Raw genomic sequence first — 214,717 nt, 5'->3', positions numbered from 1 at the left:
GATTAACATATATTTATTAAGCACCTACTATGTGGTGTCCACTGTTGTAGATGGTGAGGATACAGCACTGGATAAACATTTTTAGTAGAGATGGGGTTTCACAACATTGGTCAGGCTGGTCTCGAACTCCTAACCTCAGGTGATCTGCCCTCCTCGGCCTCCCAAAGTGCTGGGATTACAGGCATGAGCCACCATGTCTGGCCAGTTTTTTAAAATTTTTTATTTGTAGAAGCAGAGTATCTCTGTGTTGCCCAAGTTGGTCTTGAACTCCTGGGCTCAAGTGATCCTCCTGCCTCCAACTCCCAAAGTGCTGGGATTACAGAAGTGAGCCACCTGGCTGGGTCTACTTCTTTTGTTTCATCAGGTCTCCGCTGAATTGTCACCTCTTCAGACATAACACATCCTCCTCCCCAAAGCTGCACATCTCTTGGCTCACTGCAACCTCTATCTCCTGGATTCAAGCAATTCCTACCTCAGCCTACCGAGTAGCTGGGATTACAGGTGCCTTGCCACCATGCCTGGCTAATTTTTCTTTTTTTTAATAGAGACGAGGGTTTCACCATGTTGGCTAGGTTGGTCTCGAACTCCTGACCTCGAGTGATCCACCCGCCTGGGCCTCTCAAAGTGTTGGGAATTACAGGTGTGAGCCACTGCGCCCGGCCTGCTTTTTTCTTTTCCTTTGCATTTACCTGCTCCTAAGGTACTAGATAATTTGTGTGTTTTTTTGTTTTGAAAGTAGCCGGGCGTGGTGGCAGGCGCCTGTAGTCCCAGCTACTCGGGAGGCTGAGATGGAATTGCTTGAACCCAGGAGGCGGAGGCTGCAGTGAGCCGAGATTGTGCCACTGCCGTCTCAAAAAAAAAAAAAAAAAAATTAGTCGGTCGTGCCTGTAGTTCCAGCTACTAGGAAGGCTGAAGTAGGAGAATCACTTGAACCTGGAGTTTGAAGCTGCAGTGAGCTATGATCGCCCCACTGTACTCCAGCCTGGGCGACAGAGAACGACTCTGTCTCAAAAAATCAACAAACCAAAACACAAATGAGAGAGGTAGGAAAACTAGAGGAAGAGCATTCCAGATAGAGGGGAGAGCCACTGCAAATGCTCTGAGGTGCTGTCTGTCAGGAGGCAAGGCCAGGGCAGCTGGACTGGGATGGACTGGGAGCTACCGGGAAGGAGGTCCGAGAAGCGAGTGAGGCCTTTTAGCCTACTCTGTGGACCTTTGTTTTTTATTCCGAGTGGGATGAGAAGACCCTGGAAGATGAAACGATGAGAAAAATTATTTCCCTTTCTGTTCAGTGACTTGAAGAAAACAAAATAAGACGGGATAATCGCCTGTAACCAGGGTGGTCCTGGAGAGAGATTGTTCGAGGCGTTGACATTGGAGCTGGGAGGAGAAAATGGAGACAGAGCCAGGAATTCAAAGGCTGGGGGAAGGGAGAAGAAGAGAGGCCGGGCCTGGGGAAATGAAACCATCAGCTAAGCCACCGGGCCCGGCAGGCCTGGAGAGAAGCCTCCGCCCGCTGGGGCAGGAGGGAGGGGGGTCGGGAGGCGCGGCCCGCCCCGTCCGGCCTCTGGGGAGGAAGGAGGCGCCAGGCCGGCTCCGGGCCGCGGCCGCCTCCCGGGTACCCGGGCCGGCCCAGAGCGCAGGGTGGGCAGCGGGGAGGGACCAGACCTTCCCGCCACGCCCAGGGCGGGTCGCGGGCCCATCCCCCGCCGCGGAGGAGGGCAGGTTGGGGAACGTGGACACTGCCCTCGGGGACTCGGTTCCTTCTGCAGGGCCAGCCTTTCCACTTCTGTGGCCAGTTCTTTTTAACAACTGCGGTGTTAAGGAAGGCGCTGGGCCTCTCGGAGCCTCAGTTTTCTCATCTGGAAAGGGGGTGCTCCTCTTACTGGCCTCATCGCGGTGCTAAGGAACTATGCGTTTTCCCTCCCCTTCAGGGCAGGCAGAGAGCTGCAGGGAAAGGGGGAGGGCGGGACACGGTGGCTCACTTTTTTGTTGTTGTTTGTTTCCAGACGAAGTCTTGCTCTGTCGCCCAGGCCAGAGTGCAGTGGCGCCATCTCGGCTCACTGTAACCTCCGACTCCCGGATTCAAGCAATTCTCCTGCTTCAGCCTCCCAACTAGCTGGGATTACAGGCGTCCGCCACCACACCTGGCTAATTTCCAGTAGAGACGGGGTTTCACCATGTTGGCCAGGCTGGTCTCGAACTCCTGACTTCGTGATTTGCCTGCCTCGGCCTCCCAAAGTGCTGGGATTACAGGCGTGAGCCACCGCGCCCGGCCTGTTCATTTTTGAAATAGAGTTTTGCCCTTGTTGCCCAGGCTGGAGTGCAGTGGCCCCATCTCAGCTCACTGCAATCCCCGCCTCTTGGGTTCAAGCGATTCTCCTGCCTCAGCCTCAGGAGTAGCTGGGATTACAGGCACCCACCACCTTGCCCAACTAATTTTTGTATTTTTAGTAGAAATGGGGTTTCACCATGTTGGCCAGGCTGGTATTGAATTCCTGACGTGAAGTAATCTGCCTGCCTCAGCCTCCCAAAGTGCTAGGATTGCAGGAGTGAGTCAGGGCGCCCTACCTGTTTTTGTTTTTGAGAAGGGGTCTCGCTCTGTAGCCCTGACTGAAGTGCAGCTGCCGGATCTCCTCTCACTGCAACCTCTGCCCATCCTGGGCTCAAGCGATCCTTCTACCTCAGCCTCATGGGCAGCTGGGACTACAGGCGAGCACCACCACACCCAGTTTTGTTTGTGTGTTTGTTTGCTTTTTTGTTCTTGTTTGTTTGTTTTAGTAGCGACAGGACCTCAGGGCCTCCTCATGTTGCCCCAGGCTGGTCTCAAACTCCTGGGCTCAAGCAGTCTGACTGCCTTGGCCTCCCAAAGTGCTGGGATTACAGGGGTGAGCCAATTTGCCTGGCCCTTCTTCAGGTCTTTACCCAAATGTCACCTTGTCTCTGAAGCCCTATCTGGCCATCCTATGTGAATAGCAACACTCCCCTTACTCCCTGACTCCCCCTGCCCCCACAGCATTTATCACCACCGGGCCGACTTATACATTTTCACTTCTTTTTTTTTTTTTTCTTTGAGACAGTCTTGCTCTGTCGCCCAGGCTGGAGTGCAGTGGTGTGATCTCGGCTCACTGCAACCTCCGCCTTCCAGGTTCAAGTGATTGTCCTGCTTCAGCCTCCGGAGTAGCTGGGACTACAAGTGTGCATCACAATGCCCAGCTAATTTTTGCATTTTTAGTAGAGATGGGGTTTTACTATGTTGGCCAGGCTGGTCTCGGACTCCTGACCTCAAATTATCCACCCACCTTGGTTGGCCTCCCAAAGTGTTGGGATTACAGGTGTGAGCCCCCACATCCGGCCTTATTTTTCTTTTTATTTACTTAATTATTTTTGAGACAGAATTTTGCTCTTGTTGCCCAGGCTGGAGTGTAGTGGCCTGATCTCAATTCACTGCAACCTCCACCTCTCGGGTTCAAGCGATTCTCCTACCTCAGCCTCTGGAATAGCTGGGATTATAGGTGCCCACCACCAAGCCCAGCTAATTTTTTGTATTTTTAGTAGAGAGGGGATTTCACTGTGTTGGTCAGTCTGCTCTTGAACTCCTGACCTCAGGTAGCCCACCCACCTTGGCCTCCCAAAATGTTGGGATTACAGGTGTGAGCCACGGCGCCCGGCCCTATTTATTTATTTATTTATTTATTTAGAGTGGGAGTCTCACTCTGTTGCTCAGGCTGGAGTGCAGTGCTGTGATCACAGCTCACTGTAACCTCCAACTCCTGGGCTGAAGGGATCCTCCCACCCAAATCTTCTGAATAGCTGGGACTAGCGTGCCCAGGTAAGTTTTCTTTTTTTTCGTTGTTTTAGAGATGTGATCTTGCTATGTTGCCCAAAGTGGTCTTGAATTCTTGGCCTCCAATAATCCTCCTGCCTCAGCCTCCTGAGTTACTGGGATTATAGGCACATGCTGCTGTGCCTGGCATTATTTTTCGTGTGTATTTCACTCTTCCCCCACTGTTACACTTCATGAGAGCAGGAATTGTCTATTTTATTCATGTTCCTGCTGAAGAGTGCCAGGCCCACAGCAGGCACTCAATAAATTTAAGCCATTATTGGAATCCTTGGTGTGCCTCAGGCTCCCTGACACTTTGCTGTGTGAGGCAGGTATTACTCCAGATCCTTCAGTTTGGAATACAGTGTATTTGAGGAACAGCAGGGAATGGTGTGGTGGGAGTGTAAGAGTGAGGGTGTGTATGGGAGATGAGTTCAGAAAGGTGGGAGGGAAGGTTAGTCATTGCTAGGTCTGGAGTTCATTTTTTTTTTTTTTTTTTTTTGAGACGAAGTCTCGCTCTATCGCCCAAGCTGGAGTGCAGTGGCACGATCTCGGCTCACTGCAAGTTCTGCCTCCCAGGTTAACGCCATGCTCCTGCCTCAGCCTCCAGAGCAACTGGGATTACAGGCGCTCGCCACCACACCTGGCTAATGTTTTGTATTTTTTTTTTTTAGTAGAGATGGGGTTTCACCATGTTAGCCAGGATGGTCTCGATCTCCTGACCTCATGATCTTCCCGCCTCAGCCTCCCAAAGTGTAGGGATTACAGGAGTGAGCCACCAGGCCCGGCCTTTTTTTTTTTTTGAGACAGGATCTCGCTCTGTTGCTCTGTCCAAGATGGAGTGTTGGAGTGCAGTGGTGCTATCTCTGCTCACCGCAGCCTCCTTTTCCTGAGCTCAAGGGATCCTCCTACCTCAGCCTCCTGAGTAGGTGGGACTACAAGGGCATGCCACCAGCCCAGCTCATTTTATTTTAGTTTTTTGTAGAGATGGGGTCTCCCTATGTTGCCCAGGCTGGTCTTGAACTGGAGACAAGCCATCTTCCTGCCTCAGCCTCCCAAAAGTTCTGAGATTACAGGCGTGAGCCACTGCATCTGGACTATTTTTTCAACAACAAATATTTTTTTTTTTTTGAGATGGAGTTTCGCTCTTGTTGCCCAGGCTGGAGTGCAGTGGCACGATCTCAGCTCACCACAACCTCTGTCTCCTGGGTTCAAGCGATTCTCCTGCCTTAGCCTCCCAAGTAGCTGGGATTATAGCCATGCGCCACCACGCCTGGCTAATTTTGTATTTTTAGTAGAGACAGGGTTTTTCCATGATGGTCAGGCTGGTCTCGAACTCCCAACCTCAGGTGATCCGCCTGCCTCAGCCTCCCAAAAAAAGTTCTGGGATTACAGGCGTGAGCCACCGCACCCAGCCCTTCAACAACAAATAATTTTTGAGAGTGCATTTGCGCCAAGCATAGTTCTAAGCACAGACCGACACAACCCTCAGAGTTCCCAGGAGAGTAGGAGGTTACCTATAGATGGGAAATAAGTAACTCAAGATTGGGTAGGCGCTACTAAAACAAAATCAGGCCGGGTGCGGTGGCTCATGCCTCTAATCCCAGCACTTTAGGATGCCGAGGTGGGCGGATCACCTGAGGTCAAGAGTTCAAGACCAGCCTGACCAACATGGAGAAACAACGTCTCTACTAAAAATACAAAATCAGCTGGGTGTGGTGGCGCATGCCTGTAATCCCAACTGCTCGAGAGGCTGAGGCAGGAGAAACGCTTGAACCCAGGAGGCGGAGGTTGTGGTGAGTCGAGATCACACCATTGCACTCCAGCCTGGGTAACAAGAGTAAAACTCCGTGTCAGAAAAAAAAAAATTAGCCAGGTGTGGTGGTGTGTGCCTGTAATCCCAGCTACTCGGAAGGCTAAGGCAGAAGAATTGCTGGAACTGGGAGGTAGAGGCTGCAGTGAGCCAAGATCATGCCACTACACTCCATTCTAGGAGACAGAGCAAGACTCCATCTCAAAGAAAAAAAAAAAATCAAACAGGTTGTGGTGGGGTGGTGACCCACCTGGATGTGTTGAGCTAGGAAGGGCAGGGAAGACCTGTCTGAGAAGGGGATATTAGGATTAGTGAAGCTATTGGGGAAAATGTCCACTGGGCAGATTTAACAGTAAGGGCAAAGGCCCTGGGGTGAGAAGGAGCCAGGGTCAAGGGATCCCAGTTGAGTGAAGGAGAGAGTGGGAGATGGAGCTGAGAAAGTTGTCCGCAGTGAGAATAAGTCAGTCCTTGCAGGTCTTGGTGGAGTTGGGGTTTTATTCTGAGTGTGTCAAGAAGTCACTGGAGGCTGGGCGTGGTGGCTCACACCTGTAATCCCAGCGCTTTGGGAGGCTGAGATGGGAGGATCGCTTGATTCCAGGAGTTCAGGACCAGCCTGGGCTACATGGCACAACCCCGTCTCTACAAAAAACACAAAAATTAGGTGTGGTAGCATGTGCCTGTAGTCCCAGCTACTTGGGAGGCTGAGGCTGAGGTGGGAGAATTGCTTGAGCCCATGAGGTGGAGGTTGCAGTGAGCTGTGATTGTACCACTGCATTCCAGCCTGGGCGCCAGAGCTGGAGACCCTGTCTCAAAAAAAAAAAAAAAAAAAAAGAAAAGAAAAGGCACTGGAGGTTTCAAGGAGGAAGACATGATTCAATTGCCATCATATTGGGATGCAGACCTGGTTGCTTAGCTTTTATTTTTATTTTTTACAAGTCCACAGCAAATATCATACCTGGTTGCTTTTTTTTTTTTTGAGATGGAGTCTCCCTGTGTCACTCAGGCTGGAGTGCAGTGGCATGATCTCAGCTCACTGCAACCTGTGCCTCCTGCATTCAAGTGATTCTCCTGCCTCAGCCTCCCAAGTAGCTGGGAATACAGGTGTGTGCCACCATGCCACCCAAAATACAGAACAGTAATTTTTTGTATTTTTAGTAGAGACAGGGTTTCACCGTGTTGGCCAGGCTGGTCTCAAACTCCTCGCCTCAGGCAATCCGCCCGCCTCAGCCTCCCAAAGTACTAGAATTACAGGCCTGAGCCACCGTGTTCAGCCTGTACCTGGTTGCTTTTAGATTCTCTGGGCCACCTCCTTCCTCTTTCTCTGGATTGGCACCCACTTGTTCAGGTTATCCCTCCACTTTCTGACAATGACACCTTCAGGTTGAGAAATCTGGCTTTGACCCAGAAACCACAAGCAAAATCCCCATCCTTTCTCCGCCCGTGGACTATACCCAGGTGTGGTTCCTCCTCACAACCCTTCCAGAAAAGTCCCTAATGCTGTGTAAGCTCACTTGCTTCATCTTTTCAAAGACCATTGTAAAGGCACAGCCAGTACACAGAGGTATCACATTACGGCTTCCTTCACCTCCTTTCTCCTCTCCCATATCTCAGCAGGCTGGGCTTGCACCTCCCTAATAAAGCATCAGCACAGGTCAGGCACAATAGCTCATGCCTTTAATCCCAGCACTTTGGGAGGCTGAGGCAGGCAGGTCACTTGAGGTCAGGAGTTCGAGAACAGCCTGGCCAACATGGTTCAACTGTCTCTATTTAAAAAAAAAAATACAAAAATTAGCTGGGCATGGTGGCGAGCCCCTGCAGTCACTGCTATTTGGGAGGCTGAGGCAGAACTGCCTGAACCCGGGAGTGGAGGTTGCAGTGAGCCAAGATCCTGTCATTGCACTCCAGCCTGGGTGACAGAGTGAGACTCCATCTCAAAACAAAAACAAAAAAAGCATTACCAACGTAACTCTAATCTGGGCTCTGCTTCCTAGCCAACTCTCCTAAAGAGGTCTTTTAGTACTGGGGAGTCTTTGGGCATTTTCTTGCCCCTCTGGACTCAGGAGCACAGTGACACCTACTCCATGTGACTCAGTTTCTCCCTCCTCTGCCCACCCATGTGGCTGGTGAGTCTAACAAGCAACATTTGTAATAGTGAAGGATAAGGCTCTAGAAGCCATTTCAGCCTAGCTCCCTGGTCCTTGCTTTTCCTAGCTGTGTGGCTCTGAATTAAGCAACTTGGCCTCTCTGAACTTCAGGTTCCTCCTGTATAAAAAGTGGTAATAGTACTTACTTCTATATAATTATGAGGATTAAAGGACTTAATTCAAATAAAGTGGCTAGAACTTAACACTCTATTTTTTTCTGAGGCTGGAGTGCAGTGGGTGCAATCATGGCTTACTGAAGCCTCAACTTCCCAGACTCAGGCGATGCTCCCAACTCAGCCTCCCCAGTAACTGGGACTACAGCTGCATGCCACCATGCCTAGCTCCTTTTTGTATTTTTTGTAGAGGTAGTATTTCGCCACATTTCTCAGGCTGGCCTTTAATTCCTGGCCTCAAGTGGATCCTCCCAAAGTGCTAGGATTACAAGTGGGAGCTAGAGTACTTGGCCAACAAGCACTGAATAAATGTCATGTACAATGACACATCTACCCCAACTAAAGTGGTGCTGGTGTTTAGGAACTTACCAGGTCCCTCCCACTGACCCAGTGAAGTTTAGAAACATAAGACAACATCACTCCTTCCAAAATACTTTTATTAAAAAAAATTACAAACAATCCCAAAAAAAGAAAAGTCACCACAAACTCTGCCTTTCTTTTAAATAACGTGGCATGGAGCAGTTTGGTTTCCACCCTATTGCACGTGGTCCGGCCTGGTTATGAAATCAGGAGGCTGCTGACACTGGGGTCCTGCCAAGGAAGTGGGGTTCAGCCTGGAGGGAGGAGACCAGCCCCTCCCACCCCCTCAAGGTGCAAGAGGCAGAGCCTGGGTTTCTGTAGCAACCTGGCAGCACATCCCTGTCATCCTTTGACAGGCCCAGTTTTCTTTTATCTTCCCTGAGGCCCCAGTGGTCACAGGGGAGTGGGAACTAGCGGGAAAGGTGGAAGAAATGTTAAAGTGGAAAATCAGACTCCCAGAAACAGAGTCTCGTTAAGGCATTTGGAATAGATAAATTAATTCAGGAAGACCCACCTTCACAGAAGGTTGGGGTAACCAGACACACACACACATGCAAGACAGTTTGTGGAACCCTGAAATGGGAACAAAGGAGGCCATAGTCGCTGCTTAGAGCCCCCACAAAAACACACACCCAGAGTTGCATTCAGGGATCCAGGCCACAGAAGATGACACAAGAAAGGATCCCCTCCATCACAGTTTTAGGACCCCAGAATTATTTCCATGATGTGATCCAGTTCATTCCACTCCCAGGAACCTGGGGCACAGAAGAGGTTGTGAGGAGGCTCTGGTGGGGCCCGTGCGGGCTCCTTTTCTACCGCAGATGTGTCAATGTCCAGAAAGAAGTCATCCAGGCCAGAGTCCCCCAAGTACCGGGAGCTCAGCGCTTCTAAGAAGACTGGATCAGGCTGGGGTGGCACTTCATTCTGGAGGCCGAGGGGAGCCACTGGATTCTGAGGGGGCTCAGTCTCATCCATGGAGGTGTCCAGCTCCCTGAGGATAGAGCCAATGGTGGCTGACAAGGAGAAATCCTCCTCACCCAGGAAGAGGGGCTCGGGGGGCAGGGCAGGGGCTGGAGCCAGGCGAAGTGCAGCCTGCAGCTGCTGGAGGGTGTTATGGATGAGGACATGCCTGCGGAGGCTGGGTGCTCGGGGGCCCAGGCTGCGCTGGACTTTGTCTAGGGAGATGCGGAGCAGGGCTTGCTGGTAGCTCTGAAGGCCTGCTGGACTCCACTCCCACCTCTCCTCTTCCTCTTCCAAATCAGAGTGTTTTCTCTTCAAGCCTCCCACCATGATGCCCTGCAGAGAGAAGAGGGGCATAGGGGCATGTCAGACACCAGACACCATAGTGCTGGCTCAAATCCCACTTTCTCAGGCCTATTGAGTTGGTGATTTTTAATCATCTGAATCTCAGTTTACTCATCTATAAAATGAAGGCTGTCTGAATCCCACAAAATTAAGGAGGTGCGTACATATATGATTAAGAAAATATCTGGACTTAAGTACAGCTAGATTTAAATCCTACTTACTTGCCTACTGTGGCCTCAAACAGTGAATTTACATCCATGAGAATCAATTTCCTCATCTGCCAAATACGGATCCTAACTCAAGTCCCTCTGAGCCTTAAAACTGTTCTTCCACAATATTAATTTCTTCAAACGTGGGGCACGAAAGACAAGTGTCGAGCACAGAGACCTGGATTGGAAGTAGGGAACCCCAAATTTGAATTCTGTATTGGAACTGCTCAGCTGCGTGATCGTGGGAAGTGACCTGAGTCAATTCTCAGGCCTCAGTTTCCTCATCTGTAAAATGGGGACTGAAAAAACAGTTCTCACCACCTCTGTCAAGGAGATGTAGCTATAGGGCCCACCACACAGGAAGTGCTTAATGAACAAGAGTTGTGTTTTTTTTGTTAGATACAGGGTCTCGCTCTGTCGCCCGGGGCTTAGTGCAGCCGCGCTACCACAGCTCACTGACGTCTCGAAGTCCCGGGCTCGAGCGATCCTCCCGCCTCAGCTCCTGAGTAGCTGGGATTACTACCACACCCGGCCTCGATTAAGAGTTAATTGCCAGTTATACGCTCAACAGATTTACTGAGTGCCTACTATATTCGAACCTCCTGGAGCCCTGCTGGGCACCTATGTTAAGATTCTTCTTTCACAGTCAGGATATTTCTATATCCTCTTCCTTAACCAACTGGGAGCGCTCCCAAGAGTAGGAAAGGAGCCTGTCTCATTCCCTCTGCCCGCGCTTTCGGATTCCCCCAAAGCGCGCCCCATAGAAAAACTCGCTAGAACTCAGCTCAGACCAAGCCCCGCCCCCTAGGGGTCCCACCCAATCAGAACTCGGTACTGCAAGGCCCCGCCCCTCCATGGGTCCTTACAGAGCATCCAGGAACGCCCCAATTTGGCCCAGGGGCTTCTGGGAAACGGGGGCCAACAGCCGCCAGGTACACGAACCGACGTTGAGCACGCACTACAATCCCCAGAGGGCTCCGCCCGTCCAGGGGACGAGCCCCCTCCCCCGACCCCGCTCTCCCTCAGGGCATGCGCACAGGGGCACAAGCCGGTGGGGGAAGGGAACCCGGACGTCCAGCTGCCGGCGCCCGCCGAGCCCCGCCCTCCGTTGCCTCCGGGGCGGCGAGTCTGAGCTCCATGCCCGGAACACCCCTCCCCCACCCCTGACTCCGGCTCTAAATCTGCTTTCTCCCTGTCCCTCCGTGCCTTAAAAGTCCGGGATTCTCCTCCCAAACTGCCCTTGGATCCAGAGACCCAGATCCGAACACATCGCTTAAAGACGACAATGCTGCGATCTAGTTCGCGAGACTACGTATCCTAATTTTGATACTTCCTCCCACTTCCCCTATTCTCCTGACTTTCAAACGCCCCTGGACTACACCTCCAAACTCGCTGCCCGGCTCCAAGACCCGAACATTGAACTCTTCCCGGCATCCTCCCTTCCCCCGCCAGTGCGTCTTGGAGTCCAAGAATCCTTGACCCTAGTTCTCTCGCTTCTCCAAATACTCGGGATCTCAGCCCCAAACCTCTCACACCTTTTCCAGAACACGATAAAGCCCCCAATTCAACCCGTCCGGAAGACCCAAGTGGAATCGAATCTCCAGGTTCCCTGTCTCAAAAGTTCCTTCCCTCTGTTCTCTCGCTTCTCTAAACGCCCCACGCCCCACATCCCAGCTTCAAACTCCCTCCACTTGAAAATACTGCCCCAACAACCTCGCATCCCCTCCTGGGTCTCGAACTCAGTCTCGGGCCCCCAGCCCCTCCCTATTATCACCCTGAATCTGAGGCCCCCTCCCCCTGTCTCACCCAGACCCCGCCTCCGCAAGTCTCCGGGGCGCGCCTCTCCCTCCCCCAGCCTAAGGTAAATTCCCAAGCCAGGCGACCACTCCTCACCCCAGCTGCCAGGTTCGCCACGACCACCTTCTGGAACGCCCACAGCGTCGCGACCCGTCAGTGCCGGGACCCACCAGTGACCGGCCGCGGCCTCGCTCACCTCGGTAGGGCCTCTCCGTCTGGCCTCGGGCCCACCCAGCCCCGCCCCGGAGCCGAGCTGCGAGCCGCGATTGGCTGGAGTCCCGCCTGCCGCGGGGCGCCGATTGGCTGGGCGGAGCTATCCGCCCGGGGCCGGAGACGCCGGACCCGCCCACCCCTCCCTAGCGCCCCGGGCCATTTAAAGGAGTGCAACTGGCAGGGGGCGGGGCAGCGCCTCCAGGGGTGGAGGGCGGCGGGTCCAACAGAACCGCTTCCTTCCACTCGGCTACGGTCCTCGCTCCAAGATCGTCATCACTACTCCCTGCGGTCCCTTTATGTCAGGCCTGGACCCCACCGCGGAGCCAGAGGGACTGGCATACCCTCTGGCTCCGGGAGGTCCAGGCAGGCGGGGCCGAACAACCGGAGAAGGCCGCGCCCCCGGGGTTCCGAGGGCGGACGCTGGGGCGGGGGATGACGTACCGAAAGACCAGCCAATAGTGTGACGCGGCCCGCGTTGCCTAGGCGATCGTAGCCTCGCCCCCTTGCTGCCCTTCTCCCGTCCCCCGCACGTTACCCCGCGGCCCCTTCTTAATCCTCGGTTTTTCTCAACGCGTCCTCTGGTGGTCCCACCTGGGTCTCCTGACACCTCCTTCCCCCCTCCATCAGGATGACTCCTCCGCTGCTGTTCATGGCTTGCTACCCCTCCCCGCCGAAGACAAACTTCAAACCCCTTCCTTTTGCCACAAAGCCCCTCACGACCTTGCCTGATGCGCTCTCCTGGTGCTTTCCGATCCTGCCCCACTGAGTCACTTACAGTTTTTCTAAAATGGCTTCAAGCTCCCATTCCCCCCATCACGAAAACGAAAGGATTTTGTCTGTTTTCTTCCCTGCCTTACCCCAGTGTCTACAATGCCAGGTACATAAGTTCTCAAACATGACAATAAAAAGCCTCTGGATCTTTATTTTATTATTATTATTTTTTTTTTTGAGACAGAGTCTCGCTCTGTCACCCAGGCTGGAGTGCAGTGGCGCAACCTCGGCTCACTGCAAGCTCCGCCTCCCGGGTTCACGCCATTCTCCTGCCTCAGCCTCCCGAGTAGCTGGGACTACAGGCGCCCGCCACCTCGCCCGGCTAATTTTTTGTATTTTTAGTAGAGACGGGGTTTCACTGTGTTAGCCAGGATGGTCTCTATCTCTTCACTTCGTGATCCGCCCGCCTTGGCCTCCCAAAGTGCTGCCACCGCGCACGGCAAAAAATAATATTATTAATAATAAAGATCCAGGCCGGGCGCGGTGGCTCATGCCTGTAATCCCAGCACTTTGGGAGGCCGAGGCGGGCAGATCACGTGATGTCAGGAGTTTGAGACCAGCCTGGCCCACAATGGTGAAACCTTGTCTCTACTAAAATACAAAAAGTAGCCGGGCGTGGTGGCGCACCCTTGTAATCTCAGCCACTCGCGGGGCTGAGGCAGGAGAATCGCTTGAACCTGGGAGGTGGAGGTTTCAGTGGAGCCGAGATCGTGCCACTACACTCCAGCCTGGGCAACAGAGCTAGACTCCATCTCAAAAAAAAAAAAAAAAAAAAAAGCCGGGCGCGGTGGCTCAAGCCTGTAATCCCAGCACTTTGGGAGGCCGAGACGGGCGGATCACGAGGTCAGGAGATCCAGACCATCCTGGCTAACACGGTGAAACCCCATCTCTACTAAAAAAATATTTTAAAAAAACTAGCCGAGCGAGGTGGCGGGCGCCTGTAGTCCCAGCTACTCGGGAGGCTGAGGCAGGAGAATGGCGTGAACCCGGGAGGCGGAGCTTGCAGTGAGCTGAGATCCGGCCACTGCACTCCAGCCTGGGCGACAGAGCAAGACTCTGTCTCAATATATATATATATATATTTATATATATATTTATATATTTTATATATATTTATATATATATTTATATATTTTTTGTATATATATTTATATATATATTATATATATATTTATATATAGTTTATATATATTTATAGTTTATATATATATATATATTGTTTATATATATTTATATATAGTTTATATATATATTTATAGTTTATATATATTTATATATATTATATATATATTTATATATATTATATATATATATTTATACACACACACACTCACTTTATTTAATAGAGATGGGGGAGGCAGTGGGGGGTTTCCTTGTGTTGCCCAGGTTGGTTTTGAACTCCTAGCCTCAAGCAATCCTCTCGCCTCTGGATATTTAAACTTGTTTCCTCATCCTGAAAATATACCCTCAATTCCCAGGCTGCTTCTCAGAACTTATTTCGAAGGTTTCCTCCTCTCAGAAGCCCTCCCTGGCAGTCCAGGTTGAGTTAGGATCTATTCTAGGATTCCATGGCCTCCTGTGCCACCATCCCAGTCCTGGACTGTCAGTTACTGAGGAACCCCCCACCAAGGGCAGGTACTAAGGATATATCTGTCAACCACCGCTTGGTCTGCAGGATCATGTAGCACAGGGCTGAACACGTAGCAGGTCCCATTGAAAGTTTGCTAAATGCTCAGGAATGTGACAGAAAAATAAGGCAGAAAGAAGACACTGCTAGTGTCCTGAAAGCCCACACCCGTAATGCCCCACCCTACAATGAGTTTCCCTAAGGGGAGGAGGCAGTTTTCTCCAGGCCACCTCTGGGAAGGGAGGTTTAAGCCTCCTCAGACCAGTTCTTGCCGGTTGGAGTTTGTCAACCAAGTCATCCTGCTGTTTGCAATGTAAGACGAAAGGATTTCACGGGGTCGGGGGAGGAAGGGGATAAAGGGGAGGGGAATAGGTAGGTGGGTGGTGTGGGTTGGAGGTAGGGAGAGAGAAGCGTCTCAGCTCACTCAGGCCTGGGGAAGGTGTCCCTGGGAACGAAAGAAAGGGACAGTTGATTCCAAAAAAGGACATAATTAGGAAGGAGCAATTATTCCCCTTCCTCCTCCAAAACCTGCTCCTCCTATAGGGTCCCCAACTCAGGAAAGCCCTACTGCATTTGGGTTTTTGTTTTAGAGACGGAGTCCCACTCTGTCATGGATGCTGGAGTGCAGTGACGTACCTCGGCTCACTGCAGCCTCAGCTTCCCTCCTGAAGCACTACTGTAACACTGTCCCCAGGTTACAGCCCTGTGCTTCTTCCTGATGTCTCCCCTCCACCCCTCACCAACTGTCCACACAGGGTCCCAGGCATTCCTCCCACCCTCTCTCTCCTCCCCTCCTTACAGCTCCTCCTCCAACTCCAACTCCCTCTGGGCTATCAGCCTCCATTCCTGTGCCCTTCCTATCCACCTTCACAGAGTAGCCAAAGGAAGCTTCATAAGACACACACCCAACTGTCCCCCTGCCTTACCTCTCTGATGCTCCACTCCTTGCATAAATCCTCAAAATAAAACATAAACTTTTTTTATTTTCGGAGACAGGGTCTCGATCTGTCCTATAGGCTGGAGTGCAGTGGCCAGGCCTTGACCTCCTGGCCTCAAGCCATCCTCCTGCCTCAGTCTCCTGAGTATCTGGGACTACAGGTACATACCACCATACCCAGCTAAATTTTTAAAAATAATTTTGTAGAGATGGGGTCTTACTATGCTGCCCAACCTGGACTCCTGGCTTCAAGTCATCCTCCCACCTCAGCCTCCTGAATATCTGGGACTACAGGTGCACATGACCCTGCCCAGCTAAGTTATTATTATTATTATTATTACTGAGATGGAGTCTTGTTCTGTCACCCAGGCTGGAGTGCAGTGGCGCGATCTCGGCTCACTGCAACCTCCACCTCCCGGGTTCAAGCAGTTCTCCTGCCTCCGCCTCCCAAGTAGCTGGGATTACAGGTGTGCATCACCATGCCCGGGTAATTTTTGTATTTTTAGTAGAGAAAGGGTTTCACCATGTTGGCCAGGCTGGTCTTGAACTCCTGACCTCAAGTGACCCACCCACCTCGGCCTCCCAATGTGCTGGGATTCCAAGCGTGAGCCACCATGCCCGGCCAGACTCAATAAGCTGTTACTGAACAAATGAATGAATGCATACTAAGCATATCTTACACAGAGGCAGGCAGACACACCAAAATACTCAGACAGAGGCAGAGAGAGGAGTCACAGAGTCGGTTTCTCTAGAATAATTTGAAGCTCTTGGCTCAACATTTATTGCCCCCTTCCTCTGTTCCTCATGTCCCAGAATGCCACCCTCCCAGATGGGGACAGAGTGCTACTGGTACTGGTGGGAGGGGTAGGTGCTGTGGCCGTCGTACTCATCCGTGGTGAGGCAGTGCAGCATGAAGTGGCCCAGGTCATGTTTGGAGATGACCCTCGAAGGCCCTCGTCCATCCAGGGTTACTGTGTACGCCCCAGTTAGCGGCTGGTCTCCTGTGAAGTAAAGACAGAGGGGCTGGGTGAAGCAGTCACCTTTCCCCTCCCCCAAAATTTGACCCCCAGAAAGACCTTCCCAGGGTGCCTACTGTGTGCCCAGCCTGGGTGGTGTCACAGCCAAGAATGGACTTCCCATATGCAGGTGCTCATCTATATCCTTTGCTTCATTCATTCGAGAAATCCTTATTGATTACCTATTATGTGGCCAGGTGCTGGGCACCCAAGCAAAGGACAAAGCTGACAGGAATCCCCTGCCCTGGCCAGTGGCGGTGGCTCATGCCTATCATCCCGGCACTTTGGGAGGCTGAGACGGGAGGATCACTCAAGCCCAGGAGTTTGAAACTAGCCTGGGCAACACAGGGAGACCCTGAGTCCACTAAAAATACAAAAATCAGCCAGGTGCAGTGGCGTGCCCCTGTAGTCCCAACTACTCAGGAGGCTGAGGCTGGAGAATTTCTTGAGTCATGGAAGCTGAAGCTGCAGAGAGCCATGATCGTGACACTGCACTCCAGCCTGGGCGACAGAGCAAGACCTTGTCTCTAACAACAACAACAACAACAACAACAACAACAAATTGTCTGACAGTAACCAACTAAACTTAGGGATAAAATGTACCATCACCCAAGCAGAGACAGGCTGGAATTATGCACAGTATGGAACACACACCCTTGGCTATGTGTTTGCTTGGGACAAAGCGGACGGGAATCGCCTGCCCTGGCTGGGCACGGTGGCTCACGTCTATAATCTCAGCACTTTGGGAGGCCAAGGTGGGAGGATCACTTGAGCTCAGGAGTTTGAGACCAGCCAACATGGCAAAACTGCATCTCTACAAAAAATGCAAAAATTAGCTGGGTGTGGTGGCTTATGCCTGTAGTCCCAGCTACGTGGGCAACTGAGGCAGGAGAATCACTTGAGCCCAGGAGGTGGAGGTTGCAGTGAGCCAAGATTGTGCCACTGCACTCCAGCCTGGGCAACAGAGGGAGTCCCTGTCTCAAAAAAAAAAAAAAAAAAAGAACACACACCCTAACCCATGCAGCATTCCTGCCCAACATGTTTAATCTGAATCTGTGGCAAAACAGCTAGAAAATTCCAGAATGTGGGCCTTTTAAAGTTACCTGGCCTGGTTAATGTTATGAGAAACTTAAAGAAAAAGGGCAGGGTAGGTTGAAAAAAAAATTTCTTTTTTTTTGATACAGAGTCTTTCTCTGTCATCCAGGCTGGAATGCAGTGGCACAATCTCGGCTCACTGCAACCTCCACCTCCCAGGTTCAAGCAATTCTTGTGCCTCAGTCTCCTGAGTATCTGGGATTACAGGTGTCTGCCACCACACCTGGCTAATTTTTGTATTTTTAGTAGAGACAGGGGTCTCACCACGTTGGCCAGGCTGGTCTCAAACTCCTAACCTCAACTGATCTACCCACCTTGGCCTCCCAAAGTGCTAGGATTACATATGTGAGCCACTGTGCCGGCCTGACAGTTGGGGAAATTTTACTATGGAGTGGATACTAAATGATATGACAGTAAATGTCACTTTCCTTAGGTGTGATCATGTTTTACGTGCAAATATCTTTCTTTTAGGAGATAGCTGTCTAGGTATTTAGGAGTGAAGTGAGACAATGTTGTAATTCCTCTCAAATGATTTAGCCAAATATATATATACATATATTTTTTCACAATATATTCAGCAAAATCTATCCATATATTCATGGAGAGAGAGAGAGGAGCAGAGAGGGAGAGAGAACAGGACAAAATGCTAAGCACTGAACCTAAACAAAGAGTTTATGTGTATTCATAAACCTTTAATGCGTTCAGGTAGGGAAGTTTGAAAGTTTTCACACACTTGGCCGGGTGCGGTGGCTCATGCCAGTAATCCCAGCACTTTGGGAGGCCAAGGTGGGCAGATCACAAGGTCAAGAGATCGGGAACAACCTGGCCAACATGGTGAAACCTCGTCTCTACTAAAAATACAAAAATTAGCTGGTCATGGTGGCACATGCCTGTAGTCCCAGCTATTCTGGGGACTGAGGCAGGAGAATCACTTGAACCCAGGAGGCAAAAGGTTGCACTGAGCCAAGATCGCGCCACTGCACTCCAGCCCGGCAATAGAGTGAGACTCTATCTCCAAAAAAAAAAAAAAAAAAAAAAAAGCCCAGGCATGGTGGCTCAGACCTGTAATCCCAGCACTTTGGGAGGCCGAGGTGGGTGGATCACGAGGTCAGGAGGTTGAGACCATCCTGACTAACACGGTGAAACCCTGTCTCTACTAAAAAATACAAAAAATTAGCCGGGCGTGGTGGCGGGTGCCTGTAGTCCCAGCTACTCGGGAGGTTGAGGCAGGAGAATGGACTACAGGCATTGAGATGGGGTTTCACCATGTTAGCCAGGATGGTCTTGATCTCCTGACCTCGTGATCCGCCCGCCTTGGCCTCCCAAAGTGCTGGGATTATAGGCGTGAGCCACCGTGCCCAGCCATTAGTATCTGTCTTTTCTTGTCTTTTTCTTTTTTCTTTTTTTTTAGACAGGGTCTCACACTGTTGCCTAGGCTGGAGTGCAGTGGCTCTATCACACTCATTGCAGCCTTGATCTCCTGGGCTCAAGCCATCCTCAAGCCACAGCCTCCAAGTAGCTGGGACCACAGGTGTGTGCCACCATGCCCAGCTAATTTTTTTTTTTTTTTTTTGTATTTTTTTTTTTTTTGAGACGGAGTCTCGCTCTGTTGCCCAGGCTGGAGTGCAGTGGCCGGATCTCAGCTCACTGCAAGCTCCGCCTCCCGGGTTTACACCATTCTCCAGCCTTAGCCTCCCAAGTAGCTGTAGCTGGGACTATAGGTGCCCGCCACCTCGCCCGGCTAGTTTTTTTTTTTTGTATTTTTTAGTAGAGATGGGGTTTCACCGTGTTAGCCAGGATGGTCTCCATCTCCTGACCTCGTGATCCGCCCGTCTCGGCCTCCCAAAGTGCTGGGATTACAGGTGTGAGCCACCACGCCTGGCCCTTTTTTTTTGTATTTTTGTAGAGATAAATCTTTGTTGCCCAGGCTGGTCTCAAACTCCTGGGCTGAAGCAATCCTTCGTCTTCGCTTCCCAAAGTGATGGAATTACAGGTGTGAACCACCATGCTTGGCCTGCATGTCTGTCTGTCTGTCTATCTATCTATCTATCTATCTATCTATCTATCTATCTATCTATCTATCTATCTGTCTAATCTCTATCTCCCATACTAGAAATGTAAGCCATGGCCAGGCATGGTGATACAGGCATGTAATCCCAGCTACTCAGGAGGCTGAGGCCCCAGAATCCATAGATATAATGGATTAAACCATTAGCCAGTGGTAATCCCCTCAACCCTCACCACTCCTCAGAAGGGAAAGTCCCAAGCCTCTAATCCAGCCTTAGTCTTTCTGGTGACCAGACCTGAAGCTGCCTAGGGGATGCCAGCTCTCAGTGAACTCATTAGCATAGAAAAAGACATTTATCATTTTGGAGATTCCAAGGATTTTAGGAGTTGTATGCCAGGAAACAGGGACAAAGGCCAAATATATATGTCACAATATCACAGGAAGGTTTGCAATTTTAGGGTGATCAGGGAAGGCCTTGCAGATCTCCCCAGAGGGCAGGAGGGAACAGGCAGATGGCATTGGTGCCACCAGGTCCCTGCCCTGCTTACCTATGTGTGGCGGCATCACAGCCACGTACTTCAGGCCCGATTCCTGCAGCACCTTGTGCATCCGGATGTGGTCATCGGTCACGGCCTGCAGTCGTGGGGGCACCTTGGTGGGGTCCCAGAGCAGGAAAGCTGGAGGGAGGACACAGGGTAGGATCAGCCTGGGCTCTCTCTCTCTCTTTTTTTTTTATTTGAGACAGAGTTTCGCTCTGTCACCCAGGCTGAGTGCAGTGGTGCCATCTCGGCTCACTGCAACCTCTGCCTCCTGGGTTCAAGCAATTTGGCCTCAGCCTCCCCAGTAGCTGGGATTACAGGTGCACATCACCAGCCTGGCTAATTTTTGTATTTTTAGTACAGACAGGGTTTCGCCATGTTGGCCAGGCTGGTCTCAAACTCCTGACCTCAGGTGATCCGCCCTCCTCCACCTCCCAAAGTGCTGGAATTATAGGCACGAGCCACTGCGCCCGGCCAAGGGCCCACTTGTCTTGATGCCAGGACAAAACCCTGCCATGGCTCACCATTGCCTTCCAGTTGCAAAAACAGGGGGAGTCCTCTGGGCCTCCTCTTTCCCTCACAGGCCCGGTAAGAGCTGTCTGCTGATCACAATAATTCCAAATCTGACCTCTTCTCACTCTGCCTGGTCCTGTCCACTGTTTCCTCTTGCCTGGACCAGCCCAGCAGCCTCCTCCCTGGTCTCTCAGCCCCTCCTTCCCTCCTCCCAAGGAGCCCATGAACACCCCTATCAGTTCACATCCAGAGCTCCATCTCACTCAGAGTAGAAGCAAAGTCCTCATGGCCAGCCCTCAAGGCCCCATCTGATATGGCCCCATCAGCTCTCTGATGTCCCTGCCTACCCTGCCTACCACTCTCCCTTACACGCCTCTGCTCCAGCCAGGTTCTGCCTCCCAGCTTTGGCAATGTCTGATCCCTCTGCCTCTGATGCATTTCCCTCTCTTTTTTATTTTCTTGGAGACAGGGTCTCATTCTGTTGTCCAGGCTGGAGGGCAGTGGCGTGAGCACAGCTCATTGCAGCCTTGACCTTCTGGGCTGAAGTGATCCTCCTGCCTTAGCCTCCTGAGGAGCTGGGACCACAGGGGTTAGCCACCAAACCCCACTTTTTTTTTCTTTTTTTTTTTTTTGAGACAGAGTTTCCCTCTGGTCACCCAGGCTGCAGTGCAATGGTGCTATCCCGGCCAAGCCTGGCTAATTAAAAAAAAATTTTTTAGGCCAGGTGCAGTGGCTCACCCCTGTAATCCCAGCACTTTGGGAGACTGAGGAGGACGGATCGCCTGAGGTTAGGAGTTTGAGACCAGCCTGGCCAACATGGTGAAACCCCGTCTCTACTAAAAATACAAAAATTAGCTGGGTGTGGTGGTGCATGCCTGTAGTCCTAGTTACTCAGGAGGCTGAGGCTGGAGAATCGCTTGAACCCAGGAGGCGGAGGTTGCAGTGAGCCGAGATCACGCCACTGCACTCCAGCTTGGAAGACAGAGCAAGACTCTATCTCAAAAACAAAGCAGAACAAAACAAAAGAACAAAAATTAGCTGGTTGACTTGGCACAAGCCTGTAATCCCAGCTATTTTCAGGAAGCTGAGGCAGGAGAATCCCTCGAACCTGGGAGGCAGAGGTTGCAGTGAGCCGAGATCGCGCCATTGCACTCCAGCCTGGGCGACAGAGCAAAACTCCGTCTCTAAAGAAAAAGAAAAAAAAAGTTTTTGTAGTGATGGAGGTCTTACCAAGTTGCCCAGGCTAGTTTTGAACTCCTGGGCTTAAGAGATCCTCCCACCTCGACCTCCTAAAGTGCGGAGATTACGGGTGTGACCCAGGACCCTTTGCCATTTCCCTCTCATAGCCACGTGGCTCCCTGTTTTCTTTGCAGACTTTGCTCAAAGGTCACCTTTCCGTGCAGCTTTTCTTGACTGTCCTGCTTAAAATAGCAAAATCCCATCTCCCCCAGCCCAGTTTACCAATTCCTTTTCTTGGGGCCTTGTTTTCTCCCTAGGACCCTTCCCCTGTCACCACACCCTAGAGTTATTCTGTGACTCTTTCTATCACATTTCCTGCTTCAATCCCAGCCCTTAGAAGTATCTGGAACATTGTAGGTACTCACTAAATATTTGTTCAGGAATTAGCTTTCAACAAGCTATAACTTGGCCAAGCTATACTGGCTGACATTTGTAGAACTTTTACCTCAAGCCAAGAACTATGCTAAACACTTTTAGGAGCAGTTTGGTGAATAGTTAAGAGCTTGGGTTCTGCCTAAAGTCAAGTCCTGGATCGACCACTGGCCAGCTTCCTGTTTCCTCATGTGCAAACTGGGATGATATAAATTGTTCAAAGGCTGGGCACAGTGGCTCACACCTATAATCCCAGCACTTTGGGAGGCTGAGGTAGGAGGATCAGTTGAGTCCAGCATTTCTAGACTCGCCTGGGCAAGATGGTGAGATCCGTCTCTACAAAAAATTAAAAAATTAGTCAGTCGTGATGACCCACACCTGTGGTCTTAGCTGCTCGAAGACTGAGGTGAGAGGATCACTTGAGCTCAGGAGTTCGAGGCTGCAGTGAGCTGTGATTGCACCACTGCACTCCAGCCTGGACAACAGAGCAAGACCTTGTCTAGAAAAAAAATAAATAGTTTGAGTAATGTTAGTGGTTATAAAAAGGTGTGTCACAGAGACCAGCCTGGGCAACATAGCCAGACCCTGTCGCAACAAAAACATTTTTAAAATTAGATGGGCATGGTGGCACATGCCTGTGGTCTCAGCTACTCAGGAGGATCCCTTGAGCCTAGGAGTTGAAGGCTGTAGTAAGTTATGATCACATCATGCTCCCTGCAACCTCCACCTCCAAGTTTCAAGTGATTCTCCTGCCTCAGCCTCCTGAGTAGCTGGGATTACAGGTACGCGCCAAACATGCCCAGCTGATTTTTGTATTTTTGGTAGAGATGGGGCTTCACCATGTTGGCCAGGCTGGTCTCGAACTCCTGACCTCAAGTGATCCACCCGCCTCAGCCTCCCAAAGTGCTGGGATGACAGGTGTGAGCCACCGCACCTGGCCTAGGGTTTCCTCTTTTCAGATGAGAAAACTGCGGTGCAGAGTGTGAAGTGGTGGCCCAAGGCCACACAGCAAGGATCTCAGGGCCCTAGTCCCCTCCTCCTCATTCCATGTTTTTATCTGCAGCCTCCAGCCTCCAGTTCACAATCTCAAATCCAGTCTCTAATTCACCCTGGGTTTCTTTCTTTTTTGTTTTGTTTTGTTGTGTTTTGAGACAGGGTCTCGCTCTGTAGCCCAGGCTGGAGTGCAGCGGTGCAATCACAGCTCACTGCAACCTCTGCCTTCTAGGCTCAAAGGATCTTCCCACCTAAGCTTCCCAAGTAGTGGGGACCGCAGGTGCGTACCACCACACCCAGCTAATTTTTTGTATTTTTTTTGGAGAGATGGAGTTTTGCTGTGTTGCCCAGACCGGTCCTGTACTCCTGGAGTCAAGCAATCCGCCCACCTTGGCCTCTCAAAGTGCATGGATTACAGGCGTGAACCACTGTGCCTGGTCTTACTCTGGATTTCTTTCTAATCCTCTCAGTTCCCTCCGTAAAAAACAATCCTCCTCAAGCCCTAATGGATAAACTCCAAGCTCCTTAGATGACAAAAATCTTTCTAATCTTTTACCTTGACATTTGAATATGGAGGGAATATTAAACTCTAACAATTAGAGGGTGGAAGGTAATTAAAGGGTGACCATTGCACTGTGGTGCTGGAAGAGAAAGGTCCTTTTCTTGGGACCTGCTGAAGGCATCTTTGGGTGTGCAGCTCCATTTCAAATAGTTTAGGAAGTCCGGGTGCAGTGGCTCACACCTGTAATCCAGCACTTTGGGAGGCCAGATCACTTGAAGTGAGGAGTTCCAGACCAGCCTGGCCAATATGGTGAAACCCCATCTATACTAAAAATACACACACACAAAATTCACCAGACGTGGTGGCGGGCATCTGTAATCCCAGCTACTCAGGAGGCTGAGGCAGGAGAATCCCTTGAACCCGGGAGGCGGATGCTGCAGTGAGCCGAGATCATGCCACTGTGCTCTAGTCTGGGTGACACAGTGAAACTCCATCTCAAAGAAAGCGAAAACAAACAAAAAACCCAAATAGTTTAGGAGAACAAAAACAAAAACTATTTGTGTATGTGTATGTGCATAAACCAATTACAAAACACAATCACAATTTTAAAATCAGGAATATGGCTGTTGGCCAGGTGCGGTGGCTCACGTATAATCCCAGGACTTTGGGAGGCTGAGGCTGGTGGATTGCTTGAGTCCAGGAGTTTGAAACCAGCCTGGGCAACATGGTGAAACCCTATCTCTACCAAAAATACAAAAATTAGCCAGCCTCATAACCTGGTCTCAAAATAAATAAATAAATCCAAAATTAAAAATTAAAAAAAAAAAAAAGGAATATGGTTGTTCACATGACTATTCTTTTAACTTTTCTGTTTATAACTTTTTTTTTTTTTTTGAGGCAGAGTCTCTCTCTATCGCCCAGGCTGGAGTGCTGTGGCGCGATCTCGGCTCCCTGCAAGCTCCGCCTCCCGGGTTCATGCCATTCTCCTGCCTCAGCTTCCCGAGTATAGCTGGGACTACAGGCCCCTGCCACCACGACCGGCTAATTTTTTGTATTTTTAGTAGAGATGGGGTTTCACCGTGTTAGCCAGGATGGTCTTGATCTCCTGACCTCGTGATCCTCCCACCTCGGCCTCCCAAAGTGCCAGGGTTACAGGCGTGAGCCACCGCGCCCGGCCTGTTTATAACTTTTTATAACAAAAAGTTAAAAAGTATATTGAGGACCTACACACTGAAGTAAGCAGCCATGAGGTATGTAAGCTAACTTCACATGGGTCAGAAAAGAAAACATTGTGTGTCTGTGAACAGAGGGTGGTGGGTATACCGGTGTCCTTTCAATTTTTCTGGAAGTTTGAGATCATTTCCAAAGAAAAAGTTAAGCTGGACTCAATGGCTCATACCTGTTATCCTAGCTATTTGAGGGGCTAAACTGAGCGGATTCCTTGAGCCCAGGAGTTCAAGGGTACAATGAACTATGATCATGCCACTGCACTCCAGCCTGGGTGACAGAGTGAGATCTCGTCTCAAAAAAAAATTTTTTTTTTTTAATTAAAAAAAAATCCTGCGGCCGGGCGCGGTGGCTCAAGCCTGTAATCCCAGCACTTTGGGAGGCCGAGACGGGCGGATCATGAGGTCAGGAGATCGAGACCATCCTGGCTAACACGGTGAAACCCCGTCTCTACCAAAAACTACAAAAATCTAGCCGGGCGAGGTGGTGGGCGCCTGTAGTCCCAGCTACTCGGGAGGCTGAGGCAGGAGAATGGCGTGAACCCGGGAGGCGGAGCTTGCAGTGAGCTGAGATCCGGCCACTGCACTCCAGCCTGGGCGACAGAGCGAGACTCCGTCTCAAAAAAAAAAAAAAAAAAAAAAAAAATCCTGGCACACGTAAGACTTTAATATTTAGAAAACAATCTAAACAAAAAACAAAAAAAAATTGAAAAAAGAAAGCATATTAAATCAATTTTACAGGTTCGTCTTTTTCATGGAAGCAAAACTTAACCACTTAAATTGATTTTTAAGACATGGGAGAGGCCGGGCGCGGTGACTCAAGCCTGTAATCCCAGCACTTTGGGAGGCTGAGACGGGTGGATCACAAGGTCAGGAGATCGAGACCATCCTGGCTAACATGGTGAAACCCCGTCTCTACTAAAAATCACAAAAAAACTAGCCGGGCATGGTGGCGGGCGCCTGTAGTCCCAGCTACCCGGGGAGCCTGAGGCAGGAGAATGGCGTGAACCCAGGAGGCGGAGCCTGCAGTGAGCTGAGATCCGGCCACTGCGCTCCAGCCTGGGTGACAGAGCGAGACTCCGTCTCAAAAAAAAAAGAAAAAAAGAAAGAAAAAGACATGGGAGAATCTGGACGTGGTGGCTTACACCTATAATCCTAGCACTTTGGGAGGCCGAGGCAGGAGGACTGCTTGAGGCCAGGAGTTCAACATCAGCCTGGCCAACATGGCGAAACCTTGTTTCTACCAAAAATACAAAAATTAGCAGGGCATGGTGGCAGGCGCCTGTAATCCCAGCTACTCAGGAGGCCGAGGCAGAAGAATCGCTGCAGGCCAAGATCTTAGTCCCAGGCACCACGAACCCAGGAGGTGGAGCGGAGGTTGCCGTGAGCTGATATCGCGCCACTGCACTCCAGCCTAGGCAATGGAGTGAGACTTCATCTCAAAGAAAAAAAGACATGGGAGAAAAAAACTCAAAAATTAACAGCAGACCATTCCAATCTGGGAACAAAAGTAAGGCCTTGTCTCTACAAAAATATCAAAAAATTAGCCAGGTGTGGTGGTGCATGCCTACCGTCCCAGCCACTTGGGAGGCTGCAGTGGGGAGGATCACTTGAACCCAGGTTGAGGCTACAGTGAGCCATGGTCGCACCACTGCACTCCAGCCTGGGTGACAGAGCAAGACCAAGTGAACCATTCTGAAATCGCAAGGTTACTTGTGTATTACTTTTCCATTTCAAAGCTTGAGGAAAAAAGCCATAAATGATTTCGCTTCCTACCCTCCAGCTAGGTCTGGCCTCCAGGCCTCTTTGCTTGCTTTGTCCTCTGCCTAGAGTGTAATTACAATCATCAGGCAGCCCTCTTTCATGTCACTTCCCTTTCCAGGGAGGCAATTTGTGTGATGAAACACACTTGAGGTCAGGAGTTCGAGACCAGCCTGGCCAACATGGTGAACCCCTGTCTCTACTAAGAATACAAAAATTAGCCAGGCGTGGTGGCAGGTGTCTGTAATCTCAGCTACTTGGGAGGCTGAGGCAGGAGAATTGCTTGAACCTGGGAGGCGGAGGTTGCAGTGAGCCGAGATCGCACCACTGCACTCCAGCCTGGGCAACAAGAGTGAAACTCCATCTCAAAAAAAAAAAAAAGAAAGAAAGAAACACAGAGATGGGGAGTGAAGACAGATAGCTGGGTACACATCCTAGCTCTACCAGCCACAAGCTATGTAAACCGAGGCAAGCCAACTGGTCTTGTTGTGCCTTGGCTCCCTGAGCTATACTAGGGACAAATAATAACAACAGCTGGTATCTTCTGAGCACCTACTGTGCACCTACAAATAGTAGGTGCTTAGAAGATACCAGCTGTTGTTATTATTGTATAAATATTCAAAGGAGTTTTGGGAGGATTCAGTGACATTCATCCCTAAGGTGCTCAGATAGCACCCAGTACACAGTAAGCGCTCAGTAGCTGGGCATGGTGGTGCACACCTGTAGTCCCAGCTACTTGGGAGGCTGAGGCAGGAGAATCACTTGAACCTGGGAGGCGGAGGTTGCAGTAAGCCAAGATCATGCCACGGCACTCCAGCCTGGGCATCAGAGGGAGACTCCATCTCAAACAAACCTCAAAATAACTAAAAATACATACATACATACATAAATAGATTATACAGGACAACTATTTGCTTAATGTCCTTGTCCCCATAATCAGGAGCTCTGTGAGGGCGGAGACCTAGTATATATCCACAGCTCTATCACTTCCTCTGGCGGGCCCACCCTGACCTCTCTCAGCCTGGGTCAGACACCTTCTCTTGGCTCCCATAGTCCTGTAGTTTCTCCCATTGTGGCCCTATCCCCTCTGCCTGCCTCGCCCATCCCAGCTTTGATGATCTGGATGTTAGTTTGATCCTGGATCTGTTTACCACCTCTCTCCCACCTGTGAGTCTTGTGTGTGCAGGGCCCAGGGCTGCACAGGTCACCACTGTGTCCCCACCATCACCCAGTAAGGTTCAGGCACACAGCTGGTGCTCAGCAAATGCACAGGAACATGGAATGGCTTCAGTGTCACCTTTCAGAGGCCCCTGGGCTGCCTTCCCAGTACCCCCCAGTTCAGCCCCACCTCCATGATCCCACCACCCACCCGAGGTGCAGGCCACGACCTTGTCCACACCATGAGCCTTCATGGCTGCCACAATGTTCCGGGCGCCCTCGGACATCACTGTAGTGGGACCTTAGAGGGGACAGAGAGTGGCTGTCACTGGTGGGCGGCGGCGGCGGCAGGGGTGGCAAGGGTGGGGCTGGGGGCGGGGGTGGCGCTGGGGGCCGAGGTGTAGGGGAGGGCCGTGGGCAGAGGGGGGGCTCAGTACTGAGGTCATTGCGGGTGCCCAGCAGCACGATGACAGCATCCTGCCCAGCCACGGTCTTGTCCACATCGGCTGCCTGCAGAACATCACCCACTACCACGTGGGCCGGCTGGGGCCCCTCTGATGGCAGCCTGGAGGAGTCCCGCACCAGCACTGTCACTTCGTAACCTGTGGGCAAAGAGGAGGAGAGAGGCTGGTCAGTGGGCTTGTGGGCTGGCACTATTGGGCTCCAGGGGCTGGGTCTTAGAAGCCACTATGAACTCTCAAATCCATCCCCTCCTCTGTTCTGGGGAAGTGGTCTTCAAACATTTTTTATTTTTTGAGACGGAGTCTCGCTCTGTCACCCAGGCTGGAGTACAGTGGCCGGATCTCAACTCACTGCAAGCTCTGCCTCTGGGGTTTACGCCATTCTTCTGCCTCAGCCTCCCAAGTAGCTGGGATTACAGGCGCCCGCCACCTCGCCCAGCTAGTTTTTTGTATTTTTTAGTAGAGACGGGGTTTCACCATGTTAGCCAGGATGGTCTCGATCTCCTGACCTCGTGATCCGCCCGTCTCGGCCTCCCAAAGTGCTGGGATTACAGGCTTGAGCCACTGCGCCCGGCCAAGTCTTCAAACATTTTTTGTTTTTGTTTGTTTTGTTTTTGAGACACGGTCTTGCTCTCTTGCCCAGGCTGCTGTGCAGTGGTGCAATCACAGCTCACTGCAGCCTCAACCTCCCGGGTTCAACTGATCCTCCCATCTCAGCACCCCAAGTAGCTGGCACTACAGTGCGCACCACCACACCCAGCTAATTTTGCAATTTTTTTGTAGAGAAGGGGTTTTGCCATGTTGCCCAGGCTGGTCTTGAACTCCTGGGCTCAGGTGATCTGCCTGCCTCAGGTTCCCCATGAGCCACTGCACTGTGGCCTTCAAACATTTTTGCTGGCATACCTACAACTGATGCTTAGTATTGGGCTGGTTATTAAAATAGACCATACCTTGGCCAGGCATGGTGGCTCACGCCTGTAATCCCAGCACTTTGGGAGGCTGAGCCGGGCAGATCACCTGAGGTCAGGAGTTTTTGAGACCAGCCTGGACAACATGATGAAACCTCATCACTACTAAAAAATACAAAATTAGCCGGGCATGGCGGTACATACCTGTAATCCTAAGTACTTGGGAGGTTGAGGCAAAAGAATCACTTGAACCTAAGAGGCGGAGGTTGCAGTGAGCAGAGATTGCGCCAGTGCACTCCAGCCTAGGTGACAGAGCGAGACTCCATCTCAAAAAAAAAAAAAAAAAAAAAAGACCATAACTTCATACCTTCATAATTCATAAATAATCTGAACTGAAGCCTCCAAGCACCACACCCTGTAACTTCCCTTCCCTCTATTTATTATTATTATTTTTTGAGATGGAGTCTCACTCTGTAACCTGGGCTAGAGTGCAGTGGCATGATCTCGGCTCACTGCAACTTCTGCCTCCCGGGTTCAAGTGATTTTTCTGCTTCAACCTCCTGAGTAGCTAGGACTACAGGCACGTGCCATCATGCCTGGCTATTATTATTAATTTTTTTGAGATGGAGTCTCACTCTATTGCCCAGGCTGGAGCACAGTGGCGTGATCTCAGCTCACTGCAACCTCTGCCTCCCAGGTTCAAGCGATTCTTCTGCCTCAGCCTCCCAAGTAGCTGGGACTATAGGTGCATGCCACCACATTGGGCTAATTTTTGTGTTTTTAGTAGAGATGGGGTTTCACCATGTTGGCCAGGCTGGTCTTGAACTCCTAACCTCAGGTGATCCATCTACCTTGGCTTCCCAAAGTGCTGGGATTACAGGCGTAAGCCACTGTACCCAGCCAGCAACTTCCCTACCCTCTAACAACTAAAGGGTTAATGCTGGCACTGCACTGGTCTCTGCCGCCCATCCATGGTCCTGGAGGAAACTGAGGTCCTGAGGAGGACATGGGTGACCTACAGACTGACAAGTGCTTGGATTGGTCCTAGCCGCTGCTGCCTGGCCTTACTTCTGGGAAGCCCAGCCCTCCTTTAGTGGTCATTAAAGATTTTTAATATTGTATTAGTATGTTCCTTCCCAAAATAATTTTGGATAATTTTGTTCCTCTCCAACACACACACACATACACACACATTTTAAAGTTCACAACTAACATATTTCTTCCTTTGTTTTAAACACTGGCAAAGGATGTTAACATTTGGGTATACTGTAATAGCTATATATATCCATATATATATATATATCCATATATACATATTTAGAGACAGGGTCTTGCTCTGTTGCCCAGACTGGAGTGCAGGGGCACCAATCATAGCTCACTGTAACCTCAAATTCCTGGGCTCATGCCTATTATAATCCCAGAGCTTTGGGAGGCCAAGACAGGAAGATTGTTTGAGGCCAGGAGTTTGAGACCAGACTGGGCAACACAGTGAAACCCTGTCTCTGCAAAAAATTAAAAAATCTAGCCAGGTGTGCTGGCACAACCTGTAGTCTCAGCTATTCAGGTGGCTGAGGCTGTAGTGAGGTATGATTGCACCACTGCACTCCAGCCTGGGCTACAGAACGAGACTCTGTCTCAAAAATAAATACATAAAATTAAATTAACAAAAAGTTTAGGCTAGTACCTGGCACAGAAATAAGAGCTACCTGGTGCTGGGCACGATGGCTCACACCTGTAATCCCAGCACTTTGGGATGCCAAGGCAGGTGGATCACCTGAGGCCGGAAGTTTGAGACCAGCCTGACCAACATGGGGAAACCCCACCTCTACTAAAAATACAAAATTAGCCAGGCATGGTGGCTAATAATCCCAGCTACTTGGGACGCTGAGGCAGGAGAATTGCTTGAACCTGGGAGGCGGAGGTTGTCGTTAGCTGAGCTCATGACATTGCACTCCAGCCTGGGTAAAAAGAGCGAAACTCCATCTCAAAAAAAAAAGAGCTACCTAGTTGTCTGCTATTATCATGCCTTTTTAAAAAAATTTTTTTATTTTGTACAGCCAGGGTTTCATTCTACTGAGCAGTCTAGGGAAACATAAAGATAAAATAAGGCCAGCTGTGGTTGCTCACGTTTGTAATCCCAGCACTTTTGGAGGCCAAGGCAGGTGGATCACTTGAGGTCAGGAGTTTGAGACCAGCCTGGCCAACGTAGTGAAACCCCGTCTCTCCTAAAAATATGACAAATTAGGCCGGGCACGGTGGCTCACGCCTGTAATCCCAGCACTTTGGGAGGCCGAGGCGGGCGGATCACGAGGTCAGGAGATCGAGACTAACATAGTGAAACCCCGTCTCCATTAAAAATAAAAAAAATTAGCCAGGCGCAGTGGTGGGTGCCTGTAGTCCCAGCTACTCAGGAGGCTGAGGCAGGAGAATGGCGTGAACCCGGGAGATGGATCTGCAGTGAGCCGAGATTGCGCCACTGCACTCCAGCCTGAGCGACAGAGCGAGACTCTGTCCCCCCCAAAAAATATGAAAAATTAGCCAGGCGTGGTGGCAGGCATCTGTAATCCCAGCTACTTGGGAGGCTGAGGCAGGAGAATCACTTGAACCCAGGAGGCAGAGGTTGCAATGAGCTGAGATTGTGCCATTACGTGCCAGCCAGGGCAACAAGAGCGAAACTCCGTCTCAAAAAAAAAACAACAAAACAAACAACAATAAAAAACCCAGAAAGATACAATAAAAAAATTAAAAAGAGAGATGGGGTTTTGCATGTTGACCAGGCTGGTCTTGAACTCCTGGGCTCAAGCAATCTGCCTGGTATGGCCTCCCAAAGTGCCGGGATTACAGGCGTGAACCACCCAGCCTGGCCTATTACACCTTTTAACCATTTTGCGACTTCATCTCCTAGCCTGGACCAGGCCTGCGTCTCCTTCCTGGTCCCTTTCCTGGGTCCTCCCTGGGCTCCTGGACCCAGTCCTGCCCTCTCCAATCCATATTCCACACAGCAGTCAGACAGAGCTTTCCACAGAAATATTTAAGTGCCTCCCTGCTCAGTTGCCTCCCACAAGCCTGAAATGCCCTGTGATAAAACCCATGCTCCTCATGCCAGCCTTCCAGGCCCCTTGGGATCTGGCTTCTCCTCTCCAGCCTCTGCTGAAGGCTCTGCCCTCTTCACCCACAGTACTTTTTTTTGAGACGGAGACTCGCTCTGTCGCCCAGGCTGGAGTGCAGTGGTGCGATCTCAGCTCACAGCAAGCTCCGCCTCCCAGGCTCATGCCATTCTCCTGCCTCAGCCTCCCGAGTAGCTGGGACTACAGGCGCCCACCACCTCGCCCGGCTAGTTTTTTGTATTTTTTAGTAGAGACGGGGTTCCACTGTGTTAGCCAGGATGGTCTCGATCTCCTGACCTCGTGATCCGCCCGTCTCAGCCTCCCAAAGTGCTGAGATTACAGGCTTGAGCCACCGCGCCCGGCCCTTTTTGTATCTTTAGTACAGATGGGGGTTTCACCATGTTGACCAGGCTGGTCTCGAACTCTTGACCTCGTGATCCACCTGCCTCGGCCTCCCATAGTGCTGGGATTACAGGTGTGAGCCACTACACCTGGCCTTAACTGCTCTTCCTTCAGTTCCTCAAATGCATGGTGCTGCTTCCTGCCTTCTGGCCTTTGCACGTGCTGTGCCCTCTGCCTGGAACACCCTTTACTCTCTTTCCCCAGTCCCCCCAGTCACTTGTACTTCCTCTGTCACAGCCCTCTGTATGCTGACCTGCAGCAAACCAAGCACTCTGTGGGTCCAGGGACTGTGTCATATTTCCCGCCATCTCCCTGGCCCTTTATAAACACAAAAGCACAGGCATTACTGCCCCAGGGACCTTGGTCCAAACTCCAGCTCTGCCACTTACCAACTGAGGAACCTCATGCAACCTCTTCCGTGATTGGACCTCAGCTTCCTCATCTCTGAAGTGAAGATCACAGTACCAGCATCCCCATGCTATGTGACCACCTTTCATAGGGGAATGACACAAGATCTGTGCTGCCCTCACACGTGGGGGAGCAGCAGGGGCTTGCATGGGGCCAATATGGGCATTCTTTTTTTATTTTTTTTTTGAGACGAAGTCTCACTCTCTTGCCCAGGTTGGAGTGCAGTGGCACAATCTCGGCTCACTGCAACCTTCGCCTCCCAGGTTCAAGTGATTCTCCCACCTCAGCCTCCAGAGTAGCTGGGATTACAGGTGTGCGCCACAATGCCCGGCTAATTTTGTATTTTTAGTAGAGATGGGGTTTCACCATGTTGGCCAGGCTGGTCTCAAACTTAAATGACCTGCCTGCCTTAGCCTCCCGAAATGCTGGGATTACAGGCGTGAGCCACTGCACCAGGCTTAATGTGGGAATTCTTTTTTTTTTTTTTTGAGATGGGGTCTTGCTCTGTAGCCCAGGCTGGAGTGCAGTGGCGCAGTCTTGGCTCACTGCAAGCTCCGCCTCCTGGGTTCATGCCATTCTCCTTCCTCAGCCTCCCGAGTAGCTGGGAATACAGGTGCCCGCCACCACGCCTGGCTAATTCTTTGTATTTTTGGTAGAGATGGGGCTTCATTGTGTTAGGCAGGATGGTCTCAATCTACTGACCTCATGATCCACCTGCCTCAGCCTCCCAAAGTGCTGGGATTACAGGTGTGAGCCACTGCACCTGGCCACGGTGGGCATTCTTTAACTGCCACTGTATTGGTTAAAATGAACCCTAGTACATTGTAGGTATTATTATTATCATCATTGTATTATTATTTTATTTTATTTTTGAGACGGAGTCTCACTCTGTCACCCAGGCTGGAGTGCAATGGCATGGTCTCGGCTCACTGCAACCTCCGCCTCCTGGGTTCAAGCGATTCTCCTGCCTCAGCCTCCCGAGTAGCTGGGACTACAGATGCATGCCACCACACCAGGCTAATTTTTGTATTTTTAGTAGAGACGGGGTTTCATTATGTTGGCTGGATTGGTCTAGAACTCCTGACCTCGTGATCTGCCCGCTTCAGCCTCCCAAAGTGCTGAGATTACAGGCGTGAGCCAGCACGCCCAGCCCATTGTATTATTAATAGAGATGGGGTTTCACCATGTTGACCAGGTGGTCTCAAAACTTCTGACCTCAAGTGATCCACCTCCCTCAGCCTCCCAAAGTGCCAGGATTACAGGCCCAGCTATCATTATTATTTAAGAGACAGAGTCTCGCTCTGTTGCCAAGGCCAGAGTGTGCAGTAGTGGGATCATAGCTCCCTTCAGCCTTAACCTCCAAGGCTCCCACCTCCCACCTCAGCCTCCCAAGTAGCTGCGACTATAGGCATGCACTACCACAACTAGTTTGTATATACATACTTAGAAACAGGTTGCTGCAGTCTGAATGTTTGTGACTCTTCAAAATTCACATGCTGAAACCTAATCTCCAAAGTGATTGTATTACTTCTTTTTTTTTCTTTCTTTTTTGAGATGGAGTCTCACTCTGTCTCCCAGGCTAGAGTGCAGTGGCGTGATCTCGGTTCACTGCAAGCTCCACCTCCCGGGTGCACACCATTCTCCTGCCTCACCCTCCTGAGTAGCTAGGACTACAGGCGCCTGCCACCACTCCCCGCTAATTTTTTCTATTTTTAGTACAGATGGTGTTTCACCGTGTTAGTCAGGATAGTCTCGATCTCCTGACCTCGTGATCCGCCCGCCTCGGCCTCCCAAAGTGCTGGGATTACAGGCGTGAGCCACCGCGCCCGGCCGTGATTGTATTACTTCTAATAGGGCTTTTGGGAAGTGATTTGGTCATGAGGGCTCTGTCTTGATGAATAGGATTATTGCTTTATAAAAGAGGTCCCTGAGATTGGGAATGGTAGTAAAAGGAGTTAAAAAAGAAAAGAAAAAAAAAAAAAAAGAAAAAAAAAGTCGGGCGTGGTAGCTCACACCTGTAATCCCAGCACTGTGGGAGGCTGAGGCAGGCGGATTCCTTGAGCCCAGGAGTTCAAGACCAGCCTGGGCAACACAGAGAAACCCCATCTTGACTAAAAATACAAAAATTTGCTGGGCATGGGGCATGTGCCTGTAGTTCCAGCTACTCAGGAGGCTAAGGCATGAGAATCACTTGAACCCGGAAGCAGAGGTTGCAGTGAGCCGAGATCGTGCCACTGCACTCCAGCCTGGGCAACAGAGTGACATTCTGTCTCAAAAACAAAAAAATTAATACAACTTACATTAAATTTAGAGAACCACACATGGCTTATGGTTACCATATCAAAAAGCACTGTTTTAGAACTCACAGATTTTGGCTGGGCGCGGTGGTTCACAGCCTGTAATCCCAACACTTTGGGAGGTCGAGTGGGTGCATCACCTGAGGTCAGGAGTTTGAGGCCAGCCTGGCCAACATGGTGAAAACCCATCTCTACTAAAAATACAAAAAGAAAATTAGCCAGGCATAGTGGCATGTGCCTGTAGTCCCAGCTACTTGGGAGGCTGAGGCAGGAGAATCACTTGAACCTGGGAGGTGGAGGTTGTGGTGAGCCGAGATGGTGCCACTGCACTCCAGCCTGGGCAACAGGGCAAGACTCCGTCTCAAAAACATAAATAAATAAGTAGAATTCATAGATTTTACTCTTTAAAGAAAACAAGGGCATTTGTGAGACATTTTGAAACTTTTTTTTAATAACAAATTCATTACTTTATTTATATTTTTCTGTTAATTTTTTATTTTGAAATAAAAACAGACTTTAGAGAAGTGGCAAGGCCCAGATTTTTCTTTTTCTTTCTTTCTTTCTTTCTTTTTTCTTTTTTTTTTAATGAGAGAAGTCTCCCTCTTGTCCCCCAGGCTGGAGTGCAATAGTGCGATCTCAGCTCACTGCAACCTCTGCCTCCAGGGTTCAAACAATTCTCCTGCCTCAGCCTCCCAGGTAGCTGGGATTACAGGCGCCTGCCGCCAGGTCCGGCTAACTTTTTTGTATTTTTAGTAGAGACGGGGTTTCACCATGTTGGCCAGACTGGTCTCAAACTCCTGAGATCAGGAGATCTGCCTACCCCAGCCTCCCAAAGTGCCGGGATTACAGGCGTGAGCCACTGCGCCCGGCATGATTTTTCATATTTTCCTTTGCTCTATCCTTCTCTACCTATGTGTATATATATATGTGTCTATATAAACATTAAATATAGTATATATTACATACGATAAGTATATACATATGTCTATAAACACATGTATACGTACACACACATATATACTTTTTTCCTATTTTAGAGTAAGTTGCAGAAGTCGTGCCCTTTTTAGTCTTTTTAATTTCTATTTATATTTTTTATAGAGATGTGGATCTTCCTGTGTTACCTGTTACCCAGGCTAGTCTCGAACTGCTGGACTCAAGTAGTCGACTCACCTCAGCTTCCCAAAGTGCTGGGATTACAGGTGTGAGCCATGGTGCCTGGCCTCTTTTTAAGCTTTTTAAAAATCTCAGCCATCGGCCACGCATGGTGGCTCACGCCTGTAATCCCAGCACTTTGGGAGGCCAAGGCGGGCGGATCACGAAGTCAGGAGATGGAGACCATCCTGGTTAACATGGTGAAACCCCGTCTCTACTAAAAAGACAAAAAAAAATTAGCTGGGCGTGGTGGCGGGCACCTGTAGTCCCAGCTATTTGGGTGGCTGAGGCAGGATAATGGCATGAACTTGGGAGGCGAAGCTTGCAGTGAGCCGAGATTGGGCCACTGCACTCCAGCCTGGGTGACAGAGTGGGACTCTGTCTCAAAAAAAAAAAAAAAAAAAAAAAACTCAGCCATCAATACAAAAGATTTCATTGCCTAACCTGGTGTACACAAACCCATACATATATAATTGAAATGAGTTTCATAAAACTAATACTTAAAGTGATACATTTTGATACTATGTCATCATTTGTCACCCTATATTGTTGATATACATTGTGACCATATGTTTCAGATCTCACTATAACTCACAGTTTGAGAAGCATCAGGTTGCAACAACCCTGCAAGGTAGGTATCATTATCCTGTCCACATTGATGGGGAAACTGAGGCAATTTTAGGCAACTGGGCCAGGATCACACAGCTAGTAGGTAGAGAAGGTTGAATTTTTACGTGAGTCTGATCCAGAGACTGCAAAATTCAATGCTAGTCTAAGTACTTCCTATATAAGATCTCATTTAATTATCCCAAGAGCCCTAGGGCAAGTACTACCAGTTTCACCATGACCTTACACATATCCAGGTACACAGATGACAAGGCATTTGGCCACACAGGCTGTAAGCCGCAGAGCTGGTGACTTGAATGTGGGCAGGCTGGCACCAGAGTTCATGCCTGTCAAGACTCTTGGTCCTACAGAACCATTGTGAACTCCAGTTAATCCAAGCACTTTCCCTCCCTCCCTCCCTCCCTCCCTCCCTCTCTCCCTTCCTTCCTTCCCTCCTTTCTTCCTTCCTTCCTTCCCTCCTTCCTTCCTTCCCTTCTTTCTTCCTTCCTTCCTTCCCTCCTTCCTTCCTTCCCTTCTTTCTTCCTTCCTTCCTTCCCTTCCTCCCTCCCTCCCTCCCTCCCTTCCTTCTTTCCTTTCGTCTTGCTGTGTCACCCAGACTGGAGTGCAGTGGTGCAGTGATGCAATCTTAGCTCGCTGCAACTTCCGCCTCCCAGGTTCAAGTGATTCTTGTGCCTCAGCCTCCCGAGTACCTGGGATTACAGGCAAGTACTACTGTGCCCAGCTAATTTTTTTTTTTTTTTTTTTTTTGAGATGGAGTTTCGCGCTTGTCGCCCAGGCTGGAGTGCAGTGGTGCAATCTCGGCTCACCACAACCTCTGCCTCTTGGGTTCAAGCTATTCTCCTGCCTCAGTCTCCCGAGTAGCTGCGATTATAGGCGCCTGCCACCACGCCCGGCTAATTTTTCATATTTTCAGTAGAGAAGGGGTTTCACTATGTTGGCCAGGCCTCCTGACCTCGTGATCCACCTGCCTCAGCGTCCCAAAGTGCTGAGATTACAGGCGTGAGCCACCGCACCTGGCCTCTTTTTCTTTCTTTTTCTTTTTTTTTTTTTTTGAGACGGAGTCTCGCTCTGTTGCCCGGGCTGGAGTGCAGTGGCTGGATCTCAGCTCACTGCAAGCTCCGCCTCCCGGGTTTACGCCATTCTCCTGCCTCAGCCTCCCGAGTAACTGGGACTACAGGCGCCCACCACCTCGCCCAGCTAGCTTTTTGTATTTTTTAGTAGAGATGGGGTTTCACCATGTTAGCCAGGATGGTCTCGATCTCCTGACCTCGTGATCCGCCCGTCTCAGCCTCCCAAAGTGCTGGGATTACAGGCTTGAGCCACCGCGCCCGGCCTCTTTTTCTTTCTTTTTCTTTTTATTTTTTTAATTTTGGAGACAGGGTCTCACCCTGTCACCCAGGCTGGAGTGCAGTGGTGCAAACACAGCTCACTGTAGCCTTGAACTCCCGAGCTCAAGCAATCCTCCCACCTCAGCCTTCTGAGTAGCTGGGACTAGAGGCATGCATCACCATACCCAGCTAATTTATTTTTATTTTTTATATTTTTGTAGAGATGGGGTCTTGCTATGTTGCCCAGGCTAGTCTCAAACTCCTGGCCTCAAGACATCCTCCCGCCTTGCCCCCCCAAAGTGCTGGGATTACAGGCATGAGCCACTGTGCCTGGCCAGCCCTTCCCTTTGCTGATGGGGACATCAAAGCTGAGAGCTGGGAAGAGATTGTTCAGAGCCACAGCTCTGAAGCTCCCCAGGCTCCAGTTCTTAATCCCCCTGAGTGCAGTCCCAGCTATGACCAGCAGGGGTGGGCGAGTGGAATTAGTGGATTTCCACGTGACTCAGCACCTTTCAACTTCTCTCACTTCCTTCTTCCTTACTCCCCAGTAAGTGCTTATCAGCAAATTGGTTTTTACTGAGAGGCCCACAGCCCCCCACTCTCCATAAGTCAAGATAGTCACGGGGTCTCCCTGGGGAAGGGAAGAGTTTCGAACCTAGTGAAGAACTTTCAGAGTCCCTCCAAGGGAGACAGCAGAGTGGGGTCCTGGTGGCCTCCACCCTTTTGGGGCACGCAGATAGTCAATATCTTCAGCATCACCAAGGCTTGTAAGGGTGGGGCCCCATATCTGGAAGTCCCAGGCCCAGCTGGGAGTTGGTCAAGTCTGGGCTGTGGGGGCAGGGAGTGCTGGGGGATGGTTATCCCCTTTCCTGCCCTGTCTCCTGGGGGAACTCCACATTTTCAGCCCTCATTGACTTTCCCAGGACTGCTGTCCCCAAGTCTTCACTCATGTCTCTCTGTGACTCCTTCCCATTAGGTACTCACAGCAAACTGATCCCCCAGCTTTTTCAATTGCCAGCCTGGGGACTTGTGGTGGTTAAGAGCATGAGCTGGGTTCAAATCCCAGCCCTGTTAGTTACCAGCTGTGTCATGTTGGGCAAATCACTCTCTGGGCCTCAGTTTTCTCATCTGTCAAGTAGGGTAATACTAGTTCCCACTCCATTTTGAGAACTCTCATGTGAAGAGATGACAGAGCAAGCTTGGCTTAGTAAATCCTCTCTGGGTGTGCGAACAACCACTACCACAACCACAATAATGACAACTGCATTGCATAAGAGCTCTGGACTTACACATGACTGTGCCACGGGAGTCCCCCCGGGGCTCCCGGGGCCAATTCCTCTCTGGCTTGGACTCACATAAACTTGGATCTCACATCTTTTCCCATTTCTGCCCCCGTGGCCACTTGCTTTGGCCCCTGAGTCCTCATACACCTGGCTGGGGCGCTCATGGCCCCAGTCAGCCTCGGCCCTGCCCCATGGTGCCCCTTCCTAAAACTCTGCCCGTCTGTCCCGTGACACGCCCCACCCGCCCCGGCTCATGCCTGCTTGCACCGCCTGCGCCAGGGTGGTGAGCCCGGTCTGGCCAGTGGCGCCGAAGATCGCGATCTTCTTGACGGCCATCCTGCGGGGTCGTGGGGGTGCAAGGCCTCAGAGTCTCGGCACGCGCGGGAACCTACTGGCTGCTGGGCGGCGCTCTTTGCCCTATTCAAGCAGGAACAACTGGGCGGAACTGGTTCGAAGGGCCACGCCTCAGCGCGGCTCCGCCCGCGGCTCAGGTCAAGGGACGGGGCCTAACGCGGGTGGGCGGGGCAGGAGTCAGCTCGCATTCGCTCACCGCCCAGCACCGCCCTCTCTGCCCGCCACTTAGGTCGGAAGGCGGGGCCACAGAAGGCCACGCCTCCATATAGCAACAACTCGAGTGGGCGGAGCCGAGATAATTTGTCACTCAGCGTCCTGCCTCCGCGCTCTACCTCCCGGAGAGGGGCGGGGCCAGGCGAGCCACGCCCACGGCCTCTCGTAGCTCACGCCCCCTCTCGCAGCGCCTGGAGCGATCTGGGGCGCACTCTAAGCCCCAGGGCCTCCCAGAACCAGCAAGGAGAGAAAGTGAGGGAGGACAGAGTGTGTGTGTGCACTTGAGTGTTAAGACACTGTGTCACAGCATATCTATGCACTTATATGACCCTGTGTGACTCAGTGACCGGAAGGGCAAGCATGACTGTGGGTGACACCTTGTGTCATCCTCCGTGTGTGATCCCGTGTTACAGTGTGACTACACGTGCGTGACACCACGTGTGCCAGGCATTGATTCTGTTCTTTTGTGACCTTGTGGTGACACCGTGGGTGACACTGCGTCAGCCTGTACGATAGGGTGTGGGACGTGTGAGGTGTGCTACATGGAAGCGTGAGATTATTAGACTGTGACAGTGTGTGCCACCACATGTCTCGTGTAAGGATGTGTGACACCGGGACCCCTTTCGAGTGTGTGACTGTGGGTGTCTCTGTTGTGCTGCTGTTTGTGACCCCCTGTGATTATGATGTGCGAGGTGAGGGGGTGCAGCATGTGCGGGGCGACTGCTGTGAAGGTTCGAGTGTGCAGAGTGTGTGACACTGTGGCTGTGAAGCTGTGCGCGATGTGTGGGCCTATGACACTGTTTGTGACTGCCGGGGAGTGTGCGACTGTGTGTGACAGGTGCGTTTGTGTGTGACGCCGCGTGGGCGGTGGTGACCCTATTGGATTTGTGTGGTGCTGGGTGACACTGTTCCAGTGTGGACGCCGCCTGTGACGGCGTGAGGGTGTGACCCCGTGGGACCTCACAGGAGGGAGTGACGGCGCGCGAGCGCATGGATGCGGGGATGAGTTTGTGTGTCGAGGCCCCCGCGAGTATGGCATAGCAGCGTGGCGGGCGTAACCCCGTGGGAGTGTGCAGCGCGTGACGCCGCCGTGCCCGCGCGAGTGCAGCCGTGCACCCCACGCCACGGCCGGGTGTGACTGTGCGTGGGCCTCGGGCGGCGGGGCGCGGGGACCGCGGGCGGGAGGGGGCCCCGGGGGCGCGCGGAGCGCGGCGGCGGCGCGAGCAAGGGAGGCGCGGCGGCGCATGCGGATCTGGCTGAGCCGTGAGCCCGCGGGGCCGAGCTGAGCCGGGCTGGGCCGGGCCGGGCCGGGCCGGGCAGCGGACGCCGACAGGGAGGTCGGTCGGTCGCAGTGAGCAGTGGGGACAGCGGCGCCGGAGGCCGCGGGCCCAGGTGAGCGGCTAGGGGGCCGACAGCCCCTCCCCCAAGCATGTCCCCACCTGGCGAGCATCCCTCCTCCGCGCGCACGGGGCATAGCTGGAGCCCCTGGTCTCCCCGGCTGGAGGGAGGCAAAGGGTCGAGGGCAGGACTAGTCCCCAACCCCTCACCCGGTCTAGCCTCCGCGCCACGCGTGGGTCTTACCCCCAGGCCTTGTCCTTCCCAGGCCCCCTCCTTGGGTGCGGTGTCTGAACCGCAGGGAGAGAGGCGCGGCCTGGGAAGGGTTAAAGCCTCTGATGCCACCGCAGCCCAGCGCCCCGCCTGCTTTTGCAGGAGGGAGTGGGGGGGCGGCTCGCAGGACACCCCTTCTCGGCTCCCCTATTACCTTCTCCCTTCCTTCCCGTTCAATCGCGTTATGGCTAGAGCTGATCCTCGGCCTGGCCAGAGAGCTAACAGGAGTGCTAACGGCCTCCCCATGTTTAAGTGTTCTCCACTGAAGAAAACAGTTGTAAACACCGTTTAACAGGGAGGGAAACTGAGTCACAGAAAGGCCAAGTTAAAGATACTCGATTAAATAAACAGCAAGGATAAAGCGGAACTTGAACTCATTTCTGTCTGACTCCGCAACAGGCACATTGATTTGCTGAGATATGTGAGGAAAAGATGTAGCAAGTAACGTATATCGAGGGCTTGCAGTGTACCAGATACCATGATCCCTGCATTATTAACTTAACTTCTTCAAACACCGCTAAGAAACGGGTAGGATTATCGTTACTTTTTTTTTTTTTGAGACGGAGTTTCGCTCTTGTCACCCAAGTTGGAGTGCAATGGTACAATCTCGGCTCAGTGCAACCTCTGCCTCCCGGCTTCAAGCAATTCTCCTGCCTCAGCCTCCCAAGTAGCTGGGATTACAGGCATGAGCCACCACGCCTGGCTAATTTTGAATTTTTTTTTTTTTTTTTTTTGAGACGGAGTCTCGCTCTGTTGCCCAGGCTGGAGTGCTGTGGCCGGATCTCAGCTCACTGCAAGCTCCGCCTCCCGGGTTTATGCCATTCTCCTGCCTCAGCCTCCTGAGTAGCTGGGACTACAGGCGCCCGCCAACTCGCCTGGCTAGTTTTTTTGCATTTTTTAGTAGAGACGGGGTTTCACTGTGTTAGCCAGGATGGTCTCGATCTCCTGACCTTGTGATCCGCCCGTCTCGGCCTCCCAAAGTGCTGGGATTACAGGCTTGAGCCACCGCGCCCGGCAATTTTGAATTTTTAGTAGAGATGGGGTTTCACTATGTTGGTAAGGCTGGTCTCCAACTCCTGACCTCAGGTGATCCACTCACCTCCTTGGCCTCCCAAAGTGCTGGGATTATAGGCGTGAGCCACCTCCTGGCCTACCCTTTTGTGTGTGTGTGACAGAGTCTCACTCTTTCATTCAGTCTGGAGTGCAGTGGGTCGATCCAGGCTCACTGCAACCTCCATCCCCCAGGATCAAGCGATTCTCCTGTCTCAACCTCCTGAGCAGCTGGGACTACAGACACGTGCCACCATGCCTGGATAATTTTTGTACTTTGTTAGTAAAGACGAGGTTTCACCACGCTGACCAGGCTGGTCTTGAATTCCTGGCCTCAAGCGATCCACCTACCTGGACCTCCCAAAGTGGTGATATTGCAAGCGTGAGCCACTGTGTTGGGCCATCACGATTTTGCAGATGAACAAACTAAGGCCCAAAGAGTAGAAATATCTCAGCCAAAGTCACACAGGTGGTAGGTAGCTGTGTGCTCACTTTCACTTTTCCATGGAAGGAGGGAAGAACAAAAATGGATTTGGGACTGAGCACAGTGGCTCACACGTGTAACCCCAGCACTTTGGGAGGTTGAAGTGGGCAAATAGCTTGAGCCCAGATGTTCAAGACCAGCCTGAGCAACATAGCGAGACCCCATCTCTACCAAAAATACAAAAATTACCTGGTCATGGTGGAGCTTACTTCTAGTCCCAGCTACTCAGGAGGCTGAGGTGGGAGGATCGCTTGAGCACAGGAGTTGGAGGTTACGGGGAGCTATGATTTTGTCACTGCACTCTAGCCTGGGTGATAGAGCAATACCTTGTCTCAGGAGAAAAAAAGGGGGGGGATTACAGTGTGTCCCCCAAGGGACAATTTCCACTCTACTCACTCTGCTGACCAAGACTCAGACCCTACCTTCCTAGAATTCAGTGAGTTGGCAATTGTCTGGGTCTTTTGAGGACATTGATCTCCTAACTTCCTCCTTTGTTGGTCTTAGAATCAGGCCTGGGGGCTCAGAAGGTAGAGGAGATACATCTAATGTCATTCAACCCTTTACATTTCTTCTCTCTTTTTTTTTTTTTTTTGAGATGGAGTCTCGCTTTGTCGCCCAGGCTGGAGGGCAGTGGCGCAATCTCGGCTCACTGCAGCCTCTGCCTCCCAGATTCAAGCAATTATCCTGCCTCAGCCTCCCGAGTAGCTGGGATTACAGGCATGCACCACCATACCCGGCTAATTTTTATATTTTTATTAGAGACGGGGTTTTACCATGTTAGAGTCTGGAACTCCCGACCTCAGGTGATTTACCCACCTCGGCCTCCCAAAGTGCTGGGATTATAAGTGTGAGCCACCACGCCTGGCTAATTTCTTCTTTTTTAAAATTTTTTTTTGTTTTCTATTTTTAAATTTTAATTTAATTTAATTTAATTTAATTTTTTCTGAGATGGAGTCTCACTCTGTTGCCCAGGCTGGAGTGCCCTGGTGCCATCTCAGCTCACTGCAACCTCCGCCTCCCAGGTTCAAGCAATTCTACTGTCTCAGTCTCCTGAGTAGCTGGGATTACAGGTGCACGACGCCACGCTCGGCTAATTTTTGTAGTTTTAGTAGAGACAGGGTTCCACCATGTTAGCCAGGCTGGTCTGGAACTCCTGACCTCAGGTAATTCTCCCACCTCGGCTCCCAAAGTGCTGGGATTACAGACGTGAGCCACTGCGCCCAGCCAAATCACTTGAGGCCAAGAGTCAGAGACCAGCCTAGCTGACATGGCGAAAACTTGTCTCTACTAAAAGTACAAGTTAGCTGGGCATGGTGCTGTGTGCCTGTAGTCCCAGCTATTTTGGAGGCTGAGGCACAAGAATCACTTGAACTTGGGTGGCAGGGGTTGAAGTGAGCAAAGATTGCACCATTGCACTCCAGCCTGGGCAACAGAGCGAGACTGTCTCAAAAATCAAAAAACGGCTGGGCGCAGTGGCTCATGCCTGTAATCCCAGCACTTTGGGAGGCCGACGCAGGCGGATCACGAGGTCAGGAGATCGAGACCATCCTGGCTGACACAGTGAAACCCCGTCTCTACTAAAAAATACAAAAAATTAGCCGGGTGTGGTGGTGGGCGCCTATAGTCCCAGCTACTTGGCAGGCTGAGGTAGGAGAATGGCGTAAACCCAGGAGGCAGAGCTTGCAGTGAGCGGAGATCACACCACTGCACTCCAGCCTGGGCGACAGAGGAGACTCCGTCTCAAACAAACAAACAAAACAACCAACCAACCAAACAAACGAAAAAACACAGAACCTTTACTAAGCCATTGAGTCTGAGCTCAGCAATTTAGGCTGGAATCAGGTGGCCGTTCTTCTGGTCTCTGCTGTGGTCAGAGTTGAGGGTAGTGTTGGCAACCTTAGCTGGCCTTGGCTAGAATGACTAGGGCCTTGGACCTGGTCTGGCCCGGGTGTGTTTTTCTTATAGGCACAGTAGAGCACAAGCAGAAACATGCAAAGTCTCCCTCCCGAGTCCTAGGCTCAGAACTGGCACAGCAGCACTTTCACCTAATTCCGCTGGCCAAAGCAAATAACAGGGCTGGAGTCAATGGGTAGGGCATGCGGCCACTCTATCCTACCTTAGCAGTAGGAGGACACTGAAGAGTTATATGGCAAAGGCTGTGGCTACAAGGGTGAAGAATTAGGGCCGTTAATGCAAACATTCTTTTTTTTTTTTTTTCTTTGAGATGGAGTCTCTCCCTGTCACCTAGGCTGGAGTACAACGGCCCGATCTCAGCTCATTTCTACGTCCGCCTCCCAGGTTCAAACGATTCTCCTGCCTCAGCCTCCTGAGTAGCTGGGATTACAGTAGCCCACCACCACGCCCAGCTAATTTTTGTATTTTCAGTAGAGATTGGATTCCACCATGTTGACCAGGCTGGTCTCGAACTCCTGACCTCGTGATCCGCCTGCCTTGGCCTCCCAAAATGCTGGGATTACAGGCAGGAGCCACTGTGCCTGGCCCCATTAATGCAAACATTCTATCACCTATTTTTTTTTTTTTTTTCTAGAGACAGAGTCTTGCTTTGTCTCCCAGGCTGGAGTGCATTGGCATGATCTCCACTCACTGCAGCCTCCACCTCCCAGGTTCAAGCGATTCTCCTGCCTCAGCCTCCTGAGTACGTGGGATTACAGGTACGTGACACCACGCCCAGCTAATTTTTGTATTTTTAGTAGAGACAGGGTTTCACCATGTTGGCCAGGCTGGTCTTGAACTCCTGACCTCAAGTGATCCACCCATCTCAGAAAGTGCTGGGATTATATGTGTGAGCCACTGTGCCTGGCCCTATCACCTATGTTTGAATTCTAGCTACTTACCAGCTGTGTAACCTTGGAAAAATAGATCAACTCCTCTGTGCTTCAGTTTCCTCCTCTGTAATATAGGTGTAATAATAGCCAACTGTTAGGGAATTAAATTTGTGGAAATAATAAGAGAATGTACATGAAGTACTGACCACAGGGCAAGTGTTCAATATGTTCATTATTGTTATTACTGCATTACAGAACTCTATTGTTCTAATAATAACAGTGACAGTTTGCTGAGCCCTTAATATGTGCCAGGGTCTAAGCCATGTGTTTTACCACATCCTGTGAAGTGGTGAGGGTAAACATTATTATTATTGTTATTTAGAAATAGGGTCTCACCATATTGCCCAGTTTGGAGTGCAGTGTCACTATTATAGATCACTGTAGCCTTGACTTCTTGGGCTCAAGCCATCCTCCTGCCTTAGCCTCCTAAACAGCTGGGACTATGGGTGGCAGCCACCACATTTGGCTAATTTTTAAATTTTTTTTTAAGACAATTTTTGGCTCTGCTGTCCAGACTGGAGTGCAGTGGGAGCTATCTTGGCTCACTGCAACCTCTACTTCCTGGGCTCAAGCCATCCTCACACCTCAGCCTCCTGAGTAGCTGGGATTACAGGCACGTTGCCACCATATCTGGCTAATTTTTTTTTTTTTTTTTTTTTTTTTTTTGAGGTGGAGTCTCGCTCTGTCGCCCAGGCTGGAGTGCAGTGGCCGGATCTCAGCTCACTGCAAGCTCCGCCTCCCGGGTTTATGCCATTCTCCCGCCTCAGCCTCCCAAGTAGCTGGGACCACAGGCGCCCGCCACCTCGCCCGGCTAGTTTTTATATTTTTTAGTAGAGACGGGGTTTCACCGTGTTCGCCAGGATGGTCTCGATCTCCTGACCTCGTGATCCGCCCGTCTCGGCCTCCCAAAGTGCTGGGATTACAGGCTTGAGCCACCGCGCCCGGCCTTTTTTTTTTTTTTAAACAGAGTTTCGCTCTTGTTGCCCCAGGCTGGAGTGCAATGGCACAATCTTGGCTTACTGCAACCTCCACCTCCCGGATTCAAGCGATTCTCCTGCCTCAGCCTCCCAAGTAGCTGGAATTACAGGCATACTCCACCTCGCCGGGCAAATTGTGTATTTTTATTAGAGACGGGGTTTCTCCATGTTGGTCAGGCTGGTCTCGAACTCCCGATCTCAGGTGATCCGCCTGCCTTGGCCTCCCGAAGTGCTGGGATTATAGGCGTGAGCCACCGTGCCTGGCCAATTTTTGTATTTTTTGTAGAGATAGGTTTCACCATGTTGCCCAGGCTTGTCTCGAACTCCTGGGCTCAAGCTATCTGCCCTCCTCAGCCTCCCAAAGTGTTGGGATTATAGGCCTGAGCCACTGCACCCGGCTTATTTTTATTTTTATAGATGTGAAATCTTGCTATGTTGCCCAGGCTGGTCTCCAACCCCTGGGCTCAAACGATTCTCCTGCCTCTGCCTCCCAAAGTGCTGGGATTACAGGTATGAGCCGCTGTGCCCAGGCCTTATCATTATTATTATGTCCGCATTAAAGACAGAGAAATTGAGGACAAGAGAGGGGACAGGACTCAAAGCCAGTCACTGTTAGAAATGGGACTTGATCCTAGACCTAACGTATCTCTCCCCATGTCCAGGCCTCACTTTCCCCGATGGCGCAGATACCAGAGGAAGTGGACAACATGGAGGGCCTGCCTGCCCCTAACAACAACAACCTTGCCACCCGCTGGGAGAGTCCGGATCGGGGCTGGGAGCGGGAGCAGCCAGCCGCCTCCACCGCAGCGGCCTCGCTCTTTGAGTGCTCCCGGATCAAGGCCTTGGCAGGTACCTGGAGGAGGGCTGGGGTGGGATGAGGAGGACGAGGAAGGGGGAAGGGTACCCGAGAACCTTGGTGGTTGGGAGGGTGGGAAGAGAGACCAGCACTGTCCAATAGAACTTTCCATGATGGTGGAAATAGTCTATATCCGTGATGTCCAATGTAATAATCACTAGTCCATGTGGCTTTTGAGTGCTTGAAATGTGGCCAGTGCTATGTGACAGACTGAGTTTTAAATTTTATTTAGTTTTAATTAAATTTATTTATATATATATTTTTTGAGATGGAGTCTTATTCTGTTGCCCCGGCTGGGGTGCAGTGGCGAGATCTTGGTTCACTGCAATCCCTTCCTCACGGGCTCAAGCCATCCTCCTATCTCAGCCCCCTGAATAGCTGGGGCTACAGATGCATGCCCCCACACCTGGCTAATTGTTTTTCTTTTTTTTTGCATTTTTAGTAGAGATGGAGTTTCACTCTGTTTGCCAGGCTGGTCTTGAACTTCTGACCTTAACTGATCCACTTGCTTTGGCCTCCCAAAGTGCTGGGATTACAGGCATGAGCCACTGCACCCCGCCCAGTTTTAATTAAATTTAAATAACCGCATGTGGCTTGTGACTGCTGTATGGAGCAGCGCAGCCTTAGAGCCTTAGAAATGTACAGTCCCAGAATGGTGGGACTTTGTAAGCATATTCCCTTAGAATCCCGAAATGCAGAGCCATCAGATCCTTGGAACTTGAAATGTCTAAGAGATTCTTAGACCTCTCGAAATGAAGATCTTTGACCGGACGTGGTGGCTCATGCCTGTAATCCCAGCACTTTGGGAGGCTGAGGTGGACAGATCTCTTGAGTGTGTGAGTTGGAGACCAGGTTGGCCAACATAATGAAACCCTGTCTCTACTAAAAATTAAAATAAAATAAAAAAAAATTAGCCGGGCATGGTGGCATGCATCTGTGGTCCCAGCTATTTGGGAGGCTGAGGTGGGAGGATGGCCTGAGCCCGTGAGTTGGAGATTGCAGTGAGCCAAGATCACACCACTGCACTCCAGCCCCAGCAATAAAGCAAGAACCTGTCTCAAAAAAATAAAAATGCCTGGCTAATTAAAAGTAATTTTTTTTTTGGCCGAGCATGGTGGCTCATGCCTGTAATCCCAACACTTTGGGAGGCTGAGGCGGATGGATCACTTGAGGTCAGGAGTTCAAGACCAGCCTGGCCAACATGGTGAAATCTTGTCTCTAGTGAAAAATACAAAAATTAGCCAGGCATGGTGGCTGGCACCTGTAATCCCAGCTACTCAGGAAGTGGGAGGCAGGAGAATCACTTGAACCCGGGAGATGGAGGTTTCAGTGAGCTGAGATCACACCATTTCACTCCAGCCTAAGTGACAAGAGTGAAACTCCAACTCAAAACAAAAAAAAATTTTTTTTGTAAGATGGGGTCTTGCTGTGTTGTCCAGGCTGGTCTGGAACTCCTGGGCTCACACAGTCCTCCCACCTCGGCCTCCCAAAGTGCTTTGATTACAGGGGTAAGCCAGAGTGCCTAGTAGTCACCCTACTTTGATGTATCAAAACAATATTAGCAAAGACCAGAGAACTTTATAATTATAGAAAGACTTTAGACCTTTAGAATTGTAGACCCTCGAACCTTAGTACTTAGTATTCACAGAGGTTTGGAACCTTAGAAGTGTTTAATCATCAGCATTAAAACTGGCAAATGGCCAGGTGCGGTGGCTCAAGCCTGTAATCCCAGCATTTTGGGAGGTCAAAACGGGCGGATCACGAGGTCAGGAGATCGAGACCATCCTGGCTAACACGGTGAAACCCTGTCTCCACTAAAAAATACAAAAAAACTAGCCGGGCGAGGTGGCTGGCGCCTGTAGTCCCAGCTACTTGGGAGGCTGAGGCAGGAGAATGGCGTAAACCCAGGAGGCGGAGCTTGCAGTGAGCTGAGATCCGGCCACTGCACTCCAGCCCTGGGCGACAGAGTGAGACTTGGTCTCAAAGAAAAAACCAAAAAAAAACAAAAAAATAAAACTGGCAAAGACCCTGAGGAGCCTCAGAGATATGGAACTTCATAATCATAAGCCTTTAAAACATGACACCCTAGCACCTTTGACCCTTGGGACCTTAACATCTTAGAAACACGGAGTGCTAGAATCGTAAAATATAGATGATCATAATCATGAATTCTTAAAACCCAAAGATCAGAATCAGTTCCCTCCAAATCTTAGAACTTTAGTAACTCAGCAGTTTGTAATCAAAGGATGGCTCTCTGATACTAAGATTTTTGGAACTTTTATTTATTTATTTATTTATTTATTTGAGCTGGAGTCTCACTCTGTTGCCCAGGCTGGAGTGCAGTGGCGCAATTATCAGCCCACTGAAACCTCCACCTCCCAGGTTCACGCGGTTCTCCCACCTCAGCCTCCTGAGTAGCTGGGACTACAGGCCCGCACCACCACGCCTGGCTAATTTTTGTATTTTTAGTTGAGGCAGGGTTTCACCATGTTGGCCAGGCTGGCCTTGAACTCCTGGGCTCGAATGATCCACCCGCCTCGGCCTCCCAAAGTGCTAGAATTACAGGCGTGAGCCATCGCGCTGGCTCAAGAAACCTGGCTGATCTAGCAACCTGTAGTCCCAGCACTTTGAGAGGCTGAGGCGGGCGGATTGCTCGAGCCCAGGAGTTTGAGACTAGCCTGGCCAACATGGTGAAACCCCGCCTCAACTAAAAATATAAGAATTAGCCAGGTGTGGTGGCGCATGCCTGTAGTTCCACCTACTCGGGAGGATGAGGTGGGAGAATCTCCTGAGCCCGGGGAAGTGGAGGCTGCAGTGAGACAAGATTGAGCCACTGCACTCCAGCCTTAGGCAACTGAGTGAGACCCTGTCTCAAAAAAATAAGAAACCTGGCCAGGCGCAGTAGTTCACGCCTGTAATCTCAGCACTTTGGGAGGCCAAGGTGGGCAGATCACTGGAGGTCGGGAGTTTGAGACCAGCCTGGCCAGCATGGCAAAACCCTGTCTCTATTAAAAATACAAAAAATAGCTGGGTCTGGTGGTGCGTGCCTGTAATCTCAGCTACTCAGGAGGCTGAGGCAGGAGAATTGCTTGAACCTGGGAGGCGGAGGTTGCAGTGAGCCAAGATCATGCCATTGTATTCCAGCTTGGGCGACAAGAGCAAAACTCCATCTCAAAAACAAACAATAACAACAAAATAATAAAAATAGAGAGAGAGAGAGAGAGAGAGAGAGAGAGAAATCTGTATGTGCCACAAAGTATGAACCAGATTCAGCTGATGGATTGCCAGCTTCGTCTGATCTAGAAACCTAGACTGATGAAAACATACACTCATGGAAACTTATAGTTATACCTTTAGAGTCTTAGAACTTTAAAAAGGTAGGAACATATCAACTTAGAATTCTAGAATTTACTAATTTAGTGTAAGTGAGTTTGTTTGTGTTTTGAGGGGAGGGGATCTCTCCACGTTGCCTAGACAGGTCTCAAACTCCTGGTCTCAACTCAGCCTTCTGAGTAGCTGGGATTACAGATGTGTGCCACCACTCCCAGTTGTAGAATTTATTATTATTATTATTATTATTATTATTATTATTATTACTATTATTTGGACTGCTGCCCAGGCTGGAGTGTGGTGATACAATCATAGCTCACTGCAACCTCCAACTCCTAGGCTCAAGCCATCCTCCCACCTTAGCCTTCCAAGTAGCTGGGACTAAGGCATGCACCACCATGCCCGGATAATTTTCTTCTTAATTTTTTGTAGAGACAGGGTCTCCCTACGTTGCCCAGGCTGATCTTGAATTCCTGGACTCAAGCGATCCTCCCACCTTGGCCTCCCAAAGTGTTGGGATTACAGGTGTGAACCACTGGAATTTATTTTATCTAGAAAATATGAATTCAGTGCCTGCTGTGTGCCTGGCCCATGCTGGACAACATGAGGGGAATAGTGGTGACTGAGGCAGCCCGGGTCCTGCCCCCATAGGGCTCATAGGTCAGTGGGAGAGAGAGATTCGGCTAGACAGTGTTGACTCAGAGGGGTCAGAGACAGGGTAGGGGAGGCACAGGCAGAGAGGTCGGGGCTGTTGACAGAGAGGCACAAGCATCAGGCTGTGATGAGGAAGCCCAAGGACTGCAGGAGCCCATAGGATGTACTTGATCCAGCCTGGAGAATCAAGGAGGACTTCTTGGAGAAGGAGAGGCCTAAGTTCAGGCCTAAAGGGTGAATTGGCATGAACACCAGAGTGAAGGGTGGAAGAGTGTTCTAGGTAGAGGGAACTGCATATGCAAGGCCTCCAAAAGTTGGGAGTGGCTTAACTGAGAAGGATACAGGTGAGGAGTAAGTGATGATGGGGGAGGAGCCAGTGGAAGCCAGATCCTTCTTTCTTTTCTTTTCTTTTCTTTTCTTTTCTTTTCTTTTCTTTTCTTTTCTTTTCTTTTCTTTTCTTTTCTTTTCTTTTCTTTTCCCTCCCTCCCTCGCGCGCTCTCTCTCTCTCTCTTTCTTTCTTTCTTTTTCCTTCTTTCCTTCTTTCTTTTTTTTCTTTCTTTTCTTTCCTCTTTCTTGACGGAGTTTCGCTCTTGTTGCCCAGGCTGGAGTGCAATGCCACAGTCTCGGCTCACTGCAACCTCTGCCTCCTGGGTTCAAGCAATTCTCCTGTCTCAGCCTCCCAAATAGCTGGGATTACAGGCACCTGTCACCTTGCCCGGCTGATTTTTATATTTTTAGTAGAGATGGGGATTTCACCATGTTGGCCAGGCTGGTCTCGAACTCCTGATTTCAGGTGACCCACCCGCCTCAGCCTTCCAAAGTGCTGGGATTACAGGCATAAGCCACTGAGCCTGGCAGAAGCCAGATCTTAAAGGGCCTTGCGGGGTACCAGGGAGCTATGGAAAGATTTTTAAGCAGAGGTGGGATATGGTAAGATGAGAATTAAGGACTCTCCAAATCTTAGAACTATGCTTCTGAGAGCATCTTGCCCAGGGAAATGTAGAAATCCCCTTTGAGATAAAAAAAAAAAAAATTCTCGGCGGGGCGTGGTGGCTCAAGCCTGTAATCCCAGCACTTTGGGAGGCCGAGACGGGCGGATCACGAGGTCAGGAGATCGAGACCATCCTGGCTAACACAGTGAAACCCCGTCTCTACTAAAAATACAAAAAAACTAGCCTGGCGAGGTGGCGGGCGCCTGTAGTCCCAGCTACTCGGGAGGCTGAGGCGGGAGAATGGCGCAAACCCAGGAGGCGGAGCTTGCAGTGAGCTGAGATCCAGCCACTGCACTCCAGTCCGGGCGACAGAGCGAGACTCCGCCTCAAAAAAAAAAAAAAAAAAAAAAATTCTCTCCAACTTGGGCAACAAAGAAAGATCCTGTATGTACAAAAATTTAAAAATTAACTGGCCACACTGGCATGTGCCTCTATCACTCTGGGGGCTGAGGCAGGAGGATCGCTTGAGCCCAGGAATTGAAGGCGGTGATCTATGATGGCACCACTGCATTCCAACCTTCCAGCTTGGGTAACAGAGTGAGATCCCACCTTAAGAAACTGTATTTTATTTTCTCTCTTTTTTTTTTTTTTCAGACGGAGTCTCGCTCTGTCGCCCAGGCTGGAGTGCAGTGGCACAATCTCGGCTCACTGCAAGCTCCACCTCCCAGGTTCACACCATTCTCCTGCCTCAGCCTCCTGAGTTGCTGGGACTACAGGCGCCCGCCACCACACCCAGCTAATTTTTTATATTTTTAGTAGAGAGGGGGTTTCACAGTGTTAGCCAGGATGGTCTCGATCTCCTTACCTCGTGATCGGCCCGCCTCGGCCTCCCAAAGTGCTGGGATTACAGGCGTGAGCCACCGCACCCGGCCACTCTTTTTTTTTGAGACAGAGTCTCGCTCTGTTGCCCAGGCTGGAGTGCAGTGGCACGATCTTGGCTCACTACAACCTCTGCCTCCTGGGTTCAAGCTGTTCTCCTTCCTCTGCCTCCTGAGTAGCTGGCATTACAGGTGCATGCCACCACGCCCGGCTAATATTTTGTATTTTTAGTAGAGATGGGTTTCACCATGTTGGCCAGGCTGGTCTTGAACTCCTGACCTCAAGTGGTCCACCTGCCTTGGCCTCTCAAAGTGCTGGGATTATAGGCGTGAGCCACGTCCGGCCTGTGCAATTTTCATAAATGCTCGCAAATGCACAACTCTGCTTAAATCTCCCATGCTTAGGGTTCACATATAGCTCTACAAGTAAAACACATTTGTAGAGGAACTCGAGACCCCAAACTAGTAACATTCAGCTTAATGGTAACTTCATGATGCTGCTCTCCTGCTGAAACCACCTGGCCGCTCAAAGTGCAAATATGATGTGGACCACTATGCTGCATTTCTTTTGCATCCCTTTGCCCAGCTCTCTCATGGTTTTTCTCCCTCTTTTATTTTGAGGCAGAGTCTCGCTCTGTCACCCAGGCTGGAGTGCAGTGGTGCGATCACGGCTCACTGCAGCCTCGACCTCCCAGGTCGCCTGTAATCCTAGCACTGAGGCTGAGATGGGAGCATCACTTGAGCCCAGGAGTGAGCAACATGGTGAGACCCTGTCTCTGTCAATTTTTTCGAAATTAAGGAAAATTGTTTGGATCCCACATTCAGTGTGTTCTCTACTCACCCTCCACAGTTTGTGGCTCACTACTGTCACTGACCTGTGTGAGGCTTCTCTCCAATTCTCTTTTATTTCCAAATCTCAAATCAATTTCTTCTTCCCTGTGGGCAACCACTGACATTATTTTGTTTTGTTTTTTAAATAAAGATGGAGTCTTGCTCTGTTGCCCAGGCTGGTCTTGAACTCCTGGGCCCAAGCACTCCTCCTACCTTGACCTCCCAAAGTGTTGGGAAGCCACTGCTTCTGACCTCATTCAGATAGTTTTTAATGTGGATCTTTTTCTTTGCATGAGGATAATTTTGCAAAATGTGCATTGCTAATGAGTAAGCATATATCATATATATATTTTTAACTTTTTATTATTAAAGTAGTTCATGCACACAGAATGGCAGAAAAATCATGCCAGTATTTCCACAAATGAGTAGTCTCTCTTTTTTTTTTTTTTTTTTTTTGAGACGGAGTCTCGCTCTGTCGCCCAGGCTGGAGTGCAGTGGCGCAATCTCGGCTCACTGCAAGCTCTGCCTCCCGGGTTCACGCCATTCTCCTGCCTCAGCCTCCCGAGTAGCTGGGACTACAGGCGCCCGCCACTGCGCCAGGCTAATTTTTTGTATTTTTAGTAGAGACGGGGTTTCACCATGGTCTCGATCTCCTGACCTTGTGATCCGCCCGTCTTGGCCTCCCAAAGTGCTGGGATTACAGGCGTGAGCCCCCGCGCCCGGCCCACAAATGAGTACTCTCTTGTAACCAGCGCCCATGTTAAAAAACAGAATATACAACGGGGTGTGGGGACTCATGCCTGTAATCCAAGTGCGTTGGGACACCAAGGCACGATGATCACTTGAGACCAGGAGTTCAAGACCAGTCTGGGCAACATAGAGAGACCCCATATCTAAAAAAAAAAAAAAAAAAAAAAAAAAAAAAAAATTTTTAAATTATCTAGGCGGGGCTAAGTGCAGTGGCTCACGCCTGTAATCCCAGAACTTTAGGAGGCTGAGGTGGGTGGATCATGAGGTCAGGAGATCGAGACCATCCTGGCTAACACGGTGAAACCCTGTCTCTATTAAAAATACAAAAAATTAGCCGGGTGTGGTGGTGGGTGCTTGTAGTCCCAGCTACACGGGAGGCTAAGGCAAGAGAATGGCATGAACCTGAGAGGTGGAGCTTGCAGTGAGCAGAGATCAAGCCACCGCACTCCAGCCCAGGTGGGAGAGGGAGACTCCGTCTCAAAAAAAAAAAAAAATTAGCTGGGTGTGGTGGCATGAGCCTGTAGTCCTAGCTACCCAAAAGACTGAGGTGAGAAGATTGCTTGAGCCCAGGAGTTCCAGGCTGCAGTGACCTAAGAAGGTGCCACTGCCCTCCAGCCTGGGCAACAGAATGAGATACCATCTTTAAAAAACAAACAGAATGTGACATATGACAGACCCAGAAAAGCATCCTCATGCCACCTCCCTATCACTATAGTCCAAGGGCATACTCTTTTAACTTCTAACAGCTCAGCTTCATTTTGCTGGTGTTTTAACTTTATGTAAATCAAATAATGCATTGTGTGCTGTTTTGTGTCTGGCTTTATTCACTCAACATTATGCCTGTGGGAGATGCATCCATGTCTCCCTGTGATTGTGGGTTGGTCCTTCTCCTTGCTGTATAGTGTGCCACGGTGTGAATGTACCACAGTTTGTTTATGGATTCACCTGTCCATGAGCATTTGGATTGCTGCTAGTTTGGGGCTACTATAAATGGTGGTGTTGGGCCAGACATGGTGGCTCACGCCCGTAATCCTAGCACTTTGGGGGGCCAAGGCGGGCGGATGACTTGAGGCCAGGAGTTCAAGACCATCCTGAGCAATACAGTGAGAACCTATCTCTACTAAAAATACAAAAAAAATGTGCTGGGTATGGTGGTGCATGCCTGTAATCCCAGCGACTCAAGACGCTGAGGCAGGAGAAGTGCTTTGACCCAGGAGGCGGAGGTTGCAGGGAGCCAAGATAGTGCCACTGGACTCTAGCCTGGATGACAGAGTGAGACTCTGTCTTAAATAAATAAATACATAAAATAAATGGTGGTGTTCTCAAGTTTCTAGTACCCATTTTTGGTGGGCATAAGCGCTTGTTTCTGGTGGTTTACACCCACCCAAGAGTGAAGATGTCCAATCACAGAGTAAGGGTATGTATTTTGTTTTATATGTATATGTATTTGTTGTTGTTAATTGAGACGAAGTCTCGCTATGTTGCTCAGGCTGGTCTCCAACTCCTGGGCTCAAGCAGTCCTCCTGCCTTGGCCGCCCAAAGTGTTTGGATTATAGGCGTGAGCCATGCGCCCCGCCAAGTGACTGTATATCTAACTTTAGTAGAGACTGCCAGTTTGTATCATTTTATATTCCCACTAGCAGTGTACCAGAGATTCAGTTGCTGTGCACCCCACCCTTGTGATGGTCGGTCTTTTTTTTTCTTTTCTTTTCTTTTTTTTTTTTTTTTGAGACAGAGTCTCACTCTGTCACCCAGGCTGGAGTGTAGTGGCGCGATCTTGGCTCACTGCAAGCTCCGCCTCCTGAGTTCAAGCAATTCTCCTGTCTCAGCCTCCCATGTAGCTGGGATTACAGGCACCCACCACCACACCCAGCTAATTTTTGTATGTTTAGTAGAGACGGGGTTTCGCCATGTCGGCCAGGCTGGTCTCGAACTCCTGACCTCAGGTGATCCGCCTGCCTCGGCCTCCCAAAGTGCTGGGATTACAGGCATGAGCCACCGTGCCTGGCTGATGGCCAGTCTTTTTAGTTTTAGCCATTCCAGTGGCTGTGCATTCTGCTGTGGTTTTACTTAGCATTTTCCTGATGACTAAGAACAACGAAGAAGGTGAAGCATATTTTCATACATTTATTGCCCATTCAGATATCCTTTTGCGAGATGCCCATTCAGGTCTTTTTTTTTTCTTTTGAGATGGAGTCTTGCTCTGTTGCCCAGGCTGGAGTGCCACGGCATGATCTTGGCTCACTGCAACCTCCACCTTCCGGGTTCAAGTGTTTCTCCTGCCTCAGCCTCCTGAGTAGCTGGGATTACAGGTGTGCGCTACCACACCAGGCTAATTTTCGTATTTTCAGTAGAGACAGGGTTTCACCATGTTGGTCAGTCTGGTCTCAAACCTCCCAAAGTGCTGGGATTACAGGCATGAGCCACCGAGCCTGGCCCCATTCAAATCTTTTGCCCATTTTCTTATTAATTTGTCTGCCTCTTTCTGATGTGTTTGGAGGAATGCAAGTACGTAAGCAGATGTATGTGTTGTCAATGTTTTCACCCACTCTGTGGCTTATCTTTTCACTGGCTTAACAGGGTCTTTGATAAACAGATTTTTTTTCTTTCTTTCTTTTTTTTTTTTTTTTGAGACAGGATCTCACTCTGTTTCCCAGGCTAGAGTGCAGTGGCTCAGTTTCTGCTCACTGCAGCCTCAACCCTCAACCTAACCTCCCAGGCTTAAGAGATCCTCCCACCTCAGTCCCCTGAGTAGCTGGGATTACAGGTACGGGCCACCATGCCTGGCTAATTTTTGCATTTTTAGTAGAGACGGGGTTTCGCCATCTTGCCCAGAATTGTCTGAAACTCTTGACTTCAAGTGATCAGCCCGCCTCGGCCTCCCAAAGTGCTGGGATTAGAAGTGTGTGCGACAGTGCCCAGCCTGATGAACAAGATATCTTAATTTGAATGTGGTATAATTTAATAATTATTTAGCAATCATTTCCTGTATGGCTAACATTATTTGTGTCTTGTTTAAGAAATCTTTGTCTATTCCAAGGCTATGGAAATGTCCTTGATGTTTTCTTCTGAAAACCTAATTTTTCTTTTCTTTTTTTTTTTTTTGAGACGGAGTCTCGCTTTGTCACCCTGGCTAGAGTGAGGTGGCATGATCTCGGCTCACTGCAACCTCCACCTTCCGGGTTCAAGCGATTCTCCTGCTTCAGCCTCCCCAGTAGCTGGGACTACAGGCGCATGCCACCACGCTCGGCTAATTGTTGTATTTTTAGTAGAGACAGGGTTTTGCCGTGTTGGCCAGGCTCATCTTAAACTCCTGATCTCAAGTGATTCTGCCACCTCAGCCTCCCAAAGTGCTGGAATTACAGGCGTGAGCCACTGCACCTGGCCTAAAAGCCTTATTTTAGTCCTTTCACATTTGGATTTGTAAGCGGAATGAAATTTATTTGTATATATTATTGTGTACAGTGCAGGTCAGTTTGTTTTCGTCCCCCATATGGATATCAGTTGACTCAGGTCCATTTATTTATCCTTTCCCTACTGAACTGCAATGTTGCTTTGTCATAAATCTGAGAGCCACTTATCTATGGGTTTCTGCATGCAGGTATTGCTATAACTGATACAAGTTTTATCATGTTCCAGATTGCATTCTTTGCTTTTTTTCTTTTTTTTTTGAGACAGAGTCTCGCTGTGTCTCCCAGGCTGGCATGCAGCGGCACAATCTCGGCTCACTGCAACCTCCGCCTCCTGGGTTCAAGTGATTCTCCTGCCTCAGACTCCGGAGTATCTGGGATTACAGGCGCACACCACCATACCTGGCTAATTTTTGTATTTTTAGTAGAGACGGGGTTTCACCATGTTGGCCAGGCTGGTCTCGAACTTCTGACCTCAGGTGATCCATCTGCCTCGGCCTCCCAAATTGCTGGGATTATGGCTGTGAGCCACCACGCCTGGCCACATTATTATTATTTTTTTTTTTTCAGAACTCTGCCGTAAGACTCATCCATGTGTCTCTGAGTGCATTTGTTTATTTATTGATTTTTAAGACAGGGTCTTGCTTTGTCACCCAGGCTGGAGTGCAGTGGTGTGATCTCGGCTCACTGCAACCTCTAACTCCTGGCCTCAAGCGATCCTCCCACGTCATCCTCTCCAGTACTACAGGTACTGCAGAACTGCAGGTGCACTCCACCATGCCTGGATAATTTCTATATTTTTGTAGATAGAGACAAAACCCAGGTTCTCCCCTGGGTTCGAATTCTTGGGCTCAAGCAATCCTTCCACCTTGGCCTCCCAACGTGCTGAGATTACAGGACCATAATGAACCAGTGCACCCGGCCAAATTAAAGTCTTATCCTAAGGAAATGTGTTTCACTTGTGATTGTTATTGGAGAATAAGTTATTGGAGAAGAATGTATAAATGGTAAAAAGCTGGGCGTAATAGTACTTGCCTATAGTCCTAGCTACTTGGGAGGCTAAGGGTGGGAGGATCATTTGAGCCCAGGAGTTTGAGACCAGCCTGGACAACATAACAAGACCCCCATCTCTCCAAAAAGTAAAAATGAAAAACATAGCCAGCTGTGGTGGTGCACGCCTGTAGTCCCCTCAGGAGGCTGAGTTGGGAGTGTCCCTTGAGCCTAGGAGGTCAAGGCTGCAGTAAGCCATGATCATGCCTCTGAACTACCGCCTGAGTGACAGAGTGGGACTGTCTCAAAAAATAAATAAATAAATAAAATAAATAAATAAATAAATAAAAGAACTCAATATAAGCACAATAGCAGACAGAGGAAACTTGTCATTTGGCCTGGAGTATTTTCGTTTGTTTGTTTGTTTGTTTTGAGACAGGTTCTCCTTCTCTTGCCCAGGCTAGAATGCAGTGGTGCGATCATGGCTCACTGCAGCCCCAAACTCCCAGGCTCAAGCGATCCTCCCACCTCAGCCTTCTGAGCAGCTGGCACCACAGGTGCACACTCACCATGCCTAGCTATTACTTTTTTTTTTTTTTAAGAGATGGGAGCCTCACTATATTGCCCAGTCTGGTCTCAAACTCCTGGGCTCAAGTGATCCTTCCACCTTGGCCTTCCAAAGTGTTTAGATTACAGGTGTGAGTCACCTCGCCCAACCTGGCCAGGAGTCTTGAAACCCCAAAGGTATCTGTGTCAGTTACGGTCCTGGCAGGAAGTAGATGGCATCCCACAAAGGGGTAAAGTTGGGGCAAGTTTAATGAAGGGACTATTGACATAGGGGTGGGCAGGATTGAGGGAACCTACAAGGGCAGCGGGGACCCGCAGCGTGCAGAGAAGGGAGCAGTGAGAGAGGAGAGAGACGTCACCAGCAGGAGCTGGGGATGTACGGAAAGAAACCAGGCACTGCCAGGAGCAAGTCAGGCAGGGAGGGAGGGAGCAGGAAGGAACAAAGCCCTTGACTCCTCTGATCTCCTGCTGGCCAAACCCAGTTGGAAGTCTGAGGGGCTCTGAGGGTTGGGGAGTCCATTCATACAGTCCACACTGGCCAGCCTCCCTGGACCCACCACAGCACGGGGAAGAGGAGTGGAGGGTGGCACCAGAGGGGGAAACAGAAGACCCCTACACAGTAAACACACCAACATGGTCAACATTCAACGTCATCTCAGGTCAGCGCAACACTCTGAGATTTTTTTTTTTGAGAGTCTTGCTGTTACCTAGGTTGGAGTGCAATGGCGCAATCTCGGCTCACTGCAGCCTCCACCTCCCAGGCTCAAGTGATTCTCCTGTCTCAGCCTCGAGTAGCCAGGATTACAGGCACGCATCACCACGCATGGCTAATTTTTGTATTTTTTGGTAGAGAGAGGATTTCATCATGTTGGCCAGCTGGTCTCAAACTCCTGACCTCAAGTGATCCGCCCACCTAGGCCTCCCAAAGTGCTGGGATTACAGGCATGAGCCACCATGCCCAGCCCCATGACAATGCTTTTTGTTTTGTGATTTCATTTTGATGATACCCAAAGAAAGTGAATAGAAACTGATCCTGGGCTGGGTGCAGTGGCTCACACCTGTAAGCCCAGCACTTTGGGAGGCTGAGGCAGGAGGATTGCTTGAGCCCAGGAGTTTGAGACCAGCCTGGGCAACATGGCAAGATCCTGTCTCTATAAAAAATACAAAAATTAGTCAAGTGTGGTGACGTGCGCCTGTAGTCCCAGCTACTGGGGAGGCTGAGGTGGGAGGATTACCTAACCCAGGGAGGTTGAGGCTTCACTGAGCCATGATCATGCCACTGCTCTCCAGAGCCTGGGTGACAGAGTGAGGCATAGAAAGAAAGAACGAAATTGAGAAAGAATGAAAGAATGAACAAAAGAAAGAAAGAGAGAAAGAGAAAGGGAGAAAGTTAGAAAGAGAGAGAAAAAGAGAGAAAGAGAGGGAGGGAGGGAAGGAAGGAAGAAAGGAAGGAGAAAGAAAGAAAGAGAGAGAGAGAAAGAAAGAAAAGAAAAGAAAGGAAGGAAGGAAGGAAGGAAGGAAGGAAGGAAGGAAGGAAGGAAGGAAGGAAGGAAGGAAGGAAGGAAGGAAGGAAGGAAGGAAGGAAGGAAGGAAGGGCCGGGCACGGTGGCTCAAGCCTGTAATCCCAGCACTTTGGGAGGCCGAGATGGGTGGATCATGAGGTCAGGAGATCGAGACCATCCTGGCTAATACGGTGAAACCCCCGTCTCTACTAAAAAAATACAAAAAACTAGCCGGGCGAGGTGGCGGGCGCCTGTAGTCCCAGCTACTCTGGTGGCTGAGGCAGGAGAATGGCGTGAACCCAGGAGGCGGAGCTTGCAGTGAGCTGAGATCTGGCCACTGCACTCCAGCCTGGGCGGCAGAGCGAGACTCCGTCTCAAAAAAAAAAAAAAAAAGAAAGAAAGAAAGAAAAAAGAAATTGATCCTGGACCATCTTAATGGCAACTTCACAAAGGATGATACCCCTGTGTGTGTGTGTGTGTGTGTGTATGTGTGTGTGTGTATATATATATATATATATATATATATATATATAATTATTTTTTGAAACAGGGTTTCACTCTGTTGCCCAGGTTGAAGTGTAGTGTTGCAACAATGGCTCACTGAAGTCTCAGCCTCCTGGGCACAAGGCATTCTGCCATCTCAGCCTCCTGAGTCGCTAGGACTATAGGCACAGGCCACCATGCCTGGCTAAGTTTTAATTAATTAATTATTATTATTATTATTTTTTTTTTGAGACGGAGTCTTGCTCTGCCACCCAGGCTGGAGTGCAGTGGCCGGATCTCAGCTCACTGCAAGCTCCGCCTCCTGGGTTTACGCCATTCTCCTGCCTCAGCCTCCCAAGTAGCTGGGACTACAGGCGCCCGCCTCGTCGCCCGGCTAGTTTTTTGTATTTTTTAGTAGAGACAGAGTTTCACCGTATTAGCCAGGATGGTCTCGATCTCCTGACCTCGTGATCCGCCCGTCTCGGCCTCCCAAAGTGCTGGGATTACAGGCTTGAGCCACCGCGCCCGGCCAATTTTTTTTTTTTGAGACAAAGTTTTACTCTTGTTTCCCGGGCTGGAATACAATGCGTGATCTCAGCTCACTGCGACCTCCGCCACCCAGGTGCAAGTAATTCTCCTGCCTCAGCCTCCTGAGTAGCTGGGATTACAGGCGCCTGCCACCACGCCTGGCTAATTTTTATGTTTTTAGTAGAGACGGGGTTTTACCATGTTAGCCAGGCTGGTCTCGAACTCCTGACCTCAGGTGATCCACCCACCTTGGCTTCCTGAAGTGCTCTGATTACAGGCGTGAGCCACCACACCTGGCCTGATTTTTAATTTTTTACATAAATGGGGTCTTGCTTATGTTGCTGAGGCTGGTGTGAAACTCCTGGCCTCAAGCAATCCTCCTGCCTTGGCCTCCCAAAGTGCTGGGATTATGGGCATGAGCCACCATGCCTGGCCTGATTTTTCTATTCCTGATTACAGTCTTGTCAGCATGGAGCAAGAGTTGAGAACTGAAATGCCCACCAAGACCAGATGGGCTGCATATGCTGAGAGAACTGGGACCTCCTGTAAGAGGGCAGCACCCACACAGCCCCCGCAATGGCAGCCTGGCAGGAATGGAGGTCCAGGGTTGCCCTATCGTGTGATATTTCATGAGAAGCCAAAAATCTAAATTTTTTAAAGACAAAATCTTCCTATTTTAAAATGTTGGCAACCGATTTACATTTTTATAAAACGCAGTAGGGGTGCAACCAAATATATCTCCGAGGCTGGGCACAATGGCCCATGCCTGTATCCCAGCACTTTGGGAGGCTGAGGCGGGCAGATCACCTGAGGTCAGGAGTTCGAGACCAACCTGACCAACATGGAGAAACCCTGTCTCTACTAAATATACAAAATTAGCTGGGCGTAGTGGCACATGCCTGTAATCCCAGCTACTCAGAGGCTGAGGGAGGATAATTGCTTGAACCTGGGAGGTGGAGGTTGCAGTGAGCCAAGATTACACCACTGCACTCCAGCCTGGAAGACAGAGGGAGACTCCATCTCAAAAAAAATTTATATATATATATGTGTGTATGTGTATATATATATGTGTGTATGTATATATACACACACACACACAGACACACACACACATGCACACACATACATACCCACCCCTACCTCTCTCAAGTATAAGATCCCAAAATCAATGATTCCCCAGAATCCATTGAAGAAAGCCAAATCTAGCCCAAATCCTTCTTTTTGCAAATGTGAAAACTGGGGTCCAAAGAGGGGAGATGACCTTGAGAAGTCACCTGGCCAGTTATTAATAGAGACAAGGCGGAACCCAGTTGTCCTCATTCTGGTACCACCCTGGGGATGCACTAAAATTCCACTTTCGCTGTAGTACTAGCCAAAATCTGCTATTTGGTGTGGGCATCATTTGTTAGAAGGCAGAGGAATAAATACTCAATTTAGCATCTTTTCTGCCATCACTTCCTCAGGTATGATTGATGATCGTATTAACGTAGGGTACCATCTTATCTAAACAGCACAAAACCCACATTGACACAAACAAGATACTTCCTTTGCATTTACTGTTAATATTTGCATATTCATTTTCAAACTAGAGGTAAACATTCAAGGTGCAATTTAAAGTTAAAAAATACAGATAAGTAAATGTATATTTTCTACTGCTAGAGTAAAAAGCAATACTTTTTAAAAAATTTGTATTTTTAATTTTAGTAGGTACATAGTAGTTATATATATTTATGGGATAGATGCTTTTGTGTTGCAGACAATCCAATTATACTCTTTTAATTATTTTAAAATGTGCAATCAGGCCAGGTGCAGTAGCTCATACCTGTAATCCCAGCACTTTGGGAGGCGGAGGCGGGTGGATCACTTGAGTCCCAGAGTTTGAGACAAGCCTGGGCAACATGGCTAAACCCTGACTCTTCTAAAAATACAAAAATTAGCCGGGTGTGGTGGTGCATGCCTGTAGTCCCAGCTATTCACAAAGCTGAGGTGGAAGGATGGCTTGAGCCCGGGAGGCAGAGATTGCAGTGAGCCATGATCTCACACCACTGCACTCCAGCCTGGATTTGATACAGGGCAGACCCTGTATCAAAAAAAAAAAAGAGAAAGACAAGTACAATTAAATTATTATTGAATGTAATCACCCTTTTGTACTGATATCAAATGCTAGACCTTATTCATTCTTTCCATATTTTGTACCCATTAACCATCACCCCTTCCCTTCACCCCACTATTGATAATATTACCAAGGTAAATTTTATGAAAAAGGAAATTATTGAGAGATTTCAAATGGTTAAAGGGGAAATAGACTGGAAATACACATCTTTATTCCTGAATTAATAGAAAACTTAATATTAATAGGAAACAATATTATTTAGTAATGGGATTTTAACAGTAACCGTACAGGCTAAGCGGCCAAAAATCGACTTAACAGTACAGTGGCTTAATGGAGAAGCTATTTCTCCCTCCCAGATAACCTCGAGATGAGCAACCCAGTTAGCAGGAAGACTTAGCTCAGAGAGGTCAGTGTAGATTCCTGGTTAATTTCTTTTTTTTTTTTTTTTTTTTTTTTTTTTTTGAGGCGGAGTCTCGCTCTGTCGCCCGGACTGGAGTGCAATGGCCAGATCTCAGCTCACTGCAAGCTCCGCCTCCCGGGTTTACGCCATTCTCCTGCCTCAGCCTCCCGAGTCGCTGGGACTACAGGCGCCCGCCACCTCGCCCGGCTAGTTTTTGTATTTTTAGTAGAGACGGGGTTTCACCGTGTTAGCCAGGATGGTCTCGATCTCCTGACCTCGTGATCCGCCCGTCTCGGCCTCCCAAAGTGCTGGGATTACAGGCTTGAGCCACCGCGCCCGGCCTAATTTCATCTTATGTTCTGCAGACCTTGACCTTGATTTTCCAGTTTATGGGAGTCAGGGGAAGAAAGAGGAAGGCCAGGCAGCAATTTTCTTTTTCTCTTTTAAGCTTTTATTTATTTATTTTTTGAGACAGAGTCTTGCTCTGTCACCCAGGCTGGAGTGCAATGGCGTGATCGCCGCTCACTGCAACCTCCGCCTCCCGGGTTCAAGCAGTTCTGCCTCAGCCTCCCGAGTACCTGGGATTAGAGGCGCCCGCCATCACACCCGGCTAATTTTTGTTTTTCTGGTAGAGATGGGGTTTCACCATGTCAGCCAGGCTGGTCTCAAACTCCTGACCTCAGGTGATCCACCTGCCTCAGCCTCCCAAAGTGCTGGGATTACAGGCATGAGCCACCGTGCCTGGCCTAAACTTTATTATTTATTTATTTAGTTATTGGAGGCAGAGTCTCACTCTGTAGCCCAGGCTGGAGTGCAGTGTCACGATCTCAGCTCACTGCAACCTCCACCTCCCTGGTTCAAGCGATTCTTGTGCCTCAGACTCCTGAGTAGCTGAGATTACAGGCGTGTGCCACTAAGTCCTGCTAGTTTTTTCTATTTTTAGTAGAGACAGGGTTTCGCCAAGTTGCCCAGGCTGGTCTCAAACTCCTGAGCTCAGTCTATCCACCTGCCTTGGCCTCCCAAAGTGCTAGGATTACATGTGTGAGTCACTGTGCCCGGCCTTTTAAAAACTTTAAATGATGAAATAATTACAGATTCATAGGAAGTCGCAAAGATAGTACAGATGACAAAAGGCATGTAACTGGCTGGGTATGGTGGCTTGAGCCTGTAATCTCAGCACTTTGGGAAGCCTAGGTGGGAAGACTGCTTGAGCACAGAAGGTTGAGACCAGCCTGGGCAACATTGCAAGACCCTCGTCTCCACAAAAATAAAACAAAAAAATCAGCCGGGCATAGTGGCATCTGCCTGTAACCCCAGCTACTCAGGAGGCTGAGGTGGGAGGATTGCATAAGCCTGAGAGGTTGAGGCTGCAGTGAGCCATGATTGTGGCACTGCACTCCAGCCTGGGTGACAGAGAGGGATTATGACTCCAAAAAAAAAGTAATTCTACTAAAAAATGTCCAAAAGATTTGAATAGATATTTCTCCAAAGATATACAACTGTCTGATAAGAGCATGAAAAGATACACAATTTCACTTGTCATTAGGGAAGTGCAAAAGAAAACCACAATGAGGTACCACTTCACACTGACTAGGATGGCCATAGTAAAAAAAAAAAAAAAAAAAAAAGGGAGGGGAAATGACTAAGCACAGTGGGGCTAACATCTGTAATCCCAGCACTTTGGGAGGCCAAGTTGGGTGGATTGCTTGAGCCCTGGAGTTTGAGACCAGCCTGGGCAACATAGTGAGACCCCTGTCTCTACACCAATACAAAAATTAGCCAGGCCTGATGGCATGCCTCTGTCGTCCCAGCTACTTGGGAGGCTGGGATGGGAGGATCACCTGAGGCTGGGAGGCAGAGGTTGCAATGAGCCAAGATCGCACCATTGCACTCCAACCTGGGCAATGAAGTGAGACCCCCATCTCAAGGGGAAAAAAAAGGAGGGGTTGGGAAATAGCAAGTGTTGGCAAGGATTTGGAGCCTTCACACATTGCTGGTATAGCAACTTTTTAAAAAAAATTTTTTACTTTTTCTGAGACAGGGACTGGCTCTGTCACCCTTGCTGGAGTGCAGTGGCATGAGCACAGGTCACTGCAGCCTTGACCTCCTCAGCTTAAGCGATCCTCCTGCCTCAGCCACTCAAGGAGCTGGGACTACAGGGGCATGCCACCCTGCCTGGCTAATTTTTTGTATTTTTTTTGTAGAGACAGAGTCCTCACCATGTTGTACAGGCAGGTCTCAAACTCCTGAACTCCAGCAATCCACCCACCTTGGCCTCCCAAAGTGCTGGGATTACAGGCATGAGCCACCATGCCTGGCCTATGGTGCAGCTACTTTGGAAAACAGTTTGACAGTTCCTTAAGGCTGGGCACGATGGCTCATGCCTGTAATCCCAGCACTTTGGGAGGCTGAGGCCATGGCTGTATTTATCCGTGTCCCCACTGAACTGAGCTCTGTGAGGGCCCTGTCTGTATTCACAGAGTCTTTAACAGGCACAGAGTGTGTGTTTGAATATTTATTAAATGAATGAATGACTACAGCCAACTGGGGTCACAAGTGGGGAAGGCTTCCTGTACAAGTGACATCTCAGGAAAACTTCAAGGGACAGGAAGGTTGTCACCAGGTGGGTGGCAGAGGGTAGGGGAAGGCATCTCAAGTAGGAGGAGACATGGCTGCTGAGGATGGACTCTCTTTTCTTTTTTTTTTTTTTTGAGACGGAGTCTTGCTCTGTCGCCCAGGCTGGAGTGCAGTGGTGTGATCTCGACTCACTGCAACCTCTGTCTCCCTGGTTCAAGCAATTCTCCTGCCTCAGTCTCCCGAATGGCTGGAATTACAGGCGTGCACCACCACGCCCGGCTAAGTTTTTTTTGTATTTTTAGTAGAGGCAGGGTTTCACCATATTGGCCAGGCTGGTCTTGAACCCCTGACTTTGTGATCTGCCCCTCTCGGCCTTCCAAAGTGCTGGGATTACAGACGTGAGCCACCGCGCCCGGCCGACTCACTCTTTTTTTTTTTTGTTCGTTTTTGAGGTGCAGTCTTGCTCTGTCGCCCAGGCCTGAGTGCAGTGAGGCGATCTTGGCTCACTGCAGCCTCCACCTCCCAGGTTCAAGCAATTCTCCTGCCTCAGCCTCTCCAGTAGCTGGGATTATGGGGGCGCCCGCCACCATGTCCGGCTGCTTTTTGTATTTTTAGTAGAGACAGGGTTTCACCATGTTGGCCGGGCTGGTCTTGAACTCTTACCTCAAGTGATCCGCCTGTGAGGGGGGACTCTTGCAGGGAGCTGGGCCTGAGCAGGCTTGGCTTGCGGAGGGCTGGGGTGAAGATGGAAGCGCCTGGGAGGCTCATCAGGGCCTGTCCTCCAGATGAAAGGGAAGCCGTGCAGAAGAAAACCTTCACCAAGTGGGTGAACTCGCATCTCGCCCGCGTGGGCTGCCACATCGGGGACCTCTATGTGGACCTCCGGGACGGCTTCGTGCTCACGCGGCTCCTGGAAGTGCTCTCTGGGGAGCAGCTGGTGAGGGGGCCTGAAGGGCTGGGGCAGGGGTCCTCCCTGGGGTCTCAGGCTGGGGTTGGGCTTCTGTGGAAGGGCTGAACTGCAAGCAGGGGCCTGGCTCATGGGCGGGTGGAGCGTGCTAGAAGGGCCCTGTGGGTAAGAGGTCCCTCTACACGGGTGTGTGGGGCTGTGGCGCTGGGGCGGAGCTTGGTTGTGAGAAACCTGGAGGGGTGGCTGGAACCGAAGCTACAGTAGCCCCGCTAGCTACAGTTGCGAGGCGGGGCTTCGGTGGAAGGGGAGGCGCTCTGTTGCAAAGGGCAGGGCTATTAGATAAGGGAGGAGTTTTGTTAGAAGGGACTGGCCTGGGTTATGAGCTAGCAGGGGCATGGCTATAAAACAGTGGCAGAACTGTGTTGTGGGTTGGGGGAGTCGGTAGTGGATGAAGGTGTGGGGCTCTAGGCTAAGGGGCAGTGTTCCTTAGTAGGGTGACACCTAGGTCCTGGGTGTCTAGGGACGCAGACGGTGTCCTGGGATGTGGCTTGTTGTATTAGTTGGGGCTGTGTCTCTGGGCTTGAATGGGGTTTCATCTAAAAGCATGGAATTCTGGAGCCTTCAGGGACTTGTGAGGGGCATGGCGATAGAATAGGAACAAACAGCCAGGTGTGGTGGCTCATGCCTGTAATCCTAGCACTTTGAGGGGCCAAGGCGGGAGGAACACTTGAGCCCAGGAGTTTCAGACCAGCCTGGACAACATAATGAGACCCCCGTCTCTACTGTTTCTTTCTTTCTTTCTTTCTTTCTTTCTTTCTTTCTTTCTTTCTTTCTTTCTTTCTTTCTTTCTTTCTTTCTTTCTTTCTTTCTTTCTTTCTTTCTTTCTTTCTTCTTTCCTTCCTTCCTTCCTTCCTTCCTTCCTTCCTTCCTTCCTTCCTTCCTTCCTTCCTTCCTTCCTTCCTTCCTTCCTTCTTTTTTGTTTTGTTTTGTTTTGTTTTTAAATTAGCCAGGCGTGGTAGCGTGAGCCTGTAGTCCCAAGTACCCAAGAGATTGAGGTGAGAGGATTGCTTGAGCCTGGGAGGTCGGTAGGCTGCCGTGGGCCATGATTGCACCATAGCTCTCCACTCTGGGCGAGAAGGCGAGACTCTGTTTCTCTCTCTTTTTTCTTAATTGTTTTTTTTTTTTTTTTTTTTTTTTAATGGATACGAGGTCTCACTATGCTTCCCAGGCTGGTCTAGAACTCCCGGACTCATGCGATCCTCCAGTCTTGGCCTCCCAAAGTGCTGGGATTTCAGGCGTGAGCCACCGCACCTGGCACAGACCCTCTCTCATAAATAAATAAATAAATAAATAAATATCCAAGCGCTGTGGCGAGACCCCGTCTCTACAAAAAGAATTTTAAAAACTCAAAGAGCATTAGCCGGGCATAGTGGCGGGCACCTGTAGTCCCACTTACTCAGGAGGCTGAGGCAGGAGAATCCCTTGAACCCAGGAGGCGGAGGTTGCAGTAAGCCAAGATCGCACGACTGCACTCCAGCCTGGGCGACAGAGCGAGACTCCGTCTCAAAAACAACAACAACAAAAGCAAAAAAAAAAAAAAAAAAAAAAAAAAAGAGTAGGAACCAACGCTGTTGGAAGTGAGCTATAAACATGGGGAAGATCACTGGGGCAGGGCGGAGCTTAATTGGAATGGGCGTGGCTCTGGGTAGGGACCATAAAGGGAAGCAGTGAGGCAGAGGCAGCGAGGGGTGTGACACAGGATTTTTTTTTTTAGACGAAGTCTCGCTCCCTCACCCAGACTGGAGTGCAGTGGCACGATCTCGGCTCACTGCAGCCTCCGCCTCCCGGGTTCAAATGATTCTCCTGCCTCAGCCTCCCGAGTAGCTGGACTCGCCGGAGCGCGCTGCCACGCCTGGCTAATTTTTGTATTTTTAGTAGAGAGAGTGTTTTGCCTTGCTGGCCAGGCTGGTCTCGAACTCCTCGCCTCAAGTGAACCACCCACCTCGGCCTCCCAAAGTGCTGGGATTACAGGCGTGAGCCACCGTGCTCGGGCGGCCATGGGATTAGCGGCAAAACATTGGTGGACGAGAGAGGAGGGATCCAATGCTAGGGCCAGGGCTGTGGCTATGGGCTAGGAGGGCGGGGCTTCATGATGAGGGGGCGTAGTTGTCAGGTTGGAAGTGGGGCGCCTGTGGAAGGGGCAGAGCCAGGGACGTGAATGAGCCTTGAAGGGATGTGACTGTTGAAAGGGTCTGGCTGTGGGACGGGGCAGAGCTTCTTTAGAAGGACTGAGTCCTGCGTCTTAGTTGAAATGAGAAGAGGATAGCCTGATCCTGGACACGTAGGGGGCGTGGTCATGGGAGGCGGCTTCTTTGGAAGGGGCGGGGCCGAGGGAGCCATGCTCCTGTCTGTCCAGACCCCCGATCGCCCACCGCCCCTGTTGTCCTAGCCCAGGCCCACGCGCGGCCGCATGCGGATCCACTCACTGGAGAACGTGGACAAGGCGCTGCAGTTTCTGAAGGAGCAGCGTGTGCACCTGGAGAACGTGGGTTCGCATGACATCGTGGATGGGAATCACCGGCTGACGCTGGGGCTGGTCTGGACCATCATCCTGCGCTTCCAGGTGACCCTCGAGTGGCCCCTGCCAAGCCTTGCAACAGTAGGATTTAGGAAGGCGTTCCCCCACCATTTACCTATTCATTCATTCTTTCCAATAATATCCTTTTTTTTTTTTTTTGAGATGGAATCTCTCTCTGTGGCCCAGGCTGGAGTGCTGTGGCGTGATCTCTGCTCACTGCAAGCCCCATCTACCGGGTTCACGCGATTCTCCTGCCTCAACCTCCTGAGTAGCTGGGACTACAGGCGCCCACCACCAGGCCCGGCTAATTTTTTGTAGTTTTAGTAGAGACGGGGTTTCACCGTGTTAGCCAGGATGATCTCGATCTCCTGACCTTGTGATCCGCCTGTCTCAGCCTCCCAAAGTGCTGGGATTACAGGCTTGAGCCACCGTGCCCGGCCAGTAATATCCTAATATGCTGGAATCCTATTCCAGGTGGTAGGGATGAAAATAATGATGAAAGTAATTGTCATATCACCACCATCACGATAATCATGTTGTATCCACCCTGTTCCAAACACTGTTCTAAGCACTTGACATTTAATACACATAGCAACCCCATAAATTAGACACTATTTATTAGCCCATTTTGCCAGTGAGGAAATGGAAGCCCAGATAGGAGGTGTCATCTGCCCAGGATCACACATAGCTGGGTGTTGGAGTTGAAATTAGAATCCAGGCAATCTTAATCCAGTATAGAGACAAATAGACAAAGATGTGCCTTTTAGGAGCTTACATTGTGGTGAGAAGAACAATGAATAATAGTAGAGACAGTGTTTTGCCATGTTGGCCAGGCTGGTCTCGAACTCCTCGCCTCAAGTGATCCACCCGCCTCAGCCTCCCAAAGTGCTGGGATTATAGGCATGAGCCACTGTGCCTGGGCAGCCACAGGCTTAATGGCAAAACACTGGTGGACGAGAGAGGGATCCAATGCATAATGATGCATAATAAATACATAAATATTTAAAGAAGACATGTATGGAAAAAGGACCAGTTCTAGTTAGAGAAGAAGTGTAAAAAGCTATGCAGGGCCAGGTGAAGTGGCCTGTAATCCCAGCACTTTGGGAGGCTGAGGTGGGAGGAACACTGAGGCCAGGAGTGTGAGACCAGCCTGGCCAACTTAATGAGACCTTTAAAATTTTTAAAAAATTAGCTGGGTATGGTGGTGGTGCGTGCCTGTGGTCCCAGCTACTCAGGAGGCTGAGGCAGGAGAATCGCTTGAACCTGGGAGGCAGAGGTTGCAGTGAGCTGAGATCGCACCATTGCGCTGTAGCCTGGGCAACAAAAGCGAAACCCCATCTCAAAAAGAAAAGAAAGAAAGGAAGAAAGGAAAGAAAAGAAAGAAAAGAGCCAGGCGCGGTGGCTCACGCCTGTAATCCCAGCACTCTGGGAGGCTGAGGCGGGTGGATCAGGAAGTCAGGAGATCAAGACCATTCTAGCTAACACGGTGAAATCCCGTCTCTACTAAAAATACAAAAAATTAGCTGGGCATGGTGGTGGGCGCCTGTAGTCCCAGCTACTCGGGAGGCTGAGGCAGGAGAATGGCATGAATCCGGGAGGTGGAGCTTGCAGTGAGCCTAGATTGCGCCACTGCACTCCAGCCTAGGCGACAGAGCGAGACTCCGTCTCAAAAAAAAAAAGAAAGAAAAGAAAGAAAAAGTAAAGAGAAAGAAAGAAAGAGAGAGAGAGTGAAGGAGGGAGGGAGGGAGGGAAGGGAGGAAGGAAGGAAGGAAGGAAGGAAGGAAGGAAGGAAGGAAGGAAGGGAGGGAGGGAGGGAGGGAGGGAGGGAGGGAGGGAGGGAGGGAGGAAGAAGGAAGGAAAGAAAGATCCCTCTGGGTTGGAGCTGTTCACCAACATTGGGAGCCAGGAGCCCAGGGAGGAGGATGAAGTTGGATCAGGGTGGGACTATGTGGAGGCAAAAGGGGGCAGGGGCTGGGGAGACACTCAGGGAGTGGAGTACACAGGCCTTATGGGAGGGGAGAGGGAGAGGGTGTCCAGGGGAAGACTCAGAGCTCTGACCTGGGGACTAGAGGATGATGGGGCTGCCCTGAGACAGGGACAGGTAGAAGGAGCAGGTTTGAGGAACACCCTGAGGGCCAGTTTGAAATGGGTCCACTGGTTATGGGTCCAGGACATTGGAGAGCTGGGGGACATCTGGGAGTCCACTGGGTCCTGGGCATGGAGCTCAGGGGACAAAGAGACACTGGAGACAGGTACGGACACTGTCAGTACAAAATTGAGGAATGAGATCATGAGAGTGGGAGATCACTGCTGGCAGCTGGAGCCTTGCAGTACAGGCTGGGACCTCCTTGGAAGGGTCTTGGTTCTTTCCCTTGAAACCCACATCCCAAACCTAGTTCCTAAATCCAGGACCCAAGTCTCAGATATCCACCTTAGGCTCTAGAATCCACTCTAGATTCTAGGCCATTCAGAGCTTTATCAAACACTACTAAGTGAGATACAACAGTGCACAAAACAGGTAAACATCCCTGTGGTCCTGGAGCTTTTCCATTTTAGTGGGGAAAGCAGTAAATCTGATGAAAAGATAAAATGTATAGGCTGTGGTAAATGCTAAGAAGATAATAAAACAGTGAAGGGGATATGAAATTTGGGTGTGTGATGAGATTTAAAATCAAATGGTCAGTGAAGGCCTTACGGAGAAGGTCACATTTGAGTAAAGACCTGAAGGAGGTTGGAGCCATGTAGGACTTGGGGAAAGGATGTTCCAGTTAGAGGGAACAGCCAGTGCTAAAGGACCAAGGAGGGAGAATGCTCGTGATTCAGGGAAGAGGCCAGCAGGTATGGAGTGGAGTGAGCTGTTGAAGATGAGGTCATCAATTTACTGAAGGGTGATCATGGGAACTTCCAATTTTACCTTGAATGAAACAGAGATACGGAGGGTGTTGATAAGAGGAGCAAGGATCTGATTTGAGTGTTCGCAGGGTCCCTCTCTCTGCCATGTGGGTAACAGATTGTGGATGCAGGAGTGGGGAGATCAGCATGAAGGCCACCACACTAGCCTGGGCAGGAGACAGCAGTGACTTAGACCAAGAAAGTGGCCCAGATGCTCAGTTTGGAGGCTTCCTTGGAAACTGAGACCTGAGTCCTAACTGCTCCCATAATTGTGGATGTCCTGGCCCACTCCAGAACTTATCCTCACACTCCTGAACCCCGACTCCAAGCTAGAAGCTGCCTCCCCCATCTCATCTGTCACCTGCCACCCTCTCTGGTAGCAGATGGTGAGTGGGGGGTGTCTCCAAGCCTCAAGCTCTCCAGGCCCTGGTAGCCATTTTTTGTATCTTCACAGATTCAAGTCATCAAAATTGAGACTGAGGACAACAGAGAGACACGCTCAGCCAAGGATGCTCTGCTCTTGTGGTGTCAGATGAAGACAGCTGGGTAAGCACCCCCACCACCTTCCTTAGGAGGTTAGGCAAGTGGTCCCCTAACCTCTACAGTTCCTTCCCAGACAAGAGCTCAAGAGGCAGCCCATGTCTTCAGAGTCAAAAAGTTACATCTGAAGCTAATCAACTGGTAAATAAAATATATCCACTTTTCCAGCCTTGACTAATAATCCTTCCTAACATGCTGGAAGGACAGGTTCAAATGTATTTATTTACTTAGAGACAGGGTCTTGCTCTGTCACCCGGGCTGGAGTGCAGTGGCATGATCATAGCTCACTGAAGCCTTGACCTCCTAGGTTCCAGTGATCCTCCCTTCTCAGCCTCCTAAGTAGCTGGGACCACTGCACCCCACCCAGTTTCAAATGTAGAACTCTTGGCCTCACTGGGCACAGTGTCTCATGCCTATCACTTTGGGAGAATGAGGTGGAAGGATTACTTGAGGCTAGGGCTTTGAGACCAGCCTAGGCAACGTAGCAAGACCCCATCTCTACAAAAAGTTGGTTTGTTGTTGTTGTTGTTGTTGGACACATGTCTATAGTCATAGCTTCTCAGGTTCTCAGGAGGCTGAGATGGGAGGATTATTTGAGTCCAGGAGTTCAAGGGTACAGTGAGCTACAATCATGCTACTGCACTCCAGCCTAGGCTACAGAGCAAGACCCTGTCTGGAAAATAAATAACAAACAAATAAATAAATAAAAATAAAATAGAGCTCTTGGACTCCTCAGAGACCAGTGCTGGAAAGAGGTGAACTGTCCCCAGCCTGCTCTCTTCTCTCTGTCCCCCATCCCATTTCATCCTACATTTCAAGAGATCTCACATTCACCTATGTGGACCTTCAGTGCTATGTCTAAGCTCAGGCCACCCTCTCCCGCTATGAGCATCACCCTTCTGCCTCACAGGGCATACACAGGAAAGTTCAAAGTCCTGGGTCCCTTCAGTGTGGCTGAGCTGGTGGCGGGGTGGAGTGCAGGCTCTACTGGGCAGGTTCCCTTGGGCCCCCAGCTCTCTGCCCTGTAGGGAGCAGTAAGACCTGAAACTCAATTGTCCTCTGTAGAGCAGCCCCTAGGAGGATGGAGGGAGGGGCAGGTATGGGATGGAGGTGGGCTTCTCTGACTCTCATCCTTCTGGGCTGTCTGTCTTGCAAGGGAGATCATGGGGACTTTTGCCATCTGTTTCTCCATGTGTCTGTCTATCTCTATGTCTGCTTTTCCTTGTGCTTATCTCTTTTCTCCTCCCTCCTTCTCTCCTTTCCTCCTTCCCTTTTCTCTTCCTTCATGTCTCCTTTCTCTCTCCTCTCCTTTCTCTCCCCATCTCTGTCTATATCTTGCTCTCTCCCTGTCTTGTTATCTCTCTGCTTCCTCCTTCTCTCCTTCCCTCTCTTCTCTCTTCTTTCTTTTGCTTCTTTTTCTCTCTTCTCCTGCCATCTATCTATCTATCTATCTATCTATCTATCTATCTATCTATCTATCTATCTATCTATCTATCTATCTGTCTATCTTCTATCAATCTATATATCTATCATCTATCAACCTCTATCTATCTATCTATCTATCTATCTATCTATCTATCTATCTATCTATCTATCTCCTATCTATCATCTATCTATGTATCTACCTATCTCTCTCTCTAACCACCCAACACCCACCCACCCATATATCTTTTGATGTTCTACCCCCTCTCTCTCACCTTCCTTCCCTATCATTCGGTCTCCCTCTTTTTCCCTCTTTCTTCCCTCCTAACTCTCCCCATCTCTGCCTCCATTTCTCCCTTCACACTTCCAGTTACCCTGAGGTAAACATCCAGAATTTCACCACCAGCTGGCGGGACGGCTTGGCCTTCAATGCCCTCATTCACCGGCACAGGTACCGCTTGGCATGGGGCAGCCCAGCCCTGCCCTGCACCCTCCCATATCCCCGCAGCTGCACACCTGTACGTGTACGTGTGTAGATGGCACACACAGACATAAAGACCTATCCCTTCACCTCTACACGCACATACACTTTTCTTTCCCTTCACACACATGTCCTGCACATTTACACACAGGGACACCCACATAGGCTCCTGCCCAGGCCACGTACCCTGTGCACACATGGGCACACACAAGCCCTCGCACAGATGTGTGCACACACACAGATACCCACACACGTGCACAGCCTGCCTGCAGGATAGGAAGCTCAGTCCCCTGTCACTGTCCATGTTGCTATGTACCCAGCACCTCCTCCTATCAGAAAATGCTTTCTCGGGCCGGGCACGGTGGCTCACGCTTGTAATCCCTGCACTTTGGGAGGCTGAGGCGGGCGGATCACCTGATGTCAGGAGTTCAAGACCAGCCTGGCCAACATGGCAAAACCCCATTTCTACTAAAAAAAAAAAAAAAAAGGCCGGGCGCGGTGGCTCAACCCTGTAATCCCAGCTACCGGGGAGGCTGAGGCAGGAGAATCGCTTGAACCTAAGAGGTGGAGGTTGCAATGAGCCAAGATTGTGCCACTGCACTCCAGCATGGACAACAGTCAGACTCCACCCCTACCCCCACCCAAAAGAAAAGAAAAGAAAAGAAAAGAAAAGAAAAGAAAAGAAAAGAAAAGAAAAGAAAAGAAAAGAAAAGAAAAGAAAAGAAAATGCTTCCTCAAAGTGAGCCCTTAGAGTCCCCGTCCCTGTACACCCACGGATTGATAACTTGGGGCCTGCCATTGAAATGGCTGAGGATCAGACACCCACACAAATTATACACACATCATCATCGTCCACATGACATATCGGGGAAACTGAGTCTCAGGTGCAGGAAGGGGCTTGTGGTGGTGTAGCAGAAGCCAGAATCCAGCTTTTTCTGCTGCGGACACCTGTCCACTCACAATCCCTGCCTCTTACACCTACACACACTCGTACACACATGGGGAAGCCCAGACCCACCTCCATACACAGATACTCAGAAGCTGCACCAGGGTCATCCTCACACTAGGTGACATTTGCTCAGTATTTTCTATGCACAGGAACTGTTCTAAGTGCTTCCCACTAAAGCATTCAATAGTCAATGTATCCATTCAATGTGTCCGATCCACCTGTGGGCAGGTACTATTTTATTTATTTATTTATTTTGAGGGTGAGTCTCACTCTGTTGCCCAGGCTGGAGTGCTGTGGCACGATCTCAGCTCACTGCAACTTCTGCTTCCCAGATTCAAGCGATTCTCCTGCCTCAGCCTCCTGAGTAGCTAGGATTACAGGCGCCCACCACCACACCCAGATAATTGTTTTATTTTTAGTAGAGATGAGGTTTCACCATGTTGGCCAGGCTGGTCTTGAATTCCTGACCTCAGGTGATCCACCCACCTCGGCCTCCAAAGTAGCTGGGATTACAGGCGTGTGCCACCATGCCTGGCTAATTTTGTATGTTTACTGGAGATGGAGTTTCATCATTTGGGCCAGGCTGGTTTCAAACTCCTGACCTCAAGTGATCTGCCTGACTTAGCCTTCCAAAGTGCTGGGATTACAGGCATGAGCCACTATGCCTGGCCGGCAGGTACTATTATTATCTCCATTTTAGAAGAAACCAAAGCACAGAGAAACGCAGTAGCTCACCCAGAGTGACACAACCAGGATGTGATCAAGCTGGGGCTCAAGCTCTGATGAACTGGCTCTGGTCCCCACACTTCTAACCACTGCATAACACCACGTAAGAACCCCCAAAGTAAGCATATATATGTCCACTGGTACATGTGTCCTGGCCAGGCACAGTGGCTCACACCTGTAATCCCGGCACTTTGGGAAGCCTAGGCACGTGGATCACTTGGGTTCAGGAGTTCGAGACCAGCCTGGCCAACATGGTGAAACCCTGTCTCTACTAAAAATATAAAAATTAGCGGAATTAGCAGGGCGTGGTGGTGCACATCTGTAATCCCAGCTACTTGGGAGGCCGAGGCAGGAGAATTGCTTGAACCCTGGAGACGGAGGTTGCAGTGAGCTGAGATCGCACTCCTGCACTCCAGCCTGGGTGACAGAGTGAGACTGCATCTCAAAAAAAAAAAAAAAGAAAAAGAAAAAAGAAAAGAAGTACATGTGTCCTTACACAACACACATAAGGGCTGTACACACTCGTATTGTCATAGGACTTCACAGAGACATACACAGGCATGCACCATGTGAGCTCATCTCTTCCAAGCACACTCAGGCTGGCCTACCCATTCGTCTGTGTGCACAGGCCGGCCCAACTACAAATGCACATGCACACACACATTCCTGGGAACCCACAGAGACATGCCTGCGTCCATCACATTCACATCATGGCTAAATGCTGCACAGCACACACAGTGTGCCTGTTGGCTAGACTGTGCCCTTGTGCCCCTTACCCTGGGTGGTGCTCAGACAAGGGTGACTTCCTCCCTGCTTGCCCGCCGGCTCTGGAGCCTGCCTGCTGCCTGCCTGCTCTGTGTCCCTGCCCAGGCCCGATCTCGTGGACTTCAGCAAACTCACCAAGTCCAACGCCAACTACAACCTGCAGAGAGCCTTCCGCACAGCTGAGCAGCACCTGGGGCTGGCGAGGCTGCTGGATCCTGAAGGTGAGTCTCGCGCGGGCCCAGCCCGGACTTCCTCTTGAGGGACTCCCAACCCCAATGCCATGTCAAACTCAACTCCATGCCACCCCAGCACCATCCCAAATCCTGAGGTCTCTCCAAATCCCAACTCTCTCCTCAGCCTCCTCCCCTTCTGCCTCCCCTTCCTCCTGTGCGATCTCTCCCACGTTCCATCCTCACACCTCTTCCTCTCTCATCCTCAACCCTGTCCCAAAGTAACCCCTCCTCTTCCCCATTAGCAATTTCCTCCCATCCCCAACACCCTCCCCAACCCCGCTTTCAACCATCTCCCCCAAAACCAACTCCCAGTCCCCTACCCCAGCCCCAAACCCAATGGCACCTCCAACGCCATCGCCACCCCTAATGCCACCCCATCTTCAAGTGTCTCCATCCCCACATCTTCAGCTCCAGCTCCATTCCTATCCCTGCGCTAATCCATTTCCAACCTCATTTCGCCCTAGCCCATCCCCATGTCTACCTCTCCTACAACTCCATCCTCATCCTCAGCTGCTTTTCCTTTTCCAGTCTATCCCTAACCCCATCCCTGACTTCAGCCTCAGCCCCAATCCAGGATCAGCCCTGACACCCATCTCCCATTCCGAATCAAACTGCTCCCTTCCTCTGAGCTCTACTGTCTGCCAAATACCTGGCTGGGAACTTTATCAGAGCTATTCACTTTCATCTTCACACTGACCTGGTTAGAGAGAATTTATCAACCCTGTTTTATTTTATTTTATTTATGTATTTATGTATGTATGTATGTATGTATGTATGTATGTATTGGGACAGAGTCTGGCTCTGTTGCCCAGGCTGGAGTGCAGTGGCATGATCTCGGCTCATTGCAACCTCAGCCTCCCAGGCTCAAGTGATTCTCCCATCTCAGCCTCCCAAGTAGCTGGGACTACAAGCGTGTGCCATCACACCTGGCTAATTTTTGTATTTTTAGTAGAGATGGAGTTTCACCATGTTGCCCAGGCTGGTCTCAAACTTCTGACCTCAGGTGATCTGCCCACTTCAGCCTCCTAAACTGTTGGAATTATAGGTGTGAGTCACTGCACCTGGCCATTTTATTTTACTTATTTGTTTTTATTCACTTATTTATTATTCTTATATTTATTTATTTATTTTTTGAGACAGTCTTGTTCTGTCACAGACTGGCGTGCAGTGGCGGCGATCCCAGCTCACTGCAACCTCCACCTCCCAGGTTCAAGTGATTCTCCTGCCTCAGCCTCCCAAGTAACTGGGACTACAGGTGCATGCCACCAAGCCTGGCTATTTTTTTTTGTATTTTTAGCAGAGATGGGGTTTCACCATTGTTGGCCAGGCTAGTCTCAAACTCCTGACCTCAAGTGATCTGCTCGCCTCGTCCTCCCAAAGAGCTGGGATTACAGGCATGAGCTACCACACCTGGCCTACTTATTTATTTTTTTATCCAACTGAATTTAATATTTAAACCCTGTTTAATTATTATTATTATTTTTGAAACAGGGTCTCACTGTGTTGCCCAGACTGGAGTGCAGTGGTCTGATCTTGGCTCACTGAAGCTTCAACCTTCTGTGCTCAAGCGATCCTTCCACCTCAGCCTCCTGAGTAGCTGGGGCTATAGGTGTGCACCACCATGCTCAGCTAATTTTTGATTTTTTTTTTTTTTTTTTTAGAGATGGGGTCTCACTATGTTGCCCAGGCTGGTCTCAAACTCCTGGACTCAAGCGATCCTCCCACCTTGACCTCCCAAAGTGCCTGGGATTACAGGCCTGAGTCACATTCCTGGCTTAACCTGTCTTCTAAAGTGATGAGAATGACAGCTCAGGGATGTGACGTCACTTGCCCAGCATCACACTGAAAATCAGGAAACCAGACCTTATGGCTCCAGAATTCATGGTTTTAATCAGTCCTCTACCCTGCCTCTTATGGCTGTATCCTATGCTCAGTGCCTGGTACATAGTAGGTGCTAATGGATGTCAGTTGGACAACACAGTGAAGAGTAAAGGCCAGGTATACTGTTGTGCATCCAATGGGTAAATTAAAATGATATCAATCGGGCATGGTGATGGCTCATGCCTGTAATCCCAGCACTTTGGGAGGTTAAGGCAAGAGGATCGCTTGAGGCCAGAAGTTCAGGACCAGCCTGGGCAACATAGCGAAATCCCATTTCTACGGAAAAAAAAAAAAAAAAAAAAAAGAGAAAGAAAAAAAAGAAAAAAAAAGAAAGAAATGAAAAATCTTAGCTGGAGCATGGTGGCACACACCTGTAGTCCCAGCTACACAGGAGGCCAGGGCAGGAGGATCACTTTAGCCCAGGAGTTTAAGCTGCAGTGAGCTCTGATTGCAACACTGCACTCCAGATCCCGACTCAAAAAGCAAAAACAACAACCAATTAAAATGATGTTAGAATTTGTTGAGCTTCCCCTCTGTGCCAGGCTGGTCTTTCTAATACTTACATTGTTCCCAGGAGGCAGGAACCATGATCATCTTTATTATAACAATGGGGAAACTGAGGCTCAGAGAAGCCAGATTATTTTCTAAGGACATGCAGTAAGTGTTGAACTGGGATTCAGGTGGATGCTGCCCCCAAAGCCTGTTTCTTGACATCAAGCCTCGTGCACCATTTGTAAGCTAACCAAATTTTTATTTAGCATCTACTGTGTGCCGGGGAAGGCAGAACAGTGGTAACTAAGACAGGCATATGGCCGGGCATAGTGGCCCATGCCTATAGTCCCAGCACTATGGGAGGCTGAGGCAGGAGGATTGTTTCAGCCCAAGAGTTCAAGATCAGCCTGGGCAACACAGTGAGACCCTGTCTCTATTTTATAAAAAAGAAAAAGTCTATTAAAAAAAAATTACAAAAACTTAGCTGGGCGTGGTGGTGCGTGCCTGTAATCTCAGCTACTTGGGAGGCTGAGGCATGAGAATCGCTTGAACCTGGGAGGCAGAGGTTGCAGTAGGTCAAGATCACGCCATTGTGCTCCAGCCTGGGCGACAGCTTGAGACTCTGCCTCAAAAAAAGAAAAGAAAAGAAAAGAATAGAATAAAAGAAAATAAAATAGGCATAGTTTTGTCCTCATGAAGCTCGAGCTCTAGATAATGACATAATCACGTAAGTGAGTAGGTAATTACAAATTGTGATACATTCTGGGAAGGACATCATAAGATGCTAAGAGGAGAATAACATGAGGATTACCAACTATAGACACAGTGAACACGGAAGCTTGTCTAAGGACATTTGAGGTGAGCCAGGCATGGTGGTGCACACCTTTAGTTCTGACTACTCAGGAGGCTGAGGTGGGAGGATTGCTTGAACCTAGGAGTTTGAGGCTGCAGTGACCTATGATTGCACCACTGTGCTTCAGCCTGGACAACAGAGCCAGAGCCAGACTCCATCTCTTGAAAAAAAAAAAAGTAAAAAGTTGAGTTGAGTTCTGAAGCATAAGCGGGAATTAGGAACACAGAAGAGGAACAGTGCTCCAGACAGTGAGAACAGCACATGCAAAGGCCCTGAGGTGGAAGGTAGAATGGTGTGTTCAAGAAACAAGTGTAGGCTGGGCACCGTGGCTCACATCTGTAATGCCAGCACTTTGGGAGGCCGAGGTGGGCGGATCGCCTGAGGTCAGGAGTTCGAGACCAGCCTGACCAACAGGGTGAAGCCCTGTCTCTGCTAAAAATACAAAATTAGCCAGGCATGGTGGCGCATGCCTGTAACCCCAGCTACTTGGGAGACTGAGACAGGAGAATCGCTTGAACCTGGGAGGTGGAGGTTACAGTGAGGCAAGATCATGCCATTGCACTCCAGCCTGGGCAACAAGAGCAAAACTCCATCTTAAAAAAAGAGAAAAGAAAAGTATAGCTATTTCTCTATGATGGTTTATATGTGTCAGGCACTATTTAATCCCAGGAGGTAGATTTCTATTTGACAAAACCTGAGGAACAGAGAGGCTAATTATCTTGCCCAAGGTCACACAGCTAGTGAGAGTGGCTTCTCCATCCCTCCACCCAATACCTTCAAGCACTCTGTCAAAGTGCCTACTGTCTTGTTTCCCACTCCCTCTTCCCTCCAGATGTGAACATGGAGGCTCCAGATGAGAAGTCCATCATCACCTACGTAGTCTCTTTCTACCACTATTTCTCCAAGATGAAGGCTCTGGCTGTGGAGGGGAAGCGTATCGGGAAGGTATAAGGAGCCAAGGAGTGGGTGAGTGGGAAGCTGGGAGCTGGCGGCAGGCATGGGTGGGATGAGGCTGACCCCCGCTTCCTCTGCTGTGTCAGGTCTTGGACCAGGTGTTGGAGGTGGGTAAGATCATAGAACGCTACGAGGAGCTGGCGGCCGAGCTGCTGGCCTGGATTCACCGCACCGTGGGCCTCATCAGCAACCAGAAATTTGCCAACTCCTTAAGTGGGGTGCAGCAGCAACTCCAGGCTTTCACGGCCTATTGCACGCTGGAGAAGCCTGTCAAGTGAGGCCCAGCTCTGGAGGGAGGGTGGGAAGGGGTGGCATGACGGCAGGGCTCCTGAGCTCATGCCCCTTCAGGTTCCAGGAGAAGGGGAACCTAGAGGTGCTGCTCTTCAGCATCCAGAGCAAACTGCGTGCCTGCAACCGTCGCCTCTTTGTGCCTCGGGAGGGCTGTGGCATCTGGGATATTGACAAGGTAAGGCCACGGATGCAGGGGAGAGGTGGAGTTGCACTGTGGAGTTGTATAGGTTGCACACTGCTCAAGGGAGTCATTCACATTGTAGGCATGATGGATTAGATACTCATTCTGACAGTTTTTCAGTAGTAAAGTGTCATAAAGAAGCAACATGTTTTCCGATTTGCATGAAGTTGCCATAATGCTATGAGTGGCCTCGGACTAAGTCAAGACCATTAAACTGTGGGGAGCTGTCAGAGTCTGACTGCCTCCTCCCATCTCCTGCAGGCATGGGGTGAGCTGGAGAAGGCTGAGCATGAGCGGGAGGCTGCCCTACGGGCTGAGCTGATTCGGCAGGAGAAGCTGGAACTACTGGCACAGAGGTTTGACCACAAGGTGGCTATGAGAGAGAGCTGGCTGAATGAGAACCAGCGTCTGGTCTCCCAGGTACAAGGTGTAGGGCTTGGCTCCGGGGGAAAGGGAGGGAGAGCGGGGCTGATGGTCCTGGGACCAAAGAGGGAGACTTGATCTCCTAGGCAACAGGGAAGAGTTAGATTAGTTTCCTGGTGATAAATGAGGACGGGAAGGGAGACTTGGTCTTCTAAGTCATTGTTGGGTGAGGGGAATGGGCCAGATCTCCAGGGTAATGGGAGAGTGAGGCTGGTCTTCAGGGTAACTAGAAAGGGCAGAATTAGTCTTTTCAGCAATAGGGGGAGTGTTTTAAATGACAAGAGAGGTTGTATCTTGTGTCTAGGGTAACTCTAGAGGATAGAATTGGTTTCCTAAGTAACAGAGTCAGGTAAACCTGGTCCCTAATCTCCAGGACAGGGGAAGCATGGGCCTGTTTCCTGAGTAACAAGTTTAAGGTTAGAGATGTAACAGGAGGGTGGGACTTGTTTCCAGGGTAACTGGAGAGAGTGGGGCTGGTCTCCAGGGAAACGGGAAAGTGGGGTTGGTCTCTAGGGCAACAGAGGAGGTGGGTCTGTTCTCCAGGGTAACTGGGGAAGATTGGATTGGTCTCCAGGACAACAGGGGAGGGTGGGGTTGATCTCCAGGGTAACTGGAGAGGGTGGCACTGGTCTCCAGGGCTACAAGGGAGGATGGGGCTGGTCTCCAAGGTAACTGTGGAAGATGGGCTGATCTCCAGGGCAACAGGGGAGGGGAGTTGGTCTTTAGAGTAACTGTGGAGGGTGGCGCTGGTCTCCAGGGTAACAAGGGAGGGTGGGGTTGGTCTCCAAGGTAACAGTGGAGGGTGGGGCTGGTCTCCAGGTTACCTGGGTAACAGGGGAGGGCGGGGCTGGTCTCCAGGATAACTAGGGAGGGCAGGGCCGGTCTCCAAGGTAATGGAGGGGGAGTCCCCAGGGTCACACAGGGTCAAGGTAACAGGTGGACTGCTGAGGCAGCATGGGTGAGTGTCTGGCTCACTGCCCCAGGACAACTTTGGGTATGAGTTGCCCGCAGTGGAGGCAGCCATGAAGAAACACGAAGCGATCGAGGCAGACATTGCAGCCTACGAGGAGCGGGTACAGGGTGTGGCGGAGCTGGCCCAGGCATTGGCGGCCGAAGGCTACTACGATATCCGGCGGGTGGCAGCCCAGCGTGACAGCGTCCTGCGCCAGTGGGCCCTGCTAACTGGGCTTGTGGGTGCCCGGCGGACACGGCTCGAGCAGAACCTGGCCCTGCAGAAGGTCTTCCAGGAGATGGTGTACATGGTGGACTGGATGGAGGAGATGCAGGTGCCAGGCGGGGGCCGCGGATGCGGGTGGAGTGCCAGGAGGGAGGGGAGGATACAGACGCTGAAAGCGTTGACAGACAGCTGGAGCTGGAGAGGGAAGGGCAGAGATAGAAGAAGATAAAGAGAAAGCCAGGAAGACAAAAAGAGAGAACGAGAGAGAGAGTGAGAGAAAGATACAGAGATGGACAAGAGAGGCAGACAAAGAAACAGAATGGGAAAGAGACAGAGATGAATAGAGAAATAGAAAAATGTTGGACACGGTGGCTCACACCTGTAATCCCAGCACTCTGGGAGGCCGAGGTGGGCAGATCACTTGAGGTCAGGAGTTTTAGACCAGCCTGGCCAACATGGTGAAACCCCCCGTCTACTAAAAATACAGAACAATTAGCTGGGTGTGGTGGCATGTGCCTGTAGTCCCAGCTATTTGGGAGGCTGAGGTTCAAGAATCGCTTGAATCTAGGAGGCAGAGGCTGCAGTGAGCCAAGATGGTGCCACTGCACTCCAGCCTGGATGACAGAATGTGATTCTGTCTAAAAAAAAAAAAAAGAAAGAAAAAAAGAGAGAAATGAAAAAAGACATGGAGATATAGAGACAGAGTAAGCCAGGGATGCAGACAGAGAGAGTGACAGTTTGAGAGAGAGGGAGAGAAATCAGAGAGACAGAGGGGGAGGCAGACACAAAGGTGACAATGAAAATCTACATGGCTACAGGAAGATGGGAATCAGTTTGAGAGAGAGAAAGACCTACCAGATCTAGAGAGAGATGAGACAATAAAGATAGAAGCCAGCTGGGCATGGGGGCTTACACCTGCGGTACCAGCACTTTGGGAGGCCGAGGTAGGCAGATTGCTTGAGCCCCAGAGTTTGAGACCAGCCTGGTCAACATAGTGAGATCCTGTCAAAAAAACAAACACAAGGCCGGGCGCGGTGGCTCAAGCCTGTAATCCCAGCACTTTGGGAGGCCGAGGCGGGTGGATCACGAGGTCAGGAGATCGAGACCATCCTGGCTAACACGGTGAAACCCCGTCTCTACTAAAAAATACAAAAAAAAAAAAAAAAAAAAAAAAAAAAAAACTAGCCGGGCGAGGTGGCGGGCGCCTACAGTCCCAGCTACTCGGGAGGCTGAGGCAGGAGAATGGCGTAAACCCGGGAGGCAGAGCTTGCAGTGAGCCGAGATCCGGCCGCCGCACTCCAGCCTGGGCGACAGAGCAAGACTCCGTCTCAAAAAAAACAAAAACAAAAACAAAACAAACACAAAAACAAAAACGACCTAGGTGTGGTGGCGTGCCCTTGTAGTCCCAGCTACTCTGAAGTGGGAGGATCGCTTGAGCCCAGGAGGTTGAGGCTGTGTGAGCCATGATTGCACCACTACACTCCAGCCTGGGTGACAGAGCGAGATCCTGTCTCAAAAAAAAAAAAAAAAAAAAGAAGCCGGGTGCGGTGGCTTACACCTGTAATCCCAGCACTTTGGGAGGCCAAGGCAGGTGGATCATCTGAGGTCAGGAGTTCGAGACCAGCCTGACCAACATGGCAAAACCCCATCTCTACTAAAACATCCAAAAATTAGCCGGGCAAGGTACATCCACTCGGGAGGCAGGAGAATCGCTTGAACCCGGGAGGCGGAGCTTGCAGTGAGCCGAGATTGTGCCACTGCGCTCCAGCCTGGGCGACAGAGCTAGACTCTGTCTCAAAAAAAGAAGAAGAGAAAAAAAAAAAAGAATGAAAAGAAGGAAGGAAGGAAGGAAGATACAGACAGAGAGAAAGAGAAAGGGGTAGAAATGTAGAAAGAGAGATGCAGAGAGAGATGGAGACAAAGATGTATGGACAAGAAAGACATGGAAGCAGAGACTGAGCTACTGTGACAGAGACAGAGCCCAGAAATGTAGAGTCCACGAGAGATGGAAACATTCAGAGAGAGACAGGTAGAGAAAGAGGGAGACAGAGACAGAACACCATTGCTAGCTGTGACAGCCAACAACAGCCGGGGCTCGGCTTTTTTCTTTCTGATGAGGAAACTGAGGCCCAGGCCACAGAGCTGGTAAGAGGGTCTTGAGGCTGGTCCATATCTCTCCAAGACGGGTCAGAGTCGAGAGTGACAGTGCAGAGCAGCAGGGGCTGGCACAGGCGATGGGGGAGAGGCGAGTGGCCAGGGCAGTGCCAGAGGTGTGCTCAGTGCTGTCCCCGCTTGTAGGCTCAGCTGCTGTCCCCGGAGTGTGGGCAGCACCTGGTGGAGGCAGACGACCTGTTGCAGAAGCATGGACTGCTGGAGGGAGACATTGTGGCCCAGAGCGAGCGGGTGGAGGCACTCAATGCCGCTGCCCTGCGCTTCTCCCAGCTGCAGGGTGAGTCTTGGGGCTGGGGCTGGGGCTGGGGTTGGAGACTCTTGGGACTGTTGCCGATAGAGGCAAGAGTGACTCCTGAGAAAAGAGTGAGCTCCTTGTCCTTGGAGGCATTTAAGCAGAGCCTAAGATCACATTCCATTAAGGAAGTCATGGGGAGAATCAATGCCCTGAGTGGCAGGATGGACCACCTGACCTCTTCCTGCTTTAGATTCTGCAGTAATAACCCACATTTATTGAGCACTTGTTATGTGCCAAGCCCTTCACAGATTGCTCTCAACGAATACCATTTAAAAAGACCTGTGTGTTGGCTGGGTGTGGTGGCTCACAGCTGTAATCCTAGCAGTCTGGGAGGCCTAGGCGGGTGGATCACCTGAGGTCAGGAGTTCGAGACCAGCCTGACCAACATGGTGAAACCCCATCTCTACTAAAAATACAAAAAACAATTAGCCAGGCATGGTGGCATGTGCCTGTAATCCCAGCTACCTGGAAGCCTGAGGCAGGAGAATCGCTGGATCCCCAGAAAGTGGAGGCTGCAGTGAGCTGAGATCCCGCCACTGGCACTCCAGCCTGGGCAACAGAGCAAGACTTCCTCTCAAAAAATAAATAAATAAAATGAAATAAAATAAAAAGACCTGTGCAGGCTGGGCATGGTGGCTCATGCCTATAATTCCAACACTTTGGGAGGCCAAAGCAGGAGGATCACTTGAGCCCAGGAATTCAAGACCAGCCTGGCCAACATAGAAAGAACTCATCTCTACCAAAATAAATAAATAAATAAATAAATAAATAAATAAATAAATAAGCCAGCCAGGCACGGTGATACATGCCTGTGGTTGTGGTGCCAGCTACTTGGAGGCTGAGGGAGGAGGCTCACTTGAGGCCAAGAATTGGAGGCTTCAGTGAGCCATGATCATGCCAGTGCACTCCAGCCTGGGTGACACAGTGAGATCCTGTCTCTTAAAAAACAAACAAGAAAACCTGTGCTAAGTAATGTTAATCAGGGCCTGTTTAACTGCAAGTAATAGAAACTCAGTTCAAATGGCTTAAGGTGAAAAGAGGAGTGGACTGGCTAACGTAACCAAAATGTTCAGGGAAGCCTAGGCAACATGGCGAAACTCCGTCTCTACCAAAAATACAAAAAATTAGCTAGGCATGGTGATGCATGCCTGTAGTCCCAGCTACTCCAGAGGCTGAGGTGGGAGAATCACCTGAACCTGGGAAGTCGAGGCTGCAGTAAGCCAAGACTGCCACTACACTCCAGCCTGGGCAACTGGACTGAGACCCTGTCACCAAAAAAAAAAAAAAAAAGTCTGGGGAAGGGTGGGTTTTACTTCAGGCATGGCTGGATCCAGGTGTGGCTCAAGGGTGCTTTTAGGACTCCATCTGAGACCAGGCATGGTGTCTCATGCTTGTAATTCCAGAGCTTTGGGACGCCAAGATGGGAGGATTGCTTAAGGCCAGGAGTTTTGGGCAACGTAGCGAGACCCCATCTCTATATCAAAAAAGAAAAAGACTCAGGCTAGGCTTGGTGGCTCATGCCTGTAATCCTAACACTTATGTGTTAGGTGTTAGGAAGGCCGAGACAGGTGGATCACTTGAGGTTAGGCTTTGGCCAACATGGTGAAACCCCATCTCTTCTACAAATACAAAAAAAATTAGCCAGGCATAGTGGTGCACACCTGTAATCCTAGCTACTCGGGAGGCTGAGGTGGGAAGATTGCTTGAACCCAGGATGCAGAGGTTTCAGTCAGCCAAGATCGTACCACCAGGCACACTCCAGCCTGGGTGACAGAGTGAGACTCCTTCTCAAAACATAAACAAAAAACTTTATCTCTCTCCTCTCTCCATCTCTAGTCTCTGTGTTGGTGTCACTGTCAAGCAGTTCTGCCCCTTGTGGTATAAATCTGGGATCATTCAGCCCTGGGTATACATCCTAACAGGTTATCAGAGCCAATGGGACACAGGCCCCTTTCTCCCAAGAGTTCTAACAAAAAGTCTTAGGAGAGCTTGCATTGGTTCACAGTGGATTCCATCATTGCTCAGCCAATCGCTGTGGCCCCAGGGTATGCAGGGATCTAATTGGCCACATGCATGTGACACACCTATCCCAGGGCCAGGATGGGGTCAGCCCATTCCAAAGACTTAGACTGAAAAAGAGGAGAAAGGGACGCCCTTACCAGACACAGGGTCATGGATGCTGATAGGCAAAACCAAGACTGGCTCTAATAAGGTTCCTGTCTTACTTATGTCGATGCCCTCCAGCCAGAGAGAGCACCAGGAGTCCCTCTGTGGTCAAAGCAAGTTGGGTTTGGTGGCTCTTTACACGCACCATGGGGAGCTGTGGGGCATCTCAGCAAGAAAGTGTGATGGGGGGCCGGGTGCGGTGGCTCACACCTGTAATCCCAGGACTTTGGGAGGCCGAGGCAGGTGGATTCCATGAGGTCAGGAGTTCGAGACCAGCCTGGCCAACATGGTGAAACCCCATCTGTACTGAAAATACAAAAAATTAGCTGGGCATGGTGACGCATGCCTGTAATCCCAGCAACCCAGAAGGCTGAGGCAGGAGAATTGCTTGAATCTGGGAGGTGGAAGTTGCCGTGAGCTGAGATCATGCCACTGCACACCAGCCTGAGCAACAGAGTGAGATGCCATCTCAAATAAATATATATATATGACTGGGGGCTTATTGTAGGATTTGGGCTTGTGTTAGGTGATTTGGAAGATGATTCAGTGTAGTGAGTTGTGCTGTGGATTGGATGATGTCAGAATATGGGGGTGACTAGGTGATCGGGCATCTTAATCATTTTGATCTAGGTGGTAGGAGGAACAGAAGGAGGCTATTGCAGTCATTGGCAGCTGTCATTCATCTTAGCCAGTGAGGGGGATGCATGGTCTTTTTTTTTTTTTTTTTAGATGGAGTCTCGCTCTGTCACCCAGGCTGGAGTGCAGTGGCCGGATCTCAGCTCACTGCAAGCTCCGCCTCCCGGGTTTATGCCATTCTCCTGCCTCAGCCTCCCGAGTAGCTGGGACTACAGGTGCCAGCCACCTCGCCTGGCTAGTTTTTTGTATTTTTTAATAGAGACGGGGTTTCATCGTGTTAGGCAGGATGGTCTCCATCTCCTGACCTCGTGATCCGCCCGTCTCGGCCTCCCAAAGTGCTGGGATTACAGGCTTGAGCCACCGCGCCCGGCCTGTGGTCATTTTTGTGGTTTGCACAGTGACCTTGATTTTGTCTATGCTCAGGCATGATTATGGAGTGAGCTTGGTTTTGTCCTACTCCATCATGGGCAGAGTGGCCCCATCTGATATGAGTGTTCTGTGAGTTTTTTTTTTTTTTAATTATTGTTGTTGTTTATTTTATTTATTTATTTTTTTAAGACACTTGATCTCTCTATGTTACCCAGGCTGGTCTTGAACTCCTGGGCTCAAGCAATCCTCCTGCTTCCACCTCCCAGAGTGTTGGGATTACAGGTGGGAGCCACTTTCCCTGGCCATTTCTATGAGATTATTATTATTATTATTATTATTATTTTTTTTTTTTTTTTTTTTTTTTTTTTGAGACGGAGTCTCGCTCTGTCGCCCAGGCTGGAGTGCAGTGGCCGGATCTCAGCTCACTGCAAGCTCCGCCTCCCGGGTTTATGCCATTCTCCTGCCTCAGCCTCCGGAGTAGCTGGGACTACAGGCGCCCGCCACCTCGCCCGGCTAGTTTTTTGTATTTTTAGTAGAGACGGGGTTTCACTGTGTTACCCAGGATGGTCTCGATCTCCTGACCTCGTGATCCACCCGTCTCGGCCTCCCAAAGTGCTGGGATTACAGGCTTGAGCCACCGCGCCCGGCCGGAGATTATTATTTTTATTTATTTTATTTTTTTTGAGATGGAGTTTTGCTGTTGTTGTCCAGGCTGGAGTGCAATGGCGCGATCTCGGCTCACTGCAACCTCCGCCTCCTGGGTTCAAGCGATTCTTCTGCCTCAGCCTCCTGAGTAGCTAGGATTACGGGCATGCGCCACCATGTCCCGCTAATTTTATATTTTCAGTAGAGACTGGGCTTCTCCATATTGGTCAGACTGGTCTCAAACTCCTGACCTCAGGTGATCTGCCCGCCTCGCCCTCCCAAAGTGCTGGGATTACAGGTGTGAGGCACCGCGCCCAGCCTGTGAGATTATTTATACTCCTCAGAACACCATGGCTAGCCCTCAGTGCTGGTGGCAGTCAGGACTACTTTTTTCTTTCTCACTGATGAGGTAACTGAGGCCCAGGCCATGGAGCTGATAAGAGGGTCTTGAGGCTGGTCCGTATCTCTCCGTTAAGATGTTTTCCTGGCCGGGCGCGGTGGCTCAAGCCTGTAATCCCAGCACTTTGGGAGGCCTAGACGGGCGGATCACGAGGTCAGGAGATCGAGACCATCCTGGCTAATACGGTGAAACCCCGTCTCTACTAAAAAATACAAAAAACTAGCCGGGCGATGAGGCGGGCGCCTGTAGTTCCAGCTACTCGGGAGGCTGAGACAGGAGAATGGCGTGAACCCGGAAGGCGGAGCTTGCAGTGAGTTGAGAGCCGGCCACTGCACTCCAGCCTGGGCGGCAGAGCAAGACTCCGTCTCAAAAAAAAAAAAAAAAAAAAAAAAAAAGATGTTTTCCTCCTTTATCCGGAGCCCACAGCCCTTTGGAATCTTGGAGCATTATTAGAAAAGGGAGAACCTGTCTGGCTTGCAGGTTGGTGGGGAAGTTTCTCGCCCTAGCCGACATGGGTCACATCCTAAATGCAGATGCTGAAGTTTCCCTCCACGCCCTGGTGCGGACATCCTGACCCTGGCTCAGCCCCCTCCCATCCCCATCTCATCTCCAGGCGAGGTTGTTGGGACCCTCTCCTTCACCTTAGCTAGGTTTGTCTCGGGAAGCTCCCTTTGCCCTCGCCTTGTGAGTTCTTGGCTCCTGTGACAATCAGCAGCCCCGAGAATACAGCAGAGGGGCCGGTGTGGGGAGTGCGAGTGTGGGGAGTGCGTTGTCATGGGGATGGGAGGCAGCGCTGCCTGGTGGGTGGTCCAGAGTGTGAGCTCCTGATGGACCGCTTCTTAGCTGATTCTAGGGCAATCCTTCCTCTTTCTGAGGCTCAGTCTCTTCATCTGGAAAATGGGGCTGATAAGGATACTGGCCTCAGGATGGTTGTAAGGATCAAATGACATTGTGTCAGAGTAAGGGCTGGGTACATGGAAGCTGTTTTTTTGTTTTGTTTTGTTTTGTTTTCTAAGACAGAGTCTCGCTCTGTTGCCCAGGCTGGAGTACAGTAGCTCTATCTCAGCTCACTGCAGTCTCAACGTCCCTGGCTCAAGTGATCTTCCCACCTCAGCCTCCTGAGTAGCTGGGACTACAGGTGCACGCCACCACGCCCAGCTAATTTTTGTATTTTTGGTAGACATGAGGTTTCGCCATGTTGCCCAGGCTGGTCTCAAACTCCTGACCTCAAGTGACCTGCTCGCCTCGGCCTCCCAAAGTGTTAGGATTACAGGCATAAGCCATTGTGCCTGGCAAGAAGCTGTTGTTATTGTAACTATTATTCAGTTGGATACCTTGTGGTTTGAGTCAACACCAGTGAACATCCAGAATTACAGAAATCCCGCATTCCACCTAGGGCAGTGTCTCTCTCTCACTTTTATGATCCAGTAAGAAATACACAGCCAGGCAGTGGCTCACGCCTGTAATCCCAGTACTTTGGGAGGCCAAGGTGGGTGAATTGCTTGAGCCCAGATGTTGGAGACCAGCTAGTGAGACTCCATTTCCACAAAAAACTTAGAAAAAAAAATTAGCCAGGCATGGTGATGTGGGCCCATAGTCCCAGCTACTCAGGATGCTGAGACGGGAGGATCACTTGAGCCCAGGAGTTGGAGGCTGCAGTGAGCCATGATCGTGCCACGCACTCCAGTCTGGGTGATAGAGTGAGACCCTATCTCTAAAAAAATAAATGCACTTACCTCATGACTCAGAGTTCACATGCATACATGGATACACACACTAACACAGAGGTTTTATAAAACAATATTTCCACGCTGGGCGCGGGGTGGCTCACACCTGTAATCCCAGCACTTTGGGAGGCCGAGGGGGGCGTGGATCATGAGGTCAGGAGTTCAAAACCAGTCTGGCCAACATAGTGAAACCCCGTCTCTACTAAAAATACAACAACAACAAAAAAGCTGGACGTGGTGGCAGGCACCTGTAATCCCAGCAGTTTGGGATGCCAAGGTAGGCGGATCACTTGAGGTCAGGAGTTTGAGACTAGCCTGGACAGCATGGTGAAACCCTGTCTCTACTAAAAATACAAAAATGACACAGGCGTGGTTGTGGGCACCTGTAATCCTAGCTACTGGAGAGGCTGAGGCAGGAAAATCGCTTAAACCTGGAGGTGGAGGTTGCAGTGAACTGAGATCGCACCGCTGCCCTCCAGCCTGGGCAACAGAGCAAGACTTTGTCTCAAAAAACAAACAAACGAAAACCAAAGAAGTTTCTTTTGACTCAGTTCTGACATAAGCACAGTTTTCACTCAAATATACAGAATCTGAGATGCTCTGAATCCATCCATCGTTCGGTCAACAAATCACTACATTCACTAGGCTACAGCTCTGGGTGCCACCCTCTGCTAGGCAGTGATTGGGATAGGGTGTGACAGCCCCAGGTCCTGTCCTTAAGGAGCTCTCAGTCCAGCAGGGGAGACAGGATAAAGCAATGACAACAGAGCATAGTCAGGGCTGGGATGGGGAAGCAGAGCAGCCTGAGAGGATCGAGGAGGAGCCTGCTCCAGCCTTGGGGTGTCAGGGAAGGCTGCCCGCAAGAGGAGCCGCGTGACCCGGCACCTGATGAAGTCACACCAAGGACAGGGTAGGTAGCCCGCACCATCCTCTCTTGGGCGCCCCTTGGCTTGTGACCAATCCTGGATGCTCCCCTTCTCCTGGCTCAGGCTACCAGCCCTGCGACCCGCAGGTCATCTGCAACCGCGTGAACCACGTGCACGGCTGCTTGGCGGAGCTGCAGGAGCAGGCGGCACGGCGACGGGCGGAGCTGGAGGCCTCGCGGAGCCTGTGGGCGCTGCTGCAGGAGTTGGAGGAGGCCGAGAGTTGGGCGCGCGACAAGGAGCGCCTCCTGGAGGCTGCGGGCGGCGGCGGTGCGGCGGGCGCCCCGGGCGCAGCGGGCACGGCGGGCGGCGCGCATGACCTGTCCAGCACCGCGCGTCTCCTGGCCCAGCACAAGATCCTGCAGGGTGAGCTGGGCGGGCGGCGGGCTTTGCTGCAGCAGGCCCTGCGGTGTGGCGAGGAGCTGGTTGCAGCCGGCGGCACCGTCGGCCCGGGAGCAGAGACGGTGCAGCTGGTGGGCCTGGCGGAGCGCGCGGCGAGCGCCCGGCGCCGCTGGCAGCGGCTGGAAGAGGCGGCTGCGCGGCGCGAGCGGCGGCTGCAGGAGGCGCGGGCGCTGCACCAGTTTGGCGCTGACCTCGATGGGCTGTTGGACTGGCTTCGCGACGCTTACCGCCTGGCAGCCGCCGGCGACTTCGGCCACGACGAAGCGTCCAGCCGCCGCCTGGCACGCCAGCACCGCGCACTCACCGGAGAGGTGGAGGCGCATCGCGGGCCAGTGAGCGGCCTGCGACGTCAGCTGGCGACACTCGGGGGTGCCAGCGGCGCAGGGCCGCTGGTGGTGGCGCTGCAGGTGCGCGTGGTGGAAGCCGAGCAGTTGTTCGCTGAGGTGACCGAAGTGGCGGCGCTGCGGCGCCAGTGGCTGCGGGACGCGCTTGCTGTCTACCGCATGTTTGGCGAGGTGCACGCGTGCGAGCTGTGGATCGGCGAGAAGGAGCAATGGCTGCTCTCCATGCGTGTGCCCGATTCACTCGACGACGTTGAGGTGGTGCAGCACCGGTGAGCGCACACATGTGGGACTCCGGGGTGGGACTCCGGGGTCCAATTCCTCATGCACCCAGTCTCACCTTCATTGGTTCAACAGTTCCCATGTTCGCTCAGCTGGAACTAGGGGTTCCAATCCCTGCTTCACTCATAACCAGCTTTGTGACAGTTAGAAGGTTTGCAACCTGCCTAACCTTCCTGAACCTCAGCTTGCCCACCTGTATAATGGGAGTGGTATTAGTCCCTACCCAAGCTTGTGATGAAGGGTAAATGAGTTCATACATGCAGAACATGAAGTAAATGCCTGGGGGTAGAGGAAGCATTCCCCCAGCATTTGCTCTTATTACCCAGGCTTACATTCGCCAAGCATGAAATAAACGACCTGTGCTTCTACAGGGACACCTCAGCCTGGCCCCTCCTCTGGGAGGCCTCCCAATGCTTCTGCATAAATGTCACCTCCCTAAGCTACTAAAATAGCTCTGACCCTTGACATTTTCCATTGCTTCATCCTGTTTTACATTTCTTTGTAGCACTTACCATCCCATGACATATTATATACTGACTTGTCTGTTGGCTGACTTAGCAATGAGTTGTTCAATTAGTGGGTGAACAATGACTATTCCCCCTCTGCACCACTCTCTCTGAGCATCTTGTTCATCCATACATTCATTCAGCAGGTGTTAGTACTGAGTGCCTATGCCTTTTTAGGTCTTATGCTGAGCACTGCTGGAAACACAGGGCTGCTCCTTGCCCCTACTATGCCCGCAGTTGCCCAGTTCTTTGAAACATTGATTTAAAGATGGGAGGACCATGTCCAGCTTAAAATAGACCTCAGTGGCTGCCATGTGGAGGGTGGGTTGGAGCAGTTGAGAGTTGTGGCTGGGAACCCGGAGAGGCAACTGGGGTGGGGACCCAGATGAAGCGGAACGGATTAGACCAGGGCTGGAAGTAAGTAGACAGACAGGCCATGGAGGCCGATGGGCCAGAGCAATTTTCTAAAACCAAGCCCAGGGCTCTGGCCTGGGGGATGACAGTGCTGTCCCCAACATGGGGGCCCAGAGGAAGAACAAATTTGAGTCAGGTGGGTGTGAATAGCCCCAAGAAGGTATACAGCAGACTTTAGGTTGAAGACAGGTTCAAAAGGTAAGAGGTTGAGGCTGAAGACTGAGGTGTGACTGTCATATGAGTTCAGGGGAGAAGACCAAGCCTGTGGGGTTGGGGGAATCGTCGGAAGAAGGGTGTGAGGGAAAACCCAGAGGGCTCAGGGTGGAGTTGCTGCTGCGGAAACTCACATTTAAACATCGGGTAGAGGCTAGGCATGGTGGTTCACGCCTTTAATCCCAGCACTTTGGGAGGCCAAGGCAGGTAGATCACATACGGTCAGGAGTTCGAGACCAGCCTGGCCAACATGGTGAAAACCCATCTCTACTAAAAATAGAAAAGTTAGCTGGGTGTGGTGGCGCATGCCTGTAATCCCAGCTACTTGGGAGGCTGAGACATGAGAATCGCTTGAATCCGGGAGGTGGAGGTTGCAGTGAGCCGAGATTGCGCCACTGTACTCCAGCCTGGGTGACACAGCGAGACTCCGTCTCAATAAATATATACATACATATATACATAAATTAATTAAATTAAATTAAATTAACAGCAGGTAAAAGAGGAGGAGCCCACAAAGGAGGCTGAAAAGGAGGGTGGAGAATTAGGAGCAGAACCAGTAGAAGGCATTTCATAAAACCAAGGTCCACAGGGTTCGGGTGTCTGAGCATCTCCATCCTCCTTCTGCAGATTCGAGAGCCTGGACCAAGAGATGAACAGCCTGATGGGCCGCGTTCTGGACGTGAACCACACGGTCCAGGAGTTGGTGGAAGGAGGCCACCCCAGTTCAGATGAGGTGCGTTCCTGCCAGGACCACCTCAACAGCAGGTAGGAGGGCCTGGGGCTGGGAGTCCCTCCCATCCTTCCCTTCCACACTCACACAACCGTGGACAGCAAAGATGTGCAATCTCAAACCCTTGGAATCATAATGGCCACCTGATAAATCAACAAAGTGTTGACCAAAAATCATAATCCCCAGTACTGGTGATGACGTGGTAAAATTAAAACAGACATTTCAGTTGGCTGTTCATTTATTTGTCCAGAAATCATTTATTGAATATATACAATCTGCCAGGAGTATTCCCAAGCACTTTATGTAACTTTTTACAGTATCCCAATGTTCTTTCGGGCACAGTGGCTCATACCTGTAATCCCAGCACTTTGGGAAGCTGAGATGGGTGGATCACTTGAGCTCATGAGTTCGAGACCAGCCTGGGCAACATGGCGAAAACCCCGTCTCTCTCTCTCTACAAAAAAACAAAAACAAAAACAAAAACAAAATTTAGCCAAGCATGGTGGTGCACACTTATAGTCCCAGCTACTCGGGAAGCTGAGGTGGGAGGGTGCCTTGAGGCCAGGAGGTAGAGATTGCAGTGAACAGAGATTATGCTACTGCACTCCAGCCTGGGTAATAGAGCCAGACCTTGTCTCAAAAAAAAAAAAAAAAAAAAAAAAAAAAAGGCCGGGCGCGGTGGCTCAAGCCTGTAATCCCAGCACTTTGGGAGGCCAAGACGGGCGGATCACGAGGTCAGGAGATCGAGACCATCCTGGCTAATACAGTGAAACCCTGTCTCTACTTAAAAATACAAAAAACTAGCCGGGTGACGAGGCAGGCGCCTGTAGTCCCAGCTACTCGGGAGGCTGAGGCAGGAGAATGGCGTAAACCCGGGAGGCGGAGCTTGCAGTGAGCTGAGATCCGGCCACTGCACTCCAGCCTGGGTGGCAGAGCAAGAGTCCGTCTCAAAAAAAAAAAAAAAAAAAAAAAAAAATTCCAATATCCCAATTTCCATTGTAAAGGTCCTAGAATTCAGATCTTTCTCTCTCTCTCTCTCTCTCTCTCTCTCTCTCTCTCTCTCTCTCTCTCTCTCTTTCTTTCTTTTTTTTGAGATGGAGTCTTGCTCTGTCACCCAGGCTGGAGTGCAGTAGCGCGATCTAGGCTCACTGCAAGCTCCGCCTCCCGGGTTTACTTACGCCATTCTCCTGCCTCAGCCTCCCTAGTAGCTGGGACTACAGGCGCCCGCCACCATGCCTGGCTAATTTTTTGTATTTTTAGTAGAGATGGGGTTTCACCGTGTTAGCCAGGATGGTCTCGATCTCCTGACCTTGTGATCCGCCTGCCTTGGCCTCCCAAAGTGCTGGGATTACAGGCGTGAGCCACCGCGCCCAGCCTCTCTCTCTCTCTCTCTCTTTTGAGACAGGATTTTGCTTTGTTGCCCAGGCTGGAATACAGTGGCATGATCATGGCTCATTGCAGCCTCCGACACCTAGGCTCAAGCGATCCTCCCACTTCTGCCTCCTGAGGAACTGGGACTACAGGTGCACACCACCATGCCCAGCTAATTAAAACATTTTTTTTTTTTTTGTAGAGACGGGGTTCTCACTATGTTGGCTATGCTGGTCTTACAACTCCTGGGTGTGGCTGGGCATGGTGGCTCACACCTGTAATCCCAGCACTTTGGGAGGTCAAGGCAGGTGGATCACCTGAGGTCAGGAGTTCGAGACCAGCCTGACCAATATGGTGAAACCCCATCTCCACTAAAAATACAAAAATTATCCAGGCATGGTGGCATGCGCCTGTAGTCCTGGCTACTCAGGAGGCTGAAGCAGAAGAATTGCTTGAACCCAGGAGGCAGAGCCTACAGTGAGCGGAGATCACACCACTGCACTGCAGCCTAGGTGACAGAGCAAGAATCTATGTCAAAAACAAACAAACAAACAAACAAACAAAACCTCCTGGCCTCCTCCCACCTAGGCCTTCCAAAGAGCTGGGATTACAGTGTAAGCCACTGCTACTAGCCTAGAACTCTTTTAAGATAAGTAACAAACTAATACAGTACCTCTGGAATACTACCAGCAATTCTCCCAGTGCAGGTGGGGTTCCTAGATGAAGATACAGGTCCAAAGAGGTGAACTCCTTATCCAAGATTACTCAGTCTATAAGTAGGAGTCAAATGCAGTTCTGGCTGAATCCTGAGCTGGAGCTGTTTATCTAATATATCCAGTCTTCCTGGTAACACTATGGGGTGGAAACTACCCCACATTAGAAAGAAGAAAACTGGATCTCAGAGAGGTGAAGATGGAGGTCCAAGGTTACACAGCAAGTTAGGGGACCAAACCGGGCTTTGAAGATGGATATGTTTGACTTCAAAGACTGTGCTCTTTTTTTTTTTTTTTTTTTTTTTTTTTTGAGACAGGGTCTTGCTCGTTCACCCAAACTGGAGTGCAGTGGTACAATCATGGCTCACTACAGCCTTCACCCCCCACCGAGCTCAAGAAATCCTCCTGCCTCAGCCTTTTGAGTAGCGGGACTATGGGTGCGCACCACTGCACCTGGCTACTTTTTGTATTTTCTGTACAGATCGGGTCTCACTTTGTTGCCCAGACTGGTCTCGAACTCCTGGGCTCGAGTGATCTTCTGCCTTGGACTCCGCAAATGCTGGAATTACAGGCAAGAGCCACTGCACCCCACCCAAAGACTATGCTCTTGACTCTCTGGTGTTAAGATTCCCATATCAGGCCGGGTGCGGTGGCTCAAGCCTGTAATCCCAGCACTTTGGGAGGCTGAGATGGGCGGATCACGAGGTCAGGAGATCGAGACCATCCTGGCGAACACGGTGAAACCCCGTCTCTACTAAAAAAATACCAAAAAAAACTAGCCGGGCATGGTGGCGGGCGCCTGTAGTCCCAGCTACTCGGGAGGCTGAGGCAGGAGAATGGCGTAAACCTGGGAGGCGGAGCTTGCAGTGAGCCGAGATCCGGCCACCGCACTCCAGCCTGGGCGACAGAGCGAGACTTCATCTCAAAATAAAAAAAAAAGTTCCCATATCCAGGGATTTTAAAACCTCTGTAGCCGAGACAATCGCAAAGCATCCAGCCTAAAAAGATAACTACAACAGTAACAATTTACAGCATGTAGAGAGATCTATATGCCAAGTGCTTTAGCCACATGGTCTCATTACACACTCAATGAAGTGGACTTTATTATCCCCATTTTCCAGATAAGGAAACTGAAGATCAGAGAAGGAAATGATTTGCCCTAGGTCACATGGCAAATCTGGCTAGAGCAGAACTTGAACTCAGGTCCGTCTGATTTCAGAGTCCTAATCTCTGTCCTTGTAGTGTGTCCATTCTAGAGAGGGCACAGAAACAGTTAAATACGCTAATAAATGAACAAGATATTTAGAGAATTATAATGGCTTTATGCAAGAAATAGGCAGGTCATGGTGACTCACACCTGTAATCCCAGCATTTTAGCAGACCGAGGTGAGCAGATCACTTGAGGTCAGGAGTTTGAGACCAGCCTGGTCAATGTGATGAAACCCCATCTCTACTGAAAATACAAAAACTAGCCGGGTGTGGTGGTGCACACTTGTAATCCCAGCTACTTGGGAGGCTGAGGCAGGAGAATCCCATGAACCTGGAAGGCAGAGGTTGCAGTGAGCTGAGATGGTGCCACTGCACTCCAGCCTGGGCAACAGAGCAAGACTCTGTCTCAAAAACAAAACAGGCCGGGAGCGGTGGCTCACACCTGTAATCCCAGCACTTTGGGAGGCCAAGGCGGGCAGATCACGAGGTCAGGAGATCGAGACCATCCTGGCTAACGCGGCAAAACCCTGTCTCTACTGAAAATACAAAAAAATTAGCCGGGTGTGGTGGCGGGTGCCTGTAGTCCCAGCTACGGGGGAAGCTGAGGCTGGAGAATGGCCTGAACCCGGGAGGTGGAGCTTGCAGTGAGTCGAGATTGCGCCACTGCACTCCAGCCTGGGCGACAGAGTGAGACTGTGTCTCAATAAAATAAAATAAAATAAAATAAAATAAAATAAAATAAAATAAAATAAACCCAGACTATTGAGGACCCCAAGAGCTTGTTTTAGTGAGTCATATTTATTGCTATTTACTATATTAGAACTTAATACTGAGAAAATTTTAAATGTTTTCTTTTTATTTATTTTGAGACAGGGTTTCATCACTCTGTCACCCAGGCTGGAGTGCAGTGGCACAATCATGGCTCACTGCAGCCTCGACTTCCCAGGCTCCAGCAATCCTCCCACCTCAGCCTCCCAAGTAGCTGGGACCATAGGTGTGCGCCCCCAAGCCCAGCTAATTTTTGTATTTTATGGGTCTCATTGTGTTGCCCAGGCTGCTTTCCAACTCCTGAGCTCAAGCGATCCACCTGCTTCCGCCTTCCAAAGTGCTGGGATTACAGGTGTGAACCACTGCACCTGGCTGAGAAATTTGAAAACATAGTTATTTAAAAATAACAATAAGCTGGGAGTGGTGCCTGCCTGTCGTCCCAGCTACCCAGGAGGCTGAGGTCGGAGGACCGCTTAAGCCTGGGAATTGGGGGCTTCAGTGTGCCATAAACGAGTTCGTGAATAGCCACTGCATTCTAGCCTGGACAACATAGTGATATCTCAGGTCTTAAAATTTCTTAAAAAATCTAAATATCTAATATGTTAATATAACTAACATATTTTTATATTTATTTATTTAGAGATATAGTCTCGCTCTGTCGCCCAGGCTGGAGTGCAGTGGCCCCATCTTGACTCACTGTAAGCTCCACCTCCTGGGTTCACGCCATTCTTCTGCCTCAGCCTCCCGAGTAGCTGGGACTACAGGCGCCCGCCACCACGCCTGGCTAATTTTTTTTGTATTTTTAGTAGAGATGGGGTTTCACCATGTTAGCCAGGATGGTCTCGATCTCCTGACCTCGTGATTCGCCCGCCTCGGCCTCCCAAAGTGCTGGGATTACAGGCGTGAGCCACCACGCCCGGGCAACTAACATATTTTTATAAAAAAAAAAACTTTTCATAACAAAAAATGTACTAAGAATGGCATTATTTCGTACCTTTGTAAATCTCTTTAAAGTCTGGTTTAAGAGATGGCAGCTGGGCTTCTCTTAAGTCAGAGTCGGCTTCTGCACTCAGCCTCTCCTGCCGCCTCTGGAAAACTCCACTGAACTCTCGGGAAAGAATGAGAGTGAAAAAGCAAATGGCGTCTTAACACATTTTTATGAAGATTGTTTTGTCCTCGATCAGATTACATGTTGAGAACGGCTGCCCTAAGCAAAAGTGCTGGGTAGGGTTCCATTTTACACCGGCAGAAACTGGGGAAACTGAGGTCACACAATGGCTGGGTGGCTTGGGGCCTGGATTCTACCCTGCGTCGGCGGGCCCTCCGCGCCCAAGAGGAGTCCCTGTCCTCCTCAAGTCACTCTTTTTCTCCTGGGCAGGTGGAACCGCATCGTGGAGCTAGTGGAACAGCGCAAAGAAGAAATGAGCGCGGTGCTGCTGGTGGAGAACCACGTGCTGGAGGTGGCGGAGGTGCGCGCCCAGGTGCGTGAGAAGCGGCGAGCTGTGGAGAGCGCGCCCCGCGCCGGCGGCGCCCTGCAGTGGCGTCTTAGCGGCCTAGAGGCCGCTCTGCAGGCGCTGGAGCCACGCCAGGCGGCCCTTCTGGAGGAGGCAGCCCTGCTGGCCGCGCGCTTCCCGGCGCAGGCGGCGCGGCTGCACCAGGGCGCGGAGGAGCTGGGCGCCGAGTGGGGCGCGCTAGCCAGCGCGGCTCAGGCCTGCGGCGAGGCGGTGGCTGCAGCAGGGCGCCTGCAGCGCTTCCTACATGACCTCGACGCTTTCCTGGACTGGCTCGTGCGCGCCCAGGAAGCGGCGGGCGGCAGCGAGGGGCCCCTGCCCAACAGCCTAGAAGAGGCGGACGCGCTGCTGGCGCGCCACGCTGCGCTCAAGGAGGAGGTGGACCAGCGCGAGGAAGACTATGCTCGCATCGTGGCGGCCAGCGAGGCGCTGCTGGCCGCCGACGGCGCAGAGCTGGGCCCGGGCCTGGCACTAGACGAGTGGCTGCCACACCTCGAACTTGGCTGGCATAAACTGCTCGGCTTGTGGGAGGCGCGCAGGGAGGCGCTGGTCCAGGCGCACATCTACCAGCTCTTCCTGCGGGATCTACGCCAGGCGCTCGTGGTGCTGCGTAACCAGGTGCCCACTCGGGGTGTACATTTCGGAGAGGGAGAGTCCGAGACCGCGGGGGATTGCAGGGACAGAGAAATGCGGGGGTGGGGAGGAGGGTGTTTGCTGGGACCACTGGGTTCTGAAGTGGGTAGGAGTTGAGAGAACATCCGGAATGGGTAACTGAGTTTGTGGATCATCCAGTGTGTGTGGAAGCGTGTATGTAACAGAATTTGAGGAGTATCATGAGTGGGGTAGGTTGGTGTCTTATTACAGGTGACAGTTTGTGGGCTATTCCGAGTAAGTAATGCACGTGGATATTTATTGGAGTGGCTTCCTGGGTTCGTGGATTATCTGAAAGGAAATAAGACTATGAGGTTGATTGATGGTTAAATGGGGTTCAAAGATCTTGGTATGGATAACAAAGGATTAGGATTATGGAGGTAGGTAACAGGCTGAGGGGTTATTGGAGTCAGTCAGTGATTGTGGATTACATGGTGTGGATGCCTAAATTAGCACAATATCTTCATTTCTGGGGATGACAACTATGGATTCTCTGGAGAGAATAACTGTGTTTGTGGCATGAGGAACCAAGTGCAGTGGTTATCTCGGGGCAGCCAATCCAGTTTGGAGATCGCTCCGGGATGGGAACCAAGTTTGAGAATTTTGGCAAGATGAAACAGCCAGTTTTCAGATTGTCCAAGAGTAGCTTCCAGTGTTTGGGGACCATCTTAGAAAGGGTGCCTGCCTATACTGGTTATCTAAAGGATGCTGACCCAGTTTGAGGATTATCTACAGCAGTGCTCCCCAATCTTTTTTTTTTTTTTTTTTTTTTTTTTAGATAGAGTCTCACTCTGTAGCTAGGCTGGAGGGCAGTGGCATGATCTCAGCTCACTGAAACCTTAGCCTTCTGGGTTCAAATGATTCTCTTGCCTCAGCCTCCCAAGTAGCTGGGACTACAGGCGTGAGCCACCATGCCCAGCTAATTTTTGTGTTTTTGTAATTTTGTGTTTTTAGTAGAGATGGGGTTTCACCATGTTGGCGAGGATGGTCTCGGTATCTTGACCTCATGATCCACCTGCCTTGGCCTCCCAAAGTGTTGGGATTACAGACATGAGCCACTGCGCTCCCTAATCTTTTTGGTACCAAGGACCAGTTTCCTGGAAGACAATTTTTCCACAAACTGGTGGAGGAAGGAGGAATGTTTTCAGGATGATTTAAGCAAATTACATTTATTGTGTGCTTTATTTCTATTGTTATTACATTATAACATGTAATGAAATAATTATACAACTCACTATAATGTAGAATCAGTGGGAGTCCTGAGCTTGTTTTCCTGCAACTAGACGGTCCCATCTAGTGACATCTAGGGGTGATGGGAGGCAGCGACAGATCATCAGGCATTAGATTCTCATAAGGGGCGTGCAACCTGGATCCCCCCCATGTGCAGTTCACAATAGGGTTTGCCCTCGTATGAGAATGTAAAGCTGCTGCTGATCTGACAGGAGGCGGAGCTTAGACAGTAATGCTCACTTGCCCGCCCACCTCCTTCTATGCAGCCCAGTTTTTAACAGGCTATGGACTAGTACCCCTCTGTGGCCCAAGGCTTGGGAAATTCTGATCTAGGGAGTAGGGGAGAAAGGACAGAAAGCCCCTGAATCATAAGATTACTAAATATGGAGCTGAAATGAGTGGCCTTGAGAGACCCTTTCTGACCCACCCATTTAAAGAATAGAGACAGGGGCTGGGCGTGGTGGCTCACGCCTGTAATCCCAGCACTTTGGGAGGCCAAGGTGGGCGGATCACGAGGTCAGGAGATCGAGACCATCCTGGCTAACATGGTGACATCCCATCTCTACTAAAAAAAAAAAAAAAAAAAAAAAAATTAGCTGGGTGTGGTGGCAGGTGCCTGTAGTCCCAGCTACTCGGGAGGCTGAGGTAGGAGAATGGCGTGAACCTGGGAGGCAGAGCTTGCAGTAAGCCAAGATCGTGCCACTGCACCCTAGCCTGGACTACAGAGTGAGATTCAGTCTCAAAAAAAAAAAAAAAAAAAAAGAGAGAGACAGGATCTTTCTGTGCTGCCCAGGCTGATCTCCAACTCCTGGGCTCAAACAATCCCCCTGCTTTGGCCTCCCAAAGTGCTGGGATTACAGGTGTGAGCCACTGTGCCCGGCCCTGACCCACCCATTTGACCAGTTAGGAAACTAACCCCAGAGGGAAAATAACTTCCTTGAGGTCACACAGTACCCAGTTTAGTTGTCTTCTTTTTTTGAGACAGGACCTCACTCTGTCACCCAGGCCTGAGTGCAGTGGCACGATCACGGCTCACTGCAGCCTTGACCTATGGGGCTTAAGCAATCCTCCCACCTCAGCCCCCCAAGTAGCTGGGACTACAGGCACGTGCCACCACGCCTGGTTAATTTTTTGTATTTTTAGTAGAGATGGGGTTTCACCATGTTGCCCAGGCTGGTCTCGAACTCCTGGGTTCAAGTGATCCTCCCGCCTCGGCCTCCCAAAGTTCTGGGATTATAGACATAATCCACCATACCCAGGCTTCAGTCTTCATATTAAGCAAATATTTACTGAGTGCCTCCCCTGTGCTGGGCACTATTTTGGGGCAGAGCACACCTCAGGCAACAAAATACAGAATCCTGCCCTCATGTGGTTGACATTCTAGTATGTGGGAGAGGAGAGAGTAAACAAGTCAATGCATTGCTAATATTGCCAGGTATATGCTATGAGAAATAATACAGGAGGGTTGGCCAGGTGCGGTGGCTCACGCCAGTAATCCAAGCACTTTGGGAGTCCAAGGCAGGCGGATCACCTGAGGTCAGGAGTTTGAGACCAGCCTGGCCAACATGGTGAAAGCCCGTCTCTACCAAAAATACAAAAAATTAGCTAGGCTTGGTGGTATGCACCTGTAATCCCAGATACTTGGGAGACTGAGGGAGGAGAATCACTTGAACCCAGGAGGTAGAGGTTGCAGTGAACTGGGTTGCACCACTGCACTCCAGCCTGGGCAACAGAGTGAGTCTCCGTCGGCTCCCTCCCCCGACAAAAAGAAATAATACAGGAGGATAGTGGGATAGGGCTGGGGTGGGAGTTGATATTTTTGGCAGGGTGATCAGAGACCTGAAGAAAGTGAAAGAGCCAGCCATGGGGGTATCTGGAGGGACAGACCGCCAGGCAGAGACACCAGCATGGACAACGGCCCTGAGGTGGGACCACAACTGCAATGTTCGATGCTTGCAAGGTTGCGGATAGTGGTGACAAGCCAGGCTGGCAGCCTCTCCCAGGTCCTGGAATGGAATGAGGCTGACCTTTGCACCATGCTCCCTCCTCCCCAGGAGATGGCGCTGTCTGGTGCGGAGCTCCCGGGCACAGTGGAATCGGTGGAGGAGGCGTTGAAACAGCACCGGGATTTTCTCACCACCATGGAGCTGAACCAGCAAAAGATGCAGGTGGCCGTGCAGGCTGCGGAGGGCCTGCTGAGGCAGGGCAACATCTATGGGGAGCAGGCTCAGGAGGCTGTGACTCGGCTGCTGGAGAAGTAGGTCTCCCAGACCCGTCCACCCCAGGGAGGGGGCAGAAGATGGGGCCCAGCACAGGGGAGTGGTGTGGGAGGCCAGGGTCCCACTCCTTTCATCACGATTTCTGCTTCTCTGTGGCCCTTTCCTATTTCTATTTAATTTCATGTTGTCTTAGATTTAAGTGGATTTTTTTTTTGAGATAGGGTCTCGCTCTGTTGTCCAGGCTGGAGTGCAGTGGCACGATCTCAGCTCACTGCAACCCTCACCTCCTGGGTTCAAGTGATTCTCCTGCCTCAGCCTCCTGAGTAGCTGGGACTACAGGCATAAGCCACCATGCCTGGCTAATTTTTGTATTTTTAGTAGAGACACGCTTTCACCATGTTGGCCAGGCTGGTCTTGAACTCGTGACCTCAGGTAATTCACCTGCCTCGGCCTCCCAAAGTGCTGTGATTAGAGGCATGAGCCACTGCACCTGGCCTTAAGTGGATATATTGTGAAAAGGTAACCTGAGGCTGTCAACGCAAAAGATACAGAAGGATATGCAATGAAAGGTTTCTTCCTCAAGCTTGCCCTCAGCGTGCGATAGCTGGTCCTGTTGTTAAAATGTTAGGCTGGGTGCAGTGACTCATAGCTGTAATCCCAGCACTTTGGTAGGCTGAGACGGGAGGACTACTTGAGCCCAAGAGTTCCAGACCAGCCTGGGCAACACAGTGAGACCCCTTCTCTAAAATTAAAAAAAAAAAAAAAGATAACTGGGTGTGGTGATGTGTGCCTGTAGTCCCAGCTACTCTTGAGGCTGAGATGGGAGGATTGCTTGAGTCTGGGAGACTGAGACAGCAATGAACTGTGATCATACCACTGCACTCCAGCCTGGATGACAGAGCAAGACTCTGTCTCTACTCCAAAAAAAAAAAAAAAGGTTAACTTACTTCCCTAGATGCCCCATTATCCCTCCTGCTCTTCTGCAGCCTCCTTGGGAACTCCCAGAACTCCCCAGATCCAGCAGCTAGAGGCCAGGCATAGGTGTGCTCCAGCTTTCCAGATGGGACAGTGTCCCCTGCCAGGCTGGTTGTCAAATATTTTGTGTAAGCACCTCTGCCTGGCCCCAGCTACTCTCAGAAGCATGCAGAGTGAGTGTCTGTGTGTCTCTCTGTCTCTCTCATCTCTTGAACCTCGTTGTTCTCTGCTTCTGTCACCATCTGTCTCTTGCCACCACTCTCTTGTCTGTCCTTGCACTAATCAAGCGAAGACATTTATTGAGCATCTGCTGTGTGCCAGGCACTATTGTAGGTAGGCCCTGAACAAAACAGCACCACCACCTCCAGCCATCATGGGAAATCCCTTCTCATCTTCCAGACCCAGTTCTGTCCATCATTAGAGCTGTTTCTGCTCCTCCTGGTGACCCTAAATTTCTCCGCTCAGGCTCTCTGGCTCTCTCTGGCATGATCCAGGCCAGAAAAGGACCCAGTACCCCTCCTTCTGTCTTCCCGTCTTCTGACAGAAAGCATCCCTGGTCACTTCACTGTGCCACCTCCAGCCCCAAGACCGCTACCCATTTTCTGTTTAGGGCTCAGACATCCTTTCCTTAGATTTATCTGGGACAAGGCTGCAAGTTTCTCAAAGAAACTTTTATGGAAATTCTGTTCTTGAGGATGCAAACTCATCATTTAGTGCCCCCTTTTCCATCCAGGCCTGGATCCTTCCTTCCTTTGTCCCACCTTTTTTTTTTTTTTTTTTTTTTTTGAGACAGGGATCTTACTCTGTTGCCCAGGCTGGAGTGCAGTGGTGCAGTCATAGCTCACTGCAGCCTGGAGCTCCTAGGCTCGACCAACTCTCCTGCCTCAGCCTCCTGAGTAGCTGGACTACAGATGTGAGCCACTGAGCCTGGCCTGTTCCACATTTCTTGAGCATCTGCTGCATGCCAGGCTCAGCAAAACGAGGAGGAGGAGCCCGGAGGATAGTTCATTCCATGATTCACTCATTCATTTCTTTTCAGTCATTCATTAATTGCTCCTTTCACCGTTATTGTTTATTCACTCATTCTCCAGTCAATTAAACATGTACTGAGCCTGTGCTCGGTACAGAGTGGGGTTTGGTCACAGAGATGACCAGGATAGAATATGATTCCTGCTTCACAGAGCTCAAACGTTATCTGACAAGGATGGCCCAGAATGCTCGGGGCTGGGACGGAGGAAGCCCAGGCAGAAAGGTCAGGGCCCAGATGGGAGACGTGCAGGGGCTATGGGAGATGTGGCATTTGCCCCAGGCTTGTGGTGGGTGAGGTGTGAACACAGAGGTATTAAGATGGACTAATCGCTGCGCCTCCCCACCATCCCAGTCATTTATTTATCTGGGGGCACATTTCCCACCCTGTGGGAGGAGTGGGAGGGGTTTCTACATCCACAAGGGGGCAAAGCCATACAGAGCTGGGGACTGGGGCCCTGGGGGTCTTAGACCTGGCTTCCCCCTCAAACTATGACATTCAGGGCAAGTCACTTAGAGCTTCGGCTTGCCTGGCCCCTCAGCTGGAACCTGTGTGTGAGATGCTGTTCTTTTTTTTTTTTTTTTTTTTGAGATGGAGTCTCACTCTGTCACCCAGGCTGGAGTGTTGTCGGGCAATCTTGCCTCACTGCAACCTCTGCCTCCTGAGTTCAAGCAATTCTCCAGCTTCAGCCTCCTGAGTACTGGGATCACAGGCAAGAGCCACCATGTTCAGCTAATTTTTGTATTTTTGGTAGAGACAGGGTTTCACCATGTTGGCCAGGCTGGTCTCAAACTCCTGACTCCAAGTGATCCACCTGCCTTGGCCTCCCAAAGTGCGGGATTACAGGTGTGAGCCACCGTGCCCAGCCGCTAGGTGCTGTTCTTTTCTGCATTTTGCATGTGAGGCTCAGAGAGGGAAACTGACTTGCCCAGAGTCATGGCCAGGAAGTGCCACAGCCTGGATTTGAACCCTGTTGCTTTCTTTTCTTTTTTTTTTTTTTTAAAGACAGGGTCTTGCTTTGTTGCCCAGGCTGGAGTGCAGTGGTGCGAGCACTGCTCACGGCAGCCTCAACCTCCTGGGCTCAAACAATCCTCCTGCCTCAGCCTCCTGAGTAGCTGGGACTGCAAGTGTGTGCCACCTTGCTCGGCTAATTTTTAATTCTTTTTTTTTTGTAGAGATGAGGTCTCACTATATTGCCCAGAGTGGTCTCAAACTCCTGGGCTCAAGCAATCCTCCTACTTTGGCCTCCCAAAGTGCTTGGATTACAGGCATGAGCTACCATGCCCAGTCTGTTGTTCTTTTACCCTCATGGAGACTCAGGGTCTTCCTCATCTCTAAGACTGATGCTTGACAGTTTGGCTGCTGAAGGCCTAGAGGGATTGATTTCAGCTCAATTTCAGAGGCATTTTGTCTCTCCTGGCTCCTGAGCTAAGTTAAGCAGGAGGCAGTGAGTGCTTCACTTGCTTGTCTCAGGCCCTTCCTGTTCCTTCTCTCTGGTTCTGCCTCTGGAACTGTCTCCTATACACTTTGTCTCTTTGCCTCCATCTATCCATCTATTTCTGTATCTCTGTTTCCTGCTCCCTGTCTGTTTTTCTCTCCCTCCATCTGCACCTCTATAGCCCTGTCTGTCTTTTTGCCTCTTTCACAGACACTGTACTTTTGTTTCTCCCATCTCTTTTTCTGTCTGCCACTGTGTTTCTTGCATTCATTCATTTAACAAAAATATATCGAGCGTGCACTGTGTGCCAAGCCCTTTTCCTAGGCATTGGGGATACATCTAGGAACAAAACAGACAAAAATCCCTGCCCTCATGGAAATGACATATCCTAGCATGGGAGACAGACAAGATAAATAAGTAACATATAGCATGTGTTAGATTGTGTTAAGTGCGAAGGAGAAAATTAAAGAAGGAAAGAAAGCTAGCAAGTGTTGGGGAGTGGTCAGGAGGGACCTCGTGAAGAAGGTGATCTTTGAGTAGACACTGGGGGAAGAAGCATTCCTGACAGAGGGAACAGCCAGTGCCAAGGGCCTGAGGCTTGCTCCAGGCACAGTGAGAAGGCCAGTGCAGTTATCACACAGTGAGGGGGAAGAGTGCGAGGAGGATAAGAGTTTGGAAGGTGGGGGGGTGGGGACTGGAAGGTCAGAAAGGCCTCTGAGATTGGCCAAGTGCAGGGGCTCACTCTCATCCCAGCACTTTGGAAGACCAAGGCAGGCAGATCACTTGAGGTCAGGAGTTCGAAACCAGCCTGGCCAACATGGCGAAACCCTGTCACTACTAAAAATACAAAAATTAGCCAGGCCTGGTGATGGGCACCTGTAACCCCAGCTACTTGGGAGGCCGAGGCAGGAGAATCACCTGAACCTGGGAGGTGAGGTTGGAGTGAGCTGAGATCATGCACTCCAGCCTGGGCGATGGAGCGAGACTCCATCTCAAAAAAAAAAAAAAAAAAAAAAAAAAAAAAAAAAAAAAAAAAAAAAGACTCTAAGGACTCTCAGGGGGGGACCCTGGGAGGACAGTCTCATTCTCTCTCTCTTCCTAGGGGAGACAGACAGCAACAGGACAGGGATGCATGGGAGCCCATGTGGGATGCCCCAGCCCCATCCACTAGGCCTCTTGGGCACTTTGCCTTGTACTGTGGGCGGGAGGCCAGACTGCCCGGGGCCCATGGTCCCAGCTGACTCCAGGGTGGTGTGGCCTGGGTCCAGCCTGGTCAGTTCAGTCAGGCCAAGGGCCTGGCTCTGCCCCCAGGCACGCCCACTTCAGCTTCTCTGCGACTCTGCTGTCATCTCTCCCCACGCTCTGCTCTCTTCCCTCTCTCCAACTCTGTGGCCCCCTGGTCTGTCTGTTGTCTGTGGAGCTGTCTTTTCCTAGTGGCATTTGCCACTTCTCTGCCTGTCTCTTTCTGGGCTATCCCTGACTGGACTCCTTCTGTCACTTTCCCTCTCTCTGCCTCCTCTTTCCTCATCTGCTGCTCCCTGAGTATCTTTCTGGCTCTGCCTTACTCCATCTCTTTTCTCGTCTTGTCTTACTGTCTTTCTCTCTCTCTCTCTCCTTCTTTCTGGTGTCTCCTCTCACTTTCTCGTTTTTTGTTTTGTTTTGTTTTTGTCCCTGGGTATGTCTGTCTTTGGTTCTCTGTTATCTTTCTCTCTAGAATTGCCTTTTTTTCTCTGCATCTATATCTCTTTCTTTCTAAGTGCCTGTCTCTCCCTCTCCGTTTCTCTTCCTCTGTCTCTCTCTCTCTGCCCTTCTCCAGCCCTGTCCCCGCTGGCTTTGCCCCACTAGTTCCTCTCTCTTCTCTTACATGTTCTCCACGCCCTTCTTCCCCTACCCAACCCAATGCCCTCACGATCCTACTGCCAGCGCCTCCCCGCTACCCCCCGGGACCTTTCCCCAGCCCTTATCTCCCCATCCCCAGGAACCAAGAAAACCAGTTACGGGCCCAGCAATGGATGCAAAAGCTACATGACCAACTTGAGTTGCAGCACTTCCTCCGAGACTGCCATGAGGTAGGAACTCCAGGTGTGCTGGGGACGGAGACACACCCTTTAGTTGGGAGGGAAGTGATCCTCCGCCGAGGTGGGGGTGGGGACGCCCCGTCTAAGTGGGTCGCGGAGCGATGGTCGCTCTAGGCCGCCAGGAGGCGCGCGGAGCCGGGTATCAGTGCGCATGCTCCGAGGTCCCTGCCCGCCCACGCCGACTCCGGGGAAGGAAGGAGGGGCCCCGGGCGCCCCTGGCAACCGCGCGTGTCCGCGCCTACAGGTCCCGCGGGGACGCGCGCTGATCTCACCTTTCTCTCCTGAGATTTGTGAGAATCGCTGTACCCCAGGAGAGGGGCGGGGCGGGCGATGGGGATAGGGGTTGAGGGCCCTGGGGGGGGGCCAGCGGCCCTGCGCCCTCCTGCAGCCAGCGATGGCTCTGAACCAAGCCCTCGCCGCTTTAAATGTGTTCAGGAGTTAAGTCCCTTCCCTAAGGGATGATCTGCACACATTAGGGACGATCTCCCCTAATCCGAGATGTCCAGGCCCGCTTCCTTATTAGTGACGGTTCAGGAGACCTGCTGTCTTCCCCTCCTTCCCCTGCATTCCATAAAACGATTCTAGACTTTGGCCACATTAGAGATGGCCCAGTAAACATTTTCCTAAACCCTAAACAGAGATAGTCCTGGCCTCGAGCCCCTCCATCTGTGTGACTCAGGATCATCCCCTCCTCCATCATCACCCCGTATCTAAGTTTCTGCCAACCAAAGCTGGTTCAGGAACCAGGTCTAACCCCTAAACCTCTCAGCCTCAATTAGAGATGATTCGACCCTCCCCGCTACGTTGAAAGCCCATGGGAGATTGTTCTCTCCGCATACGAAATAAACAAGGGCCTCCATACCCTTCCTCCCTCCCCCATAACTGGGGTAGGCCTGGACTTGAGCCATTGGAGGAATCCCCTGTTCCCCATCGCTGGAGATGGGGAGATTGTAAGAGATATTCCAGGTCGCCCTCCCATATCCCCTGTCCACATGTGGTGGCCAGGAGCCCGAGCTTCTTCCCACTAGAGATGGTTCAGGAGGCCCCCACCCAGGCCCTCCCCATAATCCCCACTCCCATAGTGAGGCAGTCCAAGCCCCAGGCGCCCCCTCCCGGCATTTGATTTGGTCCAGGAGCACCCCCCTCATCCCTCATGAGACTGTTCTGGACCAGGTAGCAATCATCTGAGATGGCACAGAAGCCCCCCACCCAAAGCCTTGGGAAGAGTGGTGGTTCCTCCTGCACCCCCACCTGGGGCCCCGCAAAGAGGCGGGCAGGGAGGCAGGCAGGGGGCGCACGCGGGCGGGCGCGCGGCCGCGGCGCGGGGGCGAGGGAAGGGGCGCGCGGCCGCCGGAGCCTCAGCCGTAGCCGCCGCTGCCGCTACCGTCGCAGTGGAGGGGCGAGCGCCCGCCCGCCCGCCGCAGGGACGCCCCGCCAACGCCACTGCCGCTTCAGGTCTCGGGGGCGCCCAGGGGAGGGGGTTGGCGCGCACCCCGCGGACACAGGCAGGGGAGGGGGCTCAGGCGCGTGCCCGCCCGCCGTGGCCGCGGGAGGGAGGGGCGGGGCGGCGCGGGGGCGGGCCGGGCAGGCTCCCGGACCCCCGCCCTGGGGGAGGGACAAGGATGCCGGGAGCTGTCCGCGGTGCTGGCGCGGGCGAGACTGAGGGGCCGGCCCCCAGGGGAGGGGAGCGAAGCGGGAGGACTTCTAAGACCACTTCTAGGGTAATCTGGATTTGCCCTGAGGGTTCAGGGCGTCTCAGCCTCTCTAGGGGGGGCTCTTCTCCGGGTAATGGGACATCTAAGATTTGCCCTGGGGTTGGGGGCTTCTCAACCTTTTGGGGGGTTTCTTTCTTGTTTTGGGGGATCTGTATTAGCTTTGGATGATGGAGGTGAATCACTTTTGTGGGGCTTGGATGATGAAGGGTCTTGGATTTTCTTTGGGTATAGGGGGCTCTGACTTTGTGGGGCTTTTCCTGGGTTGTTGGATAGTCTGGTTTTGCCTTCCATAATGAATGAATCACTTTTGAGGGGGCTTTACTTTGAGGATGGGGTACCATCTCTTTAAGGGGTCTGCTTTCACTGCGGGCTGTGGTTGCCGTTGGACTCTTCCCTACGCATCGGGAACCTGTGAATTGAGTTGGGGGGTTCAACATTGGACTTGGTTCTAGTGTGTGTATGAAGGAGTGTGATGCTGTCCTGGACCCCTAGGGAACACATGCTCGGGGAACATGGGCTGGGGTTTGACCGGCTGGGGATCTGGGATTTGTCCTTGGCTATGACTGCGTTTGCCTCCCGGCCCCGCTGAGCTGGAGTCCGTTTTGTTTTGTTTTTTTTCTTTTTGCAGGAGGGAGGAGGGAGGATCTTGTGACTGGAGTGGGGAGGAGAAAGGGGAGGAGCAAACTGTTTCAGGTGCTAGGTTTGGTCATGAGTGGGGAAGTTCTGGCTTGGGGGATAAGTCTGGTTTTTTACTGGAGGGGGTTGCGGGGAGGCTCAGAAAGCAGCCTGTGATTGATCCTGCCCAGTGCCGTGAGAGGGGCCCACTCTTGGTGCTTGCGTTTTGCGTGACTGGTTTCGTTGATGGGTGGGAGGACTAGAACTGGCTTTAGTTGTAGAATGGGGTGCTGGCTGGCTTGGGAGGTTCGATCTGATCCACGATGGCGAGTCTGTGGCTAGATTTTGGGGTAGACTGGTTTGGAGAGCCAGAACACAGCTTTGTTTTTCACATTTGGCTGGGGTTGGTTTTGGTTGAGGGCTAGAACTGGTCATGGTTTGGGAATCTGTGGTCTTAGAGTCCCAAGGAAACAATTGGGGACCCCTGTGTACTCATTAGGGGTGCTAGATCTCAATTGTGGAGGATGGATCTACTCCAGATTGGAGGGCTAGTTTAGAGACAGCTAGAGTTAGCTTTCATTGGGAGATTGTTTGGGGGATTGATCTGGCCATACTGGAGGAACTGGGGCTAGATATGGGGGCTTCATTGGATACCCTTGGGAATGGGTTGAGGCTTTTCAATTGGTCCTTATTAGGGGGTGACTAAGATTGAATGAAGGGTCTAAGTGTTGCTATGTGAGGGGTGGTCCTGAGGATGAATTGGGAGTTAGCTAAATTGGGTTAGAGAGCTTGTTTTGGGGGGATGATTTGTCTCCAAGTCTAAGGGGCTGACTGGTCCTGCCTTGGGGGCTTGTGGGAAGTTGAGGAGGGCTTCCCTCAAGACAGAGGACAGGGGGGCAAAGGACTGGGCATTCTGGGGACCCTTCCATCCATCCGCTATCCAGGAAAGGGCTTGAGCTGCACCCATCCCCAACATAAAGGCCTCACTTGCAAAGGTTTCTTCATCTTCTCTTCGTTCCACCCATACACCCTAGCAGCCCAGGTCCTGATCCTGGGACTTCCTGAAGGGAATGGGGGGCTGTGGCAGGTTGAGGGGACCGGCTGAGCCCTCCTACCCTGTTCTGTACAGCTGGATGGCTGGATCCATGAGAAGATGCTGATGGCGCGGGATGGCACGCGGGAGGACAGCCACAAGCTGCATAAGAGATGGCTCCGGCACCAGGCATTCATGGCCGAGCTGGCTCAGAATAAGGAGTGGCTGGAGAAGATTGAGAGGGTGAGGAAGCTGATGGCCCCTCTGCCTGTGCCAGGTGCAGGAGGCCTCCAGGGAGCCCACGTCTCACCTGCTGCACCCTCTGCTGCCATCCTGCTGGTCTCACACCTCTGGACTGACTCAAATCAGCTCCAGATCTGCTCCTAGCTATGTGGCTTTGAGTGATTCATGTAACCTCTTTGAGCCTCAATTTGCTCATCTGTAAAATGGCCAGCATCTCTTTTGAATGGTGCCTGTATCCTCCTGTTTGTTAAATACTTCACTTCTTCATATAACCTCCTCTACCAGATTCCTTCCATACCATTTGGGGCATTTAAAATGGAAAGTTGGGGAGATGGGCTGGGACAGCCCCTGGGAAGCCTAGGGTTAAAGTAAAATTTGGATTCTTACAGTGCTGGGTTCTAATTGTGTCTATGCCTGTTAACAGCTATGGGGCCTTAGGTAATTGTGTTAACCTCTTGGAGCCTCAGTTTGCTCTTCTATAAAATTAGGGAAATAATAAATATAGCTACTTCCTGGGCTCTGTGCACATAAAGTGCTTAACACAAGGCCACCTACCTAGGAGCTGTGATTACTATGGTCTTGTTACTTTTAATACTTAATGTTACCTAAGTAGCTCTGGGCCACTAAGAATCTTGACTTCACTCTTGGAGGGACTGAGGCAGATATTTGCTCCAAGCCTCAACCCTCAGAACTTCCCCCTACTCTGGCTGAACCCCTAGACCTGCAGCCCTGGATATACACACTCTTCTGACTCACACAGAGGCACCCAGGTTGGCATTAAACCCTTAACTGGTCATTGATGTTTCATAAGTGGTGGCTTATGGTGAAGGCAGTCTTCTTGACTTTGAGTTTAATGGAAGTTCATTCTCTCCCTGCCTCTCTGGCTTCCTCTGTCTTTCTTTCCTCTCTGTCTGTCCTTCTATCCTTGTCTTTCTTATGGTCCTCTCCCCATGCTTCTGATTTTCTGTGCGTGTCTCTCTGTTGATCACTCTATGACTGTGTGTCCTCCCTGATTCCTTCCCATGTCTCTGTGTCCATCTGTCTGTCTCTCCATCTTTCTGTCTCCCTCCCCTCACCTCTGTCTGTCTGTCTCTCTCTTCTTGTCTCACTTCCTTGGTTCCTTCCATTTCTGGGCCTATCTCGGCATCCACCCCCATGTCTCTCTCTCCCTATGTGTCTCCAACTCCCTGCCTCTGATTCTCTTTTCACATCTTTCCCTGTGTCCTGTCACTCTCCCACACTTCTCTGATTCTCCCCACCATCTATCTTTCTTCTCCATCTCCTGCCACCCACCCACCCACTTGGGGCAGGAGGGCCAGCAACTGATGCAGGAGAAGCCCGAACTGGCGGCCTCTGTGCGGAAGAAGCTGGGCGAGATCCGCCAGTGCTGGGCGGAGCTGGAGAGCACCACCCAGGCCAAGGCACGGCAGCTCTTTGAGGCCAGCAAAGCAGACCAGCTGGTGCAGAGCTTTGCTGAGCTGGACAAGAAGCTCCTTCATATGGAGAGCCAGCTGCAAGACGTGGACCCTGGAGGGGACCTGGCCACTGTCAACAGTCAACTCAAGAAACTGCAGGTATGGCCTTCCTGGCCCAGATGAGGGCTCGCTATGCCACATGGGGGCCAGGTCAGGATCCAGCCCCACTCAAGGTATTTCAAATGGAGGGGATTGAATACAGGGATTTATTTCAAACTTGTAGAAGAGTAGAAAGGGAATATTGAAGCAATCCAGCTAGTAATAACTGTTGGAAGCAGCCACCACCCCCTAAGGTATGGTGTACAAAGGGAAAAGGAAGAATCTAGAGCCACAAAGCAGTAGGTAAATGACTAGCATGCTAAAGGATTCACAGGACCCTGACACTCATTTCCTGAATGGAGAAACCAAAACCCAGGGGTAGGGGAATGACTTTGCATGGAATAACAATGACATTCATTTAGCATTCCTCTACCGGTCTCTGGGCCAAGCACTCACTGACTCCTCCCAGCAACTTCTGGAGATTGGTACTGTTATTATCCCATTTTACCAATGGGGAAACTGAGGCACAGAAAGTAAGGCACCTGGCCCAAGGACACACAGATAACCAGTGTCTCCTTTATGAAACAGGGCACTCTTAGAGAACAGACACAGCATCTGCTTTGTATCTGCTCCCAGCTTGGCAGCTCCATGCTTGGTACACAGCAGTTCACGTGGAATGACCAGAGGTGAATGTAGCCATTGCTTCTCACCTCCCAAGGAGTAATGGCTCTTGCCTTTGGTTTTCTTTTTTTTGTTGTTGTTGTTGATGTTGTTGTTTGTTTTTTTTCTTTGAGATAGCAACTCTGTCACCCAAGTGGGAGTGTAGTGACGTGATCTCAGTTCATTGCAGCCTCAAACTCTTGGGCTCAAGTGATTCTCCCACCTCAGCCTTCCAAGTAGCTGAGATCACAAGTGCATACCACCACACCTGGATAATCTTTTTAAACTTTTTATAGAGACAGGGTCTCACCATATTGCCTAGGTTAGTCTCAAACTCTTGGGCTCAAGAAACTCTTCTGCCTTCGCCTTCCAAAGTACTGGGATTACAGGTGTGAGCCATGGTATCTGGCCCACGTCGCTCCTGCTTTTACCTGTCAGGAACAATGCCTGACTGACTGATGGGAAACTGAGGTTCCAGGAGGTGAGAAGTGAACTTACTTGTCCAGAGTAGCAAATAGCAAAGCCTGGATTTCAATCCAGGGCCCTTGACTCTTCACTCCTCCTTTTTGATATACTTCCTGTGTAGTTGTATAGTGCTTGGCATAGTGTATGGCAAAAAAAAAAAAAAGGCTAGTAAGAAATGCATAATGACGCTGATTAGTATTTATTCATTCATCTCGGTGGCAAATAATTATTAGGTACCTACTATATGCCAGGCACTTTTCTGGGTGTTGGGATATAGCAGTGGGCAAAATGGATGAAAAGTTACTGCCTTTGGCCGGGCGCGGTGGCTCAAGCCTGTAATCCCAGCACTTTGGGAGGCTGAGACGGGTGGATCCACGAGGTCAGGAGATCGAGACCATCCTGGCTAACACTGTGAAACCCCGTCTCTACTAAAAAATACAAAAAATTAGCCGGGCCTGGTGGCGGGCGCCTGTAGTCCCAGCTACTCGGGAGGCTGAGGCAGGAGAATGGCCTAAACCCGGGAGGTGGAGCTTGCAGTGAGCTGAGATCCGGCCACTGCACTCCAGCGCGGGCGACAGAGCGAGACTCCGTCTCAAAAAAAAAAAAAAAAAAAAAAAAAAAAACAAAAAGACAAACAGATCTGAATGTGATGGCCAATGAGGTCAGTTCGTTCTCTCCCCCTCCTCCTCCCCTTCCCCCCCTTGCTTCCTTGCTTCCTTGCTTCCTTCCTTCCTTCCTTCCTTCCTTCCTTCCTTCCTTCCTTCCTTCCTCTCTCTCTCTCTCTCTCTCTCTTTTCTTTCGTTGGAGTCTTGCTGTCACCCAGGCTGGAGTGCAATGGTGCAGTCTCGGCTCACTGCAACCTCTACCTCCCAGGTTCAAGCAATTCTCCTGCCTCAGCCTCCTGAGTAGCTGGGATTACAGGCATGTGCCACCATGCCCAGCTAATTTTTGTATTTTTAGTAGAGACGGGATTTCACCATGTTGGCCAGGCTGGTCTCAAACTCCTGACTGCAGGTGATTCACCCACCTTGGCCTCCCAAAGTGCTGGGATTGCAGGCGTGAGCCACCATGCCCAGCCAATGAAGTCACTACTTTATATAGAGTAGCAGTTCTCAAATGTCTGGGTTTCTAGGACCCCCTTACACTCTTAAACTGCACTGAGATCCTCAGAAAGCTTTGTCTGTGTGGGTTAGACCTATTGACATTCACTGTATTAAAAATGAAAATTGAGGCCAGGCATAGTGGCTCATGCCTGTATCCCAGCACTTTGGGAGGCCGAGGCAGGAGGATTGCTTGAACCTAGGAGTTTGAGACTAGCCTGGGCAACAGAGCAAGAGCCTGTCTCTATTTTATTTTATTTCATTATTTGAGCCAGGATCTCACTCTGTCAGCAGGCTGGAGTGCAGTGGTGTGATCACGGCTCACTGCAGCCTCAACCTCTGAGGCTCAAGTGATGTTCCTCCCTCAGTCCCGCAAGCAGCTGGGACTACAGACCCATACCACCATGCCTGACTGATTTTTTTTTAAGAGACAGAATCTCACTATGTTGTCCAGGCTTTATCTCTATTTATTAAACTAAAAAAAAAAAAAAAAAAATTAAAACAGAGTCTGGCTCTGTTGCCCAGGCTGGAGTGTAGTGGTGTGATCTTGGCTCACTGCAACCTCCGCCTCCTGAGTTCAAGCAATTCTCCTCCCTCAGTCTCTGGAGTAGCTGGGATTACAGGCCTGTGCCACCACACCTGGCTAATTTTTGTATTTTTAGTAGAGATGGGGTTTCACCATGTTGCCCAGGCTGGTCTTGAACTCCTGACCTCAGGTGATCTGGCTGCCTTGGCTTCCCAAAGTGCTGGGATTACAGGCATGAGCCATGGCACCCAGCCTGTAGTTCTCTTTCATGTCTAGAATAGAAGAGAGCTGGCTTCTCCCATCTGTGTCTGTATTCAATCCATTTCACTAGCACAGGTCATTAGGTCTCTGAAAAATGCTGCTGCATGCTGGGGAGAGAATGAGAATGGTGAAGGCAAATAACATCTTAGCATTTTTATAAAAATAGTTGTAACCTTGGAGATGCCTTGAAAAGATCTCAGGGATCCCCAGGGGTTCCTTGGCCACAGTTTGAGAACTGGTGATGTACATAATGTGCTGGGCACCGTTAACTCCTCTGTCCTCCCCAGCAGCCCCGTGAGGGAGGTCCTGTTATTACCCCTACCCAGGAGAAAACCACAGCACAGAAAGGATCCGTGGCTCACAGAGGTCACATGGCTACCAAGTGGCTATTCAATACCACCTTTAGTCCCTCCCTGAGCCTCTGTCCGCTCTCTTAAATAGGACTCTATCATCAGTGCAGGTCTTCCAGGGCCAGGTGGGGTTGTGCACAGAAAGGAGCCATTTAGCACAGTGCCCAGGATGTGGTAAGCCTGCAAGAAAGGGGCATCTGACTGTTAGGGTCGCAGCCAGAAACAGAAGGCAGGCTCACCTGTAGAAAACTTGAGTTTCTTGACAAAGGTGTGAGTGGAGAATGGGAAGCTGCAGGAAGCATATAGGGCTGTGGGACTCATGGAGGGGAGCCTTTGCTCCCCCCTAGCCAGAGAAGGCAGGGAAGGAGAAGTTATTGGAACTTGGAAGGGGAGAGTCTCGAGACAGGAGCTGGGACTCTTAGTCAAGAACGCAGCCATGGCCAGGCGCGGTGGCTCACACCTGTAATCCCAGCACTTTTGGAGGCCAAGGCGGGTGGCTCACTTGAGGTCAGGAATTCAAGACCCACCTGGGCAACATGGCAAAACCCCGTCTCTACTAAAAATACAAAAATTAGCCGAGCGTGGTGGCAACGTGCCTGTAATCCCAGCTACTCGGGAGGCTGGGGCATGAGAATCACTTGAACTTGTGAGGTGGAGGTTGCAGTGAGGCAAGATTGCACCACCGCACTCCAGCCTGGGTGACACAGTAAGACTCTGTCTCAAAAAAAAAAAAAAAAAAAAAAAAAAAAAGAACAGCAGCCAGACCATGGCACCATAGCAGGGAAGAGCCAGGGAGATAATACCCCAGACTCACTTTCCTCTGGGCTTCCCTATGCCAACCAGGGCTGGCTTTGTGGGTGTTTGCCCATGCAGTGGCACAGGGCTCCATGCTTGGTTTAATGCCCTACTATTGATGTCTTGAATTTTTTTTGTTTTGGAGACAGTTTCTCCCTCTGTCGCCCAGGCTGAAGTGCAATGGCATGATCATGGCTCACTACAGCCGTGAACTCCTGGGCTCAAGTGAACCTCTCACCTCAGCCTCCTGAGTAGCTGGGACTACAGGCGTGTGCCACCATGCCCAGATAATTTTTGTATTATTTTGTAGAGACGGGGGCCTCACTATGTTGCCCAGACTGGTCTCAAACTCCTGGCCTCAAGTTATCCTCCTGCCTTAGTCTCCCAAAGTGCTGGGATTACAGGGGTGAGGCACTGCCCCTGGACAAAATTCTTAATAAATATTTGAACAAGGGACCTTGTGTTTTCCATTTTGCACTGAAAATTATAAGCCATTTTTGAGGCCAACCCACATGGGAGCCAGAGGACAGGAGGGCTGGTCCATGCAGGTCAGTCCTGCACAGGGCAGGGTGAAGAAGCTTGGACTATGGGTCTCAAGCTCCCAGGCTGAAGCAATCTGCTCACCTTGGCCTCCCAAAGTGCTGGGATTACAGGCGTAAGCCACCGCCCCAGTCTATTGCTAGGGTTCATAATTATCTTGCAGTGATTACTAATTCTACCCCAGCAGTGTATTGCAGTGGCTGAAGGCACAGACTCAGGACTCCAGCAGGTCTGGTTCTGAGTCACAGCTCCCCCACCTGCTACCTATGTCTCTCCCTCTGAGCCTCGGAAGCCTTCTCCTTGCAATGGGAAGGACCTCAATGCTCACCCCCTGGTGGATAGCGGAAGTGTGGGAAGCAGCACAGTGAAGGGCATGGACACTGGAGCTGGGCTGCCTGGGTCAAGGCCTGGCTGTGTGCCTTATCACCTGGGTAGCCCAAGGAGGTTACTTTTCTCTCTGTGCTTCAGTTTATTTTTCTTTTTTTTTTTTTTTTTTTTTTTTTTTTTTTTTTTTTTTTTTTTTGAGACGGAGTCTTGCTCTGTCTCCCAGGCTGGAGTGCAGTGGCCGGATCTCAGCTCACTGCAAGTTCCTCCTCCTGGGTTTACGCCATTCTCTCGCCTCAGCCTCCCAAGTAGCTGGGACTACAGGCGCCCGCCACATCGCCCGGCTAAGTTTTTGTATTTCTTTAGTAGAGACGGGGTTTCACCGTGTTAGCCAGGATGGTCTCGATCTCCTGACCTCGTGATCCGCCCGTCTCGGCCTCCCAAAGTGCTGGGATTACAGGCTTGAGCCACCGCGCCCGGCCTATTTTTCTTTTTTTAAGAGGGAGTCTCACTCTGTTGCCCAGACTGGAGAGCAGTGGCATGATCTTGGCTCACTGCAACCTCCGCCTCCTGGGTTCAAGTGATTCTCTTGCCTCAGCCTCCTGAGTAGCTGGGATTACAGGCACCCGCCACCATGCCTGACTAATTTTTGTATTTTTAGTAGAGATGGGGTTTCGTCATGTTGGCCAGGCTGGTCCCGAACTCCTGACCTCAAGTGATCCACCCACCTCGGCCTCCCAAAGTACTGGGATAATAGGCGTGAACCACCATGCCTGGCCAGTCTTTAATTTTAACTGTCCTAAATCTGAGAGCGTATCATCACTCTACTGTTTTCAAAAGCTAGTTTTCACCTTCACTTTGGTTATGTTACTTATGTGATACACAGTTACTTCATTTGTTTTTGTTCATATTCCATTTGGGGCATTTACCTCTCCCCATGCTGCTTTTTAATTTTAATTTATTTTTATTTCTTAATAGATAGGGTCTCTCTATGTTACCCAGGCTGGTCACAGACTCCTGGGCTCAAATAGTCCTCCCGCCTTAGCCCCCCAAAGTGCTGGGATTATTTGCATGAGCCACTATACCTGGCCCCAAAACACGTTTTAAAAAGGCAACATGGATGATTGGGCACAGTGACTCATGCCTGTAATCCCAGTAATTTGGGAGGCCAAGGCAGGAGGATTGCTTAAGCCCAGGAGTTCCAGACCAGCCTGGGCCACATAGCGAGATCCACGTGCCTGTGGTCCCAGCTACTCAGAAGGCTGAATTGGGAGGATCACTTGAGTCTAGGAGGTTGAAGCCGCAGTGAGCTGTGATCGTGTCACTGCACTCCAATCTGGTAGACAGAGTGAGACCCCCATCTCAAAAAAAAAAAAAAAGTAATTTGAAGGTGGTAAATGAAATATTTTTATAGTGTTAAAAGTTAGAACCATCTTTAGCTCACTTGCTTTTGCCAAATTGCCTGCCCAGGTCCTTTTGTGGCTGAGCGCTCTCTCCCCAGCAGTCCACATGAGCTCCTGTTTCCTCTTATCCTTGCCAACACTTGGTATTGTCAGACGTTTTAGATCTTTCCCAGTCCAATGGCTAGGAAGTGGTACCTCACTGCAGTGTGTGTATTTGCATTTTTTTCTAATGCAACTGGTGAGCTTGACCATCTTTGACCCTCTTTTGTACTATTTAGGTTTTAGAGGAAGGAGTTGGGGCCTCCTGCTTTAGCCAGAGTACAGAGTTAGCTCTTCCCTCCCCACAGGGGGTTCAATCTCGACCAAGCCCAGCAAACCATGAGATGGGGGTCCCCATTGTTCAAGGAGAGGCTGAAGCCCAGAGGGGACAAGGGAGTGGCCCTGGGGTCACACAGTGATGGGTACCGGAGGCAGGCTCCAGCACGAGACTACCTGACCCTTTTCCCAGCAGAGGGAGCCCGAGGCAAGAAGTGACTGTGTGAGCCATGGCACCCAGACGAAGCCCAGCTGCCTCTCAGGAGCTGCCACTGGGGAAGGGAACTGCCAAGGCCCCACTATCCCCTCGGGCATACACAGGAGGGGGGTCGGCTGCCATCCAGCCTGGCACGTTTCCTGGCTGTCCCATCCACCCTGAGGGCACTGGGGCCAGGCTGGGCTGGGGGAGGTGCTGGCTTGGGGTCTGAGGTGTGTAGTGGTGTGTGCTATGTGAGCCATTTGTCCCCCTCAGCCTCTCTCCAGGCCTGTGTCTCTGTCCTTGTCCCTTAGCCTTTCTGTGTCCCTTAGTTTCTGCCTCTCATCGCTGCCTCTCTCTGTCCTCCCGTCCTCATCTCTGTGTCCCTCTCTGTCCTACTCTCTCACTCCCTTCTCTCTATTTGTTTACTTTGAGACAGAGTCTTACTCTGTCACCCAGGGTGGAGTGCAGTGGCGCAATCTCAGCTCACTGCAACCTCTGCCTCCCAGGTTCAAGAGATTCTCCTGCCTCAGCCTCCCGAGTAGCTGGGATTACAGTCATGAGCCACCATGCCCGGCTAATTTTTGTATTTTTAGTAGAGATAGGGTTTCACCATGTTGGCCAGGTTGGTCTTGAACTCCTGATCACAGGTGATCTGCCTACCTCGGTCTCTCAAAGTGCTGGGATTACAGGCGTGAGCCACCACCCCAGTCTCTCTGTCTCTTTTTCTTTGACTTCTCTGTCTCTGCCTCCTTCCCTTGTTCCTCATATCCTCCTTGTGTCCTCTCCCTTGTCCTCCACCACACCTGCTGCAGCAGGCTCCCTGGGAGTCCACCTCCCAGGTCCTGGCCACATGACCCAGAATCCTCTCTTGGGGCCTCTTGCCAGGCTGTGCTTCCTGACCAAGAAGCCAGATGGTGGAGTCTCAAGTCCCGGCTCCCCAGCCCTCAGGGACCTGGCCAGCTGGTCGGCCTCGGCTGCAGGCTCCTGCTTGGAGGGGTGGGGGACTGGTCTCCTGCCATCTGAGAAAATGCACTAGAGGCTTTGCAGCTGCGAGGCTCTGTCCCTGGGGACCCCACACTTTTTCCAGGCCCACCCCCACCCTAAGCAAAGCTCTTTCTCTGGCCAGGGAAACACCCTCCTCCCCGTGTTCTGCTTCTCTGTCTCATGTTTTTGTATCCAGCTCAGCATGGCCTGGAAGAGGAGTGCAGATTCAGGGGCTATACCGTCCCAGTCCTTGCCCTATTGTGACTCAAGGCAAGGGACTCCACCTTTCTTTCTTTTTCTTTCCTTCTTTCTCTCTTTCTTTTCTTTCTTTCTTTCACAGAGTCTCACTCTGTTGCCCAGGCTGGAGTGCAGTGGCACAATCTCAGCTAATTATGTCTTCATAATTCACAAATTATGTCTTCAGTTTATGAAGGTGCTGGCTCAGGGTCTGAGGGGTGATCAGTAACTCAAATTATGTCTTTACAGATCTCCTTGTCTTCATTTCTGAGCACCACTTTCTTCTGTGTTGGCCTCATTGTCAGGGAGTCGCAGACGTTGGCAGGATGACCCCAGGATGCCTGACCTATCTCCTCCCAACTTAGGAAGTCCATGGGAAAGAGAGTATCTCTTCTGTGCACACACACTTTCCTGGAAAAAGTGGGGACAGTGACTGGGCATAGTGGCTCACACCTGTAATCCCACACTTTAGGAGGCCAAGATGGGAGGGATTGCTTGAGGCCAGGAGTTTGAGACCAGCCTGGCCAACATAGTGAGACCCTACACCTCTACCAAAAAAGAAAAAGTGGGAAGAGTTTTCATTGGCCCATCTGAGGTCACATGTTCGTCTCTGACCCAATCTTTATGACCAGGGTGTTTTCAGTGTTCTGATGGGCCCCACTTGTGTCATGTGATTACCCATGGCTCTCTAGGTTTCATTTGCCCTTCAGGAAGCTCAGGACCTGAGAGTGAGTTTTGATGTATTTGGAAGGAGAGGATGGATTCTGGGCAGGCAAAACCAACAACTCTGCACTACAGAACCTTGAAACAAGAAGTCTTGCCTTGGTTCTTGAGTTTGGGGTTTTGTTTTGCAGTCATTTGCCATAATCTGCTACCACTTAATTTTTTAATTGTTATTTTGTTTTCTTCTCTAGCTTTCCTCCATCTGTTTAGAATTACAAGGGTAATATATAAATACATTCTTTTGGGAAAATTTGTACTAACCCAGCAGTCTTCAGTAGAACGTAAAGTCTCACTGCGATCTGCCTCGCAATCCCACATCCAGAGGGAGCCTCAATTATTTGGTGTGCATCCATCTAGACCTCCTTCTGTGCATTTACAAGTGTACCTATATGGATGTTTAATGTTTTTATTTTATTTGCTTTTCATGTTTAATTTCAATTTTTGAATAAATAAATTTTCATGGTTAAGACATCAGAACCTCTAGGGAAATCCCATGGGAAAATTATCCATCCCCTTCATCCCTGTACCCCATTCATTAAGTTCTCATCCCCCCAGTAAGTACCATCTGTTATGAACTTCTTGTTTACTCCAGGGAATTTTTATGCATGTGCAATCCACTACAAATTTATATTCTGCTTCTGCTGTGCTGCTGCTGCTCCTTCTCCTCCTCCTCCCCCTCCTCCTCCTCCTCCTCCTCCCTCCTCCCTTTTTGAGATGGACTTTCACTCTTGTTGTCCAGGCTGGAGTGCAGTGGCATGATCTCAGCTCACTGCAACCTCTGCCTCCCGGATTCAAGTGATTCTCCTGCCTCAGGCTCCCAAGTAGCTGGGATTACAAGTGTCTGCCATCACGCCTGGCTAATTTTTTGTATTTTTAGTAGAGATGGGGTTTCACCATGTTGACCAGGCTGGTCTCCAACTCCTGACCTCAGGTGATTCACTCGCCTCGGCCTCCTAAAGTGCTAGGATTACAGGCGTGAGCCACCGCACCCCGCATGCTTTTTCTTCTTAACAGTAACATTTGGCTATTATTCCATATTGGTCTGGATTTGTTTAACCATTTTACTGTTTTTTTTTTTTTTTTTTCAAGAGAGGGGGTCTAGCTATGTTGCCCAGGCTGGTTTCAATCTCCTGGGCTCAAGCAATCCTCCCACCTCAACCTCTTGAGTAGCTGGGATTACAGGCATGAGCTGCTGCACCTGACTTAACCGTTTCTCTCTTGATGGGCATTGAGGTTGCTTCCAGTTTTTTTCCCATTACAAACTCTGCTGTGACTACAACTTTGTGCATCTGTGCCAGTATTTCTTTTTTCTTCTTTAAAAAATTTTTTATTATTATTTTTAATTTTTTTTTCAAGATGGAGTCTTGCTCTGTCACCCAGGCTGAAGTGGCACAATCTCAGCTCACTGCAACCTCTGCCTCCCAAGTTCAAGCAATTCTCCTGCCTCAGCCTCCCAAGAAGCTGGGATTACAGGCATGCATTACCACACCTAGCTAATTTTTGTATTTTTAGTAGAGACGGGGTTTTACCATGTTGGCCAGGCTGGTCTTGAACTCCTGACCTTGTGACCCACCTGCCTTGGGCTCCCGAAGTGCTGAGATTACAGGCATGAGCCACTGCACCTGGCCTATGACAGTATTTCTTTAGTCATATTCCTAGAAGTGCAAGTGCTAGGTCAAGCAGATGTGTGTTTTGCATTTTGATGCAAAGACCTGCCAAATTGCCTTCCAAAAAGGCTCTACCAGTTTACACCACCACTGACAGTGGCTGAGTGTGCCTGTCTCCCAGGATCTTTGCCAGCATTAGATACTATAAGTGTGTTACATTTTTGCCAACCTAATGTGTAGAAAAGGATGTCTTGACCAGGCGCAGTGACTCACTCCTGTAATCTCAGCACTTTGAGAGGCCAAGGTGGGTGGATCACCTGAAGTCAGGAGTTCAAGACCAACCTGGCCAACATGGTGAAACCCCATCTCTGCTAAAAATACAAAATTAACCAGGCATGGTGACACGTGCCTGTAATCCCAGCTACTCGAGAGGTTGAGGCAGGAGAATCACTTGAACCAAGGAGGCAGAGGTTGCAGTGAGCCGAGACCATGCCATTGCACTCCAGCCTGGGCAAAAAGAGTGAAACTCTGTCTCAAAAAAAAAAAAAGAAAAGAAAAGAAAAGAAAGAAGAAAAGGATGTCTTGTTTTAATTTCTATTTTCCAGCTGATTAATAAGACTGGGCATCTTTTCATATGCTTATTTGTCTGTTGCCTGTTCACATCTGATGCCCATTTCTCTTTTTGGGCAGCCTTTTTTTTGCTGATATCATTCATGTATGCATTGAACAAATCTTAATTGGAGGCCTACTGTGTACCAGAAATTGTTCTAGGTTTTCAAGAATACAGCAGTGAGTGTGACAGAGCCCCTTCCATCATGTGGGTCACATTCTGGAAGCAGGGGACCAATAAAAATACACAAGTACCTGAATGCAGTGGCTCACACCTGTAATCCCAGCACTTTGGAAGGCCAGTGTGAGAATAGTTTGAGTCCAGGCATTCAAGACCAGCCTGGGCAACATAGCGAGACCCCATCTTTATGACAAATTTCAAAAATGAGCTGGGCATGGTGGTGTGTGCCTGTAGTTGTAGCTACTTGGGAGGCTAAGGCAAGAGGATCCCCTGAGCCTAGGAGTTTGAGGCTGCAGTGAGCTATTATCTCACTACCACACTCCAACCTGGATAACAGAGCAAGACCCTGTCAAAAAACAAAACACACATACACACCAATCAAGAGAGTTGTCTGATGGTGGTAAGCACTATGAAGACAAAGGAAGCAGGATGAAGGGAAATTCTTTGATTGTTAAATAAACTAATTCCTTGCTCTAATATATATCAATTTTTTCAGTTTTTCATTTGCCTTCTAACTCTACGAAATTTTGGTTGATGCAGAAGTATTTTTTAAATTTTTTTAAATTTAAGTTCTAGGGTACATGTGCACAACATGCAGGTTTGTTACATATGTATACATGTGCCATGTTGGTGTGCTGCACCCATTAACTCATCATTTACATTAGGTATTTCTCTTAATGCTATCCCGCCCCACTCCTCCCACCCCATGACAGGCCCTGGTGTGTGATGTTCCCTGCCCTGTGTCCAAGTGTTCTCATTGTTCAATTCCCACCTATGAGTGAGAATGTGCAGTGTTTGGTTTTCTGTCCTTGCAACAGTTTGCTCAGAATGATGGTTTCCAGCTTCACCCATGTCCCTACAAAGGACATGGATTCATCCTTTTTTATGACTGCATAGTATTCCATGGTGTATATGTGCCACATTTTCTTAATCCAGTCTATCATTGATGGACATTTGGGTTAGTTCCAAGTCTTTGCTATTGTGAACAGTGCCACAATAAACATACATGTGCTTGTGTCTTTATAGCAGCATGATTTATAATCCTTTGGGTATATACCCAGTAATGGGATGGCTGGGTCAAATGGTATTTCTAGTTCTAGATCGATCCTTGAGGAATCGCCACACTGTCTTCCACAATGGTTGAACTAGTTTGCACTCCCACCAACAGTGTAAAAGTGTTCCTATTTCCCCACATCCTCTCCAGCATCTGTTGTTTCCTGACTTTTTAATGATTGCCATTCTAACTGGTGTGAGATGGTATCTCATTGTGGTTTTGATTTGCATTTCTCTGATGACCAGTCACGGTGAGCATTTTTTCATATGTCTATTGGCTGATGCAGAAGTATTTTTATGTGATCAAATTTATAAATCTTTCCCTTTATGTTTTTTTATGCTTGGAAAGATTTTTCTCCATCCCAGCATTATAAAAGCATTTGCCCAGGTTTTCTTTTAGTGCCTTATGGATTTACTTACTTCGTTTAAGTCTTTAATCCATCTGGAATTGTTTTCAGTACAAACAGCAAGGAAAGGATCCAGCTAAATTGGTTAGCCATTGGCCCATGACCATTCATTAAATAATCCATCTTTCCCTTGGGGATTTGCATTGGCATCTAGGAAACACATGAATTTTCTTGTGTATTTGGGTCTGCTTTTGCACTTTCTGTCTATCCCTATGACACAGCAGCCATCCAAATCACTATAGCTTTGTATTTATTTTTGATAAATTTTTACTATCAAATGTTTTTTCAGCCTGTAATCCCAGCACTTTGGGAGGCCAAGGTGGGCAGATCACTTGAGGTTAGGAGTTTGAGAACAGCCTGACCAACATGGTGAAACCCCATCTCTACTAAAAATACAAATAAGTAAATAAATAAATAAAAATAGCCAGGCATGGTGGCAGGTGCCTGTAGTCCCAGCTACTGGGGAGGCCAAGGCACGAGAATGACTTGCACCTGGGAGGTGGAGGTTGCAGTGAGCTGAGATTGCCCACTGAACTCCAGCCTGGACGACACAGTGCCCAGGCTGATTTGCTCATCCATCTACAAAAAAAAAAAAAAAAAAAAAAAAAAAAAAAATCGGCTAGGTATGGTTGCTCATGCCTGTAATCCCAAGCACTTTGAGAGGCCAAGGTGGGCAGATCACCTGAGGTCAGGAGTTCAAGACCAGCCTGGCCAATATGGTGAAACCCCATCTCCACAAAAATACAAAAATTAGCTGGGCATGATGGCAGGTGCCTATAATCTCAGCTACTCGGGAGGCTGAGGCAGGAGAATTGCTTGAACCCAGGAAGTGAAGGTTGCAGTGAGCCAAGATTGTGCCATTGCACTCCAGCCTGGGCGACAGAGCGAGACTCCGTCTCAAAAGAAAAAAATTCGTTAACAAAAAATTATTACTATATTTGATAGTAGAAATTTTGGAAAGTTGACTCTTTGGACAAATTCTTTAACTTCTCTTGGCTTCAGTTTCCTCCTCTGTAAAACAGGGAGACTACCAACCTTGAAGGGTTGTTCTGAGAATTAGTGATTTAATGGACTACTTTAGTTCCTGGGTCAGGTAAGCCTCTTTGAGAAGGTCATACTCCAGCTAAAATCTGATTGACAAGGAAGAGCATGCCCGGCAGAGGAAACAGCAAAGGCAAAGGCTCCGAGGCAGGGATTAGCTTAGTGTGATGCAGGTTCATGCGGAGGGCATCGCTCCTGGAGGCGACTGAGCAAGGAGAGGGTGGAAGGGTGGGCCAGTGAGGGGTCTGGCTGTCACCATAAGGGTACTGGAGAACCACAGCAGGATCAGGAGGGTGGGTGGGGCCCACTGATACTGCCTCTGTCCCCACAGTCCATGGAGTCGCAGGTGGAGGAGTGGTACCGCGAGGTGGGAGAGCTGCAGGCACAGACGGCGGCGCTGCCGCTGGAGCCGGCCAGCAAGGAGCTGGTGGGCGAGCGGCAGAACGCGGTGGGCGAGCGCCTGGTGCGCCTGCTCGAGCCGTTGCAGGAGCGCCGCCGCTTGCTGCTGGCCTCCAAGGAGTTGCACCAGGTGGCGCACGACCTGGACGACGAGCTGGTGAGGCCAGCGCAGGGGCCTGGGGCGGGGCGGGGGGCGGGAAAGAGGATGGAGAAGGCTGAGACCCTCCCACTCATACGCTGAAAGATGCACTCAGCCCGTCACTCATTCATTCATTCACATTCATTTACTCACTTTGAATCATTCATTGATTTGTTCATGAAGTCACTCATTTATTCACTCATCCATTGTTTGTTTTTGCCTCCACTCATTTATTTACTTATTATTCATTCACTCATTCACTCCTGTTCATTTCCTCATTCCATCACTCAACTTCCTGATTTGCTCACTAATTTGCTCACTCAGTTGATCATTCTGGCCCCAACCCGGTGTGTGAATGATACTGGGGCCACAGGGGTGGCCAAGGCAGACCCCATTGTGTCCCAGAGGACTCAAAGTCCAACTGGGAAAACAGACTTGTCCCCAGACAGTGACAATTCAGGGTGGTTAGGAATATGATAGGAAACAAGACCTGTATGTGCAAAGGCCAACGGTGTGAGCCTGGCTTAAGTGCAGAGAGCAAGACAGAGTATGTGAACAGAGGAGACTGAGACAGGTGTGATGGCGCCTGTAGTCCCAGATACTTGGGAGGCTGAGGTGGGAGGATTATTTGAGCTTGGGGATTCGATCCCATCTCAAAGAAAAAAAAAAAAAAAATGGAGGAGGCTAAAGATTCGACTGGGCTGTTAGGCAAGGAAGGGCCTGGGATACCATGCAGGTTTAAAGTTTAGTTGCGATGCAGCAGTTCGTGGATGCATTCTCCCCTTGACCTGCTTCCTGTGTCCTCTCCAGGCATGGGTTCAGGAGCGGCTGCCACTGGCCATGCAGACAGAGCGAGGCAACGGTTTGCAGGCGGTCCAGCAGCACATCAAAAAGAACCAGGTGAGCAGAGCCAGGTGAGGGAGTGAGTTAGGACACATTTGGATACACGTGATAGAAAACAGCTGAAGGTGGTTAAAGCCAAAACAATGACTTTATTGGTTTTTGGAATTAACAAGACTGTGGACAGCAGATACAGATGTATCCAGGTGCTTCCATATATTTTCATGACTCTGGGCTATATTTTTTGTTTGTTTGCTTGTTTGTTTTGAGATGGAGCCTTGCTCTGTCACCCAGGCTGAAGTTTAGTGGCGCAGTCTTCGCTCACTGCAGCCTCCACTTCCTGAGTTCAAGCTATTCTCCTGCCTCAGCCGCCCAAGTAGCTGGGATTACAGGTGTGCATCACCACACCTGGCTAATTTTTGTATTTTTAGTAGAGATGGGGGGTCTCACCATGTTGTCCAGGCTGGTCTCGAACTCCTGGCCTCAAGTGATCCACTCACCTCGGCCTCCCAAAGTGCTGGGATTACAGGCGTGAGCCACCGCACCCAGCCTGTTTGTTTTTCTGCATGAGCTTTCTTCTTAGGCCAGTCCTCCTCTCCTGGTGGTAAAAGGCCTCTAATAGATTCAGGTTTACCTCCCGCCAGCAAAACTGAAGAGAATTTCCCCCTCTCAATAATGTCAGCAGTAGTCCCAGGAATAACTCTCATTGACTCACCATACAAGTGGCGTCCCATGCCCATCCCGGAACTAATCATGACGGATGGGGATTCAGACTGCTCCTTGGGCTGGCCTGGCTAGGCGCCCTCCCCTGGAACCTGCTTCTGGAATCAGCCTTAGCTTAATTACCAAGGCTGGATGGAGGCAAGGGGGGTTCTCCAAAGGAAAATCAGCAGCTTGAGACTAGAAGGAAGAGGAATGGCTATTGGACAAGCAAAAAGTAAAACAACCATCAAGTTAGCCTGGTGTGGTGGTGTACCCCTGTAGTCCCAGCTACTCCGGAAGCTGAGGAGGGAGGGTCCCTTTAGTCCAGAGGTCAAAGCTGTGGTTAGCCTTGAACACACCACTGCACTCCACCCTGTGCAACAGAATGAGACCCTATCTCTCTCTCTGTCACACACACACACACCCCAAAACAAATAAAAAACACCCATAGGGACAAAGGACAGAGATAATCAGCAAGAGGGTACTACTGTCTGCTAACCTGAGCAAGGTGGGGGGAGGGGGCTTTTGAGCTCCTAAAAAATCTCTGAATCTCTGTTCATCCCTCTGGGGCTCAGTTTCCACATCTAAATAAGTAGAGTTGGTTTAGAACAGTGGTTCTCAAACTGCATAGCAGGGGAACTCCTTGGTCAAAGCAACTATTTCACCAAAGCCTAAAGCAAGACACATAAGAGAGGAATAATAATAATAATAAGGCATTGTGCCGGGCACGGTGGCTCCAGCCTGTAATCCCAGCACTCTGGGAAGCAGAGGCGGGAGGATCACTTGAGCCCAGGAGTTTGAGACCAGCCTGGGCAACATGGGGAAATCCCATCTCTACCAGAAATACAAAAATTAGCTGAGCGTAGTGGAAGGCGCCTGTAATCCCAGCGACTTGGGAGACTGAGTCAGGAGAATCGCTTGAACCCAGGAGGCAGAGGTTGCAGTGAGCCGAGATCACACCACTGCATTCCAGCCTGGGTGACAGAGTGAGACCCTGTCTCAAAAAAAAGAAAAAAAAGCATCGATTAAAGATTTACTATATGCTGGCCAGGTGTAGTGGCTGATGCCTGTAATCCCAGCACTTTGGGAGGCCGAGGTAGGTGGATCACCTGAGGTCAGGAGTTCAAAACCAGCCTGATCAACATGGTGAAACTCCGTCTCTACTAAAAATACAAAAAAATTAAGGCCAGGAGCAGTGGCTCACACCTGTAATCCCAACACTTTGGGAGGCCGGGGTGGGTGGATCATGAGGTCAGGAGGAGATCGAGACCATCCTGGCTAACACGGTGAAACCCCATCTCTACTAAAAACACAAAAAATTAGCCGGGCATGGTGGCACGTGCCTGTAATCCCAGCTACTCGGGAGGCTGGGGCAGGAGAATAGCTTGAACCTGAGAGGCAGAGGTTGCAGTGAGCCAAGATCGCACTATTGCAGTCCAGCCTGAGTGTCAAGAGCAAGACTCTGTCTCAAAAAAAAAAAAAAAAAAGATTTACCATGTGCTAAGTACTGTGTTAGGGTTTATGCTGATTATTTAATTTAGTCCTCTCAATAATCCTATGAGGTGGATATTGTCATTATCTTCATTTCACCAAACAGTGTATGTTGGAAGAATAGGACACTGAAGGATGGTGGGGAGGTAGGTCCACAGATTATTTTGGAAGGTTCCTGATCATTCTGCAGTAGGTGGAGTTCTTTAAGAGACTGGAGTTTTGCTGAGATTTTGTTTTCCTGTCTTGACAAAAATACTCTTGGCTGTCAACAGTGTTGACAGTATCCTCATGGTTGAGGAAACTGATCAAATGCACTTAGTACTTAAAATTGAGGGAGCTCAGCTGTGTGTGCAGTGAGAGTGGTGGATACACAGGGGCTGTTAAGCAAAAAATAGCTACAAATATGCATTTGCTGCATGCAGGCTCAGTTCTAAGTGCTCCATAGTTTATCACCTTACAACAACCCCACAAGGTAGATCATCTCAGCCTGATACTAGCCGTGTGATGTTAGCAAATTCCTCACCCTCTCTTTGCCTCAATCTTCTCATCTGTAAAACAGAGATGGTAATGTCTGGCTCCATAGGTTGGGAGTGAGGAGGTGTGAGGCTATGTTATGTAAAGCTCTTACTTAGCAAAGCACCTGGCAGGTAGCAGAGTAGCAGACACTCAAGAAGTATTGGCTGGCCAGGCACAGTGGCTCATGCTTATAAGCCTAGCACTTTGGGAGGCCAACGTGGGAGGATTGCTTGAGGCCAGGGGTTCAAGACTGGCCTGAGTAACATAGCAAGACCTCATCTATCCAAAAATGTTTTTTAAAATAGCCGGGCACGGTGGTGCACACCTGTAGTCCCAGCTACTTGGGAGGCTAAGGCAGGAGGATCACTTGAGCCCAGGAGTTTAAGGCTGCAGTGAGCTGCAGTAGTGCCTCTGCATTCCAGCCTGGGTGATAGAGTGAGACCCTGTCTCTAAAAAAGCAAAATAAGAAGAGGACATGCTGGCTGTTATTATCTTTGTTTACCAGTTGAGGCACACAAAAAGTTAAATGAGGTGAAGGCACACAAAAAGTTAAAAAAGACACACAAAAAGTTAAATAAGGTACTCTGCAAGTACAGAGCTGGTTGAGGGAACCTTCTGGGGGATGGAAGTGTTCCACATGCTGATCTGGGCACACCGGTGTATGCGTCTGTACATATGTGTGCAACTGTATACCTAAGATTTGTGCACTTCACCGTATATAAATGATACCTCGGCTGCTAAGCTGCAGGGTTTTTGTATTAGGGCCGATTTTGGGTCAGCAAGCGTCTTAGCTCAGAGCACAGTCTCCGGAACCAGCCTTCTGTGTTCAAATCCTGTCACTCCTCACTGGCTGCTTGTTCTTGGGCTCCCTACCTTGCCCCTCTGTGCCTGTGTTCCCACCTGCAGCATGGGGTTATGATGATTGAGGGAGTATCAGCAAAATGCTTACATGGTCCTGGCACGTGGTAAGCGAGCTGGGGGTGCTTGTTAACTGTCCCATGGGCCGTGCCAGTAGCAGAGGAGCATGTGGTCTTGCAGGGCCTCAAACGTCCCCTCTCCACCCACATCACGCTACCTCCCACCACCAGGGCCTGCGGCGGGAGATCCAGGCGCACGGGCCGCGCCTGGAGGAGGTGCTGGAGCGCGCCGGCGTGCTGTCGTCGCTGCGCAGCCCGGAGGCAGAGGCCGTGCGCCGGGGCCTGGAGCAGCTGCAGAGTGCCTGGGCCGGACTGCGGGAGGCTGCCGAGCGACGGCAGCAGGCGCTGGACGCCGCCTTTCAGGTGGAGCAGTACTACTTCGACGTGGCCGAGGTGGAGGCGTGGCTGGGCGAGCAGGAGCTGCTCATGATGAGTGAGGATAAGGGCAAGGTGCGCCCGAGCTGGGGGTGCGGAGGGCCTGGGGGCGCTGGAGCCCGGGGCCGCCGCTGCCGCCTCATCATGGGCGCTTTGTGCCCCTAGGACGAACAGAGCACCCTGCAGCTGCTCAAGAAACACCTGCAGCTGGAGCAAGGCGTGGAGAACTACGAGGAAAGCATCGCTCAGCTGTCGCGCCAGTGCCGGGCGCTGCTGGAGATGGGGCACCCGGACAGGTGGGCGGGCGGGGACGGGGGCGTGGCCGGTTCACAGGAATGGTCCAGCAGGACCTGAAGCTTCGCTGTTGGGAGCGCAGCGCTGGAATTGGACGTTGGGTGGGAGAGGTCCTCCTTGCTGTGTGCTGGAGCCCTCGGATTTGGCAAGTGGGCTGGCTGGAATGGGGGGACACGGCCCAGAGATGGTTGAGAGGGTGGGGCCAGGAGCACCTGGATATGAGTGTAGTTGTGGGCACCTCGTCGGGGGAGAAAAGAGGAGGTGATGTCTAGGACTGGGGCAGAGAAGAATTTGCTCAGGACAAGCAAGGGACTCTTTCTACCCAGTGTCTGGGAGGACAGAAAAGCCTGTGCTGAGATTGGCTGTGGGGGTGGGGCTGGAGACCTCCTGGTGTGCAGTGGGGTGATGTTGCCTGGTGTAGGCGGGTGCTGAGCTCCAGGCCTGGACCAGGGATGGAATCTGAAAGGAGGTACAGAGAGAGAGACCTCTGTGCAAGTGGGCTCAGAGATTGGGGCTAGAGGTGGGGTGAATTGGCTGGGGACCCAACTTGGGAGTCCAGAGTCCCACCCAGGTTCCTGGATAAGGGAGGCGTGAGACTGAGATAGAAGCTGGGTGAGGCTGCCGAGGTGGGCGGATCACTTAAGGTCAGGAGTTGGAGACCAACTTGGCCAACATGGTGAAACCCCGTCTCTACTAAAAATAAAAAATTAGCCTGGCATGGTGGCGCGTGCCTGTAGTCCCAGCTACTGGGGAGGCTGAGGCAGGAGAATGGCTTGAACCTGGGAGGCAGAGGTTGCAGTAAGCAGAGATCGTGCCACTACACTCCAGCCTGGCGACAGAGCAAAATTCCATCAAAAAAAAAAAAAAAAAAAGAAAAAAGAAAAAGAAAAAGAAAAAAAGAAACTAGGTGAGGCTGGATGGAGGTGAGCTTATCCATCTAGGGAAGCACAGCTTTCCCTGCATACTGAAATGCAGGGCTGTCTGAACCCAAGACTTGCAGAAAACACAGTCCTGGCCAGGCATAGTGGCTCACGCCTGTAGTCTCAACACTCGGAGGCTGAGGCAAGAGGATCGTTTGAGCCCAGGAGTTTGAGAACAGAGGGAACATAGTAAGACCTCATCTCTACAAAAAAATCAAAAAGTTAGCCAGGTGAAGAGTCACACACCTGTGGTCCCACTTTGGAGGCTACGATGGGAGGATAGCTTGAGCATGGGAGGTGGAGGCTGCAGTGAGTTGTGATCACACTACCACACTCCAGCCTAGGGAACAGAGCAAGACCCGTCTCCAAAAAAAAAAGAAAAGAAAAGAAAACAGAGCTCTACCTGGGGACACAGCCTTGTCTGAAGATTCCAAGGAAACACAGCCCTGTCTTGGGGAGGGGGTTTAGGGGGGTCACACTCTGCCCCAGCAGTCTCAGGGGTCCATCCCTGCCCCTCCATGTCCTCGATCAGCGAGCAGATCAGCCGGCGGCAGTCTCAGGTGGACCGCCTGTACGTGGCGCTCAAGGAGCTGGGTGAGGAGCGCCGGGTGGCTCTGGAACAGCAGTACTGGCTGTACCAGCTCAGCCGCCAGGTGAGCGAGCTTGAGCACTGGATCGCGGAGAAGGAAGTGGTGGCTGGCTCACCGGAGCTCGGCCAGGACTTTGAGCACGTCTCGGTGAGCATCATTAGTAATAAGTGATACCAAGAGCTACCACTAAGGTTCTCTGGGCCTCCGTTTCCTCATCTGTAGTATGAGGATAATAACAGCACCCGCCTCATGGCTCTGCGGTGAGACAAATGAGTTAATATGATGTAAAGCACTGAGGACCCTGCTTGGCACACATGGTGCCTCACAGTGCTAGTTACTGTTATCAGCTTATTGTTTTATTGTTACTTATTGTTATTTTTATTGTTACTATTTTGTTACTTTTCTTGCTAGGTGTTCAGTAAGTGTTAGATATTATTTTTTATGATGATGATGATGATTCTCATTATTCTTACCTGCCACAAAATAGTAGTCTTTGCCAGGTGTGGTGGCGCACGCCTGTAATCCCAACACTTTGGGAGGCCTAGGCAGGTGGATCACTTGAGGTCAGGAGTATGAGACCAGCCTGGCCAACATAGTGAAACCCCGTCTCTACTAAAAATAAAAAAAAATTAGCTGGGTGTGGTGGCGCATGCCTGTAGTCCTAGCTATTTGGGAGGCTGAGGCAGGAGAATCGCTTGAACCAGGGAGGTGAAGGTTGCAGTGAGTGGCTATTGAACCACTGCACTCCAACCGGGGTGACAGAGCAAGACTCTGTATCAAAAAGAAAAAAAAAATGGTAGGCTGGAGGGGGCTGGTGTGTGCTGCCCGTTTGCTCACTTTGCTGTACCCCTCCCCCCACCCCCGACTTACTGATGGCAGGTGCTGCAGGAGAAATTCTCAGAGTTCGCCAGCGAGACAGGCACGGCAGGGCGGGAGCGGCTGGCAGCTGTGAACCAGATGGTGGATGAGCTGATCGAGTGTGGCCATACAGCAGCGGCCACCATGGCCGAGTGGAAGGACGGGCTGAATGAGGCCTGGGCTGAGCTGCTGGAGCTCATGGGCACACGGGCCCAGCTGCTGGCCGCCTCTCGGGAGCTTCATAAGTTCTTCAGTGATGCCCGAGAGCTTCAGGGACAGATTGAGGAGAAGCGGAGGCGGCTGCCCCGCCTGACCACCCCGCCTGAGCCGAGACCCAGTGCCAGTTCCATGCAGCGGACCCTGAGAGCCTTTGAGCATGACCTGCAGCTCCTCGTGTCCCAGGTGGGGCTCTGGTGGCCATCGGGGCAGGTGGAAGGGCCCAGACAGCTGTGGGCAGCAGAGCGGGCAAAAATCAGGCTGTGGAGCAGGTTGAAATTAGGCAGTGGCACAGACAGAAAGCATACTACAGACCAGGAAGAAATTAGATAATGGAGGAGATAGAAAATGGACTGATGGAATGGTATATAGAAATCAGGTAGTGGCAGGGAAGAGTGGTACAGAAGGTCTCACAGATACTAAACAGCTTCCTACTGGGTGTGGTGGCTCATGCTGTAATCCCAGCACTTTGGGAGGCTGACACAGGTGGATCATCTGAGGTCAGGAGTTTAAGACCCACCTGGCCAACATGGTGAAACCCCATCTCGGCCGGGCGCGGTGGCTCAAGCCTGTAATCCCAGCACTTTGGGAGGCCGAGACGGGCGGATCACGAGGTCAGGAGATCGAGACCATCCTGGCTAACACGGTGAAACCCTGTCTCTACTAAAAAATACAAAAAAATTAGCCGGGCGAGGTGGTGGGCGCCTGTAGTCCCAGCTACTTGGGAGGCTGAGGCAGGAGAATGGCGTGAACCCGGGAGGCGGAGCTTGCAGTGAGCTGAGATCCGGCCACCGCACTCCAGCCTGGGCGACAGAGCTGGACTCCGTCTCAAAAAAAAAAAAAAAAAAAAAAAAAAAAAAAAAAGAAACCCCATCTCTACTAAAAATACGAAAATTAGCCAGGTCTGGTGGTGGGCACCTGTAATCCCAGCTACTTGGGAGGCTGAGGCAGGAGAATCGCTTGAACCCAGGAGGCGGAGGTTGCAGTGAGCCGAGATCTTGCCATTGCACTCCAGCTTAGGTGACAAGAGTGATACTCCGTCTCAAAAAAAAAAAAGAAAAAGAAAAAGAAAAAAAAGCTTCCAACAGAGATTGGGCAGTGGTTCTCCTAAAACTGTGAATTTTACCTAAATCCAGATCGAGGGTCTAAAGGCAATTTTGAGAATGCTAAGAGGAATTTGGCTATGGTGTAGATAGAAATTAGACAACAGACAAGACCAGGCGCAGTGACTCCTGCCTATAATCCCAACACTTTGGGAGACTGAGGCGGGCAGATCACGAGGTCAGGAGTTCAAGACCAGTCTGACCAACATGATGAAACCCCGTCTGTACAAAAATACAAAAATTAGTAGGCGTGGTGGCAGGCGCCTGTAATCTCAGCTACACAGGAGGCTGAGGCAGGAGAATCGCTTGAACCCGGGAGGTGGAGGTTGCAGTGAGCCGAGATCGCGCCACTGCACTCTAGCCTGGGTGACAGAACAAGACTCCTTCTCAAAAAAAAAAAAAAAAAAAAAAAAATGCCGGGTGTGGTGGCTCACGCCTGTAATCCCAGCACTTTGGGAGGCCGAGGAGGGTGGATCACAAGGTCAGGGGATCGAGACCATCCAGGCTAACACAGTGAAACCCCATCTCTACTAAAAATACAAAAAAAATAATTAACCGGGCATGGTGGCGGGCTCCTGTAGTCCCAGCTGCTCGGGAGGCTGAGGCAGGAGAATGGCATGAACCCGGGAGGGGAAGCTTGCAGTGAGCCAAGATCCGGCCACTGCACTCCAGCCTGGGCGACAGAGCGAGACTTCACCTCAAAAAAAAGAAAAGAAAAGAAAAGAAATTAGATAACGGGTCTGTGATAGAAATCATATGACTTTTCTGAAAGTAATTTGATGGGGGTGAATTTAATGAAAAAGGCAACAGAGATATTAGAAAATAGGCAGAGGGTCTGGCCAAAATTTGGAGGTGGATCTGAGCAGTCAGATGGAAATGAAGCTGCAGGCCCAATACAACTCATGGAGCAGGACTGAAAGAAATCGCGTTGCAGGTCTAATGGAAGGTAAAAGTTGGGCAATTTTTTTTTTGTTTTTTTGTTTTTTTTCGACACAAGGTCTCACTCTGTCACCCAGGCTGGAGTGCAGTGGCTTGATCTCAGCTCACTGCAACCTCTGCCTCCCAGGCTCAAGCGATTCTCCTGCCTCAGCCTTCCAAATAGCTAGGATTACATGCACACGCCACCATGCCTGGCTAATTTTTGTATTTTTAGTAGAGACGGGGTTTCACCATGTTGGCCAGGCTGGCCTCAAAATCCTGACCTCAGGTGATCCATCCGTCTTGGCCTCCCTAAGTGCTGGGATTATAGGCATGAGCTACTGCGCCCAGCTGGCAATTATTATTATTATTATATATTATATATTATATAGTATATATTATTTTATTTAATAATAAAATTATTATTATTATTATTATTATTATTATTATTATCACTTTGTCACCCAGGCTGGAGTGCAGTGGTGTAATCTCGACTCACTGCAACCTCCACCTCCCGGGTTCAAGTGATTCTCCCCCTTCAGCCTCCTGAGTAGCTGGGAGTACAGGTGCGAGCCACCGCACCCAACTAATTTTTGTATTTTTAGTAGAGATGCGGTTTCACCATGTTGGCCAGGCTGGTCTTGAACTCCTGACCTCAAGTGGTTTGCTTGCCTTGGCCTCCCAAAGTGCTGGGGTTACAGGCATGAGCCACCATGCCCAGCCCAATTATTTTTATAAATCCTACTTAGAAAGTGACTTAGAAGGCCGGGCGCGGTGGCTCAAGCCTGTAATCCCAGTACTTTGGGAGGCCGAGACGGGCAGATCACGAGGTCAGGAGATTGAGACCATCCTGGGTAACACGGTGAAACCCCGTCTCTACTAAAAATACAAAAAACTAGCCAGGCGAGGTGGCGGGCGCCTGTAGTCCCAGCTACTCGGGAGGCTGAGGCAGGAGAATGGCGTAAACCCAGGAGGCGGAGCTTGCAGTGAGCTGAGATCTGGCCACTGCACTCCAGCCTGGGCGACAGAGCAAGACTCCGTTTCAAAAAAAAAAAAAAAAAGAAAGTGATTTAGAAATCAGGCTGAGAGATTGACAGCAATAAGTGGTGGATCTGTTAGAGATGGGGAGGTCACGCCAAAAGAAATCAGGAGATTTAACCAACAGAGTGAGCAGCAGGCTGAGCACAGTGGCTCATGCCTATAATCTCAGCACTTTGGGAGGCTGAGGTGGGAGGACTGCTTGAGCCCAGGAGTTCAAGATGAGCCTGGGTAACATAGTGAGACTCCATCTCTATTACAACATATATGTATGTATCCTGGTGCAGTGGCATGTACCTGTACTTCCAGCTATTAGTAGGCTGAGGCAGGAGGATCACTTGAGCCCAGGGTGTCAAGGCTGCAGTGAATTGTGTTTGCACCACTGCACTGCAGCCTGGGCAACAGAGCAAGACCCTGTCTCAAAACAAACAAACAAACAAACAAAAAACCCAAAACCCGAAAGACAGAGTGAGCAGAACTCATACAGCAGAATGAATGGAAATTGGGTAGGGGACTAATAGCAATTGAACAGACATCGTGCAGGAAACTGGGCTACTACGAAGGAGTGGGTTTGAAATAAACCAAGTTAAAAAAAAATTAGCACATCTAAAAGACATCAAAGTGGAAAGGGGTTTCCTGAAAGACCCAAGGTAGAGGTGGGCCTGCCTGAAAACATAGGTGACAGACCCAATAGAAATAGAGCTCTCAGACCAAAACAAATCAGGCAGTGGGCTGAAAGAGACGTGGTAGTAGAACTAAAAGAAGTCAGAACACGGGTAAGTCAAAGAGAAATCAGGCAGCAGATATGACAGGAGCCTGGCTGTGGGATCACAGTGTGAGGCTCCTTATATCTTGGGCTTCCGTGCTGGAGCAGATGGCGGGAGGGAGGGCACAGCCTGGGCCCCATGGAGGGCTGGCGCCCGACCTGGCATGCCCCTCAGGTACGGCAGCTGCAGGAGGGGGCGGCCCAGCTGCGGACGGTGTATGCGGGTGAACATGCCGAGGCCATCGCTAGCCGGGAGCAGGAGGTGCTGCAGGGTTGGAAAGAGCTGCTGTCAGCCTGCGAAGATGCCCGCCTGCACGTCAGCTCCACGGCCGACGCCCTGCGCTTCCACAGCCAAGTCCGTGACCTGCTTTCCTGGATGGATGGCATCGCCAGCCAGATTGGGGCAGCCGACAAGCCCAGGTGCCCCTCATCCCTCCTCGGGCTTCCTGCCTGCCCCTGGCGGCCTCCCCCAGCCAACCCCAGCCCATTGACAGCCCCCTTCCCAACCGAATGACAACAGCCAATATCTGTGTGGCACCTCTGTGTGCCAGGCACTGTTCTAGGTGCTTCGTGTGTATTCAGACCCCATTTTTAGGCCTGTCATTGGGGACTTAGGTCATGGGGCATCCTTCTGTCCTCTGTCCTTCCCAGTTGCCCATTATTACCCTCTCCATGGGATGTCACAGCATGAAACAGGCTAAAGACAGGATGGGCAAGGGAGGTGTGGGACTGTATTTGTGAGGGTGGGTGAAGAATTGTAACAATTCCAGCATCGCAGTGGCTTCATTAGTAGGCATTGACTTATTGCTCACATAGTGGTTGGATGTGAGTGTCCGGCAGAATCCTGTCCCATGGTGACTGGGAGCCAGGGTCCTTCCATCACGCCACCCTGGGAGTCACATGCTGGACCTTCTGCATCCCGCTGCAAATGGGAAAAGACAGAAGGAGGATTACACAGAAGGTTTTAGGGATAAAGCCATCACGCACACACTGCCAGTCTAGTGGCCTAACCTGTCTGCCAGGGAGGCTGCAAATTGTTCTTCTTTTGAGACGCAGTCTTGCTCTGTCGACCAGGCTGGAGTGCAGTGACACAGTATCAGCTCACTGCAACCTCCGTCTCCCAGGTTCAAGTGATTCTCCTGCCTCAGCCTCCCAAGTAGCTGGGACTACAGGCGCTCACCACCATGTCTGGCTAATTTTGTATTTTTAGTAGAGATGGGGTTTCACTGTGTTGGCCACTCTGTTCTCAAACTCCTGGCCTCAAGTGATCCACCCGCCTCAGCCTCCCAAAGTGCTGGGATTACAGGCGTAAGCCACCATGCCTGACCTAGGCTGGAAATTTAGTCGCATGGTGTGGCCAGGAAGAAAAGGACCTGGGGAATCAGGGACACCTGGCATTGCTTCTGGGAATGCAGGGCCTGGAGCCTGCATTCATTTACTCAGCAAATATGTATTAAATGCATATGGTGTGCCACGTGGTGAGCAAGGCCAAGCCCTTGCCCTGAGACAGATTGCATTCTCATAGCACTTATTACTTTCTGAAATATAGTATGGGGGCGGTGCATGATGGCTCATGCCTGTAATCCCAGCACTTTGGGAGACTGAGGCAGGTGGATCACCTGAGCTCAGGAGTTTGAGACCAGACTAGCCAGCATGGTGAAACCCCGTCTCGACTAAAAATACAAAAATTAGCCAGGCATAGTGGCGGACGCCTGTAATCCAAGCTACTTGGGAGGCTGAAGCAGGAGAATCACTTGAACCCAGGAGGCAGAGGTTGCGGTGAGCCAAGATCTTGCCACTGCACTCCAGCCTGGGTAACAAGAGCAAAACTCCATCTAAAAAAAAAAAAAAAAAGAAAGAAATATAGTGTGGGTATATATACATAGGAAGGGAATGATAGCTGGCAAAGTCTCTCTGAGGATATGCATTTGACTGGAGACCTGAATGAAGTGATGGGTGAGTCAGGTAAAGTTTTGGGGGAAGAGTTTTCTAGGTGGACGGATCCACAAGTGCAAGGGCCCAGAGGTGGGCTGTAGTTAGGCATGTGTGAGGAAGAACTAGAGATCATTGTGACCAGATGGAGGGAGGAAGTGAGGAAGTGCAGGGTGAGAGGAAGTGAGGTCAGAGGGGCACTGGGACCCTGGAAACCACACATGGTGAGGAGATACCTTCTCTATGAGGAAGGTGGGAGCCATGCGAGAGTTTAGAGCAGAGTGGAGTGATGTGATGTGTACATTTGAGAAAAATAGGCCACGTGTGGTGGCTTATGCCTGTCTTCCCAGCACTTTGGGAGGCCAACGCGGGTGAATCACTTGAGGCCAGGACTTTGAGACCATCCTGGCCGATGTGGCGAAACCCCGTCTCTACTAAAAATACAAAAATCAGCTGGGCGTTGTGGCAGACACCAGTAATCCCAGCTACTGGGGAGGCTGAGGCAGGAGAATTGCTTGAACCTGGAAGGTAGAGGTTGCAGTGAGCTGAGATCGCACCACTGTACTACTCCAGCCTGGGCAACAGAGCGAGACTCCATGCTAAAAAAAAAAAAAAAAAAAAAAAAAGCTGGGCTTGATGGCTTACGCCTATAATCCCAACATTTTGGGAGGCTGAGGTGGGCGGATCACTTGAGGTCGGGAGTTCGAGACCAGCCTGACCAACATAGAGAAACCTTGTCTCTACTAAAAATACAAACTTAGCCGGGTGTTGTGGTACACGCCTATAATCCCAGCTACCTGGGAGGCTGAAGCAGAATTGCTTGAACCTGGGAGGCAGAGGTTGCGGTGAGCCAAGATTGTGCCATTGCACTGCAGCCTGGGCAATAAGAGCAAAATGCCATCTCAAAAAAAAAAAAAAATTAAATATACAGGGAAGTAAAGGTAACCCACATGTGTATCGTGAACACGTGGCTTGAACAACCGTCAACATTTGGCCAATGTAGCCAGAAGAGGTGGCTCACGCCTGTAATCCCAACACTGGGAGGCCAAAGCAAGAGGATCACTTGAGCCCAGGAGTTTGAGACCACCCTACACAACATTGTGAGACCCCATCTCTACAAAAAAGAAAAAATTAGTCAATCATGGTGATTCTTTAAAAAAAATTTTTTTTTTAAAAATTAGTTGGGCATTGTGGTGCATGCCTGTAGTCCCAGCTACTCTGGAGGCTAAGCCAGGAGGATCTCTTGAGCCTAAGTGGTAGATTCAAACCATAGCATGAAGCCATGATTGCCATCTGATGGAACTTCAGAAACTTGGAATTTGTTTTGGACATAAGATAGCTTAGAATGGTGCTGTCCAATAGTTGTATAACATGAGCCACAAATGTGAGCCACATATATACTTTAAAATCTGTGGCCATATTAACAAAGCAAAGCAAATGAAAATTAATTTTAGTAATACATTTTTATTTAACCTGACATACCCAAAGTATTATCACTTCAACAGGTAGTCAATATTAAAACTACTAAGGAGGCCAGGCAGTCTCAAACTTCTGGCCTCAGGTGATCTGCCCGCCTCAGCCTCCCAATCTCAGTGGAGCGGAGATTGCACCACTGCAGTCCAGCCTGGGTGACAGACAGTCTGTCTCAAAAACAACAACAACAAAAACAAAACTATTAATGAGGCCAGGCGCAGTGGCTCATGCCTGTAATCTCGGCAGAGATTGGGAGCCTAAGGCGGGTGGATCACCTGAGGCCAGAAGTTCAAGACCAGCCTGGCCAACGTGGCGAAAACCCATCTCTACTAAAAATACAGAACAAAAAATTAGCCAGGCTTGGTGGTGGGTGCCTGTAATCCCAGCTACTCGGGAGGCTGAGGCAGGAGAACTGCTTGAATCTGGGAGGTGGAGGCTGCAGTGAGCCAAGATCACGCCATTGCACTCCAGCCTGGGCAAGAAGAGCAAATCTCGTCTCAAAAAAAAAAAAAAAAAAAGCCGGGTGCGGCTGTAATCCCAGCACTTTGGGAGGCCAAGGTGGGCGGATCGCCTGAGGTCAGGAGTTCGAGACCAGCCTGACAAACATGTTGAAACCCCGTTTCTACTAAAAATACAAAAAGATTAGCCAGGCGTGGTGGCGGGTGCCTGTAATCCCAGCTACTCAGGAGGCTGAGACAGGGGATCGCTTGAACCCAGAAGGGGGAGGTTGCAGTGAGCGGGGATCGTGCCACTGCACAACAACAAAAAACTATTAATGAGACATTTTACATTCTTTACTGTGCTAACTCCACAAAATCTGGTGTGCATTTTACACTTCATATCAAAATTCTGACTGGCCACATTTCAAGTGCTCACATGTCTAGTGGCTACTGCCTTGGAGAGCACAGACTTGCAAGGTTAAAATCATTGGCTAGTGGAACCTTCAGAAGCATAGCTAGGAAAAGTTAGAAAATTTGGATCTTGGCTGGGTGTGGTGGCTTATGCCTATAGTCTCAAACTTTGGGAGGATGAGGCAGGTGGACTGCTTGAGCCCAGGGGTTTGAGACCAGCCTGGGCAACATAGCAAGACCCGGTCTCCACAGAAAATAAAAAAATTAGCTGGGTGTGATGGTGTACACCTGCGGTCCCAGTTACTCAGGAGGCTGAGGCAGGAGGATTGCATGAGCCCAGGAGGTTGAGGCTGCAGTGAGCTGTGATCTTGCCACTGCACTCCAGCCTGGGCAACAGAGCAAGACCCTCTTAAAAAAAAAAGGAAGTTTGGATCTTGGAATCCTAGAAGATTAGAATCACCAAAGTGTGAAATTTTAGAAACTTAGAAAGTTTGAATCATTGAATTAGTGAACCATGGGCCCTCAGAACTTGGTCATCGAAAGTAGGTGTCTCAGCCTGGTGCAGTGGCTCATGCCTGTAATCCCAGCACTTTGGGAGGCTGAGACAGGCAGATCACCTGAGGTCAGAAGTTCAAGACCAGCCTGGCCAACATAGTGAAACCCCATCTGTCCTAAAAATACAAAAATTAGCTGAGCATGATGGTGGGCGCCTGTAATCCCAGCTACTCAGGAGGTTGAGGCAGGAGAATCACCTGAACTCGGGAGGTGGAGTTTGCAGTGAGCTGAGATTGCCCCACTGCATTCCAGCCTGGGCCATAGAGTGAGACTCCATCTCAAAAAAAAAAAAAAAGAAAGTAGGTGTCTCGAGGTGGTGTGGGATGTCAGCCTCAAGGATTCGGGGTCACCAGGAGCCATATGTATGGAGCAGGCTGAGGAGGCTGCCCGTGGCTCAGATCCCTGCCTGCCACCCACTGCAGGGACGTGTCATCAGTGGAGGTGCTCATGAACTACCACCAGGGCCTGAAGACTGAGCTGGAGGCGCGGGTGCCTGAGCTGACTGCCTGCCAGGAGCTGGGGCGATCTCTGCTGCTCAACAAAAGTGCCATGGCTGATGAGGTGGGGATCAGGGAGGGGGTCCCCCTCTGCCACCTGGGCACATTGGGGTGGAAGCCATTCCACACCCTGACTTTCCTCCCACCCACCTGCCACTCCCAGATCCAGGCACAGCTGGACAAGCTGGGAACCAGGAAGGAGGAGGTGTCGGAAAAGTGGGACCGCCATTGGGAGTGGCTGCAGCAGAGTGAGTGGGGGCCCAGGCATACGTGGCTCAAGGGCACAGGGACATGTTCCAGCCTGTCCAGCCAAGGCCCAGAGGGTGACAGGAGCATGCTTTGCACCCTACCCATGGGTCTCCAGAAGCAAACATAAGGGCCTGGAAGGGTGGACAAGGGGGCTGCCTTGCCATTGAATACCCACCCCCCAAAAAAAGTCTTAAAGTCCTGGGTGGGGGACATTAAGGAAGGAGGAATGGGAGTCAGAAAGGAGGAATGATGCCCACTGAAATAGCCCCAGCTTCTGTCATTCCTGCAGAGCCCAGGATGGTCAGGGCTGGGGTATGGAAAGCCGCAGGGGTGTGGAAGGCCAGGGGAAACAGCCATTGCCCTAGGAAGGGCTCCAGATGCCCTAGAATCCTTACCCTGCATGCCCCTCCTCAGTGCTGGAGGTGCACCAGTTTGCCCAGGAGGCGGTGGTGGCTGATGCCTGGCTGACAGCCCAGGAGCCGCTCCTGCAGAGCCGGGAGCTGGGCAGCAGCGTGGATGAGGTGGAGCAGCTTATCCGGCGACATGAGGCCTTCCGCAAAGCGGCTGCAGCCTGGGAAGAGAGGTTCAGCTCTCTGCGGCGCCTGACCACGGTCAGCTCCCCAGATCCTGCCCCATTAACCCCACCCCCACCAAGACCCCCCACACCCATGGCTCTATATGAAACAGACACACCCGGACATGGTGCTTAGTCCTGTGTTGTGTGAGTGCCAAGACCCTTGCTAGGCTCCCAGTGGAGCAGAGGGACAGACCTGTCACCAGTGACAGCCCAGAATGTCAGGGATGTGATAGGGGAAGAACAAGCAGAGGGATGGTGCCTGGGATGGGGAGAGGGAGGGGGAACTGGCCTGGGGGATTCTGTTCTGAGACTTGAATAATTAGGTGAAGAGACTAGTAATAAAAAGGATTAGGCCAGGTGTGGTGGCTCATGCCTGTAATCCCAGCACTTTGGGAGACCAAGATGGGTGGATCACTTGAGGCCATGAGTTTGAGACCAGCCTGGCCAACATGTTGAAACCCCATCTCTACTAAAAATACAAAAATTAGCTGGGCAAGGTGGTGCACACCTGTAATCCCAGCTACTCGGGAGACTGAGGCAGGAAAATCACTTGAACCTGGGAGGCAGAGGTTGCAGTGAGCCTAGATCGTGCCACTGCACTCCAGCCTGGGTAACAGAATAAGACTCCATCTCAAAAAAAAAAAAAAAAAAAAAAAAAAAATGCTTTAAGACTGAGTGGGGTGGCTCACACCTGTACTCTTTGGAAGGCCTAGGCAGGAGGATTACTTGAACCCAGGAGTTCAAGACCAGCCTTGGCAATATACTGAGAACCTGTCTCTACCAAAACCAAAAGCAAACAAAGAAAAAACAGCCAGGCATGATGGCATGTGCCTATAGTCCCAGCTACTAAGAGGGGTGGCTGAGACTCAAGGATCACTTGAGCACTGGAGGTCGAGGCTGCAGTGAGCTATGATCTTGCCCCTTGCATTCCAGCCTGGATGACAGAGCAAGACTCTGAAAAAAAAAAAAAAAAAAAAAAAAAAAAAAAAGGCCGGGCTCGGTGGCTCACGCCTGTAATCCCAGCACTTTGGGAGGCCGAAGAGGGCGGATCACAAGGTCAGGAGATCGAGACCATCCTGGCTAACACGGTGAAACCCTGTCTCTACTAAAAATACAAAAAAAAAAATTAGCTGGGCGTGGTGGCAGGCGACTGTAGTCCCAGCTACTCGGGAAGCTGAGGCAGGAGAATGGCGTGAACCTGGGAAGCAGAGCTTGCAGTAAGCCCAGATTGTGCCAATGCACTCCAGCCTGGGCGACAGAACAAAAAAAAAAAAAAAAAAAAAAAAGTCTTAAAAGTCCTGTGTGGGGGACATTAAGGAAGGAGAAATGGGAGTCAGAAAGGCACGCAGAGAAATTGATTTACTCAATTTTTTAAAAAGTGATTTAGCCAGTTCTTAAAAGAGAAATAGGTGTTTGCCGGCGAGAATAAGGCTTTAAGTTCTTGACAGAGAGCAAAGCATCGCACAGGCCTGGACACCTTGCTTTTTCAAGGAACTGATCAATTGAGTGGTGAGGCAGAAAACCCAGGCCGCCTCCCCCGACCTCCCCCTTACCCCGCCCCGGCCCGACGCCTCCAACCTAACCCTGGTCCCTCCATCCCCAGATCGAGAAAATCAAGGCGGAACAGAGCAAGCAGCCGCCCACCCCACTGCTGGGGCGCAAGTTCTTTGGGGACCCCACGGAACTGGCGGCCAAGGCGGCGCCCCTGCTGCGGCCAGGGGGCTATGAAAGGGGGTTGGAGCCCCTGGCCCGCCGGGCCTCGGACACGCTCTCGGCCGAGGTGCGGACTCGGGTGGGGTATGTGCGCCAGGAGCTCAAGCCCGAGCGCCTTCAGCCGCGCATTGACCGGCTGCCGGAGATCCCGGGGAGGGTGGAGCCCGCGGCCCTGCCGGTCGCACCAGAGGACGCGGCGGAGACCCCCGCGGCCCCCGTGGCGGCGGAGCAGGTCCGGCCACGGCCGGAGCGCCAGGAGTCAGCTGATCGCGCAGAGGAGCTTCCCAGGAGGCGACGGCCCGATCGGCAAGAGTCAGTCGATCAATCCGAGGAGGCTGCGCGGAGGCGGCGGCCGGAACGGCAGGAGTCAGCGGAGCACGAGGCGGCACATAGCCTTACCCTGGGCCGCTACGAGCAGATGGAGCGGCGGCGCGAGCGGCGTGAGCGGCGCTTGGAGCGGCAGGAGTCCAGCGAACAGGAGATGCCCATCAGAGGAGACCTAGTCAAGGGGTGAGGCGCCCACTGCATGACCAGGAAGTGAGGGGAGGGGAAAGCTGAGAGCTCCTGGCACAGCACAGGCCCAGTGAAGGGCCTTCAGGGCTCCGAACTTCCCAAGGAAGGAGATATCGTCGCGGTACCCATTTTGCAGAGGTGTAAACTGAGGCTGCAAAAGAATCGATGTGCCCATTATTACACAGAAAGGGAAGCCTTTCTCCAGACGCAGGTTCTCAGCCCCTGGGTTGTGACTCCTGCATCAAGTCTCCTGGGTGCCCCGAGGCAGGGATTTTGTCCTCTCTGTGCCTCAGTTTGTCCACTGGGCTGATAGTGGAACCCTCACCTCCTTGGAGAGAAGACCCTTTATCACAATTCTATGAGCAGCCTTATGAAGTGGGGGCTGTTGTCTTCTCCGTTGTACATACGGCTAGGGCAACTGAGGCGCAAAGAGGGCAAGTCACTCAGCTTAAACACACCAGGACTTTCAGAATCCAGAGTTGGCCACTGTGTGTTTTGCAGATCCGTCCAATCATCTCTGTGTGTCTCCAGAAAGAGGCCTTTGGTCAGGAGACAATGACTTCTTGACTTTTTTAAAATTTCACATTTCATGAACATTTGCTGAGTGCCCACTCTGCCTGACATGTGCTGAGTCGAGCGGCGACTGAACCAGTCCCATCCCTGACTTTAGAGACTCACAGTCAGTCCATTGGGGAAAACAGGCTTGTCATCAATGATGACCCAGAATTATCTGGGCTGGAATGGGGGTGATCGGGGGACTGGAGAGTCAGGGGTGGGTGGAGAAAGGCAACATTTACAAGTTATTCTTTGTGCTGCTTAAAATTCAAAGGGGTATCTGGGTGTGGTGGCTCATGCCTGTAATCTCAGCACTTTGGGAGGCTGAGGTGGGCGGGTCACTTGAGGTCAGAAGTTCGAGACCAACCTGGCCAACATAGCAAAACCCTGTCTCTACTAAAAATGCAAAAATTAGCTGGCGTGGTGGTGCACGCCTGTCGTCCCAGCTATTTGGGAGGCTGAGGCAGGGGCATTGCTTCAACACAGGAGGCAGAGGTTGCAGTGAGCCGAGATGATGCACCACTGTACTCCAGCCTGGGCAATACAGCAAGACTCTGTCTCAAAAAAAAAATTTTTTTTTTTCAAAGGGGCGAGAGGTTTGGTCCTCCATTCAGCAGACATGTCTCAAACACCTGTGGTACCTCAGGCGAGCATCTGAGAGAAACAGCTGCAGAAGTAGGCAGGGGCCTGGCACTTCCAGCTAAGAAGTGGAGGCTCCTCTGCCCAGCTAGGCAGGTCCCTGGGAGAAGGAACCCTGGTTTCATTGAGTCTTTCTGTCCCCCATCCCCCAGGAAGGCTACTCTGGCTGACATTGTGGAACAGCTGCAGGAGAAAGAGGCAGGCCCAGGGCTGCCTTCTGGGGTAAGTTGAGCCCCGGATGGGTGGGGATACAAGGACCCCTTTTTCAGAGCAAGGGGCAGGATCTCAGAAACAGTCAATGCCTAGCCCTGGCAGGACCCATTCCCTACCTGGAACCTGCAGAGACAGCATGGACTCTCAGGGTCCCCAGAATCTGAAAATGTCCCCCTTAGAAAGACGGGGCACCTACCTAAGAGACCCCTACTCCCCCTCCACAGACACACACACAGACTCTTCCCACATCTGTCCTGGACTCCGTATTTCTTCATTCTTCAGCCCAGTGGGGTCCCAAATTTCTTCATAGCCTCATACATGCACACACAGAAGGAAGCCCCAGGTTCCTCCTGCAGACAGAGGGGACACGCCCTGCTTGCACCCCCACCTCCAGAGATCTGGCTGCCTCTTCCCACCACCGAGAGGGATTCGAAACCAGTGAGTCCTAACAGACTCACTCCCAAGACCCCATGGGGCCCTAAGAATTGGGCCTCCAACCCTGAGGTCCTCCCATACTCGCCTCCAAGACAGACGGTCCTGCAGACGGGACCCCAGACCCATGACTCCCCCAAAACAGATGACCCCCACATCCCCTCCGTGGACAGCACCCCTTTCCCCCTCCCTTCACACAGCCGTCGCTGCCTCAGCCACGCGAGCTTCCCCCAGGCCGCCTGCCCAACGGGCTTGAGCCGCCCGAGCGGACACCTCGGCCGGACCGGCCCCGAGCGCGGGACCGGCCCAAGCCGCGACGGCGGCCTCGGCCCAGAGAGGGTGGTGAGGGCGGGGGAAGCCGGCGCTCACGCTCCGCCCCGGCCCAGGGCGGCTCCGCCCCCGCGCCTCCGCCACCGCCCACTCACACAGTGCAGCACGAGGGCTTCCTACTGCGCAAGCGCGAGCTCGATGCTAACCGCAAGTCGTCCAACCGGTGAGCGTGTGGGCGGGGCTTTGGAAGGTGGGTCTCAGGCTCCGGGTGACCAATGAGTGGAGCGGTGGGACTGAGGAGCGGGTGTGGCTGAACTTCAGGCCCTCCGGCAGGTGGGGGTGGTAGGTGGGGCCAGAGGAGGGGGTGGATTAAATCAAGAAAGCCAACCAATGAGCAGGAGAGGGTGTGGTTTAACGTCAGACGCGCCAACCCGTTTGGGTAGTAGGTGGGGCCAGATGGGGGGGGCTCAACTTTGATGATTCCAACCAATGAACAGGAAGGGGTAGGACCTAAGGTTCGTGCATCTAATGGCTGATGGATGGAGCTTAGGTGGGAACAGAGGGAAAATGTTCTGAAAGTGAATAAATTGGAACCTAACCTCTTAGCAACCAACCCGGGAGTTGACTAGCTAATAGCAAAGAGGGAGGCGTCTAGCTGAGAAGGTTTCAATGGTTTGTCGTGGAGCCTGGAGAGGTCACCCAGCCAGTGAGTGGGGTGGGTCCACCCTTTAAGTTTCAAATTGGGGGAGGGTCCGAAAAGGGTCAGAGCCCAAACTAATGAGGGTAGGGGTTGGGAAGGGGGCATCATCTCTTACAGGTTTCCAAATGAGGGTCTAGCCACGATGTACCTGCTCTTGGAGTCCAGCTCCTGCTTGTCCACCCTCTTTTTGTCCTACTGAAAGGCAGAATCTAGGGACAAGTGGAGCCAAAAAGGGGTATCACCAGCCAGTAATGGCGTGAGGGCTAGTCCCAAGATATGAAGTGGGCAGGACAGATTCAGATTTTGCTAGTGGAATCTGTAGGTGGTCTTTCTTCCTCATACCTAATGCCAAGGTAGGAATAAGCAAGGGCACCTAGTATATCTTGCTCTTGGAGGGATTCCTCCAGGATTGAGACTTTGGATGGCTGGAGAGACAGGAATTCTTTATTCCAGACAGTAGACCAATAGACCTTCCTTGAGAAAGCTCCATGATTGGGGAGGATTGAGTGGAGCAAAGGCTTATGGAGGAGACAGCTAAAGTCTTACCTTCAGGAAATTCAGTATGGGAGGGGATAAGGAAGGGAAACCCCAGCCTAGGCAAAGGCTTGGTACTGAGAGACTTAGATGCTCCCCTCCAGGCAGCAACAGCCACGAGGAAGAGCATTTTAGGCATATGGCCCAACTAGGGTGCAAAAGTCCAGAGGAAGTAAGGGTCAGGCATATTCAGCCCTTGAGGATGTTAGTGAAGAGTTATCAGGCAGAGTGCTGTGGCTCTGCCTTGAGCCCCATCTTGTCACTCCAGGTCGTGGGTGAGCCTTTACTGTGTGCTTAGTAAGGGGGAACTGGGCTTCTACAAGGACTCCAAGGGCCCGGCATCCGGGAGCACACACGGTGGGGAGCCGCTGCTCAGCCTGCACAAGGCCACCAGCGAGGTGGCTAGTGACTACAAGAAAAAGAAGCATGTCTTCAAGCTCCAGTGAGCCCCCCAGTGGGCAGGAGGGAGGGATCCAAGGCTCAGCTTCAATCCCAGTGGGACCCTGACTTCCCTGGGGGACACTTGGTGGGCAGGTGGGCTGGGCTCCTTCCCCAGATCTCTCAAGTTCTGTGTCCCTTCCTGCAGGACCCAGGATGGCAGTGAGTTTTTGCTCCAGGCAAAAGATGAGGTGAGATCTGGTCCTTTCCTCCCTCTGTGTGGACCTCAGTAATGACCTGGCTGGCTGGCTCCTGGCCCAGAGTGATGGGGCTGTGAGAAGGGACACTCATAGGCCAGAGTTATCAGGGCTGTAATGAGAAAGCCCACAGGCACTGAGAACCCAAAGGAGGTTCCTAACCCAGCGGGGAGTAGGAAGGGCTTCAGGGAGGGCTGCCTGCAGTTCTTGATGACAAAGTCCAACCTCTGCCGTGGTCACTCAGGTGAGACTGGAAAGATGGGAGGGAGTTTGCTTTAAAAAGGGGTGATTTGGCTGGGCGCAGTGGCTCATGCCTGTAATCCCAGCACTTTGGGAGGCCAAGGCGGGCAAATCACCTGAGGTCAGGAGTTCGAGACCAGTCTGGCCAACATGGTGAAACCCTGTCTCTACTAAAAAGTACAAAAATTAGCTGGGTATGGTGGCAGGTGCCTTAATCCCAGCTACTTGGGAGGCACAGACAGGAGAATCATTTGAACCCGGGAGGCGGAGGTTGCAGTGAGCCGAGATGGAGCCATTGCACTCAAGCCTGGGGGACAACAGCTCGAGACTGCTTTCAAAAATAAAATAAAATGATAAAAATAAAAATGGTGATTCAGAGGGATGGCGGGGGTCTAAAAAAAGGAGTGATTCAGGTCAGGCAGCATGGCTCATGCCTGTAATCCCAGCAATTTGGGAGGCCAAGGCAGGAGATTGCTTGAACCTAGGACTTCAAGACCAGCCTGGGCAACACAGAAAGATCCCATCTCTACAAATAATAATAATAAATTAGCCAGGAGTGGTGGCACACGCCTGTGGTCCCAGCTACTCAGGAGGCCGAGTGGAAGGATCATCTGAATCCGGGAGGTCAAGGCTATAATGAGCTGTGATTGTGCTATTGCACTCCAGGCTGGGTGACAGAGTGAGATTCTGTCTCAAAAACAAGAGGGGGTGGGGGATCTAGGTAGAGGGAACTGCAAGTGCAGAGGACCAGGAGTGCAGAATTGCAAAGGGTTAACTGCTGGAGGACAGAGTTCATGGAAGAAGGTCCCAGAAAGGTTCCCGGGAGATAGGTGTCTCAGGACATGATGGGCCATTTGGAGGAGATTGGATTTTTTATCTGAGGGCACTGGAGAGCTAGGGGGGATTACAGTGATGTGTGAAAAAGATTCCCGGCCTGGCATGGTGGCTCACACCTGTAATCCCAGCACTTCGGGAGGCCGAGGTGGGCGGATCACCTGAGGTTGGGAGTTCGAGACCAGCCTGACCAACATGGAGAACCCCCACCTCTACTAAAAATGCAAAATTAGCCGAGCATGGTGGCACATGCCTGTAATCCCAGCTACTCGGGAGGCTGAGGCAGTAGAATTGCCTGAATCCAGAAGGCGGAGGTTGCAGTGAGCTGAGATAGCGCCATTGTACTCAGACTGGGCAACGAGAGTGAAACTCCATCTCAAAAACAAAACAGACAGGGCGCGGTGGCTCACGCCTGTAATCCCAGCACTTTAGGAGGCTGAGGCGGGTGGATCACGAGGTCAGGAGATTGAGACCATCCTGGCTAACACAGTGTAAAAATACAAAAAAATCAGCCAGGCGTGGTGGCAAGCGTCTGTAGTCCCAGCTGCTCGGGAGGCTGAGGCACAGTGGTGTGAACCCAGGAGGCAGAACTTGCAGTGAGCTGAGATCACGCTACTGCATTCCAGCCTGGGCGACAGAGTGAGACTCTGTTTCAAAACAAAACAAGCAAAAAACAAAGACAGATTCCTTTGGCTACCTGCATGGGTAGCCCAGGCCGTGGCCAGGGCCAGGGCAGGGACCCAAGTAGGAGAGCACATGGCTGGGCCACACAAGCCTGTGGGGAGAGGAGGAAGAGGAGTCTGAGAGAGGCAAGCGTGGAGGTGGTTTGAAGAGATGTTGAGAGTAATAACTAACACTTGTTATCTCTTTCGATCCTCACAAGATGCAATGAAGAAGTAGGCCTTTTTTTTTTTTTTTTTTTTTTTTTTTTTTTTTTTTTTTTTTAATGACACGGAGTTTCTCTCTTGTTGCCCAGGCTGGAGTGCAATGGCGCAATCTCAGCTCAATGCAACCTCCGCTTCCGAGGTTCAAGCGTTTCTCCCGCTTCAGCCTCCTAGGTAGCTGGGATCACAGGCATGTGCCACCATGCCCAGCTAATTTTTGTATTTTTAGTAGAGACGGGTTTTCTCCATGTTGGTCAGGCTGGTCTCAAACTCTTGGTGTCAGGTGATCCACCCACCTCGGCCTCCCAAAGTGTTGGGATTACAGGCATGAGCCACCATGCCCAGCCAGAAGTAGGCCTTTACCCACTACATGACTTATTTTACTTATCTGCACAATGAAGATGAAAAGTAGTTCCTTGGCGTGGCATGGTGCCTCACACCTGCAATTCCAGCTGGGAAGGCTGGAAGGGTTTGGGAGGCTGAGGTGGGCAGATCATTTGAGGTCAGGAGTTCAACACCAGTGTGACCAATGTGGCGAAACCCCATCTCTACTAAAAATACAAAAAGTAAGCAGGCATGGTGGCGCATGCCTGTAGTCCCAGATACTCGGGAGACTGAGGCACAAGAATCCCTTGAACCTGGGAGATGGAGATTGCAGTGAGCTGACATGGAGCCATTGCACTCCAGCCTAGAGAAAAGAGCAAGATTCTGTCTCAAAAAAAAAAAAAAAAGTTTCTTATCGTAGGGTTACTGTGAGAATTAAATTGCTCCATGTTTAATTGATACATGATAAACTGATACTTAGCACAGGGCCTAGTAAATGTCAGTGCTCTAGTAGTGCCTGCCCATATTATTATCATTGTGTCATTTATCTCTGTAGTAGGAAGTATATATAATCCTATTGCATAAGTTTAAGGGAGTTAAACCACTAAAGTGTTTGGAACAGAGCCTGGCATATACTGCTTTGTAACTGTATCATCATCATCATCATCATCATCATCATCATCCCTTTTTAATAGATGAGAAAACTGAATTTCAGAGAGGGTAGTCTGATCTGAAATTCACCTATTATTCCAGCTTCCCTCTTCCAAATGCGGACTCTGTGCCCTGTTTCTTCCCCCAGGAGGAGATGAATGGCTGGCTGGAGGCTGTGGCTGCCTCAGTGGCGGAACACGCAGAGATCGCCCGCTGGGGCCAGACACTACCCACTACTTCATCCACAGATGAGGGCAACCCTAGGAGGGAAGGCGGAGATCGCAGGGCCAGCGGGCGCAGGAAGTGACTTCCACCCCCAGGGCTTGACACATCTGTCCCCCCTCTTTTCCGCACTGTGGGCACAAAGACACTTTTTCTTCCGCAGGGGCGGGAGCTCCTAGTTCCAACACTGAGGACGAGTGACATGGTGGGCACCGGAAAGGAGGGGACTTCTCCGGCACCCCAAGAAGTGGTGGGGAGATTGCTGCCCCTATAGCCATATCTCGGCCCCTTCCCACTCACCACCCCCACCCCAGGTGCTGGGGCTCCCTTATTTTTATGCAATAACTGAGCTTGATGGGGGTGGGCAGGGGCCTAGTTGAGCCAAGACCCCTGCCCCATCTGCAGATCCTGCCCCAAGAAGCTGGGGTGGTGGGGGCGGTAATTCCTGCCCCCCCTCTCTGCCCTAGGGATGGGCACGGGGGCGCTGGTGAGGTCCCCTGGACCATCCAGGGTGCTAGGGGGTAGGGAGGGGATACCCCCTCCCCGCCTTTACCTCACTTCCAATGCTGCCTTGATCTCTGTCTGGGAGGGGGGAGCGAAGGGGCCCTAGCCCCTGCACTCCACCGCCTCAGAGCCATGCGGTTAATTCCTGACTTAGTTTATTTTTGCAAAACGTCGATCTCCTCCTCCCCCGCCCCGCATCTGCGAAGGCTTTTAATGGGAGGGGCGTCAAAGCTCAAAACTGTCTTCCTCTCTCCTCCCCCCTCCAGTTGTAAATGCCACTTCATGAGGGGAGGGGCGAGGGGAAGCCCTCTCCCTGCATGCTTCTGGCTGGAGCACCTCCCTGGGGAGTGGGGGAATTGGGTTGTGGGCAGCCCCCATGGCCGCCTGGAGAAGCCGCTGGGGCCCGGGGGTGTGGGGCGGTGTGGCGGGCGCACACTGTATGTACCTATAATAAACCCTTTGGCTTTGACGGTCTATGGTCCTTTGTTTGGGTTTTCTGGGCTGCGCCCGGGAGAATTGAAAGGAGGGCTGTGGTGGCTGTAGGGGTGGGTGCGGGGTGGGGAGGGGGGCACGGGAGTACCGTGGCTGCAGAGAACATCCAGATGTACCCCTTGATGTGGACTTAATTTCGGGGTCTAAACACACGCCCCTTGACGAAGCACCTAGATGCCATACCTAAAACGAGAATCTAGAGGGATGGAGAATATTTCGTTATGCTTTGTAACAAACTTCCCCAAAGGCGACTCCGGGTCCGCCCCGTCCAGTTCAGGAAAGGCGGACCCCTTTAAGGAGGCGGAAAAGTTAACCGGGATGGGCAGGCGCTCTGTCCAATCGCTAGTGACCCCTGGAGTCTCTGGCCCAATGAGCAGCCGACGGAGGCGGGGTCTGGATGCACACCCGGAAGTGGGTGAGGGCCAGCCGGCTCGCCTGGGGGCCATGGCAGCAGCGGCTACTGCAGCCGAGGGGCTACCGAGTCGGGGGCCTCCCGGGGAAGTCATTCATCTGAATGTAGGAGGCAAGAGGTGAGTGTGGGAGACTCCTGAGGTCCCATCCTTGGGGGCGGGAAGCAGGGTGGGAGTATCCGCCTCTCTTGGGGGAATCCCTGTCCATCAAGGGTTGCTCCGCCCCCCGTTGGAGGCGCGAGAGCCTGGAAAAACGCCGGGGGACCGGGGAAGGGAGGGAACCCTGGATCCTGCGGGAGAAGGCCGCATTCCTCACCCGCTCCTCTTCATCTCTTGCGTCCGTTTACCTTCCCCGCCCAGATTCAGCACCTCTCGCCAGACTCTCACCTGGATCCCAGACTCCTTCTTCTCCAGGTGATCGGGAGAGCGAGTTTGGGGAGAGGGTAGGAGGGATGGAGAGGGCGTGGGAGACCTAATGAGCACTTCCCCGGCCCGTGACGCCTGCTCGTTGTCCCTTCCCTGCAGTCTTCTGAGCGGACGCATCTCGACGCTGAAAGATGAGACCGGAGCAGTGAGTCGGACAACAGCTGAAATGGGATGGGGGGATGGGTTGGTAGGAAGAGGGGCAGGACCCCCCTCAGTCCTCCCTTTTACCATCCTCTGCCCCACTTTCCCGCAGATCTTCATCGACAGGGACCCTACAGTCTTCGCCCCCATCCTCAACTTCCTGCGCACCAAAGAGTTGGACCCCAGGTTGGCGTGGAAAAAGGGGAGGGAGTCCCTCACTGTCTTCACCCCCTGAGAAGTTCTTTCACCTCTGAATGTCCACATGAGCTCCATTCTATTAGAATTCTCATTCGGAACCTCGATCAAAGGCCGGGCGCGCCAGGGTTGCTCACGCCTGTCATCCCAACACTTTGGGAGGCGAAGGTGGGAGGATCACTTGAGCCCAGGATTTGGAGACCAACCTGGGCAACATAGCGAGACCCCATCTCTAAAAAAGCAAACAAGCAAAACTTCATGAGAACCTTGATCATTTTAAAATTATATGTCCTTTGATTTCTCCCTACACACACAAACACACTCACATTTCCTCCACCCATATCATCACTCCTTAGAATCTTGATTCCATCAAAACTTCCTACCCCTTGACATTCTCTGTGCAGTTTTGAAAATTGCCCTCTCAGAATTCTCTGCTCACCCCCACACCTAGACCCTGACCTCTAGTCAATTCCACTACCCAGGGGTGTCCACGGTTCCAGCCTCCTCCACGAAGCCCAGTTCTATGGGCTCACTCCTCTGGGTAAGTGGGAGCCCCAACTATTATCCTCATTGTATAGAAAACCAACTCTGTAGTGATGCTGCCTGCCCCTCTTCCCCTTCTCTCCTGAAAGAGGGCTGGGGTAGAGGTGGGAGGACTGGTTATAGCCCTGGCTGGGTCTGTATTGGTAGTGGGAGGAATACTGGTACTCTGTGTAGAAAGAAATGGGGTGGCCTCAGCATCTCCCTAAGTCCCAGCCTTTAAGTCCTCCTGTTGCAGTTCGTCGCCTTCAGCTTCGAGAGGAGCTGGATCGATCTTCTTGCGGAAACGTCCTCTTCAATGGTTACCTGCCCCCACCAGGTGGGCACTCCCAGTGGAATGGAGGGGCGTGGAGGTGGGCTAAAGACTACATTTCCCATAAGGCTGCAGCTCTTGGTGCCTGTGCTAGTGGGCCCTGAGATACAGTGGGGGGTGTAGTTCCCTATCAGGTGCTTGGGCTGATACTTGGAAAGGAAGTCGGAAACAGCATTCCCCATGAGGCTATGGGTCAGCTAACCCTTGAGGCTCAGAAGGATGCCCTGGAGCCCCATGGGAGTTGTAGTCCAGGTTTGGTTTCTTTGTAGGGGGGCTTTGGAAGACCTTGGATTCTTTGCATGGAGGGGAGAAATATTGATAGGAAGTTACTGACAGTAATGCCCATGATAGCTAGCCCACTGACCATTGAAGGTATGCCCCAGTGGTTATTGGAACTAGGCTTTTCTGATTGGTAGAAGGAACAGAGTAGGGAAATTTCATCTACAGCTTTATTTCCCTAACTGCAGTCAGTACCTGCTACCTTCATGAAATTTGCCAGATATAAAGACCTGTAGTAGTATTTTTCCAACTGAGTTTTATCCTGTTTTCCAAAAAACAATCATTTTATTTGTTATTTATTTATTTATTTATTTTTTAATTTTATGAGACAGGGTCTGGCTTTGTCGCCCAGGCTGGAGTGCAGTCTTGGCTCACTGCAACCTCTGCCTCTCAGGTTCAAGCCTTCCTCCCACCTCAGGTCTGCCACCGAATAGCTGAGATTATAGGCACTTCCCACCACGCCCGGCTAATTAAAAAGAAAAATCATCTTAAATGCAAGCTTTATATTATAAATACAAAGTAAACATGAAAATAAAACCCAAACATAGCAGTGTTATTAAACTCTGGCCTGGAGCCGTGGCTCACACCTGTAATCCTAGCAGTTTGGAGGCTGAGACAGGTGGATCACTTGAGACCTGGAGTTTGAGACCAGCCCAGGTGACATAGCAAGACCTCGTCTCTACTAAAAATAAAAAAAATTAGCCAGGTGTGGTGGTGTGCACCTGTGGTCCTACCTACTCAGGAGGCTGGGGTGGGAGGATCACTTGAACCCAGGAAGTCAAGGCTGCAGTGAGCTATGATCATGCCTTACACCCCAGCCTGGGTGACAGAGTGAGATGCTGTCTCAAAACAAAACAAAACGAAAAACAACTCTGGCTAGATGCTATTGCTTGTGAAAGGTGCAGTCTTCCCTTTATTAAAATGAAAATTAGGGCTGGGCACGGCGACTCACGCCTGTAATCCCAGCACTTTGGGAGGCCGAGGTGGGTGGATCACCTGAGGTCAGGAGTTCAAGACCAGCCTGGCCAACATGGTGAAACCCTGTGTCTGGCAAAAATACAAAAGATTAGCCATGTGTCGTGGTGGGTACTTGTAATCCCAGCTACTTGGGAGGCTGAGGCAGGAGAATTACTTGAACCCGGGAGGTGGAGGTTGCAGCAAGCCAAGATTGCACCATTGCATTCCGGCCTATGTGACAAGAGCGAAACTCCAACTCAAAAAAAAAAAAAAAAAAAAGGAAAATTAGGTAATACTGCAGATTCATTAATATAACAGCAGCACCAAACTCAGTCTTCCTCTGTGCTGGGCTCAAGGGAACTGAAAGGGGAATAACTTGCTATGTGGTTTAGTGTCATTTCATGCCATGTCACTGTACCACCTAAAATCTTCACCCGGAGACTATGTCCCACACGTGGGGAGATCAATCACTGTCATAGTAAGTGCTTGCTGTGTGACAGCCACGATTACAATGACTGTTACTCTACCTCTTGTTCTCACTCTAGTGTTCCCAGTGAAGCGGCGGAACCGGCACAGCCTAGTGGGGCCTCAGCAGCTAGGAGGACGGCCAGCCCCTGTCCGACGGAGCAACACGATGCCCCCCAACCTTGGCAATGCAGGGCTGCTGGGCCGAATGCTGGATGAGAAAACCCCTCCCTCACCCTCAGGTACGATTCTATCTTGTGGAAGGTTGGGGGAGCTGTAGGGCCCCTGTGACCCTCTTCTGATCCCTACTCTTCCCCTCAAGGACAACCTGAGGAGCCGGGGATGGTGCGCCTGGTGTGTGGACACCATAACTGGATCGCTGTGGCCTATACCCAGTTTCTAGTCTGCTACAGGTGCTTGGGGAGGGAGTGGCCGGAAGTCCCAGCCCTGGTAATGGGAAGGGCATGCGGTGAGGGATGGTAGTGTTCCCTCAATCCTACAGGTTGAAGGAAGCCTCCGGCTGGCAGCTGGTGTTTTCCAGCCCCCGCCTGGACTGGCCCATTGAACGACTGGCGCTCACAGCCCGGGTGCCTGGTGGGGCTTTGGGTGAACATGACAAGATGGTGGCAGCGGCTACCGGCAGTGAGATCCTGCTATGGGCTCTGCAGGCGGAAGGCAGTGGCTCCGAGATAGGTATGACCCCAAGCCTTTTCCAGAACCCTCTGTCCTTTACATTCTACGGCCTGTTAAAATAACCCACCCCATAAAATGCTCAAACCCATAAGAATTCTCTGCCCTATTACATCTCTTTGTGTCATTAGAATGCTCCAGCCCTTCAGAATTCTATATCCTCTTAGAACTCCTTGGCTTCCTAGAAAAATCCACCCACATGCAATTCTCCCTCCATCAGAATTCCCTGCCCTGTTAGATCTCTTGGTTTTGTTAGAATGTGCCATTCTGTGTGGCCATTGGAAATCTCTGACTTGGCCTGGCGCAGTGGCTCATGCTTGTAATCCCAGCACTTTGGGAGACTGAGGCGGGCAGATCACTTGAGGTCAGGAGTTCGAGACCCCCCGGCCAACATGGTGAAACCCCATCTTTACTTAAAAAATACAAAAAATTAGCTGGACATGGTGGCACGTGTCTGTAATCCCAGCTACTCAGGAGGTTGAGGCAAGAGAATCACTGGAACCTAGGAGGCAGATGTTGCAGTGAGCTGAGATCACACCACTGCATTCCAGCCTGAGTGACAACAGAGTGAGACACCATCTCAAAAAAAAAAAAAAAAAAAAAAAAAAAAAACAAAGAAAAAAGAAATCTCTGACTTATGGCTGGGCACAGTAACTTACACCTGTAGTTCCAGCACTTTGGGAGGCCATGGCAGGAGGGTTGCTTGAGGCCAGGAGTTTGAGGCTGCCGTGAGCTACGTAAGCCATGATTGCACCACTGCACTCCAGCCTGGACAGCAGAGCAAGACCCTGTCTCAAAGCCTCAACAACAAATCTTGGACTTATTAATCTGTCCCCAAATAAATCTCAGCCCTCGTAAGAATACCCTGCCACCACTGGAGGTTTTTTTGCCTTGTTGCAAAGCTCAATGCTGTTAGAATTCCAGAAGTCTTTAGAATCCCATACCCCATCAGAAATCCTCTGGCCCATTTTATCCTAATTCCTGCTGGAATCTTCACTTTTTTTTTTTTTGAAATGGAGTCTCTGTCTATTGTCCAGATTGGAGTACAGCTCACAATCTCGGCTCACTGCAACCTCTGCCTCCTGGGTTCAAGCAGTTCTCTTCCCTCAACCTCCCAAGTGTGCGCTACCACACTCAGCTAATTTTTATATTTTTACTAGAGATGGAATTTCAGCATGTTGGCCAGGCTGGTCTTGAACTCCTGGCCTCAAGTGATCCGCCCACCTCAGTATCTCAAAGTGTTGGGATTACAGGTGTGAGCCACCGTGCCCGGCCCCTGACGAAATCTTCTATCCTTCAAGCATTCTGTGGTCCCACTGAATCCTCTGGTCCTTGGAGTTTTTCCTCCCACCGCTCCTCCTCCATGAGGCAGGGTTCTAGCCAAGCCCTTTTTGCCCACTGCAGGGGTCTTCCATCTGGGGGTGCCTGTGGAGGCCTTGTTCTTCGTTGGGAACCAGCTCATTGCTACAAGCCACACAGGGCGCATTGGGGTGTGGAATGCCGTCACCAAGCACTGGCAGGTCAGAGTTCTGGCCAGCCTGGCTGACCCCTTCCCAGTTTTCCAGACCATACAGACCCAGGGAGGGGTTCGCATCTGCCCCCACCCCCATCCCCTAAACCTGGAGGAAGCCAGAGAACCGGCAGCTGGCCAGAGCCTGGGGATGTCTGTGATAAAGGCCTAAGGAGCATCAGGGAAGTCTTCCTGGAGGAAGGGCTGCAGAGCCCACATGAAGCATGAATGTGTTTGAAAAGGAGGAGGGAGAATTCTCTGAGACTGGGTGAGAGAACAGGTTAGGGGAGATGCTGTAGGAGACAAGAACTGGCTTGGCTCGGTGGCTCACACCTGTAATCCCAGCACTTTGGGAGGCTGAGGTGGGAGGATGGCTTTGGGAGAAAGACAGACAGAGGCAGAGAAAGAGACAGAAAGGGAGAAAACCAGGCAAATAGAAATAAGAAATAGAAAATCAGAAAGAGGTGACAGAGAAGGGTAGACAGAGTCAAACCAGACTGAACCACTGTGGCAGATGGGGGAACACAGAGAGATAAAGGGGGATGAATTAGAGTCATGTCAGAAGTAGAGTGGAGGCCAGGTGCGGTGACTCCCGCCCGTAATCCCAGCACTTTGGGAGGCCGAGGCAGGAGGATGGCTTGAGCCCAAGAGTTTGACACCAGCCTGAGCAACATGATAAGACTCTCTCTACACAGAAATTTAAAAAATTAAAACTTTAAAAAGTACAGAGTCCAGGAGAGGCCAAGAGTCAGAGAGAGATGCATCAAAGGGAGGAAGGGAGGGAACAAGACAGGGACAAGGTAGGCCTGGGGTGGATGGGGCTGGGGAGCAGTGGGTGGGTTCTGGAGGTGGAGGAGAGGGCCCATCCTCTGTGAGGGGTCACCACGGAAGCAAAGGAGTGGAAGGGCTCCCGGCTGCAGCCTGTCCTGCCCCACCCCCAGGTCCAGGAGGTGCAGCCCATCACCAGTTATGATGCAGCAGGCTCCTTCCTCCTCCTGGGCTGCAACAACGGCTCCATCTACTATGTGGGTGAGCAGCAGCCTGTGTCCTGGGTGCCCGAGACCCTCCCCTGGGAGAGGGGAAGGGAGGGAGAGAGGCTGGGGCACCTGGAACAAACCCGCTCTACCCTCCCTGCCCACCCCAGATGTGCAGAAGTTTCCCTTGCGCATGAAAGACAACGACCTCCTTGTCAGCGAGCTCTATCGGGACCCGGCAGAGGATGGGGTCACCGCCCTCAGTGTCTACCTCACCCCCAAGACCAGTAAGCTATGACCCATCTTCCCCTGCTGCTGTCACCAGCCAGCCCCAGCCCCAGCTTGTAGCTATCCCCCAACTTGTGTAGCATGACCCAGGGGGGGTTATCGAGGGGCAGCAAATTCAACTCTCTCTCTCTTTTTTTTGTTTTTTTTTGTTTTTTGAGACAGAGTCTTGTTCTGTTGCCCAGGCTGGAGTGCAGTGGTGCAATCTTGGCTCACTGCAACCTCCACCTCCTGAGTTCAAGCGATTCTCCTGCCTCAGCCTCCCGAGTAGCTAGGATTACAGGTGCACACCATCAGGCCTGGCTAAAACAAAAAAAGAAAGCATATTAGTGATTTCTAGAGGGTATCGGAAGTGAGAAATGTAGAGCTGCTGCTAAAGATCAGGAGGTTTATTACGGGGGTGATGAAAATACTCTGGAATTCGTTCATGGTGATAGTTGTACAACCTTGTGAATATACCAAAATCCGCTGAATTGTGCATGTTAAAATGGCAAATTTTATGGTATGAGAATTACGTCTCAAAAATTAACCCATTCTGCATTTGATGTCAAGAAAACAAAACAAAACCTGTCTCAAGTAAGAGAACTCAGCTTCATCTGCTGTAAAACCTGCATCTGTGGTGTTTTATGAACATGTGAACATCATGCCTTAATCACAAAGATGGGAAAGAAACACAAAGATTAACTCCTAATGGTCCACTCTGCCCCCAGTGGAGAGGCTGGTCACGATCTAGCACCTAGAACAGTGCTTATACAGGGATGCTCAGTAAATATTTGTTGAATGACTGGATGAGAGTTGAATCTGGCTGGGCACAGTGGCTCACGCCTGTAATCCCAGCACTTTGGGGGGCTGAGGTGGGCGGATCTGAGGTCAGGAGTTTGAGACCAGCTTGGCCAACATGGTGAAATCCCATCTCTACTAAAACTACAAAAATTAGCCAGGCGTGGCAGAGACTGTAGTGAGCCTGCTGCCCAGGCTGGAGTGCAGTGGTGTGATCTCAGCTCACTGCAACTTCCGCCTCTTGGGTTCAAGCAATTCTCCTGCCTCAGCTTCCTGAGTACGGGAGGATTACAGATGCGCATCACCATGCCCAGCTAATTTTTCTACCTTTAGTAGAGACTGGGTTATGCCATGTTGGCCAGGCTCAATATGCTTCCTATACCTATGGATTTGCCTGTTCTGGACAATTCATGTAAATGGGATCATACATTATGTGGCCTTTTGTGTCTGCATTTTTCACTTAGCATAATTTTTGAATGGTTAGTGTTTTCTGGGTCTTAAGATATCTTTACCTATTCTAGGTTACACAGATCTTCTCCTGAGTTTCTTCTAGAAGATTTACAGTTTTAGTTTTTACATGGAAGTCTGTTCTATCAGAAATTAAATTTTATGTATGATGTGAGGTAGGGATTATTCTTTTTAAAAAAAAAATAGAGAGAGGGTCTTGCTCTCTTGCCCAGGCTAGAGTGTAGTGGCATGATCTCAGTTCTCTGCAACCTCTGCCACTCGGGCTCAAGTGATCCTCCCACCTCAGCCTCCTGAACAGCAGAACCACAAGCTTGCATCACCACACCTGTCTAATTTTTGTATTCTTTTGTAGAGACAGGGTTTTGTCATGTTGCCCAGGCTAGTCTTGAACTCCTGGGCTCAAGTGATCCTGACACTTTGGCCTCCAAGTGCTGGAAATACAGACTTGAGTCACTGTGCCTGGCCATAGCTGCTGCTGCTGCTGCTGCTGCTGCTGCTGCTGCTGCTTCTTCTTTTTTTTTTAAAGCAAAAATAAGTTAATAATACACCTAACTTCACGGCAGATTATCACCTTTCTTCTTTGTAAGGCCTTTTTCTTATTTCTGTCTTTTTTTTTTTTTTTCTTAGACAGAGTATCGCTCTGTCATTCAACCCAGGCTGGAGTGCAATGGCGCAATCTTGGCTCACTACAACCTCTGCCTCCTGGGTTCAAGCAATTCTCCTGCCTCAGCCTCCCAAGTAGCTGGGATTACGGGTGCCTGCCACCATGCCCGGCTAATTTTTGCATTTTTAGTAGAGGCGAGGTTTTGCCACACTGGCCGAACTGGTCTTGAACTCCTGGGATACACCTGCCTTCGTCTCCCAAAGTGCTGGAATTGCAGGCGTGGACCACTGCACCCAGCCTCTTTCTTATTTCACTTACTTATTCATTTCCTCCTCATCTCCCTTCCCACCACATGCCACTATTATGTCATTTTTGTTTGTTTTTTGAGACAGAGTCTTGCTTCTTCACCTAGGCTGGAGTGCAGTGGCGCAATCATAGCTCACTGCAGCCTCACCCCCTGGGTTCAAGTGATCCTCCTACTTCACCCTCTTGAGTAGCTGGGATCATAGGTGCATGCCATCACACCCAAATAGTTTTTTAAAAATCTTTTGTAGAGATGAGGATCTCACTATGTTACCCAGGCTGGCCTCAAACGCCTGGCCTCAAGCAATCTTCCTGCCTCGGCCTCTGTTCTGTTTTTCTTTCTCTTTCCTCTCTTATTTGCTGTTTCATTGTTATAATTTCTATCTCTGGGCCTCTCCTCCTCTGACCTGTGCCTTTGTCTCCCTGTTCCTGCATTTCCCACATCTCCTCACCATCTTTTTGTGTCCTTCCCTCTCTCCTTGCTTTCTGTGTCTCTGTTCTGTGTCTGCCTCTTTCTTCTTTCTCTTTCTCTCTCTCTCTCTCTCTTTCTTTTTCTTTTTCTTTTTTGAGACAGAGTCTCATTCTGTCATCCAGGCTGGAGTGCAGTGGCATGGTCTTGGCTCATTGCAACCTCTGCCTCCTGGGTTCAAGCAATTCTCATGCCTCAGCCTCCTGAGTAGCTGGGATTACAGGTGTGCACCACCACACCCAGCTAATTTTTGTATTTTTAGTAGAGATGGAGTTTCAGCACGTTGGCCAGACTGGTCTTGAACTCCTGACCTCAGGTGATCCACCCGCCTCAACTTCCCAAAGTGATGGGATTACAGGCGTGAGCCACCGCACCCAGCCTCTCCTTGCTTTCTGACTGTGTCTCTGTTCTGTGCCTGTTTCTTTCTCTCTGCCCTGGTTTCTGTTTCTGTGGCCCAGGCCCTCTTTTCATCCTTGGCCCCTCACCAGGTGACAGTGGGAACTGGATCGAGATCGCCTATGGCACCAGCTCAGGGGGCGTGCGGGTCATCGTGCAGCACCCAGAGACTGTGGGCTCAGGGCCTCAGCTCTTCCAGACCTTCACTGTGCACCGCAGCCCTGTCACCAAGATCATGCTGTCGGAGAAGCACCTCATCTCAGGTCAGCCTCTGTGGGGTGCTCCAGTGCTGGGAGAGACAGCTCAGATGGGAGTGTGGAGGCAAAAGGATTAGAATTTCCACTGGGGAGGGACATTGTGTAGGAAGAGAGCTCTGGTGGAGAGGACTGACCTGGGATGGGACTGTAATTGCAGAAGTGAGAGAATACCATAAGGGGATCCGTCTGGGGAGGAGTGAATCTGTGTGTGTTCAGGAATCCATCAATTCAGCAAGGATTTATGGAGCACCCACCGTGTGCCAGGCATAGGGGATACAGTGATGAACAAGACAGGCCAAGTTCCTGCCCTCATGGAGCTGACATTCTAGCAGGGATGGCAGACAATAAATATATAGAAATGGACATCAATGGCCAGGTGCGGTAGCTCACACCTATAATCCCAGCACTTTGGGAGGCCAAGGCGAGTGGATAGGACAGGAGCAGGGACCTCTGGGAGGGGGGTACTGATATGGTCCAGGCAGGTGACGAAATGGACCAGCCTGGGGCAAAGTACAGGGGAAGGTGACATCAGGCTCTGGAACAGTTTTGGAGGCAGAGGCAACAGGGTTTTTAGCATTTGGAATTCTGGGGAGGAAAGGATTCTCTGAAAGGGAAGAACTCAGCAAGGGTTGACCCTCCTGAAACGGAGCTGTCCTGGGGCTCTGGAGGGGCAGGCAGCATTGATGCCTACAGCAGGCCTGATCTCCTGCTCTCCCTGTGCCCCCCTCAGTCTGTGCCGACAACAACCACGTGCGGACATGGTCTGTGACTCGCTTCCGTGGCATGATTTCCACCCAGCCCGGCTCTACCCCACTCGCTTCCTTCAAGATCCTGGCGCTGGAGTCGGCGGATGGGCATGGCGGCTGCAGTGCTGGCAATGACATTGGTGCCTACTGGCTCCTGGCCTTCCCACTCCACTGACCCCCTTACCTGACCCCTGTTGACCTCCACTAATTCCCACTTGTGGCCACCTGACACAGGAGCCTGCAATGGTTGGGGTGTCCTGATCCTTAAGGGACCTGAGCTCCACTGACTGCTGCAACCCCCCAGCCCTCTCTGGCCCTGCCCAACTCCAACAGCCTGGGAATGGGACCCGGGTCTTGGGGTGGTGGGTTTCATCAGTGGGGAAGGAAATCTGAGGCTGAGGGGACCCCAGCTGGCCCTGACCCCTGCCCCTGCCTGGCCCAGGCCCCTACGGCGAACGGGACGACCAGCAAGTGTTCATCCAGAAGGTGGTGCCCAGCGCCAGCCAGCTGTTCGTGCGTCTCTCATCTACTGGGCAGCGGTGAGGACAGTCCTGTCCAACAGGGAGGGAGGTCAGGGGAGAAAGCAAGATGCCAGCCAGGTCACTGAGGCCAGAAAGGGGTCACAGCCAAGGAGCATTGAAGGATCAAAGGCTGGGAAGGAGGACAGGCCTGGTGGGTTTGGGGCGGGAGGTATCAAAGGTGTGATAGGTGTGGGTGGGAGTAACCTGGTGCAGTGTCAGCCCAGTGCAGACAGGGCCAAGTTGGTTGGAGGCACAGGGGGAGGGATCAGGGTGGAATGGGGGGGGGCACAGGCAAAGGGGTCAGGGTGGGATGGGGGCACAGGCAAAGGGGTCAGGGTGGGATGGGGGGCACAGGCAAAGGGGTCAGGGTGGAATGGGGGGGCACAGGCAGAGGGGTTGGGGTGGAATAGAGGAGACCCAGGGAGCTGTAGGAGCCTTGCTTCAGCTGGGAAAGGGGCCTCAGAGGCTGTTCTGGATGAAGGGACTCTGAGCAGAGACCTAGAGGACAAGTAGGAAGGAGCAGAAGAAGGAAAGGGGAAGGGGGCCCCAGGCTGAGGGAACCGTATGTGCAGAGACTGAGAAGGGCCAAATAGGGTCACACGGGAAGGACATGTGGGCTCCTGGCCTGGAGCACAGGAGGTGAGGATGGGGTGCAGATGCGGGCGGGCCTTGTCAGGCTGTAGAAGGGCTGAAGCTTTGTCCTATGCGGAGAACTGTGGCCACTGCACGGGGAATGAAAGGAAGCTTGATGGGAGGCCAGGAGCCCAGGGAGGAGGCCAGGAGGCTGATAGGAGGTGGGGGAGCAGTTGGGACAGGCCTTGGGCCTTCCCTGGCAGCGGGAGCAGGGAAGAGCAGAAGTCTCTGGGAGGTTCCCTGGGTGTTTGGGGCTGGGGTGTCCAAGAGCTGCTGGACCCTTGGGACTGGAACTTGAGAGAAAAGCAGGCTAGGGATGGATAAAGACTGGGGTGGCCCCTGGGGAGGCAGGAACTGCAGCCACAGTGGTGGGGACTGGGACTGGGAAGGGTGAGACAGCGAGGGTGACTGCCTTCCCCACTGCACCCCCCAGGGTGTGCTCCGTGCGCTCCGTGGATGGCTCACCCACTACGGCCTTCACAGTGCTGGAGTGTGAGGGCTCCCGGCGGCTCGGCTCTCGGCCCCGGCGCTACCTGCTCACTGGCCAGGCCAACGGCAGCTTGGCCATGTGGGACCTAACCACCGCCATGGACGGCCTCGGCCAGGCCCCTGGTACTCCCTGTCCCACCCCAATCCCATCCCAAGCCCCACAGCCTCACCCAGAACCACTCTCCACAGCCAACTTCTTGATCTCTCTCCCAGGCCCTTGCCCTTTGACCTCTTTTCCTTTGACGCCCTCTCTGCTCCCCATCCCTTCCTGCCCTTGTTTTTCAACCCCTGTCTCAGCCTCTGGCCCCCCTGCATTGATCTCTGCCTCCTCTCTCCCGTCCTGTCTCTGGGTGCTTGCACTGCAATGCAACCCAGGCCCTTGCCCTATGACCCCTGTCTTGCCCCCTGACCCTGCTTCCGTGCCCCGCAGCAGGTGGCCTGACGGAGCAAGAACTGATGGAACAGCTGGAACACTGCGAGCTGGCCCCACCGGCTCCCTCGGCTCCGTTGCGGGGCTCTCTCCCCAGCCCCTCACCCCGCATCTCCCTCACCAGGTAGCCACAACTCCTCTTCCCTGTCTGTGCAATGGAGGGAGAGGGGACAGTGTGGTGGCCCCAGGGGCAGAGTGGCTCAGCTGCCCCGTGATGATGTGCACTTACTGTCCTTACTTCCTCAGCCTCCACTCAGCCACCAGCAACACCTCCTTGTCTGGCCACCGTGGGAGCCCAAGCCCCCCGCAGGCTGAGGCACGGCGCCGTGGTGGGGGCAGCTTTGTGGAACGCTGCCAGGAACTGGTGCGGAGTGGGCCGGACCTCCGACGGCCACCCACACCAGCCCCTTGGCCCTCCACCAGTCTCGGCACTCCCCTCACACCTCCCAAGATGAAGCTCAATGAAACTTCCTTTTGAACACCGCAGCTGCCATGATGCCTTGGGATGCGCTGGTCCTGGGGGACTCAGGTGCCTCCCTGATTCCTATGGGAACCCTGGGTTCAGGGCCAGGGCCTCCTTGGAATAAATAGTCATTGTTACTAGGTCCCCACCTTCCCTCTTTTCTGGAAGCCAAAGTCACCCTCCCCAATAAAGTCCTCACTGCCAACATCTTGCTTATTCTTAGCAGGTTTGGGACTCCTCAGGAAAGGGGTGGGGGAGATGTGGGACCCAACCTGATAATGCAAAATCAGGAACATCTACCTCTCCTGTTTAAGCAAAGGAAGGCCAGGCACAGTGGCTCACACCTATAATCCCGGCACTTTGGGAGGCCAGTTTGCTTGTGTTCAGGAGTTTCAGACTAGCCTGGGCAGCATAACAAAACCCCATCTCTACAAAAAAATTAAAAAATTAAGCAGGCATGGTGATGCATGCCTGTGGTCCCAGCTTCTTGGGAGGCTGAGGTGGGAGGATCGCTTGAGCCTAGGAGGCCAAGGCTACAGTGAGCCATGATCACATCACTGCACTCCAGCCTGAGTGACAAGAGTGAGATCCTGTCTCAAAAAACAAACCAAACCAAAAGAGGTGTTGCAGGGGAGGAATGTGTTGACTTTTACTTTGCCTTCAGGCATGGCTGGATCCAGGGGTTCAAACACTAATCCAGAATTTCTTTTTTTTCTCTTTTTCTTTTTCTTTTCTTTCTTTATTTTTTTTTTTTTTGAGACAGAGTCTCACTCTGTCATCCAGGCTGGAGTGCAGTGGTACAATCTCAGCTCACTTCAAGCTCCGCCTCCTAGGTTCAAGCAATCCTCCTGCATCAGCCTCCCGAGTAGCTGGGATTACAGTTGTGCACCACCATGCCCAGCTAATTTTTGTATTTTTAGTAGAGACAGGGTTTCACCATGTTGGCCAGGCTGGTCTCAAACTCCTGACCTCAGGCGATCCGCCCACCTCAGCCTCCCAAAGTGCTGGGATTACAGGCAAGAGCCACTGCATCCAGCCCAGAATATCTTTTTATCTCCTAACTTCACTTACCTCTGGAATGCATCCTCAGTCAGGTTTTCTCTCTGTGGCAAGGTGACTCTAAGCAGCTCCTTAGCAACTCTCTTCTCCCCAGCAACAGCAAAAATCACAGGACTGATTCTCATGGGCTTGAATTAAGTCAGGTGGCTATCCCTGAACCAATTACTGTGGCCAATGTGATGAAGGCCTTCCATTATTCCAGCCTGGATCATGTGTCCTCACAATCCTGGAGGTGAGGTCAACCCCATGTGGGTAGAGTGAAGGAGTTCCTGGACAGAGGATCAAGCAGGGACGAGTGGCTGCAGGAGGCATAAACACAGATGTAAATGGATTGGTTACTGCATCCTTAACATTTGCACCTCAAACCTCAACACTGCAAAAATCCCCACCAGCATCCCTGCTTGTGCTGTTTCTTACCTCTTCTAGAGAGGGTGTATGGGATAGGTTCAGCTAACCTAAGCCTTGACATCCTTGGGATTTATTTGTTTATTTTTTGAGAGTCTTGCTCTTGTCGCCTAGGCTGGAGTGCAGTGGCACAATCTTGGCTCATTGCAACGACTGCCTCCCAGGTTCAAGTGATTCTCCTACCTCAGCCTCCTGAGTAGCTGCGTTTATAGGCACCTGCCACCATTCCTGGCTAGTATTTATTTATTTATTTAGAGACAGAGTCTTGTTCTGTTGCCCAGGCTGGAGTGCAATGGCGCGATCTAGGCTCACTGCAACCTGCACCTCCTGGGTTCAAGCGATTCTCATGCCTCAGCCTTCCAAGTAGCTGGGATTATAGGCAGCCGCCACTGTGCCCAGCTCATTTTTGTATTTTTAGGAGATGCAGGGTTTCGCCATGTTGGCCAGGCTGGTCTTGAACTCCTGACCTCAGATGATCCACCTGCCTTGGCCTCCAGAGTGCTGGGATTACAGGCGTGAGCCACTTTGCCCGACTGGCCTTGGGATTTTTTTTTTTCACCAAATAATGCCTGTTCTGTGGCACTTCCTCGAGTGGATTTTCTGCATCTTTTTTCTTTGTGCCAATAAAAAAGGGACAGAAAGTGGGGACAGACGAGGAGCAGAGAATACTAGAACATGCTAATTCTAGAATTCCATAGTTTCTGGAATGCCAGAGCTTCTGAAATATAGTAGAGAGGGGTCTAGAACGTTAGGGCATCTTGGACACAAGGATATTCTGACGTGCTCATGGATTAACAATATTAGAGTTCTCCCCTGCTTATCAGAGAATCCAGAATGTAGAAGTTTCTGACAAAAAGGACCTGGAAAATCACTGATTCTAGAATAGGGGAGTGTCAAGGGGAGTTCATACCCGTGAATCTCCACCGGTAGGAATATCTTGCATGCCAGGATGTCTGGAATGCTGAGAATTATAAGATACAGAAAGGACTCTGGATTACTAGGAAATCTAGAGAATAGAAGAGATCCTGGACTATCCGCCCTTCCAGAGCACTGGAAGGTTTGTTTGCATTCCAAGAAATCCATAATGTGGGAGATTCCGGATTATCAGAGAATCTAGAACACAAATGAGAGACTTCAAAGGTGAGTGCTTCTGAAACCGGGGTGTTCTGAAATAGCTGTGCATCTCAAACCCTAATTTTGTTTTTGTTTGTTTGTTTTTGAGACAGGGTCTTGCTCTGTTGCCCAGGCTAGACTGCAGCGGTGCAATCATGGCTCACTGCAGCCTCAGCCTTCTGGGCTCAAGCGATCCTCCTGCCTCAGCCTCCTGAGTATCGGACTACAGGTGTGTGCCACCACAGCCAGCTAATTTTTTTTTTTTTTTTTTTTTTGGTAGAGACATTGTCTCACTGTGTTGCCCAGGCTGGTCTCAAACTCCTGGGATTTTGAGGTGTGAGGTGCTGGGATTGCAGGTGTGAGCTACCACGCCCAGCCTCAGACTCTAGAAAATTTTTTACATGCCAGGATATTCAGAATATTGGGGGATACTGGCATATTAGGAAATCTAGTATGTGGGGGCAGGGACTGGAAGGTCAGGAAATCTAGAATATAGTGGTGTTTTGTAATGCTTACAAATCTAGAATATTAGGGTCATTTTTTTTCCAGGCCAGAGAATCCAGAACGCTCGTGTTTCTGGAATGCTGATCATTCTATTTTTATTTTATTTCATTTTTAAATTTTTATTATTTTCTTCCTTTTTTTTTTTTTTTTTTTTTTTTTGAGACAGGGTCTCTCTCTGTCACCCAGGTTGGAGTGCAGTGGTGTGATCTCGGCTCACTGCAAACTCCGCCTCCAAGGTTCAAGTGATCCTCCCGCCTTAGCCTCCTGAGTAGCTGGGATTACAGGCGTGCGCCACCATGCCTGGATAATTTTTGTATTCTTAGTAGAAATAGGGTTTCACTGTGTTGGCCAGGCTGGCCTCAAACTCCTGACCTCAAGTGATCTGCCCACCCGCCTCGGCCTCCCGAAGTGCTGGGATTACAGGCGTAAGCCACCGCGTCCAGCCTCATTCTAGAAATGAGAGAGAGAGAGAAACAGAGAGAGGAATTTGGGATGTCAGCAGATGTAGAACACTGAAGAGCTGGGTTTTTTTAAATGCTAGAGATAGTATTATCCTAGTGTAGTATTAACTCTGTGTGTTGCCCAGGCTGTGCATGAGAGGGCATGAAGGGAGGGGTGGAAGATTCTGGAATGCGGGGGGACTAGAACTCTGAGGGATTCTGAAGGGTTGAGATGAGTTAGGATCCAAGGGGTGACATAGACACGACCCTGGGAGATAGTGACACTGATAGGGGGGATTGGGAGCTGGGGACTCCAAATTCTAGGGGGAGGGCAGGCTAAAGCCGGAAGTTGCAGTGGTGAGCCAGAGGCTGTTGCCTAGCAACAAGCATTGAAGATGCGCTGGATCCCGGACAGAAGGGAGAAATTTCAGCAGCGCCCCCAGCAAATGCTCCAGCCACAGGGTAGGAGGTGGTGAGGGGGGAAGCGGGCAGGGATATGCTGTCCTGCAGGGTCATGTGAGAAGGGGTCTTGGGGGTTATACAAAAACAGGGTCATGGAGTACAGTCATTGGGCAGAGCTGGGCTCTGGGACAGCCCAGGAACGGCTGTGAATGGAGTGAGTGCCGTCGTCACTGCCTCAGGAACTGTGTGTCCCTGGACAGTGCTGGACCCAGATTTCTGGGTGTCAGTGTGGGATGGAGACATGGATTGCTGTAGGTGGCAGTAACAGTGTATAGCCATGTGAGTCAGCCTGTGTGTCTCGTTGTAAGGGGGGTGAAGGGCTTCCCCGTCAGTCCTGCACACCCTCCTCGATTGGAAGAAGGAGCAGGAGTGCAGGGTGGGGGGTGCCACTAGATCAGTTGCCATTCTTGGTCTGGGGTGGGCTCTGTGGTCACGGGCGTGTGGCCTAGTACCCTGTGTGGGTGGAGCCTGTGATCCACGAGGTGGGGGCGGGGCTAACGCTACAGAACTGGAAACCTTAAGAATTCAACTGCTGTGCGATATGGGGCCTGGAATCCCAAAGCGAGGCAAACATGAAAGGGGTGGGCTTGGGATCCTACATGTGGTCACGTCCCAATTTTCTGTGGGAAAGGGTGTGGCCTGGAACGCAGTGGAAAAAGAGGTGACTAGAGGCAGAGTGAAGCTCTGCGGGTGGTGCCTTTGGGAGAGAAGGGGTTTGTATTTCAGAGAATATAGGGTGGAGCCTTGAATTTACAATGATCTCAAAGAATTGATCCTTTCTCAAGGCCCTAGGCTTCAGGGATTCCAGGCTCACCATCTGCAAAAGCTTGCTCCCCAAAGCTCTGTGCCTCAGTGAACCCAGCCAGGCTCTGCCCATGACCCACAGACTCTGCTCCCAGGGGACTCCTGGCTCTGCTCCCTCCTGCACCCCACTTATAGCCACCCCCAGAGGCTATCAGACCCCCTTCCTTGCCTGAGTCATTGAATGCTCCCAAGAGCATTCAGTCTCAAGCTGGGCTTGAGACTCTGAGTTTGAAGGCTTGAAGCCTGGAACCCCAGTGTGGACGTGGTTTAAGGTCCCCTGTGGTTTGCAGCTCCTAGTGGTGGAGACTCTTAGGCAAGGAGGGGATCGGAACTCTCTTTTATATAAGTTTATGTATTTATTTATTATTGAGACAGGGTCTCACTCTATCGTCCAGGCTGGAGTGCAGTGCAGTGGTGCCATCTCAGCTCACTGCAGCCTCCACTTTCCAGGTTCAAGCGATCCTCCCACCTCACCCTCCCGAGTAGCTGGGACTACTGGCGCATGCCACCATACCCGGCTAATTTTTGGATTTTTAATAGAGATGGGGATTTTTAATAGAGTTGTATTATGTTGCCCAGGCTCGCCTCAAACTCCTGGACTCAAGCGATCCACTCACCTCCGCCTCCCAAAGTGCTGGAATTATAGGCCTGCGCCGGGGCGCCTAGCCGGAACTGGTAACTCTCTAAGGAGAAAGTCTGTAATTCTGGGTGGTGGGAGGCTGCTCTTGGGAGCATTAAAAGACTCAGGTAAGGAAGGGGGTCTGATACCCTCGGGGGGTGGTGATAAATGGTGTGCAGGAGGGAGCAGAGCCAGGAGTCCCCTGGGAGCAGAGTGTGTGGGTCAGGGGCAGAGCCTGGCTGGGTTTACTGAGGGACAGAGCTTCGGGGAGCAAGCTTTTGCAGATGGTGAGCCTGGAACCCCTGAAGCCTAGGGCCTTGAGAAGGGATCAATTCTTTGAGAAGATCCATTGTGAACTTGGGACCCTCAGAGGGGCAGGAGCTGGGACCTAGTGAGGGGTTGGTGCTCCATTCGCAGAATCCTGTCTCTCGCGTGGAAAGGGGTACGCGTGGGGGGGCTTCCAGCTTCCACGCCAACGAGGGAGCTAAATTGTGACCCGGTTTTCCCAGAACTGGGAACAGAGGGCTGAGGCCTGCCAGATGGAGTCCAGTTTAGGGGACCCTGCCCTCAACGCCCTCCCCGTAAGCACCCCTACGCCTGGGACCTCTGCTCCACGAGAAGGTTCACGGAGCCAGTACCCGAGTCCTAATTTCCCCCCACCGCGTGGGGAACTCGAGGTCCCCCGCGCCCCGCGTCCGGCACCTGTCCCTGCTGCCTCCTGATTGGCCGCACGGCGAGCGCTGGCGGCGCCCGGCTGTGATTGGCGGGAAGTTCACAGCCCTTGGCTGGACGGTGGAGAAAGTGAGTCGGCCTCCGGCGGGGGTGGGGGCGGGGACAGGGGCGGGGCCGCGGCGAGCCGGACTCGCTGGACAGACCGCCCGCCCGGAGCGGGACTCGGCGCCCGACACGATGCGGAGGCCTGGCACCAGCGGCCGCCGCCCCCTCCTGCTGGTGCTGCTGCTGCCGCTCTTCGCAGCCGCCGCCTCCGCCGCCAGCCCCAGCCCCAGCCTCACCCAGGTCGTCGAGGTCGCAGGGGTCCCCAGCCGCCTGGCCAGGTAAGCCCCGCTGCGGCCCCTGCTTCCTTGTGCCCCTTCCACCCAATAAGTCTGGTGGTCCACGGGGACCAGGGCTTTCGGATTTAAAGGAAATCGAACCCACTGTTCGATTCGGAGATACAAGGAGGGCTCTTGGATTTATTAGGCGCCCCCAATTTGTAGAGGTTAGATTCGGGGAGTACTGAGATTTTTAGGGGAAAGGGTCCCCCTTATTGTGGTGGAGAAGGCTGTCTCCAGAGAATCCCGGGTTTTTTTTCGAGGAAAGATCTCTAGTTTATTGAGGCGGGGGAGGGGGTGGGGGCCTGAGCTCTCCTAGAATGATAGAGACGTGTGGGGTCTTCGAGCTAGGATGGAGCTCCCCAAGTTTTTGGGCGCATAGGAGGAAAAGTGTTGGGGGATTCTGGAGGGACTTTATGAGGCCGCTGAGTTGTCCTGGTTTTCTAGGATTTGGGGGCTCTGTGTTCATGAAAAGGGACCTTTGGGTTTTTTGAACTGGTCAGGAAGACGTAGACTCTCGGGTTGATGGCGGAGGGGCTTGTGGGGAGTTGGGTGGGGTGGAGAAGTCCTCAGGCTTCAGAACGGTTGGGGATGCTCAAGTTTCCTAGAATTAGAAGACTCCGGGATTGAATGAGGCTCCAGTGATTTCACCGCGAGAGATCCAGGATTCCCTATAGATCTGGGGGCTATAGGCGCCCTTCCTGTCTGCGGGTGACGGAACTGAAGGAAGCCGTCTGCCCAGCACCCCCATCCACCCTCCTCGCCTGGCGGCCCAGCGCTCCGTTACAAAGGCCCCGGGCTCCGCTCCCGCCTGGGTCTCTGCGAATGCGTTTAGTAACCCGAGCCGCGGCGGGGGCGGGGCCGGGAAGGGGTTAACCTGGAGAAACGGCGGGAGGGATGACGGCAGGATCGGGGATCCCCGAGGCTCCCCGCCAGATGGCCTCATCCTCCACTCGGCCCCACCCACCTGAGAGGGGCCTAAGCGCTAGATACCCCCTTCTCTGCAGGCCCCCACTGCTCTCCTCTCGGGGTCTGGGCGTGCGCCCTAGTCTCTAGCCCCCCCTTAGCCTGGGGATAATGGACTTGTCTGGGGGGCCCCTTCCTTGCGACGCACTTGAACCGGAGCTGGAAGCTCCGCCACTGAGACCCTCTGGGCTCGGAGATGTCTCCAAGAACGGCACATTTCTCCTGGTCAGGCGGGAAACTGAGGCCCAAAGACCAAGAAACGCTGGCTTATGGACACACATCGTGGAAGGGCAAGAGGGGGCTAGAATTCAGGCTCTGGGATTCTCGGTCCTGGACTGTGACTCCTGTATCCCCTCCACCTCAGCACCCTGCTGGACCCACAGTCAGAGGGAAGAGCCTTCCCTCCCCAGCTGCCGAGGCCTTTGAAAATGGCGCCACCTGTCGGCCAGGCTCAGGATGGCGTCTGAGTCCCGGACCGTGATGTGCGGGAGGGCGGGGTTCTAGATTCCCACAGTCCCGGCTTAGAAATGCATAGAAATCGAGTCTTTTTTTTGTTTTTAAGTCACTTTTTTTTTTTTTTTTTTTTTTTTTGAGACGGAGTCTCGCTCTGTCGCTCGGGCTGGAGTGCAGTGGCCGGACCTCAGCTCACTGCAAGCTCCGGCTCCCGGGTTTACGCCATTCTCCTGCCTCAGCCTCCCGAGTAGCTGGGACTACAGGCGCCCGCCACCTCGCCCGGCTAGTTTTTTGTATTTTTTAGTAGAGACGGGGTTTCACAGTGTTAGCCAGGATGGTCTCGATCTCCTGACCTCGTGATCCGCCCGTCTCAGCCTCCCAAAGTGCTGGGATTACAGGCTTGAGCCACCGCGCCCGGCCAAGTCACTTTTAAAAGGCTTTAAAATAACGTATTTTTTTCAATAAAACCTTACTGCCAAAACCTCTTCAAAAGACAAAAGTACGGTTTCTGTGCCCTTCAGCCCGAAGTCTAAGCCAATTTGCCTCCCATTGTACAGATGGAGAAACTGAGGCATGGGGAGAAGAACCTCAAGTTAGTCATATACCTGTTTCAAGCCCCCTCAGGATTCGTCTTGGTTTCCCCTCCCCCGATTGCCCTCCTTTGCAGAGTTCTGGGGTGCTAAGGGCTTGAGTGACTTCCACCCCACTATTTATAGCGTTGCTGCTTGTCGCTGCTGCCCAGGCCAGACGTCTAGGAGGAGCCGCTGCATCCAAGGTGGGTTCTTGAAGATGGAATATGAGTAGGGGGCAAAAGGGAGTAGGAGGAGAGGGCCAGGGAGCTCCCCATCCCGCCCCTCATCCCAGTGGGAGAGCTGAATGCATTTGGTAGAGAAGTACTTGGTCCCCTCCTTCCCCACTTAGTCCCTGGCTGTCTCCGAAGCCTCCTGCAGGGTCCGAAACTGCCAGCCCAGAAAGTGTGCAGGCTCCCAGCAGTGCCTGAACCCATTGCCTGCAGTGCCCAGTCCCAGCCCCAGCGTGAGGAAGAGACAGGTGTCCCTGAACTGGCAGCCACTGACGTGAGTGGGCAGTCCCTCCCCTACCAAATCCTCCCTCAGGAACTCCCAGCTTTGCCCCCGTTTCCTCTCCCCCTCCCTCCCCCACTCCCTCCTCTCTCTCCCCCTTCCCTCCCCGGCTCTTTCTTTTGCTATCAGCCTGTCTGTCTGTTTCTATTTCATCCCTTCCCTGCCTATCTCAGGCTCTTTCCATCTCTGCATTATTTCTGTCCCTTTCTGTTTCTTTCTAGTTACCTGTCTCTTTTCCTCTCTCTCTTTCTCCCTGCGTCTCACTGCCTGTCTCTATGTCTAAGTCTCTCTCCCACTTCTCTCTTTCTCTCCCCCCACCCCCATCATCTCTCTTTTTCTCAGGGTCTTTGTTTCTCTCCCACTAGAGGCCTGGTCCCCATAAATGGGTGTTGTGGGGGGAGGGCTGGGCAGAGCAGCTACTGAAAGACATTTTCCTGGCATGGAGGCCCTTTGGTGGGGAGGTCAGCTTAACTCGGTGACAGCAGCTTTTCCGTCCTCTCCCACCCAGGCTGCAGGAGGCCAGAGCTCTACTGAAGCGGCGGAGGCCCCGGGGGCCCGGGGGCCGGGGACTACTGAGAAGGAGGCCCCCACAGCGTGCCCCCGCTGGCAAGGCCCCGGGTAAGCACATCCGCCTTTCCTCTGCCTGGGGTGAGGGGGGTTCCGGGCCAGATAAAGCCGTCTGGTTCCCACGGTCCAGCCGCCGCCTCCCCCCCGCCCCCGTTGTAGCTCAGCCCCCACCCCCAGGATGAGGCCCCCTCTAGGGACCCCAGCGTCCGGCCCTTCGAGGTGAGCCCAGGACAGGACCAGACGCAGGCCAGAGGCACTGACCCGCAGGGGTGGGGCCGGGAAGCCAGGCGTCCGGGCTCCCCGCGGCCGAAGAGGGAGGGCGCTGGCCCGGCAGAAAGCTCCGCGGAACCAGCCCAGACAACAAAAGCGATTGTGCGGGTTGGCGCCTGCCTGGGCACCGAATGCTCAAGATTGCGGGGCGGCTGGGGGCCAAAGGCCTCCTCCTGTTTCCCGAATCCTCCCCCTGCCCTCCTCCCACTCCAGCTCTTGACCCCTATTCTAGAATACCCCTCATCTCAAACACCCTCAAAACCCTCCTCTTGCTGTGGCCTTCAGTCCAGATGTGACCCCTCCCCCTAAAGTCTTCCAGATGTGAGCCTCGGGCCAGAAGTTAGTACCCCCACCCACAGTCTCCCTTTATCCATTGTGACTTCTCCCACCAGGTGTGGGGTTCTGGCCAGATGTGGCTGTATCTTTGGATGTATCCCTCCCCGCCCCAGCCTCCTGCCCAGGATCTAGATGCCCAATTCCTTTATGTGCCCAGGTGCAGCGACCCTTCTCCCATCCCTCAGATATCCCACCTGACTGCCCAGATGTGACATGATAGCCCCCATCAAGATGAAGCCCCTTTCTCTGTGCCCAGGGCAGAAGAGGATCAACTTTAGCTGTCTACCCAAATGCGGCCCCCACTACTCTTAATGGATTTCCTCTTTATGGATTCAGCTCTGTCTGGGGGGAATCCCGCCCGCCCCCACCTGTTCCCTTCCCCGCCGCTCCCCTACAGGCCTGGTCCACTTGTTGGTGCGCCGATGGGGACAGAGGGGGCGCCCCGCTCACCCCTGCGAGTCTAGCGCCCAGCCTGCGAGCGTCTGGCTAAGCGCCCAGCCCCACGCGCCCCCGCGCGGCCGCCGGGGAGGGAGTGGTGGGGAGGGGGGGCCTGAGCGGGGGCGCGGCCGCCCTCCCCCGCGGGCGGGCGGGCGCGGCCGGGCCCCTCGGGCAGGCTGGGGCGGCGGCGCGGCGGAGCGCGGCGCTGCAGCCATGGCGGGCGGCGTGCGGCTGCTCTGGGTGTCGCTATTGGTGCTGCTGGCGCAGCTAGGGCCGCAGCCCGGACTGGGCCGGCCCGGAGAGCGTCTCCGCGTGCGCTTCACCCCGGTCGTGTGCGGCCTGCGCTGCATCCATGGGCCGACCGGCTCCCGCTGTACCCCGACCTGCGCGCCCCGCAACGCCACCAGCGTGGACAGCGGCGCGCCCGGCGGGGCGGCCCCGGGGGGACCCGGCTTCCGCGCCTGTGAGTGCGGGGTGGTGGTCCCAAGAGAGCGACTCCCGGGGGGAGGAGGATCCCTGGGGATGGAGGAGACAGTCCTCCAGGGAGAGGGAGCCCAGATTCCATATGCAACAGTGCAAGGGAATCGCAGGGGCTATTTGAGGAAGGGGGCCCCTGGCTTTTGGGGTTGGGTCCTGAGGGCTCCGATTTTGCAAGCAATGAGGGTTCTTAGGGGCCTGTGATGTCCCACGTGAGAGAATTGGCGCCAGCTTTCATGCTTTGAGTCAAAATGGGGATCTCAGAATTGAGGGGCCTGAGAACTTTTGGGAGGGGACTCGAATTCTGAGACGCTGAGTAAGGAGTCTCCAGGGACCAAGCAAGAGTCTCAGGGCTGCATGGGGGACGTATCAGTTTCTGTGTCTTTGGATGGGAAGGTTCCGTATGGGAATGCCTGTGAGGTGGGACACTGGAGAGAAGAAAGTTGATCCGAAGAGCTAAGAGGGAGAGGGGACAGAGAAGGGGGTTTTGTGTGTGTGTCTGGGGGGGGCGGTGTCTCCGCAGGACCTGAGTTGCGGGGGTCCCACGTGCGAGAGAAATTAAGATAAGAGGCTTTAAGGAAGGGGCGCCCCCTGGGGGCGGAGGGGACAGGAGGTGTATGCATCAGGCACTCCTAGCGATGGGGAGCCTTGGGGGTTCAGGTGAGGTGGGGGAGGGCGCGCCACCTGTTGTTCCAGGATGCAAAAGTGGGCAGACTCTCTGGGATCGGGGCCTCCCTGCCCCCTACCCCGCAGACCCTATGGAATTGGGGAGTGGGGGCCCCTGGCGCGGAGAACTCGCCCAGCCTGGCCCCCAGCCAGCCCAGCCCGGCCGGCGTGAGCTCATCTCCCGCCTGAGCCCCCGCCCGCTGCCACTCCCTCTCTCCTCCCCTTCCTCCCTCTTTCTTTCACTCTTTCCCGGCCCGGCCCCAATGTGCCTGTGCCAGGCGCCATGCCCAGGCGGGTGCCAAGCCCCTGGGGGTGCAAGGAGTGGCATGTGAAGTGGAGGCTGACCTCAGAGGGACCCCTATGCCCTCAACTTCCCGCTCTGCCAGGGCTGTGGGGCATGACATTGGCTGTGCCCATCTAGCGGCCCACCCTGGGTGTAGGCACCCCAGGGAGCTGGCCTAGGGGCCTGCACTCAGGCCAAGAGAAGGCAGATAAATGCCTCTGGAGTCTGGGAAATGCCCTCAGACCTGGCTGGTTTCCCACCACCTCCATCAGAGACCCTTCCCATTTTGCAATTCTGATTCCTAGTTAAGCCTCTTCTAGGCCCCACTACTCAATTAAAAGCCCCTATTAGACCACCCTGGAGTCGTGGGCCCACACTCCTACCTAAGGGAGCCCAGAGTTTTTGCTACTAGGCCCTAGGCCCCCTCTCCACCCCTGGCAACAGACTTTAGAGACCACTCCTCCAGTGAAGTTCCCTCTCATTCTTCCCTCCCACCTCCCAAGCTGTGCCTTTCCCTAGAGAACTCTGTAGTATTGTCCAGAAGTCCTGCTCTTCTAGCTCACTCCCTTCCCCAGGAACTTCTGATCCCATTTATCTTCAGAGAACCCCAGGGTTGGTCTTGATAGGTGGATTCTCCCAAGAGGACTCCAGACACTGTGCTCCTCACAGGCAGCCATTAATAAAAAGCCTTTGGCACCTAATCCTTAGCTGGGAGGGGAGGGGATTCCACATACGGTCTCAGCCAATTGAGCCTCTTAAGTGCTGATAACTTCCAGGAATTCCACTTCACTATCTAAACCCTGCTTTCAGCACCCTCAAACTGGTTGTCTACTAGGCGGCACTAAAGTCCTGTTTTCTAGGTAACTGTCCACAAAAGGACTCCTGCTGAAAGGCCACCTCAGTTTCCTCTGAGCTAGGTTCCTCCATCCCAGAAACCTCCAGCTGACTTTGAACTCGAGAAGACTGCCCTTTAGTCGATCTCCTCCCAGGACTCCAGTCCCTTTATCCTTCTAAATGGAGGTGGCTCTCCGTGCCCTTTCCTCTCTACAGTTGTGGCTCAGAATCCCACACGCGCCTCCCCCGGCCGTCTGCCTCCTCCCTCCCCTCCGCACAGCTGTCTCCAGCTGTTCTCTGCAGCCCCGGGAGAGAGAGGGAGGGGGTGCCCTCGCAGGACAGTCCGGCCTCCTTTGGCTCAAAGGTCCCGGGGCTCCCCAAGGGTCCGGAATGCGGAGCCTCCGCCCTGCCCCCGCCGCACCTCTCTCTTTGTTTACCCCGCCGCACAGCTGGCAGTGGCCCGCCCAGAGGTGGCCTGGGGCCCAGCGAGGGCGCGCAGAGGGGAGTGGAGGCGCGTTCCCGCTCTTGGGCCCGCCCCGGTGCTACTGGAGGCGGTAAGGCAGAGCTAGAACTCTAAAGCCCCAGCCAGAAAGAAGTTGGGCGGAGACAAAGCGCGGTGGGCGGAACTAGTGCACCCGGACGGCCTGGAGGTGGGGTGGGAGGGGCGTGAACTAGTGAGCCGGGCGAATCAGAGTGCAGAAAAGGGAGGTGGGAGGGGCTAGAGGCGGCAGGTTAAGCTCCTGGATAGGCAGGGTTTAGAATCCCGCGGGTAGAAGGTAATGTGAGAGGGGCTAGAAAGGGGGCAGAGCCAGGGGCCTGGGATGGGACTTCGTGGACCTAGCAGAGGGAGTGTGGGCGGGCATAGAATGCGAAGGAGACAGAGTTGGGCGGGGAGTTATGCCAGGGAGTGGTTAAAATGTGGTTTGAGTCAATGGAAGGGATCAGCATCGGGTGGGGTCAGCGCCGTCTGGGTTGGTCTGGAACCCCGTGGACTCAACCAGAAAGTGGGATCAGAAAGGTTGACATGAAAGTGAATAAACAGCCTGAGGGCTGGCCGGCCTCACGCCTGTAATCCCAGCACTTTGGGAGGCTGAGGCAGGAGGATTGCCTGAGCCCAGGACTCCAAGACCAGCCTGGCCAACATAGTGAGACCCCGCCTCTACAAAATTTTTAAAAAACATAACCCGATGTGGTGCACGCCTGTCGTCTCAGCTACTTAGGAGGCTGAGGTGGGAGGATCACTTCAGCTTAGGAGGTCGAGGCTGCAGAGCCTTGATCACGGCACTGCATTCTAGCCTGGGCAATAGAGCGAGATCCTGCGGACTTAGTGGGTGGTGCTGTACCTCTGATGGCTGAATGACTGGACTGGGCCAATGCTAATGCCAGAACTGGGGCGGGGCCACATGACAGCTGAGGGCAGATCGACTTAGAAATGAATGATATTGAGGGAGTAGGAACTTCGCTGGCCCCAGGGGAACATACTAGGAATGGTGGCGCCCCTGAGTGTCTTTGTTCTTCTCCCAGTCCTGTGTCCCTTAATCTGTCACAATGGCGGTGTGTGCGTGAAGCCTGACCGCTGCCTCTGTCCCCCGGACTTCGCTGGCAAGTTCTGCCAGTTGCACTCCTCGGGCGCCCGGCCCCCGGCCCCGGCTATACCAGGACTCACCCGCTCCGTGTACACTATGCCACTGGCCAACCACCGCGACGACGAGCACGGTGAGGAAAGTGTGGCCAGAGTCCCCTCCGACCCCTCTGTCAAGCATTTCACTGTGCCCCTGACCCCCAACTTTCCCGCCTTCCCCAACACCTTTGCCCAACTCGCCCTCCCCCGCTTGTCTAGCTCCAGCCCGTAAGAACCCGTGTAGAAATCCCTTTGCCCGGCCGTGCCTCCCCTAGGCGTGGCATCTATGGTGAGCGTCCACGTGGAGCACCCGCAGGAGGCGTCGGTGGTGGTGCACCAGGTGGAGCGTGTGTCTGGCCCCTGGGAGGAGGCGGACGCCGAGGCGGTGGCGCGGGCGGAAGCGGCGGCGCGGGCGGAGGCGGCAGCGCCCTACACGGTGTTGGCACAGAGCGCGCCGCGGGAAGACGGCTTCTCGGACGCCTCGGGCTTCGGTTACTGCTTTCGGGAGCTGCGCGGAGGCGAAGTGAGAGGAGGCCGGTGGGGAGGGACCCGGAGCGTGCCTCCGCGCGGGGGCGCGCTCACCCAACACTTCCCCGCAGTGCGCGTCCCCGCTGCCCGGGCTCCGGACGCAGGAGGTCTGCTGCCGAGGGGCCGGCTTGGCCTGGGGTGTTCACGACTGTCAGCTGTGCTCCGAGCGCCTGGGTAAGTCCCAGGACGTCCCCGAGGTGCTCGGAGCTGGGGAGGGGTGAGAACCTCACCGCTCCTACTCTGCCCTAAATAAACCCAGTTCACAAATTGTAGCCACGCCTACCCCACTGTGGAGGCGACTTCCATTCCTAAGCTTTTCATACCACTCTGGGACCACCCACCCCATTTTCTGACTTTGGCCACTCTATTCTCACCCTGCTTTTGTGCCATGGCACCTCCCATGTCTTTGGGAGTCTCCAGTGTTGCCACTTCAAACTGCCAACCTAAGGCTGACCCTGCACTCAACTACAGCCAACATCTTTTAGTCCCTTCCACCCAGTCTTCATCTCTGCCCACTCCATTCTCGCTCAGCCCACCTGTCCCTGGCCCACCCCTCTCCTCTCGCCACAGGGAACTCCGGAAGAGTGGGCGCCCCAGATGGACCTTGTCCAACCGGCTTTGAAAGAGTTAATGGGTCCTGCGAAGGTGCGATGGGGCAGGAGTGAGAGGGGCTTGGTTCTGGGGGCGGGATATGCAGGGATCAAGTTGCTGACTCCACAGTGACCTCCCCAACCCTGGCAGATGTGGATGAGTGCGCGACTGGCGGGCGCTGCCAGCACGGCGAGTGTGCAAACACGCGCGGCGGGTACACGTGCGTGTGCCCCGACGGCTTTCTGCTCGACTCGTCCCGCAGCAGCTGCATCTGTGAGCCACCAGCAGGGAGCTGAGGCTGGGTCCCATGCCCTCCCTGCCCTCAGACCGCGTCCCAGAGCATACTGGGGCTTTTAATTCCCTCGGACCCCCCCAGATCCTCCCAGATTTCCGGGTTCCTCTCAGTCAGCCTTAGAGCCCCCTCAGAACTTCTCAGATTCTCCTACAGCCTCAGAATCCCTGGACCACCTTTAGACCTTACAAGTCTTTTGGATCCAGATCCCTCCAGACTCCCAGACTTTTTTTTTTTTTTTTTTTTTTTTTTTTTGAGATGGAGTCTCGCTCTGTCGCCCAGGTTGGAGTGCAGTGGCGCGATCTCGGCTCACTGCAACCTCTGCCTCCCGGGTTCAAGTGATTCTCCTGCCTCGGCCTCCCGAGTAGCTAGAATTACAGGCGGGCACCACCATGCCTGGCTCTTTTTTTTTTTTTTTTTTTTTTTGTATTTTTGGTAGAGACAAGGTTTCACCATGTTGGCCAGACTGGCCTCAAACCCTGACTTCAAGGGATCTGCCCAACTCAGCCTCCCAAAGTTCTGGGATTACAGGCGTAAGCCACCGCGCCCAGCTCTCCCAGACTTTCTGGAATCCTTCTCAGACCCTCAAATCCTCTCCTTCCCCTCGAGACTCGACTTTCTTCAGATCTTGAGATCCTTCTCAGAGTCTCATTCACCACTGACACCTCACAGGCTCCAAGCCCTTCTCAGACCTCCAGAGCCCACTGCTCTCCTTCAGACCTCTCCCAAATGCCCCTCGCACCCAGCAGCCCCCATCCCCAACCCGGGAACCATTCCCCTCTCTCCCAAATCCCTCAGTGCCGCAGCATTCCCAGCCCCGCCCTGAAGAATTTCCTCCCTGCTCCTCGCAGCCCAACACGTGATCTCAGAGGCCAAAGGGCCCTGCTTCCGCGTGCTCCGCGACGGCGGCTGTTCGCTGCCCATTCTGCGGAACATCACTAAACAGATCTGCTGCTGCAGTCGCGTGGGCAAGGCCTGGGGCCGGGGCTGCCAGCTCTGCCCACCCTTCGGCTCAGGTGAGCTCCTGCGGCCATGCCTAACCCTACGCGCAACACACGTGGCGCTCCTTCTACGCTCCGCCCTCCAACCCTGAGTCTCACGCCCCTAACCTGGCTGGGCTCTAGCCTTGGCCACGCCCCAGCCTCTGCGACCCGTGGGCCTCAGACTGGACCCCATCCACGGCTCCACCTCCATCCGTAGCCACATCCACCCCTCCATCCGTAGCCACACCTACCCCGTAGCCCCCAAGTTAGGTTTTGTCTCCTGAGCGTCAACGCCCAGTCTCATCCTGTCCCTGAGCTTTGACCAAGTCCTTAGCTTCTGAGACACTGCTTTCAGCTTAGCCCCACCCCAGGCATGCCTCTCTCTGAGACACCTCCCTGGCATTCTATCTTCTGCTTAAAACTAAATCCCACAAGGGAGCTATTTCCTAGCCTCCAAGTCTGTCCCTATAGACCCAACCAGACCCTACCCTTAACCCTGTCCCTACCACCATCCCAAATGGGGGAAAACGCTCTTGGTCCCACCTTTAACCTCTGAGACATTCTACTCTTTGGCCAGGACACCACCCCATCCCAGCCTCCAACTCAAAACCCTGACATTGTCCCGCCAAGCCCTGCCCCAGGCAAGGCCACGGTGTGGGCTTGCCATCGCTTTCCTCCTGCTGTCTTGTCCTCTCTGTGTCCCTCTCTCTTTCCTATTCCCAGAGGGTTTCCGGGAGATCTGCCCGGCTGGCCCTGGCTACCACTACTCGGCCTCCGACCTCCGCTACAACACCAGACCCCTGGGCCAGGAGCCACCCCGAGTGTCACTCAGCCAGCCTCGTACCCTGCCAGCCACCTCTCGGCCATCTGCAGGTGAGCTGGCTTTGGCAGAAGTGGGTGCCATCTTCAAGGGGCTGCCCAAGCCCCATAGGGAAAGGAGGCAAGAGAGGATTTGGGCTCCACTCGTTGATACCCCTTCTTTATCAGGCTTTCTGCCCACCCATCGCCCGGAGCCCCGGCCTGACCACCGGCCCGGCCCTGAGCTTCCCTTGCCCAGCATCCCTGCCTGGATTGGTCCTGAGATTCCTGATTCAGGTTTGATAGAAAGAATTGAGGGCATTGGGCCGGGAGCGGTGGCTCAGGCCTGTAATCCCAGCACTTTGGGAGGCTGAGGAGGGTGGATCATCAGGTCAGGAGTTCGAGACCAGCCTGGCCAACATGGCGAAACCTAGTCTCTACTAAAACTACAAAAATTAGCTGGGCGTGATGGCAGATGCCTGTATCCCAGTTACCTGGGAGGCTGAAGCAGGAGAATCGCTTGAACCCAGGAGGCAGAGGTAGCAGTGAGCTGAGACTGCGCCATTGCACTCCACCCTGAGTGACAAGAGTAACACTCTGTTTCAAAAAAAAAAAGAATTGAGGGCACTGATGGGGGTATTACAGGTGGGATTCTGGGGTAAGAAACTCCAAGGTGAATATTCCAGGATACAGCAAATAGGAATGTTATGGGCAGAGAGAAGCATTTGAAGGGTTGGGTGGTAGTTAGATCAGGAGCTGGAGTCGGAGTTGGGCTCTTCTGTGTCAATTGAGCAAGTCATTTAACCTCTGAGACTCAGTTTTCTCATCGGTAAAATGGGGATCATTGTTGAGATGTCTCTGAAGTGTCTGACACCTAGTAAGTGCTCAGATACTTACGGTAGATAATTATTTTTCATTATCTAATATTAGATAATTATTTTTCAGGTAGGGCACTAAGAATGTATCTAGGCGGAGGGTTGGAGGGCAAACTATTCAAAGCCAGAGACCTTGGGGTGGCATTATGAGGGGATTCGGCCAAGGATCTGATGAGAACGTTCCAGTATAAAAAAAAATGGAGATCAGAAGACTGGGCTTGCTTGGGGAGGAGACATCCATGAAGGTGTTTTATGGATGTCTCCGGGGGTGGGGGTTCTACTGGGAGGAAAGGAACGGAGGATTCAGAGATGGGGGAACCCTGGCTGACTGGACCCCCCAGGTCCTTCCTCCGGCATGTGTCAGCGCAACCCCCAGGTCTGCGGCCCAGGACGCTGCATTTCCCGGCCCAGCGGCTACACCTGCGCTTGCGACTCTGGCTTCCGGCTCAGCCCCCAGGGCACCCGATGCATTGGTGAGCAAGGCGGAGGGGGTGGAAGGAGGCGGGGGGCTTTGCCCGGTCACCTTGTCACCAGCCCCCTCCGTGTCCTCAGATGTGGACGAATGTCGCCGCGTGCCCCCGCCCTGTGCTCCCGGGCGCTGCGAGAACTCACCAGGCAGCTTCCGCTGCGTATGCGGCCCGGGCTTCCGAGCCGGCCCACGGGCTGCCGAATGCCTGGGTGAGAAATTTGCCCCACCCGGCTCCAGGCCCACCCCAGGGTCTCGCTCCTTCTCTCACTCCAGAGCCTCTCCACCCCTCCCACGCTTCCCCTGTCGGGTCCCGCCCCAGGACCGCTCTGCCCTGGTCCTTGGCCCCGCCCTTCCCTGCCCCGCCTCCATCCAGCTCCAGCCTCCCTTTGACCCCACCCCTACCTAGCTCCCAAACTGCCAGTTTCTGTTGGGGCCTGGTCGCGGCTCGTATTGCTCTGCCCCCACGCCCAGGCCCCGCCCTTATTGGCCACGCCTCTCCCCGTCCCAGACTAACTCCCTCCCCCAGGCCCCGCCACTGTCCTGCAACTGCGGCAACCAATCTCCTGACCACGACCCCTGATTCCAACCCTGCCACACCAGAACCCCATCCCCAGACTGTTCCTTTCTTCTCTAGTCCCGACCCCACCTTCCCTTTGCTCGGTCCCCAAAGCTCTCCTTTCTGCCTTTGCCCTACCAAACTCTACCCTCTCCAATTGCCCCTCTCACTGTGCACCTCTCCGCCTGTCCCTAGCCTGGCTCTGGCCCAAGCTTGGCCCCGCTCCCGCTTCCCCCTACCCCCGCCTCTCTGCGTCGCTTCTCCCGGGACTGTCTGCCCCAGTCCCAGCCGCCTGGTCTGTGCCCACAGACGTGGACGAGTGCCACCGCGTGCCGCCGCCGTGTGACCTCGGGCGCTGCGAAAACACGCCAGGCAGCTTCCTGTGCGTATGCCCCGCCGGGTACCAGGCTGCACCGCACGGAGCCAGCTGCCAGGGTGAGGGCCTGGGAGGGGCAGCTGGGAAGGGGTGTGAGGGGTTGGGTAGAGCGCGATGATGAGGGCCAGAGAGACTGAACAACAGGGCAAAGCGAGCTGATTGATGGGAGACAGAGGCCAGGCTCTGGAGCAGAGGTGTGGCTTAATGGCAGCAGAGAGACCTGGGATGGAGAGGCCAAGTGATGGGAAACAGAAAGGCTGAGTCATGGAAGATGGGGAAGCAGAGTGAGGAGGGATGGAGATGTCAGTAATCAGGTAAGAGGAGCAGAGTTATGGGGGACAGGGGAGAAGGAGGCCTTCTCATGGGGACTACAGAGACAGAGCCAGCAAGGCAGCTTAGTAGGGGATTGGTGGAGGATACAGAGTCAGATGATGGTTACAAGGAGGAATAGTGATGGGGTCAGGGGGACAGAATGATGGAGGGTGGAAAGCCAAAGTGACAGAGGTCAGGGAGGCAGAGGGGAGCAAGTGACCCCAGGCCCCCTGCCCTGTGCAGATGTGGATGAATGCACCCAGAGCCCAGGCCTGTGTGGCCGAGGGGCCTGTGAGAATCTGCCCGGCTCTTTCCGCTGTGTTTGCCCGGCTGGCTTCCGGGGCTCGGCGTGTGAAGAGGATGTGGATGAGTGTGCCCAGGAGCCGCCGCCCTGCGGGCCCGGCCGCTGTGACAACACGGCAGGCTCCTTTCACTGTGCCTGCCCTGCTGGCTTCCGCTCCCGAGGGCCCGGGGCCCCCTGTCAAGGTGAGGGTGCTGGGCCCAGCCCCACTCCATCACTGTTTGCTGTGGGGACTGGAGAGAGATTGAGGGGCAGAGACGCAGAGTGATGGGGCTCAGGGATGGAGAACAGGGGCTGAGGGATGGGGACCTCACTCCAGAGTCTTCCCTCCTTTCAACAAAATAAGATAGTGCTCCCCACCCCTCCTCCCTTTTTGAAAGATACTCTTGTGCTTCTGGGAACCCTGAGGAGGGGGTCACCTGAGGCAGGGCAGGCAACATGGAGTTGGTGCCTTAGCCCCACCCTAGTAGCTGGAGAGACCACTGAATGGGGACATGAGGAAGGGAGGAAGGCGTCTGTCTTCCTGTGAAGAGGGAGCAGCCTGAGGCAAGTCCAGGAGGCTGGCTCAAGGCTGGAATGCTGGGGTGGGTAGTAATGGCCATGGGGATGGATTCAGGTCCTTTCCTCAGCCTGATTGGTCCCCTCTGCTCCAGATGTGGATGAGTGTGCCCGAAGCCCCCCACCCTGTACCTACGGCCGGTGTGAGAACACAGAAGGCAGCTTTCAGTGTGTCTGCCCCACCGGTTTCCAACCCAACGCTGCTGGCTCCGAGTGCGAGGGTGAGGCCGGGGAGGGGGGGAGTAGTGTGGATGGGTGAGGGGGGCATTGGGCCACTTCTTCAAGGCCACCCTCTCCCCTGCCCCCTAGATGTGGATGAGTGTGAGAACCACCTGGCATGCCCTGGGCAGGAGTGTATGAACTCACCTGGCTCCTTCCAGTGCAGGCCCTGTCCTCCTGGCCACCACCTGCACCGTGGCAGATGCACTGGTGAGACTAGGCCCTGGCTGTGACCTTGGGCCTGCACCATGACCCCTGACCCTTGACCCAGATCATAACTATGACCTGGCCCATAACTTCCTGACCTGGACCTCAGTCCCTCAGTCCCCAGAGCCTGTGACTCCTGACCCTGACCTGGACCATAACTCTTGACCCTGAATGTGACTCCTGAGACCTAACTTGACAGTGACATCTGACCCGAACCATCACCCTTGATGATAGTCCCTGTCCATACCCTGATAGCAATTGTGACCCTCATGACTCTGGCCCTGAATGTGACCTGTAACTCCTGAATTTGACTGTGACATTTGACCCTAATCATAATTCACTAATCATAGCACTGACCATAACCTTGACTGTGTGACTCTTGGTCCTGTCTCTTTCACAGCCCCTGCCTCTTCTCAGAATCCCTTCTCTGGAACCTGGTTGGGTTCATAATCCCTGACCCTGGCCCCTGACTTGAGGCAGAATTCTGGACCCTGACTGTAACTTCTGATGCTAACTGGACTCAGATTACAGTCACTAACTCCGACCCATGGCTCAACCGAATCCCATCCAATGATCCTGGTTTATAATACTTGACTGGTCCCTTGCCCTAGTTCATTTCTGATCCTTGTCTAAGCCAGAGTCCCCTCTCCTGAATCCAAAATCCTGGCACAGGTAGTTCCTAGAAACCTAGACCCACAGGACTCGCAACCATGGTCCTCGAAACCCCGGAACCTTGGTCAGACCTACCCACCTCTGCCATAGAGCCCTCCCCTGGCCTCCAACTCAGGACACTTCCCACCACCTCCCCCAGACCCCCTATTCCAAGGGGATTCGTCCGGTGTGTCCCGAGACTGGAACCTTTCTGAACACACCCACCCCCCACAGATGTTGACGAATGCAGTTCGGGTGCCCCTCCCTGTGGTCCCCACGGCCACTGCACTAACACCGAAGGCTCCTTCCGCTGCAGCTGCGCGCCAGGCTACCGGGCGCCGTCGGGTCGGGCCGGGCCCTGCGCAGGTGAGCAGCATAGGGACCCGCCAGAGAGCCTGGGAGTAGGGCCTGGGTTCCAGGGCAAAGCCGGCTGGAAAGGTGGAGGCGGGACCAAGGCGCTGTGGGAGGAGCTCAGAAACCTGGCATTGGTGGAGGCGGGGTTACTGCGATGTGGGCGGGGCTTGTGTCTGGGAGGCCGGGTCCTGTGACTCCGCCCAAACTCCCGCGTACCTTAGACGTGAACGAGTGCCTGGAGGGCGATTTCTGCTTCCCTCACGGCGAGTGCCTCAACACTGACGGCTCCTTTGCCTGTACTTGTGCTCCCGGCTACCGACCCGGGCCCCGTGGAGCTTCTTGCCTCGGTTCGTACCCAGGCTGGTCCTGGCTCCGGAAAGGGTGGGCTTAGGGCAGGAAAAGGCGGGACGGGGAGAAGAGGGCGAAAAGGGGAAAACGAGTTTTTGGCCGGGATCTTCCAGCACGATCGGGGGCAGCTGGTGGGAGTCTCGAGGCAGTGAGCGGGGAGGGGTATGGAGAGGAGAGGGCGGAGTCTGGGTATTCGGACAATGATTGGAAAGAAGCTGTTCTAAACCCGTCGGGGGCCGATGCTTGCAGGGAGGGAAGGAGCCTGAGGCAGGTTGGGGAAGGCGTGAAAGGCCTAGGAGCGCCGAGGAGCAGTGGAGGGGTGTGGACTGGAATGTTAGGCAAGAGGGGGAGGTGGGCCGGGCTTTCGGACGCCCTGTCCCGCAGACGTGGACGAGTGCAGCGAGGAGGACCTTTGCCAGAGCGGCATCTGTACCAACACCGACGGCTCCTTCGAGTGCATCTGTCCTCCGGGACACCGCGCCGGCCCGGACCTCGCTTCCTGCCTCGGTGAGAGGCCCCGCCCCGGCCTGATCCCTCCTCCCTCCGACTCCCGGACTCGCCCATTGGCCTCCCACCTCTGTCTTTCCTCCTCCGCTTCTCCCCTCCCCTTACCTCCTTCCCCCGCCTCCTCTCCTAGCCTCCCCATCTCTCCTCTACCCAAATCTTCCCCTGCCCTCTCTGCTTCCCTGGCCTCCCCTTTCTGACTCTCCTCTCCCCTCCTTATCTCCCCCATCTTGCCTCCCTGCTTCCCACATCCGACCACCCGACCTCCCTCCTCAGACGTGGACGAATGTCGCGAGCGGGGCCCGGCCCTGTGCGGGTCGCAGCGCTGTGAGAACTCCCCCGGCTCCTACCGCTGTGTCCGGGACTGCGATCCTGGGTACCATGCGGGCCCCGAGGGCACCTGTGACGGTGAGCCTGCCCCCTCCACCTCCGCTAGCGCTCGCAACGGGGTGCTGGAGGCTGCTCCCTTGGGGACTGAGGAGGGGCGCCCTACTTCCCAGACTTAGGGGGAGGGAAAGCACCGTATCTCTGTAGTGGAAATAAGCCACCACCGTGTCCATGTATTTTCTTGTGTCAGGACCACGGCCAAGCCTCTCTTCCAGCCGCAGTCCATTCCGCCTCTGCAGCCGAAGCCCGGTCCACATTTTAGGCTATGCCCCCAGTAGGACACCTCCCCAAAACTGTTAGGCCCCGCCCCTTCCAGTCGGCCTCTGGATTAAAACCCCCTCTTCAGGCCCCTTCTCTTCCTAACAGAAGTTTGGACGCGCCCTTTCCCCGTCCTCCACCAGTCCTACTTCCAGCCTTCCCTCCAAAGAGGCCCAATCCCGGCGACCCTAGGCCTCATCCTTGCCCAATGAGAAATTCCCAAGGTGAAATTCTCCTAGCGTTGGCCTCCGCCCGTTTAAGCTCAGCCCTTCCATGGCCTCTCTACACTGGCCTTTCCATTCGCTCAGACGGCTTCAGTCTCTGAACACATAGGCCCTACTTCCTATCTCTGCTTCGCCCACAGACCCGCCCCTTGCCTTCTCTTACCTTCCAGGTCTTCCTTCCCGCGCGGCAATTTCACCCCTCCCGAGTCAGACTCCAGGGAGGCAAGAGGGTGGGGCTAATCTTCCATACAGTTTAATTTTTTTTTTGTGGGGAGGTGATGATGTGTGAGTCCGCATCTTGTGGAATACTTGAAACAAAACATCTGTGGGCTGCCGTTGACTCTGCTAGACCTCTGACTCACGGAAGTCTAGCTTCATAAGATCATATTCATTAATTCCACAAGAATTCATTAAGCACCTACTCTATGCCAGTGTCTGGAAAAGGAAGTAAGTGCAACAGGAAATAAGTCATATAAAAACCCCTGCCTTCCTGGAGTTATCATTGTGGGGTAATAAATATGTAAATAAATTCAAGACCTATACACCAGGCCAGGCGCTGTGGCTCATGCCTGTAATCCCAGGACTTTGGGAGGCCAAGGAGGGTGGATCACGAGGTCAAGAGATCGAGACTAGCCTGGCCAACATGGTGAAACCCCGTCTCTACTAAAAATACAAAAATTAGCTGGGCGTGGTGGCATGCACCTGTAGTCCCAGCTACTCAGGAGGCTGAGGCAGAGAATCGCTTGAACCTGGGAGGCGGAGGTGGCAGTTGAACCAAGATCATGCCACTGCACTCCAGCCTGGGCGACAGAGTGAGACTCCTTCTCAAAAAAAAAAAAAAAAAGATTTATACAACAAAAAACTGGGGGACACCTTACTATGTGTCGGGCACTGTTCTGCCACTGGAGATGTAGCAAGGAACAAAATGGACACAAATCCCTGCTATTGTAGAGTTTGCATTCTAGGGAGGCAACAGTCGGCATACCAATAAATACATATGTATAAGGTCAGGTTTAGGAAGGAAAACAAAGCAGGACAGAGATGACAGAGCAGTGGAGGGAGGAGTGCTAGGAGGGCTTGACCTCGACACCAGAGGGAAGTGAGGGAAGCAGCCATGCAGAGAGCTGAGAGGAGACTGTTCCTGGCAGAGGGAAGAGCCAGTACAAAGGCCCTGAGGCGGGACCATGCTTTTGAGAAACGGCAGTGAGGATTTGAGAGTTATCAACTATGCTAGGTGTGGTGGTGCATGCTTGTAATCCCAGCTACTTGGGAGGCTGAGGTGGGAGAACTGCCTGAACCCAGGAGGTTGAAGCTCCAGTGAGCCATGATCCTGCCACTGCACTCCAGCCTGGGCAACAGAGCAAGACCCCCATTTAAAAAAAAAAATGGCTGGGTGTGGTGGCTCATGCCTGTAATCCCAGCACTTGGGAGGCTGAGGCAGGTAAATCGTCCAAGGTCAGGAGTTCAAGACCAGCCTGGCCAATATGATGAAACCCCATCTCTACTAAAAAAAAAAGAAGAAAATACAAAAGTGGCTGGCCGTGGTGGCTCATACCTGTAATCCCAGGACTTTGGGAGGCTGAGGTGGACAGATCACTTGAGGTCAAGAGTTTGAGACCAGCCCGGCCAACATGGTGAAATCTCATCTCTACTAAAAATACAAAAATTAGCCAGGCATGATGGTGCATGCCTATAGTCCCAGCTGCTCCAGAAGCTGAGGCAGAATTGCGTGAACCCAGGAGGCAAAGGTTGCAGTGAGCCGAACTTGAGCCACTGCACTCCAGCCTGAGTGACAGAGCAAGATTCCGTCTCAAAGAAAAAACAAAGTTTTCAACATTGTTGATCTTTAGAAGCTCAGGCTCCTAGAATACCAGATTTCTTTTTTTTTTTTGGAGGCGGAGTCTTGCTCTGTCACCCAGGCTGGAGTGCAGTGGCCGGATCTCAGCTCACTGCAAGCTCCGCCTCCCGGGTTCCCGCCATTCTCCTGCCTCAGCCTCCCGAGTAGCTGGGACTACTGGCGCCCGCCACCTCGCCCGGCTAGTTTTTGTATTTTTAGTAGAGACGGGGTTTCACTGTGTTCGCCAGGATGGTCTCGATCTCCTGACCTTGTGATCCGCCCATCTCGGCCTCCCAAAGTGCTGGGATTACAGGCTTGAGCCACCGCGCCCGGCCACGAATACCAGATTTCTAAAGACTTCTTAGTCTTGGGGACTGGAAGTGGTGTTAGAACTTCTGAATTCAGGCCTTTGACTCCCCTTTCATCTCCTCCACACTCTGCAGATGTGGATGAGTGCCAAGAATATGGTCCTGAGATTTGTGGAGCCCAGCGTTGTGAGAACACCCCCGGCTCCTACCGCTGCACACCGGCCTGTGACCCTGGCTATCAGCCCACGCCAGGGGGCGGATGCCAGGGTGGGTGTCCGTCAGGCATCGGGTGAGATGTGGAGATGGTAGAAGGTCCAGAAATGGCCTGACTGTCTGGTGGTTGCAGATGTGGACGAATGCCGGAACCGGTCCTTCTGCGGTGCCCACGCCGTGTGCCAGAACCTGCCCGGCTCCTTCCAGTGCCTCTGTGACCAGGGTTACGAGGGGGCGCGGGATGGGCGTCACTGCGTGGGTACGGGACTTCAGGGGGTGGATGGGACCAAAGCGGGTGGGGGAGGTTGGTCAGGTCCTGTCCCTCCCCATATATCTGAACAAATAGGAACTTTCAGGTTGTGGAATTTAGACTTTGGAATATAAGATCATCTTCATGCCGAGAACGGTGGCTCATGCCTGTAATCCCAGCATTTTGGGAGGCCGAGGCAAGCAGATCACTTGAGGTCAGGAGTTTGAAACCAGCCTGGTGAACATGGTGAAATACCATCTCTACTAAAAATACAAAAATTAGCAGGGTCTGGTGGCGCATGCCTGTAATCCCAGCTACTCAGGAAGCTGAGGCACAAGAATGGCCTGAACCCAAGGGGTGGAGGTTGCAGTGAGCCTAGATCACACCACTGTACTCCAGCCTGGGTGACAGAGTGATACCCTGTCTCAAAAAAAAAAAAAAAAAAAAAAAAAAAAATTTCTCAGAACTGTTGTAGTGGCTGGTGACAGAAACCTGACCTATTCAGGTTTTATTTTTGTGTGCATACTTTTAAAAATGTGTAAGTAGGCCAGGCGCGGTGGCTCACGCCTGTAATCCTAGCACTGGGAGGCCAAGGTGGGCGGGTCACCTGAGGTCAGGAGTTCGAGACCAGCCTCAACATGGAGAAACCCCGTCTCTACTAGAAATACAAAATTAGCCGGGCATGGTGGTGCATGCCTGTAATTGCCGCTACTCGGGAGGCTGAGACAGAATTGCTTGAACCTAGGAGGCGGAGGTTGCAGTGAGTTGAGATCCCACCATTGCACTCCAGCCTGAGCAGCAAGAGCGAAACTCCGTCTCAAAAAATAAAAATAGGGCAGGCGTGGTGGCTCAAGCCTGTAATCCCAGCACTTTGGGAGGCCGAGATGGGCGGATCACAAGGTCAGGAGATCGAGACCATCCTGGCTAACATGGTGAAACCCCATCTCTACTAAAAAATACAAAAAAACTAGCTGGGTGCGGTGGCGGGCACCTGTAGTCCCAGCTACTCAGGAGGCTGAGGCAGGAGAATGGCGTAAACCCGGGAGGCAGAGCTTGCAGTGAGCTGAGATCCGGCCACTGCACTCCAGCCTGGGCGACAGAGTAAAATTCCGTCTCAAAAATAAATAAATAAATAAACAAACAAATAAATAAATAAATATGTATAAAGTATAAATGTATAAAGCACTAAAGTGTTCATAAATGTTAATTTTTCCTAACATTTTATGAGGAAAATTTCTAAACACAAAGCAAATTGAGAGAATCATAGAATGAACACCTGCCTACTCATGATCTAGATTATATTATTTTATTATACTTGCTTCCTCACATATCTATCCTTAATCCATCTAATTTTTTGGACAGAATTAAAAGTAAATTGCAGGCACCAGTCTGCTTCCCCATAAATTCTTCAATATACATATCACTAACCAGAATTCAATATGTGTTTACCAATATTTTCTTCTCTCTTTTTTTTTTTTGAACTGGGGTCTTGCTCTGTTGCCCAGGCTGGAGTGTGGTTGTGTGATCATAGCTTACTGCAGCCTCTAACTCCTGGGCTCAAGCCAACTTCCCTCCAGAACTGAGCTTCCGAGTAGCTGGGACCACAGGCACACAAAACCACGCCCAGCTAATGTTGTTAATTTTTGTAGAGATGAGTATTTTTTGGAGACAGAGTTTTGCTCTAGTTGTCCAGGCTGGAGCGCAATGGCGTGATCTCGGCTCACTGCAACCTCCACCTCCCGGGTTCAAGCGATTCTCGTGCCTCAGCCTCCCAAGTAGCTGAGATTACAGGCACCCACCACTACGTCCAGTAATTTTTTGCATATTTAGTAGAGACGGGGTTTTACCATGTTGGCCAGGCTGGTCTTGAACTCCTGACCTCAGGTAATCTGCCCACCTTGGCCTCCTAAAGTGCTGGGATTACAAGCGTGAGCCACTGCGCCTGGCCCATAGAGATCTTGCTCTGTTGCCCAGGCTGGTCTCAAACTCCTGGCCTTAAGCAACCCTCCTGCCTTGGCCTCCCAAAGCACTGGGATTACAGGCATGAGCCATTGTATCCTACAGATATTTTCATTCGACATTCAATTTATATACAATGAAATGCAGGAATCTTAATTATGCTTTCTGTAAATTTTCACAAATGCAAACACAACAGGTTTTATTTCTTTAAAGGGAATTAAAACTATAAAGTCCTGGGATATATTTGAACTCCAGGCATAACTGGATCCAGGAATTTTAACAAGGCTATTTCTGTCTTCTCTGAGTTCTGCTTTCTTCTATTGCATGATTTTCAGGCAGATTATTTTTCATAATGATGAAGGTGGCCCTAGAACCTCTGGGCTAACATCCCCAGTTGGCAACCCTAGAGCTAAAAAGGGAGGTTCTTTTTCAGTATTTCTAGCGAAAGTGCCAGGCCTGGCTTTGATTGACCCAGCAGGATCACTGCTATCTCTGAACCAGAGAAATGCAGTCATCTATTTGGTCATTCCTGGAACTTGTGCCCACCTCTCAGAGTAGATATAGCCCTACTCAAAGCACAGGATTGAAAATAGAGGAGCACAGGGTTCCCAAGGGAAATTCAGGGCTTGTCACTAGAAGAAAAACAGATGATGGAGTCTGGGCCATTAAATATACCCGTTATATTTGAAAGCTCAGACTTTCAGACCTTTGGAATCACAGAAGCTTATAACCACTGTGTCCCCTGTTGTCTCCTGCTTACAGATGTGAATGAGTGTGAAACACTACAGGGTGTATGTGGAGCTGCCCTGTGTGAAAATGTCGAAGGCTCCTTCCTCTGTGTCTGCCCCAACAGCCCGGAGGAGTTTGACCCCATGACTGGACGCTGTGTTTCCCCACGAACTTCTGCTGGTGAGACTGTTGTGTCTATTTAACTGATGACTGCTGGCCCCATGGGAAAATCATGTGGTGTAATCATTCCTGATGTGGACAGCTACCATCAGTTAAATACTGTTGTTTTAAACATCAACAAAAGACACATAGGTTAACATGGGTAGTGAGACTGTGTCAGGAGAACTAGATCCTGGCTGTGACTCTACCAGATTCTTTCATTCAACAAGTGTTCACAGGGCGTGCACTGTGTTCAGGCCATCTTCTGGGCACTGAGGACGTAGTAGTGACCAGGAGGGATCACTGTCTGTCCTCAAGGGGCTCACAAGCCAATGGGACAAACAGAGATATCACCAGATAGTGACAACTCGGAGAAATCAACAAGACTGTGATGGGGAAAGCCCAGGGGGGTTTTGGAGGAGGCGCCTGGCCCAGCATGAGAAGAGGGTCAGGGAGTTCTTCCTGTAGGAGAGGACATCTGAGAGCTGCAGGATGAGTAGAAATGAGCCAGGCCCGATGTGTGAGGAGGGCATTCTGGGCAGAGGACATAGCAAGGGCAAAGGCTTGGCAAAGCCAGAGAGCATCTGGCATGTAAGAGGAACTGAAACAGGTTCAACATGCATGATTTAGAGGGCAAAGGAAGGGGTGGGGAGAGATGGGGCCAAGGAAAGAGTCAGGTGCCCGATCACACTGACTTACCACAGTAAGAGAGCACTGCGGTACCGTGGAAGGGGTTTCAGGGCATTTTTGGAAAATTTTTTTTAATGTTTTTCTTTTTTTAAGACAGGGTCGTACTTTTACCCAGGCTGGAGTGCAGTAGCATGATCTCAGCTCACTGCAACCTCCACCTCCTGTGCTCAAGGAATCCTCCAACCTCAGCCTGCTGAATAACTGGGACTACAGGCATATACCACACCACAGCTAATTTTTGTATTTTTTGTAGAGACATGGTTTTGTCATGTTGCCCAGGCTGCAGTATATATATATTTTTTAATTTTTAAATGTTACGTATTTAGGCTGGGCGTGGTGGCTCACACCTGTAATCCCAGCTCTTTTGAAGGCCGAGGCGGGCAGATCACCCGAGCTCAGGAGTTCGAGACCAGCGTGGCCAACATGGCAAAACCCCGTCTCTAGTAAAAATACAAAAATTAGCTGGATGTAGTGGTGCGCGCCTGTAATCCCAGCTACTCGAGAGGCTGAGGCAGGAAAATCGCTTGAATCCAGGAGGTGGAGGTTGTGGGATTGCGCCAGTGGACTCCAGCCTGGGTGACAGAGGGAGACTCCATCTCAAAAAAAAAAAAAAGCCACGTATTTATTTATTTATTTATAATAATTTCCATCTTTACTTTAGATTCAGGGGATACATAAGCAGGTTTGTTACCTGGGTATATTTCATGATGCTGAGCTTTGAGATACAAATGATCCCGTCACCCAGATAGTAAGCATAAGCGTAGTACCCAACAGCCAGTTTTTCTTGTTTTTTTGTTTTTTTTTTGAAATGGAGTTTCACTCTTATTGCCCAGGCTGCAGTGCAGTGGCACCATCTCGGCTCGCTGAAACCTCCACCTCCCTGGTTCAAGCAATTCTCCTGCCTCAGCCTCCCAAGTCGCTGGGATTATAGGCGTCCGCCACCATGCCTGGCTTACTTTTTGTATTTTTAGTAGAGATGGGGTGTCATCATGTTGGCCAGGCTGGTCTCAAACTCCTGACCTCAGGTCATCCACCCACCTTGGCCTCCCAAAGTACAGGGATTACAGGCAGGCATGAGCCACCATGCCTGGCCTAACATCCAGTTTTTCAACCCTTGTCCCTCTCCCTCTGTCCCTCCCCCATCTAGTGGTCCCCAGCATCTATTGTGGGCATCTTTACATCCATGAGTACCCACTGTTTAGCTCTCACTTATAAGTGAGAACATGTGGTATTTGGTCTTCTGTTCCTGCATTAATTTGCTTAGGATAATGGCCTCCAGCTGCATTCATGAGGCTGCTAAGGACATGATTTCATTCTTTTTCATGGCTGTGTAGTATTCATAGAAAGGTTTTGAGCAGGAAAGATAGAATCGGATTTTGAAACCTCCCTCTGGCCGCCATGTGAAGGTGATTACAGCGGGTGATACTGGAGGCTGGGAGATCAGGGAACAGGCTGGGGCAGGGGCCTGGACAGGAGAGGACAGGGCTGGACCAAGGCAGGGGCTGTGGAAGGGGAGGAAAGGGTGGTGGGAGAAAAACCCAAGAGGCCATGTGGACAAGCTGTGGATGTCTGGGTGGGGAAGCTGTGTCCAAGACAAGGCACAGATTTTTTGTTTGTTTGTTTGTTTTGTGACACAGTCTCGCTCTGTCGCCCAGGCTGGAGTGCATTGGTGTGATCTCGGCTCACTGCAACCTCCGCCTCCCAGGTTCAAGTGATTCTCCTGCCTCAGCCTCCCAAGTAGCTGAGATTACAGGCATCCACTACCACGCCCAGCTAATTTTTTGTATTTTTAGTAAAGACAGGGTTTCACCATGTTGGTCAGGCTGGTCTGGAACTCCTGACCTCGAGTAATCTGACCGCCTCGGCCTCCCAAAGTGCTGGGAGTACAGGCAGGAGTCACTGCACCTGGCGACAAAGTGTAGATTTTGAGATGAAGACTCAGCCAGTTTGGGACACACCAGATAAGAGACCCAGAGAGGCATCCAGGAAGCCAGGGATGTTCCCTCACCACCCACCCGAGCTGTTAGCTGCAGTGACGGGGAAGAGTGAGGTGGGGAGGCAAGAGATGTAGAAATGACAGGAGGTGACAGTGAGAAAGAGAGACAATGACAGAGGAGTGTGAGAGGTGTGGAGTCTGCTTCTGCCACTGATGGCTGCCGCCCTCTGTTTTCCCATCTATGCCGGCCTCAGTTTCCCCATCTATGATGTGGCGGGGTTGGGGGTTCAACCCACACTGGGCTAAAGCCCCTTGTCTCCCTAGGCACGTTCCCAGGCTCGCAGCCCCAGGCACCTGCCAGCCCCGTTCTGCCGGCCAGGCCACCCCCACCACCCCCGCCCCGCCGACCTAGCACACCTAGGCAGGGCCCTGTGGGGAGCGGGCGCCGGGAGTGCTACTTTGACACGGCGGCCCCGGATGCATGTGACAACATCCTGGCTCGGAATGTGACGTGGCAGGAGTGCTGCTGTACTGTGGGTGAGGGCTGGGGCAGCGGCTGCCGCATCCAGCAGTGCCCAGGCACCGAGACAGGTGGGCATGGGCTGATGGGAACACAGGGCTGAGGGCTTGGGTGGAAATACTGGGTGGGGTGTGGGCCTGGGACAGGGGACACATTTGGACAGGATGTTGAGGTACTAGTACTGTCAGGGCAAGGGCGAGCTGCCAGACAGGTGGGCATGGGCGGGCATGAGGCTGAGTGGTGGGCATTAACAGGCACAGGGCCAGAGTGACTTGTGACAAGTGGGCACGAGCAGGGTGGGGCTGGGGCTGGGGCTCTGGTGTCCTGGCTCAGGCTTGTCTCTGTGTGTAGCTGAGTACCAGTCATTGTGCCCTCATGGCCGGGGCTACCTGGCGCCCAGCGGAGACCCGAGCCTTCGGAGAGGTGAGGCCAGCCTTTGACCCTCCACCCTACTCAGCTCTCAGGCCCAGCTCTGTCTCTTCCTGTTTTCTTTGCCTCTGTCTCTCACCCTTTCTGTTTCTCTGTATCTGTCTCCCCAACCCCACCCGTCCTCTGTCTCTTTCTTTTCTTTTTTTCTTTCTTTTTCTTTTCTTTTTTCTTTTTTTTTTTTTTTTTAGAGTTTTGCTCTTGTCGCCCAGGCTGGAGAGCAATGGCGAGATCTTGGCTCACTACAACCTTTGTCTCCTGGGTTCAAGCGATTCTCCTGCCTCAGCCTCTGACGTAGCTGGAACTACAGACACAAACCACCATGCTTGGCTAATTTTTTTGTATTTTTAGTAGAGACAGGGTTTCACCATGTTGGCCAGACTGGTCTCGAACTCCTGACCTCAGGTGATCTGCCTGTCTTGGCCTCCTAAAGTGCTGGGATTACAGGCATGAGCCACCGCTCCTGGCCTGTTCATCTTTCTTTCCCTGTCTCTACTTCTCGGTCTCTATCACCACCTCTGTCTCTGTCTTCCCTGGTCATGCCCTCACACACTCCACCCATCCAGCCCACCCCCATCTCTCTGCTTTTCCCACAGATGTGGACGAATGTCAGCTCTTCCGAGACCAGGTGTGCAAGAGTGGCGTGTGCGTGAACACGGCCCCAGGCTACTCGTGCTATTGCAGCAACGGCTACTACTACCACACACAGCGGCTGGAGTGCATCGGTACAAGCCCCACCTCCCCCAACCCCTGGCAACTCTCTCCAACCCCTAGCCATGCCAGTTCCTCTCTGGAATGTGGCCACCACCAGCGGGAAGTCTTTCCTGGAGTCTAGACTCCATCCATCACACTGCCAATGTGCTGGGAAGAGAAATGGGAAAGGGTAGGCGGAGTTGAAGGGGTTGCCTGTTAACCATCCTCTCCCTAGATAATGACGAGTGCGCCGATGAGGAGCCGGCCTGTGAGGGCGGCCGCTGCGTCAACACTGTGGGCTCTTACCACTGCACCTGCGAGCCCCCTCTGGTGCTGGATGGCTCGCAGCGCCGCTGCGTCTCCAACGAGAGCCAGAGCCTCGGTAACCCCGCCCCCAAATCCGCTATGCCCCGCCCACGCCGTCCAGTCCCTCCTTGCCTCGGCTCAGCCTCACACCCGCACCCCGGGCCACACTTTTGCGACGGCCACGCCCTTCAAAGGCCACGCCCCACTGAGCCCCAGCTCAGTCTCTGTCCCAGTGCCTGTCTCTCTGAGGCGAGCTGGCTAGGTGGTTAAAGGCAAAAGTTTTAAAGGCAACTTTTGCATGTTGCCTCTTGGACTCCAGCTTCCTTTCTGCACACTTAGCCCCTACCTTATAGGGTGGCTGTGAGGAGTTTTCTTTTCTTTTCTTTTTTTTTTTTTTGAGACGGAGTTTCGCTCTTGTTGCCCAGGCTGGAGTGCAATGGCGCCATCTCAGCTCACCGCAGCCTCTGCCTCCGGGGTTCAAGCGGTTCTCCTGCCTCAGCCTTCGAGTGGCTGCGATTACAGGCATGTGCCACCACACCCAGCTAATTTTGTATTTTTTTCTTTAGTAGAGACAGGGTTTCTCCATGTTGGTCAGGCTTGTCTCGAACTCCTGACCTCAGGTGATCCACCTGCCTTGGCCTCCCAAAGTGCTGGGATTACAGGCGTGAGCCACCACGCCCGGCCAAGGAATTTTATTTTATTTGTATTTTTTATTTTTTCAAATTTTATTATTTAGTTTTTACTAAGTGCCACATGAGTGCTACCTGTTATTATTTCTCTGCATCTCTAGGTCTCTGTCTCTTTCCAGGTGTTTGTGGATTTCTGTCTTTCGTATTTTCTCTGAATTTCTGACACCCTCCGGATCTTTGTTTTCAGGTCTCTTTCTCCTGCTTCTGTATCTTTGTTTTCTTGTTTTGAGTCTTTGACTCTTTGGGTGTGTTTCTCTCTCTCTCTTTGGGTCTTTTTTCTCCCTTTTTGTTTCTGACTCTTTTCCTATCTCTAGATCTCTGACAGTTTCTCCTGAAGCTCTGTCTCTTGAACACTCTCTTTGTTGTTGTTGTTTGTTTTCATTTTTGAGACAAGATCTCGCTCTGTCGCCCAAGCTGGAGTACAGTGGCATGATCACAGCTCACTGCAGCTTCGACCTCTCATGCCCAAATGATCCTCCCACCTCAGTCTTGCGGTAGCTGGGACTGCAGGAGCCCGCCACCACGCCTGGCTAACTTTTGGTTTTGTTTGATTTTTTTTTTTTTTTTTTTCATAAAGCTGGATTTTTGCTGTGTTGCCCAGCAAAACTTGAACTCCTGGGCTCAAGCAACGCCCCTACCTCAGCCTCCCAAAGTGGATTACAGGCTCCAACACTCTCTATGCATCTTGCCACCTCTCTTTTTGCCCACTGTCCCAACCACTCTTCTCTCATTTCCTGTGCCTTCAGCACTTGCCCCCATACACTGAGATGTCAGACAATGCTCAGAGAGGCAAAGCAACTGCCTCGAGGTCACACAGCCCTCCAGAAGCCAGACTTGGTTAGATCCCTCTCAGGCCCTACCTCCTAGTCATTAGACCCCCTTCTTCTGCCCTCTCCTCCTATATGACAGTCTCCTTGTTCCTCAATCCAGACCCCTGGAGCGACCTCAGAGAACTTCCGGAGTTAGATCACAGCTGATGAGAAGGATTTGTTGATAGGCAGAGGGTGACTGGGCTGTTCAGCAGGGGAAGGGCCCAGCCCCTGGGAGGACCTGAGTGCCAGGCCCAGTCTGACACATGCTGTCTCCACCTGCAGATGACAATCTGGGAGTGTGCTGGCAGGAAGTTGGGGCTGACCTCGTGTGCAGTCACCCTCGGCTGGACCGTCAGGCCACCTACACAGAGTGCTGCTGCCTGTATGGAGAGGCCTGGGGCATGGACTGTGCCCTCTGCCCTGCCCAGGACTCAGGTGCTGACGCTGGCCTAAGCTGAACTCAGAGGCCTTGCCCCATGGGCTTCAAATCTAGGCCCTCAGATCCCCAGTCTCAGAACCCCCAGACTCTACCCAAACTCTGTCCCCTAGGCCAACCCCCAAGTCACAGCCCATCCCAAAATCTTGGTCCCCGAGTCACATTCCAAAGACTTCCAAGTCTCCGCCACAGACATCCCAAGGCCTGACCCAGCAGATCCCATGGTACCAGCCCTGCAGGCCCCTGAGGTCTGATCTCTCATACCCTCCGCTCCTGGTCTGTAGAACCACAAGACACAGCCTATGAGATGTCCTCCCCTAAATCCTGGGCCCTTAGACCTGAAATACCAGTTGTTCAGACCTCACCATCCTGGCCCCAGACCCCATGGTCACAGCCTCACAGAACTCCAATCCCATTTCCTTGGACACCACATCCGGGTACCTAAGACCCCAACATACAGCCCCAGAGATTCCCAAGTCTTGGTTCCTACAACCCCTGAGGTCCTCAATCCTCAGCCCTTAGGAGCCCAGTTCCAAAGACCCCAGTCCTGGGTCCTCAGACCTCCAGGTCCCAGTGGCTCAGATCCTCTCCCACACATCCTCCCCCCTCGGTTCCCCAGCAGCAATTCCTGGGATTCCCCAGTCCTGGTCCACAGAACACCCTCATCTAATTTCTTCAGGTCCCTAGTCCTAGCTCCCATGGGTCCCTCCAGTTCCAGCCTCAGACCCTGATTTTTAGCAGGCTTCATTACCTTTGATCTCAGCACACTGGAATCCCAGTCTTAGCCTTCAGATTCTCAGTGCTGGCTCCAGACACCCCAGGGCCACCCAGGACCCTCCCCATCCACTCCTCTGCCTCCTCTTCCCAAGGGAGGTACATGAGTGGTGGGTGTGGGGGCCAGCGGGGGCTGATTGTTTGCCTTGACTTCTGTTCCCAGATGACTTCGAGGCCCTGTGCAATGTGCTACGCCCCCCTGCATATAGCCCCCCGCGACCAGGTGGCTTTGGACTCCCCTACGAGTACGGCCCAGACTTAGGCCCACCTTACCAGGGCCTCCCGTATGGGCCTGAGTTGTACCCGCCACCTGCGTTACCCTACGACCCCTACCCACCGCCACCTGGGCCCTTTGCCCGCCGGGAGGCTCCTTACGGGTCATCCCGCTTCGACATGCCAGACTTTGAGGACGATGGTGGCCCCTATGGCGAATCTGAGGCTCCTGCGCCACCCGGCCCGGGCACCCGCTGGCCCTATCGGTCCCGGGACACCCGCCGCTCCTTCCCAGAGCCCGAGGAGCTTCCTGAAGGTGGAAGTTACGCTGGTGAGCACCGCCAGCGGATGAGGAGACTGAAATGAGGGGTGAGGTGTGCACAGAGAGAGGAGGGAGGGAAACAGGTGGGAGGAGAGACGGAACACAGGTGCAACTGGAGAGAGCCACGGAGAGGGACAGACAAGTGTCTGTAGCCCGGCAAAGAAAGAGAAAGCGGCAGAGGGAAAGCTGGCAAGAGAATGAGGTAAGCTTACTGGCCCCACAGCGCCCGCCGCAGCCCTGGAGCGGGATGGACAGTTTAGAGCAAGAAAGATGGAGCCAAGGACGCGCACCCACCGTGGTGGGTAAGGAACTAAGGCAGGGACCTCAAGTCACAGGGTCCCCGCATTTCCCACAGGTTCCCTGGCTGAGCCCTACGAGGAGCTGGAGGCAGAGGAGTGCGGGATCCTGGACGGCTGCACCAACGGCCGCTGCGTGCGCGTCCCCGAAGGCTTCACCTGCCGCTGCTTCGATGGCTACCGCCTGGACATGACTCGCATGGCCTGCGTTGGTAAGGGCGGGCCCGGGGCCAGCATGCGTGGGGAGAGGCAAGGCTTGTCCAGGGAGGGTGGAAGCCCTGAGCAGGAGGTGCTGGTAAGGGACGGGAAACGACCTCACTACAGGGGACGGACCAGCCCAGAGGGGAGGAGTAATTCTTGCGCCTGGGTGGGGCTTGACTGAAGAAGGCGGAGTCAGGGTGTCAGCAGGGCTGAACTGGGCCTTGAAGCAGGATAAAAGGATAGAATAGTGCTGGTGTGACTTGCAATGCTACCTTGGGCAATTTGCAGGAACTCTTTGGAGAGCCTCAGTCTTCCCACCTGTAAAATGGGAGTATTAATCAAGTCTGCCTAATTTGGATGGTAGTAAAGCCAAGTGATTAAAATCAAGAATTCAGCCGGGTGCGGTGGCTCACGCCTGTAATCCCAGCACTTTGGGAGGCGGAGGCGGACGGATCAAGAGGTCAGGGGTTTGAGACCAGCCTGGTCAATATGGTGAAACCCCGTCTCTAAAAATACAAAATTAGCCGGGTGTGGTGGTGCATGCCTGTAATCCCAGCTACTTGGGAGGAACCCAGGAGGCAGAGGTTGCGGTGAGCCGAGATCACGCCATTGCACTCCAGCCTGGGCAACAAGAGGGAAACTCTGTCTCAAAAAACAAACAAAAAAACTCAAGGAGGTCACATAGACCTCAGGCCCAGTCCAGCAACTTGTCGTGTGACGCTGGACAGGTCGCTGCCCTTACCTAATTTTTCTCATCTGAAAAATGGCTGTAGTCAAAGATCCCATTTCACAGAATTGTGAATATTATTAACACTGATTTACAATAACATTAAGACCCATGCGCAAATGGAGGCACATGTGTAAAACGAATTACAGTACCTACCTAATAGGGATATTAGAAGAACAAAGTTAATACTCGTGCTTAAAACAATGCATGAACATTTATTGTTGCTGACACAATCATCAGTATTATTTTCTTTTTTTTAATTATTATTTTCTTTTTTTGGAGACGGAGTCTCATTCTGTCGCCCAGGCTGGAGTGCAGTGGCCTGACCTCGGCTTACAACAACCTCCGCCTCCCGGGTTCAAGTGATTCTAGTGCCTCAGTCTCTCGAGTCTGGGATTACAGGCACCCGCCACCACACCTGGCTAATTTTTCTATTTTTAGTAGAGACGGGGTTTCACCGTGTTGGCCAGGTTCGTCTCAAACTCTGGCCTCAAGTGATCTGCCCGCCTCAGCCTCCCAAAGTGCTGGGATTACAGGCATGAGCCGTTACGCGCCCGGCCGTTATTATTTTCTTAACAAAATCCTAGTGCCGTAGGGGCCACCATACCCATCTTACAGAACACGAAACAAGCACAGAGAGGTTAAGCCACCTGGCCGGGCTCACACAGCTAGCAGATGGCTGAGGTCAGACTGGACTCCAAACGAGAGGCTCAAGAGCCTCTGTTCCAAGAGCCTAAAGGGCCGAGGAGGCGAGCTTCTGGGGCCCCAGCCTTCAGCAGCGATCCTTGTCCCCCGTCCGCAGACATCAACGAGTGTGATGAGGCCGAGGCTGCCTCCCCGCTGTGCGTCAACGCGCGCTGCCTCAATACGGATGGCTCCTTCCGCTGTATCTGCCGCCAGGGATTCGCACCCACGCACCAGCCGCACCACTGTGCTCCCGCGCGGCCCCGGGCCTGAGCCCTGGCACCTGCTGGCTGCTCATCCGCGCCTACCACACGGGGCCCCTGCAGTGCATCTTGCAGCCCCCTTATGCGTATGTGCACGGGGCAGCCCGCCCGAACCTGGAGAAGGGACCTACAGACGTCTGGAAGCTGCGACGCCCTGCACTGCCCCGCCTCCCCCAGCTCCCACTGATGCGGTGGTCCCGGGCCTGGCCCAGGGGCCCCTTCACATGCCCTTTCCCTTTTATAAAATTCTCCATTAAAACCCACCTATTTTGTATCTTTTGCCTCCACCTGTCTTTCTGTTTCTCCAAATCTACCTCCAGTTTGTGCTTTGAGTCACTAAATGACATTCCCTTCCCTTCTGACCCCTAGTTTCGTCTGTCTGCCTCTCTTGGTCTCTGCCTTCCTTCTCTGTCTCTGTCGTTCTGTCTCATCTCTGTCTCTCTGTCTCTTTCTGATTTGTTTTCTCTGCCTAACCTCTACATCCTGTCTTTTCATCTTTGTTTCTGCATGTGTTTTTCTCTTTTTCCTTCTCTTTGTTTTGTTCTCTCTTTAATCTCGAGAGCAATCTTGCCTCTGGATTTTTTTTTTTTTTTTTTTTTTTTTTTTTTTTTTTTTTTTTTTTTTTTTTTTTTTGAGATGGAGTCTCGCTCTGTCACCCAGGCTGGAGTGCAGTGGCGCCATCTCCATTCACTGCAAACTCCACCTCCTGGTTTCAAGTGATTCTCCTGCCTTAGCCTCCCAAGCAGCCGGGATTACAG

At 51.8% G+C, this 214,717-nt stretch overlaps 6 protein-coding genes across 13 annotated transcripts; 4 read left to right on the top strand and 2 right to left on the bottom strand.

The window, feature by feature from the left end:
• Window positions 1-8,375: 8,375 nt before the first annotated feature.
• Window positions 8,376-12,216, bottom strand: SERTAD3 (SERTA domain containing 3). 2 transcript variants are annotated; one of them, XM_010380847.2, is made up of 2 exons: window positions 11,724-12,216; window positions 8,376-9,612 (listed from the first exon to the last, which is right to left on the bottom strand). In XM_010380847.2, the coding sequence occupies exon 2, from the start codon at window positions 9,604-9,606 to the stop codon at window positions 9,016-9,018; it is 591 nt and encodes a 196-aa protein (XP_010379149.1). In that variant the 5' UTR covers window positions 9,607-9,612; window positions 11,724-12,216; the 3' UTR covers window positions 8,376-9,015. The 2 variants fall into 2 exon arrangements, with proteins under 2 accessions (XP_010379149.1, XP_030769354.1); XM_030913494.1 differs by having other exon boundaries at window positions 11,824-11,962.
• A 3,701-nt stretch (window positions 12,217-15,917) lies between these two features.
• On the bottom strand, window positions 15,918-40,034 carry BLVRB (biliverdin reductase B). Its single transcript, XM_030913213.1, has 5 exons — window positions 39,828-40,034; window positions 28,035-28,199; window positions 27,809-27,898; window positions 19,843-19,971; window positions 15,918-16,176 (listed from the first exon to the last, which is right to left on the bottom strand). The coding sequence occupies exons 1-5, from the start codon at window positions 39,904-39,906 to the stop codon at window positions 16,019-16,021; spliced, it is 621 nt and encodes a 206-aa protein (XP_030769073.1). The 5' UTR covers window positions 39,907-40,034; the 3' UTR covers window positions 15,918-16,018.
• Window positions 40,035-41,224: 1,190 nt separating this feature from the next.
• On the top strand, window positions 41,225-160,512 carry SPTBN4 (spectrin beta, non-erythrocytic 4). Of its 2 annotated transcripts, XM_010380845.2 has the most exons (36): window positions 41,225-41,529; window positions 47,765-47,951; window positions 68,689-68,840; window positions 71,260-71,433; window positions 74,735-74,826; window positions 76,613-76,693; window positions 79,269-79,384; window positions 83,455-83,567; window positions 83,663-83,850; window positions 83,925-84,042; window positions 84,310-84,468; window positions 85,455-85,757; window positions 87,947-88,097; window positions 95,048-95,996; window positions 97,767-97,904; window positions 103,309-104,059; window positions 107,377-107,579; window positions 112,960-113,050; window positions 116,519-116,665; window positions 117,976-118,239; window positions 132,291-132,515; window positions 133,308-133,397; window positions 137,135-137,413; window positions 137,504-137,634; window positions 139,085-139,289; window positions 140,022-140,402; window positions 144,217-144,461; window positions 149,275-149,413; window positions 149,513-149,597; window positions 150,013-150,209; window positions 151,779-152,398; window positions 153,748-153,817; window positions 154,441-154,733; window positions 156,013-156,186; window positions 156,331-156,373; window positions 159,461-160,512. In XM_010380845.2, the coding sequence occupies exons 2-36, from the start codon at window positions 47,780-47,782 to the stop codon at window positions 159,617-159,619; spliced, it is 7,698 nt and encodes a 2,565-aa protein (XP_010379147.2). In that variant the 5' UTR covers window positions 41,225-41,529; window positions 47,765-47,779; the 3' UTR covers window positions 159,620-160,512. The 2 variants fall into 2 exon arrangements, with proteins under 2 accessions (XP_010379147.2, XP_030768503.1); XM_030912643.1 differs by lacking the exons at window positions 41,225-41,529; window positions 47,765-47,951; window positions 68,689-68,840; ... (22 more) ...; window positions 156,331-156,373; window positions 159,461-160,512 and adding an exon at window positions 114,412-114,514 and having other exon boundaries at window positions 144,217-144,810.
• A 419-nt stretch (window positions 160,513-160,931) lies between these two features.
• SHKBP1 (SH3KBP1 binding protein 1) lies at window positions 160,932-174,479 on the top strand. Of its 2 annotated transcripts, XM_010380842.2 has the most exons (18): window positions 160,932-161,060; window positions 161,301-161,354; window positions 161,466-161,511; window positions 161,620-161,693; window positions 162,185-162,243; window positions 162,481-162,561; window positions 164,337-164,498; window positions 164,579-164,669; window positions 164,759-164,949; window positions 166,351-166,466; window positions 167,398-167,485; window positions 167,601-167,717; window positions 170,828-170,998; window positions 171,723-171,878; window positions 172,181-172,277; window positions 173,326-173,504; window positions 173,812-173,935; window positions 174,058-174,479. In XM_010380842.2, exons 1-18 carry the CDS (start codon window positions 160,975-160,977, stop codon window positions 174,287-174,289), a joined length of 2,124 nt encoding a protein of 707 aa, XP_010379144.1. In that variant the 5' UTR covers window positions 160,932-160,974; the 3' UTR covers window positions 174,290-174,479. The 2 variants fall into 2 exon arrangements, with proteins under 2 accessions (XP_010379144.1, XP_010379146.1); XM_010380844.2 differs by lacking the exons at window positions 166,351-166,466; window positions 167,398-167,485; window positions 167,601-167,717.
• A 3,711-nt stretch (window positions 174,480-178,190) lies between these two features.
• On the top strand, window positions 178,191-184,718 carry LOC115900762 (latent-transforming growth factor beta-binding protein 4-like). The gene is made up of 6 exons (XM_030942365.1): window positions 178,191-178,257; window positions 180,267-180,735; window positions 182,868-182,926; window positions 183,092-183,227; window positions 183,742-183,851; window positions 184,663-184,718. The coding sequence occupies exons 1-6, from the start codon at window positions 178,191-178,193 to the stop codon at window positions 184,716-184,718; spliced, it is 897 nt and encodes a 298-aa protein (XP_030798225.1).
• Window positions 184,719-185,016: 298 nt separating this feature from the next.
• Window positions 185,017-214,233, top strand: LTBP4 (latent transforming growth factor beta binding protein 4). 5 transcript variants are annotated; one of them, XM_010380838.2, is made up of 30 exons: window positions 185,018-185,307; window positions 188,629-188,820; window positions 189,001-189,248; window positions 189,325-189,427; window positions 189,824-189,898; window positions 189,995-190,117; window positions 190,988-191,152; window positions 191,843-191,992; window positions 192,107-192,214; window positions 193,134-193,265; window positions 193,345-193,470; window positions 194,127-194,252; window positions 194,749-194,991; window positions 195,460-195,585; window positions 195,674-195,793; window positions 196,676-196,807; window positions 197,017-197,142; window positions 197,528-197,650; window positions 197,924-198,055; window positions 200,797-200,928; window positions 201,008-201,133; window positions 203,846-203,992; window positions 206,922-207,188; window positions 207,469-207,540; window positions 208,140-208,268; window positions 208,472-208,618; window positions 210,326-210,478; window positions 211,417-211,797; window positions 212,144-212,296; window positions 213,815-214,233. In XM_010380838.2, the coding sequence occupies exons 1-30, from the start codon at window positions 185,058-185,060 to the stop codon at window positions 213,967-213,969; spliced, it is 4,662 nt and encodes a 1,553-aa protein (XP_010379140.2). In that variant the 5' UTR covers window positions 185,018-185,057; the 3' UTR covers window positions 213,970-214,233. The 5 variants fall into 5 exon arrangements, with proteins under 5 accessions (XP_010379141.2, XP_010379142.2, XP_030798571.1 ...); XM_010380839.2 differs by lacking the exon at window positions 192,107-192,214 and having other exon boundaries at window positions 185,017-185,307; XM_010380840.2 differs by lacking the exon at window positions 201,008-201,133 and having other exon boundaries at window positions 185,017-185,307.
• The last annotated feature ends 484 nt before the right edge of the window (window positions 214,234-214,717 follow it).

The sequence above is a fragment of the Rhinopithecus roxellana genome, chromosome 12 (genome assembly GCF_007565055.1).
Source record: "Rhinopithecus roxellana isolate Shanxi Qingling chromosome 12, ASM756505v1, whole genome shotgun sequence".
NCBI lineage: Eukaryota > Metazoa > Chordata > Mammalia > Primates > Cercopithecidae > Rhinopithecus > Rhinopithecus roxellana.
This window is presented reverse-complemented; position numbering and strand designations above follow the sequence as displayed.

Bases quoted from the DNA above. Each gene is read 5' to 3' on its own strand.
- LOC115900762 (XM_030942365.1), top strand. From the start codon at position 178,191: ATGCGCTGGATCCCGGACAGAAGGGAGAAATTTCAGCAGCGCCCCCAG. The intron at 180,736-182,867 runs GTAAGCCCCGCT...CACTATTTATAG, and splicing joins GTCCCCAGCCGCCTGGCCAG to CGTTGCTGCTTGTCGCTGCT. The intron at 183,228-183,741 runs GTGAGTGGGCAG...TCTCCCACCCAG, and splicing joins CTGAACTGGCAGCCACTGAC to GCTGCAGGAGGCCAGAGCTC.
- SERTAD3 (XM_010380847.2), bottom strand. From the start codon at position 9,606: ATGGTGGGAGGCTTGAAGAGAAAACACTCTGATTTGGAAGAGGAAGAG.
- SHKBP1 (XM_010380842.2), top strand. From the start codon at position 160,975: ATGGCAGCAGCGGCTACTGCAGCCGAGGGGCTACCGAGTCGGGGGCCT. The intron at 167,718-170,827 runs GTAAGCTATGAC...GCCCCTCACCAG, and splicing joins CTACCTCACCCCCAAGACCA to GTGACAGTGGGAACTGGATC. The intron at 173,936-174,057 runs GTAGCCACAACT...TTACTTCCTCAG, and splicing joins CCCCGCATCTCCCTCACCAG to CCTCCACTCAGCCACCAGCA.
- BLVRB (XM_030913213.1), bottom strand. From the start codon at position 39,906: ATGGCCGTCAAGAAGATCGCGATCTTCGGCGCCACTGGCCAGACCGGG. The intron at 28,200-39,827 runs GCATGAGCCGGG...CTTTGCCCACAG, and splicing joins GGCGCAGGCGGTGCAAGCAG to GTTACGAAGTGACAGTGCTG. The intron at 16,177-19,842 runs GTAAGCAGGGCA...TTTACTTCACAG, and splicing joins TGTGATGCCGCCACACATAG to GAGACCAGCCGCTAACTGGG.
- LTBP4 (XM_010380838.2), top strand. From the start codon at position 185,058: ATGGCGGGCGGCGTGCGGCTGCTCTGGGTGTCGCTATTGGTGCTGCTG. The intron at 196,808-197,016 runs GTGAGCAGCATA...CGCGTACCTTAG, and splicing joins TCGGGCCGGGCCCTGCGCAG to ACGTGAACGAGTGCCTGGAG. The intron at 207,541-208,139 runs GTGAGGCCAGCC...CTTTTCCCACAG, and splicing joins AGACCCGAGCCTTCGGAGAG to ATGTGGACGAATGTCAGCTC.
- SPTBN4 (XM_010380845.2), top strand. From the start codon at position 47,780: ATGGCGCAGATACCAGAGGAAGTGGACAACATGGAGGGCCTGCCTGCC. The intron at 85,758-87,946 runs GTGCCAGGCGGG...CCCCGCTTGTAG, and splicing joins ACTGGATGGAGGAGATGCAG to GCTCAGCTGCTGTCCCCGGA. The intron at 113,051-116,518 runs GTAGGAACTCCA...TGTTCTGTACAG, and splicing joins TCCTCCGAGACTGCCATGAG to CTGGATGGCTGGATCCATGA.